This window comes from Streptopelia decaocto, assembly GCF_964273445.1.
Source record: "Streptopelia decaocto genome assembly, chromosome: 1".
In the NCBI taxonomy this organism is placed as follows: Eukaryota; Metazoa; Chordata; class Aves; order Columbiformes; family Columbidae; genus Streptopelia; species Streptopelia decaocto.
Genome location: NC_138663.1, coordinates 66,037,436 through 66,300,904, shown reverse-complemented (window position 1 = coordinate 66,300,904; position 263,469 = coordinate 66,037,436). Strand labels below are relative to the sequence as shown.

General features: G+C 43.1%; 5 protein-coding genes across 23 annotated transcripts in view; 3 read left to right on the top strand and 2 right to left on the bottom strand.

The window, feature by feature from the left end:
* Positions 1-8,903: 8,903 nt before the first annotated feature.
* On the bottom strand, positions 8,904-59,033 carry KDM5A (lysine demethylase 5A). Of its 2 annotated transcripts, none has more exons than XM_082068544.1 (28): positions 58,576-59,033; positions 56,634-56,711; positions 55,487-55,609; positions 53,081-53,251; positions 52,451-52,585; positions 47,311-47,416; positions 46,672-46,760; positions 43,639-43,797; positions 39,845-39,964; positions 38,588-38,746; positions 36,853-37,034; positions 34,924-35,086; positions 33,993-34,112; positions 32,582-32,776; positions 32,292-32,473; positions 31,893-32,017; positions 31,495-31,645; positions 30,195-30,312; positions 26,492-26,847; positions 25,822-25,960; positions 24,636-24,815; positions 22,983-23,144; positions 21,444-21,995; positions 20,527-20,670; positions 17,394-17,553; positions 16,679-16,899; positions 14,149-14,559; positions 8,904-11,997 (listed from the first exon to the last, which is right to left on the bottom strand). In XM_082068544.1, exons 1-28 carry the CDS (start codon positions 58,738-58,740, stop codon positions 11,785-11,787), a joined length of 5,079 nt encoding a protein of 1,692 aa, XP_081924670.1. In that variant the 5' UTR covers positions 58,741-59,033; the 3' UTR covers positions 8,904-11,784. The 2 variants fall into 2 exon arrangements, with proteins under 2 accessions (XP_081924670.1, XP_081924671.1); XM_082068545.1 differs by having other exon boundaries at positions 30,195-30,309.
* A 3,647-nt stretch (positions 59,034-62,680) lies between these two features.
* CCDC77 (coiled-coil domain containing 77) lies at positions 62,681-76,631 on the top strand. Its single transcript, XM_082074576.1, has 11 exons — positions 62,681-63,041; positions 64,455-64,671; positions 65,995-66,137; positions 67,259-67,355; positions 68,035-68,101; positions 68,881-68,975; positions 70,353-70,501; positions 70,844-71,087; positions 71,956-72,081; positions 72,167-72,319; positions 74,272-76,631. Exons 1-11 carry the CDS (start codon positions 62,995-62,997, stop codon positions 74,416-74,418), a joined length of 1,485 nt encoding a protein of 494 aa, XP_081930702.1. The 5' UTR covers positions 62,681-62,994; the 3' UTR covers positions 74,419-76,631.
* Positions 76,632-83,579: 6,948 nt separating this feature from the next.
* B4GALNT3 (beta-1,4-N-acetyl-galactosaminyltransferase 3) lies at positions 83,580-153,746 on the top strand. Of its 9 annotated transcripts, XM_082074370.1 has the most exons (20): positions 83,580-83,790; positions 125,091-125,182; positions 125,845-125,922; positions 134,268-134,363; positions 134,884-134,974; positions 135,855-135,955; positions 136,306-136,373; positions 136,740-136,818; positions 137,246-137,312; positions 139,063-139,206; positions 139,622-139,731; positions 140,637-140,737; positions 142,037-142,113; positions 142,944-143,928; positions 145,494-145,792; positions 146,173-146,326; positions 147,165-147,237; positions 147,672-147,825; positions 148,525-148,651; positions 149,464-153,746. In XM_082074370.1, exons 1-20 carry the CDS (start codon positions 83,646-83,648, stop codon positions 149,570-149,572), a joined length of 3,150 nt encoding a protein of 1,049 aa, XP_081930496.1. In that variant the 5' UTR covers positions 83,580-83,645; the 3' UTR covers positions 149,573-153,746. The 9 variants fall into 9 exon arrangements, 7 of the variants coding, with proteins under 7 accessions (XP_081930496.1, XP_081930497.1, XP_081930498.1 ...); XM_082074371.1 differs by lacking the exon at positions 134,268-134,363; XM_082074372.1 differs by lacking the exon at positions 148,525-148,651.
* Positions 153,747-154,731: 985 nt separating this feature from the next.
* NINJ2 (ninjurin 2) lies at positions 154,732-206,470 on the bottom strand. The gene is made up of 4 exons (XM_082043161.1): positions 205,964-206,470; positions 159,522-159,753; positions 157,300-157,484; positions 154,732-156,407 (listed from the first exon to the last, which is right to left on the bottom strand). The coding sequence occupies exons 1-3, from the start codon at positions 205,994-205,996 to the stop codon at positions 157,321-157,323; spliced, it is 429 nt and encodes a 142-aa protein (XP_081899287.1). The 5' UTR covers positions 205,997-206,470; the 3' UTR covers positions 154,732-156,407; positions 157,300-157,320.
* A 27,002-nt stretch (positions 206,471-233,472) lies between these two features.
* WNK1 (WNK lysine deficient protein kinase 1) overlaps positions 233,473-263,469 on the top strand; it is a 106,827-nt gene continuing 76,830 nt past the window's right edge. For all 10 annotated transcript variants that reach the window (XM_082043152.1, XM_082043159.1, XM_082043160.1 and 7 more), the window contains exon 1: positions 233,473-235,193. In XM_082043152.1, the coding sequence (XP_081899278.1) occupies positions 234,408-235,193 (786 nt within the window). In that variant the 5' untranslated portion in view covers positions 233,473-234,407. The remainder of the gene's footprint in view (positions 235,194-263,469) is intronic.

Here is a 263,469-nt window from a genome sequence, read left to right as displayed (position 1 = left end):
AGTTTTCAAAGTAGGAGATGACAAAGGGAAAAACTTTGGCATTTCAAAAAAAGGTCAACAAGAAATAAAACATGGGTTCAGTTTCTCCAGCCTCCCAAAATCAGAAATAAAGCAGATTTTTAGAAGTCCCTGCATTGTAAGGAGGCGTTACCTCTTCAGAACTTCCCAGGCAACCTTTGTCTTGGCATGACGGGTGCCCCAGTTGAGCTCCTGGGCCAGCACAGTGCACAGGGATGCTGTGTTTGGAGAGGCACCCCCTGTGGGAGTCCACACCCCATCCCCAAAATGCCACTTGGCCCAGGAGACCCTACAAGGCTCTGCAGAGCTTTGCTGTGATCACCATGGAGCACATCCACTCTCAGCTGCTGCTGGTCACAAGTGGCTTGTGTTGTCCCTTGTTTTGCTTTTGTGGTCCCTGCCGGCCTGAGACAGGGCAGGAGGGAGCAGAGGGACATGTGCTGGCCCCATCTTCTCTAACCTTCCCCTTGGCTGCACTGCTGAGGTCCCCATAAGATAGCGCAGGTATTATAGATGCTCAAAGTGCTGAGTTACCCCTGCAGACCAATTAAAAAGGAGCTTATGTACTGGAAACCTGCTCCTGACCAGTCAATTGCTGAACTGGTTCATTGTGTGGTGGGGATTTGAGATGTAACACGAGCAAAACCCAGAGCTTTTAGACATCTTAGCAAATGGATGGGATTCTGCCTGAAGTGAGCTTCACACTGAGACTGATCTGTCTACAAGTCATTCCTGTTCTGGTGGTCAGTTGCAACATATCATGGCACTGAATCTCTTTCAGGCTTAGACATTTTTTTTCTCAAAAATTCAGGCAAAGAGCCATTTGTGAGTTTTGATAATTTAAGGCAATTTTATTTTTCTATGATGAGTGCCAGAGATGAAAAGGCTAAGCCTCATATTAGACCCAGCTGATGTCTGAAGAAAGGTGACCCTTCTGGTAAAGAGAAGGAATGCCAGTGGAGCAGGGGCTTGTGCCCAGGCACTAGGCAAAGAGATATTAGCAAAGCCAAGTGCTACAAGGAATAGGTAGCTTCTTGGCATTGCTTGAGAGCAGCCTTCTCCAGAGGGAACAGAAAAGATGCTGCTGCTCACGTTTTACCCTTTGTCACTTCTGAACACTAAATTCCAAGCCACATTGCCCTCTTGACACCATGAATTCAAATACTGATGCCCACCTAAGATAAAACACAGGGGGGCTGACCTGACCAAGAGGTCAGAGAGAGAAACACACACAAACAAGGTATTTCCATCATGAACATTAATTACTTTCCTTCAGCCAGACAGGCTCAGAGCATCCCTCCTCTTTTTGATAGAAGACACTTGATTCCTGGCCACTGCAAGCTAAGGCAGAGGGTCAGGTGCTGCTTGCCAATCCTCTGACAAGTGCTGGAAATTTAGTTTCACTAAGTCAGTCACAGTCCAGATGTGAAGTTTTCAGAGCAATCAAAGAAACAAATGCAAGAATCCATAGTGATGTGTCCAGATAGGGGAAATAATTAAAAATATGGAGCCAATTAAACCTTCGATCTTGGTATTCACCACAACTGTGATCTAAGGGGAAAATGAGACTGGTCTTCAATACTGGTTACCCTACAATTTTCCTACAGCAATGCTTGAACTGTGTAGCAGTACCAGCATACACACTACTGCTAGAACAGCAGCTGTGGCTTTACACTAGAGCAAACCAGAAAACAGCCCTTTTTTATTGCAATCCAAATCTGGTCCTGACGATGCTAATGGATATGGATGCAGCACTTGGCTCACTAAGGAGGAAAGACAGGGACATCAAGAGGGAGAAACTGGAGACATAACCAAGCTTTGTCGGTACAGCTGCAGTGAGGAACCAAGCGATGCCCCACACAGCCCACTGACTGTGACAGCACAGGTAACAACTCACAGCCACCATCAAAAAGCAGCCTGAAGAAGTACGTGCCCCCGTGCCATTCCCAAGCTCAGCCGGGGGCTGCCTGGAAGGCCGAGCCACAGAACATCTCCAATCTCCACAACCAGCTGGTGGAGAAGCTGGAGGATCAGCCAGGGCTGACGGGACAGCAGCAAAGTGCTCACCTGCATGGAGGATGCTCCGGCTGGGAGGTGGGGAACAGCAGCTCCGCGCTTCCCCGCAGCGGGGTGAGGAAACACTGAGCTGCAAGGTTGGAAAAGCTCCGGAGAGGCAGTTTGCAGTCTCACAGCTTCTCTGAGAGTAGACAGGCAGCCTTAGAAGGGTGGGAGGTGAGATCTCCCCTGCTGGGAAGGGAAAGTAGCTGGGGAGGAGCAAAAAGAGCCTGCAAAGGGAGTTTGTCCTAATTTCCCTTGGCCTCACTTCCCTCGGGGATTTCCCACGGTGAAATGGGAAGAGAAGAAAGCAAAAAAATACATGTAGCAACTGTGTTTCTTTGAGATCATTAGACCTGAGAGAGGGAAAGGGACTCAGAACACTTTCTTAGGACAAAGCAAGGCAAGTTTCTTTGTACAGAAAACTCAAGTGTTGCTTGTGCAGCAGCACTCTCTGCATGCTCTGTAAACAGGAGTTGGAAGAAAAATAAGTGCCTACTTTCTGCTCCATACAGGAATCTGAGCCATCAGCTTCCTAGAGTTGCCTTAGTCAGAAAAAAAAAAAAAAAGGAGAAAGAAAAGGAAAAGGAAGGGAGAAGAAGGGAGAAGAAGGGAGAAGAAGGGAGAAGAAGGGAGAAGAAGGGAGAAGAAGGGAGAAGAAGGGAGAAGAAGGGAGAAGAAGGGAGAAGAAGGGAGAAGAAGGGAGAAGAAGGGAGAAGAAGGGAGAAGAAGGGAGAAGAAGGGAGAAGAAGGGAGAAGAAGGGAGAAGAAGGGAGAAGAAGGGAGAAGAAGGGAGAAGAAGGGAGAAGAAGGGAGAAGAAGGGAGAAGAAGGGAGAATAGCCAACCTTTTAAGCTGTGAACAGCTTTCCTGTTGCTCTGTACTCTCTTCTGTTATTTGTTGAGTGTTGCACATTCTCTAATTTTCTAATATCCCTAAAATCCTGGAGTGTAACCATTCCAAGCATATTCCTATCAGGAGCCAGGGGAATTCAGTATTCCAGCCTTCAACTCCCTGTGCACACACGCATGCTCAGAACAGGGCAGGATCCTTTCAGAGCAGTGTTTTGCTTCTTTACTACCTAATTCGCAACCTGTCATCCATCCCCTCCTAATAAATGCAGCTTGCACAAATACTGGATATATGGGAGGCCACTAAAGCATCACAAACATTGTGGGAAGCACTCTCGTAACCTCAGTTCTTCTGAAAAACACTTAAAAATCCACTTCTTTTGCACCAACATTCCCTGCAGACAGAGTGATAGTCCAGGGATTAGAGCATCGGTGCTGGACTGTGTCAGCTCCAGATACGTGTTGATTACCAGGGAAGTCTGTCCACCCTTCAGGGCAAAGACTGCGGTTTCCGTCTTGGCAAGCTACTCCAGAGTCTCCTTTTGTACAACAGTAATTACGAAAAAGAGCAGAGAGGACTGAAAATATGCCAGTCTTGGTTAAAAACTATAGAAAAAGTCATGGTGTGAGACAACACCCAGAAGACAAGCAACCCAGCTGTCTTTAAACCTTACCAGTATGGGATACAGACCTGGATAATTTGCAGCTGCACCAGCAGATTGTCACCTTCTAGCAACAGGTGAAGAGCAGAAGCCCCACGGTATCACACACACACACTCACCTGGGGGTTCATCAGCAGTACGCACATTATTCCACTGCTTCTTTACCAGGTATTCTCACACACTGGGGTGCAGCAAGTTTATTTCCCAAGAGTTCTTGCAGGCAAAGCTAAGGCATCTATCTCCTGCCTCCCCTCCCAAGAGAGACTATCAGGAAAGCTGGCAAAGAAATAATGGGATGCAATGCTAACAATACACTGATAATGTCTAGATTTTGATCTTTACAGTATTTTGCTCTGATAACGTCATTGCAGGGACACACATAGGCCTGGCTAACTAAAGTTCCAGCTGTATAAAGGGAAAAGTTAAACCCTCAGGCGACAGAAGTAAACAGAATGTGCTACTCATCTCGCATTCCACTAAAACCTGAGCTGCTTCTCAAACCCGTAATTTGGACTAATGTAGGGTCCACTGATATTATAATACAATAGCAAACACCTTATTTTTCAGGAGAGGAAAGCCACTGTGTGCCCAGTGCCCACAAGGGGACTCGGGTCACTCTCAGACTGAGCAAGGACTGCATCAACCTGGAAACAGATGCAGCAGTTCCATCTGGCATGTCACCTGCCCATCAAAAGCAGATGCCAGCTGGCCAGTGCCATCAGCTGTCTGGGGACCCACATCTTCAGAGATGGCTGGTCTCCTTGGATATTAATACCTATAGCAGTTACCTCAGGCATTTGGCTTTGATTTTTTTTTCTATTTTTTTTGGGGGGGAGCGTGGGGTGCAACATACATAGCATTAAAACTCTTCACTGCAGCAGGGCTTTTGTTTCAAAGGCATTCAGAATGTGTCTCCTTACAAATATTTGTTTTTTCAGTAAATCTTTGCTACTTTCACTGTCTTTACCTTGCAACTTAACATGCATTTCTACCAAGACATCTTATTGATCTTAACAGTCTTTGCCAACCAAAACGGTTCTATGACGTGAGGCTCGGTGCTCTCAGTCTCCTGCTGTGCCGTTTCCAGCTGTCCTACGCATTTATCACCCTCCCAAAGCCAGCATGGCTAGAATTCCATTAAGTGCTGGATTTATTGCATCTCCCCGCTGACTCGGTGCTCCATGCAGAGTTCCTGTTTGGTTCAGCCAGGCTGACCTAACACATTCTTAGGGATCACAGCTGGAGAGAATTTGAAGGAGGTCCCTACTTTTCATTTTCATCTAACTCGAGGAAGCCTCAACTTATGCTTTTAGCAAACCACAGCTCTCAACTTCTTACAGGGGCATTAACAGTGATTTGAAAGACAAGGATTTTAAGAAACATTTTCTGCCCTTTTAAAATCTTTCATTTCCAGCACACAAAATGACTGCTAACATACAGCAGTTCTTTCTATCAGTCACTGTTTTTTAAAGGTATGCAACACGTACCTAGAATGAAAGCAAGGCATGTCTGATAAGCAATTGATGAATATTTGAATAGTTTTTGCTTTGCTACAACTCTGTGTTACACTTATTCTAATGACTGTTATTAGAACACCACAAAATAAAGGTGACAGCTGCCCTTGGAGTGCTGCCTAGTAAAGAGCCCACTGGTGAATAAAGAAGGTTGTAGATTGTTTCATTTCTCCTGGATCATCAGATGCCGCAGTTCATGCTCATTTGTATTCTGCCTTTCTTCCAGTGATGATGAAGGGAGTGGAGCATCTCCCGTATGAGGAAAGGCTGAGGGAGCTGGGTCTCATTAGCTTGGAGAAGAGGAGACTGAGGGGTGACCTCATTCATGTTTACAGATATATAAAGGGTGAGTGTCACAAGGATGGAGCCAGGCTCTTGTCGGTGACAACCAATGACAGGGTAAGGGGTAATGGGTTCAAACAGGAACACAAGAGGTTCCACTTAAATATGAGAAGAAACTTCTTCTCAGTTAAGGGTGACAGAACACAGGAACAGGCTGACCAGGAAGGTTGTGGAGTCTCCTACTCTGGAGACATTCAAAACCCACCTGGACACATTCCTGTGTAACCTCATCTAGGTGTTCCTGCTCCAGCAGGTGAATTGGACTAGAAGATCTTTCGAGGTCCCTTCCAATTCCTAACATTCTGTGAAGAACTGTGTACAGAAGGATCATGCATCCACAACATTGACTTCAACCAGAGCAGCTTGGACTTGTATCTAAAAGTACAGGACTGACACAGGTGCTTGTTAGCCCACAAGGACATTAGGTGTAAGCAGCACTCAGAGAACTTTGGTTCTGCTATTCAGTTTTCCATGTATCTTACAAACAGCAATTCAGATAGGTTGTTCTTTTTTGTTGTTGGTTTGATGTTCGTTTGGTTTTGTTTGTTTTATTTGAATCTCGTACACAATGATGAAGACTAGGAAAATACCTGTAGAGAAGATCATGCTCCTGACGGATTGTGACAAACCCTCCTGCACACCAGGCCTATTCAATGAGGAGCAGAAAACAAGGAGGATGCAGGCAAGTACAGGGCAGGTAGCTTCACCCATCGCTGGGAAGATTACAGAACAAATCCTCCTCAAAGCCACATCCAGGCCCATGAGGGATAAGGGGACCGTAACAGTCACCACTACAGCATCAGCCCCATCTGGTCACCTTCCACGATGTGCTCTGTGGATAAGGAGACAGCAGTGGATGTTTACCCTGATCCACAGCAAAAACACACGTGGAGTGGATGGACAACCTACAATGTGGGTGAAAAACAGGGTGGACTGCTGTGCTCAGACTTTAGTAGTCAACAGTTTGAAATCTAGCAGGTAGCCATCTGCAAGTGGAGTACCTCAGGGGCTAGTATTGGAAACTTAGTTTTATGGCTAACCCACCTGGGTGGCAGGACAGAGAGCAGCCAAGTTTGCAGATGACACCAAACTGAATGATGGTGGACAACAGAAGTGGGAAAACCCAAAACAGGGGAGGAGAGAGCTCCCATTCAGTGGAATATTGACTGGCTGGAGTGATGCACTGATGGAAAATTTGTTAAGTTCATCAGTCCCGCACTTGAGAAATAAAAACCAAGGGACCTGGGGCTAATGGAGGACGAACAGAATAGGAGTCAGCACTGTGTTCCCTTGCAGCTAGGAAGCCCAAACCCATATCAGGCTGCATAGCAAGAGCGTGGCCAGCAGATTTAGGGAAGTGATTTTCCTCCTGTATGAAACACTCGTAAGCCACATCTGGAGTAACCCGTCCAGCTTTGGGCTGGACAAAAACACAAGTTCACAAACCTGAAGCAAGTCCAGCAGAGAACCACCAAGATTGTTAGAAGGCTGCAGAATGTGATGTGGCTTCAAGGGAGGCCACGCTGCGTTTCTTCGGCTTGGAAATTAAGGCTGCAGGACCTGCAGTCTTCAACTACCTAATGGATGGTTACAGAAAATATGAAGCCAGATTCTTCAAGTGGCAACAGGTAAACTATAGCAAAGTGAATCTCTGACTGTACATTAGACAAAAGTTCGCATTGAAGATGTTACAAAACTGGAACATGAAGCCAGAGAGGTTGTCAAATGTCCATGCTTGGAAATATTCAAAACTTGATTGGACACAGCCCTAAAAAACTTGACCTGCTTTCAAAGTCAGACCTTCTTTGGTCAGGAGGTTGACTCAGATGACCTCCAGAAGTCCTCCTGACCTAAATTACTCTATGATTCTAAAACTGAAATAAACAATGCAAGCTTCACAGTGTGGCTAACACACAGGCATCTGCGTCACTTTTACCTTCAGCCCTCATTATCAAATAGTCCAGGCTGCACAAGCGTTCAGGTACAGATCATGTCAAAAGCATAAACCAGGGGTGTCAAACTCATTTTCACCGGCGGCCACATCAACCTCACAGTTGCCTTCAAAGGGCTGAATGTAATTTTAAGATTTGGCCGGTGGGCCTTGTGTTTGCCATGTACATTGTACTCCTTTATCATTGACACTGTCTTGTAACACAAAGGACATACTGGTTTTTCTCCTTGAAACGTAAACATGTTTTCGCTTTCCCCTGTATCATTAAATTGCATTCCTTCTGCATCAATCTTTCTCTTACTGGACATTTTGGGATTCAAATTGTTCCATCAAAGATAGTATGGTGTGCCACCTAAGTAAAAGACCAAGATGTCCTTTAGGACCAGGTTAAATGATAGTCAGGCCCTCTCATACGGGCTCCCCTTTCCTTTGAACCCCCTTCCCCATAAACAGTCACTCTTTCTCCTTCAATTCTCCTCCATCTATCCCAGTAACATTCTCCTTATTCCCCCATTGCCAGTTCCTTGTACAGCAACATTTTCCTTAACGCTGTTCCCCGGCATGAACTTTCTCTTAATTCTTCCATGGTGGAATAAGGAGAATGTTCCTTTGGGTGTGGACATGCCTACTGATATTCTCCTTGTATCACCCCCCATGAAGAGTATTCTCCTTATTTCACCATCCCCCCCGGCCCGGGTAATCCTTCTCTGTCTTGTCTTTCAATGCCCAGGGCAGTTACTGGTGTCCCCATCGGTGTCACCTATTACTCTTCTCATACAGGCTCACCGCTCTCCTGTAGCTACAGCTGCAGCTCCAGCCATTTCCTGCTCCTGCAGCACAACACATGTCGCACATGATGCATGTGTGACCAGCTACTTTCACTGTCTTTACCTTGCAACTTAACATGCATTTCTACCAAGACATCTTATTGATCTTAACAGTCTTTACCAAGCAGCAGCTTGGAGACAAGGAGCTCAGCGCTGCCGCCAGGTAGAAACAAGGTGCTGGGCCGTATGTTTGACACTCGTGGCATAAATCCTAAAAATAATGGTACTGGAGTTCAGGAATGACGTTTGTCTCTATGGAAGTAAAACCACCCAAGTCCAGGCCCCGTTTCTGAAGAAAAAGCTTGAAACCACAAGGTTTGGAAAAGATACACAACTCAAGTCCTGGCCATTTTTGGTTCCTCACAACAGCATTTTGTTGACCTTTTGTATCAGACACATGAAGAGAAACATGAGCAGTAGCTAGTATGCTTTGTAGAATATAGCATCAAGACGCACACCTTTCTAGATACATGAGCTAAGATCTTGTCTGTACTGAGATTTTTGTCCCCACAGCACAAGAGATATTTTCATACAGCTGTAGCAGACATGTAAGAAAATTATTTCCTTAGCTTAACTTTGGCTTGCTTCTTCACATATGTTTCCATAAAAATTCAAACCCTCAAGATCTAGAGACAGTATCACAGCTGTTTAGGTTTTTCAACCACTAACTACATTATCTACAGATTTTTCAAAAAGTTAACATTTATTCATAAGTTCATACTATCAGCAATCTTTTGAGAGGAATTATGCTCTTAAAAATAAGCTTAAACAATAAGAGGTGAAGCTAATAATGGTCTTCAGTTTATGAACACCTTACCGAAAGCAGATGAGACATCCGTAACTAGAAAAACTGTGGCAATCTCTTTTCGACAGTGTTAATCAAGAGCCTCTCCATGTGATAACATGAAAAACAGCTACTAGAAGTGTGACCTTTTGCACATAATTCACACATTTCTTTCTGTTCTCTCTCCTGTGCCTGCTACAAGCAGAATGATTGACCACGGCATCATATAGCTGTTTGTTTCCGTCTTGTGGTAACTAGTGCTACAGTGAACAATCTCCACCACACCTTCTACTCAGAGAAACAGGAATATTCAATGCAGCAGATTTACTAAAAGATCTCTTTTCCAGTTGATGGTAATTACATACAACAATGATTTTATCGCAACAGAGAACGTAGGAATGGTTAAGAGGATATGCTCAGTGGCTAACAGGATATGCTAACCATATTTTCCCTCCTTTGTCATGGATTCTAGGAGTCATGAAAATACAGAACACTGGGATTCTTTAAAGAAGTCTTGTACTAGTCTACTTCTGGAACGATTAAACATCTGTGACAGATAAAGTCTATCCACTCCATTTAGGGAAACATTTATGTAGTATCCTCAGTTAAAGCTTGAAGGAAAGTAACATCTGTTTAAACCAGTTTATCAAAACTAAGGGTACAATGACTAGAAAAAAACATAACTGGAGGCAAAAAGAGGGTATGTCTAGCTATAGCATAGACTCCTTCATAAATAAGTAAACAAAAAATACTCTTAAGTTTGCTGGGGTGCCCCATTCAGCCACACGATTAACCACAGCTCGCTTTTGCTTTTAATACCCTATTAGTCTTTAAGGAGTAGAACTAGAAGTCTGTGCCCAATTTGCACTCAAAATCTCCCCAAGACCCTGTATCTTCTGACCTCCATCTTAGTTCTTTTTCTTTCGCACATCTTCCTCTTCCCAGCTAGCGGGCACAAATAAAACAAACTGATAAAGTTCGTTTACCTGAGCTGACTCTTTTTTTGGATGGATAACTCTGCCAGACAAATAAACTTCCAAATATTAGCGAACAAGAGAAGGGACACAGAACAGTCAAGACAGAACACTTTTGTTTTTGTCAATATTTCTTTAAATCCCAATCCAGCTCCTAGTAAGACTGGACACTACTTACAACACTCCTAGAACTGCAGAAGAATGGAAACACAATAGGGAGCGAGTGGAGAGGGGGACAAGACAGCCCAGGGGCTGGCTTCAGACATTCACATACACAAAGCCAGCATCCACTGGAGTCATTAAGGCCCAGATGCCCCACTAATAGGAACAAACCCAAACACAAAGGTAGCACATGAAATGTATTTACCTATTTAAACACAGGCAGCTGGTCAGGCTAGAATGGGGAAGGTAACTGCTAATTCCTTGTACTACAAGGAAGGAATGGAGTAAAAAAACCCAAGCCCACGGGCAGGTTTTTGCTTTGTGAACCTCTGTCTGTGCTGCTGGTTAACAGTGGTAAGTATAAAAAAATCAAAGAAAAATAATCTATTTATAGAACAAGTCAGTAGTCTGAGACATTTAGAAAAAAGTAAAAACAAGTCCTTCTTTAAAAATGGATTTACTAAAACAACTGTCACCCAGGATGACCCCAAGCCCTCTGGTCCTCTGGCAAAGCCAGGGGCAACTTCAGACAAGAACTGTTGCTGATTGTACACTGGTACACATCCAGCAAAGCCAGCAGGGAGGGGGATTTGCGCTGCGAACAGTATCTGCACACTGCTTGCTGGTATCGGTTGAGGCCATGCCCGTAGCCTGGTGATACTGGGAATAGTTGTGAGTGAAACTTTTCACAGAAGCACATGTCAGTGTAACCTCTGAGGTAAGTGGGCTGTCTTCTTTCCTTCCCATCCCTGGGTACAGATCACAGAAGCTGGTGCCCTGGGTGCTGTACCTCCTTTGCCAGCTCCACCCTGCGTGAGACAATTTTAATGTGCAGGAGTGCAGAATCCTACGCAAAGCCTAGAACAGGAGAGGGCACCCCTGTGGAAAGGGAAGCACTCTACTTTTCCCAAGCTCTGGTCTAGCTAGACATCTTCATCAGTTTTCTGGCCCTCCTCAGGACAGGAAGATTAGCTGTTCCCCACTAAGGAAAAAATTTTGCCTAGTGGAGTAGAGTTGGGTTTCCTTTTTGGTGAACAGAACCTTTGCCAATTTCTGAGACTGTGAGCTCCTCTGCCCTTTAGCTACAATAGAGAAATTAAAAGAAATTCAACCACTTGCTCCCATCCTTTTAGTGTAGTGTTAGCTGCCTGGACATGGAGGCAACTGAACTCTCCCAAGACATTGCTCTACTCGCTGGGTTGGCATGGGGAGGCAAAAGACAAACTTCCAAAGTCACCTCCTTAGGGCAACATGGTAGGTCTAAAAGCTCCAGCCTACGCCCACCAATTCCAGGCCAGCTCCACTGCCAACGTGTACTTCTAACACCCTGAAGTGTCTAATCTAACAGCCTCGGGTTTGCTCAGTCTCTTAAGAGCAACAGCCACACTCAAAGATGGAAATACTCAAGTCAAAAAAAACTGGCTGGAGCTCCTAATCAGGCGGCGTCTGCATAGATGAGTCGGTACCACTGTGCCTTGACGTCCCCGTTGTGTGAAGGAAGCCAGCTGTAAGGAAGGGACCAACTCTGCTGCAGGTCTGTACATCCTTGGAAGTGAAGCTCAGCGGCTACATTAGCTCCAAACCCTCTCTTTCTGTAGGGTTTCAGTGGTCCATTTCCCAACAAGTTCCAGGCATCGAGTAGTTGCTAACTCGTCTCCTTGAGATCTTCCATTGGTAGTTTGTAGCTCAATAAGAAAGGTGGTGGTGGTGCATGAGCAGGACTACTTGGTCCCTGCATTGGCTTCTTTGCGCAGTTTATACAGATGTAATCCTCATTCTCAGCCATTTCCGGAGAGACACCAACACAGATTTGATGAAACCACTCATCACAGCCACCATCACACTGCACCCAGTCAACCTGCAAGAGATCAGAGCAGCAACACATCACACATTACCAAGACAGGCATGGCATCTATGAAGAAAATACCTTCTATTAAACCCACTTGATATACCTAGAACACAAAAGTTTTCAGTGTAAATTAGTACCATACAGACTTCGTTTTAAGAAGCTGCTTCAAGTTTATTAAAAAAATAACACTGTTCCAACAAACCTTGACCCTCTTGAATCCAATCATCACAAACACACACTGCTACTACTGAGGAAGGTGACACTCTGCTCTCCTCAAATGAAGGACAAGCATGCTAGAGCACATTTAAAACAGGAGCTTGCTCAGGGTCAGTTACTTCAGCATAGATGAGAGTCTACATATACAATTCTTAATTACATATATCCGCTTAGACTGCTTTATCAAATGGTTGCTTTTGCAACTTACAAATTACAGAAAGCAGGAGGACTTCAGCAGCTTTACTTTTCTGTCAGCTAGATACTGGGTGCAGAGCTGGCCACCAAACGCCAAAAGATTCACACAAACTTTAACTCCAAAGTGCCAGAACATTTAAGCTACAATATTTCAAACTTTGAGCTGAACTCACTATAAGAATAATTTGGAAAAGGCATAAAAAGTAAATTAAAATTTAGGAAGGAAAAAACTAGGAATTATTAGTTTCTGTAATTCCTTGAGTAAATGTACACATTAATTTGAGTCAGTGGGCAGAAACTGAGATCTGCAAGATAAGGAACACATATTCTTAATTTTAATGGCACACACTGGTACAGGTATAAAAATCGTGACTGCTGTAGTTCTGCTTTCACCTTAGAGGTGTATGTGAAGATGAAGATATATCAGAAAAATTACAGTAGTGGCAACCTATCTAAAATGAAGAAACATTATCAGCTCAAGATTTTACTTCAGTTTCTAGGAAAACTCTTCCTGAACAAATTTTTATAAGTGACTAGGAATGGACACCAACAGCTGCAGTCATTACATTCCCATATCTGCTAGTTTTCACTTATATGGTATTTACCTTTTGAATGTACAAAACCATGTCTGACCTTACAGAAAGACAGTCATTACATCAAAAGCTTTGATTATACGACCAGGAATTTTACTCAGTTTAATTTATGGAAGTTTGACAAATTTAGTACAACCTTCTTTATAATACAAACTTTCAGGCATTCTCCTCCCTCTTGCAATCTCAATGCCTGTAAAAATGTACTAATATAAACTAAATATCATCTGGGAAGTAAAGAGAATGGTGGTACAAAGACTGTATCTTCTTTTGAGTGACTGAGTGATTTCTAACCTTGGCATAAGTTTAAGGCTTCAAAAATAGTCTTAACTGGTCTTCTAAAGTGTTCAAATGAACACTTGAATTCCATGTTTCAACTTTGCAAAGTAAGTTCTTGGCATTTGCATTTATTCCTACTCTCTTGTGCAAGCCAGTGCAGTATAGTGTCAATCCCAGTTATTATTGGAGCTTTTTTTTATTTCTTTCTAAAAAGCAGGGAAAAAAAAATCTGAAAAAAACCCCCACACCACCATTTTTTGATCATCAGTCGGTGTTAAAGGCTGATGATCAGGACAGGCAGTAGTACTATAAAGAGAGGCAGATCAAGTTTGTTTTGTAATAATCCAATCAGGTCTAAAATTACTGATTATTCATCTCCAACAAGTGGAACACTGCAGTTTGCAGATTGCTCAGCCTGCAGCGCCACTGTCCACAGACTGTATGCAAGAAATACAGAAAATTCACTTCATTTAGGAACATCACACATCCCACTTTTGCTCAGAAACACGTTGAACTCAGAAATGTTTCTAGCTGAGTCAAAGAATTAATCCTTTGAATCAGACAATGTGTGTTTCACATAGCCAGCAAAAAATTACACAGCTTGAAGAGGTTAAACTTTCCAACCAAGACTGAGTACTTCTCCCTAGATTCTAATCTTCCATCTTCTTCTTCTGTTTTAAAGTATCTAAGAGAATAAGGAAGTTTTACAGTTTTATCTAATACTTCTGCGTACCTACCCAAGTACTCCTCAATCCTCTTTCACTTCCAATCATACCACTTTTGTTGCTCATGCTGTTCAAGCTAATTACCAAACTGCACTGGGGTTTTTTGACTTTGCACGGGATTGCCTATGATGTAATAGAACTAAGCAAAAACTCACTTTGTCCTTGCAGGGCCTCTGGCAGTTTTGTGCAGCACATACAGCGTTCTCATCATCCGACTCCTCCGCTCCTGACCAGTCGTACTTAGAAGGAATATCTAGAACCTTCTTCTCTCTTTTTTTCTCTGCACTCTCCTTTGCTAGTTCCACCTTTGTGACAACTGCTTTCTCTCGCTTCTTCTTCCGCTCTTCTTCCTTAGCCAGTTTCTTTGCCAGCTTGTTTAGCTCCTTTGTTTTATCCATGGTGAGTTTTAGCTTCTTCTTCTTGGGTTTTTCCAGTTTTTTCAGATCTTTAGACTTTTGCTTCATATCTCCGAAGAACTGCTCTGCTCTCTCCAGCTTTCGTTTCCGCTTCCTCTCAGACGAGTCTCTCCCTCTCATTTTCAGTGGTTTCTCATCCATGCTGTCATCCTTCACAGAAACGGGAAAAAGAGATTTTTTCAAATGCGAATCTCCATATAATGCAAAGCTGTGGTATGAGAGATGTACTTACCTCTACCGGTGCCCTGACATGGTATGAAGGAACCCATTCAACAACATAATGTTACAAATTCTAAACAAAAAGGGGCTCAACTTTATTTTCACCATAGTAGAAAAAAAATAATAAGTGGTATCAACTGTGTCAAAGTACAATGAATCAAAACTGTCCAGTGGAAAAAGTAAATCATCAGCAAGGGTAAGGAGGCAGAAGAGCAATAAATACAAATCCCTTCTCACATTGCTTTTTAACAAAAGTTGAGAAGATTAATAATTTTTTAGATGCTCTTGCCTATTTTTCATCCTAGGTCAGTCTTGCCTGTAATTATTTTTGAGAAAAAGCAATTGCTATTCTGGAGATTAAGAAAGAGCAGTTGATGAATTCTTAAAATGTATCAATAACTCAAGCAAGAGAAGTAACGGATCCATTATGTGAATAGCTTCCAAACTGGCACACATTGCAAATATCCTGACATCATTAACAAATCTTAAATAGCAGATTCAGATCAGAAGTGAGGCTTAAAATTGGCAAATTGTCACTGCAGGTAGCATCCACAGAGACAAGTCCTATTTATAGCTGAGACAGTCACATCTGTAGCTCCTTAGTACAAACAAGACTGAATCAGTTTTAGTTAATACAGCTACATGTTTTAACCTTAATAATTATTAATAGATTAAGGAGATACCACAGGCCAAGAAAAGACTGTTTACTGTACATTATTTAATATAGCTACTCCACCCAAAGGCAAATCCTCTGAAGATTATTTTATAAAAGTCTAATTTGCATTATATAGACATAGAAAGGTACTCAATTCAAAATGAGTAGTTCTGGTCAAACAAGTATTCATAAGGGTTAGCCAGAAAGTGTTGCAACACACACGCCCTCTTAACCCCAACATAAAGAAAAAAGCTGTGCTTAACTATAATATAACAGTCTGGCATATGATTTATAAATTACTATTTGCTGGCATTCAAATTGTTCTTCAATCAATTCCATGCCAAAATCATTAGATTAAAAGTACATTAAGTTTATGCAGTGAAGTACTTGGGTCAAAACATGGTAAAGCAGGACTTCTTTGGAGGCAAGGTCTGCTGTGTACTGCTGTCCTAGCTGACAGCAGTTTGGCTGCTCTTTGACTTAGACATTGTATGTGGATGGCACTCAGAAAATGAGACAAGTGATTAATATGCTCATCTAACCTCACTGTTCACAGCATGTAACCTTCCATCTTATATTACTGTATGCTACCAAAAAGTCAAGGAAGAACCATTTTCAAGATATTTCCTGTGCAGTTCAAGAACCCAAAAAGCAATCATAACTACACGTGGTCAAACTGACCCTTAGCTTCAGCTGACAGATGATAAAGGATGGGTTCCAGTACAGCTCTCCAACACAAGAGTTCACCTCCTCTTCCAGCACACGTCCCTAACCCTCTGCATGAATGAGGATAAGTGATTTGGACTAGACCTCAGAATCAGCAGATAAACCTGCCTCATTCATTGCCAGCCAAGCAAAATGATCAGCACACCCTCTTTGAATGTACGAATAAAAAAATTGCTACGTCTGTGTTATTCTGAGGAAGAACAGGAATCTTATTATCTGTATTACCAAACCATGTTTTCTGAAAACAAACAGTTCTTTCCTCAGTAACAACAAAAGTTCACAACATACAAGTTACACAAGTGTAGACTTTCCATCTTCTGAAATGCTTCTTGTAATTCTTTTGCAGATCAGTTCTGATTCCAAGCATAATCAAGAACAGCATTTCCTTCCCTAGCCTTATATTTTCTAAAATAAGCTTTGCATATGGCACTGCCTGAGAAAACTGTTCTAAATACGGTTAATTGTGGAGGACAGTGCTATGGCATGAGTAATCAAGAACTGAATTTTTTGATTTCTTATTCTGTTATTTTCTGGAATCTACTACTCCCTGGTTGAAATCCAAATAAGTAACTAAACACTCAACTACTCCAGATTATATTTTTAAAAACAACACCAAAGTAACATGGTGGGTTTTTTTTCCATACCAGAATACTTCTTCAAGTTCCATACCTCCATGACATGAAGGAACCTGTCCTCAGAGGGTGGATGAGTAGCCTGTAAAATCCGCCAGATGTGCTGGGTCTCATCCAGTGATACCTCTAGTAGATCTCCTATCATCATTAGATCTTCTAACTGAGCTTTCGCTCCAGGTGACAGCTCCAATACAGGCGGCTCCAAACTGCGAGGTACCAGTGGACTCTTCCGAGGCTGTTTCCTTGGAGTGCTAGAACCTTTCAGACAGGAGGTAAGTTGTATAAGGACAAAAGGAAGAGATCAAAACCAAAGGAAATTACATACTTTTTACAAGAGCAATCTAAGGAGGGAGACAATCGCAAGCAAAAAACATGGACACACGTTTATATTTCAGACATTAGGAAACTAAGTGCAATGTAATTCTACTGTAGCAGGGGTGTCAAACTCATTTTCACCAGGGGCCCCATCAGCCTCGCAGTTGCCTGGTAAGGGCCAAATGTAATTTCAGGACCGTATAGATGTAACTACTCCTACAGTTATACAGTCCTAAAATTACATTTGGCCCTTTGAAAGCAACAGCAAGGCTGATGTGGCCCCCAGTGAAAATAAGTTTGACACCCCTGTATTATGCCTTTTTACAGACAACATACGCTCTACAACTAGCACAGGTAACAGAGCACTCGACCTCCTTACTGACTGCTCATCCCAGCTATCTGTTCGACTTTATCTCAATGTATATAAAAGCAAATACCTTGAGAGCAGCTTTTAGAAGCAGAAGAATATGCGTGCTCGGCACAGAATGAGGGAGCAGTCCACATGTGTGTTACCACTTCCTCTGATTTAACAGGGATTTCCTCATCACAGAACAAATTGGGCTCCAAGCTGCTAGAAGATTTTACACTGGCATTGTCCTGAAAAAGACCACAGAAAACATGCAGCACCTGGATCCAGAAAATGCCTTCTTCAAAGTAAATTCTACTAAGACTGACCAGACTGCTGTTCTTAAAAGCCAACTTTGAAGCACCACATCAGAGACACCAAGACCATGTGCAAAAGGTACAAGTTACACCCCTACTTACACAGTAGATTAACACAGCAACAATGGAGATAGGTGAACAGATTTACAGTTAGTGTATGAGAAACACTTGACAAGTTTCTTCACTCAGCAGTCCCTCAAGTACGGTCTTCAGAGGTCAACATAATGAAAAGAGGCTTATTCTTAGCATATATAACTTTTTTTTGCTTGAATAATTTGACCATAAAGACTGGCATCTTCAGTAAAACAGGAGTATGCTGAGTACATAATGGTTACTATAGAAAGAAATTATTAAAGATCTAACAGGTGAGTAAAACCAGGAGGTTTCAGCACAGCAAGAGTTATCAGCAAAACAATCAAATGTTGCCCTAGTATAAGGACTTTTTATGGCCGTCTTGGAATCATTTTAAGATAAGACCAAACACTGAAAGGAAAAGGGCTGCAACATTTGAGACCGTTGTGAATATTTCTACGAACAGAATAATGATGGCGTTGGCTTGCGCTCAGCTCAATGCATTGAATAAAATGCTTAACACATTGTGCTCCTCAGAAAACAATAAAAGCCAAGTAGCTGGCTTAAAAGAAGAAAAAGGCTGTAGAGCAGTTACTGACAATATCTACCTGAAGATTAGCTGTGTGGGTCCCAAAATGGCCAACTCAGGAAATTGTACCACTCAGACACTGTCACTTCATGACATAAAAAGGGAGTTTAAGAATGGTAATCTCTCTCTGGCCTTCAGTTACATGTTTAAAAGGAAGTGAAGTGCACAGTAATGATTCCAGTAGGAACTAGAAGTGTGAAATTCACATTGCCCAAATGAAGAGGTAGAATAAATGTATCCAGAAAGATGAAGATATTTCTCCCTACACAGTAAATATCCTATCTCTTACAGTATCTTGTTCTGAATACACTACATTAAAGAGAGTTCATCACCAATAGGGAAATTAATAAAAAGGTATCATCATTTGGTGGCCACAAGCAACACAGGTACAAAGGAATGAGAAAAAAATACATGAGACAAAAATGAAAACAATTAAAGGGGAAGAAAATTTAGAGTAAATTAGACGAGTGAATCAGTCTGCCTGGAACAACTCTTACAAGTCTAGCTATTGCACTCATAATTAAGCATTTGCTGGCAAGAAACATGTTTTAATTAGATGAAGCACAATATAATCAAGCAGGCCTTTTCACATCTGTTTTTGTAACCACTGTTGTACTTGAGATGTCCAAGACTTTGGTATTCAAAATACAGCCTATGGACCCTTAGGGATCCAAGGGTTACTTCTACAGGGTCCACAAGAAATTATTAAGAACAAATTCATAACTGATGCATCATAAGCTATATACTTTAAAAAAAATCTTCCACTAGAAAAATATTTATAGGTCATAAACTGGAAAAAAAGCCAGCCCTTGAAAGCCAACAGCATAAAAACAAACTCTGAGCAACTTGACTATTTCTTCCTAGTTTAGACCTGAAGAATTTGGTTGGCTGAACATTTGTCTTCTACTCCAACCATGTTAGTTGACCTATCAAAAGACATTTCTGGTCTCTATCAGCTCTGCTTCAACAGATTTTTACTTTTAGGTTTTTACAATTACATATAGTGATGGACACCCAAATAAAAAGGGTTAAGTAACAGATTTTAAAATCCTGTCAGAAGAATCATTAAACAAATGAAATAAAACTCCCACAAAACCCTCAGATCCTACAGGTATATGCCATCTTTCTTGATGTATGCTTTATGACATCCTTAGAAAATGCCACATTTTCCAGAAATGCCACCTTATGACTCCTGATGCAAAGAATAGTTTAGAATTTTCTTTAATATAAAACTAATTTAATCAAAAGCTGTAGCACCCAATTGCAATGAACTCTTGTTGGCATTTCACATGGGACCCTAAGACAAATATGTGTATTTGCATAAAGCTGCTCAGAAACAAATATTAAGAACAGGAGATTGAGGTAACTCATACCTAGACTATTTGCTGTCCCTTTATAAACCACAAAATCTGCCTTAGAAGAATTTACATGACCACACTGGCTTTTAAGTTACCATCTTTTAAGGTAGATATGACACTATTGCTAAAAAAAAACACCACTGCACAGGAAGAAACAGTGTCATTGCTTTTGTCTCTATATATATCAAAAGGACATTTCAGAAGTTCTGAAGTGAAATACATCACATTGAACACACTCAGCTATCTCTACAATTGCCTTTTCTCAGGACGGTTCTTCTTTAGTTAAAATATTTTTAAAACTTAACTGCATTTACAATTTCTGAACTGAATCCAGACACTAGTTTTACAACACGATCCAGATATGTAGCCCTGAATATTTCCACAGATCCAAAATTCTACACATATACAGCCTTTATATGAGGGTTGAATGAAGAGAAAGGTATGAAAACATGAAAGAAGCTCTGTCATCAGGGAACGTCTTATAGGCCATGCAGTTTTCAAAGACTAATTTTTTGCTGTAGCAAAAACTGTTGAAGGGCATAGAGACTTACTCATATTTATGATTCATGATATCTCTGAACGGGGCATAAAGACAATGTTCATCCTCCATGGTATTATAAATGAGAAGTGTATCTTTTTCCTTAGCACTAAAAAGCACCTTTTGAAATGGAGACATTTGGAAAATCTGAATACAAGCATTACAAAACTTCCCAGCAGTCCAGGACTGAGACATTCAGATAAAAATCAAAAAGCATCTCTTCTGCAACAGGAGCCAGGGTAGAATATCCATAGCTTAAGATACAAAAAAGTTTCTGAAATAAATTGCATTAATGAAAAACAGGTGTTCTGGATTAATTTCATGCTGGCAAGCCACAATGAATTACTTACCTTTATGTCATAGCCATATGTCTCCCTAATGTCTTCATCAGAGTCTGTCTCTTCATCATCGTAATCCACAGTCTGCCGTGGCGATGAGGACACGCTCCCTATCACTCTGTTAAAGGCTGATTGCTGGAAACTAGTCAAGTGTCCCTAGAAGAAAAATGGAATACAGGAAGGAAATAATACGATTTCCAGAAAAATCTATTAAAAAAACTAGTTACTGACAAGGACAATGCTGGTTCTTTTGGCCTGGACAGTCACAGAAAAACCTAGCTACATCAAAATGTGAAGAAGGATAGGTAAATATCCAAGGAAAAGTTTGTTACATTTTATTTACATGGTTTTGAATAACAGTGACTAGAAATATTTAAATACTGCTGTTCAGTGCTACCAAATTATAGCCTGTGGTTGTACGAATTTCTGCACCTCAGCCTCATCTGATCTCAATCTCAAGATGAAGAGGTCCGCTGCAGGAGTATCAGAGTTTGCCTATCGTCCTCACCAAAACTTACTAACAAGACACTAAATGCCCAAGAATGATAATTCATGAGAAATTGTAAATATTGAGATCATTGATTCTGTCAAGAGGGAAATGGAATTCGGACACTGAAGTAGTTACTGCTTTACGCATCTTCAGGCCCTCAGCCAGCTGCGAGATCTGAACCAGAGTTTACTTCAAGCACCTTCAGCAGTTGCTACAGGCAATGAGTACAAAGCAACCGAGCTGTTCCTGGAGCAGCATGTAACTGACTGAAGCCAGCCACAGCCTGAGGAGCACTGAACTAAGTCATTTTGATACGACTAATCCTCAGCTTTTAACTGCCCTCCCCTCCACCCTCACAAGCTCCTCCAAGAAAGACAAGGCATTTCGACAGACTGATGAAGGACAAGCACATTAAAAAGCAAGATACTCGCATTCCTACCTGCAGGTCTGGGTTGGCTGCTGCTTTCTGTAGCTCTGCACTGATTATTTTCTCTGTTTTCTCCCGTGCTGCCTGCTCCACCATTCGCTGGCTGAGCACAGAAAGCTTAGCCAAAGCGGAGGACAACTCGTCGGTGGCCAAAGCCTGCCGTGCTCGGTCCTGCCAGCTCATGGCACGTTCTGTCAAGCACTGCAACGCCTCCCCTTCCGGCAGCCGTACAGGCAGCTTCTGCAGGGACACCAGCAGAGACAGTATCGTCTCAAGCCGTGGCCTTCGAGAACGCATGCAAAGCGGACACAGAAACTTCACTTCTTTGGCCTGCCAACTAGAGCCCTTCTTCTGAGAACTTGTTTTGGGAAGAGGCACGCAGCCACTATGAAACCAGTCTTTGCACAGCTCACACTGTAACATGAATCCACTAGCTGTTTTGCGGCAGATACAGAATTTGACTTCTTCAATCCGATCCACCATAGTCATCTTGGCCAAGTTAGCTGCCCTGAGAGCATGCATGGCTTCAATCTCCTTCTGTTCCCGCTCCTTGAATATAGCCACCTACCCAGCAAAGACAAAAAACAGTTCATGACCTTCACAGCTGAGACAGATTGCATTTTATTAGCAACATAGGAAAACAAACAAAAAACCCACAACCAAAACACAAACAGATATCAAGACATCTTCCTAGTTAAACTAGTCAAAAATTTAGGAATCGTGTGATCTAATTAAAACTTTAGCTAGAATATCTCCTCCTTGCTTACTCATTATTCCCCTGAGTCCTCCTGACAGAGAATCTATGTAAACATTAGATAACCTTCTACAAATATATACCAGGACAAAATCAGAATCAGACCACCCATCTGTCTACCAAGACAATGCAGCTGAGCATTGTTTCAATGTTGAATCAGCACCAGAAGCATCCAAGTTTCCACATATCTTCCTGAAGCAACTTCCTCTGTGTCTCCATTCAAGTAACTATAACAAAGCATACTAAAGTAAAACAGACTGTGTATAAGACACATTAATGAGCCTGTATATATTTCCTTTGTTCCTGGAGAAAGCGTGGCCATATTACAGCAAATTCTTCCGATAAGCTGCACCAATATCCTCCCAACAAGGAAGAATCAAATACAACATTCCCCCAGGCCAGTTTCTGTGACCAAGCACTTACAGACTGCCTTTAAAAATCGACCTAACCGAATACGTCTTAGTATTGGTTTAGGTGGAGCTCTACCTCATTCCACATTATTATCATGGGGTTTCAATAAATGTTAATAACATTAGATAAGCAGCCACAGATATTAAGCCAAGAGCATTTAAATCTTACCCGTAACCCAATACATATTAAATACCAGCACTTATACTCTGAACTGTGCTTCCTTCTATTTTCACTGCAATTAAATCTGAACTATATTCTTGCGTCAAACATCATGAGATATTTGTTTTGATGAGATTCCTTTATTAGTTTTTCCATAAGATTTCTACGCAGATTACAGACAAACTAAACCCATGTATCAGTAGGCACTACCTTTCAATGCTCCTTACCGCAGCTGCAGTGTCCCTGGCCTCCTCCAGCCCATCCTCCAGTTCACTCAGGGATTCCAAGTCAAGATCTTTCTCCTTTTCCTTCTCCATCAACTCCTTTGCCCTCTTCCGCCTGTTCTTACTGCTCCCATAAACACCAATATCAGTCCGAGGGCTCAGAACCTGTAACCGCCAAGAAATTTACACAGAGCCAAGGATACCAAGAACATAAAAAAAGTTCTAATCTATAATGTTATGATTTCAGGCACGTATATGGAAACACCTAATAAAGGAATTACAACAGAGTCACCAGAAAACAAACAAAAAAAAAAAATCAGCAATCTAGCAGCTTTGGTATCTCTCAACTAATGCTGGAAATAAGAGAAATAAACAGAAAATGATGTCACCCATAGGGAATGTGCATGTAATCAGCACCACAGTGATATGGGAGGTCAAACTTGAAAGCCACTGTGTTCTCATTATTAAGTTACAAAATCTATTCAGATTAAGGTATTGTACATATAGCTAACAAATACTGTACGCAGTTACATATCAGTAGTTTAACGTTCACTTCGAGCACCTTCACTTCAAGTCTTAAAAACCTGCCATTATTTCACATTTACATCAGCAACTTGGTAGCTGAAACAAAAATATATGCTATCAACCTTTCAGTAACAAACATGAGAGGCTGCAAAGCAGTTTTAAGGACAAGAATTAAGTTTTAAGTCATCTTGTTTAGTTGGAAGGCAAATCTAGCAAATTAAATTCAATATAGGCAAGTTCAGATTGACACATTTAAGAAAACAGTCAAATACAAAACCAGAACATATTAAATCACTAGTCAGGCAGAAGAATACAGAGAAAAAAAAATTTGACCTAGAGTGCATCATAAACTGAACGGAAATCATTGCGATGATGTTGCAACTGGGGTAGATCCCACTGGGAAAAATTAGAAACCAGTATCCCCTTTGAGACACAAGATGTAATTATTGTACTTCATGAGGCACTAGGGAAGTCACAGTGAGAGGATTCTGTCTGCTTTTAGACATCACACTAAAAGCAAAGACAAACCGCAGAGAATAGCAACAAGATAAGATTATGAAAAACACAGCCTACAAGAAAGCATTGAAAGAACTGGAACTGTTTTCCCTAGTAAAGGGAAGCCTGTCAAGTAGATATGATCAATCTTCAAACACATGAATGACTTTTATTAAAACAAAGACAGTGACTACATTCATTGAAGTGAAATAAACAGCAGCTGACTTAATTTTTCTTAAACAGCTTATAAAATATCTGATCTATTTTCTTAGAATTTAAGCAGTGGAACAAGCTGAAACATTCATCGATTAAACACAGCTTCCATGTCCCTTTTAGGCCTACATTTCTACAATTAAACAAAAAGAAAACTCCTTTTCTTTCTCTCTGAAAGAGAGTTTTAATCTGCTTCTCCAAAATAACAGTTGAGGTTTTCTATACATTAAACAAGATTAACCAAACATGGACATTTTGCCTTTTTCATTCTTCTCACCTGAGAACAGCTGAAGTTTTTTTACAATATTCTATTCTCAAAAGGAGCTTTGATCTACTTTAACTGAACCAGCTTTTCCCTCCAGACCACAGAGGGCCATCAAGCCCCGTTTTTTGACGGCTGACGCCCAAGTGTCTGTCACTCACCTGTAACAGACTGTAGCTTGAGTTCTTCTTCAGGAAGGTCCTCCCCGTGCGCTCCCTCCAGGCCCGTGCTGCAGCCACCTGTGATTCCAGCTGTGGCAGAGCATCCAGACGGACTGGTATTGGGCGGCCTTTGGCAGACAAGTTCTCCAGTTGCTCCAGGTAGGCATAGTTGTTCCCATTCTGGGATAAAAGAAACATTTCTAAGCCAACGATCCCACCATTTATTCAATGGCCAGCTTCATTTCAAGCCATACACTGTTTTGCCACTGACTAAAATAGAATTCTATAGGAAAGGAAAGGAAGGCAGGGTTTAAAACTTCCCAATATTTTTAAACCTAATACAGTTTTTATTTTAACAGCCATTCTGACATGGCTAGCTGGCTTATGGAGTAAGACAACATTTGATTTCTAGATGGTTATCTTAAATGCTGTCTGCTTAACAGGAAGCTACAATATCCAAGAGTTGTACAGAGGCTGATGTGAAACCAATTAGGATTCTCACTTCAGTTCCCAAGAAATACCTGATAAAAGAGCAGCATTTGTAGTCCAGAAATCAGCACCTAGAAATATCACAGAAGCCATGCCCCTTTTGGATCAAGTTATGTGGGTAGAATAACAGAAGGAAGGACTACTGAACTGTGATAACTTCATCTACTTCAGACGGAAAATTTCAGCCATCGGTGCCATTAAATCTTACACCATTTGTGAGGAAAACCAAAAACACAAACAAACAAAACACAAAAAAAAGACAACAGAAACAAAACAAACAACCGAACAAAAAAAAACAGACCAAAAATACCACCCACGCATTTCCATAGCCAGCTCCAAATCCAAAGACCTGCAAGCAGAACATTTTCTGCTGCAGCTAAGTATTTCCAGTGACAGTACACAGAGCAGTTTCAATACCAAGTAAGGTCCTTTGAGAGTCACATTTGTATCATAATGAATTTGCAGGCTTTTACATCCCCCATGAAATGCATAAAAGGAAGGGAAACAAACTGGATAGCCAATGGGGAAACAGCAGCACAAAAAGAAATTCAAGCACAGAGCTACAGTAAACACATTTGACAGCTATAGCAAGGTTTCCCTTCAGGTCACCTTTGTGGGTAAAGGGGCTAGGAGTAAAGAACATGCATAAATAGAAGGATGCAAGCAGAAAATTCCAAGTCCCTGCTGTAACGCCTACCTGAATGGCCTCCACTTTGGCTGTCCAGTCTCTAGCCCGCTGCAGAGCTTCTTTCAGTGCCAGCACATTGGGCAGGTAAGCAGGGATGTTCTTTGCTTCATTCACTATACCCTCCAGAGCCATCATACTTTGGCGTGGTCTAGAGTAAGAGAAAACAAATTCCAGCCTCCTCTCAAAATGCCCGTCAACTAAAGACATAAATTTGATAAGCTGGTGATGCAACTTCTTCACTGCACTGCAGTGGAGGATATCATGGCTCTATTCTTGGAGAGCGCTACATGCTACCCAGTAACAGGAGAGGTGAGAAAGCTGATGGACTTGGAACAATCAAGTTCAAAAAGGCAGTGTGTCAGAACTCTAACACTGAGGAAGCTGTCTTGTGTAGCATACTCGGTGTTTTTTGTTGAGGGGGATGAAGAGCAAAGACAGCAACAATCAAAGCCTCCTGTCCCTGTGCAACATGACAGGCAATCAACTCTTCTGCAAGTAATAACCTCAAATCCAACTCATGAGCAATCAAACTGCTGGGAGGTAAAAAAAAAAAAAAAAAAAAAAAAAAAAAAGACTACAGCTTCAAAACCTCTATTTATCATCACACTCCTCAAAACAGACTGAGGATCCCTGACCCTGAACTGTGTGACCTATAAGAACATTGCAAAGGAACACTCACCTGGCCTGCAGGCAGACCTTGGCCTTCTCTTCCCACCTCTCTGAAACTGTAAGCAGCTCCTGCAGCTCAGCCATGGCTTTCTCTACAGCATGGTGTGGTGCCAAGCCCACACCTGAGTCAATCAGCTTCTTCATCACATCCAGGGTGACCCTCTGGGGATCCAAGAGGGTGGACCTCACCTCATCCAGCCATCGCGCCTGCTGCAGTTCTTGCTTCAGCCTTGGCAGTTCAGGAAGTTCTACATAGAGGCCAGAGCCCATGTCTATCAACTCCTGCAGCTTGGAAGAGTCTGGGACCTCATCCATCATAGCTTCTTGAGCACGCTCATGAAATTCTTCCACGTCATCAAGCAGATTCTGAAGTCACATACAGTACAAATCAATTTGGAACAAACACCCACAGAATCAAAAGGGATAGCTGACTGAGGGATCAGTCGGCTGTGAATTTGGATGTGATCACCACATAATCAGTCATAGCTTCTACACACACTGCCAGCTAGTTTGTCACAAGACATCAAGTCTGACACATATTAAGTAACAGACTGTCTAAATTAATTTGGCCTAATGTTTCATACACTGTGCATATTAGATGGATGAAACTCTGCACCTTAAATAGTACAACTGCAACTAACTACAGCTCCCGATGAAACAGAATATTAAGCGCTGCCCAGTCAACATTAATTTTAAAATAGTGGGGGAAGGAGACTTCTGCAAACAGATTGTCTGTTCAATCTAGTGTCAGGGCCATTACAGAAGTGGTGGCAATACACAAGGGAACACAATATGCTGAGGAAAAAGTACAAGCCATAGTTGTAGGAGGACATGAATAGCAAAAGAACATTAAAATAACAATGGCCGGGTTTTAAATTTCTATTTCCTAAACCAGGCCCACTACTTAAACACACCTGGCTTTTATCTCAAAAAGGAAAAAAATTAAAATGCAAAACCCTCTAAAGAAAGAAGACAATTTCACAGAAATCCAACTGCACTGCTGCAGTTGTCCTCATCCCCATGTTTTGGCACTGCAATTAAAAAAAAAAAAAAAATCAAAGAAAGCAAACAGACAGGAAAGAAAGTCTGCAGGAGATACACCCAAGGACATTCAACCACTATACTCGACTCACTCCTGAGCCTCTTACAAAAAGACAAGTATTTCTGATAGCACGTTGATGGCCCAATGAGGAGCAAAACCAGCATTTCCTAACCCTTAGCTTACTGCCCCTCTTGTCTGACGCTGCTTTTCATGACTGTCTGGAAATGAGAAGGCATTCACAAAAAACAAGATCCACATTATAAGGATTTTGATTTAGGGAACGTATGCTGAACGTTTAATAGTGACAACAGCAAATTATTACAGTTTAATAATTATAATGCCTTTTGTGTTAGAAAATACTCATCATCCAACATGACAATTATTTTGCAATTTATTACAATGGATAATTGCATTCAAATGCCATGCTGAAAGTTAGTGATCGCTTAGGCATAAATGATCATTATCTGACTTCATTCAGAAACTAAGAGACTATGGTTCATAACCAGTAAAATGATAATATTTATTTTATTGGTTAGTGATTATGTTGAGGCTTCAAGAACATACACATGCACAGAGTACTTTAACAGAACAAACTTCCTAAGGCTTAGGAAGGGGAACAGAGAGACTAGCTGTGTGAAAATGTTTAGATAAGAATACAAATTAAAACTGTTAAGAGTTTATTGTATGCAATCAGCTCTGTAATCTACAAATTATGTCTTAATTAGAAGTAGGTTTTAAATACACAAGAAACAAAGAAATCCTTTGAGAACAACCTTATAGGTAATCATCTACAGGTGACAATAAAATTTCATTAATAAATAGTAAATATTTCTGGTTTGTATTTCAAAAGAAGTGGCATAGTAAAATGTTCCTATCATATGAGGATAATATATTTTTCCATTCTATTAGCTTCTGAGAAACACATTAAACAACATCTTTGAAGGTTAAAGATTAGAGTCAACAGGCCTGGAAAATCCATATCCTGGAGTTCTATAGTTTTCTAAAGGTACCTGTTTTCAGCAACAATGTGCCAGTTTCAGAGGGAAGTCCAATATAATGATTGTTTACATTATTTCAACAATGAATTACCGTGGAAAAGTTAATACAGACTTCATGAATGGAGGAAGACATAACCAACACTAGGAAACATTAACTGAAAAGAGGCCTTTTCAAACAAGACTAACTATTATATGTTTGGTTATGTAGGGGTAGCTGCATGTTTAGGCAATGTTTAGAATTTTAGGAACTCAATCTAGCACTATAGAACATTCTTCTTAAAACTGCATCAACAGAGAATACATGGGCTAATCAATGGTTAATGTACATCTCAAACCATTCCTCAGGGTGAAAAATGTTTGTTTATTAAAGATCTCTCTTGAAGGAGTTTTCCAGAAGTTGGTTAGTAGGCAAAACACTATTTAATGTTTCATCATCGATGACACAGAAACAGATTACTGCTGAAAACACCTGCTATGATACAGACTGCCAGAGTGATAAACGATAATAGCAGCCAGGGGAATCAGTATGATCTGGATTACTTGTTAGGCTAGGTTCATTCAAAGACGGGTGTAAAGATATACATGAAGGACAAGAAATGTAGGCCTTGCATACAGATCAAGGGGGCTGTAACCTGGAAAAAAAAGGCTGAATATTTAGTGAACAATTGTCCATGTGGTACTGCTTTCCCTCTCCCCTGAAGCAGCACACCAATATAACCCTCAGAAGTTTCTACCAAAACATATAAAGGGTAGGATTTAACTGGAAATCCCACCACAACAGATAGCATTAAAGATGCCATATAAGAGTAACTGGTTCAGAGAGACAAATCTGGGCCATCTGGACAGTGACGGGTGGGGAGGATCTTTTATCCTGATTTAGCTACAGCGAGACCACCACATCTGACCACACCCACTTCAACAGGTACCCTTAAAAAGTGTATGCACAGTCAAGTGAAATGTTCTGTTCAGTGGCCTAAACAGTGACTGTCAGGTGTAACAGCCCACACTGTCTGGCACTGCCGCACAAGAGAGCTACAGTATTCTTCCAGGTGAAATACTCCAGAGCATCTCACAGGTCGCTGGATAGCCATGCTTAGGCTACCAAATTGAGCTGTACATATCCTGCTGCTATGACTACACTAGCGTGAAAGTACAAACACCATCGTTGCCCACTTAGAGACATACTTGCAAATGAGCAGGAAATACATGTTACTATTCCATTACTGACAGCAACATGTCATCAGCACAACTTCAGTGACAAACAGCAAGATTACCCAGTAAAGCGGGAAACACTGAGCTACATATATCAAGAGTATTTTACTGCCTTTCTTGAGGCCACAGATATCACTGCAAAGCAGCTACTTGCTCTATATTAGAAGCTAGAAATGTAACACTCCAATCAATCTCTGCCAGTGCAGGACTGATTCTTAAGAAAAAAAAAAAAAAGCCTTTCATTCTTTACATCAGGCAGTATTATCTGTTGGTTTGTTTGTTTGTTTGTCTTCATTTTGGTTTTTGTTTGTTTGATTTGGTTTGGTTGGTTTGTGGTTTTTGTTTGTTTGGGGTTTTTTTGTTATTGTTTGTTCAGGGTTTCTTTCTTTTTCTTTTTTGGATTTTTTTTTTTGAAAAGGCACAACACTTAAAATATATCCAAAGAACAGATGCAAACTTACCTTTACTTGTCGGGCCTGGCTGATAACACAGGGCAGACTAAACAACTGCTGTACAAATGCCTTCAGCTCCTCCATAGTTAGTTTGGTCCGTGTCCTTCCACTATCTTGGCTTTGTCTACTGTAATCATAGACATAATCAAACAATATTAAGTGAGAGAGAAAGTGATGATCCCTGGATGTACTCCCAGAGACAGAAGGCTATCAATATTACTGAGAATTTACAAAAGAATTTCCATCACTTGAGAGCTCAAAAAACAAACTCCACAAGAATTACAGAATCTTGAAAACTAAATTTAAGGTAATTCCTCTAAGCATCTTCAAAAGAATTTAATCTGCTCTTCACAGGTAGGGAAGTCTAGATGACTTTCAAATTGGGTTTGTTTCAAACAGGTGAAGAACAGAGCCCTCAAAAGTTTGCTTTAGGCAGCTCAACAATTTGATTGCCATGACAGGCACTGACAAGAAGTCTCAGTTATATAACAGCAACAAGCTCTGAATAGAAGTGTTATTTTCTAGTGTGCTTGCTCTCTTGTAGCCACAGAACTATTGAAACTGGCCTTGCAACAGGAAAAGACTGCTGAGTAGAACATGCTCTGCAAACACATTTCCATTAAATGCTACTTGCAGCAAGTATCACAAGCCTGCTGAACGCAGTAAAAGACTTAAAAGTAACACACTGCACAAATTAAAGACTTGGTATACATATAACTGACAGGCACAACAATTTCACAAGCAGAATAAGATTCTAAACACTGAAGAGTTGTTCCCTGCTAATGAATCTACATCTTATCACTACAGAAACATTAAAGAAAACCGAAATTCAATTCTTCAACCTATGGACTTAAATACAATTGTAAATGTAAAATTTAGATGAATGATCACATATAATCACACACTTCTGTAAAACTCACAGGGGGAAAAAAGAGCACTGCAGGCTTTGACTAGCTATAAACACTCAAGTCAAGACTTCCATTACATTTCTTCCTCTAGCTCTCTTTCCGTACAACTCTCCCACCCATTCAGAGAAATACCCAATCAACGATCAAACACACAACTTCTCCAAAGGATTTCACATTTCAGTACACAAGTCAGCTGAGAACAGTATATTTAACCCATTCCAACCAAGTGCACTTTTTTGACCCTTTGTGTCACTGTATTTGTCTCTTGAGTCACAGCACGGAAGGCAGCAAACACCAAAAGACATTAGTAGGCAGTGACATCTCAGGGTTCTTACATCTCCAGGTCCAATCAAGTAATAAAACAGACAGATGGAAACTGCTGAAAAAAATGCCTGTCCTACCTGTGTTTTTGCTTTTTGCTGAGAAGCAGCTGTGCTACTGAAGCACAGGTCTCTGCTTCTTTCACAGCATCTCTGAGCCTGCGGAAAAGATCATTCTCTGGATATTTCCTGTCTTCAGCATCCTCCAACATTACTCTCAGCTCAATCACATCTGTAATAACAGTACATAAATTATTTGTATGCAAAACCAAAAGAGATTTTAGACTGCTTCAAAGGCTTTCAATCAAGGTTCCAACAGTCTAATTCAGTTTCAAATTCACAATGAGTCGCATTATGCTCTCATATTAGCTCATTTCTTTTTTCCACTAAACAATAGACAGTGTTTCTCTCATTAAATGAGAACACAAAACACATGCAGGAGTTTCAGGACATCCCACTATGAATGATAGAAATCTGACCTTTCTTGTGGTTGAGATTGGCAGACAGAGCCTCTGTAACTCTACTGACCCAAGTGTCATAAGACTGTGCTCTGACTTTCACTCCATACAGCAAAGAAGGAAGGTCTTCTAGTGGGTACCGGTACCTGGAAATATGGGAGGAAAATACAGAAAGGGTATTAATGGCCATAGAAAAGCCAGGATATTACTTACATTGAGTTTTTCCAGCTTCAACAAGGCCAGAAAGACAGAACATGGATAATACCTGCTGCTTTAGAACCAAGAAACAAGCAAAGAGGCTAAAAACACTCCTTAAAGAAAGGAAGAGAGAAGCATGGCCAAACATTGTATTTGGTCACTGGCCTACAGCAAACTATTTGATATAGAAGAAAAGTGGTGCAGGGGAGAAATCAAGTGTACCTTAGACACTTCTTCTGCATGGGGCATGGACATAAATCAGACGGATGGTATAAGCATACCAGACGCTCAGGATTACAGGAACATGTAAGAGCTGACAAGAAGCACGTGGTTCTGCAAGCTGTGCACTGACGCTCATCATCTGGAACCAGTTCAAACACCTCTTCTTCAGACATCAACACTCCCTAACAAGAAAAAAATTAAACACTTGCTAAAAACTCTGATCCAGGCAGGGGGAGAGGGAAGCAAAAGTTCTTTTGTAGGCAAAGTAAGAGTGTTGTCTTACTACTCACCATCTGTACAACAGACTCCCTTAATCGTGTCTCTTCCTCTATCATTAGGGTCATCTCCTTGCAGACCATGGCAGCCAGCCCAACATCCAAGCACTCTGGATCTGCAGCCATCTTGAAGAGCAGCTCTTCATGGGAGAAAACACAATGACGTCCCAGTCTTCGGTAATGACTCACACACTGACGCCCAATGGGAAGCTACAAAAGACAACATCTGTCATTCTGGGAAAACATGTTTCAATATCATCTCTTAGGTCCCACTTTCCTTCCTTTGATAAAACCCAGGAAAAGACCGAGACTGAGAGAGCTGTATCTTATGGGACAGAGGCAATTATAAACAAATCAAGTCACAGATGAGGACACAGAGGATATCTATGGGGGGAACACATCTCCCATAACCTTATGTGCCAAACTTTCAGACACAAGTTTAAGAGTTCACCCAAGCTCTTTTTCTTTTCAGTAGAAAGCAACTGGCACCAAAAAGAAGTCATCTAGTCTATGCTACAGTGAATACATTGCCCTCTAGATGTTACTGTGCTTGGACACAGGCATTTAACACAAGATGCCTAGAGTTAACCAAAACTGGTATCACTCATTTTGTGCCTTTTAAAGCAAAAAATATAAAATGCTAGCCGAATTTGCTACACAAATTTCTGGTTACATTTTGTATAAGCAAAGGAAATTTCACATGGCTGGTGTCAATTTAGCAGTTTTTCACAGAGGCTATACAGATTGCATCATGAGCACAGGAAAAAAGAAAACCACTGACACACTGTCAACCCTGCAAACAATTTTTCTGATGAATGAATTAAGAAAATTCTCTGATAAAGGACTAAAATTCCTATTTGAAGGTAACATAAAAGAAGTTAGAGATATATAAGCTACAGATGAGATTGTGACTTTGAACTCTGAACCCTGGATAGTGATAGGACACAGTTTTGACAACTCACTGAAGAATCCACATAAGCTATGCTCTGGCGTGGCATGGCTATTAGAACAAGGACTAACATGATTAAAAGGTGCAATGACTTGGCACAAATGCAGAACAAAAGACTGTTACATGCCTGCCTCCAACATCCAAGTGACAACAGCTGTCCAAGACAGTACATTAATCTGTATCAAATTCAGAAAGTGGAATCACAGAAATACTAATTAAAGGTAGTATGACATGTCACTTTATGGTTAGATCAATACTTTAAAAGGAAGACCACACACCAGAGTTTCAGTTTGAAGCTGCTTAAAATTATGTGTTCATCAAAATTATTTTGTGTAATGGAAACTCATATTAGTCCTTAGCTGTTGTACCAGGGACTATGTAACACAAAAGACTACTCTTCAGATAACAAAGTCACTAACATTCTCTTTGCAAAGGTGACCTAGCAGAGACACAGCAAACATATACAAAAGAACAGACCCAGTCAGCAGTGCAGAAGTTCACAGCTTCAGCAAAGTTATATCCCTGGTTAAATCCAGAGTGATAGGCACGAGGAAAGGTCACGACAAACTCGCCAGCACACTGATTGGTCCTGTATACCTAATACACATTAGGAAAAAGAAAAAAAAAAAGAAAAAAAAAAGGAAAAAAAAATTAAACTTGCAACAAAGTTTAAGACACATAATTACAAGGCATTTGAACACCACCTTCTTTATCTATAGAACACCACAGGCAATGTAGCTACCCCAAAAGTGGTAAGGATTGGTTCTGTCTTCTTAAAGTGAATCCTCAATTCACAGCCTTAGTCAAAAAGCTGAATACGTAAGCCAAGAGTTGAAAATTCTCTTTATGAATCCCAAAAGGAATATTTTTCTATCATCATTTAATCCCTTGCATCACAAAGCACAAAAGCTTGTGGAAGCACTTTATGGTTTGCTTTGTTGGGGTATTTGCCAGGGAAGTAATTTATCCTAAAACAAAAGCAAATTATAGTGACTGCTGCTTAAAGGTCTGCAGTCAATTATGTTTGGTCAAAAACGCATTTTATAATGCTGAGATTTCTACTGAACATAAGACAAGTATTTTACTGTAAAAAGACATTAAAAGCATTTCACAGACAAGCTTGCTGCTATGGCGGGGTGGAGGTTTTTTTAATTGAAAATTAAATGTAAAACACAATGGACACTTGTTCTATAAGATATTTTATGTAAAAAGCCTGGCACATTCACATCTGATAGAAGATAATTTAAATCTCATGGTGAATCTAGAGAACATTCTAGAAAATAGCTTTTAAAAAACACCCCAAAACTAACGAATTGAATATGTAAATATCCACCACATAAATTCTTCAGAGCTATGCTAAACCATATAGGAGTACTTATGTAAAAAAATGCTCATGTGCCATACTCACTGGTACACCATGTTCCATCAGCACATTGGGGTTCATAATAGTCACCAGCTGATGCAGGAGATCAGGCTGGGATTCAAACAGCTCAGGAGCCAATTCCTTCATCACATCCTCCAGCTGCTCTGCGGCATGAGAGGGCACACCATACCACGTCTTGGGCTCCCCCCTAACAAAACACAACCACAGTAATAAACACATTACTTAAAAGTAATGGTGCTGCCCAACTGCAAATTATACCTCAAATCTAGCACTGCTGTCCACACGATACAAATTATTTTACTTATAGACATGAAAATGTCTTTAATCAACAACCACCTTCTTCAGGATATATCGTTCTAATCTGAAAAAATCAATTACACTAAAACACAATTATCAATGTACCTGACAAGAGATTTGCCAGGACAAGCCTAATATGGAAGATAATTGTCATTTATCATGCTCTAAGCATGGGGATAAAACAGGCAATTATTTTCCTTTAGGAGGAAGAAAGTGAGTTGAACAAATAAAACCTTGTCCATCACAGCTAACGTTTAGGAGAGAAGAGATCACAGTACTCCCTATACTCAATTAGGCTTGGAGCAGTCCTATTCCTGAAACCAATTAAATAGTCTACCAGGTAAGCAGAAGTGGAAAGAATAAAACACCAGACAGTGCAATGAAATATAAGCAATCCTCCTAATATACATAACCAATTAGTGAAAAACAGTAGTCCACTGGACTCTTAAGATAAAAACTGACTAATAAGATGAATTACTTAAGTATGAGAGAAGAAAGAGACTAACAAGATCAAAACTAGACAGAAAATTACTTGAGAACATATTATTCCAGTCCTGTCTTAACCAAAACAAACTGTAATGAACCTATAGTGTTGAGGTTTATTCTTTCATTTTACTTTACTAAGTAGTAAAAACAGTAGTCTGCTGAAATATCGGAAACTGCTTACATAGCACTATTTAACTGTATTAATAACCTTGCTGCCAACCATCCCAAAAGTTAGATGAGGCAAAGTGCTGCATTTTCTGTGGTTCGTACAGGCTTCAGTGACACCTGCTGGTAGGACGTATTAGTAAACCGCAGTAAATAACTGCTCTCTCTGCATCAGCTGTGGGAATTCACCAGCCCACACAAACACCTCACATACTGATCTAGTTGATACCATGCTGAGGACAATATCTGAACTGGAAACAACATTAATCTCCCTCCTGAGCCCATGGATCAGATCTTACCAGCAAACATGCTCCTGCAGAAACGTGCAATCCCAGTCAAAAGGCTATCAACCCATCCTTACAAAGGTACAACAAGCTTTCTATTTGGAAGGGGTGATTGCCACAGCTTCCCCCACCGTCCCCCCTGCTCCATCCACTGTGGCTGACCCTGACGAAGTGGCAAGACTGCAATGCAAATAGTTAATCTGCTGTGATGATTCTTCTCAAACACGAAAGTCGAACACCAGAACACTTAGAGGATTGTGCTGAAAGTCAGAATTACTTTCAAATTTCTCTTCGCCTCCTGAACAGTATTTCTGTGTATCCATAGAGCTGCATGCTGAACTGTCAGCTCTGATGCCTGAGGAAGCCACAAGGCAGCAGCCTCCATTTCCAGCATAGGGGGATATCAACTTTAAATCATAAAGCAGTGAACTGTAACTCAGTTCAAAACCAAAAGCTTTCTTAGAAAATGTGAGCCTGTAAAGCATGATTTTACAATTACACTGGATTTTTGGCAAAACAAGAATATTTCATCAGTTAATGAAAAACATTAAAGCGCTTAAAACAGTATCTGTATTTGTTTTTAATCAGTCTCATCTAAGAATACGGAACACTCATCACATTTAGCTTTTTGGGGAAAATGTTATCAGTGTGCATAGGCATTTTCAAGCAGAATTTTGAATTTCCTAATGGCAAACACATCAGCACAAAGGAGAGCCCATACCAATGCAGGTAGTTGATGGAATAGCTCCAGTGATCTTCAATATGCCAGCAAAATGAGGAAAAGCACATCCCTACATACAGCCAAGGTACCTTCATGCCAGAGATATCTGCATTGATGTGAGCAAGGACTGACTGTTCTAGAATTGGCATGTTATTCAAGTTCCAACCAGAAAGCGCATAGTCCTGCCAAAAAAAAAAGGAGAAAATTCTGAACAAGTCAGAAGAACAAAAGGACACCAACTCCAGAAAAGGAAAGCATGAAGGAAAAGATCAGCCTATCCATTTCTGCAGTAGACAGTGGGGTAATATTCTGCAACAATGAAGCATCAAAACTATGAAATAATTCCTGAAATACCTTAGTCAGCAATTAACCAGACTAAGATTTAAAGCCAGTCCTAGTATTTCAACATACACAGCCCACTTTCTTTAGATCAAGGCTTATATACTTAGGCTTTGAATTTTTTCCCCCAGTTCATAGGTTTCATGCTTTTCTAGTGAAACAAAATACCAGCAACACTAGTAAAAGAACAAAAGATAGAAGTCTTCAATAAAATAGGATAACTTAAGATTGTAAACAATTCAATTTAAGATTGTAAATAACTCAGTGAATCTTACCTTATTATTTCAGCTTTTTTAAGACCTGCTTTACTGCATTGCAGTTTCTCTTGATCATCTTCGTATATTACTTTAGAAAATTTTCTCAAGAGAAAAAATTCCTACAGACTCATTTCTAAGATGACAGCATCACCAGTTAAGCAATCCCATCTTTACTTTCAAATACACAAGTTGTACAAAAAATGAAAATCCAAATAGACTGCCTTAAAAGCTCACTGCTGTGCTTCAACATTAGTCTACTTTCCACCTTAAAGAATGCTGTTAGCACAGATTCACTCATTTTAGGCATATCCCACGCCTGCTGAGAGGACTCATCATACCCTCACATCAGCCACATGTTCCACTGTTTCCTTTGCTCTGACACTATAAAGACAATACAGTGAGTCAAATGACTTAAGTGATCTGGCTAGAAAATATTTTTTTTAAATTACTACTTTCATACGAATAAATCAACAAGTAGCTCTGACTCACTATGTAACTACACAATCACTGCATGGCCAACAAAGGCACAGGTAGGAAGGTGCAGGTATGGGTGGAAGACACTAGTGGGCAGGATTACCTCTTCCAGTGAGCAGCATAAATTGATTTTGGGCTGTGTAATCACAAAACCATACCTTTATTCTAATTTCCTCTGAACTTAAACATAAAAGCAGACAAAATCAATATGCCACAGTAAGGTCTTAGGAAAAACAGGTAATATACTTACCAAATGTTCTTTATAAAATTTTCTGTAACAGGATGCTGTATCTAAATCTTTTCATTCTTACAGTATGCACGCTCAGAGAAACAAGCTAAATCCAATTAGTTTGTATTACCTATTATTAACCTCCTAAATCTTATCAGTCTCCTCACACTTGGGCATACTGTAACAATTTGCACATCTTTGCCTGCTAAGATTAAGTGATATAAACCAGGTATGACTTAAATCATAAAAAGCAGCTTAGCTACCATCAACCAGATCTGTAAAAGAACCTAAAATATCAGATTAATGCCCTGCTCAAAAGGAATGTTAAATGCACACAAAACCATTAAGCCATTTCTCCATGAAAAAAATCCACGCTGATTTCTGACCTAAATTCTTAATGTGAAATCTTACACAGTTTGCATATCCTGTTCCTCACCTCCTCCTCTGGCATCAGCTTTCGTCGGCCGTCCTTCACTGGAAAGCCACTTCCAAAGTCCTTGGATGAGATATCAGCCCCATATTCCACAATGACATCTTCTTCTATGCTGCTCACCAATCGCCAGAATTCTTTTTCTACGAGCTCAGTGGGAACCATCTGAAAGTGGAAAAGATGTTAGGGTGTGTGCAGATAAGACTCAACATAAAAGTTATCACTTAAGCAATAAATCGTTACTAATCCCCCATGAATTTTCAAATACTAAGGCCACTACCCTTCTCTTCTCCATCTCTTCAAAGTAATATAATTTGGTCTGTATTCCTTAATAGTGTCTGCAATGTAACAGATATAGGATTCCATGTCATAAGTGAGGGAATGAAGAAAAAATATAGGGTTACCAGAAGTACTGCTAAAAGTAAGTGGGAAAGGAGACAGAAGCCAAGTAGCAAACAGAATGACGTATCATGCAAATGCCAAACTATTTCAGAAGATAACGACCAGAACTTCTGAGTAACAGCAAGGAAATTCAGATAAAGCATTGTATTCAAAAGTGCTGTCTTCATACAGCTCATTAAAACTCCTATTTATATGCATTTATTTATGAAGCTTATTGCAAAATAAGCTTTGCTCCATGTCCTAAAGTTGTATCATAAATCAGAATCCTTAAAAGGCAGAAGCTTTAGCAAGAACACCCACAAGTTACCAAAGAACCCCGAGAGGAAAAGGAGCTTGGTGCTGCATGCACCCTACAGGACAGTGGACTCGTGGAAGCATGCCAAAGCAGAAATGCCAGTTTTAAAAATGTTGCTGAGATGTAAAACAGAAAAACAGCCCAATTATCAGACAGACTCAGCCTATTGATATGTCTACAAGAAAAGATTGTAACAGGCAGGAAGACAATGATTTATCCTCTAAACAAAGTAAACCAAGACAAAAGCCAGAGGAAAGGCAGGAGAAAAAAATCTTTTGCCAAACAAGAACAAGATACTTGGTTCAATTAATCAAAAAGGGCAAGAACTTAACTAGAGTATGGCCAATAATGTATACCCTAACAAGCAATAAAGCCATTTATCCATCACAGGAAAAGGGTGAAATGAAGATGAAATGAGACTGGATGCCAGAAAGCTAAATCATTTCTTCACATGTTTGAACCTTATGGTGTCTCTTTAAACAATGCAAAGGTCTGCAAAAATTCAGGATCAGCTGAAGCCTTCTCTTTTTCCCCTACAAGGAATCACAACAGAAGTTGAAACTCACATGGACTGGCATGTTGAAGTAATCAGACTTGAAGTTATCAGCCATTTCACCAAAGCTCTGGAGAGTATATTCCCTGACAGCTTGTTCAAATCCAAAGGCCTCACGGGGTTTGTTGCATTCCTAGGAGACAGAACATAAAAATATTTCTCCCTGCAGCACATTATGACACAGTTACATTTTTAGTAAAAAAAAAAAAAAACAAACCCTAGTGTCCATCCGAGGCCTTCCCAAAGTCAATAAGCTATCAGTTTTGAGTGCTTTTCTCAGCTGAGGAAGTCTGACCACAACGGAAACACAACAGTATTGTACAGAAGTGAATCTAACACAGTAAACCCCAATACTACACACTTCTGCTTTCCTGTTCAAAACTAACGTTCACCATCCACTGCTGCCAGTCACAGACTAACACAACGCAAATGAAACCGGCTTAGACAGCTGTTAAGACATTTCTTAGACAGGCTGGTTTCGAGCACCTGCAAAACAACTGCACAGGAACAAACTCTGCAAGTACTGCTGTCTTATCAAGTCAGCAACCACCAAATGATTTGGTTCTACAAAAGTATGTAGAAGAGAAAGAAGGAAATCAAAACAATGCCGCATAACTAACAATGGACATGGTCCATCTGACAAAAAAAAATCTACAAGTCTTCTACTGTTCTAGCCCAAATTCATCCCAAGAGTGCAAAAAAATAACAGTTCACTTTTCACCTCTTGTCCCCGCCCTTTTCTACAAGGTCCTTGTCAGACCCTTTGTGTCTGACACAATGTTTATGGATACAAGACATATTTGAATACAAACATGACTGTACTGGGTTTGCAGGTTTTGGTACTGAGGGGGGCTATAGAGGGGGCTTCTGTCAGAAGCTGCTAGAAGCTTCCCCCACATCCAACAGAGCCGATGCCAGCCGGCTCCAAGAGGGACCCGCTGCTGGACAACGCTGAGCCCACCAGTGACAGTGGTAGCGCCCCTGGGATAACAGAGTTAAGAAGGGGAAAAGTTGCTGCACAACAGCAATTGCAGCCAGAGAAAAAAGGGAGAATATGTGAGGGAAGCAACTCTGCAGACACCCAAGGTCAGTGAAGGAGGGGCAGGAGCTGCTCCAGCTGCCGAGCACAGATTTCCCTGCAGCCTGTGGTGTGGACCAGCTGTCCCTCTGCAGCCTGTGGAGGTCCATGGTGGAGCAGATCTCCACCTGCAACCTGAGGAGGACCCCACACTGGAGCAGGTGGATGCCCGAAGGAGGCTGTGACCTCCATCCCATGCTGGAGCAGGCTCCTGACAGAACCTGTGGCCCTGTGGACAGAGGAGCCCAGGCTGGAGCGGGTTTGCTGGCAGGACTTGTGACCCCACAGGGGACCCAGCCCAGAGCAGTGTGTTCCTGAGGGACTGCAGCCCATGGAAGGGACCCACACTGGAGCAGTTCGTGAAGAACTGTAGCCCATGGGAAGAAGTCATGTTCATAAGGAACTGTCTCCAGTGGCAGGGACCCCACGCTGGAGCAGAGGAAGGGTGTAAGGAGTCCTCCCCTTGACAAGGAAGAAGCAGCAAGGACAACGTGTAATGAACTGACCACAACCCCCATTCCCCATCCACCTGAACCACTGGCAGTGAGGAGGTAGAGAAATCGGGAGTGAAGCTGAACTCGGGAAGAAAAAAGAGGTGGGAGGAAAGTGTTTTAAGAATTAGTTTTATCTCATTATCTTACTCTGATTTCACTGGTAATAATAATTTCACTGGAACAGGCTGCCCAGAGGGGTTGTGGAGTCTCCTTCTCTGGAGACATTCAAAACTCACCTGGACACATTCCTGTGTAACCTCATCTAGGTGTTCCTGCCCCAGCAGGGGGATTGGACTAGATGATCTTTTGAGGTCCCTTCCAACCCCTAACATTCTGTGGTTCTGTGATAAATGAAATCAATTCTCCCCAATTCAAGTCTGTTTTGCCCATGATGGCAATTGGTGAGTGATCTCTTCCCCGTCCTTATCTTGACCCACAGGCCTTTTGTTACCTTTTCTCTCCCCTGTCCACCTGAGGAGGGGAGTGATAGAGCAGCTTTGGTGGGCACCTGGAGTCCAGCCAGGGTCAGCCCACCACAGTGATACAGAACTATATGACAGTCAGCTGTTCAGTCATAAACCAACAGGACTGGAAAGGAATTCAGAAGATCAATAGTTTCTTGTTCTTCAAGAGGTAATATCCTTAGCCTATGCCCAGCACTTATCAAAGTAGTTCTTAAATGGAGCCTGCAATGTAGAATCTATAACATCTGTAAACATTGTCGAACAATGTTGACCTGAATACACATAAAGAGCCCCTACCCTGTTCTTCCCAGCTCCTGTTCCAGCACCCCGCTGTTAACACTACATTAAGCATCTGTGCACAATTAACATTTAAAGTAAAAACTGAGGCAAAAAGCACTACTGAGCATTTCAAACTTCTCCTGCTATTTGTTTACTTTCCATTACAAAATATAGCTACATTTTTTCCCTTCTTCCTCTTACTTCCAATGTATTTCCAGAATTTTTCAAGTACTTTCTGTATCATTAGCAACTTACTTGGCACCTTAACTTTCCCGACCGATTTTATCCCTACATGTGTATTTTTTCATTGAGAATAACCTATCACTGCTTTTACTGCTCATAGTAGTACTGAAGTTTCTCGTGAGTTTCCGCATTCTTAAATCACTGCAGTCACTCTGTTTACTACTAGCTGAAGTTTGCTAATACTCCTTGCATTGCTCTAAGGGAACAAGAAACAAGCAGCTTAATCCACTTTGTGAGTGGCAGCCCAAAGGGTTAGTTGCAGCTTTTTCCTTGGCTGTAACTATGAATTTCCACCTCTCTCACAACAGCATGTGCCTGAGTTCATCTGACAACCTAATCTCTCTTGGTGGAGGGTCAGAGAGCAGTGAGCTGATCCACTTCATCATGTGGCTGCACAACTACTCATACATCACCATAAAGGAAAGAGCAGAAGCCCACAGCTGGGAAGGGTGTGGGGAATGTGAGGAGAAATAGACAAATATAAGCATGTGTGCAACTGCCTCTTTTGGAAAAAAAACGGTCTACAATTTAATAGTCGGTCACAAAATTACAGCTTTAAAAGAGTAATGTTTTTTCCTATGAATTCTAGAACTACCAATTTCCTGAGCTTGCAAAACTTGTTTTCTTAAGACAAATACCAAGCTAATCAAGTGATGTTTGCTGCCTTTAGGCTGTTCATCAGTCATCTCTTGGAACTTGGTAGCTCTTCTTTCGTGAACAATGAAATTCCACTAGCTTCCACTTTCAGAGCCCAAATGGTTCTTTTTTTAGACTAAACCAAATCCAAAACAGCTACAGATTTTTAAATTAGTTCTTTCACTTTCTGCTGCCAGCTATTCTGAACAATGCCATAATGACTTCCCAATAACCAAAGCTCCCTGTTACGCTCAAGTCACATACTTTTATTACTTCCTAGTTTACAAAATGTCTCACTGTTATGCTGAAACACCTATCACAACCCTACTTCTCACCCTAATGTACCACTATCAGTTTATCAAATTGAGTTTCAGCTCTTAGCATACAAAGGCCAAAGGTTTAGCTGCCATGTAGCAATATAACAAACAGTAGTTATGCCGAAGCGTAACAACCAAGAATAGCTGGAGTTTCACAGATCATTTTGACAATACTCCAGGCAAAACTACAGCTTCAACCCGGATAGAACGGCATTGAGCCGAATTGCTCTTCCTCTGTCTGATCTTTCCAGGAACACAAGTATACATACAAAGTTTGAGTAGTTCTTGAACTGTACCTCAGCAACGCACTTCGGACACCTCCAGTCACCCTTGGGTACATCAGGTAAAGGAGGAATCAAGCAAAAGGTGTGATAGCTGTCATCACATCCATCACACAGTAGCAGTTTGTCCTCATTATTTCCTCTGCCACAGAATAAGCAAACATACAGATCAACCTGTGGAGAGAAAAAAAGTTCAGAAAAATCTTTTCCCACCTAGAAACTGCCTTCTTTAAACTAAGGAACAAACGATGAAATTGTGAAGTCTGATATATGAACAGAGTCTCCTCTGGTTTTTAAGAAAAGCTGATAATGAAAAACTATGCTTCATTTTTCTAAAGCAGTAATACATGATGGGCAGGGAGACTTCGGGTGCTGCAAAATAACTATTCGGTTCAGTTGGACAATTATTTTCTACATAACTTGAAGCAGCACCTCATTTAGATTATTATAAGGCAGAAGAGTATGTAACATTTTTTCAAATTTCATGCTCTCCCTTCTCTTCGAGTCTCTATAATGGAAAACAAGTCAAACTAAACCCCTACGAAGAGCACACAGCTGAGGAATATCTTCAAAAACTATTTCAGAAACATACATGCCATTACTTAAAACAGTACAGTGATTATCTCTGCAATTGAAAAGAAGAGATAACAAAACCCACAAACCTATAGATTTCAATCTAAAAATCCAAGGGGAAGGGAAGGAAACTGCATGTAAAGGTACCAACTTCTTTCTCATTTACTCCAAAATAAAGGATAAAACTCCAAATGATAAGTGAGAAGTATTAAACTGAATACAATAGCAAACAGTTTTCACAGGTGTCTGTCCAAGATAATCACTCAACAAGAACAACACTGACTGGGAGATATTCTCCGGGACCAAAGATAAAACCATATCAACAGGTTTCAAATTTTCTTTGCTGTTGCTTCCTGTAACATTCAAAGGACCTTTAATTTAATATAAACATTTAATATAGTACTGAAGATCTGTAACATAATCTATATGAAGAAACTTCATTACTTTAGCACAGCTAAAAAATTTATCTTATGCATAAATTTTTAATAACAACATGAAATTCGTGAATAACCCTTGCTCCAAGCCCTGCTACTACTCCTGTCAGTCAGTAGGCAACTCAGGCTATGCGTAGTGCCTTTATGCAGCTCAAAATAACACCACAAGTGGTGTACTTGGTTTTTGGGGGTCTGTTAGTTTCATCAAGATGTCACAAAAATGCATGCTTTTCAGCTGATTAGGCTTACACAGTTGTGTTAAATACTTGATGTCAATCCCATCTTGGTTACACCAACCTAGTTAATTATGCAACTTCCTAGCTATGCAATACTACACTTCTTAAGAAGACTGCTCAGGTTTCGTAAGAAACAATTTTTTTAAATAATGCAGTTCTATTAATACACACGATTTTCACTTTTTAAAAAAAATTCCAGCCTCCTGGAATATCATGTCTGTCTAAAACACTGAACGAGTTGCTTTTGTTTCAAGTATACGAAATGGAGAGGGTACCCTTAGCAGACACTTCCAGATTCTCTTCCTAAAACTAAAAATGCATTAAAATGGCAATCATAAGAGGAGGCTATTCTATGATACTCACTAGTTACCTATCACTGATAATACCTTTTTCTCTCCAAATTCATATTACCATATGCAATCTTTTTTACGTCAGCCCAAGGGATGATTTGTAAATTACAAAGACTGCACTGAAATACATATTCACAACAATCTGTGATTAGACAATAAGCACAAATAAGCCTCCTAACCACCTAACAAAATGCAGTAAGACTATTATGACACATAACTACATCGGGGGGGGGGGGGAGGGAAGAGAGGATAAAAAGGTGTATTTTATTTCATAGTTAGCAAAAAGATGAGAGTATAAACAAAATTGCAGAACAGTATTTTTCAGGTAAAAGTTATATAAGGCTAATGTATGACCTGCACACTTCAAAGACTGCTTTCCTTGAAGATCTCTCATCCAAGTAAAAAAGAAGTGTGGAACCAAATGGTACTAAATTACAGAATTTCACAAGATTATAGTTACAGCAATTCAGTTCCAAAATCGCAGTTCTGTTTCTACAGTATTTTAGTTTTATCTTATAAATAAGAGTAAACGGAACGAGTAAACAAACAGTTTTCCATAAAGAAACAGAGACTAGATAAAAGATTTTTCAATTAAAGCACACCTAAAACAATCACAACACTTACACAGTCTAGGAACACCGTATACTCAGAAATAATAGTACGATTGAAAAAAAATTAAGTCACACAAATTCTAACTTAGCTGCAATGGCACAATGATCTGTTTTTAAATACAGAACTTCTTCCACATTTTTCCCCAGAGGCATTTCTACACATAAAAATATGATTACTAGAGATTTTTGACTGCCTTGGCATTCTATGGTTGAAATTTAAAATGAGCTTTTATAAGTGTTCTCAGGCTAAGGAAAAAAATAACAGCTAAATTATTAGTAAAGGGTCTAAAAAAAAGCATGGATTTTCATTCATGGTTGCATACACATGCTAAATTATGACACTTTAAAAGTAAAATGTGATGTGCTATGAAAGACATTAAGAACAACTATACACTGCTATTCCATGACCAAACATCACAGTGCTAAACAATTCATTTTTCCCCTTATGGGTTCCTCTTGCATGAACTTGCATAATGACTAGTTTCAACTCAGAACAGAAAAGACATGAAAGCTGGAATTGCTAAAAAATAACCTCCTGAAGTAATGGAGCGCTTTAAAATATCTTTTAAGGAAGCTAAGTAGTATTATATTTGTTCTACCAAACCCATGATCAGCAAGTACCTTCACATTGCAATATTCTTCCTGTCTGAAAGATGAAAACAAAAACTTAGAGCATAAATTATTTTTCAAAATACTGTTCATTCTTCCCACAACAGTATCATCTGCTGCAGCGTCCCTCCATTTATCTACTTTGGGGGCACAGGGGGATGTTTTAGAAGCGAAAAATGTTATAAATCAATCAATTTCTTATTATCAGAAATTGCAACAAAGGAATCAAACTTACAAAGTTGACAGAAAGAGTTCCTTTGCGTTGCCTCATCTGCATTCCAAATGCTTCTGATCTGGTTCCCTTGCGTCTTCGTGTCACCTCATCTTGAAATAAAATAAAGTTAAATGTCATGAATATCACAACAAGATAGACTTAACTTGCAAAAACAACACAGATGTCCAACCTGGTACCCTGCCTTTTGTATCAGAAACTACCTGACAGTCCAAAGCAAATAAAAATGCCTTCTTATACCTGGCCAAGTTAAAATAAACAGGGATTAGGAAAATGTATTTTGCTTATCCTCACAGGTGATGCCAATTGCCTCAGGAAATAGAGCGAATTACACCAATAATTTGTGGACTTAGCTGGTAGGATCAGTTCCAGCACTGTCAAACCCTGTTTTCCCTTCCAGCTACTCATTTCATACAACAGCTGCTTAATTGTTATTGTTACTATATAATACATAAAGAGCTGAAACCATGCCAAGTTACATGAAGCACCCTGTAAATCTCTCTCATGAACAAAACCCTAGAATACTTAGCTTTATTTTCCAGTTATAATGATTTGCTCACTTCTTAATGTTGTCTCTACAGACACACAGAAGATTTAACAGCCTTGTTACTTTACACAGCAATAATCCCAAGCTTTAATTACCCTCTTTATCCTTTGCTCCCAAAGCCAGTCCCATCATCTTGGGTCCAGCTCCAAAGATCTGCAGCTTCTTCAGTTCAGTATTTCTACTCATTTCTCCTGCCTCCGACTAAAAATAAAAACAAGACCACATCAGCATAAACCACCAATATTTCCCCTTCAAGTCTCTTCGTAATTTGTTTATATTGCATTCTCCCACAACATCAGATCATCAAAAGAAAGAAAACAGAGGCATGAAAAGGTAGGATTTTCTGTTGCTAAAGCCAATGAACAAACGTATACAAAATAAAAGACAGCATTTTTGTCCCAACTTTCCCAATTATTTCCCATTTAGTTCACAGATACACTCTTTCAACAGGATTTTTTAATCTGCTTCCTTGAGTAGACACATACACATGACACTAATGAGTTCCAACCTACTTCCTTCAGCTTGGCTGCTCCTGGGTTTATTTGTGATGAAATGTTATGAGTACAAATCTTGAAATCACAAAATCAGAGATGAAAAGACCCATTAGGACATAACTCCATGGCCGCTGCCAGTGCCGTTTCTGAAGGTGTCCTGCTCAACTGAACTTATCCTTGTTTCCCATTTCTCACCTACCTCATTTGCCCACATCATTGGCACTAACCTAACCGCAAAAAAGAAGCTCCGTATTCTGTTTTTATCCGCAATGCAATTACCTTAGTATTTTTCTTTCTGTTGCCTCCTTATACTTTGAACGCCCTTTATAAACTGATATAGAAGGCCACTAAATTATAAGCATTTGCAATCTTTCTCCTGAGATTTACTCATCTTTAAGATCTTGGCAAACCCATCTAATTCCAACGAGGGTATCTTCAAGTAACTTGAAGATATGTCACCTGTTATTTTCTACAGAGTTATGGCCTGATGTATCATGCATGAAATAAGCTCCCTTAGGGCGACAAGCATTCAGTTTTTAATCAATAAACAACAACAAAAAAAACCTTCCCCAAAAATATTTAAAATACATTCAAATGCACTCTCAGTAAAACTTAAAGAGAAGATTATTTCAATTTATTCTTGCTTCCGGAACACATTAAAAGAGATATCATTTCCTAGACATTATTACTCTAAGGAATTTTTAGCAATATCTAGAATCCCTGTTCCCACTGAACTGTGTACGTAGTATGCTAACCAGCGTCTTTCCAAACTGATTATTGTTCATATTCTAATTTTGAACATTCATGAATTCTATGTTGTTATTGTATTATTTTCACTTTAGATGTGTGTCGCTAACTTTGTAAGTCCACTCTGAAATTGCACACTACCTGGCAATCTTTTCTCATAAATTCCTCACTTTTTGGCTAACAAGCCTTAAGGAAAGAGAGTTTTTCTCTGTACAGGAAAGCCTGCTACTTGGAGACTTCATAGTCCCTCAGTTCCCATTTGAAATTCATTAACAGCTCATCCATTCTCTCGACTAATTGAAGCTGACAGAATCAACCCACATTACGTTTCTCAGCACAGCACAATTTTCCATAATTTCAGCAAGATTTTTGAATTATCTACACAATTTCTCTCTCCTGCTATTGTGACCCAAGACAATCTTCCCAATACCTGAAAAATAGATTTACTTCTAGTAAATATGATAGTAAAAGATTAATGTGCCGCAACCACTCTACAGTTTTACAGCTTTACCTGAATTCCACTAAATCTAAGTGGATTCAATCCATTCATGCTCAGGTGGAAAAGGCTATACAGTTTTCAAAAAGAACAGGTTGAATATTGAAATTGAAATGTTTGTTTTTTAAATCAGATTCTTACATAACCTTATGAACACTGCCAGGATATTGCTAGTTTAAGTTGTGAATGCCAAAAGCGTTCAGAAGCCTCAATAAGTAGTCTTTCTGTGGTATCCTTTAAGACTGCTTAAAAACATCAAATTCAAAACTGTGAGCACATGGAGGCAGAAATCTTGCATTCCTTGCCATTTTCTCATCGGTAGCAGCACAAACTCCTTTACACTTTCGCATTATATTTTATCCATATAACAAAAAGCAAAATGAACTTGATTAAACTGCAGTTCTATTCTCAGCTCCTCTTCTTCCTGAAGGATGCAGGCTGATATCTTTGTTTCTTTTACCTTCCCAAATGGAAGAACAACCCAAAGGCTTGTATATGGCCAAATTGTAATAGCATGATCCAGTTACACTGGATTTACAAACTATCTTTTTTCTATTGTTCTACTCTCATCAACTTTGCAACATTTGAATCTCCACCCCTTCACCCCAATACAAAAAACAGAGCAGTTACAAACAATAACCAAAAAATATATGTGTTTGGGTCATTTATCGCGATCTCCGAGAGCTCTTTTGTTTCACACAATTGTTCTCATGGAAATAAACCTTTCAAATTAAAAATATGAAGCTCATTTTATAAATTCAGTTATTCTGAAACCACACAAATTTGTAGAAGAAACCTGAAAGAGGATACATTACTTTGAATTCACTTTAGTTTTTCAGAAATTTCTCTGCATGTTGAGTTAATATCATTTAGAAAGGCAGTGCTTCATTATTTTTTGTTTCAGTACTGCATATCTCTACCAGAAATCATCATGATGTAATCCCATTAGACAAATCCCTTGCCAGTTAAAGTACACTCTAACAGATGATCTATGAAGATATAGTACTCTTTCCTAAGAAAAAAAGTATTCTCCTAAATTTAACCTTTCCTTAACGATATTCTCCTTTCCTAATCTGAATTCATTCTACTTTTTGTTGTCCTTTTCTTTACAAGCCTTTAGAAATTCAGTTGCCCTTCTCCAGTTTTCATTTGTGACAGCCTTCTTCAAAGAAAAAGGAAAGAGAATGAAGCATTAACTTTCTTTTTGAGTAGAATCTCTCATCACCAAACTATCTTCTTCCTATTCAGAGCCAATGTATTCAACTGACATTTGATTGTAGCATCCAAAGCCTCCCAACCCATCTTTCACAAAGGAGAATTGTCATTACATATTTTCTTTCATTTTTCACTTTCTCTAAAAATTCAAAAGTTTGCTTTTCGAAAGTCTGTGACCCCCTTCTACTGCTGAGGATCTTAGCTCATTTCTGTAATTTATGACTATTATCTTTATGCTCTTTTATTCATCACCCATTCTTCAGTAAGCTATCTGCAAGAAGAAAACAGAGGATTTTTGGAGAGTACTTTCAGCATTTGGAAGAAATCTACTGAGATGCAGAGGTCAGTGCAGTTACCCATGCTCACTACCGAGGCACTGGACTACTCCGCACACTACACACAAATCATTCAGATGTTTCAGCTGGAGCAGAGTGACATTTATTTAGGTTTTTACATTAGCTGCACATTGCCTGTGCTCTGAAGACTATCTAGACAATCTCTGGTACAATTTCAAGTATGCACTCAAACAATAAACAGAGCCCTGTCTACAATAAGGAGGTGTACTGAAATCTGGAACAATTTCTCAGCATTCCCCAGATATTTACACTTCTACCATTTGGGGCTACTGCAGACAAATCTCCGTTTCTAAATACAGTTCCAAAGTTGACTTAAGAGTTACACATAGCTTTCAACACAGCCAAAAAGTATTTCTCCTGGCTATGCAAGTAGGTTTTTCCTGCCTGAAAGAACTCATTTCAGCCATTTTAATAAATGTAATGCCTAAAAGATAGTGTGGCTACAGGCCTAATAAAAGGCATTTAAATATAAGTATTTATTTTTTGCAGCTGATCCAAGTAAAATCACCTCTCTCCATTTCTGAAATGCAGCCCGTTTAAATGAAACGAAACAGATATACTATGCCAGGATCACCACAGAATTTTTGTTTTTCAATAAGAGGAAATGAGAAGTACCATTATTCTACTGAAATCAGTAGGAGGAAAGAACCTACAGGATCTTAATAACGCAGTGGTGCTTCTATACCATGTATGAGAAAAAGGTCATACTGGCATTATCTCACAAGATTCATTCAAATCCAAAGCAGAATTCCACAGAACAAATAACTGCTGCAGTTCCTGCAGCACTCTGTTTTTCTGGATAGGTCACTAACAATACATGGTTTGAGAGAACTGGTAAGATCACAGGCTGGGATGCATAGTTATAAGGTTATGATAAATAAATATCAAGGCAGCTTCAGTAAATTGAGAAAACAGACTAAAAAGACAATGTAGTCTAAGTCAATCATGACATCAGAGAAAAAGACAGAAGCTTATAAAGGATACTCAAGTATCTCAGTGACAAGAACAAAAGCAGTTTAAAAGCATTTGGAAAAAAAAAAAAACACCACAATTTTGTCGTGGTTAAAACAAATCTAGAATGGCATTAAGCAAGTTTGTTGTGTACAAAACTAGCTTTCACCCATGTTCTGGTGACCGGCCAGCAGGGAGCCACTCAACTTGTTGGGCAGAGTCTTAGGATGACACCTGAAACAGATTTGTCAAAAGCAGCGCAACAGAAGCAATGGAGCCACCAGGACAAGCCTCCAAGATTATTTCTACTGGTATAGCATTTAAAATGGCGGTGATTCGGTTTGAATTGAGACTTCTTGTGAGCTACTCCCAGGATTTTATATCACCTAGTAGAATATCAGATATTTCTAGAACACTGCTAATCCAGAAGAAAATGAACCGCTTTCCAGCAGAAAAACTGTGGAAATCCCATATAGTTCCAGCCATCCCTGAGCACCTGCCCTCAATGTGTTTCATTTCTTCACAAAAACAGTCTTGTCCAGCTTGAGATAATTAGTGCCAAGTGCAACTCCCACAATTAATAAAGACGTACTGAAACATATTTGCATTCATATAATTAAATGGCAAAAATTAAAAACGCTTTCCAAACTTTGCACCATTAGAAGCTTTAACATCATTTCACAAATGGCTTTTTAACCGCTTAGTTTTCAAAGATATGTTCACTGCAGAGGTACCTAGACCACTTGTCAATAAGTAGCTTTTTAAAGATTTGAGATAAACAGAGCATCTACCAGAAGCAAACCAGGCCTCAGAGAGACATCCTTCTCTGGATTTGATTTAAATGAAGACTGCTTCCTGCTGGTGCTTTTCAGCAGGCTCCCACAGCCAGACAAAGGCTGTTGCACTGCCAATGCTGCTGTGCTGGTGGAAGGAATAAGCATTCTCTGCCCTACTTAGGAGACAATTAACAGGGTACCTGGGATTTGATGCGCCTGGTTCTCTTGAGCACGACGTTCATCCTTGAAGCCTGCTTTGGGGAAGCCTGGGCATCTGAGCTGAGATCCTCAGCCTCCACTTTTTCCTTAAGGTCCAAGTTTGGCTTTTGGATGCCCTAGAGGATCAGAGCACAGGACACCAGGTTGAATGATCAAGTGGTACTGATCATTCCACGGTCTGTGAATCATTTTGTTTGCTAAGAAAGAGGATGAGTGAAATCACACAGTATTACACATGCCATTTGGACAAGAGACCAATGAATCCACACACTCTTCAAATAAGGAAACTGAATCTCAACTGCCAGCTTATCAAGAGACAGAGACATCTTTCCAATTAATCTTTTTTTTTTTTTTTTCCCTGTTTTCTTTCCCAGTAGGGTTCGTCTCAGTCCTATAAAGAAATGGCTACCAGAAAATAACTACACGAAGTCACATTACAATTTCTAGCACTATTCTGTCACAGGTAGGCTTGAGGGCAATTCTAGGTTCATTTACATACCTAAAGCTTCTAAAAGCATAGACCCTATGTCCTACTTTCGTACGCAATAACAAGTAGCATGCTACGTGCAGCTCAGATCCCTTCTTCATACACTGAAAGAAAAGCATCTCACCATGAGGCTGACCCCAGACTGGAAGAGCTCATAGGGGTATAAGAGCCGTTCATAATGAGACTTGAGTAATGACCCTGTGCCTTTTCCTGGCAGGTAGCCAAGCCGACTTGCCACTTTAGACCATTTCTTCTCTTTAGTGACTACTTCAAAGCCTCCTTTGCTGGCAACAATCTGAAACACATAAATAAAAAAGTTAGGGGTTTTGAGCTGCTCTCATGACCTTGCATAAACCAAGAATCAATTAAACCAATGAAATGTTAAAAAGTTCTATTGAAAAGTAACAGAATCCCAAATTTAGTTTTTGCTTCCTGAAGGAACTAGTACTTCAATAACTAAGCACTTACTTTGCCTCATTACTTAATAGACTTAACATGACAATTTTCCTAGTGAATGTACATTGCATACTGTTCTAGACAGGAGGAGTCCAACAGTTAAGATTTATGACATGTTGGAAAGAACACAAACCCCACCGTCAGAAGAAGCTGTAAAGTTAACTCTCTCACCAGACTTGTTTTCTGATGCAAAACACAAGTCTGGCCAGGAGTGAAGGCCACTCTAACAGACCCCAGGTAGAAGGGAATGTTGGAGCTCATAACTTCAGACTTACAGAAACTCTCGCAAAACCCCAAATGGAAAAGAGACTACTGTAAAAAGAAGAGAAACTGAATTTACCTTCCAATTAACTCAATCTAGTTTTTACACCTGACTTCAGTTGGTCTGGGTCTAGTAATTACCATACAGAACTATCACTGCTTACATGTAACAAATACATACACAGAATGAAAAACAACACATCGCTTGACTCTAAGCAATGATCGTAACAGCATATGAGTTGCTTCCTCAGAAACACTGGCCACATTTCCACTGCCTCCATTCCCTTTACATTTTCACCGCCAAGAAGCTTAAAACTCAAACAAATTATAATTTTGTTTGTAAGACTAATAGCATTTCTGCAACAGTGTAGTTTTGCATTAGGTTTCTTTACACATGAGGACCAAATTTCATGCTTGATGTTTCACAGACTGTTAGAAACGTCGACACAAAAACATTTTGTTACTGGAGTGAAATTTATGGTTTACTTTTGAGGCTGAAGTAAATTCAAAAATCTAATTGTGACAGCGACAAATAAATTAGTAAATGCTGGTTCCTCTTATAACCAGAAATAGCTAAACTTAGAGAAAACAGATAATATTAATAATCATTATTTTTCCTCATATTTACATGTAAGTACTAGAAAAGCCATTTTAAATGAAACTATTTCTAAACTTCAACTTATCTTCAAAATACCCATGCAAATTTGATTTCTAGAATTACCTATACATGAACAATGACTACAGAAGCCACTAAGTAATTAAATAAGCTTAGACCTAAATATCTGCAATAAACCAAAATGTTCCAGTTCATAACAGCAACCTAGATATTTCCCAGTACCACTATTATATTCCGCATTTCCCAGCAAACCACCATGGACAGGAAAAGAGAAAAAAAAACCTGAAAGGCATTTCATCAATCTTTCTCTGCATTTTATCAGTCATTCTAGACTATTCAAAAGACTGACTTCTTTCCTTAAAAATAAAATATATTCAGATCTTTACACATCTACTTACCTACAAGAAAGAAATCTTGACTCAGAATGGAAACCGATGCTCTAACCTAGAAGCACTAGAACTACCTTACCTTAATTCTTTACCTTGCAAGAAAAAAATCTGCCTATTTATATTAATAATCCATCCTTAACAGGTAAGTTTGTAACAGCACATATATTTTAGCAATGCAAAGGTAAATTCCAACAAGGATTTTAAATATGTGCAAACTTCGGAAAAAAAAAAACAACACACCAAACATAACTATAGTAGTATAAATTTCTAGCCAGCCTTAAGCCTAGCCTGTTTTGGAATTTAATTAAAATAATTATTCCAGAAGTTCACGTTGTAAACCCTCAAGGATGCATGTTTATGTCATGCAGCAAACCTCTATAGGGAAAGAGGAGGGACCAATTACAACAGCAATTCATTACAGAATTGCGATGTCAGGAGCAGAACTGCATGCAAGTATACCACTGCCTGCTCAAAAACCACCTTGAAATCCTGTGGCTCTACCACATGTAAAAAAGGAGAACTAAGAAGTGGTTACCTGGCATCAGGATGTCCAAGCTGTGTACAAGGTAATGAATAAATGCTGTATAGAATCCAATCAAAGTCAACGGATTTAACTGTGCTTGACATGTCTGCCATAACCATTCAGCTTAAAAATTCTCTTTCACTGTATTTTTTTTCTACACTTTCATTTGATCTGTGTGTTAATGAGATTAATGCTGTAAAACAAGCCTTCCCTGTTGTTTGGCTTCTTGAACTTGAATGAAAAACGAGGTCTGAGTCAGACCAAGATCTACTATTGCTTACTCACCTTGCTCAGACCGTAGAGATCCAGTATTTTTCTTTCTACTACAGGGATTTTTAAATTGGATCCTTGGAGTTCCCAAAATTTTGCTAACTGATCCAAGAAGTCCAGCTTCACTCTTGTCATTGCCTGCAATCAACAAAGACAAATGTGTATGTCCCAAAATGAGCATGAAAAAAACATGAAAAGTTTTTATAGTGTTTACATTTTCGAAGTGCAACTCAGCAAGCAAAGTATTTCTTATTCATGTAAAAAAAAAACAAACAAAACAAAACAACAAAAATATAAATATTGATAAAAACAAGTATCTTTTCAAACAGTAATTCATATATGCTTTTCTCACCAAACTCTTACCAAACAATTTCTTGGTTTGAAAACAAAATGCATACTTATGAAAAAAATCAGCATTCCAGGGAGAAACACAAGAGCAATTATTAAAATATATATTGGAGGGGAGAAGGAGAGTTACTAAGAGCTTTTATATATACGTTAACCATGCAGAAGGGCCTCCTCCCTTGCATATTTTTGGAGTACTCAAATCACTTTCCATAAGGAGACCCATTTACAAGCCAAATGATACATGACATTTTGTTGTATGCACAGAGAAAGGCCTTGAGAAATGTTGTATAGAAAAGGAAAAACCAGGACAGAATGGAACTCTTACTGCTTTCAAGAAAGCTCCCATACATTTTTGAATCATAAAATTAAACTAGTATAATAAGCCTATTAAAAAAAATCCGTTCATTTTAAGGCTTAAAAGGCATTACCAAGACAGTATAAGGTAACCAGAAGCTTCAGAACAGCAGTAAATGTTTTAAGAAAAAAAAAATTCATTGCTGTAGAGCTCTGAAGGCTAGACACTGGCAGCTCTTACTTATACAACATGGTATTTGGCATTCATTTTAGGCATTTCCAGTTGAATATGAAAAACTCTTGTGGTTATTTTGGGTAATAAAATAAACCCCAGACTTTTCTCAAAGCCGTGGAGAGTTATTTTATATGAACTCTGCCACTGCCAAGTATAAACACTGATGTGGTCTACGGGTTTCTAAAGTCTACCCCATTCAGAAACCTGCCAAGATACAAATCTCAAGCAAGGAAACCTACTCTTTCAGTGCAAACACAAAATTATATCAACAGTGGAAAAGCTCACCTCCAGTTCATTCAGGCGCTGAATTCGTGGAGTGAAACGAAAACTTTGTACTTCACATGCAAATGGAGGCTGCCAATCCTAAACAGAGACAGAAAGACATTTTATGGATTCAAGAAACTTCTCAAACACTGTGCAAAACAGAAGACCCTAACAACGTCTGAGTAAACAAGCTCCCAATAGTAGAAGAGTTTCTCAGTACAACTGGTTATATAATTTTCCAATTTTAATACTTTCTTCTCCTTTTAAAATAATGTTCTTCCTACTATATTTTAGTTTGATAAAAGAGATCCTCACAGAATTAAAGATATAAAAGAAAATAAGATTCAAAGCATTTCAGTATGCATTATCTTACACTGAGTTTAAATACGAGAGATAGACTGTAGCTTGTTATTTATTTACTTTTTTAAAAGTTCCATATATCCTGCATGTTGCAAAATTCTCACCATCAACAGAGGCAAACACTAAATAAAGCACATTATTATGCATGTAGTTTTTTTCCTGTTTGTCTACAGTCATTTCCATAAAGAGAAGACCACCAGTCAGGAGTCCAACTCTTTAACATAAATATAGCCTTAAATAAGGACTTTCTCAACACAGTCACCACTCAGTTCAACCCAGAGTGCCTCTTAGCCCCATTTCTCAAAACCATGCTACAATGTCAAAACATAATTCAGCTTTTTAATACTTTTTAAGAAAGCTTAAGTTATAGTGGATTGTCTACCTGGCAGTAAATACAAGAGAGTAAGGACACCCCACACTAAGTATTTATTATGTGCACTGCTGCAGCATATAAAGGCCTCAAGCCCGATCGTAAAATATTTACAGCTTCTACTAACAGAAAAGAATAATAAATCAGTAAGGTTGGTATAAGGTCTCCAATTGAGTCCTTATTGCGGGTTGCAAATCAACCTGACGCATGCATCCTGCAAAACCCTGCAATGCAAACAGCTAAGCAATCATGGAGAAATACAAATGCGTTCAACGGCCAGGAAAGTTCTAGTTATTCTCAATGAACAGGATCTGGATCAGTTTCTTGTGGCCTCTCAACCTAAGCCATTCTGCTTATTTTAGAAAGGGCAGCCCCTTGGAGGTCAAGTTTTCAGCATGTCATTAAATCAACTAAACAGATCCCAGCAACCCAGACAAGTCAGGAGAGGAAGGATCATGAAATCTAATCGGCAACCCCCGTATCCAAGTTGTTCTCAGTTACATGCCTTCTTTTCAGGTTTTTTCTTCTATCAATACCTTCTACTCTTTTATTTTACAACTACAGTTAAAGTTTATTTGTACTTTACTTATTAAGTGATCCAACCTCCTTTTGCTAAATTGCCTGATGTTCTCATCTAAATGGCTTACCAGGTCACAGTGCAAGCAATCATAAAATAATGATCAAGCCACTGGAGAGATTACACTTCTGCTTCTAAACTGTTATGCATAAACATAATTCCCCTGCATAAACAGGTTGATTTTGCACTTTTATTAACAGTTTAAATATTCTGTCTATAAACAATAATCCATTAAAAAGAAATACCCTTCCTCCTCTCTCTCGTGGAGCACACGCCTGATTTCATCTACAATGCCTTTGCATTTTTCACAAGTAGACTGTTGGATTGTTTTTTTTTTTTTTAAAGTAAAAAGAGCATGAAGTCCTGGACACCGCCATGCACTGCTGGCTGCTCACCCGCTCCAAAACGACCTTTACAAAACCCAGATTTGAGGTCAAAGCCTATAGAGGTTCTTCGGTGTCCCTGGCAGAGAGACCGAGGCCTATGGAAGGCGACACACGAAACCTCAGGAGTGGGGGAAGGGGCTCCCCGGGTCCCCACGTCCATCGCTCGGCCACCGAGACCCCAGGCCCGCTCAGACCTCCCGACGAACCCCTCCCGGCCACCCTGGGCCCGGCCCGGGCCCACGCCCTGCCCCCACCCCAGGCAGGTGGTACCTTGGGGGGCCGGATCTTGCAGATGCCGGTTTTCTCGGCCAGGCCACGGATGCGGCCGATGAAGCCGAGCGGGTCGCTGAACTCCTCCCAGCTGGGCTCGAACACGGGGCACTCGGGGGGGGGCACGAACTCGGCCGCGTAGCACGACCCACCACCCCCCGACATGGCCACAGCTGGACGGCGCCGCCGACGGGGGGAGAGCACCGAGTGCCGCGGCGGGGCAGGGCGGGGAGGTGCGGCCGGGGGGGACCCTCAGGGGCGGCCGGCAGGGCTGGGCCAGTGGCCGAGGCGCATCCTCCGGCGGCGGCTGCCGGGCTGCACGGCCACCGGGAAGGCGGGGAGGGGGCGCGGGGCGGCCGTGCGGGGCAGCGGGGCGGCTGCTACCGAGTGTTGTTGTCCCGTCCCCCGGGGCTGCCTCCCCCCTCTCGCTCGCCCCTCTCGCTCGCGTTCCAGCTCGCCGGAAGTTACGCGTCTGGATTTGAGCCCTCCCCCGGAAACAGAAACCGCTGTTGCCTTCCGATCCAAAAAATAGTCCCTCCGCTACTCTCCTGGCGAGGAGGCTCCCAGCGCTGAGGAACCGGCCGCCTCCCGGGCCCGCCGCTCCCGGCAGCACTCCTCCGATAGCGACACCGCTCCGCCCACCACACCTCAGCACACCCTACGGCGCGGCCGGGGCAGGACGGGGTCGGAAGGGGGTGGGGGGGGTCGAGGAGGGCGGGGCCGCGGAGGGCGGGGCCGCTGCCGAGGAGGGCGGGGCCTCCTCCACTTCCTCCGCGGAGGAATGTGCGACGAAACTCGGCATATTCACTTCCGGTTCTGAAGGGCCTTTTCGCCCATTGTCTGAGCCGGACGTCAGGAGGAAGACTGGGAGCCCCGCCCCCTCCACCCAGACCCCGCCCACTCTGCGGCCCCTCCCATCCCTCAGACTCCGCCCCCTCCCGCAAGCCCCGCCCCGCGGAGCCCGGGAGGGGCCGCCTGGGCCCTCGGGACTTGTCTCCCGGCGTTTTATGCGGCTTCTTCTCTTTATTGCTTTGAACTTTTGCAGAAAAGGCGCCGCCGGCATTAGCGGCCTTGCCAGGCGGCTGCTCTGGCTGCTCTTTGAGATAAATCTGAATTAACCAGTGCTAACGCCAGTCAACGTGACATTTCTGTTGGCAGTTCCGCAGTCTCCTGCCCAGAGCATCCCTCTCGCTCACTGCTTCTCCCTTGAGGTCTCAGAAGTCGGGTTAGTAATTAACCACGAGGTTGTATTGAAGAGAAGCCGCCAAATTAATGTATACTGTGATTAAGTTACAAAAGACGTACCCATCATTAACCAACTGACATGAGATAAATGCTTTCTGACCACCTGCAAAACAAGTTTTAGATCCTCCTGCATGACAAGAGGGAGACAGAAGATTAAGTAATACATTGTTTAGAAGCAGAGTGCTTAGCTTATAATTAACTAATAATAGATGTAAGTAAGAAATTAAACAATTATAACTAACATCATCAATTATTTCTTAGTATAGATGTATTGTATGCCAAAATTTTCAAAAGCTGTAATGCATATGTAATGATTATGTGAATATAAGCAATGCGAGAGCATCCAGTCTTTGGAGTACTTATGGAGGATGATCCCCAGAGCTCCCCAGCGCCATCAATAAAGAATAACGCTTAACAGTATAATTGTCTCTGCTGTTTATTTCTCCATTTCAGTGTGAAGTACTCCACAAGCAACCCTCAACCTCTGTGTTGCATGTAGATACTCTGCTGATCTCCTCCTCCCCATGTGGAATGTTTTATTTGCAAAGTCAAGTGCTCGGTACCACTTTTACCATTATGACACACTCTTCAAAAGAGAATTGCATGATTTTGAGAGGGGATCTTATCAATGCTTATAAATATCTCAAGGGTGGGTGGGTGTCAAGAGGATGGGACTTGACTCTTTTCAGTGGTGCCCAACAATAGGATGAGGGGCAATGGGCACAGACTGAAGCACAGGAGGTTCCATCTGAATATGAGGAGAAACTTCTTTGAGAGTGTCAGAGCACTGAAAAGGCTGCTCAGAGAGGCTGTGGAGTCTCCTTCTCTGGAGACATTCAAAACCCGCCTGGACACATTCCTGTGCCATCCCCTCTGGGTGAACCTGCTTTAGCAGGTGAGTTGGACTGGATGATCTCCAGAGGTCCCTTCCAACCCCAGCCATTCTGTGATTCTGTGTTTGATTTGGTCTTTTTTTAACCGGATCTCTGCCTTTAGCGTTCACCATACTCCACGTCTCACTTTATTCTTGCTGTTTATTCCAGCTTTGGTCCTGGTGTACTATTTCAGTCTCAGAAAAAGTTAATTTCCTCCTCCTGTTACCATAAGGCTTACAAGATTTGCTTCAGAGAGACTAATACATCGGACTGCACTTCTTCCCTGCCAGATTGAAGAGATGTCACCCACATTTCACAAATGGGAAACAAATGGCTCCAATGCAAACAGTTAATTTTGACAAAAGTTACAGCTAAGAGCAAACTGATCTTATTTTAGTGAAATTACCAATGGTTATTGTGCCATTGCAATGTTTTGTATTTTGCAGGGGGTTCCTGTCATGGGTGCCTGATACTTTTATGACGGTAAAAGCATGTGGAGTGCAGATGTTTCCTTACTAGTATCTAGCAATTTTATTTCTACATACGCCTGCCTTTTATTTTCTTTTATTATTTGGTTGTGTCTCTCTTCTGATGAACTGTACTGCATTCTTTTGAGGAAATATATATCTATATGTATTCTATTCCCAACAGCAGAAACACCAATATAACTCAGTTACCAAGATAAACAGTGATTTAGCCAGGAATACAAGAGGGGGAAAAATCTGTGCTAGAAAGCACCTAATCCATGCAAAAGCATTGTTTTTAGAACCAGTCTTTTTCTGATTTCCTTCCAGACTGTTCAAGGTTGTTTCAGTTTTATGTTGATGTTTGTGCAGTGAAGGGCTCTGGAAGGTGCTGCTGGGAGGGGTGAAGGTTTTCCCAACAAGAGTAAAAAGCTGAAAATCACAAATAACCTGTGAGGGGGCATTTTTTCATTTTATCAGTTCTGCAAGATACCCTTTTTGCAACAGAATTTTATGCTTTTCTCCATTGCCTCCTCTGGTTTGGGGGCTTTTGAGCTCTGGAACACTGGGCCACGCTGCAACTTGTGGACCCTGTCTCAATCCTTATTCTTCTTGGTCATCTGGAAGTGTTTATCGCTTCCCTGAGACTTCAGCCCCTTGTACAATATATTCAACCGCTTTATGAGGAGAGAGCAGCTCGTCTAACCGAGGATAATAGCAGCCTTTGTGCTGGACTTTGCCCAGAAAATGAGATACCCTCCTCTTTTCTCTGTTTATTGAGGAAATTGATGTGAAGAATAACTTCAGAGTTTTGTGGGCAAGCCTAGATTTGGTTTTGTAACACAGAAAGTCTGTTTCTTTAAATAAAAGGTTAGGAAAAATGTTGCCTTATTAGCATGCAAGGGTTTTTTTTTTTTTAATCCCCCGTCGCACTTAGCAACTAAATCAGGAAATACTCTGTTGCATAAATTGTGAGAACACTAAGCACTGCTAGGTTTGGGAAGATATAGGGGGGATGAAGAAGCTAAAAAGGATGTGGATGGTCTGGAACACGCATGTGGATGGATGTTCACCTAGACCGTGACCCTGTGGCTGCTGCACCGCCACCAGGAACCGCTCACTTCATTTTTAAAGGCAAACGCAATGTTGTTGTGGAGGTTTTTTTGCCACTGTTGATGAAATGAGTTCCCACTGTGCACTGCATTTGTCATACCCAGAGCCTTAAGCGCTGCCATCATAAAAACAGGATGACTACGCAAGGCCCCACGTGTCCTCCTCAAAATACCTCCCCCTCCCCCACCGCCATGGCCGGTAGCCCGACGCGCAGCGCCACCACTGGCGCATGCGCCGCCCCGCCCCCCCAGGTGCGCATGCGCGCAACACCCGCCCCCGCCGGCCACCGGAGGACTACAATTCCCAGACGCGCAGGCGCGGAGTCCCTGGCGTCCGTGTCGCGAGCGCTGATTGGTAGAGACAGTGGGCGCCGCGTGGAAGGCCGCTCGTGATTGGCGGAGGCGGCAGGCGGCAGGTTGCCTCGGCGTTCAAGTTGTGGAGGGTCAGTTGCGGCGGTTGTTTTGCCGTTGGGGGCTTCCCCGCGTTAGGGAGTCGTGGGGCGGCGGTGGCTGTGTGCGGGTGGTGCCAGCCTCCTCCCGCGCTATCTTGGGGGCTTGTCCCTGGCTTATTTGGCAGGGGCTGTTCCCGGCCGGGCCTGTAAGGCGCCCTAGCTCGCTTTTCCACCGGGCACCCCCACCGCCGCCCGGGCTGCCCCGGCCCGCAGTGGCCCGGCTGAGCCCCGGCTCGAAGCTTCTGTCCCCGGCCCTTCCGTAGGGGCGGCCATGAGCGTGACGGACTGCGCCGCGGGCTCCTCCCCGCGCTCCAGAAGGTAGTGTGGGGGCTGCTGCCGTGGTCACCCCGGCCGAAACTGCTCCTCGGGCCCTGGCCCCGGCGCTCTTCCCTTTCTGTCCGGTAGCCAGGCTTGACGTGAGGCACCGCTTTGTTCGCACGTGTAGCTGCTCTGCTTCCTTCGCCTTATGCCTTTCCATTTCTACTGTTCTTTAGTCCAGTAATAAAGTATTTACATTGTGCCTGTTACCTGTTTCCTTCTTTTGCTGTTACTCATTTTTTCAAAGTGTGGTATTTAAGGCATTCCTGGGAACTGCTGGTGGGAAAGTTCCTACATAAATCATCATATTATTGTATATTTAATACTTTCCTACAGTGCCGGGGTTGAGAAGCTTGGTATGCTTTCACAGGTGTATCCCGTTGGGTTTCTGATCTAAGCAACTTTGGTGAGCTGGTCCATAAAAGTCTCTGCTCCCTCAGTGTCACCTGTGGAATCACTTAATCATCAAAGTTCTGGCACTGGCTCCAGAATCAGATTCTAGACTGTGCTTCTGTTAAGTTAAGCAGATCTTTAGTGAAGAGGCTTCTTAGCTTTAGTTCTGTATCACTAAAAAAAAAAAAAAAAAAAAAAAGTTCATCAGGTCAACATAAGTAACAAACACTTTCCAAGATAATTTTGAATTCTGTGGCCAGCTCTGTTTGCAAATTTGCTGTTTCCTTGAGCAGACTAATGTTTAAACACAGTAAACATTGCTTAAAAATCAGATACGTGATTACATATACATGTCCTTGGTTTGATTTATGTAATAGTGATATAATTTCCATCTAGTGCTTTAATGTGAAATTCAAGAACTTCGAAGCATCCGTTTCATTATCAAAGGTGGACAAGCTTTGGGGATAAGAACATTAAGTAGATCAGAAGAGAAGGAAGCGTGTCAGTTGCTAGACCTATACTTCAAACTATGGTTGCCGGTGCATCAGCTAACCTGAATTATTGTCTTTATTCAACAGTCTTTTTTTAGATAGTGCTGGTTTTCTGGATATCAGATAGCGATTCTGTTGCAGATGATGTCTTCCTGCAATGGCTGCTGCTTCTAATTGTACAACAATAGACTATTTGTCCTCTTTCTTCTATTCTTCTTTTCTTTCCTCCTCTTCCTTTCACATGCACCCTCCCCAAATAACCTATGAGACTTTCCTTCCACAACATTTTTCTTTATTCCTTTTCTGTTGGTTAGCCCTATCTCCACAGTATACTAAATTTGCAAGCTGTTCTACATCAAAGCTTTTGGTCCTTCTAAATACTGTGATCTATTAACACCCAGAGCACAGACAAGCTAATCCGTGTTTAAAACTGAAGCTGTTAAAATTGAAAATTTATTTTAAAGTATTTTAGAAGTTTTTTCATTTTACTGCCTGAAGCTTACATGTCATTAGAAATGTTTCTGTCCAGGCTGGCAACTCCCCGTGTCTCATCCACATATACTAGTTCTCATTCTCCAAGTCAGGAGGACTTTACTCCTCTCCCTTCAATCAATGAGCGCTTGGCCTTTCTGCGTCCCTCCCGGGAGCTGCTGGAATACTACCGCGAGAAGATTGCTGAGTTTGATGCGGAACATGAGGATTTGATAAAAAGGCTGGAGAGATACAAAGAAACTTATGACGAGCAGGTTAGGAAAAGAGCTTTTGCATTATGACAGACTACATATCCTTACACAAACTTTATTTTAATAATTTTCTTCAGTTCAAAACTGAGCACAGATGGTCTTAGGATTTAATCGTGATTTGGTAGAACTGAGCTAAAAAGAAATAGGTAGATTTCAGGGTTTTATTATAAAATCTAGCTGTCTGTTCTCTGTCAAAGCGAAGGGAAACAGGCCTGTAGGATATTCTTCTCTTCTGAAGTTACTGTAGTTTGGTTATATTTTCACAGTGAGTTGTTCGTGTTGTTTGTTTGTTCTGGCTTGGTTTTATTTGGGAGTTTTTTTAAATGAAAGTGTGAGTTTAGATGTTCAGGTCTCATGTTGTCTAACTTCTTTCCCTTGTTTCTCATAGTGAAGAATGAGCGCTCGTTTGTCCAAGTGTAATGAGCTTTGAGATAGGGGTTTAATTTGTATTAACTGCAGTGGAATTCATAAGCTTAGCCAGAGGCTATTAAGCAATGGTCATACACAACAAATAAACATGCTTTTAAAAGAAACTTCAAAACCCATTTTTGCCTTTTAAGAGAAAAAAAAAATCTTACCAAATATCTGTAACTTCAGTGCTGATATGCATTACAGCATCCACCTGTCTAGCAGTCATCTTTGCAATTGGGAATGACCCTCTGGGAACAGGATGATCACCTCTGAGGTGATTGGGGGGGCCTCTTTAAGTACTGGCTGTGCTTGAAGCAGCCTGAAAGCTCTCAGGAAATTTGTGGCATAAAAGTTACTTTCATTATATGGAGAAGAAGAGGGGGAAGGTTCCAAAATAGTACCTTCTCTCTTACAGGAGTAGTTTTATGCAGGATTTGTTTGCTTTCCACACCAGGCAGAAAGTCATTGATGAAACTTACTAACTAGCCAAATTTCTCACTACTAAACTGTACAAATATTTTAATGTTTATTCTTCAGTAATTTATTTCAAGAGTAAGTGCTATGGCAGAGACTTTGCTAGGTTTTTGTTGATGTCAGTCTCCCCATACCTGTGCCAGTCTGACCGCCAGTGCAGAAGTACAACCACTGGAAACGGGAGACCCCAGCTTAGGCCTTATTTGACTGTTGTGTAGTGACAATGATTCTCAGGGCTCTGAACTCCCTGTTGAAACATTTTTAAATATTTTCTCCGATACTGCCCTCATCTGGTCAAATTTTGTGAGAGACTAAAATATAATGATTTGCTTGAACTGGCAGTTCTATACCAGTTACAGGCTCATGGCACAAGCAGTTTGAAGTTTGTAAGTGTTGCCCAGTGCTCTGTATCATTTCAAGTACCTCATTCTCTCTACCTAGCACAAATTGCAGTGGGAAGTACATCAGCGAGAAGAGGAGATTGCAGAGTTGCAAAAGGCTTTGAGTGATATGCAAGTCTACCTCTTCCAGGAGAGGGAACATGTTCTTCGTCTTTACTCTGAGAATGACCGGCTGAAAATCAGGTGTGCTGTCTAGTTGGTGGGCTGGGTCACTGGCAATAGCGCTTGCATGCATTATCTTCTGATTCTCATCCGGATCTGGTGTCTTCAGAGAAGCAATTATGTCACGCTTCCCAGGGAGGGCTCTTATGAAATCATACCAGTACAATCTGTTGGGCTGCTAAATATATTTCCACTTATTATTCCTCCTATTCTAGTAGTAGAAGAAAGAGCAGAAGTTGAAAATACATTTAGATCTGAATTGTGAATTGCCAGTTTGAATGTGGAGGTTCTTATTTAACCAGACCTTGTACCTACCTAGCAAAACTTCCTCCTACAGCCCTAAAAATACCTAAGCTCAAATATAAAATACAGACCAAAGCAAATTGCAGTGTTTCAAAAAGATGGACCCAATTTCAAAGCAGTTGCAGGGTCGCCATCTTGCAAATGGCTGAGGCTGGGGGCTGTTTGTGTGCTGGGAGAGGCATCTAGTGGTAATCGTTTAAAACTATGCCCCACCCTTTCAAGTGGTTGAGTTTCATTCATAGGTGGTTTGTGGTTGCAGAGATAAAGGATTTCAAATTGGGTCCATCTTTTTGAAACACCCTGTAATTTCCCCTGACTCTATGGGATCATGTTGACAGCAACTCCTTTTTAATGCCATTTGATTGGTGAACTGGTATATAACCTGTTGTACCAGAGCAGCTACCAGGAGCAACGGAGTTCCCAACCTTCTTTGGAACATTTTGTGTGTGATAATTTCAAGATGTCTTTTAAAATTTTAAGAACTTAAGTCAAAACATGTGTTGGTGTGCTTAGGCACTTCTCAGGAGTGTGGTGAAAAGTCTGGTACACCCTCTAATGTAGTTTGCTTTAAAAATACTCAACACTTAGAATCTCTTGAATGAAGCATTGTTGTATTTGAAAAGAGGAATGCTCCCTCATGCCAGTGGAACTGGTGGTCTTATGACTTCGGCAACATGAGTAATGTCTTTGAGACTGTGTTTTTAAAGCAGCATTCTCAATAACTGCAACAGTTTGGAAAACGTGTGAGCATTAGCAAGTAAACTAGAAGGATAATGTATCACAATGTCTTGAGGTACTTAAAAATAGCAATGTGCTGACCACTTTCCTTTGAATTCCAGGGAACTGGAAGATAGAAAAAAAATTCAACACCTCCTGGCTTTAGTGGGAACAGACAAAGGAGAAGTTACGTATTTTCACAAGGAGCCTCCACATAAGGCAAGTTCCATTTTTCTGTAGAACTCTGCTTTTGATTGTAACATGAAGAGCTGTTCCCCAGAGGCTGACCACAGACCAAATCTGTCAAAAGTTGCTAAAAATGAGCCCAAAGAAGGAGGGATCTTTATCTGTGTAGCAATATCAGGCTTTAGTGTAGCTGCTGACAGATAAATAGGAAGAAGCACACTGGAAGTAGGTGCTTTTAGCATCAGTCCCCTTCTACCTTCAAATTGTTTCAATTGTTGTATCAGTTAGCTTTTGTCCCATGCTTGTTCAGTAGCTTGAGTGAATGTGCTGATAAATCAAGCTTCATGCTTGGAAGGAAGGAAATAACATACTCTTCATCTTCACTTTCCCTCTTCTCCTCTCTGTCCCTAAAATGCTCCTTTTTCTGCTGAGAGTGCCGATTTTCATCCTAAAGAAGCCAGCAAAGGCAGGATTACTTTCCAGTTGTTTCAGTGAACAAAATATAGAGGCAGAAGTGGTAAAACTCAGCCATGATAAAGGAAACTTTTCCACGTGGACATTACACTTGTGAATGTCTTCCTTGTCTTGGGGTAGAAGTAAGGTAATGCTGTTCTTCTGGATATCTCATTTCACTCTTTAAAATTTGTTCTTGACTCTTGCACCTTTGGAGAATTCAGATGTTCAGCTGAGCTATCTAATCTTGTTTCTATAGGTTACTGTTCTGCAAAGGCCAACTAAATCTGGAGATCCACATCAACAGAATGATACTGCTATAACAGGTACTACACCAAACTGATTAACAGCAGCTCAGCTCCTGATACTTCCTTCTCTATGTGTTTGTGTCTGGTATACCAAAATAATTCCTTACTGTGAATACTTTGATATACTTCCATTAAAGTACTCTAAATGTATCCATGTGTACATACATATACATGTAGTACTCTTGGCTTAATTAAAAATATTTTAATATAATGTGGGCTGGGTCTCATGTCTGAGATCTGTTCAGCTAAGGAAGAGGCTGGTATGACCGTGGAATGGCTGCTCTGGAACTATGCTGGTACCTGCTGGACAGGCAGCCTGAGACACAGCCAGTCCCAGGTCGGGGATTCTGTCTGCCTTTAGCGCAGAGACTAGTGTGGGTCTGCACTCTTGCTTACTGATCTTCTCTTTTGACAAAGAACTGCCTTTTCCAAATTGACTGAAATTAGCTAACAAGCTCAAAACTCATTCAAGGCTTGATGCTTTTGCAGCTGTGTCATTTGCCTATTCATCATTTATTTAAGAAAATTTGTTAAGTTTGCTTTCTGTACATGCCAAGAAAATAAGTAGGTTGCTTAAATATTGTGGTGTCTTACTGTGGGATAAAGGCCTGTAATCACAATAAGATCTGAAATTCTTTTCTTCTAGCTAGCCCTCCTAGAAGTCCTTGTGACTGTAGCCATGGCAAGCTTTTTCCCATTCTTGTAGGCCTGCCAAAATATAGGATATTTCATGCTTGGAAAGGTACTGCAGGTGGACTGGAAGACCTTTTTCTCTTTCTGTTAAATTTCTGCAATAGGCACCAAGGGGAGAACTTCAAAATCAGCAGCAGAAGGAGAGAAACCAGAATGTCCTGAGAGATATCAGAGAGATAATCAAGCACTTCTACTTCAGGTAAAAACATTTGCTAAGTGATGGACATAACTCCTGGCTGTCCAGGAAATTATGACAGACAAACATGCTGCCTGCTTACATAAGATGTAGTCATATCAATTTTATAAGTTCCCACATCTGACCATGGATTTCCACTTTCTTTCAGCTTACTTAGCTGGTATTTTTGTGTTGAATGTAGGCTTACATTTAAGAATTTTAGTCTAATTCTGGAAGCTTTACATAAGCAGATATTCCAGTAATGTCAACTTCAATGTGTTGTCATTAAATATAGATTGTGTAATGGGTGGTATCAACCATAATTTGATTGTGGCTACCAATTTACATAAAACCTACCGAAGATCTGTGGGACTGGGTATTTTATAGAAGTCTAACAAAGCAATGCATCTGAGACAGAATTAGGCAGCTCCGATAAGATGCACTAGTACAGTAAAATGTTCCTTTTGCTAAACTTCAGTGAAAGATGGGGTGTAGAGAGCGTGACGGAATGAAAGATAATGTGCAGAATCGTGAATTTGGGATGATACAAGAAGCTTTGTTAAAGCATGAGGAAGCATTGAAAGATATTGTGCAGAATCATGAACTGGGGAAGATAGGAGAAGCTGTATGTAAAGCATGAAGAAGCATGAGTCAAGAAAAGCAAATTAAAGAGCGAACTTGTAAAGCAGATGGATTTTTTTATTATTATATTTTATTTCATTTTATTTATTTGTTTAAGTGGTGACTGACATAGTGACCAGTTAGCTGTCTAACAGCGTTTGTTCTGGAGCAAAAATATAGTAAAAAACTGTCATAAAAATAAGTAATCTAAATTCATGCCAAGTTTTTTCAGATAGTTTCTTACACGTAGGCCAGATGCATATTTTTCAATAAACTGTTTCAATTTATATCTCCCTGACTGTGTGCCCTAGATCAAAATTCTTTGCATTCCTCTCTTTCATTCATCATCTTGTTTACATTTAATGATTTATTCTGGTTGAATGATTTCTTTTGTTCAAGGTATGTGAACTTGCTGCCTTCCTTGAATTTGGGTATTTTTGTATCACCATTTTATTGAAAGACGGTAACGTAGATACAGAAATGTCTCTGTATATTCCATAGGATCTGTCAGATCCTTTGTGCAGTTTAAATCTTTCCAATATCTTCTGTCTTTTCTTGCTGCATATAATACGTTGGTCTTGCCTATAGCATGATTTCTTCTTAAAATGTAGTAATTTGAAATACTTACAACAAAAATAAAAATTTAAGAACTTAGAACTCTCAAAGGTATTCTTGAGTAGATTCTTTGATCTGAATCCTGGAGTTTAAAAGAAACTTGCAAGGACAGGAGCAGAGCTGCTCTGAGGTCTTATTCAGTAATGCCTTTGTATGCCTATTCAGGTGGAGGCCCTGCAAGCTCAGCTAGAAGAACAGACACGATTATCCAAAGAACAGGTTGAGGCGCTACTAGAGGACAGACGGATTCACATGGAGGAAGCCCATGTCCAGCATCAGAGGGACCAAGACAAGATCAAAACTATAATGGATAAGTGAGTGCGAGAGAATGGCAATGGTGTAGTCATGAGATGAGAAGAGAGGGGAAAATAGAAATATTTTGGCTTTTAATATGTTGCTTGCTGCGGCAGGCAGAAAAACAAATTATGCAGCCATCTGTTTGGTTGTATGTGGAAGGAAATGAAAGGAGTAATCTACATATAAAACCTGTTTCACATTGGAAGAATATCACCTCATTCATTAGATGGGAAGAGCTAAATTGTTAGGAAAGCACCTTTTTCTTCTATGTTTCTTTCAGCTAGCAGTGATGACTGAGGAAATTAAGTTAGGCACTAGGAAAGAAGTCAGTTAACTCCACTTGGCATTCCTTTTTACAGACTCCATAAGACCCAAAATCTCTTATATGAGAGTACCCGTGACTTTCTCCAGCTGAAGTTTGATGTCCGAGCCAAGGAGAAAGCATGGATGGCAGAAAAGGACAGCCTGCTGAGGAAACTTGACAAAGATCCAGATCAACTTATTATCAGCAGGGAGTCAGGAAGAGAGAAGAAGCAGAGAGATACCAAGAAGATGCTTCGAGCAGATGATGGAGTTTGGAAACCCCACAGCAGAGAAATAAAGGTAATTTTTTTTGTCCTAGGTAGATGCTCTTTAACAGTCTTTGACTAGAAAATTGCAATCTGGATTTTGCCAAGACAGGCAGTAGGTAGCAGCTGTTTCAGAGCTGTACTGGCTTGCCATAAGTTGTATTGTTGTAAGATTTCTTACTGATGTAAGAAAGCTCTCCTGCCTCAAAATCAGCATTGCTTGTAAATTTCAGATGAAAGGTATAGTTAGGATTTATGAGAGCATTTCACTGTCTGTTTCTTTTATACCCATAGCAAATCCTTACTTCTGCAAGCTGTGTGAGGTATGGACCAACAGTTCTTAACCTGCTTGTTGCACATGCCTTTCTTTTAGTGTAACTGCTCGCAACTAATGCACTTAGCAAGCAGTGTCTATACCTGCCTTGCTGCTGACAGGGGAGAACAAAGTCTTTTCAGTTGGTGTCCTGTGCTCTTCTACAGCAGTCAGGATTTTTCTGAAATGGGTTAACAGATAATAAGGAACTGGGAAGTAAGCAGGCAATAGGGAATTGTTTTCATCTACCACTGGATGTAGGTGCTTCTGAAATGCAGTACTGGACAAGCTGCTGTGGATAAGGGAAATTTCAACATTAGTTGAATACTATTTTTAAGGGGAAGATGAGAGAGTTCTTTAAGTGATGATGAGCTGTCATGCAGAGTTTATAACCTAATTAAAAGGTTTTGGTAATGGAAGTGGTGTTAAAATTTTGTCTTTACCTAGTCATTTCATTAGCTGTAGCTCCAGTTGTTAATTTTTATTTGCCTGTCATATTGTCAGTCTATCACACTTGCTTTTCCAGACCAGACCAGGGAGATTTTGTGAGAACTGACTTTTGAGTTGATCTGTTCCTTCTATGTCCTAGTCACTGCAAGAACAGTTAATGCAGGAAAAGCGCCTATCCAACATGTATAGAGAGCAGTGTGTCACCTTGGAATGCGAGTTGGCTAAGGTTCGTGAGGAGGGAGATGTCGGCAAAGAACTCTCTAAGGTAATTAGTCTGTAATCATCTGCTAGCTAGGCAGTGATCTTGCAGCCCTTATTTTGTGTACCCTATTGAGTCTTCATCTCTACAGGAACACGCAGAAAAGATGGGGAAGCGCCTGAAGCTGATGACTCAGCGATATGAGGCCTTGCAAAAACGTCGTAATATGGAAGTAGAAGGATTCAAGAATGATGTTAAAGATCTTCGACAGAAGTTGAAAAATGTAGAGATGCAGCTTTTTAAGGTAATAGCTAAGCATTTCTGAGGCACACTGTTATAGGCTTACCCTATAGAGGTGTATTCTCAGTATTTAAATGCACTATTTCCCTAGAGTTAACGAAATAATTTATTTCTTAAGTGCTCCTTTAGATATTAATATTTAATAAATTTGATCTCTTCTGTATATTATCAAGCAAAAGAGATTTCTCTTAGTTAATCAGTCAGGCATCAAGCTTGCCAGGAACTGTCCCAATTATACATTAACTGTATCTTTTTGTTGCAGCTCTGAAAGTTCTTATATGATACCCGTAGCTCACTTAGCTGTCTCCAAATTGCAAGACAGCAGTATGCTTAAAAGTATATTCCACAAAGAAAATTATGATTGTTTTTCTTTCTGGGGACCATAGTGTTTGGTTTTGTTCTAGTAAGAGGTAGATAGTTGACTTAAGTATTGTGAATGTTATTTATTCCTTTGTTAATTTTTTGTTTGTAACTCTGCAAAAATCACTGTGGAAACAGTGGCTGGAAGCTGAAACTGTGTACTCTGTAGTAAGATGTAGCTTCTAGATATGTAGAGGAACATCAGAACAGCTTAGAATGGAAGCCATAGCCTTGATGTTGCCTGGAGTTTAGGATATTTATCTAAGATATGCTAGAGAGGATCATCTAGGTATAGCTTTTACCCAGCTGATTCTCAGGAGCCACTGATTCACTTGTTTTCTGTACTTTGGGCACACAGTTTGGTTTACTAATGCATTTGTCTTCACTAAAGGCTTTGATGTCTTCTGGGATTTTGTTTGATTGGCTGTGGGTTTTTAAACTTTAAGGATTAAACAGCATATGTGAATTGGGGAAAAAATGCCTATGATACCTTCAGTAGAGACGTGTATGCTTTGTAACTGTGGTTGTCCTCTTAATTGTATTCCTAATTTCTTCATACTTTTAACCACAAGAGGGCAGAGGAACAAAATACTTGCTAGAAGTCTGCAGTGATCTTTAAATGATTCTCATCACTTCAGACCAAAATGACTGCATATGACTAAATTTCCAAATTTGCATATGAAAATATTTGACCAAAAACTGCATGAGGACAATGCAACATCCTAAAGCAGGAGTGTCAAACTCATTTTCACTGGGGACCTCATCAGCCTCACGGTTGCCTTCAAATGGCATTTTAAGACTGTATAAATGCAGGACTAGTTACATCTATACAGTCCTAAATTGGCATTCGGCCCTTTGAAGGCAACTGTGAGGCTGACGTTGCCTCCAAAGAAAATGAGTTTGACACCCCTGCCTTAAAGGGTTGAGAGAAAAGAGGGCTGCCAAGGCTGTGCTGTTCTGCCATTGAAGTGGCTGGGCTGGCATGCTTTCCAGTTCCAGGGTGACAGGAAATGGCAGCCTTGGCTAGCTTGCCATCAGGAGTTCTGATTGTCCAGCAGCCTTTGTTCAGCTCAGCATGGACCACGTGGTGTGGCCTGACACGAGGCGTTGTACTTGAACTGCTCTTCAATCATACACAGTTCAGAAGGCAGCAGGTTGGCCACAGCAGTTAGACCTTCTCTAGTTCCAGTAGCAAAAGATGACAAAATGTCATCATATCAGGAGAAGTACTTAGAACTAGATAAAAGTTAGTTGATTAATATTTTATCTTGCTTCTTTTTGTGCGTTTCAAAATAATACAGGTAGTAGAATGCAGTCAACAGGTTATGTTAGACTTAACTGTATTCTGTCCACATTTCTTCCCCACCAGTAATGTAACACCATAATGTATGGAAGTTTGTTCTTTAATTTTTGGTTCTGGAGCGCCTTTCTACTGGTGATATGCATTAGTCTAGTGACATTAGCTTAAGCATCCTCCTTGCTAGCTACAAAGGGTCTCCTTCAGAGATCTCTCGCTCATATTCTCATCATAATATTCTCTAAATTGTACTTTATATAAATCTGTTTTCCTTGATCTGTTTTTCTCTTTCTTTTTAGGTGATTCTGACTACTGGACCAGACCAGGATCTTGCAATCCTTCATGAGGTCCGCCAAGGAAACAGACTAACCCGTAAAATTCAAGGAGAACTAAAAAACTTAAAAGCAAAAATCTATGGCTTAGAGAATGAACTACGGGTCTGCTGAAGTTGAGGTATTAGCTGGCATTCTAGTTTTAGGAATGGGACATTGCTAGGCTGGAACAGTCATCTGTGAGAGCAGCTCCTGGCTGTTTTCTGGCATCCAGTGACAGAAGGCTTGAGAAAATCAGCAGTTAATGTCATAACATTGTACATGAGCCATTCGTAACATGCCAAATTACATTGCTGTTTCAGTTGAGAGATGGCTCTTGATAAGACTGACATAAAAAGTACATGATGACTTATATATCTGGAATATGCTTATGACTTCATCTTACCTTCACAATCACAGTAGGAGTCAGTGTATACTAGTCTTCAGCTTTCTTTGGAGCATATTATAAACCGCATATGAAATTAATGATTATGGAAGGATCTAGCTCAAGATCTGAATTGCTTGACTGACCTTTTCATATGTGAGAAGCAGCTTTTAAAAATGGTTTAAATTATTACTGTTTTGGTGCTTAGGCATTTCAGGATGTAACTGGAAATTTTCTTTGAAAAAGACCATGTATAGAAAGTATATATTGAAGTGACTGTCTCCTTGACCAAATAACTACTTGAAAAGGGCTTCCCTTTGCTTGATTCTAACCCACTTGGGACGAACCTGCCTGATTTAATACGGTGGAAAAAAGTAACCTGTTAAGAAGTCATCTGCAAGAATCAGCAACATCTACACTTATTTTGAATGTTTGGGCAGGAGGGAAATACTAAACTATCAAGTGTCATCTCATTGTTGCCTTCCTCACAGTTTATATGAACATACAGAGGAAGCCCATAATAAAAGGCATCTACTATCTTCCTTAGTCTCTGCCTCTGCAGCTTTAAACAATATCATGGTTGTGTACCAACAAATCAGTGTCAGCTTTTGCTACAGCAGTTGTTGCTGCTGTACTGTAACTGAAATTGGATTGGAAGAACAGGTGCCTAGTTGCTACATGGTAAATATAACTCTGGCTATATGATGATTATCTTTATACCAGACATGAGGACATTGCAATTCTAGAAAACAGATGAAATCATGAAAAGGATTACGACATGGCTTCAGCCCAGTTTGTAATTGTGGGACATTCATGCTTTTACTGTAGCATCAGCAAATCTTGTCCACCTTGTAGACTGAGAGCAGATTGGTTTTGGAAAAGGGATTTCAGTGCCTCTGTTTCCTACTGTACCTTTCTGACCTTGTTAAATGTGGCAGAAGCAGAATATCTTTCTGAAGTATATGCCTAAAGGCTACCAGCACTTCCTTCCCCATTGAAAATAATTTAGTGCGTGAAAGCAGATAGTTTCTTTTAGATGTGGTAGTGGCCATGGAGATACTTGTTCAGTGTTTGGCAGAGGGAGATACGTAAAAGATGGTTTTGCGCTGTCAAGGTTTGGAGAAAGAACTGGTTTTATAGCACCAACTAAAGCAATGTGGGAGGAGAAATTCCCTTAAGTCAACTGCAGATCCTTTTTGTGACAGTCTTACTGACCCTTATGGTTCTGTAGTGTGGCTTTTTTATATATATGCATTCTTGAGCTCAAATTCATCACAGGCTTTAGTGTGGGTGGCTGACAGTCTGTACCTAGATGCTCAACTACTACTACAACTTAAAAGAGGCTGTTTTAGAGTATGTTGCACTGATTAGTTTAGCTGAAAATGCTGAACTAATTCAGAGACTGATTCATGAACAACTTGAGTGCCAATGCTATTTGGAGGGTTGAGGAAGGTTATTAAATAACGCTATCTATCATTTAGCATCACGCTTTCTTAGTTGACTAGTACTTTTTCGGATAAGCCTAGCTAATTAAAGGGAGTTGGTATGTGAAGTAATATGCTACTGGTTTGAAGATAAGATATCGAAGTTATCACAGGTTCTGTAAGGCTGCTTCTGAAAATTGCTACGTAATGAAGTATTAGCCACTTACTCAGCAGAATCTGCCTACTTAAATTCAGCTATGGGAAGCTAGCTAAAAGGTCTCTTGAACCTATAGAAATAAATGGGTTTCTGTTTATTTTCAACTCTTCCAAGCTGAAGAATTGCCTATGAAATTACATTTTCCTAACTTGAAGGCTGCAAAGTGTGTCTGGATAAAGCCGGTGGGCTTTGACAGTCAGGTTTGTAAGACCGGGAGGAAGTATTGGTGTAAGAAGGATGTAAATGTTTGATTCCTTGTCTTCCTTACCAATATTCCTTACTACTTGAAAGACTGAACAGAATAAAATGGCAACATTCCTGATATACCTGCCAGTGTGTCAATATCAAAGTGCAGCTTGAGCTTTATTCTTAATTTGTCACTAGGCTACAAACCTTCCTATTTATGGGGTGGGGGGCAATTACAGTAGTGCTGATCTGTAGATCCATTGTATTTGGAAGCTTGAATATTTGTCCAAAGACAGGAACTGCAAAGTATTGTACCTGTTTTTTTTCTGTGTGATGTCATCTGATCAGGTGTAATGTTGCTTTATGTTGCCAAAACAAATGTGAACCTTCAAGCTAAGAACTGCTTTAAAAAGCCAAGTGTGTTCTGCCACTAACAACTACCCTTTAAGATGTCGGTAAAGAATTTTCAGCATTTCCAAGAGAGTTTCCTGAAGAAGGTTCTGAGACCCATATTAGTCAATTTTCTTCTACAATTTTTTGAGTACAAACAAAAAATGGCATTTACTCCAAAGACTGATTAGCTTTTTTTGCTATTTTAATTTAGTAATGAGTGATTTGTATAATTTCAATACAACTAAATGCCAGGTTGTGTATGTGGGAGCACAGAACTTGAAAGACCTCTAAAATGGCTAATTCTATGAATATGGAGAGTGCTCTACATAGGATTAAAGGTTAGAACCGGGCGAATGTTCCTCTTGTGAGCCAAGATACTAAAATGTTTCTTGCATAAATAGGAGAAAAGTGAGCAGTAGGGAAAAAATTCATTGTTGTGTAGCCTTATTTAGGTAAGGAGGAGTGCCTGCATTTCAGAAAGGATGTTGAAATATTGGGTAAGGCACAGACCCACAGATGATTCAGCAGAGGAGAAAGAGTTGTGCAAGAGCTCATATTGCATTACATTAACAAGACTGATTAATATACATTTATCTTGAAGATGAAAAACTACCAAAGGCCTCTATCCCAGCAGAGGAAGGCTGAGAAAGAACCAGTAGCCTGAACTGGAATTAAAAAAAAAAAAAAAGCATACATTTTTAACAGGAAAATTGCTCTTTTTCTCTCATTATAACAAACTGTATGTGGACGTAACAAATTCTCCATCTCTATCTTCAAATCAAAACATGGTTGCACCTCTGGAGAAGGTAGCTCAGTTTACTAAGTTACTGGGTTTGACACATTAGAACTTAATGAAATATAATGATGTTAACTAACAGGATATGATTTAATGGTCCATTCTGGCTTTAAAACCATGATTTCTTTATATATAATATTTATAGGAGTTTTCCAGCATCCATGCTGTTGCCTTAATTAAAGGAATATATGCTGTCAGCTCACCCTAGACAGCAAGGTTACACAAGGTTAAAAAAAAAAATCCCTCATTACCTTCCTATATCAGAACTTGCAGTAATTCCCAAATTAATTGATGCTGTGACTGTGCTTAGAAAGGCCGGTTAGCAGTAGCCACTGTTCTGATAGCCATCAGAATAAATCTAAATAACAGTTTAATATGTGCTTGTATGCAATAGCTGTACTTAAATTGCTTATGTAAGTAGTAGCATCAATTCAGAAACACGCACATTTTACCAGTATGGATGGACTCTGGGCAGCCTAATATTCTGGAATTGTAATGCTGGGAAGGAATTCTTCAGTGATCAGATACTTTGTTGAGACCAGCCAGGAGAAACATCTCTGTGTACTTTGTTCTGGTAGATATGTTAATATTTGTGAACAGCTATGTTGTTCGGATTTTTAATTACAGCTCAGTAACACATTTAATTCTGCTACACTTGAGTGTGTTTGTACTTGCTCGGCCAAAATCCAAATAAAGATGTCTCATTTGTCCCCACTCAAAATGACATCATAGCTGACTTGTATATAAGGAACACTTTAAGATTTTTCATTCTAATATTTCTGCACCATTTTGTTTTTATATTCCCAAGTTTCTTTGAATTGTAAAAAATAGTCCTTTTACCTCCTAAACAGTTATTCTTAAATTTGCAAGTCTGTCTACTCTAGGTGAACCTGCTTTAGCACAGGTGGGTTGAACTAGATGATCTCCAGAGGTCTCTTCCAACCCCAACCATTCTGTGATCTATAGAAGTGTACACATTTTTTAACATGTGGACTGGGAGTATGTACCAAAACATACTTGGATGCAGCATAGAAGGTGTGAGAGGTGAAAGCTGTGATGATTCCTTTTGGCTGCTGTATTCATAGGGTTTGGGCACAAAGAACAAAGTTTGTTTCAGTTCTTATGTTGCATCAAGCATTTTAGGACTTTTTCTGAAACAGGCCATCGGAGGTAACTGGGATTTAACCCACTAGCAGGAAACATTTCTGCTATGACTGACGTATTTGAGAAGAGTGGGGTGGACTTTGATATTTCCCATTTAACACCAAATGAGCTGTTTGGAGAAAGGACGTCTTTGATTATGAGTGATAGTGGCTGCTCTTCAAGTAAGCACCAAAACTACAGCTTTATAAACAGCCCTCAATGGGGTTGACGATTCACTTATACTGCCTAAATTGTTTGTTTTAAGAGTTGCGATGATGTTGGGTTGTGGACAGATTACAGATGTGTAAATATGGATTATTTGGTTTTGTTCAGAAAACCCAGAGAGTCTTTCAACTTTGAATGTAAAAGACAATGATTAACTACACAGGCATGAAGGGTTTAATTGTAGAAATGGGTTTGACTTGAATGAAAAGATCTGGGTTTATCCTGAAGAAGCATGTCCAGGATGTGCTGGATTCTCCTGTATTGATTCAGAGATCAAACTGCCTTTCTTTCACTGTAAACATTTATCTCTGTGGTGAGTCATTCCTAAGCATCCAGTAACACAATTTTTCCTCTTCAGTGCTGGCTTGGGTGGGTAGAAGTGTGCTCAGTGACATCACAGGCAGAGCTGCTCAGCTTTGTGTTCTCTGTAGTGTCCCTAATAAAATGACCATAGCACATTTTTGGAACTTATTGAAACATGAGGATGATGAGCACAGTCACTTAAAGCATAAGACTTGTACTTGTAGTTTTAAGACACTGGAAGGAGGAAATTTAGGCAAGACTTTAGTCAGATTTGAAAACATGGGTTTCCAAAATGATCACAGATGTAGATAAAACTTTCATTATGGTAAATGTCTAAACCCTGAAAAGTCTTTTGAAAGTTTTCAGCTTAAAATATGTAAATGCTTTTTTTCTGGAAGTGCAAATGTGCTCTAGGTATTGAGAGACTGTTCTGATGTGCAGAAAGCAATTCAGCCTGATTCATGGGGCAGGACCTACAATAAGGAGGTGCTCCTAGAGGTCCTGTGTGAAGTAAAAATGTGTCCTCTTTAGGCTAAAGATGAAGGGCAGGCCATTTCTGTGCAACTTTCTCTGAACAACTCGGGCTTGAGACCTAAGAAGAGTGATGTGGTAAGGAGAAAGAAGCATGAATGAGGCTTTCTACCCAGACGGGTAAGTTGTAGGAGAGCAGTGGTGTAACTGTGATGCTGCTGTCAGAGCCAGAACTGAGGGAGCACAGCCACGTGAACAGCAAAAGCGGGAGAAGGCTCAAACCCTGGCTCAGGCCAGTCTGTACAAATGTTGACAGCATCACTGGATTGGTAAAAATGACATTGCTGATGAATGTAACTGTGTTAGCAAACCCCACCATATCAGCACAACTTAACTGGGCAAGAAGGTCATGTTTGCCAAGAGTTTAATTGCGGGACCACACTGATTTTCTTGCTGTGATGTTAAACTGCAGCATTGACAGGGATTTTACTGGGATAGCTCCACCCAGTGATGCCTTTTAGAGCCCAGTCCATTCCTGAGGAGCCAAAAAGGGAAATAATGAGGAACTGTATCTTTGGAGGCTGCCTTTTCCTCTTAGAAACATTTCTGCCTTTGAGCCATTCCGGTTATGAATGTTGAGATGAAGTCATTGTTTGTGCTTCAGAGCATGGCTGAGGTCAGGGAGAGGGGTGTGGAGCCACCAGGGTGGTGAAAGCTGGGGACAGTCAAGTATCTTTGATGTAGAGCTGGTAATTAGTGTTAAACTGAAAATTACACAAGAAGAAAGAAGGGAAGGAGTGAGTGGCAGATAATTGAACCTTTGGGGAGCCTACAGAGAAAGATGTTGGCACAGAGCTAGAAGTAATTTACAGAACAGAGAAACAGTTGTTAGACAACTAGAAGCAAAACCATAAAGAGAAGAGGCAGGGATGCACTGAGACAGCTAGAGAGGAGAGCCGCAGGAACAGGAGATGCACGTCGTTAAGTGCTGCGCCCATCTCAAAGGCTGCTTTTATCATGAGGAAACATAGCCAAGATAGAAAACAAACAAAAGCCCAAACAAAGCAGAGAAATACTCCAGTTGGCTCATCCTGGCAAATAGTTTCTTTGAAGTGGGTATTCAGAGTAGGCAAGGAGAGGTGTATCCTGAAGCGAGCAGCGATCTGTCCGGTGCTCAAGGATGGTCTGTCAGGGCAATCAGCAGTGTCAGCTCCTTGTCTGAGTCATCCAAATATGACACAGACGCTACTGCTGCATCACCTGCTGCCAGCTCACTTGCAGTTTCTTTCCCTAACAGGGCTGAGCATGGCGTATGGGATTATTAGAAGCTACAGTATTGCACCCAGTGAAGATGAGAGATGAGGGGGTCTGGGTGTGTACTTGTGTGACTTGGAACGCTTGAGGAATTGGCAATACAGGGTTGGGTAGACAAAGGATAAACACATTTATGTGAGGTGTTTTTAAAACATTCCTGCAAGCATTAATCTTACTCCTGAGTATCAGTACTTTCTGCAATGAATAAGTGGTGCAGAATAAGTTATAATACTTTAAGTACAGTGTAGGGCTATTCAAATACCTCTTTGCTATTTATTACACATCCAGATTAATTTTGTTCCTTAATATAGTTCCGTTGTAACTATATTGCAACAGTATACATCAACGTCCCACAGTTATTTCCTTAAGCCTTTTATATAGAGACAAGAGCTTTTCTGTATCTTCATTATAGCATAGTTCTACCGTGACAAAAGATTTGTTGCTTTGCAAGTCAACAATGTTACTGTTAGCCTATAGTTTCACTTTCCCCTCCCCTCCATTTTAGCACCATGTTCACAAGAGAATGATGTTCTCACTTATTTTAATATTTTAATATGCAACAAAGTACAGTTGATGTTTTTGAAACTTAAGGTTGTTCATCTCCGAAATGCAGACAACTTCCTGCTAAGAATACCTAATTCAATTCTAAATGGTAAATATAGTTTAATTTAGATATACATTTATTACAAATTTTTCCTATTAATAGTATTTTTTTTAACAAATATGAAAAACTTGGTTTATTTCTCTCACACTCGTAAAAGAACAAATCAACACACCACCAAAAAACTTCAATGGTGTCGTACCCTTATACAAGACTTCTGCCTTGCAGTGATTTAACTGGTGTACCTCTTCAAGTTCTTTAGTCATATGGACCCTGGTGGTGGCTGGGTATTGTCAGCCCTTTCTGTTTGCAACAGTGGAAGCATCACCATGGCTCAAGCCTGTACCGGTGCCACATGCATCCACAGCCTCTAGCAAGGTAGGAAGGAGGAACACAAGTTTTGCTTCCTTGAAAGCTGCAGAATGGACTTTGTCCCAGGGGAGCCCAAGGGCAGAGCTGCTCGCCACTGCAGGAGTTGTTTCCATCTTGAGAAGTCTTTCTGCCTTCACAATGAGGTGTAAAACTCTCTGGATGCACTTTCCTAAAACAAGAGAAATGTCTCCAACACAGAGCAGGAGGGAGATGGCTCTGAAACCTTTGTGAGACATTAAAAAAAAGGAAACTTATCATCTCTCTATCCATCCCAGTATGTGACAGGTAATAGCAGGGTCTCTAGGTGCTGCCTGGATATTGAGAATATAGTGTTCAGCACTTGACTGACTACAGATGCTGCTTCTGCTCCCGCTCCCAAGCTGTGCAACACTTGGGGTGTCAGCACCCTGCCAATGTCATCGTGTCCTTGCTGGGACTCACACTGCTCTTCTGTGGCCCTCCATTTAAAAGGCCTTTGGCACATTTTCTAAGGCTAAATAATGACCAGCATCCTTTTGCACAGCCTCCCACTTCAGAAGGCTGCTGTGAAAGGAAGCTGGACCCTCAAAAAAAGGTCCTTGTTGCATGCATTTTAAAAATTAACATCAGCCTGAGGGTTTCTCTTCATGGTTGCATGGATGCATCTGTGCAAGAGCAGGGCTGTGGAGGGAAACGACTGATGCAAATGGCCCAACACCCACACTGTACACTTTTGGAAAGTGTTATTCTGGAGTAGCTCCCCAGCTGGGTACATTACATGCATCCCAGGGCGCATCCGCCAGTTTAGTTTCACCCAGGAGGTATCTGGTTTGCATCCTCCAAGACTGTTTGCCAATGTAAACCAAACCAACAGCATGGGAGGGATGGCTGGGAGAGTAATTCAAAAGTGTGCTCGAGATGTGAAATGAAACATTGAGTCCACCCAAGGAAGGCCCTGGTCTTCATGGGGGTCTCCAACATCCTCCCTCTGTTGGGTCCAAACAGCGTAACATCACATCTAGTCAGCTGCTTCAGAAAGCAGATTTGTACACCTCATGAGTCCTGCTCCCCCTGATTGAACAAAGCACTTTGAGGTAAACACGCTTGTTGCACCATGCAAAAGCCACTTAAAAATGGATTCAGCTGTGTGTAACTGCAGATGCGAATCGCTCCACTCTCGTCCTGCTTCCCCCCGCGCAGTGGAGTCACCATCTCCCGTCGTCTCCCCGGAGGGATTCACGGGCCCGGACCGGGTCGGCTCCGGTCCCCGGTCCCGCTGCCGCCAGCCCCTAGATCGGCCAGGGGGAGGGTGACGGGGGCAGCCCCGCCGCGGAGCCCCCGGCCCGGCCCCCCGCGGGGCGGAGGCAGGTGCGGGGGGCGGTGGCAGAGCCCGCCCGGGAGCTGCCCCCGCGGGGGCGCGGCACCGCCCCGCACCTGGGCCCGCCCCGCAAAGGAGGCGGGGGGCAGAGGCGGCCGTGGTGTGCCGAGCCGTGCCGGTGCGGCGGGAACATGCCCCGGGGTAGCGGCGGTGGCTGGGCGCCCTGAGCGGCGCCATGCGGGGCCGGCTGCTGGCGCGGCTGCGGCGGCGGCGGCTGCTGCGGCGGCTGCTGCTGGCCCTGGGCGCGCTGGCCTTGGGGCTTTGGGCCGCCTACCTGGAGCTGGTGGCGGTGGACGGCGGCGGGGCTCCTCCGGACCGCAGTGAGTTACCCCGCGGGGCGCCAGGGGAGGGGAAAGGGAAGGGGAAGGTGGGGAGGGGGGCGTCCCGTCCCGTCCCGTCCCGTCCCGTCCCTCGCAGCCCAGCGCGGTGCTGGGCTCTCCTAGGCGCTCCGTCCCGCTCGGTAGTCCGGTGCAGCGCTCCGGTTTCCAGGCTGGCCGGGAACAGGGGGCGAGCGCGACCCGCTGCAGCGGCGGAGCGCTGCCGGCGAGCGGGGACCCCCCTCCCTGCGGAGCTCTCGGGGTCGGAGGTGGGCTCTGTTCCGCGGGACGGAGGTATGTGTTGAGGGGTTTTGCTGTTCTGCCTTAGGTTCTCAGCTCTCGCCCTCGTTTCTGTCAGGAGACCAATCAAAACGTGACCTTGCTGGAGTTGCAGAGCTCGGAGTCAGGGCTTTGAGCCGCCTCATATTCTTGGTGCTCTGGTGCTAACCTGGAAGGAAGCAAAGATGCTTTGAATATCACTTTGATGAGAGAAGTGTATGCAAAGGAGGAGGGAATGCATACCCTGGAGATGCGCAACACCCGCCTAGTAACGGGTTCATTTTGTGCAAACTTTTAGGAGTACATCAGGGCATGTACAAAGTGCGGTTAGCTTCTTTTCTTACAAAGTAGAGGAGCATTTATTTCTATCAGTGTCATGTGGGGTTTTATGCTTCTCTTCTTTTTCACAGTTACAAGAAAGTTTTAAACAGCCCAAATCTTTTTTAAGAAAAACCTACAGTGGTGTTGCTGCTGTTTTAAAAATAATATCAGTGCTTGGTGCTGGTCTAATTTGGTAGTGGTTTCTAAAATACATATGAGCATTTAACTATTAATACTTTTCAGCATCTTAGTCCCTTCACTTCACATTATAAATCCTCTGATTCTTGCTCTTGCTTGGTTTCAGCCCTAAAGCTGTGCACAGACTGTGCAAGGAGCTCTATGAATGCCTGCTCCTACAAAGTCCATTACAGGACTTCAGCTTGTCCATTTGTTCTGTTCTATATGGGATGCCAAGGTTAAAAATTCATGTTTATTGTTGCAACAGTGTGAGAGATCTGATTTCTCTGGCTAGGATAAATCCTCTAGTTATAATCTGCTTTTTATGCCTGGTGGAATTAGCTGGGACATGAGAAGATGGGTTGCACTACAGATCTACTTCATGTTACACCTCTCATGCAAACTAGCCAAGCCTCGTACTGTATTGCTGCTCTGCCAATACCCCCCAAAGATCCTTAGAGAAGACTGTAGAGGCATATAGACGACTTGTGCAAGTGCAGCAAGGAAGAAAACAAACCACTCAGAGATATTTAAAATAGTGGTTATAAGGAGAAAGGGCTGAGTCAGGTGTTCAGAGCCATGCAGCTGACAGTCCTTTTGCTGCCAGCAACGCAGAGCGGGAGGATGAGAGAAAGGGGCAGAGAGCATGAGGACAGAAGGGATGTGCTGGAGCAAACAACTTTTCTTATGAATGGGGTTTTTCCTCTTTGCTTTTAGACAGGGTTATTTTTACATCTCTGTCACAGAAGTAATTCTGTTTTAAGACTGAAACTGGAAACAGCGACATGACTACAGCCACTACCAACTAAAAGAGAAGATGAGGAAAATAATTATATTAAAGTTCAGTTGTATAAAAGTCCAGGCTCTCCCAAATCCACCACCAGAGATACTGCTGCTCAGTGCATGTGAAAGGCATTTAAACGCTGCTGGAAAGGGTGGAAGGGTGAAACCCTCTGCCAGGCAGCTCCCCACGGCTCTGCAGCATCTCAGAGGGGGAGTCGCTGTGCCCGGAGAGCCGAGGCGCTGTGGGTGTGCCGAGCACTTGGCGTTGTGTTTTCCTGGTCTTGCAGCCAGGATCCTGGAACCTGCTAACTGGAGGAAGGTTAATCTGTGACCCTCCCCACCCTTCCTCTTGCCCCAGTACCTCTAAAAGCCTGTTTTGTTTTAAGAGAAGTCAGGAGTCGGAATGAAAGATAAGTAGTATTTGTTTTCTTTTGGCTGTTAGAAGTAAGTCATGTTTTCTCCTCTGGGGACTGGGATGCCTGTGTTTGTGACTCCTCATGGTGACTCTTCCCAGAAACTCCAGGGAGCTGGTGTAGGAAGGAGTGACTCTCAGAGCAATTAATACTTTCCCCCTCTCATTTCTGCATTGTTTTCCATCGCATATCCCAAGTGGGAATCCTACGGTATGTAAGTCACACCTGGGACCAACGAAGAGCTACCACCTCAACTTTTCTGATGCAACAGCCTTGCCAGTTATTAATGATAAAATACAAAGGCTGTTTATTGGGTAATTTTTCTGGGCAAAAAGCTAAGAGGCTTCTTCCATTGGAGCCAGAAAGCTGAAGAGCTGCTGGGCTTGGAAGGAAACCTGCAAGAGATTGCTGTTTCCATCTCCTATGTCTGTAATAGAGCTTTCTTCTTACCTCCCTAAAAGGCATTGCAGAACAGGCTGTATGGAAAGCCAAGTATGTTTTCTCCTTCCAGAGAGGTGAGTTCTCCTCCAGCAAGGCTGTAAGGAATCATAGAAAATATTCCCTTTTCTCTCAGCCATGTGTGGGATGGAGCACAAGCCACTGTGATGCGCCTCTTCCACATCTGCTCCTGGGTCAACACCTTAGAGCAAGTCTTCAGGCACAATGGGTTCCTCCCCAGCTTTATGCTCCTCTCCTTCTCTTCCCTCACCAGATCAGTGTGTGGTGGAGAAAGCAAATGTCAGATGGCCTGGGTGTGGGTGTTTGAGTAAGTGATGCTTAAAAATTGAGGCCCTGACTGTCCTCCCTTGCTGTCTGTGCAGCTCTGCTGCGCAACAAACTTAAGCATATAACTGAGTTTAGATGAAAGAGAATAAAGGGCTTAGGAGAATATGCTGGAATCATCGATACCCATTGGCTTCCATGGTGCTGCGTCACAGTATGGCTGGGAGAGTCTCTGGCTATGAGGTTCATTTTGTTGTAACGTTAAAGTCAAAGGTTGAGGGACCAGCCTGAGGTGCAGAATTCATGCTCAGTGTACCCCATGGGTTGGGATTCATGTGTGCGTAAGTTGATCTGGGCCATTTTCTAGCTGTCAGGGACAGACATTTTCAGCTGGACAGGGACAGATGACAGTAAGGGCTCTCATGAGTGATATGAGTGATAGCTTTTCTTTGAAGATGATGCTGAAATGGGCAGTTGGTCATGTCAAAAAAAAAAAAAATTATTGTGATGTGACTACATCAAGATATTCCTGCCTGTTCTTCCCAGGGAGCCTTACTGGCAGACCTGTTGTGTGTTTCTGTGTTGCTGTTCCTGTCGTTATTGTAGGGCTTGCCTTTTTCCTTTTGAGCATATTTTGCTGGTCTGCTGCCCAATAGGTATTTATAGGAATCTTGAACATGTTTACAGCTGAGTGAAGAAAAACAAGCTGATGTGAGTTGAAGATGGGCACAACTCTCCTCACATGAAATGTGGCCTGTTGTCATCCAAAACAAGTAGTAACAGGCAGGACACTGCCATCCTGCCAAGAAACCCGAGGAGTTGGAGACGGTCTGTTCACTCCTGCTGCTGACAGGCACTAACCTCTGTGGAGCGGGCTCTCCAGCAGAAATATTTGTCTCATCTTTGCTAGCTGCTACACAGCACACTTTGCTGCTGGAAGTGAATGCTGGAGATGGGAAATTTTCTTATTTCAAGGGTTAACGGGGTGTTGAGGAGGGAGAAAATACCAGTAAAGCACTGAGTGGCCAGGTCTGGAGAGAGAGTCCTGCACCCCACCTTGGGTGCTGTAATGCTCTTGGCTTGGCAGCGCGGCTGGAAGGGGCAAGGGCAGGGGCAGGTCTTCCTCATGGAAGACCCCCACCCTAAGACGCTGCCTCTTCCCAGAGCTGCTGCGATGCTCTCTTTGGATGGAAAGGCTGCTGGGTCAAGTACCTCCTCCTGCTGCCTCTGTTTTTCTCTTCTGTGCCCAGCAATGCCTCATCTCACCCCACCGTGCAGAAGGGTGTGACTCTGAGGGAGCAAGGCTGGTGTCAGCAAGCTGTGCTTGCAGGCAAGGAACAATGTGCGATGATCCCCCTTTGCTTTAAAACCTTGTGTCAACATAGTAAAAGCGAATCCCGATCCCTGAAGAAACTTGGAGGTGAGGTCATTCCCAGCCATTGCTGTCCACACTCTCTTTTTTTTTTTTTTTTTTCTGCTGCAAATACCATGGTATTTCGGGAGACTATAAATCACTTGCACTAATTTCCTTTATTGCAGGTGTGAGCATCACACTGATCCCAGGCACAAGCAGGGTGTGCTTAGATTAGATTGCTGGGAGGTACAGTTAGCAGGAACAAGGGATTGGGGGCACTCTAATATGCCTGTCCCAGCTGCTTCAACCTGCCCCTGTTCCACCACATTTTATTGTTGCATGTAAATAACACTGGGAGCGTCTTCCTGTCTTGGATTGTGACAAGTGGTTTCTGTCTCACTTCTAGTGTCTCAGACTGCTGCTTTCTTAACTCGATAGCATGCAGTCCCCCTCTCTGAAGTGGGAAATAGGAGAGACTCAGGAGAAACTATGGAGATGTGTGAATAAAAAAAAGTCTTTCTGGCAAGACTTCCACCACCCCAGTATTTACATTGTTAGAGTCCCTTTCCTTCCTCAGAAAATTAGTTTCTTACCCTCCCACCTTAGTGAGCTCTCCGATCTGCAAGAATCCAGGGTACTACAAAGCAGCGTGAGTTGCTTAAAAGCTGGGCCAAGTGTTGGTGTGAATAGGCAGATGCCTGTGTTTGTATGAGAAATGTAGCTGGCAGAAAGCTGAAGTTGCTCATTCAATGTAATGCACCAACTTCCTTCTCCAGGCACCCTTGGAAGTGTCTGTGCATAAGGGTGAGCACACCTACATATGCAGATTCATTTGCACGCACACGGGCTGACTTTTGCAATCGCTCACATGCAAGGTTACTTGCCTGTACATGCACGGTATTGCTCTTCTGCATAGCTAATTGCACTGAAGGTTACTGAGTGCCCATGGGGAGAGATTGGACCCTGTAGCTCTCCAGTGCTGGCTGAAGTATCTATTTCATCCTTGTGGAAACTGTTAAGCCAGTGGAAAAGTTAAATTAGGTATCACTCCCAAAGCCCCTCATCCTGACTTCAAGAAAAGTGTTGACAGCAGGGGAACATCTAGACCATGAAATTTGCATATGATATTTCTCTGCTTTTGAAGACACCAGTGAGACCTTCTTTCACAGGGACCTGTGCCAAGCAACATCGTTCCCTGGAGGACAATTGTGGGCTGCCATAGCTGTGGGAGAAGGATGGGCACTGCAGGTGGGACAGTTTTTTTTCACTTCCATGTGGTCAGCTTAGTCTCCTTAGAGGGTGATCAGAAGTGCTGTCACAACTTGCTCTATGTTGGTGTATGTTAAGTGAGCCGACATCCCCAGGCCCATATTCACAGCACGGGTCGCTATCACAGACTCGGCAGAGAAGCCAGGGCCACTGAGAGCAATTTGCATCATACTCTAGCTTGGTTGTGCGGTTCATTGACATAGCAGCCAGGCGATGTCTGGACCTCATGCTCGCTATGGCATACACGTCCTGGGCCAGCGTATCCTTTCACTGCTGCTGGGGCATGTACTACAGGTAACTTGTGAACCTTGGCTCTCTTCACCTCTTTAAGTCAGGTTTGACTCTTAAATAGCCTTTTTGCAGAGCAACACTGAGAGCCTGGGTACCTGCTCACTGAGAACCGTGTATTCTTGGAACCTGGCCTGCAGCTTGTCTGGCCCCAGAAGATCCACAAACCATTTGCAGAGATTACATATTATCATTATAAATAAACCCTTGCGCCATCCCTTTATGTATACATGTTACCTGTGACAGATTTGTGTAGTGGTGTGCCAACAGAATGTGTATTCCTGCACCACACCCTCCTGTCTTAAATCAGACTGGTTTAGGATGACTCGGATCTCAGGGAGCGGTGCCCTCCTGCACATCTCCTCTGCACCGTGGGGCTGGCAGAGGAATGCTGTTGTCTTCTGGAGAGGCGTTTCTACGTGTGGTATAGTAGCGTGAAGGCTCTGACTTCTCTCGCCTGCAAGTTCAGGCAGATGTGAGGGAAGAGTGGCGCTGGGAGAGGTGATGGACATCATCTTTCATCTGGCAGTTTGGAATTACCAACATCTGCAATATGGTAAAAGGCAGGATGTTTTCCTGAAGACAGAGGTTGCCTTGTCGGTCATGGCAGTGTGGAACAGAGTGATGATGGGGTTCTTGCTCCAGCGCTTACAACAATAGCCTCAACAACTGATGGCATTATATATTTTGTTGTGCTTTGAGTTTCCCCATCCTATCTGTTCTTGCTGTTTATTGATGTTCCCTTTTCCAGTCCCTTCCCAATCCAATTGCTTTTTTCAGGCTTGCGGTAATAGCTGGGAAGGGCTTTCCAGAAAAGGAAATAAGCTGTCTTATTTAGATGTGGTGTGAGATTTAAGAAAGATCCATGTAATGCCTTGGGTGGAAACAGATGTGAACCAGGTCCTTAGGCTTTTTATGATGTTAGAAATTCACAGTCTGTGTGTGTAATCAGCCAAACCAAAATACACTGGGATCTTGACCAGAGCTACTCTGTAATTCTGTTTTCCTGAGAAGAATTTCCCATGCCAAAACGCAAAGGCTTTGATATTCCTGGTCTGGAGAGAGTCCCCTGTGTTTTGAGATGTTAAGATGGTCTGGGGCAACATTGCTGTTAAGTAAATCAACCTTCTCCAGAGACACCTTAGAACAATAATTCAAGCCAGCATAATAAAGATTTTAAATCAACTACACTGAATAATGAGATTCAATTACACTTTGAGATGTTGAATCACTTCAGACAATCTAAAGATGGTTGGATGGAGCTGGGAGTCCCCCTGAAGCATCAGTGCCCCTCTCAAAAGGTCACTAATTCTGATTTTACCATTTCCTAAGGCTCAGTTATTTCAGCATTCTGTGACTATTTCCCATTTGAGATTTTTTTTGAGAGGAAAAGAGGTCAATGTGGCTTTTTATCCCCTTATTCTTAGGAGGTGAAAAAGCTGTCACATATTACTTTACATTATAGGTTTTTCTGATACCTTTACATAGCAAAAGTATTACATCTTGTGCTATTCTCGCTTTTCTGTGTCACTATTTTCCATCAGAGATGCAAACGGTAAGTCCGAGGTCTTTGCATCATTCATGTCCCGGTTTCCATCTCGGTGACCTTAATGTTGATTTCAGACAGTCTAAATAGTCTTGGTTTGTAGTTTTTTGGTTTGTTTGTTTGTGTTTTTTTGTTTTTTGTTTTGCCCAGTTGAGCCAAATATGAGTAACTGACAGCCAGTGCTACTCAGTCATGTAAAAACACTAAATACAGACCAAAGACTTGTCTGTGTGGCCTTCCATAACAGCCATGTTTTATCTTTTTATTTTCCACTAGCCCTCTGGACTGTGAGTATTAGGAACTAGTAGGAAGCCAGTGTTTCACTGAAATTCTGTAAATTCACACACGCTACAGCGTAGTTCATTTTCAGATACTGTTATATCCTATTTACCAGTGAAAATGTTTTATCTGCATCATTGCCTGTTAGGCTGAAGAACTGCCTGGTGGAGCTCTCTTGAAGTGAGGATAATCTACATTAATGATATGTGTATTTTTTCCTGCCATTCTAAAGAAATCTGTTTCTTCCTTCCTTCAAGAGGCCACTTATTTCCATGTCATTAGCGTGGGCTGTTTGACTTGGCCGGTATATTTGGCGTTGGCAACTCTGACAGTTTCCTCAGTGCTGCCGTTCATTTGAGCCTAGTTAAGATATCTCCAACTCTTCTTGTAAATACTTCACTTCCTAAATTAGTTTTATTTATGTTTTGTAATGTTATTTTCTGTAAAATTGCAGTAGTCATGTCTGGGTGCTATTAAGTCCATATAAGGTGCAGAACAAGATTTGTAATGGGCTGAGAATACACTGTCCAGACCACCTTGTATTAATGGCCTCAATTACCTGCTGTGGCAGCTCACTTGGCATTAGCTGCCACAGGTCCATCTTTTGTTGTAAGCAGGCCTGTTGGGAGGGCTTTGTTTTCAATCAAAAAATGTAAAATAAATCAACCATGTACCAAGTTTTCCTATAAACCTGACTAAACTATACTTTCCAGAGGTGTACCTTGAAACTAAATTGTCTGCCTAACATAAGGGGTAAATATAAGAAGTCTTATTTTGCAATTGCTGTGTCTTGAAACACCAATGCATGCCTATTTCAGAGGAAATTTTGTCAACAGCAATTCTAACCCGTAGTCTGTACTCTCATACCCGTAGGAGGGAGTAGTTTCGTCTACTCAGAAATTCAAAATAACACCCGAGCCAAGGTGTTGAGAATGAATGCATTATTAAAGTCTTTCCCAGGTCATATGTTGCCCTTTTCTTATTAGAGGGGGGAAAAAAAGCGTGTATTGAAAAGGTTTGTCCTTAAAACTAGAGAATAGAGCAAAGGTGAACCTTGGTGTGGAAAGAAACCCTGCCACCTCGAGGCCCCATGGACCTCCCTCGGTGGCCTCTAATAGACAACTTGCGTTGTGCCAGCACAGCAGTCTGAGGGGCACCAGGCTCTGTCCTCCCCTTGGGGCTCCATGCCAAGGAGATGGCACCTCTCCGTGTTCCAGGGGCAGGGCCAGGGGGCAGGAATGAAGGACCCACGCTGCACTTGGCCATCAACAACTTCATGGAGTGGTGGGACACTTTGTACAGGCCGGCTGAGCCTCCCTGTCCTGCTGGTGGGATGCCTGGATGCTTCACCCCCTCGCAGCCACTATTGAGCATGGGGGGCTGAGTCACTTGCAGGGAGCCAGGTCAGCAGGTGATCACTGAGGACCCTCTACTCTTCTGGAATGCTGTGGCTACCGTCTCATCCAGGGGACCCTGGGTGTGGGATGAGGAGGAAGCTGTAGTCTCGGGCATGTGAGGAGAAGTGGATGGCAGTCACTGTGCCCAAGGGGCAGCAGAATGGCGCAGGGGACCAATCCCCAGGGAAGGGGCCCTTAGCCCCCCTGACCCTCTTTCTTTTCACACGGTAGGGCATCTTTGAGGCTACACGACCACCAGCTCCCAGAACAGCCATCTTTGGCCACATGCGTTGACAGCACAGTAGCCTCCTGATGTCATGAGCCACCTCACTGCCTTCTATTCTGGGCACTATAAACACAGGCACCCTGGCAGCTGGCCCACAATTCACTGAGCTTAGAGGTCCTCAGGTTCCAAGGATGATAGGAAGAAAGAGATCCCACAGCTGCAAGGCTAGTGGCTGCCTGCATTTGCATGGGAAAGCAGATAGGTGGTTGCAGGAGATGTGGAGGAAGAGGAGGCAACATCAGAGTGGGGACACCATTAGCTGCATTGTGGTGATGGCCATTGCTGATGTGGTTGATGGCGTGGAGCCCATGGAAGTGAATCCACCCAAAGACCAAGAAGAACTGCTGGAAGTGGATTCACCTCCAGCACAGCTCATCTGGTACCACTACATGGTGCCAGGGCTCCCCTCCATTACACCACAGCAGTGGTATCACAGGAAGGCCCAGCCTCCATGCCTGGCCATCCCAACAACCTGGCATCTGTGTGACAGTTATTGTCCTTCAGAGGACCTCCAAGGTCCCTGGGGCCTGGAGGAGGGCTTTCTCCAGTCTGAGGATGAGAAGGCTGCCTGATGGGTGGTTGAGGATGAAGCCAGACCCTCTGTGGCAGTGCCCAAAGAATAGCAACAGATGAAGCAAAGAAGTCAGAGGGACAGCTGTTCCTGTGGAGCAGAAGGAGCCTGCAGTTCTGCCTGGAAGAAGTGCTGATCTTCAGTGTTAAGGTCCCTTCTAGCTGCTTCATTAGGAGTTCTTTTCAATATTGTTTTTTTAATTGTTTTTAATTGCCAACGATAAAACAATAAAAAGAACAGTAAAACTGCTTTCCTCTGTTATTTGGTACTTTGGTGACTGCATCTGGATTCCTGTGTCCCCTCCTGGTCTCCCCAGTTCAGGAAGGACACTGGTGTGTGGGCCCAGCCCAAGGATGTCCAGATGGTGAGGAGCCAGGACACATGAGGGCAGGCTGAGGGAACTGTCTCTGGTCACCTGGGTGGTGAAACACTGGCACAGGTTGTTCAGAGAGGCAGTAGATGCCCCATCCCTGGAGACATTCAAGGCCGGGCTGGATGGGGCTCTGAGCAACCTGATCTAGTGGGGGGTTGGAGTAGGTGGTCTTTAAATGTTCCTTCCCACAAAACCACTCTATGAGTCTGTGAGACAGGTAATGGTGTAATGTGCTGCTGCACTTGGTTCCCCTGCATTTTTGTGGTGGTCTGCGTAATTTCTTTTCCAGTTTCTCAGTTGAAACTCAAGCCCTGTGCCTGTAGGATGCTTTAGCTCTAAATGACATTTTCTCAAGCATTTTTAATTTGCCTGATATAATTCTCTATTCCAAGAATTGTTGTGTCCCTTCCCACTGATTTTGAGATAGGCACCCTCACAGCAGCCTCAGCATTACTGTTGCCAACCATTTAACCTTTCCATTCTTATTTTTCTTTTTGCTATGTAGGTTATATAGATCTTTTTACTTAAACCCAGCAGGTCTAGCTTTTCCCAAGCCTCAGGTGATGATCCTCTAGGGCTGTTCCCCTGCCCCGAGTAAAACATCTGCGTGGATCAAAGTTCATGTGGGTCCTAGAAAGAGCATCAATGCTAACCACGGCCCAAATGGTGGTCTGTGGAAAAAGAGTTTTGCCAAATTGACACTTGGTTTGTCTCCGTGTGTTGGCCAGATCAGCAGCTGTGAGCACTTCAAGCACCAGAAGTGGTTTGGTATTGGCCATCATTCTTCTCTCCCGGCAGAGGCATAACCCTCTTTATAAAGGTGATTAATTCTTCAGGGCCTAAGCAATCGGGTTTTGTGGGAGGAGGAGCATGGTAGCGGCAGCTTCATCCCCTCTTTCTGCCCAGGTGCCTGGACTGCTCCAGCTCTGTCACCAGTTCCCAGGGCCATTCTCAGTGCAGCTCTTATGCAGCCGCTTCCTCAGGGCAGGAAGAGCTTTTTCAGGTGTGTGAGTTGAAGGACAGTTGTAATGCTCCAGCTTGTGCTATCTTGGGAGTTTATTTATCCTTGGATAGTTGCATTCTAATTCTGTCTCTGCTGTTTTGGTCTCCTGCCTCTTCAGGGAATTTGACAGGCTTTGTGAGACCAGGGTTTGACAGACTTTAACCTTGCTAATGGGCGTTTTCCTTCCTCCATAGTTACTGGCTGTAGCCAATCATGTGTATTTTCTTATCCATGTAGTTCACCTGCTCCAGTAGCAGAGCTAAGATCACCAGCATTCAGCCTGAATTTAATTTGATTTTCCTGCCAGTGCCTTTTCAACCATTGGCAGTTTCTCTGTTGCTGGCATGGTGGTCTCACCTGCAGCTAGTCTGCGGCTAATAAATGCCTCCGCCTCGCTGAGCTCTCCTCTGTGCTCCTGCTGTTCTTCTGAAGAACTCCTGGTGATGCTAATGCCACTGCTGCCCTGTGGTCATGCTCTGCACTTCTGATTCCTCTGAACGTGCCACCGTTCCTTGCAGGGTGTTTCCAGGTGCATCCAACTGACTCGCACCGCTTGCTGCAGTGGGGAAGAGGATCTTTTGTGTGTGCTGGTGGGGTAAGGGAGGATTCACTCCCTCTTTGAACTCCCACTGTCCCCCTGCCTCAGTCTGGCCAGTATTATTTCAGTGTGTCTGCACTGTCTGATCGCTGTCTGCATTCCATCAGCTCCAGCCATGCGGCTGACTTCCTTTGCTTCGCAAACTGTAATTGCTTTGCCAGTTAACTCTGGGTCTTCCAGTACTCTCTCTTGAGGGCTTTGTCCAAAAGCCCTGTGTTTCTCAAATGGCATGTTTAGTTGGGTCTTTTCCTAAACTTAGATCCTTTGTAAATTCTGTTTTCACATTTTTCTTGTAACTCTGTGTTTGAATTAGATATTTGACATAGGCACATCAAGGGATAGAAAGAAATATTTCAGCAAGTCTTGCAGCTCATGGAGAAACAGAGAAATAAATAAAAATTAAAGACAAGCAGAAAAGGCAGCATTTGGGCATACAGACCACATGGATTATTTTACAAAAGTAAGAAGCAGCCAAAAATGGGGCATAGAAAGAGGAGTGTTGAAGCAGAGTGATTGGAAAATGCCAATGACCATTAAAAAGTCATAAGGGGGAAGGCACTGAAAGCTAAATTAGAAGCAAATAATTGAAATTTCAATGGAGCAGAGAGACTGGAACCGACAGTCTCAGGTGTAGAGATCAAAAAGAGAGGAGATGTAGAAATGTGTCAGAGCACAGAATAAACCACTCAGACTCCTAAAAGGGGTGAAGGAAAATGCAGGGATAATTATAGAAGCTGGTGGGGACCATAAGCAGCTCTACTGAAATGGTTAAGAACGTATTTGGTGTCATAAGGGTGTTTGTTGCCTTGAAAATTAGTACCACGGTAGCTTTTTACTGTAGTTGGTGTCTGCCAAGACATCTGGTTTGCCTGTGTAGAGCATTGTGCTCAGTCCTGCAGCTGCTCTGCTTGATTTGCAGAGTGTGGTTACCTGTTTTGTCCTGGGTGTCTAGCAAATGCTCAGTACTTTGCCAGTTGTTTCTGTAGGAAAAGGTTTTGCTTATGCAGTCAGGAATTTTTCACGTGTCCCTTTTTATTTACGAAGTGTGTAAAGTCTCTTTAGGTACAGTGAAAATCAAAGAAAAGATGCTTGGTTTGTGCATAGTCCTATGGTCCACGGTTGGGTAGCATTTAATCTGGAAACTCTCTGTATTTGCTGAGGTTCATGCTACCTCTGCTCCTTTCATAACCCCCGGGGCTCCCTTTCTCTCTTCTTTTCCATGTCCTTTTTGGGGTATTTGTCTTGGATGGCAGAACAGGCTTTGCTTGATGGAACCAGGGCAAGTTTGCGTGGAGGTGCAGGGAAAACTCACCCCACTTGACTCCCACTCCTAGCACCAACTGTCACAGCAGAGACTGCGATTTTGCAGCTATCAGCCCAGCAGCGATGGCATCTCATCCCAAGGAACCATTTTGTAGTAGGCAGTATGGTGGAGAAGGGGCCATTATGGGAAGGAGCCAGACCAGGCTCTTGTATGAGTGGTGGTGCTCGCTCGGGATGGCACACTGGTCTCCGAGGTGCACCACGGAATCACAGAATGTTAGGGATTGGAAGGGACCTCAAAAGATCACCTAGTCCAGTCCCCCTGCCGGAGCAGGAACACCTAGATGAGGTTACACAGGAACGTGTCCAGGTGGGTTTTGAACGTCTCCAGAGAAGGAGACTCCACGACCCCCATGGGCATCCTGTTCCAGTGTTCTGTTACCCTCACTGAGAAGTTTCTTCTCGTATTTAACTGGAACCTCCTGTGTTCCAGTTTATACTCATTGCCCCTTGTCCTATCATTGGTTGTCACTGAGAAGAGGCTGGCTCCATCCTCATGACACTCATCCTTTATATATTTATAAACATTAATGAGATCACCCCTCAGTCTCCTCTTCTCCAGGCTAAAGAGCCCCAGCTCCCTCAGCCTTTCCTCATAAGGGAGAAGCTCCACTCCCTTCATCACCTTTGTGGCTCTGCACTGGACTCTCTCCAGCAGTTCCCTGTCCTTCTTGAACTGAGAGGCCCAAAACTGGACACAATATTCCAGGTGTGGTCTCACCAGGCCAGAGTAGAAGGGAAGGAGAACCTCTCTTGACCTAAGCTCTCACCAACTCCAGATCTGTCCAAAAATATGTAAAACAAGTAGGATCCTATTGCGAGTTTGCAGCCTAAATTATCCCTCTGGGCACAAAGTGAGTCTTGCGAGCGCTGCCTGGGTCTTGGAGCAGATCCCCTGGGGACCTGCAATTTCTTTGCTCTGTCTCTGGGCAATGGGGCAAGGATTTGCTTCAGCCCAAGCCAGCACATCTGGCCCCTGCCCGCCACTGGTTTATATTTAGCTGTCAGCACATGGGCCGTTTGAAGGCAGCGTCTCCCAGCCCTCACCTCCCTGCTGCCCAGCTTTCCATAGCGGTTGAGCTGCTGCCACTGCTTGGGTGGAGAGCTGGAGACTAAAATTAGCAGGAAGCTCTTCTCTTGCCAAATGCTGCGTCTGACCCAAGCTGAGCCTGGGGAAGGGGAGAGGAAAACGGTCTTAAATCTCCCTCTGCAGAGCACCCAGTGTGCCTGCTGCCTTCTTGAGGGTCTCATTGCAAGGGGTGGGGATGCCCTGATGGAGGGTGCTTGGGGGATGCTGAAGCAGTGGGGAGAGTAAGGCATTGCCAGGATCATCTTGGGACATGGTAGGAAATCCTGATTCTCCGTGGATGTCTTCAAAGCTGCAGGCGTCTCCCTGCTTAGGGAGAGGTTTTCTGGGCAGATGTGGGGTTTGGCTGCTCTAAGAAAACTCGTGTGTATTCACCACTCCCACCCCGCCAGAACAAGCTGCTGAAGATTTCGCTGCCCCCAGTAGCTCCCCACCCTAAATGAGCACTTGTTCACTCTCTGTTATAGGGCGGGCTCCAGAAGAGGTTGTGGTTACAGCACAAATTTGTACAGATGGGGATGCATGCCATCCCCTTCTCTGCCTTGGAGCAACCGAGGCTTCAGAACAAGCTGCTTCAGCAGCCTGTGCCACAATTAATTAGCCTCTGTAGCAAAGATATTGATGATATAATATTTGTTATTTATCCTTTTGAAATACTTGATGTCTGTGAATGGAAAAGCATTAATTTGGCTCGAAATGACTTCAGTGCAACAGGAAGGCATGTTATTTCATTATTGACTATTCTGATGGACCCAGCCTGCCCTGCTGGTACAGTCCTGCTGGTTTGGCTGCCCCAGGCATGCTGCTACCCTGTCTTCTGAGAAACAACTTTGCTAGTGTGTGTAATGCAGTGGCAGGAACTCATCTGGGCCCCCAGAATGCAAGTCTCACCTCTGACCTTTCCTATTCATTGCACTTGTCTGAATTGCACAGCCCAAGGCAAGAGATGGATGGTAGGATGCAGCTGATGTGGGGACATGGTCCCTAAACCCTTTTCCTTTTATCTATGGCCTTTGGAAAGACCTATCTGCAGTACGTGCAAGAGCAGCACAAGGGCAAACTGCGACCATTGCCGAGAGAACTGCCGGGGGTTTTGCATGCTATTGGTCCTGATAGCTCAGGAGGAGGCAGCTTGAGGGGCACCATGGGGGTGGTGGAGCAAAATGCATACCCCTTGATGGCCTAATAAAGGTCAGAGTAAATGCAAACACGGTTTGCATTGACATTTCTGGGCTTTTTCCAGCAAGAGTTGGTGGGCACTGCTTGTGGGCAAAGCTGGGCCAGCTTCAGGAAGAAGAACAAAAAAGCAGAGAAGGTGTTCCTGATCAGCCTGACAACTGTTCCTGCTGAAAAGGAGGTGGAATTCCCCTTTTCCTACAAACAGCAGAGGAACAAGGGCAGCTAGCATGACTGCATCAGCTGTGTCTTATAGATTCGATCAACTATACTTGGCCAGTGGCCTCTCTGTTTGTGTCTGGAGGTGTGTACAGCAGATGTGTGCTCACCGTCTGCCAGGTCTCCATCACATTAGGCATACAGAAAGGAGAGAGCCCCAGGAACTGGAGCAGGTGAGGTACTGGTAGGGTCTGTCCTGGCTCCCATCCCAGCTCCAGACACGGGTGCCTTCCTCCTGCCAGCACCGCTCGGTGGTTTCATTCCACTGGAATAAAGGAAAAAAAACTTTCAACTTTGTCCCTGGCTTCCATTTCCTTTTCCATGCCAGAGGTAGAATGAAGAGTGTACTTATGTGAAGGACATCAAGGTATTTTTCACATGGGTAAACAAAGGCAAAAATATAAGTTATATGGGGAAATATGCCTTCTGCAGCTGTGACCCATATCCCATGGTGTTAGATCTAGGTGTATTTCTCTGTTGCTGAGTAATATGGTGCAAAGACAGATTAAGGCTTAAGTTACTGGAAAGCTTTTTTCAGGAGGGTGGGACTTCCTACATTGCTTGGCTGAGGGCAGAGGCCCCTGGAGGGAGAACAGCTTTGGCGAATGATACTGGGCTGGTCCTCAAACTGGGCAGGGCATGGGGGGTCTCCCAGAGCAGGCATGTTCAAGTAAAAGAAAAAAGGAAAAAAAAAAAAAAAAAAAGGAAGTGGTGATGGTGATACAAAAGGATTTGAGCCACCTCTTGTGCTGGCAGCAGAGGCTCAGGCCTGGCCTGCTCAGATGTCCAGGCCTGGCCACTTTGGCAGTTCCAGCAGAGCTGCTCTACTCCAAGGATGAGTCATGGCATTGGTGCTTTTTCTTATCATTGTAGTAGGTACATCTGTAGAGTTACAGGCATGTAGGTTAGGGGTTTTCTTCCATGCTTTTGGACTTTACCAGTTATGTCTGTTGAGATTTGTGATCTCACTATATGGCTTAAATGAAACGTACAAATCCCTGTGTGCATATCTTTCCCTTCTTCTCTAAATAATCCCAATTTTAAAAATTATTATTTAAAATATGTGTGATAGTACTATCTGGATCTCTAGCTTTGTAAAGAAATGCTGTAACTTTACTCTCTGCAGGTGTGTGTATCTCAGGTTCTAAAGGCATTTTCATGTGCAGCATTTTCCACAGATAGAGGGTCTGTGTGTGCTCCAAGTACTACCAAATCAACCCAGAGTTCAGAAGCTGACAATTGAATCTCCCAAGAAAACAAAGGTCTAACCTAATTTTGCATCGTATGCTAAGATAGTCTCACGATAGTGCCTTTTAAGTGTCCTGTACTCTGAAGGCACTTTTGCTCTTCATGTTTGTTGAGCACATCTAACCAAACCTGTTTGCTGTGGAGTAAGAACTATTATTTCCCAGCAGAAGAATTGCAGCACCTGCACTTTGTGTTGCTTCAGGTGGCCAAGGAATTTGATGCTGAGTTCCTTTGCATGTCAGACAGCTGGACTAGTGCTGGGGCAATTTTACATGCACTTCATTGACCCAAGGTCACCTTCATGGAGCTGGTCTGTAATGAATACCTGGTTGCAGCTGCTCTTTCCTCCCTCCAGGCTTGAGGGAACTGTGGTGTGAGGTGGAGGTGAGGGTTTCAGCAGCTATGCAGCATGCTGCTGCTCTTAAACAACCTGCTGACAAAGCCCAGTGCAGTGTTTTGTAGACTGGCGGCATGTCTTCATAAAAGCCTTGCAGGCTGCAGTGGTTTCCTTTGTAAAGAACCAAGGTGTGGGACACTTAATTACACTCTACTGTAATGATTTAACATGAGGGTTAATGTTAAGACCCAGGTTGGGATTCTTGAGATCACAGGCTTGGATGCTGTGTTTAAACACTGAGTGACACAGGCTGCGTTCTGCACTTGCTGTCAACCAGAGGAGCAAGTGGTTTCAGGCACTGTTAAATGAGCTCTTGCCAGTGTTGGTCCCTTGTTGACACAGTGTCTCTCTTGTTGTCTTTCCTCATGCCCAGGATCCTCTCTTTGTAGGATACTCTTGCAGTGAAAGTGCCAGAAGCAAGAGACTTCAGTAAATAGTATTTGTCTAATAAAACAGATGCTGCCATCTCCCACGTAAAAGTGCCGTAAGGAATCATTGTCCATATGCAGGCACATCACAGATATGTGCTGCCATTTCTGTACCTGCTCCCTGCCTGGGGAAGCCAGCTGCACCTGCATGACCCCAGTGTGTACATCGATGCCTGCAGCACATACTCCTATATGCTGCGGCACTAGTTTTCCTCACCCCTTGGCTTCCCCACCCACACTGTCATGGAGGCACACCCAGATCCCCGCATCGCTCTGCCGCTCCCGGCAAAACATCTCTCCGCCCGCCAAAAGGCTCCATCTCTGGCTTCATCTCTGAGGCTGTCCACCCACCTCATCTCACAGCTTCACGCTCCTCTCTGGGCATGTAGATGTGCTCCCCATGTATTCACCCGTCTTCCTACATACCTGTCCACCCCAGCATGCGAGTACCTGCATGTTGCTCACCTCGCCTACTTAGTGTTCTTTCATAGTGTTACCCTGCGTGTTTTCAGAAATTTGAAAGCATTGCACTCTCTCCTGCCAAGCTCCTGGGACTCCACAACTTGCTATATATTACCATGTTTTTTCCTTCTGCTGTCCTTTAAGGTGCAGACCAATGTTCACTAATGTGGTAGGTCAGATCCTGGGATAAATAAGACATGAGATGGCCATGGCCCTTGCAAGTTTCCTTTCTAGGGTTGCAACCGTGCATTTCCATTTCAGATTCTGACAGTATCCCACGCTGACTCCTCACCGACTTGGTCCATGTGCTGTTGAGGGGAATCGCAGCCTCCTCCAGCACTGCTCTGCCAGCGCATCTGAACACAGACCAGCGGTCCCCTCTGCTGTCGCACACCTCCTTCTCTTCACAGGTGCCTCTCTCTAGTCACGGAATAATAGAATTGTTTTGGTTGGAAAAGACCTTTAAGATCGACAAGTCCAAGCATTAACCTAGCGCTGCCAAGTCCACCTCTAAACCACGTTCCTGAGAACCTCATCTACAGGTGGCTACCAAGGCATGTGCTTGTTTGCACCATGACGTGTTTCAGCTGCAGTGAACTAACTTGGCTAAAATAGCAGAGCTAGAAGAGGGAGCGAGCTCTGTGCCCCTAGGAGAGCACAGCGCAATGCAAGCAAGGTATTTGCAATATACTGTCATTTGCTTATTGGTTTTTTTTTGTGGCCCCCTCAGCTACTCAGTGCAGCTCACTCATGGCTTTTACTCTCCTTCGCCTGCAGCATTCCTTGATCTTCCCACCTTGGGTCTTTCTGCCCCACATATGTGCCTCTGCAGACCAGAAAAGTACCTGGAGACGTGTATATTTAGAGCTTGTACCCATGGGAGTGTACCCATATTCTTTTTCAGCGTCCTGTTCATTCTTCAGTTGTTTTACAAAGGCTTTCTTAATTTCGTTTTGTTTAATCAGAGCTGCAAGATCTTTCTGTTTCTCTCCCCGGATGTTTCTTCAGCGTTCAAATGCTGGCAGGTATGCAAGTACCTGAAGGTGTTGGGCACCTTCATAAAGAAAACGCAAAGAAACTATTACATCCCATCAGGCAGAGATCCTAGAGCAAAGAGTTGTCACTTGTAACTCACTAAGATGAAAATAATATTTTTTCTGGGGAAAAAAAAAGCTTAAAATTCTGAGAAATCATTCTTAAATTCTGAGAGTCTTGTTTATGCTCCCATTAGCCAAGATAACAGATGTTATTACTAGTTGTCCTATCCCTGCAGGACCTTCTTAGAGGTTAACACAGCAAGCACACAAGCAGCACCAAGGCAGCCTGTACGGATCTTGAAATTTCAACCCTGTAACAAATTTTCCCTGTTCTTCTACATCAAACTTCATAATCAAATTGTGTCCTTCTGCCTCACTGATACACGTGAGAGGGCCAGATCTGCCTTGTCAGCATCTGAAGGCAGCTTGTGCAAGGGATCTCCGTGACAACCCACGTGCTTGGTGGCATTTGCCAGGTTTCCCATCCCAGCACAGCCCATCGGTGCCTGGCTCAGTGGCTCTCCTGCAGGAAGGCTTTGATGAGAAGGTCAGTGTGGGGAATTGGCACCAATTACTGTGTGGTGCCTCTCTGCTTGCCAGGGAAGACTGTGCTGGCTCCCAAGAGCATGGTGTCACAGGGAGCCTTTCTGCCTTCTCCTAGCTCCAGCTCATGGACCTTTTCTGCCTTGCCTCAGAAATTTAGCTTTAGGAATTGAGGATAAAAAGAAACAAGGATGCTTGTGAATCTATCAAAATGCACGATGTCAAAACCCCTCTGCCATTGACCGGAGGTGCTGCTGAGAGGTCATGGCCAAGGGAACTGGATGTGAAAGGGGTGATGCTGGCTGAGGTTGGGTGGATATAGGGAAATAAGGAGGATGAATCCAGACCCCAGACACCCTCCTGGCTCAGAGTGGGTTGCTGCGGGTCTCTGGGGACTTACCTAGGTCTCCTAATGACCCAGAGAGAACTGCAGTGAACAGTAAACTTTGTTTCCACAAGACCACTGTCACCTGCTCTTATCCAGTCCCCAGTTTGGTTTGCCACTGTTCTCACTCAACTCGTCTTGGATGGAGCTGGCTCCCAGGTCAGCTGCACATGGAATTGAGCTGCTCCTGTCACGCATAACAATCACATGGGCAGTGCCACAATTTAGGACATTTAGTCCTGGCCATATGTGTGTGGTTGCTTTTATCCATCTCTTCAGTCGGAGGGCAAGTGCTGGCTCTGTCAGGTCATCTGGGCTTCTTTGTTGTGGGAGCAGCTCCTAGAAACCTCTTTGAGCAGCTATGGGCTGCTGGTGGCAGTAAGCAGCAGGATCTCAGAGGTACATTGCCATATACCTCACCTGAGCAACTCATTATGTGTGCCACAGTGCAACTGGGCAAAGGTCTACAGGGACTCGGTAACAATCCTGAGTGCTTTAATTGGGGATCTGGCAATGGTGGAGGAGGAAACTGGGTAATCAAGAAGGACTGATGTGAGAAAGGGTTACAACCGGACAGGGTGCCAGCATAAACCATCATATTTATGAATTTCCAGGCACCTATGCTTGTTCTTCAGCAAAAAGATGTGAGCCAAATGCTTTTCTCCTGGAGATCAATGGCAAAAATCTATTGACCTCCTGTGGTGCAAGATGCAGCTTACTGCAGCTGATTCTTCAGAGCCTTGTGTGAAGGGAAGGTGGCTGGTAAAGCAGAATGGAGCTCTTTCCTTCCCCTGGGGTACATTTGGCTGCTGCTAGCACAGACCATGAGACCTGCTAAATCATGTCTGTACACTATGCAGGCCTAGTAAGAGTATTTCAGTGCTGGTTAATTTGAATGAGACCTGTATTCAGATGTTTCAGTCTGGCGCTGTTGGAGTTGCATAGAATCATAGAATGTCCTGAGCTGGAAAGGACCCAAAAGGATCATCAAGTGCAACTCCTGTCCCTGCATATGACAACCCCACAGTTCACACCATGTGTCTGAGCCTCTTCTTGAGCAATGTCAGGCTTGGGGCTGTGACACCTCCCTGGGGAGCTGTTCCAGTTCTCCACCGCCCTCTGGGGGAAGAACCTTTTCCTAATGTCCAACCTGAACCTCCCCTGGCACATCTTCCTGACATTCCCTCGGGTTCTGGGTTTCATGGTTTGGGGGAAATAGCTATAGGTGATACAAGTCTTAAGTGAAATTGCTCACAGTGTTGAGAGGGAAGTCACTGAGGAGAAGGCTGCCATGCTGGAACTGTGTCTCCTGGAAGAGCTGCAAAAAGGAGCAAGACACAGGAGGACCAGAGATCTGGAAATAGCTGGAGCATGAGGATTAGGATTACAGATAAACATCCAAGGAAACAACAGCAGAGCAGTCAGGATTAGTGGGTAATGGAAAAGGCTAGGACTGAGGATAGAGGCAGCAGGTCAGCACTGTCCCCGAGGTGGATGAACTAACCCCTGGCACCCCTTTTGGGATGGGGAGCTGGTGAGGAACTGTCTGCAAGCGTGTTTGTACAAGTGTATTTCCTATATGAGCAGCCAAATGCCATCAGTTGCTTCCAAGAATCTAATGTAGTTTCCAGATCTTCAGCAGGCCCAGACCTCAGCCAGGCTATTTGTGGTGCACAAGGATGTTGGTAACAGTCAAGCAGCCCACTCTTTTGGGGTGTCTGTGTGAAGACAGCACTGGAGTGGCAGGAAGATGTCTACATTGCAGCAGCATTTGGCAGTGTCATGAGCTGCAAGGATGAGAAGGTGCAGGGAGCTGTTCATGGGTGCTGTGAGGCACGCACAGCTCTGATTTAAGCAGCTGAACCTCTGCTGAGGTCCTCACATATGTGCTAGCAATGAATTGAACCTATGAGGAGTGACACCCCTTGGCTGCACCTAACTTCAGCTACTCCACAGCAGGACACCCTTTATCCCCCTGTCCTTTGCGCTGTTGTCAAGCCAGACTGAAATGCCTGGATTTCCCCCAAGAGTTCCTATGGGAGGGGAGCGTATGATGCTGTGGCAAGGTCCTGACTGCAAGGAGTGCCCCACTTGACGTGGACAAACTTGCTGGTTTTGGGACACCTGGATTTTTCAAACCTGGGTTTGAAAGCTGGGCTCTGGAAGTCTGGTTTTGCCTGGAGCTGCTCTCATGGCCACTTACTGATCAGCCCTCACAGGAGCATAAAGAAGGTCAGAACTTTACTTAAGGGGCCAAACACTGTTCTCAAAACTCTGCTCCTCAGAGGAGTTACTTCAGATTTACCACAGTGTTTCTGAGATCAAAACCAGGCCATAAGGAGCTAATTAAATTCAGGCTAGTATGAGATCTGATATGGTCAAACCAATACATTCTTCATCTGCATAACTGGATCCCTCTGAGTTACCAGAGTTGTCTGGAAAGGGCACAGTGAAACCAAACACCGTCTACCTGAAACTGAAAAATCCAAGTGAGCTGCTTTCAAAACTTGTCACGCAGAGGGCTACTCAGGAGGGTGAGCAAACCAGGAGTTACTCGCTGGGCTGCATAGTAAAAATTGGCTAAGCAACAAAGCTGTCTGCCTTGCTTGCTGCAGCTAATCAAAACGTGAGTGAGGACCAAGGGCTGGATCTGAGCCCACGGAAGTCAGTGGAAGGGCTCCTGTTGGGTTGAAGCCAACGTGGTCCAGAGCAGCTTTGTTTTAAAAATTGAAGAGAACATAAACAGGCACAACTGAGCTCCGACGTTCCTTTGAACCCAGACACTTTTGTCTGTAGCAGAAGCTCAGTGTACTTCAGTGCTCAGGGATGACATGAGATCTGAGAAGAACCAAGGGAAGGAACGGCAAAGGTGGCTGAGGCAGAGGAGATTTACTTGTGGCAGGATTTACTTGTGTAAGGTATCTATCTATACATATATTTCTGGGGGGGATTTTTGCCATGAAAAGAGAAGGGTTAAAGCTGATCCTAGAGCAGAATTCAAAGTGGCTCTAGAAATGAATTAAGTTTCTTGGTTTCCTTCTGCCCCATAGCATAAGGGAGTTACACCATTAAATTAAAAAGCATTATTTGTAAAATAGGTATCATGTATGTGCAGGGTAATTTCAGCCTAGTTAATTCAGTGCTGCAGGAACCAATGGTGCAAATAGTGTGGCTGGATTTTTTTTTTTTTCAAGGGCTGGATAATTTTATGACTAATAATAACACTTGCAACTATGTGTGGTATGGTAAGAGACGAGTAATCACAATTTGTGCTGCAGGGCATAAGCTGCCTGTTTGCATAGGTCACGAGGACATTTTTTTTTCTCCTTTGTAAAGTGATATGGCTAAAAGTACTTTTGAAGGTTGTTTTCTTCTGCCTTTTAAACATCAGAAGTTGGCCACTGGTCAAAAGTAGACTATCTGATGGGATGAACCAATGGTCTGATCTGCTCATTACTAAATTCCTATGTAAGGCTTTTATTTCCTGCACAGGGAGGTACAGTGCATGTGCTGTACCTTTTTTTGGTTTTTTGTAAGACTGAGTTGAAGCACCAGCTCTGGTCCCTAATTGAAACCAGCAGCATTCAATAAGTTTGGACCATATCTGCGTGCTGAGTAGCCCTAGGCGGGCCTCTGTGGTTTCTGCTCCATGCACAGGAACTGTATTTCTGGCAGAAGCTCTTAGAGTTGAGTGAAGAAATTGCAATAAATAACTTACCATATTAATTTCACTTTATGTGTTTGCTTGTGGAACTTCCAGGAGCAGATCAAAATCTCCTCACATGTATTTGATGTTGTTTAGCAACAGTTAATTACATGAGCATTGCTTTTTTTTTTCCCTCTCCTGATTTGACTAAGGCTTAGCTCTTTGATAATCCAGGCGTGTTGCAAGTGCTTGTAAGAAGTGAATGAAAAATTGGCCCTCTCTGAGTAAACAAAAACATGGGTTTAAAATATGTTGGGGTTGATGCTTCCAGGGTGGTTCAAATGCCCAGAAAAGTGGGAGAAAGCTACCTTAATTACTGGGAAAATGAGTGGTAAAAATAATCTTTTTAATGTTGCTGGTTGTGGCAACTTGTTTTATTTTTTTCTGTTCCTTCCATTCCTATAGCTGTGCAGCTCTGTGCAGATTGTATTCAGCTGTGCACACAAATGAGCAGCTGGGCAGTTTTGACCATTGGGCAAGATCCCTGGTGGGTGGTGGCATTTTTTTTTTAAGAGCAAAAAATAACCTGGTTTGTTTTTTAAGCTTGTGGTTTGCAACACCATCAGTTAGAATACATCCTTTTGATTTAAAAAGTGAGCAAACTGGAGCAAGCTACTAAAAGAGAGAAAATACAGGATACTGTCCTATATTGCTTCTTTGACTGTAATTGCATTTTGATGTCTCATGGGGCCTGATTAAAGCCTGCACATTGAGTTGCTGAGCAAGTGTGTTCCACGGTGGTTCCTGCCTTGCTCATGGTGTTGAAACAGTTGGATTTCGCTAAGGGTTTAGCCCTCCATCCTAGGTTCACAAGTACCTTTGTCTCCCCAAATCCTTCTCCCACCAATCCATATGAGTTCAGTGCTATGTTTTGTCACACCTGGAAGGGGGAAGGACTTCCTTTGCTGTCAGAAGTGTGACCCTATACCATAAGGACGTTACCACTGAGGGCTCACCCGGTCCCTGTAGCAGGTCAGGACTCAATGGAGCCCTTCAGTGTCTGTCACACCCAGCCCTTGCTGGGGCATGAGAAGTCTGCTGGAATGGTTTAATTGGTGCTTTTTTCACGTCAGGGATGGGGAAGTCCTGTGAAGGAAGGATAGATTGCAAATTCTTCTTGTATGACAGCTAATTATTTTTTTCTCTATCTAGTCAGTACCTGTTTTCTTAGCTTTACCATGGGATGAGGGATGAGTCACAAAATCTGATGGATTTTCAGGCAAAGAGCCTTGGGCACCCAGCAGGGAAGGACCAGGGAGTGGTGGCTGATTTCTCTTGGGCTGTCAGGGAGCCATGGGCTGTCCACAGCCTCCAGAGCAAATGTGGTGATGCCTTTAGCTCTGATAGCATGAGAGGCTGCCGGGGAAACCCTCTTGGTGGATGTGTCCTCCCTGGGTGTGCAGGGTGGGGAGGGGGGAGATGTGGGTGCTCCATCGGGTGAAAGCCCTTGTTGTCCCGTAATCCAGGGTCCCATCAGGTCTTCTCCACTGGCGGTGCCAGCAGGAGGCTTGGGCAGCCGGAGAGAGTACATCTTGCTTGCCAACCTGCTCAGGTGGTGACCTGGCCTGGAGTCAGGCTCAGGGCCTGACATAGCAGCCCCACCGCCTGCCCCAGGTGGTTGCCTGCCCATTGCCTCAGCAGCAGGCAGATCACTTACAGCTGGAGAAAAGGAGATGAAAGAGAAAGGAGGAACTAGCTGTCATTTATTAGAGCTATTGGGTTGCATTTCTTTCCAGCACTGTAGGACCGGGGCAGGACTTAGAGGCAGCTCATGAAAGAGAAGGCAGAGTTCACTAGGAAATGCAAGAGGACTTGAAGAAGGGGTCTCGGGAGGGTCACTGGGAGCTGGCAAGATCTGGGTGGTCCCCAAAAACTGTCAGAGGCTGGAAGAGTCTAAGAGCGCAAGGGCATGACAGGGGAAAACAAATTAAATAAAAAGCATGGGGAGACCATCTGAGAAGGGGTGGGAGAAACTGGACAGTCATCTTGTTATTGCAGAGTTGGTAGAAAAATATTTGTTTTGTTTTGTTGTGTGATGTTTCCTGTTTTCTAATAATTTTAAGATAGTGTTATGCCTGTGGTGTCTTTCTCGTCATTTGAGTTTGTCTGTACAGAGACCCTACCACGTTGGTAGCATAAGTGGACTCAGGTTTTATGAAGAAGACTTGCAGGAGTTTCTAGGGGTAGATACGGGACTATAAATTTAGAAACATCCTAAAAAATTCTGTAGAGTTTAATGGAAAATTATATGTTTGGTTTTTTTTTTTGTAATTTTCTTTAACAGTCTGTACCAGGGATAAAGTTGCTAATGAAGCTCTTTTTTCATATGAGATGGCCCAACATATAACAGTTAGAGATGTTCAAAAAGGACAACCCTCTGTAAGGCTCACTTAAAGCAGCTGGATGCTTTAGCAACCAGATTTCACCAAGGGTCTGGGACATGCTGTGTGCCTCATCTGGTTTTGTGACAATCATGCTTTTGATCATATGCAAAGATGCATAAAAAATGTTACTCTGACATTTCCCAATTATGCAAAGTTATATGCATTTGAAGTTAAATCCACTGAGGCTTACTTTGCCAACTTCAGAGCTGGAGAGATGCAGAGATTCCTATATGAGATTTTTTTTTTTATTCACTAGAAAGCATTTTTTCTTATTTCTAATGAGGTTCAGAGTGCCCAGGGGCCTGTTTTTTCCGATAGGACTGGCATCCATTCTGTAACAAGTCTGTGTAAGCCTGAGTGCACAGACCCTGTGAATCAGACTCTCTATCCTTGTCATTTTTGGTGTTTTAGAAAGAGAGATAATCAAGCCCCTCGATACTTCAGGGAAGCAAACAGATTTGTGTTATTCTCACCATCAAATGGTGACTGAAAAACAGTCAAGGAGAGCACAACGGCATCCAGGACGTGCCCGAATGTCACAAGCTGTGTGAACACAGTCACATTCATGTGCTAACTCATCCCCATTGACACTGTTGCCGTAATGGCTTGTACTTATTCCATGTTTACTTTACACGATGTTTATCCTGTCACTTCATGGGTGCTGCCGTTAGGATTACTGAACTCTCAAACATCAACACAGCTGCTTTTCAGGCAGGGTGAAAGCCTCGTCTTCGCAGTGCTGAGATGTCAAAACCAGTGCTGTAAAAACACCTAGTATTTCGGTCAGTATTGGGGAAAAAAAAAAAAAAAGGCATGATAAGATTCAGTCAAGCAGCCCAGATCCTTAAAAGCAGGTAAAAATCAAGTGTGTGTTGTGTTGTGTGAGTGTCATTCTTGGTGTCAGCTAAAATAAAATTATTCTGTCTCCGTTTCGTGCACTGCCCCAAGTCTTCCTCCTGGCTTAACTGTCACTGAGATCCAGGGCAGAACAACAAATAAATGAACCTGGCAGAGGTGAGCAGTTTTGTTTGTTTACCTGTTGACATCTTACATAACAGCAGGACTTTTTGTGATGGATAAGCTCCAAGACAGTGGGCTGCTGAAAATCCCATTGCATCATTTTGGCATCAATTCTTCAAGTAGAAGAGCATGTCAAGCAGTAACAGTTATGTGTATTCCAAAATAGAATAGACAAAGCCTTAACATCCGGTAGCAAACAGGATTTACGTTCTGCTCCAACTTTTCTAAATCCTGTGAAATGCTGATATGGCAGCCTGAATATTATTCTGTGGTTGCTTTATTTGAATGAAAAAAAAAGGTATCTCATTAATATAGTAGGGACACGAATAATAAACTTAGCTTACAAGACTTCTCATTATTCCTTCTAGCATTCAATCCCTTCTCTTTTGTCCCTCCATTCTCATTTTTCAGGATCACCATTTTTGATCACAGTCTTGAAACTCTCTGTGGAGAAGGTGGGTTTCTAATGGGGAGGTGGAGAGCACAGAAAGACGGAGGAAGGCTCACAGCGATTTTGTGAACTCTGAAGTAGTTAACTGTATTGCTATTTTAGGTTGGGCTCTAAAAAGGCACATGTGTGGCTTGGCTCAAATCCCAGCACTTTCCCTTGGGACTTCTGCTTTCAAGGCACTTAGAGGCAGATTTGCAAAAGCAGTGAAGCTGTAAACTTTTGGGGTTCAGAGTTATCAATGTATTTAGATGACTGGCTGGTTTAAAACTGCTTTCAAAAATGATTTTTGCCTCATGTGCTGAACAGACTGGCGTTAACTTGGAACAAGGCAAATAGCAGCCCTGGACTTCAGGAGAGCAGACTTTGCCTTGCTCAGGGGCCCGCTTCAAAAAATCCCATGGGAGACAGTTTTAGGGAGTGGAAGAATAACCCCATGCCCTGGTACAGGCAGCTTTGCAGGAAAAGACTTTGGGATCCTGATGGGCAAGTTGAACATGAGCCAGCAATGTGCCCTTGCAGCAAAGACCTCCTGGGCTGCATTAGGTCACATTGAGGGAGATGGTTCTTCCACTCTGCTCAGCCCATGTGAGACATCTGTAGTGCCCTGTCCAGTTCTGGGCTCCTCAGTGAGAGACACAGATACGCTGGATTGAGTCCTGCCAAAGGCCATGGAGATGATTACAGGACTGGAACATCTGATGTACAAGGAAAGGCTGAGAGAGCTGGGGCTGTGCAGCCTGGAGAGAAGGCTCAGGGAGATCTTATCCATATGTATAAATACCTGAGGGAGGGAGTGAGGCATAAGGAGACAGACTCTTCTCAGTGACATCTAGGGAAAGGACAGGAGGCAATGGGCACAAACCAAACCATAGGAAATTCTGTTTAAAGATAAGAAAAACTTTTTTACTGTTAAAATGGTAAGACATTGGAACAGGTTGCCCAAAGAAGTTATGGAGTCTCTGTCCTTGGAAGTATTCAACACCTGACTGGACGTGGCCCTGTCCAACCTACTCTAGGTGATGGTGACCCTGCTCTGAGCAGGGGTTAGGACTAGGTGATTTCCAGAGTTGCTTTCCAACCTCAGCAGTTCTGTGGCTTTGTATTAGCATGCAGAAACAGTAGCTTAAGAGAGTAACTAAGAATGGACTGCCTTGGGCTATATGTGGAGCCTGGGAAGTCTCAGGCACACATAGTCTTCATCTCCATCCCAGGAGACACCATGTTAGGAACTTTTCCCATAAAACAGTGTGTAGCATATAAACTGTATTGTAGTGTTTCAAGGCACCAGAGCTGAGGTCTGATGTTCTCCTAGCTATGTAAAACCTGGAGCTTTGTGAGGTATTGGGGTCAGAGGCACACAAAGGACAGATGATGAACAACTAATCCTTTGGCAAAATGCAGTAGAGAGGCCAGCTGCTTTCACTCGCCTTCAGTTTTGGCAGAATATGCTAGAAATGGGTATTTTGACATATGTGGTTAAGTTGTAGAAGGCGGTACACTCATGCTGTCATGGAAAGGGAAAGAAATCGAACAGTCAGTGAAGGTCAGTAAGAATCGTACCAGGAACCTGTGGAAAAGGTCAGTAAAACTTAGCAAAGAGGCTGAGAACAGAGTTTGGGTGAAATCTCTAATCAGCATGTAAATAACCAACGTCAGATGGCATTTTTGTTGGATATTTATTCTGGAGCTGGTGAAGGAATTACTTTGTGAGTTTCCTGTACTGAATTACAGAAGAGGCAGATTGGACAGTCGTTAAGGTTTAATTTGTCCCTAGGTTCATTAGGTGCTCTCTGTATGAGTGCCGGGCAGTAGGAATCCCTCTTCTTGACTTACGGAAATTTCCAATGCATTGGAAAGAAAACAATAATTTTGCCATCAGTCCTTGCAAGCCCCAGGGTAAGCAGTTGGCAGGGTGGTTTTAATGCTCTGATGAGAAAGCTGTAGCATGGGTAAATATTCCACTGAAACAAGATAGCCCTGTAAGGCAGGCTGGCCCAGCTCCAAGGCGACTAACCCGTCCGTCTCCCTCTGGGTGAAGGATCACCTCCTGGAAGCCCTCAGGAATGCCTGCGGGTGGCAAGGATTGCTTGCAGAAGACGGGGGCCCCTCAGCAGCATTTGGCTGGCCCCTGCGGTCTGGGCTCTGAAAAGTTCAGCTACCTCTCCGCTTGTGAGCAGCTCCAGGTTTGTTCTGTCGGGGACAAAGAAGGGGTTCTGTGAGCGCCTCCCGGCTCCCACATCCTTAGTGATTTTTGCCAAGTGTATTGCACAGGCAGTTTGGTACCCAAAGCAGGACACTGACATGGGATTTAGTCAAGAAAGAGGAGAAACAATATTTCAGGAGCTGGTGTTCTGGCATTATGTCATTGGGTAAGAGCTCTATAAAGAGAGTTTACACAACCGTGATTCTTCCCCATAGCAACCCGTGTTGTGTAAATAAAGCCGGCCCAGAAGCAAGTGTCTGTGCTTTGCAGCCATTCACATTGCACGGCGTACATTTGCTTGGAGGCAGGATGCCCAAAGGGAGGGCTGGTGGCTTGTTTTGTGCACATTAATTTTGAGCCTGTGTTGTGGAGAAGCTCGAGCATGCCCATGCCCCTTTAGTACTCTGAGTGTTGATACCTATAAACATAGCTACATAGGATTTTCCATAACATATAAAACCACTATGGACTAGCAGTCCATATTTGATGGTGATTTGGGGGAAATCAGTGTTACAAATCACAGATTTGCTAAACAGAGATGGTGGTGTTGGGTTGAAAGGCACATGCACAGTTCTTCCGCAAAGGGAGATGAAGGCTGGCATTTGGGGTCAGAGGCCAAATGAAGCTTTGGGCTTAGATTTGGTGTTGTCAGCATCTGATGAGAAATTTCAAACATTCTTGAAGAATATCCTGAAATTCTGGTTGCTTTTTGCTGCCATTTTAATCAACATTTCATCATGTGTAAATCAGAAGCTGTAGTTTTGAATTTTGAATCAGAATCATGGAAGTAAACTTGTAAGCCGGGATTGCATCCAAGTTCCTGAAATTCTTGGTGTAGTTTTAGAGCCTCATCCAAAACCCATTAATAGAAAGGACTTCATCTGACTCAAAATTCAATCATCAGATTGTTTCTAACATGGCGTACCTAGAAAGCAATACCAAAGCAATGCCTCAACCACTGCACTGTCAGTTCCTCGTTGCTATTTGGAAGACTCGTTTTATTTTCCTGGTTTTGATATTCATCAGTGTGCCTGCTTTTGTTTCCTCCTCAGCATAGCTGTCAGATAACTCTTGTGTTGTCTCACATCTAGGAGTGTCTGTGTCTTCAGGGTTTTACTCAGTGTCAGAGCAGGGCATCCCATGCAGAGCCCTGGGAAGACCAGCTGTTCTGCTACCCTGAAGAACAAGGCAAACGAAAATAATTTAAACAAATCATAAGGTATTTCTGGAATGACCTTCAAGAGTGTCAGTTTAACTTGCTTCCTTGCCTAGAGGTCAGTAGGAACCTGAGGTCAACCCTACCTGCGCTATTTCTGGTGGATGTTTGTCCAGCCTGTTCTTTGTCTTAATTCTTCCTTCAGTCTTGCCTCTAGACTGCCTCCAGTCACCACCAAAACTGATAGCACAGGGCAATAATTTTGTTACAATGCTCACAGAGACCATGGAAACAATACATTTCAGCAGGAGCTTATTAGTGCCTTCAAGGTGAATTCAGGGGAAGAAAATGGCTACAGCAGCTTTGAGCAAAATGACAAATAGAAATACTGAGTCCAAAAATAAATAAGATAAGATTCTATAGCCCAAAGTTCGGCCAAACTTGACTGAAAGTCAGGCTGCAGACAGATATTTTGGGAATGCTGCATCTACATGGAAGTGGCAAGCTGTTGAGTCTTTAGGAAAATGCCTATCCAAGATAAAAGAAATAATGCATTAGCTGTGTTTGGTAAAGCAATAACAAGTGCTGACTCGAAGGTCTAGTGCACAGTTGATGTTCAGCTTCACATCCTAGACAGCTCCTGTTTAAAAACAAAAATCTCTTGGAAAGCTCTCTGAGCAGTCTGTGTGCTGCAGTGTTTGGATCGGTTGAGAAAAATGCACTTACCAAAGCTTTCTGAAAGCTGCATGGATGACCTTGTTGAACTTTCTTGGGTGCAGTCTTGTTACAAAAAGAAAAACAGATGGCAAAGACTGCGGAGTGTGGAATTTCCATTTTCTTTCTTTCTTTGTGCAGGTACCTCCCTGTGCTCAGGGGAAGGAAGCTGTATACATATGTTGCTTTTTGTTCACTGCGTTTATTCAGGTACCTTGGACATCAAAGCAACAATTCATGGTTGAAAGCATTTAGAAACATGCTTCTTTTTGCCAGAAGTCCTTACTGCTGTTAATGACGATGCTGTACATGTGATTAAAAGTGGGGAAGAAGCCTCCCAGGTCTTTCTCCAAGTACAGTGCACCCGATTTGCTGCACTGAGCTGGTGATATACGGAGGCAAACGTTAGCTTTAATTAACTTGTTACCGCAGTAGAACAGGCCTTTGTTGCTTGTCGTGTCCCTAAGGGCACGGCATCACTGGTGCCTCCAGACAAAGGGGAGAGTGCCAGGAATACCACTTTCAGTGATCATAACCAGGTGGAACATCTGCTTTTCATGCTAGTCACCTTGAGGGCCAGAGAGGTATTTTTTAAATTATTATTACTTTTATTTAACAAAAAAAAGGGGGGCAGACTCTATGCAGAGCTGCGGAGTGTGAGTCAGCAGTTGAGGATGTGGTCACTGGGAGTGAGTTGGTGGAAACCCATGTAGATGTTCCAGGATTAATGGTATTTTTGCTAAAAAAATATTAGGATGTTACCATTTACCAAAAAAATAAAAAAAAGGTGGGGGGAAGAAAAGTATGAAACCGGGGTCCACAAAGTAGCTAGTTATTTTGATCTTAAAAGCAGGAATAAAAACTTAGACTTGTATCAAAACATCTGATTCTGTGCTCTTCTGTTAACCTGCCAGTTTTTCCAAGCACTGCAGGTATTGTAGTTCAAGCAAGCCAAACATCTTGATCTCTCATCAGTAAGTGATTTGGGGCAAATTTAAAGACAATGATTGGCAAAAGCCTGTCTCGGGAAATGCAATACTGTGAAGTGAGCTACTCAGATACCCTTAATCTTGGTATGACTGGAAGCAGCTCTTTGTAACACTGGCTGTGGCTGTTTTGAGAAATCTGTTGCTGTGCATGAAGAATGTAAGAAGTGAGAGACTGTTTGCCTTTGATGGCAGTAACTTACAAGGAGGCAGATCGAGTCAGCACAACATCTTGGGGACAAGCACACAGCAATTGCAGGACAACTGCCACGCGTTCTGTAAATTGAAGAGTTGAACTTGCCAGCCGTTAATGATTTTAATGGCACAGCTATTATGGCTGTAATGTTAAAAACATCTTTTATTGTTTAAAAGCTTCTACGTATGTTTTGTGTGGTTAAGATGACCTGTGGATTACTGCGGAAGAATAGCAGAATAGAAAGTATTTCCCCCTGCTTTGCTGTGGAAATTAGTAGTGTCAAAATCATGGTCTTTGTCTTACATTCCTAGAAGCTAGAGTACGTGCTCTTCTTCTCAGGCTTTATTTAAGTCAACTTTTGCCTGGAAAACAAAGCATCCAGCTCTTTCCCCTTCCCCAGTCTAATCCCTCAGGGTTCCTTAGTGCAACTTTGCAGAGGCAGAAGAGATGAAGGTGAGGAGGAGTTAAGTTAAATGGTTGGAGGGGAGAGGACATGTCTCCATTGCTTGGGGCCTGGGGATTAGGCAGCCAAAGTTGGACCTCTGTGGCTGGGCACCTCAGCTGGCTGCAGGTCATAGTTGCCCTTCCACACTCGCATTGGCTCCTGAACCTCCTCTGCCTTCAGCTGGTCAAGTGCAGATAGGCAAGAGTTTGCAATTGTTTTCCTCTAGGTTGAAGCAGAGACATTTCTGGAACTGATTTTATGAGCTCAGCCCCGTAATTTTGGCGGATAGTACAACTGACAGCAACATCATGGGCTTTCTTACTCAAATCCAGCAGCGCATGTCCTCACTGAGCTTTCAGGACACAGGCAGTATTTGCCAGATAATCTTGTGGCATAGATGGATTTCATGATTCAGCTAGGGCAATGGAAAATTTTAGCAGCAGCAGCAAGATTTGAATTTTATCTTCCACAAAACAGGTTAGTGCCACAGCCATTGCTTATCAGTTCCTCCCTTCCTGTATGAAATACATTTCCTATACCTAGATGGCAACAGCAGCAAGTTATTATTTGGTGGCTGACGTCTAGAAGTTGTACTGCATGAGTGCTCAGGGTACTTACTTCTGCTCATTTTTCTCTCGTTCCCAAATGCAGTGCTCTGCCTTTTCCTCTGTCATACTTCATGTAGTTTTAATGTTCTGCAGCTTAACTTTTAATGTTCTGCAGCTTATTGTCAGAGTTTGCAAACTCACAGTCAGCAAAGCCATGCAGTTTTCACAAAGCAGTGAAGCAGAGTTGTAACTGGAGGAAGAATAGAGGAATTTATGTTTGCACACACAGTCTCTAACTTGTGATTTATCCCTGGAGGAGGTCAGAAATCTTATTTGTAGAGTCCTACCCTAACCAGAAATGGAAATGTTTGCAGGCCTCCCTCTAACACCAAGTTTCATAACTTCTTGAATCCTTTTAGCTCTGGAAGTATAGTTCTGATCTTGATCTGAGGGCAGGGCATTCAGTCTTTTCTGCCTATGCCTTTTAATGACTTAAATAAGTAACCAGAGAGATTCTCTTGGCCTGGCTCTACCCTTGAATGATTTTTTTGATAGTTTCTCTGAACCCCTGTCTGTGATTCATGATTTGACCTAACCTTCACTTACCCCTATGGCCAGAAGCCATTGGCTGTTTGTTCCTTTTCACTTTATCCTTCCCTCCCATCTCTGTTTTTAGGAGGTCGGTTTACACCTCATCTTTATGCTTTGTACACTTGGTGTTGTATGGCTGTGCACAGGTGTGCGTGGTGGACCAAGAGGTGGGTGTTGCTTCCCGTGCCGTGGGGCACTATCAGTAGGGGTTTGCCCTGGTCAGGGTGTGCGAAAGGCACGTCAGACTCTCTAAAATACCCTATTCCTCAGAGCATGATGCAGCACTGCCTTGGCCAAGTGACAAGGAGATGGCTGCAGCCACGAAAACAAGCTGCCCAGGGTGCACAGCACAGCATGGCAGCTTGTCCCCATGCTCTCACTGGCCAGAAGTATTTGGTTGCTGGTTCACAAGCTCATTGCCCGTGACACCCAGCATCATAGAATAGTTTGGGTTGGAAGGGATCTTCAAAGGTCATCTAGTCCAACCCCCTGCCAATGGCAGAGACAACTTCAATTAGATCAAGTTGCTCAGAGCCACGTCCAGCCCGGCCTTGAATGTCTCCAGGGATGGGGCGTCTACCACCTCTCTGGGCAACCTGGGCCAATGTTTCACCAACATCATTGTAAAAAATTTCTTCCTCATGTCTAGCCTGAATCTCCCCTCCTTTAGTTTAAAACCATTACCCCTTGTTCTATTGTAACAGGCCCTGCTGAAAAGTCTGTCCCCATCTTTCTCATAGGCCCCTTTTAAGTACTGAAAGGCCACAATAAGGTCTCCCTGGAGCCTTCTCTTCTCCAGGCTGAACAACCCCAACTCTCTCAGCCTGTCCTCACAGCAGAGCTGTTCCAGCTCTCTCATCATCTTGGTGGCCTCCTCTGGCCCCTCTCCAACAGCTCCATGTCTTCCCTGTACTGAGGCCTCCAGAGCTGGATGCAGAACTCCAGGTGGGGTCTCACCAGAGCAGAGGAGCACAATCACCTCCCTCGACCTGCTAGCCATGCTCCTTTAATGCAGCCCAAGATATGATTTGCTTTCTGGGCTGCAAGTGGATGTTGCCAGCTCATGTCCAGTCTTTGATCCACCAGTACCCCTCAGTCCTTCTCTGCAGGACTGCTCTCAATCCCTTCATCCCCCAGCCTGTATCAACACCAGGGGTTGCCCCAACCTAGGTGCAGGACCTTGCACTTGGCCATGTTGGACCTCATGAGATTTGCATGGGCCCACTTCTTGAGTTTGTCCAGCTCATGTGGCAGGGTGAAGGCACTCCCAGTGCACTGCCATGTGAGTGGGGTATAATCTAAATGATAACCGGGGCAGGAGGTAGAGTTGAAGCTCATGCTCAGGACAGGAGGCTTGATGCATGTTTGTGAGAGACTGCAAATAGCTCCCTGAGTTGAGCTCACATGGTCATGTTGAGTTTCAAGCAACCTTCTGCAGCATCTTTTGGACTAGTATGTTTGCAAGGTAGCTGATGGTAATACTGGGGGTATTGCATACCTGTTCAGCCAGGAATTATACTGGGAGAGATTTCAAATCACATTGAAGTCCTGTGGGATAACAGCAAGTTGAAAAAATTCAACCAGGATAAGAGGAAAAATAGAATAATCCAAGAGAGGGTTAAAAAACATCATACCATACTGGGGGTCTGTGGGTAGTGAAGAACAAAACCCTGCTTCATACCTGCCAGTTTTTTCTTGCCCTGTCCCTGCAACAAAAGAGGAGGGGAATGGTCTTGGATCAGAAGGAAAATGCTTTTTATGCAAACCAGCCTGTGGACCTGCTGTTTCCTGAGGCTGCTGAGTGAAATAATTTAGCAGGGTTACAAAAAGGCTGGGCAGCATGTGGGCGTTAATAGCATTTGCAGCTATGTAAGCAGCAGTAACAACAGCAGAGTAATCAAATCTCCTCCTTCAGAGAGGAAGCTGATCACCTGAGTGGGTCTGGGATTTCCCCCTTGCACAATTGCCAGGTACCTTCACAGGCTAATTGAAACATGGAGTGCTGGCTGGGGCCAGGGGCACGACAGTAGCTTGATGGATCTAATCTGCAAACAGAGCAGCTCTGGTCACACTCCTGCCCCAAGGCCTTGATAGCTCCCTGGGTATTGCTGTTATCTCTGCCTGCACCTTTCTGCTTTTTTACATTTTTATTATTATTGGTTTTTTTCTCTTGAGCCAGGCTTCAAGTGCATTGCTCTGGCAGAGTTATGACTGCTGGATGAGATCTCCCCATCTCCACGTGCTGTTCCTGCAGTTCCCTTCCCCGACTTTTAACCTGAGAGCAGTAAAAAGCGTAGCTGAGACAAGGCAGATAGTGCCCTGACTGGACGCAAGGCAAGAAATATCTTCATCTTATTTCCTCTTATTACATCTTTTCTGTCCCTTAACTGTTGGTCCACTGGCTCTGCAGGCAACTGGCTCCAGACCGGCTGCCTCTTGTGCCAGTTTCTACTATAGGATGCAGCATCTGTCTCCGCTTCCTCTTCAGCCTCTTTTCTTTGTGTCCACCTGTCTCTATTTCTAGAAGCAAGCTCAAGTCCCTGAGGGCTTCCCATCCCGAATCCAGAGGGACAGCTGAGGCTCAGCCCCCATTGGCATTTGGGTCACCAACAGGCAGCTGCCAGCCTGTCTGATGGGAACAGGGAGAAAAAGGAACCCTTGTCTCCAGAGAAGAATCACCTTCACATTTCTGAACAGTTGCTGATCCCTGTAAGGCTTGAACCTTGGACCACTGCTGTACAAAAGTAGAAAAAAAGGTGGATCTCTTCTTGTAGAAAGGAGGTCAACCAAGTATCTGCTTACACACATAGGGAAAATGTCCTGGAGGTTGGAGTGAAGATAAAAAATGCAGTTTGGATGCACTCTGGGCAAAACCCCTGTCGTTGCTGTGAATCTGTCTGCCCTTCTGCCCATCCACAGTGCCTTTAAGAACATATCCTTTCTCATCAAGTCCCTCTCGGCACAAAATCATACAAATCTCCCTGTCCACCACCCTCTGGTGCCAGGTGTGCCGTTGTGGGCAGGGATGGTGAAGGGGCAGATCTGATGTGACACTACATGTGGTGTAACTGCAGGCCACTGGAAGTGTGGCTGCTGCTCTGCCCTGGCTACAGCAGCATCCCCCTCCATGGAGTCTGCTGTGGTCCTAGTGTAACCATGAGCCAGCTTGGTCGGGCAAGCTAGCTCAGCAGAAAGCCCTGTGCCTTTCTTTCCTCTGGGCTGGGTTTTGGATGCATCACTGCCCTGAACCATCCCTTGTGGCTGTGGGGACTGATGCCAAGGAGGTGGAGTATGCAGCAGCAAGGCTGGCGGTTGCTTCTGGCAAGCTGCGCCTGCATCAGGGTTGGAGGTGTTTGAGGTGAAAAGGTAGCCTTGGAAAACAACCAGTGTGCTTCAGGAAATGGTGGGAAGTGATGCTCAGAAGAGAGAAAAGCCAGGAGCTGGCTGGTGTGTCCGTCTAACAGGCTAATGGCAACAAAGCCTGGCCCAACATCTTCAGCTATTTACCTGGCTCTGGGACAGGTTCTTCCCAAGCCTTTGATTTCTGCCTTTACAGCTTTTTGCCTTTTCCCATCCTAACCAGAACCGGTTTTGTAGAGGGGCTAGAGCAAAACCATCAAAGCTAACAGTTCTGGCATTCCCTCTTAGTAATACTGAAGTGTTTGCTGAGGTACTTTAGTTCCTGCCCTACTGCTTTTTTCCAGGTGTATTCTTGTTGACTTTAAGTAGCCATCAAGATAGTGCTCCTGCCAGCTGGGCTGCTGAGCAGTGCTCAAGGATGGGCTGAACCTATGGTAGACCCCCTCACTCTGGTGCTCTTGAGACAGAGCAGTGGACCTAGCAATAAGGCTCTGCTCTCCAGCTGTCATCCGGGAGGGGATACGTGCAAGGCAATGTCCTGGGTTCCTGTGGCCTGTGCTGGGGAGAAAACCTTGGTCAACAGTTGGCCTCAACAGGTCTTTGACTGCAGGAAACTGGAGGAACTATGTCTCTTTTCTATAGCTCACTCCCTCCTCCTAGTGAGGAAAGCATGGACAAAGTTGGGTCCTTCTACAAGGATCCCCTTATGGAGATCCTCAGGCGGAAGCCAGTCTTTTGAGAAGGAATTGGAGCACCAAGAACTTTCTCTGAGGGGGGTGTTTTATCCCCTTATTTTCTGAAAATCATTTCCTACCATGCCAGGGAACTAGCCTGCCAAAGTACAAATTACCCAGCAAGGAAATCACTACCTCCAGATGAATTCCTAGATGTTTTGTCTCTTCTATGTTTGGCTGATGTAAGTGTTAGGTAAATATTTGCACAACAATGAAAATTACCTCCCTTTCTTTTTTCCAAGGGTCAAGGAGAATGTCAGCTGTTGCCACCTGTGTGCAGCCGGGCTCCTGTGTTTGCCGTGGGGCAGGTTCCATGCCAGCCATGAGCAGGAGCCAAAGTGCAGATGAGACCAGGAGTCACCGTGGTGGAGCGAATGGCATGGCTGGCTGTGATGGCCAGCATCCTCTTCCCAGGAGAGGAGGGCTCCTGACACTTTGTCCTGAGCTTATTCCAGAGAGCCGTGAAGTCCTCAGTTTAACAATTAAACCAAATAATCTCCTCCCCTCTGCACAGAATTAAAAAAAACGGGCTTCTCTTGATGTCCTCTCTCAGTGAACCTCCAGGACTGAACTGACTTTTGTTGCCATTTTTCTATTTTATTCCTGATTTCCTTGGTTCCTTTCTAATTTAGCCAGTCCCGCTCTTCTGGGTCTCTCCTCTGAAAAAAAAAAAAACAACGTGGTCCTCTCTCCCACTGGTACAATGAGCCCTCGAAGCAGTGAGTGCTGAATTTCATGCAAACTACAAAGTCTGTTTCAGCCCCATTGCAAGTGGGGCCATGTGTCCAGCTGCAGGGCTCTCAGAAACAGTGGTTCCTGTCTTGTTACTCTGAATGAGGTGGAAGCTCACTGGTTATACGTTATTTTATGTGAAGACACGGGAATTTCTCCTTCTTTCCCATTACAGTCGGTCCCTGAAGCACAAGGTGTGCTTTGCTGCATTAATCAGTAATTACTTACCCAGAGTGTCTGAAAAATCTTCTGCAGAAGAAAAATATCGATGCTGATATTTTTAGTCATAGACTTAAACCCGTAGCTTCAGATCAGAATCTGGGGGTGGGAAGACCTAGATCAGAAATTTGTGGCTGTTCAGGATCTCACAGCGCCTGAATGAAGCCCACATGTCTAAGCTAACACTCATGTCAGGGAAGCAGGACACCCTAGTTGCCTCCAAGTCTTGTCTCTCAGTTGCATCTCTGACTACTTACTTTCACATTTTCCACATTTCTTGCACTTTCTTTTCATTAATTGTCTCCTTTTTTCCACCACATCATAGGAGGCAACTTCAACATCTTCACTTTCTGCTCACCTCTGCCAGATCCTACAGCATCCTGGTTCAGGAGCAAGCAGAGACAGAGTTTGCAACTCTGTTTGTAGGTGCAATAACAGGCCGAGAGCTTACAACAGCCAGGGAGAGAGATCTGTCGAAGGGTCATTGGTGAATTCTAGTTCTTGGGGTTGTTTTGGGTTTATCTTGGCTTCTACATAGCTCAGAGATGTTTTGGAGTTGATCTAAGTTGTGTGGCTTGTAAATGCCCCCTCTGAAGCAAACTGATGGAGCATGCTCCTACTTGAGTCACAGTGGGGTTTCCCGTGCTGCTGGGTTGGGTGGGCAGGGCGAAGATGGGTATGGTGGCCCCAAAAGAGTGGTGGTTTCCCCAGCAGTGGGCTGTGCTGCCCCCTCAGAGCAGGTCCACGTCACTTCTGGCTGCAGGAGCAGTGCAGAGGACTCAGACGATTCGTCTCAAGGCTCAGACTTCAGCCAACTTTTCTGGAACTCCTAGAGCTTTGGGAATGACTTCCATTTTTAAAGATAATGGGCAGAGAGCCTGGCTCTTCTCCCTGGTACATGGATATTGAGCTGGTCCGCCACCAGCCTGGGAGAAGCAAGCGCTTATGGAGGTTTTGGCACTTGCGCTCTTCACAATTAAGCTATCGTGCAGGGTGGGCACCGTGCTGAGCTGCTGGCAGGTTGAATAGTTGCTGTCTCTACGCCAAAATGTTTAGCAGATCTGAAAACCACATGGTGTGAGCCGTTGTAACGCTGGTGGGAGGCATGAGCTCTGCTGACCATCGCTTGTCTTATTAGCAATACAGACTGACATTATGGAGAGCTACAGGGTTATGTTGTATCTGCTCATCTTTGTACCTCCTAAACCCAGAAGGCCAACCGAGTTGTAGAAGGAAACCAGAATTGATCCTGGCTCCTGTATCAAGCAGACTGGGAGAAGAGGGGTGTTGAAGTTGCTTTGAACCTAGAAGCTGACTTCACTTAAATAATGACATCCTTAACCACATCACTGCTAATACTTTAAGCATTACAGCTGAATGTTCCATCAGGTGCAATCTTTGCTGGCATTTCCTTCAAGAAAAGAAGATGGAAAGCTTTTGTTATGCAAATAGGTGCATATTCAGAATAACATTCTTTTGATGGTTAAGCTAATTAGTAACCTGGTTATTGTCTCACTTATTTTTCTTTGGGATTGGTAGTTAAAAGAAAGTGATGTTGTTTAGTTTGACCAATGTAGATCTGAGGGATCTACAAAGAGGTTCCCAGTCCTGTGGTGATTAATGAGATCTATGGCATTTTAGAACTATGATGAATCTGTAATATAACAAGTTAGTAAGAAAGAGGGAAGAGCTTTTAAGGAAGACAAAGGCAGTTTCTCTCTCTCTGTCAGTCTGCCAGCTCTGAGTAATGTAAACAATTCCTGGTTTCTGCTGGACCATTCCAGAGCGTTAAAGGTCTTTCAGCCTTGTAAAGTACCAGTTTATTCTGGTAACTGCTGTGGCTTCTTTTTTTAGCCTGTACTCTGACCATCTCTTTCTGTTTCCTCTGCACAGGGTACGAAAGCTGGAGGGAGCTGGCAAAGGCTCTGGCAGACATTAATGTCCCAGGTGGGGACCCAAGCCACCTGCAGAAGGTGGGACACCAGGTGAGGAGGCTTGGATGTCTTCTGAAAGTTGAGAAAGGCAGACCTTCCTTTCTGATGCTATCCCCAAGAGACAGCTCTCTCTTCACACAGGAAAGAGAGCATGCCACAGGGCAACATCCGAGCTGACTCACTGCAATGTGGATGTACAATGACTCCACTGTAGTCAGTTGAGTTATTTTAGATGTACTAAGCCGCAGCGGTGGGCTGGAGCTGGCTGGGTATGTGGCACAGCAAGGTAGCACTAAGCAAGATGAAAGCAGAAATGAAAGGTCAGGAGAGAGTTCATAGCTCCCTAGTGAAGCACATCTTAGTACTCTTGCCAGAAGGAAGTGCTGGAAGAACTGTTACTTGGACCTTTTGTGAAACAAGGATGGGGAAAAAGAAAGAAGGGAAACTACCTAAGTTTTAACTGTGCCAGCAAATAGTTATAAAGTGCTGGTATCCTTACCCTCAGTAGCTCACCATGGAAATTTGCTGTCAAAAGAGCCAGGGAGCATTTTCACCGCACTATGGCCTTGATAACTGACCTGTCCTTTGGAGAGGCAGCTTGGGAACTTGCTTTTTCTCACATATTCTTGTGACCAGGTTTGAGCCCTCTTGTGTAGGTGTCAGTACTGGGTCATTTATCAGGTGGCTTTGACTTTCCTCTACTTGTATTTCAGAACCAAGAGCTGCGAAGAGGTGGGAGGAATAAATTGAATTATGCAGCTGTGGACAATCCTGTTCCATGGAGGCCAGAGGTGGGTGCCCTTCTCCATCATTTTGTGTGAGGGAGCTGTAGCTAGAGATCTGTGCAATAGGAATGAAAGGCATGGACCTCTGCCTCGAAATTCATTTGCTTCACTAGAAGTCCCTTCCCTATCACCCTCTCCTGTCTTAATGGCACTTACAGACCTGAGTAATCACCTGGAAAGACAGGAGTGTCCAGATACCTGATAATTTGGCATCCTCACCAGCCATCAAGGCACCAAGCACCCATCTGCGATTCCCTGAGAGCAGGCAGCCTCCTCCCTTCCTGAAAGGTGAAGTTTATTCAGGGTGGGGAGTGAGTAGGGCCAACCATTCAACAAGTGAATACATGACTGTGGTGCGCAGAAGTGTCACACTCTGCTCTTGCTCTGGCTTTTGCTTGCTATCCAACCCCTGTGTGTTATACATAGAGATTTCTCCACTTCAGTGACACTTCTGATGAACAGATACATTCTCTGGTAACACTTGAAGACTGGGTTAAACATTCCCTTTGTTTCCTTCATGCCTCGTTTATTCTTTCCTCCCCTGTTCCCTTATCTCAGCATTCCTCTTCAAGATAAGGGAGCAGTGCAGCCTGCTGATAATGAGAGGGACACCAGCCAGGGGGCATTTAACTAATGGAATTAGCTCCCTAAATTCCTCGAGGTGATTAGAGACCTGCACAAGTTAGAAGGGCCTCTGGGACTCCCCTGGGGAGGGAGCAGGCTGACATCCCTGTGCTTGGGGCAGGAGATGATCACCAACCTCCCTCCAGCCATTGCACTGAGCAGTTCAGGTCCCTGCAGCATGAACTAACAGCTTTTCTGGAAGCAGCACCAGTCACCCTCCGGTGCCCAGAACCAGACTCAGATCATTGATCTGGTCTGCCGCATGGGCTTTCAAAGTGCTGGTCCCAGCTGGAGCCTGGGGGCTCCTCTGGCCACAGGGCCTTGCAGGCAGCATGCAGGCAGGGCTGCCTCCCAGATGGGCAGCTGCTGGCCAAGACCCAGTGGGATGTCAGGGCCAGGACTGCTGCCGAGCACAGGGATGACACGGAGCATTTACTGCTCCCCTCTCCATGGCACCAGGTGGTACAGGCTCTGTGTGACATCCCCCAGTTTCTCTGAGGCTTTGCCCGATGTCTCTGATCCCCTCCTTGGTGTTTTCTCAAAAGCATGTTGGTCTTGAAACCCCCCTGCTGTAGCATGCAATGAGCCTTTACTGCATCAGAAATGCAGCTCGTGGGGTATGCGCTGTGGCTTGGGTGAAGGTATGTGTCACGGAGGTACCTCAAAAGTCGATTGAGAGAGGCAATAAGCTCCAAGCAGACTTTATTCTAACCAGAACTGTTTAGCAGAAAACTAACTAGAAATGGGGTTTATCCAAAATTATTCAGCACTCTGACAACATTACAAAACACAGGTTCAGATACCGGTTAGGAGTTCAGTTACTACATGGCAAATTCAAACCCAAGGGGATCAGATCCCAAAACTCTAGAGTGATGATTCAAAATGTGCATCTTCCCAGCTCTTACAAAATGAGGACTCTCAAGGGTGCCCAGAAGATTGCTTACCAGATCAGCAAAGTATCTCAATGTTCCTTAGATGGCCAGTCTAAGGAGGAAAGTCTTCAACTGCAGACCCTCTTCTCCAAGGAAGAACAACTCAATGAGGGTCTCCAGCAGGCTCCATTTATACCCTAGTTGAATCTGAGCTGTGGTCATTATAAGCACGGTCCCAGAGCTGCTCAGACTCTCTGGGCCTGATCACCTTCTTGGCTGAGGACCCTGTCTATTGACAGAGGGTCCCTGTCTATTGATGGAGCGGGGGAGTTGAATGTGAGGAGTCACCATTCCTGGGGTGGGGGGATGTGACTTGCTGGAACTTTGGCACGGACCAAGGTGCCACAAAGTTGTGTAAGTGAAGACAGGCACACTGGGGCACAAAAGGTACCAAAGAGCCATCACCTACCCTATTGAAAGCTCCAGACCTCAACTAGGTGAGTGCAACTGCCACACAGTTTGTGTTTAGCACAGGGCTGATCTACAAAGCCCGCTGCTTTGCTGGTGGGTTCATTTCACATCCTTGCATGCCATTGCTTTGGTCAGGGCACCAGCCTGCAAACCTGCTGCCCTTGTGTGATCCTGCCAAGAAGAGAGTGAGGGGAAAGTTGTTCTGGCCAAGGGGAAGGGGTAGAGCTTGAGGTGTCCTATGCAGGATGGCCCCATGCCTGGAAAGGTGCCTTCTGCCTCCTGCTGCTCCCTGTTGGGGAGGAGAGCTCTGCCAGGTAGCAGGGCTGTTGCCTCAGACCTGCTGCTTTTGGGAGTTTGTGGGTGTCTGAGTCCCCAGCCGTGCCCTCTGCCAGGTGGTGTGGAACAGATGAACCACAAGAAGACTGTGACTCCCAGGGCATACAGATACCAGTCTAGGGAGCTGGTTTGGGTGGCCTTGGCCCACTCACGTGCCCTGCTGTTCTCCCCTGCCAGCCCTGCTCTCTAATGCTGCTTCTGCGAAGCACTCGCCTCCTTCACCAGTTTTCTCTTTGTCTCTATAAGGCAAAATTTCCTGCCCCTTGCTGCATCACTGTCTGTACCCAGAGGGTCAGCAGAGCCACCCTGACTGCAGAGGCCAGCAGTTCACCTGTACCAGCTGCAGGAGATGGATAAGGATCCGCAGGCACAGCTCTGTATAGAGCTGCTTGCTATCCTCTTAACCACTGACTGAAATTTCCCCTGGCCTGGGGATTAAGATTTTCTGTAACTTTGCCCAAATTAATTACCCAGGGTCTATGATCCCATTGTTCCCTTCCCACAGCATCTCTAAGAACTTAATTGCAGCCTGATTGCTGGGGCGAGGGGTGGCAGGTTGCCTCTTACAGGTCAGGGAGCTGCACTTTGTTTGAATGGAGAGGTATATTCCTGACAAACATAAATTATTAACAGGGTTGCAGAGTGAGCTGGCAGCCAAGACTGGCCAAAAAAGGAGAGGTTTCAGTTTTCCTCTTTCAGTTTCAGGAGATGAAACCAGCGGCTTAAGTCTTCAGCCTCAGATAATGTGATGGAAAAGTGTGCACGTTGGAAATCCCTAATAAAGTTATTCCCTGCATTTGGGGGAAAGCAGGGGTCAGCCTCACTCTTGAGTTCTTCAGGGTGCCCATGCACATGATCCCTACCTTCACTGTCCTTTCCAGACACTGGAACAAAGTCTTCCAGATCCCAGCATCACCCACTGCCTCCTCAGGCTGGAGAGATGTGAGAGATGTGGGGCGTTTTGTTTCATTAATTCAGAAAGGTGCCTGGCTGTCGTCAGGGCGAACCAGCGCTGTGGGACCATGAGTGTCACCAGTTTAGCACTCCTCTAAGCATAGCGGGAGGATTTTCAGAAATGTGCTTGGTTAGCCTGATCATTCTCATTTACCTCTGCAAAAGCCTCTGTTCAGCTCTGAGAGGAGAGAGGTTAGGGCAGCACTGGAGGGGGGCAGCATTTAAAATGCTCCCCCACACTTCATGTATGTGCAGCCTGAGGACTTCTCCCTGGAAGGAGGTGTGAGGGTCATCCAGGAGTACAGCCCCTTGCAGGCAGCACCTGTATAGGTGCTGCACAAAACCAGAGCATTGTGCTAGGGCATCCTTCTGCTACCAAACCTGCCCTAAGAGGAAGCATCCTTAGAGGACCAAAAGACAAAGCTATTGCTGCTCACTTTGTCCCTGCCCACGTCGCCTCCATGCCTGCTCATGCCGTCATGTCTCAAGGCTCCGTGGGACAGGTGGTCTTTGTTGCTGACTTGTCCTGATGGGATACCAGCAAGTGCATGGCGCAGCAGAGCCTGCAGCGAAGCCCAGCTGCTGACTGCTGAATGTCACCCAGTCAGGGGAGCTGGGCCAGGCAGGAGGAGGGGCTGCGGCCGCTCCGCGGAGACAGAAGCGTCTTATAAACTCAGGAGTTTCCAGTTGGCAGCACAATGTCGCTTTTCTTCCCTGACTCAGGCCCTCTCTGTGCCCTGTTTATCATCCCCGACGCTGTGCGTTCCCTGGGCTGCATGCAGCTGATTTGCCTCCGTGCTGCCAAAACCGCCTGGGATTAAATTAGGAAAGACCTCTTTTCTCCATCCTGCTCCGGTTACGCAGTAGGTCATGTCTCCAGTGCTGCAATCCTCCCAGCTTTCCCGCTTGCCCCAGCCTCTGCTGCTGCTTTGCCTTTCTTCCCTAGGGCTCCTTGCTCATCAGGAGCTGCTGGGTGTGTAGTGCCAGCCCCCTGGGCAATTTTGGCATGATAGAGCTTGGGTTAGGAAGACAGGTCCATGCTCTCTGTGTGCCTGATCCTCCTTTACGGTCTGTTTTCATTGGAGGGGCTGGTAATCTAAAATTCCTCACTAGAATGAAGCGGAAATACCAGAGTCTCTTAATATGCCGCCAGGGCTGCGGGTGGGTGTTAATTCAGCACACTCAGAGGAAAAGGTCGGCGCTGGGGCTCCGAGCCCAGGCGCACTCCCGAAACCATGGAGGCTGCTGTGTCAGCACCGAAGCAGGGGCCTGTCCCAGCCCTGGCCTCCCTGCAGTTAGAATCATAGAATCATTTTGGTTGGAAAAGACGCTCAAGATCATAGAGTCCAACCATTTAGTGACTAACTCTGGCACTAAACCATGTCCCTAGGAACCTCATCTGTACGTCTTCTAAACCCCTCCAGGGATGGTGACTCCACCACTTCCCTGGGCAGCCTATTCCAATGCTTGACAACCCTTTATGTGAAGAATTTTTTCCTAATGTCCAATCTAAGCCTCCCCTGGTGCAGCTTGCGGCCATTTCCTTTTGTCCTATCACTTGCTGCTTGGGTTGTTGAGGTTCAGTTCTCCCTTCCCTTGGGCAGTGACCTTGTGCTCAGGAGGGTATCAGCCTGCCCAGACCAGCTCCTAGTGCTCCTGTGCATACTCGTGCCATGCTGACGGTGCCCTTGGTTCACGACACGTGCCCATTTTGGCTCTGAGCTGGGTTCTTGCAATGCTACTCTTTCAGCAGGATGGAGATAAGCAACTGGGAGGTGAGGCTGGGACACGAGGATGAAGCTGAGGGGCTGGAGGTGCCCTCTAAATGGGAAGGCACAAGACTGCTTAATACCAGCTCCCATTGAAAGCCTAGGCTCTTGGCTTCTATTCCTGGTTCTGGCCAAATCAGTCTATCCAAAATTTTCAAAGCAGATGTTTTTAAGGGGAGAAGAGGAATTTACCTTGTTGCTTACCAACTCTTATGTTTCCAGCCCTTTGACAACTGGGGCCAGATAGTTCCAAGCTGGGAAGTCAAACTCAGTAGCCATGTTTTATAAAGTCTACAGATATTCCTCAGGAGCTGTGTGCGTGAATTGGGAATGATGGTGCTGTTTATCTATTGCTGCAATCTCCAAAAGCCCCAAGGAGGAGATTTTTACTACATTTTCCAGAGGAGACCCAAATAATAAGTGGAGGAATTTCTCAGCTGCCTGCAATGGGCAGCCATGAGTTGAGCTGGAGGGACAGAGGTGATAGGGTTTCAAAACAGCTGCTGTGCTGATGGCTCATGGGGGCCTAAAATTAAAGCCTAGCTCAGTTTTCAGTCCCAGACCAGCACTTTGGGCAGCCAGCACTTATCTGTCAATAATGTTCTTCTTTTCCCTTTCAGAGGAAGCAGAGAGTAAGTTAAGCTGCTGTAGCTGAGGAGAAAGTCTGTTGCTTTAGAAAAGACTCTTGAAGCCACATGCAAGAAATGCTTATTATTTACCAATTAATTATTTCTAATAGCTGTGAGTGTGTGAAAGAGAAGCGATCTCATTAGCTCCTGCCAGAAGCTCCTCTCAGGTGGCTTTGTAAAGACTTTGGAGACAGAGGTGTCAGGCTAGAAATCTCAGGCACCATCTCTTACAGCACTGATGGAACACCTAGTAGGGTGGTGTCTGCCGTATTTTTTTAGCGGGCTGCCTTCTCTCTAATACTGCCAAACTCTGCAGTAAAGTATTTAATTAGAACAGGACAGGTCTGAGTTTCCTCTGCAAACATTTAAGCAAGTCTAGCCACTCTTTTGGGATGTCCCTCCGAAGAGCTGTTTTGGCATTTGGGCTACCCCATGCCAAAGCCCGCCCAGCTCTATTGCAGTCCTGAGTCTCAGGAGCGTCTCCTGGGCCTTTGTCAGGAGGGGACTGCAACACCAGCCTGTCCACAGTGTGGGAGTGTTGTGCTACATTTGACAGAGATCTTAGCCTACTGTCTGCAGTGTGCAAACAATTAGAGAATTAAAGAATTAAAGAATTAAAACCAGCATCACTTCTGGACAGCAGCAAACTGCCCTATGACTCAGTTTCTGGCAGTGACTCGCTGTGAGAGCCCAGCCTGTTCACCTCATTTCATGTTCCACAAGCAACAGCAATTGACATTACTTGATTTGGCTGAGAAAAGTAGTGTAAGACCCTTGGGTGTGAACCTGGATTTGGCCAAGGGGCATGGAATTGCCCAGAAATTAAGTTCCAATGCAGTGTTTGTCATGCTTGCAGTGATTTATTTGTATCATAAATCCTTGCAGAGTCACACGTTTCTCTTTTCTGCATCCATCACCCCAAGCCCTCTGTGTAGCTCCTCTCTGATTTTGTGCAGCATTACTCTGGGAAATTGCATCCACTTTTTCTCACTGATTTTCCTCTTGCCTGATGGGCAGAATCCAGGCTGGGGGGTGTCAGCAGAGGAGGAAAGGAGAGGAGATAGTGGTGGGAGACGATATGGGCTTGCAGACATCAGTCAAGCCCTAGCAGTGCAGAGACCAGTGAGAGCGGGCTGGTAAGAGACCACTCAAGAACAGCAGTTGTGAATGTGTTTTGCCTGGCACACAGAGATGGTTTTCACGTGTATGACTAAAGCCCACAGCTCGCAAGGAGCATTGCTGCATAAGCTGGTGCTAGGCCAAGTCTTTTCCAAGTCTTTCCTTCAAGCCACGGTTTATTACAAAACAAAACCCTTACCCGCTGTCCTGGGAAAAATAACGTGGAGAAGCGGTTTCTCTGCCAGGAGTGCATGGAGGGGTCGGGCACTCGTCCACCGTGCTGCTTCAGCTCTGCTGGAGACTCCCTGGTGAAAACTAGGAATTTGCTGCCATCTGTAGACATGGGGGTGCTGCTCAGGCAATTTCCTCAGTCCTTATATAGGCAGGACAGCTGCAGCAAAGCCTTCCCAGTCCCAAGGCAACCTATTCCTTTGTCCAGCATTTCCCTATCTAAGGTAACTTCTGCAGTCTCCAGCTTATTTATTCTGTGCTGTTGGATGCTGGTCCTGCGAGGAGGGTTTCAGCATCCAGTTCCACCGGTTGCAGGCAGAGAGCTTGGACTTTTGGGGGGACAGCCAGCTCCTCCTTTCTGAATGGCTCTGGTAGAAAGAGTCTGTCCCTCAAGGAACATATCGTTGAAATCCCACAGCACCCAGCAAGCTTTTCCCAGCAAAGCTGTGGTGAAGGTCCCTGTTGGGCACCAACAGCCTGTCCTGGTGGGGCTGGCTGGGTAGCAGGGACAGCCACCCAGACCCACACTGCACACCCGAGAGGAGACCCCGGCTCCCTTCAGTGTGCCCTGGCAGCCAAGAGGGCCACCCGTGTCCTGGATGCATCCAGCACAGCATTGCCAGCCGGGTGAGGAAGGTGATTGTCCCTCTCTGCTCTGCACTGGTGCGGCCTCACCTGGAGCATGGGGTGCAGGTCTGGGTGCCACAGGATAAAAAGGATATTAAGCTACCGGAGAGTGTCCAGAGGAGGGCTGTGAAGCTGGTGAGGGTTTTGGAGAGGAAGCCATATGAGGAGTGGCTAAAATCACTGAGTTTGTTCAGCCTGGAGGAGACTGAGGGGAGACCTCATGGGGCTACAGCTTCCTCACAAGGGGAGGAGGAGGGGCAAGCACTGATCTTCTCTCTCTGGTGACAGAACCTGAGGAAATGGCAGGAAGATGTGCCAGGGGAGGTTTAGGTTGGACATTAGGAAAAGGTTCTTCACCCAGAGGGTGGTGGAGCACTGGAACAGGCTCCCCAGGGAGGGCTCACGGCCCCAAGCCTGACAGTGTTCAAGAAGAGACTGGACAAGCCCTCAGACACATGGTGTGAACTGTCGGGTTGTCCTGTGAAGGGACAGTAGTTGGACTCCATGATCCTTTTGGGTCCCTTCTAGCTCAGGACATTCTATGATTCTATGATTCTGTGTCTCTGGGGTCTGGACCCATATCTCCTGGAAACCAGCCTGTTGCAGCAGCAGCATCTTCCTCTTCTCTCACAAGCACTCCAGTACTGGGGGGGCAGGCTGAGGTTGGGAGAACAGGAGAGGGATGCAACAATTCATTGTGCCCCACTTCTGCCCCCCAGTTCCAGGGCCAGGCCAATCTGCATGTGTTTGAGGACTGGTGCGGCAGCTCCACTGATCAGCTCCGGAAAAACCTCCACTTTCCCCTCTTCCCCCATGTGAGTAAAACTGGGACACCCTCTGTGCCCCACTTCCCAGTTCTGCTTCCCAGCTGGATCACCCCTGCTCCCTTCACCCCTTTTGCTCCCTACCTGCCCTTGTCCCTCTCCATCACCTCCTCTGTCTCCCTGCTGAGGGAGCAGGAAGCTTTCACAAAGGTTCAATGGTGGCAGCTCTTCTGCTGCATGGGGGAGGCTCATTTTACCTGCTCTGCCCTGTGAGGCCTCAGACACAGGCTGAAGGAACCCTGTATTTGGTGCTCTCCATCCAAGTGGCTGGTGAATGTCACATTCTGTTCCCACCATCTCACCCATGTGGTTCTCCTCCCCACAGCAGCACTTGCCCCATTTCATCTCTCATCTGGACTGCTCTTTCCTGTTGCCTCCATCACACGCTGTGCTCCATCCTCCTTCCAGAACAAGCCTAATGTTTCCCTCTGCCCACCTGTCCCAGGATTTCTGCATCCTTCCTGCATCCTGTCACATCTAACTTTTTTATTATTTTCTTCTTCCACTTCAGACGCGAACTACACTGAAGAAGCTGGCTGTGTCCCCAAAGTGGACCAACTATGGTCTCCGGATATTTGGCTACCTCCATCCCTTCACTGATGGTGAGGGCTCTGATGCTGCTGTGCTGCTGCTCCTGTCGCTTCTCACCTGCCCCTCCCTCACCCCTTCTGTTGAACCACTGGTGCCCTCACCCCATGAAGCCCAGCACCAGGTCCCTCACATGGGCAGCCCAGCTATCTGTGTGTGACTGGCCATGGCCTTGGCATGGATGAAACACATCTGCTTCCCCTGTAGGGTGGAAAGGAAAAGCACAGAAGAAGACAGATGCTAGATTAAAAACAATGCTGTCATGAATGCACAGCTTCGTAGCATGTACGTGGGCACGAACAATCCCTGAGCTTTTCCTCCCTCCCTGGCATACACAAGACTGTACGTGACATCATTTGTGTTCCTGCTCTCCCCGGGTGCATGAGTACCATCTGACAGCAGCTGACATCTGTATCACCCAGCTGCATGCTTCTGCCCAGAGCAGCCTGCTGGCACTCACCCATGTCTCCTGGTCCCCTGGCCCTCAGCCACCATCCCTGTAACCCCAGATAGAACAGTGAGACTCAAACACCTCTGTCTCCCTTTGTGGCTCCATGTGCACGTTCCTCCATCCAAATGCAGTTTCTCACACAAAAGTTTGCTCTGGAAACAAAATGGGAGGCAGGGAGGCTTTGCATGGACTTCTTAGCTTTCCAGGTTAGGTGTCAGGTGAAGCCAGTGCAGGATGGATAGTGAACCAGTTGCATCTGTAAAATTTTGTTTTAAATTACAGCAGAGTTAGAATTCACAGAGGTTCAAAGGGATGGGGGTGGTAATATCGAAAAGAAAGGTCACCAGGAGAAAGCATAAAGACAGCATTTTAGAGTAGCAGAATCCATTCTGTGCACAAGCCCTTACCCCAGAGCCCTACTTACTCCCTCCATCTCTCGACAGGGGAGTTTCAGTTTGCCATTTCTGCGGATGACAATGCTGAGTTCTGGCTGAGTCCAGATGAAAAGACCTTTGGTCTCCAGCTGCTGGCCAGTGTAGGCAAGGTACAGTGCTTGCTGCATGGCTTCTTCCATCAAGGCTTTGAGGTTTCTGTGGGGATGGAGACCTTCCTGTCTTACACACTTCCTTGGACTCCCAAGTCTCTTTTCCTGCCCAGCTACAGACACCACTAACAGAGACGGGTATGACATGACATACCTTAAGCCAGTCACATATTTGCAGTGCTGTTGGGAGCCCCATGTTCACGACTGAGGGACTTAAATCTGTCCACAGGTTGTGGATCTCACAAACAACTTACCAGGAGGAGTAGCTCAATTTTCCCTCTTTATCACTTCAAGTGCAGTAACCAGGGAAGAAACTCATATTAACTAGAGTGTTTTCTTTCTCTTCACAGACAGGGAAGGAGTGGACCGCGCCAGGGGAGTTTGGGAAATTTTACAGCCAGCAGTCAAAGATGGTGAGGTGAGTGAGCGGAGCCCCTTGCTCCCAGTCACCTCTGCACATGGCCAGGAAATTACAAGGACAAGGAACTACTCCTCCCTACCTTACTGCCCTGGAACTGGCCAGGTTTCCCAGATGCCAAAACCCAGCAGGCAAGACAGAAAGGGATTTATTCAAAATTCACTGAGAAGGGTATGGTGTGCTCCAGGTGCACAAGTGAAGCTACCTATCTCACTGTCAGCATCTGGATTTTCTTGGCAGTCCTAACCCTGCTTACCCTGAGAATCAGGTTGTTTCATGGGTGTGGTTGCCTTCCACTCATCGTCTGCTGACAAACTGAGACATATTCCTTAATGCTCTTGGTGACAGGTACATTTTTCTTCACAGGCTGTCAGCTGCAGGCAGGTACTATTTTGAGGTGCTGCACAAGCAGGATGACAGAGGAACAGACCATGTGGAAGTAGCGGTGAGTCCGTGCAAATGGCTATGCTGTGTATGTGTCCCCACATTGCTCAGGAATGACATTTGTAATAATTGACCTCCTTTCCCAGGCTCCAGCTCCTCTTTGCATGAGAAATATCTAATCCCTCCCAGAGCCCTTACCTGCTTCTATGTGGGATAGTCCTGGCTACATGTCAGGAGTCTTTGCTTGCTTGGGATGGTTCTGCCCTCTCTGATCTCTGTTGCAGCTCTTTGTCTTTTCCTGCTTTGGATGTGTTCCGCAGGATCTCAGCTTATTCCCAGTCTTCTGCTGCTAGGTAAACTCCATCGTAGCAAGGAGAAAGAGGAAGCTGTGAGCCCATCTGGTGAAAAAAACATCTTGTGCCTGTTCCTTTTGTTCAGGCTTGGTTAACTCCGTAAGCACTTCATTTTCATGTGTTTCTCTGTTCCAGTGGAGACTGAATGACCCAGAAGCGAAGTTCAAAGTCATTGACTCCCAATACCTCTCCCTTTTTGCTAGTAAGTATCTTTACCACAGGTTTCCCCGAGCACCTCCTCATTCTTCCAAAATGTATCAGGGGTGTTTCATCATGAATCATAGTCTAGGCAAATTCCATGCATACAGATTATTACACGAAAGAAGTGGAGGCAGGGCAGGAGAGGGACCTCAGGACAAGAGGTCCATTGTTAAATAACAGGTCATTATTAAATATAGGTGAATTGGAAGTAGGACTGGAACATTATTTCAGGGAAATCTAGAGACAGTGAGGAAAGGCAGAAAGGAGAGTCTACAAGGTTGAGAACTATTCCAGAGGTGAGAGTAACACAGGACTGAGGTTGCCTGCAGAGAGCTAGGGGGAACATGAGGGTTCACTGGCAGCTGGACATGACCAGGGAGAAGGGGCCACTGCAGCACTTTCAGGGGATTTCACTCTGGGTGCTGGGCACAATGGGAAACACCAATGACATTGGAGGATGCTGCTTCCTTCTATATCAGCCTCAAGTCTCTTCAAGTTGCTGCTGGGTTGCAGCAAGCTCATCAGCCCAGTCCCTCCTGTTTTGTAAACCCTTCTTAGCCCATTGAGTGATACCTTTATCAATTAAGGAGCTCCTTAGTCCTGTTTACCCTTACCTGGCTTTGTCAGCATCACTTTCCTCTGCCAGCGTTCTCCCTTTCCGTATCTTCCACTGTTACCTTCCAACATCTCTGGGCTTTTTTCCGTGTAAAGACTTTTGCCCGTGGAGGACTCCCTGGTATAACTGAGTTATCTGTTGGCTGTGTCTTGGATCGCAACCTGCTGCTGTATTTTCTGGAACCTGCCATTTGTCCAGGACTAGGCTTTCCATTAAGTCTTCTATCCCCATCTTTTTTTCCTTCTGCTTTCTTTGTATTAATTCCCCGTAGAAGGGAAGACTCACATCCCAGAAGATCCCTTCATGGCTGCGCACAGTTCTGCAGTCTCATATTTACCTGGCACCCTCTGCCCATACAGTGTTTCCTTATTCCATATCAGCCTTTGGCTGTATCACGTAATCCCATTCCTTCAGGTTTCTCATGTTCAGGACCCAAAAGTTGCTAACAGCAACCCCAGTGCCCTTGTCAGCATGTTGCCTTTCCCTCCTGGGTATTTATTCAATTCCCCTCATCTCAGAGTAAGATATATAGGGACATTCAGCACCCAAGGCAAAACACAACCAATATCCAGTCTTAAATTTAAGCTTCCCTTTGCTCCTGGCTTACTGTGGGTCTCCATTCCCTTGCTGGAGCATCATCCTCCTCAGCCACTGAAGGCCTGACCCCAGGGTCCTGCTCCTTTTCCAGCATAGGAGAAAGTTCTGCTCCTCAAGTTTCTCCTCCCTTTCATCTTTTTTATCTCCTTTTAAAATAATTTAACGCTAATAATTCAGATCTGTCCAGTAATTCCTGCCAGCATGGGGCTTCTTCAGCATACCACTGCTAGTGTGTGCAAGGCAGGAGGTCATTTTTATCCATTACTCATCACTGTGTTTGTTTGCTTTCACCGATAGCCACGTTCCTACCCCACAGTGTCTCTATTTCCAGCTTTCTGAGTCAAAGCCTTTCCTTCCCACGGTGTCTTTGCAGTGAAGCTCCTGATCAGCACCATTTAGGCATTGCTACGACAGAGACAGCATAGCTGTCATGGATTCAATGCCATTTAGAAACGGCTGACACTGAGAAAGGGCATTTTTTTGGGACAAGGAATGAACTAGCCCTTCCTCCCGCTTCCGTTCTCTCTCTGGTTTCTAGATGAGACGCTGTTAAAGATGGATGAGGTTGGGCACATCCCACAGACGTTGGCCAGCCACCCGAGCCGGCCTGCTGACAATGCAGGCAGCAGGGCACACCCCGCTGACATGCTCAAGCCTGATCCCCGGGACACTCTTTACAAAGGTAAGACTTGCAAAGCCATTGAAGGAGGTTGCTGCAGCCTGTCACAGCACGTGTGATAGCACAGCTGAGAAAGATTGTCCTCCTATGCCACTGTTAGAAAGAGCCATGCTTTTTTGTCCTCAGTGCAGAGGAGAAGGGCGGCAAACAATATCGGTCACTGCAGGACACAAAGCACGGACTAAACCCAGCTCATCTTTCTTGTCATCCAACTCAGATGACATCCACGGGCATAATATTTTAGTGTAAGTTCTGTAGAGCAATGTGAAGAGATGAGCTGCACAAGGTAGTTTGCTTTGTGTGTCTGTTAGTATTTTACATGGATAAATAGAAACCAGGCACAGAAGTAGGTAAGCTGGTGCATGGATTACAGCAGAGCTTCTCCAGCAACACTTTCCTATGTGTTTCTTCTTCTCAGTGCCTCTGCTCAGCAAGTCTCGTGTGCGCCGAGCCTTACCAGATTGCCAGTACAAGCCCAGCTACCTGGTGAATGGATTCCCTCTGCAGCGCTACCAGGGACTCCAGTTTGTAAGTTTTACTCCTTGAGCAAATACTTGCCCAGGGGAATGCAAGGAGGAATGAGGGAGACCCCATTAACAGTGGGGCCTCTTCATTGATATATGAAGCTCCTTGGCAGATTTGACCATCTGCTGATCAGATCTGTGCATCCTAATACATACGAAAGGGCTACAACAAGAAAAGGGAGATGGGCACTACGCACCGCTCACAGGTCTCACTGTGGCACAAGTGTGTGTGTCTTACAGAGCCCCTCGGACCTCAAACCAAAGAGCTGAGCTTGCCTTCACACAGACCCTCACAATGGCTGAAGATTTTTTTCTCCCTGGGGTGAACTGTATTCCGTGTGGACTACTAAATCCCCTGACAAGTTTAAAACTGGTCTTCAAGGGGATCTCACGTTTGTGGGGCATGCAGTATAGCAGGGATTAATCCCTGCATAGCAGAGCAGACTCTGAGATCTGCTGGGGACAGGTCACCAGCACAGTTTGCCCTCCCTGGATGCCAGGGCAAGCCTACACTCCCTGGGGCACTTGAATCCTGGGCAGTCCCAGCTCCTTCAGCCTTGCCTGGAGGTCTCCCCAGACAATTTCTGATCCCCTGCATCTCTTCAGGAGGACTTGCCCACCTCTCTCACAGCTAGTTCCCACTCTGTTATAGGACTGAAATGCACTGAGATGGAGGGACAGATGCTAAGAGAGAGAAAAAAGCATACCCCTACACACATCCCAGCACGCTTCCTTCTGTTTTCCGTGCACACAACCTGCTACTGGGTGCCTTGGAGATGCAAATAGTTAGTGAGCAACCCCTGCTCCCTCTCAAAAGGGCTGGTCACCCTTCATCCGTGTCTGGGTCACCTGGTGACTGATATCTGGCATTTATGAGGGTTTTACTTTATTTTCCTCCTTTTTTTCCAGGTTCATTTATCCTTTGTTTACCCAAATGATTACAGCCGCCTGAGCCACATGGAGAAAGACAACAAATGTTTCTATCAGGAGAACCCTCATTACTTGGAAAGGTAGGATGCTGCAGATGCAGATTTACTAGCAGGGAGGAAGGAGATGGTTTGAAGGTTGGAATTGGGGTGGAATTTCATATTCATTTCTGTAGGACTCTCTTAATTCTTAAAGATCCCCTAAGTCTTATAAAACATGAAAGCATTTGTAGTTCCTTTCAATAACCTATGCTCCCTTTAAGTGAAAATACGTTTAGGTCTCAAGGGAAAACTGCTGCTACTTTTCTTGCTCTATTAACCCAGAAGCTGGGTCAGAGCATGTTTGTTCCACTACATCAGGGAATGCATTTCCAGCAAACTTAGCCTGCCAGCAGCTGGAGCCTCCTGATGGCTGTCGCTGTGAAAGCCAAACCATGCTCACCACCAGGCATCTCTCCAGGGGAATAAATGCATGTCATTTGTCTTCACCGGGGTCTGGCTCCCAGCCGTGGCCCTGTGAGGGAGCCGCCACTTCCAGGGTTCCCCCTGTCACAGGCAGACACCTTGTGTGAGGACCTTCCTCCATTCGGGAGGACTTTTTTTGCAGGATAAGGAGAGTCAGTTTTCTGGTGAGATAACTGGTGGTGGCCTCCCTGTGCTCAAGATCTTCTTCCTCCCTACAAGACTGTTGTGAGGGCTGGAACAACAGATCGTACTGTAGGTTTGGGAGAGGACTCCTGGGACTGGGGTTCATAGTAAAGGGTGGAGAAGGTGGCTGCCATGGGCTGGAAGGTGCCAGCCAGATTTATTGCTTTGACAATTCATTTGTATTGTGACAGCATTTGGGAACTGGGAGCCCATTTTTGCTTGGCATCAAGCATACATGAAGGGAAACAGTCCTGGAAATCCCTTCCAAAAGCTTGAAGCACAGACATATGAGGACAGCACACAGCACATAGCGTGGTGTGAGAGAGGAAGATCATTGCAATTACCTGCCTGAGCTGCTTTTGCAGCATGATGACTTGTGTTTGTGAGCACTACATCATAAGTGAGCTTTTAGGGGCAGTTTAAGTGAGGCTAAAGGAGTGTTTCAGGGTATTTATATTGGGATTTCCTCATGTGCTTATGAGAAAATGTCTGAGAGACTAGGATGATAAGCAAGGAAAGGTGATGTCTTTGACAGTGCAGAGTAAGATTTGATTGCCCAAAGATTTGAAAGATAGGGATGATGGTAGTCTATGACTTGCTGAGAAAGGAGGATCTAGAGATACTGGGCAGATGTAATCAGAGTAATGGACTGTCACTTCTATGGCAGTGGCCATAATTAATTTGAGAGGGTAAAGTGACTTTCATCAAACTTGAGTTTTGCCCTTCCCTCTGCAGATTTGGATTCTACAAGTACATGAAAATGGATCGGCCAGAGAAGAGCTTGGACTCTGGAGAAAAGACAGAGCAACCAGGTAGGGTCCCTAATGTCAGAGCTCAGAGGATCCTTTTATCTATCACTTTTGTGTGTGATCTTCCAGGATCAGCTGAAAGAAGCTGTTGACTTTCTGAACCAAGCAAGTCACAGCCCTTCCCTACCATATTGCTGTGGCTGGGAGGAGATTTTTGCTGCCACTTTCCCTTCTCTTAAGGGCAGGTTGAGAGGTCACCAAACAATGGGCTGTAGTGGACAACATGTCAACCACCTCTCAGGCCCACAGCTTAGCTGAGGTGCAATTCCAGCAAAAATGTGGGCAGAAGTGACAGAGCCAAAGGTGTACAGTGTGGCACCCTATGCTCATACCTGCCCTGCAAAGCTATGGCCAGACCGACAGCCAAAGGCAACCCTGCAACAGCCTTTGGCAAAGCTGGCTAAGAGGTACTGAGGAGGTTGGTACCAACAAGAGCACAGCTCCTGTATGTGAGAGCATCCCTGTCCGTCTGAGCAGGAGGCACAACACTGAGATGAATTACAGAATAATAAAATCATTTTGGTTGGAAGAGACCCTTAAGATCATTGAGTCCAACCATAACCTAAATCTGGCACTAAACAATATGCCTAAGAACCTCATCTAAACATATTTTATATATCTCCAGGGATGGTGACTGAACCACTTCCCTGGGCAGCCTGTTCCAATGCCTGACAATCCTTTATGTGAAGAATTTTTTCTCAATGTCCAATCTAAACCTCCCCCTGGTACAACCTGAGGTGAGAAATAGCTGCCCCTGGCAAGGCGGGCGCCTGGGATAGGACAGGGAAGGCAGCAGGAGGGTGCCAGAGGTGTAATTGTGATTATTCCTGCAGGCTCCCAGGAGGGGAATCTGGATGACCTGCAGTACGTGGAGCAGGATCTGGAGAGTACTAGCCCCCCTGAGCACCCCAGCATGGGGAGGGCAGAGCTGGCAGGCAACACTCCCAGCAGCATGGTCGGCAGCGATAATGTCCCTGAGGACTATTCCCTCCGGGAGCATCGTCGGCTCCTCTCGGTGATGGGTGATGACATAGGAATGGGGCCACAGAGGAGGAGGACCAAGAGGTCTGGTGTTAAATCAGCCACAGTGGCCCCTGCCAACCAAAGCCAGGCTGGCCTAGAGGGGAACCCAATAATGAAGAGACCCCGTTTAAAAGCTGGTGTCAAAGACAACTCCAGGAGTCCTCCGCAGCACACCAGGGCTGTCCAAGGAAGAGCACCAGTCAAAACGGCAAACCCTCCTTTTAGGACCATGTCTCAAAAGCAGCAGCAGCCTCTTGGTCACCTCAGGGACTCAGGGGTGACAATTCCCAAAGGGGTGAGACCTCGAGGAGACCTCAGCACTGCTAAGGATGGGCTGAAGCCAGCAGTCACTGTGCCAGCCAGGAGAGGAGGCCCAGTCTCTGGCAGAGCTGGCAGACATGCTGTGAGTGCTGGGCTGCCTCAGTGGTTGAACCAAGTGGAGTCCAACATTGCTGAGCAAAAGGTGGCCAATGATGGGGTCATGGGCGAGGAAGAGGCACAGGTGGCATCTCCTGTGAAGGGCAAGTCTGCACCTATGGCAGCAGAAGAGGAAGAGGAAGAGGTAGATGGGGAGCCAGAGGAGGAAGATGAGGAAGATTTTGATTACGTACCAGTGTTTGACCAGGCAGTGAACTGGGAGCAGACCTTCAGCATGAGCAACCTGGACTTCCATATGCTGCGCACAGACTGGATTGACCTGAAATGCAACACATCAGGGAACTTGCTGCTAAGAGAAAGTGAGGCCCTGGAAGTCACACGGGTCTTCCTGAAGAAACTCAACCAGAGAAGTAAAGGGTAAGACACGGTGTAAAAATGAAGGGACAGTGTCCTGGAGGTGGTGTACCGTGCTGCACAGGGAATACCTGTCATGTTAGGAGCTAGTGGGAATCAGAGGCTAAACTGGGTGTAGGAAATAAGACTTCAGGTAAGGAATCTGTGTAAAAACCCAGGTTTAAATACCTCTTTTTGGTTGAGGAATGGGAATTGTTGGACACCAAAGCATGTCTGGGGGCTGAATATTGCCCTCAAATAGCTAGTGGCAGTAAACATGAAAGACTGGAGGTTTCCATCCAGCTGGCTTCACTGGCCTTTTGCTGGCTTCCTCCTTGCGCAGTGTAGGTATTGAGAGCACAAAGGAGCATTTTACCAGCTGAAGGCTAAGAAACCCTGCTGATATGAAGTAGGACTGGAGCTCCTTGTGCTTGCAGTTTGATAGCTGCCACATCTCAACTTGAGAATCATTTAGGACAGAGGACCAGAAGGGACCTATCAGATAATGTGGATCGGTACACCGATCTCAGAGACAACCAAGTACCCTACACTGTTACCTGAATGTGTGCACCTCTGTCTTAAAACTAGCTGGATTTCTAGATCCTAGTACTGATTTGGGAAGATGTCTGAGCTCCTCATTTCTCTGGTGACCTACTGGAGATCTGGTACTCTGTTTTTGTATGGTCTTGATATGATTCTTTTTCTTCTTAAGACTTACCATCTTGATTGCCTTTCTGGCAAACAGACATACCTTCTCTGAGCCTCTATAAGCCAAACAATCCAACTCCTGACCCTTCTGTTGAGTGGGCCTCTATTTCCATGATTTTATCTGTCCTTCTCTGTGCAGGTTTCAGTTTGGGTTAATTTCCTGTACATAAGTGACCGGTATCCTGGATATCTGGCGGAATGGGTGTTAGTAGTTCCCAGTCCCTACTGGAAGTAGCTCTAAAGCCACATCTTAAGATTGCATTTTTTTTTTCAGGGTCAAATCCATCACAGTCATGGGGTAACTGATCAGTGCACACAACCTTTTCTCTGCATTTTTAACTGATGAGCATCCATTTTATAGCAGAAACTCTTGTTATGATCCAGAAGGGCATGACCTGGGATTTCATCCTGTTTTGGCCATTCTGAACCTACAGCTCACTCCAGTTTTTACAGTATGATTGCTCAGTCCTACTCCATAGTATTGGCTGGTGAGCTGTCATCAACCAACTTCACTAGCCCAAACATGCTCCTTGTGCCAAGATTGTTGTAGGAGGTGTTGAATACACTCGCTATTACCAGCTCTACAATCATTCAGACACATTTGTTATTTTCTGTGTCACCTTTATTTCATTTCCTTTGCCAACTATTTTCTCTTGGCTGGAATCCCAGATCTAATCCCACATGCTTGTGGATTTAGGAAACAGGTGCTAAACCTTCCCAGGGGATTTTGGAAGTGGTGCAGCAAAGCAAGGGGGAAGCTGGAGACAAAAAGGTTTGTGTTAGCCAGGAGGAAAGAGCCTGGCAGAACTGAACAGGCTGGAGGTGGGAGAGATATGGCTGGTGTATGGGGGACGTGCCCACCCCAGCTGTATCTCTTGCAGGCGGTTCCAGCTGCAGCGTATCGTGAATGTGGAGAAACGCCAGGACCGCATGCGAGGCAGCCGCTACCTGCTGGAACTGGAGCTGCTGGAGCAGGGAGAGCGTCTCGTCCGCTTCTCCGAGTACATCTTTGCACAGGGCTGGCAGGGCGTTGGCAGGGATGAGGAGGAGGAGAGGAAGATGAGGAACCTGGCATGGGGTCGCCAGCGGCACCTGATGTCTGTGGTGAATGAGCCAGAGCTGTGCTGGCCCCAGGGCTTTTCCTGGAACCACCGTGCTGTGGTTCACTTTGTGGTGCCAGGTAAGGGGGACCTGCCTTCCCGGGACATCCAGGGCTGGCACGATGGGCACTTCCCATGGGGGTGGTCCTGAACAGTGGGTCTGGGCCAGCCTCAACTGTCTTGTTTGGGTCACTTCCCATTTCTGTTCTCTCCAAGTTAAATCCCCTCAGAAATATGACTCTTATAGAATGTAAGTTCAAAGAAAACTCCCGTCACACTCTGGGAAAGAACTCATGCTGATTCCTGGGCTCTTTGGTCCAGGTTTTCAGACTGAGCCAATTTCAGCATCCCTGCAAGGTTAGCGGGGCTTAGGGGAGGCAAGGAGCCTTGCCTGTTGAGAAGCCATGCTATCTTTGAAATCAGTTTTGCTTTGGTTCTCTCCCTCTTGCAATACAACCAGTGAAAAACCAGGCACGCTGGGTGCTGCAGTTCATCTCTGACATGGAAGAGCTGTTCCGAGTCACTAAGGATCCGTACTTCAACATCATCATCACGGACTACAGCAGCGACGACATGGATGTAGAGAAGGCTCTGAAAAGGTCTACCTTGCACAGGTGAGAGGACTGCCTGGTCACACAAAACCACTCACAGGCATATGCCTGCACACACAGCACATCTGCCAGCCTCTGTGTACTGACCAGCCACAGCCTCCTGCAGCTGGAAACCACACCTTGCACTTATATGTGCATATCATAGAATCATAGATAATCATGGAATGTCCTGAGTTGGAAGACACCCACAAGAATCACCAAGTCCTATTCCTGTCCCTGCACAGGACAACCCCACAGTTCACACCATGTGTCTGAGAGTGTTATCTAGTCGGTGTTCTAATGTACATACATGTATACCGCATATAATAGTGTTATAAAAATGCAAGGCAATACCTATTGCAGTCATCCATCCAGATGCATCTCTTTTCTCTTGGCTTTGGTTCAAGTTTGCAAGAGAGGACAGGAAGCAAGTCTTCAGTGGTGGGGCAGAGGGAGGACAGAAAAGACAGGAAAGCTGTGAGAAATGGGACAGAGAGCAGAGAGACCTCTGGGGACTCCACTTGCTGGAATAGCTGTCTGTCTCACTCTACTCTGACCTGAAACAGCCTTGTCTGGTCCTTCCCTTTATGTGCCAAGGGTTCCCCGTAACAGATCTAGGATAGAGTCGGACTAGAGCTGAAAAGACTAGGGACTAACCATGTCCTTAATGCAAGAGTGGGAAGACCCTCGGAATACACTGGGAAGTTCAGCAGCCCTGACCTTGCATACTTGCACAGCAAAGGCTTTTCTTCCTCCTTGTGAGGGCGCGTGGTGGTGAGGGGCAGCTCTGCAGTGTGATGCCTGCCCTGTACCACTTGCCAGCCTGCATGCACTGAACTTTTCTTTCCTGTCTGACCCACAGCTATCAGTACTTGAAGCTGACGGGAAATTTTGAGCGTTCTGCTGGGCTACAGGCAGGGATAGACCTTGTGACGGTAAGCCTGGGGGACTTGAGGTGGACAGGAGGGTTTCTAGTATGTCTCAGGCGCTACCTCTTGCCTTTCTTACTGAACACACATTTTAGGGAAGGGAATAGCCTGTCAGATCAGTAGATGTGTTTCCTGTCCCTCTAGAGTAAGAGCCTCACCCCTTACTCCAAGAAACTTGTGGTCCGTGCAGTTCTTGGCCCACCTGCTGGGACTATCAGCAATAGCAGTTTTGTGATACTGCCTCTGCCAGATGATGGTCATAATATTCCATACCTGTCATTGAATATCCACTCCATGGCCATTTCGCCAGCCCCTAGGATCTCAATTTCTGATCAAGAAACAAATGGCTATTTAATTCACTCCTATATCTCTGTCTTCCCACCCTTCAAGAAAAATTTACTCAACCTATTTTTTTTCCCAACCGGTGTGGTTGGTTCTAGGACCCACATAGCATCATTTTCCTTTGCGACCTCCACATCCACTTCCCAGCTGGAGTCATTGATTCGATACGGAAGCACTGTGTGGAAGGCAAGATGGCCTTCGCACCCATGGTCATGAGGCTGCACTGCGGCATGTCCCCACAGTGGCCTGACGGTAAGAGGGAGTCGAGCCTCTTCGGCTCAAACCTTGGGGAATGGCGGGAGAAGGACGGTGCATGTAACCTCTGGGTTTGTTCCTCTGGTGCTGTCGTGGTCTGGAGCTTAAGGTACTTCCAGGGCCACTAGATGAGAGTGTATTAGACAAAGGGGTTTAACAGTGTCAAGTACCTGGAATTTGAGGTTGAAGAGCCAGTAGAGCCCTTCATATGATGTTCCTCCTGGTCACCTCCTAGGGCTTTCTGTGGATTTGAGGACCTTGGAAAACCCCTCTTCCATTTCTCTCTTTTCTTAGTGGGCTCAGCCTGTCCTGAGGAGAACTGGTAGCCTGGGAGTAGGGGAAACCAACCCAAGTCAGGGGGAAGAAAGTAGCATACATCATCTGAGTGTAGGATTTCCTTTAGATAGTAGTGACCATCTTGAGCCATCCCAGCATAAGGACAACCCTTTGAAGCTGGGACAGTCTGGGTATATTAGGAACTATGCTGCCAGACAGGAGATGTGAGAGGCTCTGCTATCAAGTCCATAGGACAGCCCTTGCTGTCTGTCTGCAAGCCTTTCTCACTTGCCAAAGCTTTCATACAGTTGGCTCTACATTGGGGCTAAAAGAAGCTTGAGTCTCACTCCAGTAGCCATGCTGGAGTCATCAGTGGTTCGAAGCACCAACATACCTATGCCTCTTTTGTGTTGTCTTCAGGCTACTGGGAGGTGAATGGGTTTGGTCTCCTGGGCATATACAAGTCTGACCTGGACAAGATTGGAGGCATGAACACAAAAGAGTTTCGGGACCGCTGGGGAGGAGAGGACTGGGAACTCCTGGACAGGTAGGCATCCATTGTCAACATTCATGCGTTTGCGGGGGGAGACGCATTAGATCCTGGAGGACCAAGGACCAGGGGAGGGGTGATCTGAGGAGACTGAGGTGACTAATGCCACCATAAGCTTAGTCAGTGAAGGAGTGTCTTTGAGCATGTCCTGACCTCAAATCTAGTAGGCAAGTGGACCCAAAATACACTACTACAGCCACTGAGAGGAGTTTCCTGGTGCCTTCCAGCTACATTGCTGGTTGGCTATGGGCAGATCAGGCACTGGTGATCTTGAAGATTTTGTCTTCTTCAAGCAGTGTGGCACACAATGGGGTCCAGTTTGGCTCCCTCAGGCTTCCCATACTACATATAGCAATTGCCCAGAAGAGAGTCTGTCAGAGAGACATTTAAAGATCATGAGGTACAGTTACAACTTCTGAGAAGTTTATGATGAGGGATATCTGCTGGATGAATCCTAGGCCTCTTGGTTTGTAGTTGTAGGTTTTGGGACCTGCCCTGTCTTTTCTGTCAGATATCTGCAGAAAAGACTAACATCAGCAGCAATCCCATGTTGCCAGCTGTCTTTCCTCCTAGCCTGGCTTGTGCAGCCTGCTCCTGACCAGTCCTGCTCTCAAGGGTCTATGAACACTCAGCAAGTGTCATTAGATGTCTGCTTATGGATATGAGATGCCTCTGAGCTGTTCTGGGCTCTTCAATCTGATTGCAGTCTCTTGACAACAGAACAACTGAAAAGAGATTTCCTGGGGCTGGGCCCGTCGGTATCTTTGTGATCAAGTTTTACCTAAACCTGCCCTTCTCCTTTGTGCCAGGATCTTGCAGGCCGGGCTGGAAGTGGAGCGTCTCTCTCTGAGAAACTTTTTCCACTGGTTTCACTCAAAGCGAGGTATGTGGAACCGGCGCCAGCTGAAGACACTGTAGCCTTCAACCCCAAAGCTGCCCGGAAGCACCGTCCACCATCTCGTCTCGACATGCACTTCATCGAGGCAACACAGCCGAGCGCACAAACTCTTCCTCTGCCTCCAGAGCCCTCTGATGGGACGGCACAGCTGAGGAAGGGATGGTCAGGCTTGGGAAGCGGGAGCTTCTCCTGTGAGCCATTGCATCCAAGATGTGGGATCTGTGTCTTAAGAAGGCGTGCGGGGGAGATGTCACTGAGGGAAAGACTTGTATGTCCTGCTGTGCAGTCTGGCGGATGGTGCAGTGGGAGAGGTGCCATATTTCCTGTTGAGTCTTGGCGTGATGCAAAACAAACACCAATCCCAGCTAAGCCTATAATGGTTTATTTATAGTGACACGGCTTCTCTTTCAATACTTGAAGGAAAAAAAAAGAGGAAAAAAACCAACCACCCTCCTCATTTCTCCTCCTTCCCCATGTCTTCAGCATCCATGCCTTTGAACAGAGAACCAAAGTAAGTTCTCTGAACTGTTTTGTGTCCACATGCCCACGTGCTGACCCAAGGCAATCTGGAGGTGGAGGAGCTGATAAGCACTTTAGGCTGCTGGTGCTTAGACGTTTCTCTGTGCTTTTCACTTTAGTCATTATGAAAACTTGTGCTCATATTCAGCAAATTATGGACCATGGATGGAGATGCAAGTACACCTCCCATATGAAAGCCACGTTTGCCTGCAGCTGGGCAAGGTGGCAGGGGTTGATGTTCAAACTCCACCTAAATTATTGATCCACTGCCTGAGGGTAGTGGAGGGGTTACACAGAGAAACTAGCAGGGCATCTCAGGAGGAACTTTGCAGCCTTATCTGACAGACGTGTGTTTGTCCTAACAATATCAGGGAAACCCTAGCAGGGAAGAAGTGGCAATATTTTATTAGTCAAAATATTGTGATTTTGTCTGAAAAAGAGGAGACAGAGTATTCTGCTCTCTAAATCCTGTACAGTTATGCAGCATCGTTTAATAAGTTATGGCCTCATGGTTATGTCTTGTCATAGTTTGACTTTTATGTAGAGACCACGTTTCTTGGCTGAAGAACCAGCACAGCTGTTGGTACTTCATCTCTGAAACATCCCTGGCAGCTCTGGCACGGTACAGAGGAGGTGGCCTCTGGTCATGGCACTTGCACTGGGTGCAAAGAACAGTGAGGACAGAAGAGGGTTAAATGAATAAAAGGATGGGCAGACCCATGCTGGTGTTGATGGAGGAACTGTGGAAAAGAGTCCCTGTCCACAGCCGGCCTGACACTACAGGGAATTCTCAGCCCTTAAAACTCCCATTAATGCAAGGCAAGATATTTTTACCCCTGTAACCATTTTACAAGACTATAGAAACCCAGAAATCCCAGCACACTTGGTGCTCTGCGCTGGAGATTTGTTGTCCCCATACCCTGCTGAAAGGGCTGCTACTGCTCTCAAGCTTCAGAGGAGAGCTTGATGTAGGATGCTACTCACAGCACCCAGCTCTGTGCGGAGCTATTGAGAAGTGAGTAATGCAGGTATGCAGGAGACAAGCAATGCTGACATGGTACTAGAGTTGTTTGCTTTTTATGCTGGTGGAGTGGATGCCAATTCAGAATAGGCATTCATTTATTATTAATTCCCTGGTGCTTGACAAGTCCATCAAGTTCCACTGTTGCAGTAGAAAACAGAACATGCAAGTTCCGGCACGTGAGATAGAAATCTTGTCAAATCATCTGCTTGCCTCCATCCGTGTCTTGCGGGTGATGGAGTCAGAAAAAGTCAACCAGATTTGAGAAAGTTTTGCTGTGCAGTGTGCAGTTCTGGTGAGAAGCAGATGAGAAAGGGCTCTGTCTCTGAGTTCACAGAACCTTTGCCAGAACAGATACACTGAATATCTCAGAAGATATTCAGATAGCCTTCTGCTCAAGCCAGAGTAGTCTTTTTATTGAGGGAAAGTATTTTCCCCATGTAGAGACTTAAGAAATGAAACACTGTAATTGGAACAAGAGGGAAGAGGCTGACAACAGTCAACACTTATTATTATTATGTTTTTAAATGTTTTATGGGAGTTTAGGAGGCCAGAGCCATGTGATGCAATCTTGCAATAAGCTCTGTTTCTGCCTGGAATGTGCAGTGTCAGTCACGCTCTCGGTGCATGTCGCAGCCTGTGCTTCACTCAAACGCAGGCATAGCCCCACGAGTGTGCAGGTGAGCTGCTCCCGAGGCTCCAGGACTGTGCCTCTGCAGCCTGTCCAGGCTGGCTCTGTCACGCAATCCCTGTGGAATGGGGAGAGGCTGGCGGGGAGGGTGAGCGCTGGGACGCGACGAGGCATTAGGAGGACCCAGCCGTTTGGCCCCATTGAGCGGAGAATGACACAATGCCCATTTTGTAGATGGAAAGCTGGTGGATTTGGTGGCAACCCTTATACCATGCACAGGGAGGAAAGGTTATTTGTACTGTGTGCTTTCATGTCTGACTTACATGTGGTCTGCAGCACCTGAAGTTAGCAGTGAACATTCATCTGCAAACACTGTTAAGAATTAGGGGCATCCAGAAGATAACTCACTTGGCTTAAATGATTCTAAATAATCCAGCAAAGAGTGGCCTGGGAAGTACAGTGCAGCCCTCTCTCCAGCACTGCCAGCAGAATTTTAGGATTTTGCCCCTGTACGTTAGCTATGACTGTGCTCCTTCCTTCACACCTCGTAACCCAAGCCAATGGCAAGCAGAACTGTTTACCTCGTGAGGACTCCTTGGTTGAGATGTAAGGAGTTAGTGGGTATCAGTCCAGTTTACTGATGGCCAGTATCCCCACTGTCAAAGTTACCATCACAAATGTTCTCCGCTTTCTAGCACAGTGTGTATTTTTAGTTGGTATTTAAGCGTTGTGTTAGTAAACATGATTAGTACTAATTGGCACTAGTTGGCAGCCTCTGTGGAGGAGCTTGAAGAGAGTCCATGGGGACGTGCAGTTTTTCTCCCCAGAGTCATGACATCCAGTGACAGAACCCAAAGGAATGGCAGGAAGATGTGCCAGGGAGGTTTAAGTTGGATATCGGGAAAAGGTTCTTCCCCCAGAGGGTGGTGGAGCACTGAACAGGCTCCCCAGGGAGGTGTCACGGCCCCAAGCCTGAGTGTTCAAGAAGAGACTGGACAAGCCCTCAGACAACCCTGTCGGGTTGTCCTGTGAAGGGACAGGAGTTGGACTCAATGATCCTTGTGGGTCCCTTCCAACTCAGGACATTCTATGATTCTGTGATGACTCTATGAAGAGGGGAGAGCAGGCAGCACATCAGGATTAGGTAGTACGACAGCCATGCAGTGAAAGGACGTGGCCATCCAGGGTAGTCACCATGGTCCCTGATCAGCATAGCGTTACACAATGTGCACTACAGCTGTAAGGATGGTTCATCTCTGGATCTGGCACAGCTGCTGGAGACCAACAGAGAACCTGGCTTCACCACAGCTTGGAATCTGACACCCCTGACAGTCAATCTCATTTCTATCACAGGAAATTTTTTAGGAAGCCGTGTCTGGGTTTGCGGTGAAGTTCACCCTACGTTTCTGGCCTTCACTTGCATCCTGGCTGTGTCCTGCCTCGACAGCAGAAGGAAATTGGTTGCACCGGATTTCCTGTGCATCAGGCAGGTGGGCAGGAGGGAACTGCTCTGGCAGCTCTCTGGCTGGGGACAGCTGAGGAGATGATGGGCCATGCTGCAGAAGAGACCTTCTCTGGGGCAGGATGTGGCCAGGCTGGGGAACCTGGGCCTCCAAGCATGGGGTGCATGGCAAGGGGGTTCTGCCCACAAATGCCAGCTCCATCTTGAGGACTGTGAATTGTAGGGCTGAGGCGTGTTTTGCCAGCCAGTGAAGGGAACAAAGAAGGGCTGGCTTTTATTCTGAGAGAAATGTATTGTGTGAAAGTTAAAATGTGACTTGTTTTATCATTGTCTTTAATGTTCGCCCGGTATGAACATCTCACCTCTTTTCGTTGCCTACGAATGTCTAAAGTTGATTGTTTTTTAGATATTGATGCCTTGTGTTAAAAATCTGACTTGTACCTTTGAATTATCTGCCTTAATGTGGCTCTGTGCCTTCAAGACGACTCCTGGGCCACCTCTCTGTTAGAGCTGGGGGATATACTGATTCTCCCCCACGTTTTATAAATACATCATCTTCCTACAAGAGCTCAGTTCTGTCCTTGTGTTACTTATACCTGCATCGCCACACAGCAGGGATTAGAAACCATATGTTGCCCCTATGGCCTCATATAATGAAGAGCTTAGACAATACCAGAGAGACAGGTCACTCTCTGCCCAGGCCCATGAGAGGTGGGTGGGAGATGCAACGAGCAGGGTTAACCAGGAGTGAGATCTGTTTCGGTCCCCTCTAGGGCTGGAGTAAGGGTGATGGCAACAAAACAGTTTTTCTCCTGTCTTCCTGGGTTTATCATGTGAAACAAGATAGAGCCATTGGATAAATATATGTCTCAGCAAAGCAGAAGTGCTATGTGGTCATGGAGAGAGAATGTGGAGAATGAAGTGGTCCCTCTCACAAGCATGGAACAATTTCTGGAGAAGACTGCAGGTGAGAGCCTAGACCTGAACTCAGTGCTTGGTACAGCCTACACAAATGGGAGGTCAGCTCTTTCACAGCAACTGCTTAATTAAATTCAAACTTGGCCCTTTTTCTCTTCAACTCTGCCTCCTCTGAGTATAAAAAGCTTGGCTGGAACGGGAGTCAGACATGGAGAGGGAAAAAGGCAGCCAAGGTTGCTAATGAGTCTGGTTCCATTATAATGAGAAATGATTATTAAAGGTGACAGGGGAAAAGCATTCCAGTGCACTGCTGGTCTTCTGCTTGCCTGGGCTGGGTGACGGGAAGCCCTCTCTGCTCGGGCAGGCCTCATGCACCACCATACCCGACCTGGCAGGTCTCTGAGGTGATGATGCTGAAGTTAAGATCTGGTAATGAAATTCCTCTCGCTGCTTCTCTCTCAGCTGAACCTTTTTTTTTTTCCCCTCTCTTCACATTCAGTCATCAATGTTAATTGCTTTGCCTCCTGCTCTGTGAAGTGGTGAGTCACAGGATTTGGGATCTGCACAGGGTACGCATAATTTTTTACTTTTTCATGAACACAGCCAGATGAAAACCCTTTGCTGGTGGTTTTGCATTGACTAGAACTAGTTATGCTGCCTCTACAGTGAAGCCTTTTCCCGAGGAGAGCAGGATAACAGAGGCTTCACCCCCATTTGCCATCAGTCTCAGCAGAGATGGAGGAGCAGGATAAGCAGCAAATTCAGTGTCGCCCCAGATCTGCCATCCCCCAGAGAAAGTGGAGGACAAGTCTTTACCTGTTTCAGCAAACAGATCCCAGACTCTGCTCAGCTCTGATAATTTAAATTCTGGTAAATATGTAGTTGGTGTTTTCCACCCTACTCTTTATACGCAACTTGCCTTCAGCTGCAAAAAAGCCACTGTCCTTTTGCAGGTGTGAGCTGGTGCTGGCCCATAGCCTTACCTAGCTTTCCTAGGCAAGATCTTTCACATCCTCTGCAGAAAAAAAGCACCACCTGTGACTTAAGCAAAAATTTAGTTCTGTAAAGTCAGATGTAGAGCCAAATGAAATTTACCCGTATCAGTTATTTTTAGCGTCAGACATTCCCAATGACTCCTGAAGACCAATATGTGGACATTTTCATGAGATTTCTTTCTCAGTGATGGCAAGAGTACGCAAAATGAAAAATCCATACTGAACTCTGATTCTGCCGTACAATGAAAAAATCATTTAATAATCAGAAAAGCATGTCATTATTTAAATAGCCTTATACCAGGCCATTAAAATACCATTTTTTAGCATGACTACAGAGCTACAAAATTTAAGATCAAATATTTTTACTCTTTCAAATAAAACCTGAAAAATCATTAATTCGAAGACCTCTTTTAAGGAAACAAATTGTTCTAATACAAGAGAATTCCCGGCATTGTCAATATAACAGTGATATGTTTTAAAATATTTATGTTAGTGATAAGACCTTAAATTATAATGGTAATTTTTTAATAAAGTAATACACTATGCATCTTTCATTTCTCATTGTGGCAATAAGCCTAGAGTATCTCCTTATGTATAATGTTTCTTCATTTTCTACTAAATATTGTCAGGTTCTTCTGACATAATTCCTGATAGGTCCCTGGCAAAGACGTTGGGCTATAATATCTATTTTCTGTCATGGTTAATTTTCCAATGCTGGAAACATCTGATTGTTTTCCTAACTGTGTCATGTTTAATTTTATTTTTAAATAACTAGGAAAACATTTTAACTGGTTTTAGCTACGCTGATATACACACACTTTATCCTCCCATGAGAACTTATTTTTTTTTCTTTTTTTTTAATTTGAGAAAACTAGTCCAACATTTGGGAAGTAAACTATTAGATACAATTGCTTTAAGTATAGCAAATTATGCTTGAGACAAAAAAAGCTGGACTTTTATCATTTATTTAGCCTACAAAGTAAACCGTTCAGTCTTCTCTACAAAATGAGCCAATATTGATTATGTGAAGCAGGCAACTAAAAGAAGAGATGAGATTTACAGAACTCTGCTTTGAAATTGTGTACCTGCTGCTGTTCCTGTAGGTTTATCTAGCAAAGTTTGCTCTAGCTTTGAAAGGCAATGCTTTGACCCCTTCAGAACTACAAAAGCATTACAGTAAGGGGCCGGTATACCATGACATGTACACAGTTTTGAAAGTTTAACCCAGTTCTCTGGATTCGTCGATGGGCTCCTGCTGAGGTCAGTGAAAACAGAGGAGAGCTTTCCCACCAGCCACACTGCCCAGCTCCTGCAGGGAAGACAAGAAACACCAGTAAGGTCTCAGCAGGCTCCTTGGCACTGCATGGGCAGAGAGGAGCAGTCACAACACATCGGCTTGCTCGGCACCAGAGCCACCCCTACGGGTGTGGGCTGCTGCTCTTCAGTGCTCCCACCCTTCTGGATCCCATGGCAGCAGTGTTTTTGTAGAGGCTTTTGGCCTTTGCATCCTCCATCATCGTTATCATGCGACTGTAGAGTTTTCTTGCTGGCTGGTGCCTCAGTATATTGCGTTTAAACTATGTTTACATAGAGATGTGTTTACATAGAAACAAGAGATGTGAACTTTGCTTCTTGACCTAAAGCACTTTTGACCTAAGAACATGTCACTTCCTCATTGACCTGACATGGGAACTCAAGCATTTGGTTGGACTCTTATTCTCAAGTCTCTTGAAAATGAGAGGTAGATTCTTAAAACAGCCCCTGCCAAACCACACTGACTCTTGTGAAGAGCTCTTTCACCCCTGCCTTGCCAGCACCTTCTTTTTCTTCTTCTCACATAACACTGCCATCTTGGGATACCTCCCAGAAGGCACCTAGTTTTCTTTCCCAAATTTAGCTCACATCCCCACCTGGTATCCATATCTAGTCTGAGGTCTACAGCCTTCTGAAAACCACTTGCTGCTGATAAATCCCAGCAGTTGGGATGTTTGGTGTTCTTGCTTTAAGGACCAAGCAATGAGAAATCCTCATCTTCTGAGGGGATTTGTTCAATGGCCCCAGATGCTTGTGGGATAACCACATGCCTCTGGAAAGGCTTTGTTAACTTGTGCAGCTTTGCCTTCTCCACCTTGCAATGATGTTTTCTGAGACTGAGAGCCCTTCCAGGGGCTGGCAGCAATGGGAACTCACCCCTTTCTTACCTGACTCCATTGCCCCATGACTTAATAAGGTCGAAAATTCCTGGTAGGGTAGAGGCCAGTCTTCTGCACCCCAAAGGCTGTGATGAAGATGTTGAGGATGACTGTGATGAAGATGAGAGCTGTGGCAGTGTTGTTGAGTATATTCAGACGGGGTTGCTTTGCAACATCATTCAGGTTCAATCGAGCTGTGTGATACAAAGCAAAAAGAAAGGGAGATTTGTAGCTTGACTCCAAGTCCTCCAGTCCTTGCAAGCCTTCCCTGCCTGGCAAATGTCCATGGTGCCCCTGGCTACTGTGACCACAGAGATAAGGGAATAGTCCCAGGAACTTTACAGAAGACACAGCTTACTCTAGGACGACATAAGAGGATAGAGCAGAGGAAAAACATCCTTTTTTTTGGTCATATCTTTGTTTTGCCGCAGAGATGCCATTGCCCTCCAATGGGCCAACCCTAAATAGCCAAATTACTGCTGCATGCCAGCCAGGCATGTGCTATGCGCCCCCCCCCCCCCTGCCACTGCATAGCTATGGGACATGGCAAGGGAGGGCTGGGTGACTTGGGGGACAAGGTCAGCGACATTGTACTTGGGTTGGGAGACCAGTTCTTCCTTGACACCATGATCTCACGTATGTGCTGACACTGCTGTCAACCCCCTCCTCACCCTCAAACCAAGAGACACCTGGGTACATGAAGGAGATCAGCCCTAGTTGATGGGCATTGATCAGTTCAGCCACGGGAATGCCCTGGTCACCGGGGCTGTCTGGCTGACAAGCCATGTGAACATCAGCCTTGTGGCTCCCTGCCTTCAGCTGTGGTCCCCTGTGCCCCTTCTCTTCACAGCTGGCTCCAGCCACCATGGCTGCCACCAAAATAGGCTGTGCCATGTGGGGCAGGGGAAGGAACAGGTCACAGGATTTCCTGTAGCCTCCGATCCTGTGTCCCACACACAAAAAAAACCCAAAACAAAACCCAAAAACGTACAGAGGATATACAGGAAAAGGCAGAGTTCTGCAGACTTTTAATACCAAACATGTGTTAGAGACTGAAACATAGCAACTCTTGTATCAGATGGAGCACAGGGCAATCCTGTCTGAAATGCTGCTGTTAACATATTGTCTGTATGGCACAAGAACAACTGTGGGATTGGTTAAATGTGAGGGTAATATAGGGAATCACAGAGTCACAGAATGTCAGGAATTGGAAGGGACCTCAAAAGATAATCAAGTCCAATCCGCCTGCCGGAGCAGGAACACCTAGATGAGGTTACACAGGAAGGTGTCCAGGCGGGTTTTGAATGTCTCCAGAGAAGGAGACTCCACAACCCCCCTGGGCAGCCTGTTCCAGTGCTCTGTCACCCTCACTGTGAAGTTTCTTCTCATATTTAAGGGGAACCTCTTGTGTTCCAGTTTGAACCCCTTGCTCCTTGTCCTATCATTGGTCGTCACCAAGAAGAGCCTGGCTCCATCTTCATGACACTCACCCTTTATATATTTGTAAACGTTAATGAGGTCACCCCTCAGTCTCCTCTTCTCCAAACTAAAGAGACCCAGCTCCCTCAGCCTTTCCTCTTAAGCGAGATGCTCCACTCCATCATCTTTGTTGCCCTGTGCTGGACTCTCTCCAGCAGTTCCCTGTCCTTCTGGAACTGAGGGGCCCAGAACTGGACACAATATTCCAGGTGCGGTCTCACCAGGGCAGAGTAGAGGGGGAGGAGAACCTCTCTGGACCTACTGACCACTCCCCTTCTAATACACCCCAGGATGCCATTGGCCTTCCTGGCCACAAGGGCACAGTGCTGGCTCAAATACCTCTGTCTAAGTTGTTCTGTTAGACCCTGGCTTGAGTGAGGCAAAAGATGCAGCTAAAATGTGTCTGCAGGAGCTGCATGATGGGGCAGACTACAGGATGGGCAGCAAAAGGCCCAAAACCCATCTCTCCCTGCAACAGGGATTCAGCAGTGGGGAAGTGAACGTAGAGTAGTGCTCAGAGCTGCTGTGCAGGAGAAAATACCAACCCACTCCCCGCTTTAAAAAGCAGTTACACAGACCTCCCCACCAGCCGCGTCAAGCTGTCTTCAACCATCCTCCAGCCCTCGTTGCAGCCAAAGGGAACAGTTTTGGGGAAGAGGCTTCTCCCTCCCATCCCCGTGCTGTCCAAGCCATGGGGCTCCCCACCATAGCAGCACCCTACAAGGGTGCACATGCCTCGGCAGCTGCCTTACCAGTGATGATGAGGAGAATCCCAATCACCACCTGGAAGAAGAGGGAGATGCTGATGAGCACGATGAGGGTGACGTAGTACTGGAAGGAAGACCCCTGCTCCAGCACCGCCTTGAGCTGCGTGACATTGGCCATGAAGAGCGCCACGTCCAGCATGCTCTCTGCCACGCTCTTCTTCGTCGCGTAGTGGTTGATGTTCATCGGCCCGTTAAGCCGGAGCCGAGGATTCAGACCCTGGGCAGATGGGAGAAACCGCATGAACCAGTGCAATTGCTAAGCTAACAGGCCTGCCATCTTGGACAGGCTGCTGCCTCCTCCCAGGGTTTGTCTGGAAAGCCTGGGAAAGAGTCAAATTGTGTGTTTTAAACATGTTGAGAGCACTCGGTTGCCCCTCACAGTCACCTCATGATGTTAATAGCCACAAGATACTTGTGGTGATCAAGAGCTCTGTAAGGTTAGAAAAATACTGGGTATTTTTGTGGAAAACAAGATTGTCTAGGGTTACAATAATGTAGATTACCCAGAGCCAGGGATTTTGCAAGGAATATTAAATTCTCTTCCTTCAGGGCACAGACAAGCCTTAAACTTGCAGGGGATTAGAGAGAGATCTTCTCTTTGGGTCAAGTGTTCAAGGAACCATCAGTGGCTGAGCTGTGTGTCTCCTCTGAGCACTTTTTGCTGGTTACTGTCTTAAACAAGATACTAGAGCAGATGGGACAATCCACATTTTTGTTTCTGAAACCAGGGACACAATTTTATCGAAACATCAAGCACTGAAATGCACTGAGACAAGGGGTGGGATCCATCACACCTAACTTTAATCACTCAGGCACATTTTTTTGTCAGTGGAAAGAAACAAGGGGTAAATCACCTGGTTGCCCTTAACCCAATTACAAGCTGTGGGTCATTTGGCTGCTTTTAGCCATCCCCTTTTTCTCTATTTTTCTTGCTGAGTTTCTCAGTTCCTCTGTTGCCTGTCTTGACTCGTATGCTCAAAACAAACAAACAAACAAAAGATGGGAAAGGGGATTATAGTTTTCGATTCACCCAGAGTGCCATTAGCTGCTAATAAACCACCCGCAAAGGCAACAATTACAAAAGATTTGAAGATATCTGCAGCAAGCTACGAACTTCTTTCTTAAAAAACCAAAATAACATTTCCATGTAGCAGACAGGCTTCAGCTCTGGGTAATCAGCCTCCTGACAGCTGTAGTAAAGACCAGCAGGCTTGCTCTTAGTGCTGTCTGATAGATGACCCTTTAAATCTGGAGATAAGGGCCAGGTATGGGCCTAAGGTGACCTCTTTTGTTGAGAGTGGTAGGAGAGTTCTCCAGTACACACTGGAAGTAGAACTATGCCTACATCAAATGGTAAGTCCTATTTTAGTCCTTTTGTACCAGGTGCAGTAGAAAATGTAATCTTTCTTCTATATTCTGGGCATGACACTTGGAAAGGGTTATGGCTTGTGCTTCATGCTGCTGTCTCTGGCTTCCTTGTGCATCCTGGGGCAAGGGTGGGAGTGTGAGCAAAGCCAGTGACCCTGGGAGGCAGCTGTGTGTGGTTCTGTGCCTGATCCTGAAACTGGGGGTGGATTTCAGGAGCGGGTTGTGGCCTGTGCTGGCGATCACCCTCACGTGGGAAAGGTGTGGAGTAAAAAGCAGGTGGGAAGGACTGTGTCCAGTTTGAACTACTGGTGACTTGTGATTCCCTAAGAAGGGGCTGGATTGGGCTAGGAAAGTGCTTTTGGGGAATTTTTTTGGGGGGGATGAGGAGGATAGCTTAAAGCATTACTCCTACATTTATACAGTCGTAAAATTACATTTGGCCCTTTGAAGGCAACCGTGAGGCTGATGTGGCCCCCAGTGAAAATGAGTTTGACACCCCTGGCTTAAAGCGTGCAATTCTTGTGGTTTCTAACAGTGAAGTTACTGTGGTTAAGAGGCTCCTCTGCAAAGCTTGTGTTTCTTGCTGTCAAAGGTAGAAGTTTAAAGATACTGGAAGGAGTTAAAAGTAGAAGTCTAGAGAGCTGGTAAGGACTCTAAGGTGGTGCATAGGTGTTCCAGACTTCTTAAACATTGCTGTCTGGTGTCTGGGCTGGAAGAGAGGTATCTCTCATCTCAGAGAAAGGAGGCCAGTGAAAGCTCCAATCCTTGGAACATGTCTTAAAAACCTGAATTTAGTTACTGCCCCCTCTTAGCTGACTTAAAAGCATGTGATCCTGTCACAGCAGAGTGGTGCCTGTACCAAATGGTGCAAGGTTTGAGATTTGGCCCCTTTCGTGTGTTTTCTTCCTTCTTTCTGCAGAGTCAGCCCTCCTCCCTGCAGCGTCATAAGGCTGGGCATTGATAGTTTATCTCTGCGTAATGATGAGTTAAGGGTGCGAGAACAAGAGCACTGTACAAAAAAGACAGCGCTTTTGTTAGCTGAGTGACTGGTACAAGGAGGCTGAGACATCTGTTCCCACTTGCTTATGTGGAGATAAATAAAGCAAGTCAGGAGCCCTTGTTGGATGAAAACACATCCTCCTTTTCAGCTGCCCCCACGCTCCTATACCTGGGTTGTGAAAGGGGGCAGAGTTGCAATGCACTGAGCTCTGTGTCTCAGAAGATAAGGCAATAAAAATGGACAGCTTTCACAAGGGCTTTTCTCATGTGAATGAGCACAATGGCATGCTCCCCTGTTTGGACATGATACCACAGGCAGGGATGGGCACCACTCTCTGATGTGGAGTCACTGGATCTGGGAAACCCTTGCACTGAACAGTGCAGAACCGTGATTCATGTTTCAAAGTTCTGTCAGCCCAGGCTTAGTAGATCCAGAAAGGTGGCCAAAAGGTTACTGGGTGATGAAAGCTGGACACAAAGCTTTCATTTAGGCGACTAACCAATCAACCAGTTTCATGTAGGCATCCTTACAATGCAGGAGTCCTTACGATGCAGGCGAAAGTTAAAGAAATCTGTCTCCTCTATGGATTTGCCTTTACAGGGTATTTATTCACTTTCAGTCCAGCAGCTGTGAATGCAAGTCTTGGGCCTCAAAGAACAAGACACTTAAAGAAACCAGAAGTCTTCAGAGACCTGGCATTTTGATTAATGCAGGAGGTTGGCTTCGCTTTGGATGGCCGGTGCCACAGCTGTCACTCGCTACCCCCTTCCTCTGTGGGTGTGCACACGTGGCTGTGACTCTTTGAGCTGCCACAATGCATGTACAGGTCTTCAAAGTTGGGACCATTGCTGCTTTTGCTTTGTCTTAAAGTTCAGTCCTGTAAACTGCTGCCGCTCAGGAGCTGAGTCACAAGCAACTCGGGTTTCTCTGCAGCAGGGTTGCCCAGACAGCTGTGGGGGGTTACGTGGGATCACTGGGAAGATTAAATGATTCTCTTTTGGCAAACGGATTCCTAAGTCAAGTCACAGGACATAGCTTAAGGCTCATCAAAGTGATTTATGTCATTAGACTAGAGCTGGTGTCTTTCTAGTAACTTTGAAAGTGTTCCCCTTCTGAAAGTGGGGACCAGTGCCTGTTCTTCTCTGTATTGTGTCAAAGAGAGGAGACTTGCATCTGGCCATCAGACACCAAGTTCATCTCACAAGCGTTGTTGCAGAGCCAGCGTGTCTGCTGGAAAAGAGCACCTAATGGTATGCAGCAGTTTCTTAGGGGGCATGTATCACTATTTCTCACTTTTTAAGGGCAGGGAAGTTCGGATTTGGAGAACTCCAGCCCAGTCACACAATAGTGCTGGCTGAACTGGTGCTGGAGCTTGGCTGCCAGGTCCGATTTCTGGATGTTTTGGCTTTCCATGCGAGGCAGCCTCTTTCCCTGCAAAGAGTCTGCTGGCTTCAGTCTGACCTCAGGCAAATCCCCTTTCTGCTTCCTTTTGCATAAATGTGGTGCAGCAATACAGATCACTACAGGGGCTGAGTGAGGCACCCATCAATGTTTTATAACTCAGAGGCTTTATTCTTACTCAAAGCACACACAAAAAATATGTAACTTCCACATCTATAATGAGGGTTTTTTTTTTGTGGTTTTGTTTGTTTGATTGGGTCTTTCTGGGTGTGTTGGGGTTTGTTTTTTGTTGGGTTTTTGTGTGTGTGTGTGTGTGTGTGCATTTTGTTTGTTTGTTTGTTTTTAGGAATTCTTACAGATAAAAGGATTAATATCACCACAAGCATGGGATTTATCTTTTTTTAAACTCTCTCTCTGGTTTTGCTGTAGGGACCTGGCAGGTCCCAAGGCCTGTGAAACTTGACTCTGGCACCAGAGGGCATGCTGAGATCCAAAGCTCACTGAAGCTACCTGAAAAATTTCCACTGAAGTTAGATTTCAAGGGAAATTCTTTGCTTTTTATTATGCACTTATTTTTACAAGAAATAGCTACTTTCTTCTGAAAACTTTTGGAGGAGGTTCATCTAAGTATTTCTTTCCAAAGCTCGTAGATTTTGGGCTGAGGAGAGCACAGAGCTTTCTTAAAGCTACTTGGACAATTTCTACAAAAACTGCAATTTATCTTGCTGTATTTTCAGGGCAGGGAAAAAGAAAAAAAAAAAAGGAGCAGATCTAATTGCAAATCTGTGTGCTCTGTGGGTTTTGTGACCCTATCCCCAGGGGAGAACAGCCTGAAAGAGACAGAGGGACGGCATGAGGCTCACAACTATGAGAATGGTAATCCTCTTCATGGGAGCACTCTGGAAGAGGGGGATGTCTGAGGAGAAACTATGTTATTGGCCGTTAGTTCCAAGGAAAATGCTGGAGGATGCCAAAGAAAACAGAGACATGAATGCAGGCCGTGCACTTGGAGGGGTAGGTGCAGAGACGCCTGCCACGGGGATCCCGGCTGATAAACAGCCAGCTGCACACAGGCACACACACACACACACACAGCATCAGGGAAAATCTGAGGTGTTTTTCCACAGTATTTGCCAGTTGGCAGCTATAGAAGTACTTTGTAAACATTAGTTGATGAAGGTTAAAGCACACACAGAGTCACCATGTTGTAAGGTAAGAGAGGAGCATGGTTCCCTTTGGGCAGGAGGCCTTGCTCTCAATCAATAGTTCTACTTTTAAGTGCACAGTTATTAGCTACTGTGCTTTTCCACAGAAACTCACTCCCTGCACCTCCTGACTGCGTAGCTTGGGATGAAGGGAGCTAGTTTTAATAGTTTTGATCTATATGGCATGCTTATGCGCAGACAGGGCTGGTGGCAGCAGCAATTAGAAGCAGGTTAGACTTCCCTGCCAGAGCTGTGTGTGTCAACGCATGGGTGAGGACACAGGTTTGTGCACAGCCACATGTGTGCAAGGGAAGGGACACGCAGGGAACACTCTGGGCAATACCAGCTATATTGTGGACTCTGGAAGGCAAAGGCTGTTTTTCTCCAGTTTGGCACAACAGCGAGCATCTTGGCTGCATTCCACGAACAAAAGCAATAGTAAACCTTGTCATGGATGCTGTAGGAAAAAGGAAAACAGAGTGTTCAGGGCCAGTCCCCTTCTTTGGCCTCTGGAGGCTGTCAGCTAGTCCGGTTGTGCTTAGGGTATTTCCCTTTTAATATAGCCATCTGTTCTGCTCACTAGGGGTCCTGCTCAGAGCCAAATGGTTGTGTTGCATTCAATTCATATTGGATAATTCCCAGAAAATAAATCAAGGATGCTTTCCTGGTTATCCCAGGCTCTTCCCATGTATGGGCCTAGCCCTGATGGAGATCTTTCTCTGAGGTGTTCCTCCGCTTCTGTGACAGGTCACTGCTCAGTGTAACAGAGGGCTCACTGATGCCAACTGTTTGAATGAGAACTCTCCAACCAAAAAGTAACTTTTTTGAGCTGAGGGCCAGCACCTATTCAGAACTGGAAGCCTAGGCAAATGGCAGGCATGGATCCCATGTGCTTGCTAAGCACTGCTCGCGTTCCCCAGTGTCACCAAACTCCCACTCTCCATTTGCTTTATCTGCCTCCTGTGTCTCATCTCACACCCACAGGCAAACTTGGTGAGCTCTCTCGGGTAGAGATGTTACTGTGGTGCAGCACTCAGGACTCTCATCCTTCAGCTGAGGGGTGCCTAAGTAGGACACCCCTATTGACAAAGGGATGAAAGTGTAGTTGGGTGAGACTGCCAGCACCGCCTCCCTGATTTACCCAGCTGGAAGGCCAGCCTCGTATTCTCACTGCAGCTCCTTGAAATGAGGCCATGCAGGAGCGAGAGGCAAACAGCAAAACTGAACGCTATGTGCAGTTGAGGGGTGGAAGTGGGTAGGGAGGCCAAGCAGTGCTCTCGCTGTGTTTGATGGGGGGAGCACAAGAGAGGAGCGGGGCGAGTCAGGAGATGGCAGAGCCCCAGGGGAGCCGGGGTGCTTCTCCTTGCCCTCCAGCTGACACGGCCGTCGGCTTCTCCTTTCCGGCTGGCTGCAGCACTTGCAGCCTGCAGAGACCTGCTTGTCGCATTGAGTGTGCATGCTCGGCTCTCCATTTCTCCCTTTCCACACTGCTACTGGTCTCTCATTCATTCTGCAGGCCCTATCTGTTCAGCTCCTTCTCTCTCCTTTCATCCTCTTATTCTGTTCTCTCCTCCATTCTTACCCTGTGCCTTTTACCTTGTCTTTATTTCACACTTTTTCCTGCTATTGAGATCTTCTCTTCCTCCATGCACCCCATTCCTTGGGTTACTGTCTCCCCAACTCTTTTCTCCCTTTGTCATTCTGCTGTATGGTGAATTTCTTGTATCCGTTCACTCTCAGACACCACTCACGGCTTCCTATGCTACAGAGCAACATAAATTATTTATCGCTCAAATAACTGTTTTGCCAAATCTATATTAAACTCCATCGTTAAGTTTATTTATGATACTGAATTGAAGGGATCCAGGAATCGACTGGCAGGCTGCAGGGCTGAGCTGGAATAGAAGATATTTTTTCTTTTCCAGGTAGCTGGCATGAGGACAAGGTGGGAAGGGCAGTGATATTGGCAGAGGAGCCTCTATCCATAGGTCAGAAGCCGCTAGTGGGTTTGGGGGCTTAAGAACTGCTTGGCACCAGCAGTTACAATGTGCTGATGCATGATCTCTGATTGTTGAACAGAAGCAATTTGGTGTGTATGTGTGGTGGGGGGACAGCTCTTTGAATGTATGGAATTGGGAATGCACTCAAAAGGATTAGTGGGAACAATTATTTCCAAAGCCAGGATATAGAAGCCGGAGCCTATTCAAGTCACTAGTGTTTAGTACCCAGAGTAGTTTTAACCCGGTGGTGGTTGGGTTTTGTGTTTTGGTTTGTTGGGTTGTTTGTTTGTTTTTTTGTGGTCATTGTTGTTGGTTGGTTGGGTTTTTTTGTTTGCTTTGTTTTGGGGGCAGGGGGGGAGGGAAGTAAGGGAAGAATAAAAACAGCTTTATATGAAAAAATTAAAAGTAGGTTAGCAGAGAAAAAATGAGTTTATAAAAAATAGAAGAGCAGCCGGGAGGCACAACAGTGACTACTGCATTGTGCTTACAAAGCTAAACACGTTAAGATGAATAAATCCCCAAGCTGGATGGCTTGTGGCCCAAAATATTAAGAAAAGCTGGGCCTGATCGCAGGCTGCTGCCAGATCCAAAGAGCAAATGTGTCCATATAAATCATTTTAATACAAAACATTCATAAACCAAGGTCCTAAATTTGAACTTCTTCCAGTCTAAGGGTGTTTGCATCCAATGCTGAGGTGTCAGGTTGATTTCTAAAACTGAGGGAACATAGTAACAGCTGTACTGGATCAAACCAAAGATCCACTCGCCCCTGACTGTAGTTTGTAGCAGATGTTTAAGGTTAAAAAAAAATAAAATAGTATGGGACAAGTACCTAGCAATGGTCCCTTGTGCTCTCTTCACTCAGTGACCTGTAACCCTGTATACAGAACCATCCCAGCCCTCATCTGCTGATATTAATGGGAGGAATTCCAAGGTTAATTTGTCATTTGCTGGGTGGCTTGGAGGATCCTACTTGCTCTTCTTCTTAGTTTCTGCTTCTGTAAAATAATGAGAATGCTCATGTAGGTGATATCTAGGGAGAGAGATGGCTAAGATCTACTGCAGAGCTGCGATATGTGCCTGTGTTGTGTACAGAATAAACATGGACTGAATTCATCATGCAGGTAAGCCTCTGAAAATGATGAAATTAGGTAGGTGATTTTTCCTATTCCCTGTGGGCCCTACATCTTGCAGTGTTTCCCAGGTAAACCACACTCAAAAGCACTGGAGTTCAGGTTCATTTGCAGATTTTGACATGTGTCTGCCCCTGGTCACCCTCTGAGTGCTCAGGGCTCCCCAGAGAAAAGAAGCTGTGAGAATTTGGGTGGAAAGAGGGGACAACATGACCGAGGGTTTCAACAGAAGCAGAGCTGAATGAAATCACATCCATAAACACTGAAACTCAGGGGTTTTGGTCCCTCTATTATTTATAAGGTCTTTCATCCACAAAGCATTTTTTCTAGTTATGTGTGTGCTAACACAACATCTTTGTCCTGTGGGTCAGTGTCTGTCTCCTATTGCAGTGCTCACCAGCATCTTCAAACAGACCCTGCTGATTTAGTCTCACCTGAGTGCAAGGTATTCTCTTTCTTCAAAAACTGCCAGGTTTAGCTTCCTTCTGTGCCAGGAAATTGAGACAATCTCTGGATCTAAAAAGGCTGAATCTGCTGATTTTTGTTGAGAACTGGCACACTCTGAGTTCTGTCAGTTTGCAGCTGAGCATCTGGCCAGATGCCATCAGGAGAGGTAAAAGGAAAAAAAGGTGCTGTTAAGGACTTTCGTAAGTCCTTAATTCCAATTGTTTGTATATTTTTTCTTTTTCCCAAGGCTAGCCAAACTAGGTATTAAATACAGAATCAAGCCACGTAGTAACTGGAGTTACAGGGGCAGATATTTGCACTTAGCAAGGGACTTCAGGGTTGGGAAGTCTGTGGGGCAGCATCTCAGGTCTGTACTAGGCTGCTTGGGAATGTCACGCTCAGGAACAACATCAGCTGTTTCTGGAAAGATTTTAAACACATTAGGAGTGCTCTAACAAATGGCTGTTGCATTTTAACATGAGAAAATGCAAAGTGATGCATGGCCATGGCTGTTCAGATTCAATTAGTGTTAACGCCCTTCCATTAAGCTCTGGCTTGCAGGGCCGCCTCTTGCTTGGGTGCCTGCTGTGCCAAGGAAGGTGGCTACTGCCTCACCAGGGCTGGGGAAATGGGTAGCCTGGAGAGGACACGAGTTGCCATGCTTGAAAGTAGCATGGCTGTGTTCTCAGCAGCATGCGTGGAAGCACCTCTGAGTACTACTGAGCACATCCTTGGCATATTTCCAAGCCTGGCTAAAGAGCTGTCTCGTTTGTTTGCTGTAGGTTTAGCACTGCTTTATGTGGGGTGAATGCATTAGCATTTCTGCTTGTGGTTTGGTTATTGTTTGACTAAGGCTTTTGCTCCCGTTATTGGATTGATTTTTTTTAATTATTTTTTACTTTTTTGGCAAGTTATTTAGCTACACTTTAGAGGGTTTCACTACTGCTGTGGCTAAAATGGACAAGAATGGAACTGTGTGAGTAAAGGCAGTTCTAGGAGTTGGAGAGATCTGAACTTGGCTCTGAGTTGTTATGTAATTTCTGTCTCGGATTCTTGGTAAAAATAGGGATAAAACTGTTTGAATTCTCATATGTTAAAAGCTTTCCAGCACAAGAAAATGCCTCACTCTTTTTTGTGTGTACAGTAACTGGCACAATGGAGTTTGGGATTCAGTCAGGGCCTCTTCTCTGAACTCTGTTAGAGAAAGAAGAGCGGAAGTGCCTCAAAGTTTAACTGAATTTTGATATGATTGATTGTTAGCTTGTGCAGAGCATTTACACGTGTAACTATTACCCATGTTTTGACAAAAGTGAACCAGCTGAGGAGCCTAGAGGCATGATCACAAATCAGTGAAGGATGGCAGAGTGCAGAACAAGACCAGTGTCCTGCCTTTGAGTCTCTTGTGTTCACTACAAAACTTCACCTACCTGACAGCAGTTATGCCTGGCTGCCAGCAACTAGCAGCACTATTTTTTCGTGACAAGATATGAACATAGCTGATTTCTGAAGTACCCAATATGGGGCATTTCTTTCTCCTACCCTTGCTACATTAGCCCGTCAAGGTGTATGTTCAAGCTTCTTAATTGAGTATGGATTCAATGGATCAAATTTCATTTCTCCTTTGAAAGGCAAAACATTAAGCAATTTATTAGGCAAGCGTTGCATCAAAAAGGATCCGTATGCAACAAGACTGACTCAAGAAAGTACTTGGAAAAAATTCCCACTATGGAAGGCAGCTTTTTTTTCACCTGTATCCTATGGACCATTAGAGATGTCTACTTCTTAGGCATCCTCAAAAGGCAGCTGAGAAAAGTGAGCTCGTATGTTCAAGAGATGTCTTACATATATAAGCAATATCTCTGAAACAGTCTGCCATTCTGCTGGGAAACATTTACAAGTTCAGAGTTTTAAAGCAGTGGAAAACACTCAATGAAATGCTTTAGAGAGTCTTAGAGGTGTCTCCTTCTGAGGAGTTAAGGTTAGTCTTTTGCTGCTCTAAAGCCTGTGAGCAGGTAAGATGTTGAATACAATAGCTCTTTGCTCTGCTCATCTTCTGGAAAAAATTGTCACTGTAGTTCAAATCAGGAAGGAGATACCTCGACTGCAGAAGCTGTGTCCCACAAGGAGGAGATGCTATTATTTTCTGAATCAAGTGGCACAGAGACACCACATCGTATGTGGGTGTCCTGATATGACAGGCACAAATAAACTTTCTTAGGAGCGCACAAGCAGCCTGTGACAGAAGTAACCCAGAATTTGATCTAGTTTTCTGACAGAAGCAGCGTTACCTCCCTTCAGATTGCAGTTTGCTGAGTCCTTGCCCACTGTTGGAACGAAACAATCCAACTCTTTCATTGGCACATATAGTGTCTTTGTTTGGAGATGTAAATGTTGTTTTGAGGACGATATTGCAAAGGAAATGCTCAGGCTTCTTTGCAGTCTTGCTGCTGTTAGCTGGAGTTACATGAACCTGAACTAAAAGGAAAACCCAGATGGGGCCAGGGTAATTTTTTTAAAAATTATCATTTATTTTTGTGTGTGCATGTGCAAGAACCCTTTTTTTTTTTTCTGGCCATAAGTGACAAAAACCTGAAGCTGCCAGAATCTTGAGGTGGAATCACCTCACATCAAAAGGCAAAAAAAAAAACAAAAAAACAAAAAAACAAAACACACCTCTAGTCTGTAAAACTGGAGTTAGGAGAACATTCTATTAAGCTAAAAAAAGGCTCATTCTAAAGAATCAGAGAAATTGTTGGGAGAGACGTTAACTTTTCAAACAAAGTATCCTTGCATGGTGATTGTGTTTCTTCAGTCTCATTTTCCCTCCCAGCAGCTTCCACGAACTACCCAGTGTGCAGAAACCTGCTTGTCTCTTTAAAGACCCTGGGAGAGCTTTCTCCCTGCTGCTTGACAAGTTACTTGCCCTCTTTCCCATGCACAGCCCTATGGCATGTGCTCTGGGTGCTTTTCCTCAGCTTCTAGAACCTTCTGACAGCCAAGGGAACAACAGCTGGTACAGGGAAAGTGGGACAGCCATCCTCCCACACCATCCCCAAGTGGGGAAGTGTGTTCCAGCCACAGCCTTTTCACTGGAGTCTGCAACTTACACTCCCTATACAGTAAATTGGAAGCCACCAAGATAAGCTTTTGTGCCCTCTGCTGCAATTAGTGTTTGTGGAAGTGTATTCTGGAAGAATGATGAAGGGATTGAGACCATCATCAGCAAATTTGCTGATGACACCAAGTTGGGAGGGAGTGTCGACCTGCTGGAAGGCAGGAGGGCTCTGCAGAGGGATCTGGACAGACTGGAAAAATGGGCTGATTCCAATGGGATGAAGCTCAATAAGGCCAAGTGTCAGGTGCTGCACTTTGGTCACAACAACCCCCTGCAGCGCTACAGGCTGGGCACAGAGTGGCTGGAGAGCAGTCAGACAGAAAGGGACCTGGGGGTACTAATTGACAGGAAGCTCAACATGAGCCATCAGTGTGCCCAAGTGGCCAAGAAGGCCAATGGTATCCTGTCCTGTATCAAAAATAGCGTGGTCAGCAGGACAAGGGAAGTGATCCTTCCCCTGTACTCTGCATTGGTGAGGCCACACCTGGAGTATTGTGTTCAGTTCTGGGCCCCTCAGCTCAGGAAAGACATTGACGTGCTGGAGCGAGTCCAGAGAAGAGCAACAAGACTGGTGAAGGGACTTGAGCATAAGACCTATGGGGAGAGGCTGAGGGAGCTGGGGTTGTTTAGTCTAAAGAAGAGGAGGCTTAGAGGTGACCTCATCACTCTCTATAACTACCTGAAGGGAAGTTATAGCCAGGTGGGGATTGGTCTCTTCTCCCAGGCAGTTAGCAATAGGACAAGGGGGCATGGGCTTAAACTCTGCCAGGGGAAATTTAGGCTGGATATTAGAAAGAAATTCTTTACAGAGAGAGTGGTCAGGCATTGGAATGGCCTGCCCAGGGAGGTGGTGGACTCGCCGTCCCTGGAGGTTTTTAAACTGAGATTGGACATGGCACTTAGTGCCATGATCTAATAAACGGACTAGAGTTGGACCAAGGGTTGGACTCGATGATCTCTGAGGTCTTTTCCAACCCAGTCGATTCTGTGATTCTGTGATTCTGTGAAACTAGCCCTGTGCAAGACCCAGCTTCCCCACCCAAGCTCGTGTACCAGGCCAGATGCCGAGTCTGCTTGCAGAAAGGCAGCAGCACTGGCTCTGTGGGATATTCTCACATCCCACGCAAGTCCCTGGAGAGAGTGAAGAAGTTTAGGACAGGAAAAAGATTGCAAGAGAGCAATTCTTCAGGGTTTTTCCTTCCTTTTTTTTTTTTTTCTTTCCCTGGTGCAGATTTTTCCAAACGACACAGACCCAATGAGAGCTCAAACAATGTCACTCAGAGTCCAAGCTCTGTAATTAAGCCCCTGCAGAGGCTCAGGTCTTGTAGGGGACCCAGCATTCCCAGGCAAGGTGTTTTCACTAGGGAGCACTGTGGCCAAGGGACACAGCTAACTGGGTCACCAAGGGAGCTCTTCATACATTAGGAACAAAGGGAAGATCCAGCACAACATCTTTACGAAACCCTGGGTAGAGGAGGAAAATCTGAAATCAGCATATCTGGTGTCGTGTTGCTTTATGTGGGTTTTAACAACCTGAAGTATCTGAGTTGGGAAACTTTGACTCTATTGTTCCTATTAATAATTCAGTTGAAAGCTGGGCCAAAGCCCTGCCTTAGGATGTACTGTAAAGCTCAGGGAGGAGGTTTAAGGTGCTTATAGAGTGGAAGGTTTTCCTTGATAATTAGAAATATTAAGTTTGGCTTTCTCTTGTCTTCCTGGAGGAATTTCAAGGGTGGGGTCATCCTGTTGTTTGAGTTTATAGCTTGCTGTGTTGACACAGGATTCATAGGATGATGTTGTTTTTCCTTTTTCTTTTCATTTTTTCAGTGCAGCATGATGGTGCTGCAACAGCAAGCTATACCAAATTGAGGGCAGTGATTATAGTGTGCTATAAAAATGGCCATTGGTATATCAGTAATATTACACATAAATTGTGAATTACCATTGGGCAGAGATCAGAAATGAAGCAGTAAGCTCTCCCATTTCTGAAAAATGGTACCTGGGCTTCAGTGTCCAAGTTCCACTGAGTTCAATGGAAGTTAAACAATTAAAACACTTATCTTTGGCCTTCTCAGCTTAAGTTAACAATGTTAAATTAGATTATTCTCCAACAGTGTGGCTCTTAAAGCATCTCCATTAAGATACTTTATAAGATCGAAGTGGCAGAACTGAAGTGCCAGGATCAAAATTTGTTCGTGTTAGTATGTAACACGCCTGTTCCTCTTGGCAAACTCGCTTAAGCACTTAATATTAACTGAGATCTGACACAACAGCAGAACCATGTGAGAAAATCAGCAACCTGCATTTCAACTAAGGGATACTGGAAAGACTAAAGGAAAATCCTGTGTTTCAGGAAAAGGGAATTAAAATGAGGAGAATGAGGCACACAGGAATTCAGCAGAAAACTAAGGGACGTCTGTTGCTTTTAATTTGTGAGTTGCTGGCTTTTTGGTGGCCTCTGAGACCAAATAGGGAGTGGATGCAGTGGGGAGGACTTCTGCCCCACTGCTTTCCGTGTTTGGGGGCTGCAAAGTTTTGTTTCCCTCTGGTGGACACTCAAGCTGTGGCGTCACAGCTGCACCCATCTTTGTTTCTTGGGGAGTTCAGAAGTTCAGCTTTGAAATCTCAGGTCCTATGTTACAGCACCCCGCTGTAACATTTACATCGCTATGTCTTCCTAAAATCTAGGATCTGCTCTCAGGATTTACTGGGAGGAGGGTGGCAGGAGAAATAGCCAAATTAGATGAGGTAACCAGCAGGTGGTGCTCAGTCGTAAATGCAAAAAGTTGCTCCATCGTTAAGATGGTAGCAAGAATTTTTGCCTCTGGTATTATGCTAGCATTTTTTTCCGGTGGATCGTTAATTTAGATTTAATGATGACTAAAAGGAGTTATATGCTACCTAGATAGAGACCTATGGTATGAAGTGTTGCAAAAGTGTGTTGTATAATTTGGAAACTTCTCTGACCAGCTGCAAATAGAGATTGAAGTCTAAGGGCAGAGTTCAGAAAGCATAATTGTTTGGGCTTTAAAGATGTCTGATATAACTTATTTAAGACACAGTGTTGTAGGAATCCACACGATAAAAGAAATGTGCATCAACTAGAGAGCACTCTCTCTCTCTCCTCTTCCCTCTATTAATCATCTATTATAGAGTTAATTTTGTGCTTTTATGTTGTGTTAAAATAATACAAGACTCTGGACTAAGTTGTGACTGGAAGACTGTAGTGAGTAATGTTTACAACAAAGCTCAGGAGGGGACCTCTGTAAAAAGAGCTACTTAAAGAGTTGGTCATGCATATAAAACTGGATCTTATTACATTTAATATATATATATTTTTAAATGGTTGCTATAGCCCAAGCTTGTATTATTTTGAACGGTAAATACCAACCACCTGACACACATTCTTCCAATAAAATTTATCTTCAGTTAAAACTGTCTCTCATGCTTTAACACTACCTACCCTGAATGTCAACTGTAGCCTCCTGAAGTCTTAAATTTCTATTCTTTGCACTGTAGGAAGGACCCTGCAGTAAGGCTTGGAGAAGTACTATGTTTTGGGCTCAATTCCTCATACAGCTGTTGCTGCGGCTCTTCAGTTTTATGTAAAAGCAATACTAAAGGTCTGATAAGATAGTGGTTTTAGAAATAAAACTGGCCTCGACCTCAATCCCATGTAACCCTGCTTACTGATAGTGCACAGAATGCAAACAAGCATAGAGTTCATTCTCCTGTTTCAGTTTTTAAAACAATGATGTAGAGCAACCATGCTTGGAATGGAGTATTCCTGTAGATCCTTAAATGGTGAAGGTCTACCTGTCTCAAATCTGGCAGCAGAAGTAACATACACCATTACTTTCTACCCCAAGGTACAGACAACAAAGTTTAGGGAACAGTATTGTGGATGTCAAAAGAATGGGACTTGACTCTTTTCAGTGGTCCCCAATGACAGGCTGAGGGGCAACAGGCACAGACTGAAGCACAGGAGGTTCTATCTGAATATGAGAAGAAACTTCTTTATTTTGAGGGTGCCAGAGCACTGAACAGGCTGCCCAGAGAGGCTGTGGAGTCTCCTCTGGAGACATTCAAAACCTGCCTGGACACATTCCTGTGTAATCTACTCTAGGTGAACCTGCTTTAGCAGGTGGGTTGGACTAGATGATCTCCAGAGGTCCCTTCCAACCCCAATCATTCTGTGATTCTCTATCTCAAAAACAGACTATTTAGGCATCCTGGAGAATCTGATTTCATCTTCTGAAAGCATTGAAGGCTTTCTAGATGATAGAGTGGAGTCAGTAAGCATTCATGAGCTACCAAGAAAGTTCATGTGGCTGAAGTTGTGCTTGTGAGAGGGCTCTGCAAACAGCAGGCGTGTGTGGGGAGAAAGATCAGATTGGTGATTCCTGCTTGGCTGGTGGAGATAAGGTGTCCTGTATGGGTTTGTCACTGATCACACAGCAATAGAGCACACTGGACCTTGTTGTTCTTACCGATCGAGCTCAGCATTCTGTCTCAGCCTCTTGGAAGCAATAACTGATTTATAAATCCTTCACTTCAAAGTTAACAGTGGTCCCTCCTAACCATTCAACCATTGGTGGACTTTGCTGGCTCTTAGCATTTCTGCAAGTCAGATTGGGTTTATGTGCATTGGAGGCAATAATCTCTAGTGTAATTAATTAATTAAGATGTATTTAATTCTGCTGCAGAAGTAAATAAAGAAAATCGGAGCCCAATTCAATGGATGCTGTGCTTGCTTTGACAACCAAAACACTGCCTTTGAAACAGTTTCCTCCGAATTAATCTCACCAAGGAGTTTCTCTGTTAAGTATCCTTGCGGATGGCAAAACTGTCATCTGGGGGAAGACTGTTACATCAGTACATGAGGGGAGGAAGACAGAGGGGAAAAAAAAATTAGATTAGACAAACCTAGAACTGTAGCTTGATCACTAGACACACCTGGTGGTTACAGGAAGTTTAGTTAGTGATGTCTAAGATTACAGCAGCAACTATGGATGCTCAAACTGAATGAAATTAGCATTGCTGACAAGCCAAGAGAACTCAGATGGACATCCAGATCTGTCATAGAGGTTGCATTGCTCAGATGCGCTGTATCTTCTTTGTGGAAAGTGAGATGAAAAATGCAAACCATGGCCAGGAAGAAATTCAGGAATGGTCATTGTCTCTAGCTGTACTGTCAGCTCCACTCCAGCTGCTGATACGGCGCCTGCACTTTTGGATTTGTTTTCTCTTATCACTGACGCACTTAAGGGTTTGGCAGGTGATTCATGTACACTGATTCACAATTCATCCTGGGTGAAGTTTACAGCTAAAGGTATTATCTTTGGTGTCACAGATATGGGGAAAAAATACAACCCATGATCATATTCTTCCCTAGCATAAATTTTCTTCACTGTGACCTAGAGACTTCTGCCTATGAAGTTGGAATCAAGATTTTGTTCTGGTGATTTACACACTATCATCTCCCACTTATCTCTGGGTGGTTTATTCAGGTTATGGATTAACTGAGCAATCATTTAGCAACACCCCGCTCTCTGCTGCTTCCAGTCCAACTCGGTATGGCTGCACGATGCTATGTGGGGCTGCACAGATTTACTGACTTAGCTCAATGCTAATTTAGGGATCTCCACAGCCTGCTGTCTGTCGTATTGCTGAGCTTTCTTTTCTCCTTTATACTTTTGGTGCTTGCTTTTGCAGCCTGGACACAGTAATATCCTACTACAGCAAAACATCAGTTATAATAGTTACCTAGAAAATCATGAACTGAACACATCAGCAAACAGATTTTTATATATATATATATATAAAAATATATATATATTTATATATGTAAATATATAAGAAATATATATATATCTCATTTTTCTTTTTTTCCCCTTTCCTGTGGTAATCCTGTCCAGGTCAGAAAATCCCAGCAGCTCCTCCCTTTTCAAACAGTTACTTTTGGTGGCCAGAACAGTGGAGTGATTCTACAGGAGGAGGAACTGGCCTGTCAATGCAAGGACTGCCAAGACCAAATCTAACAAATCCTCTCAGCAGTTCTCTCAGTGCCACCACAGTTGGTGGATTTGAAATGCCAGCAAGAGCTATGCTGGGGCATCCTCTGTATTTTCTGATAGATGCCAGAATGAGAGCCACAGACGTCTCTGAAGGGGATGGGAAGGTCCAAGTATGAAAGCACTGGTTCTGAAGCTTGTGTTCTTTTTGCAAGGAGATTGTCATGGAGGTGGCATTACTGTCCTGTTCCAAGACTTGAGCTGCTGTGGGACTTGTACATGAAGGCTCAGGGCCACAGCCAGGCTCCCCCAGCATTAATGGAACATATAATTGATTTTGTGGTGAAGTAAAAAAGATGCATCCTGCAACCTTGTGCATAAAGAAAGGTCTTTTCAGTTGCACGCAGTCCAGTTTATGCTATCATTCTGAATGTTTACCTTCACAGTACAAACAAAAAAGAGGTGTATTTATTGACGGGGTAAACAGGTACACTTCTCTCCAAAGAAACCAGTTTGGTTAGTCAGCCTGGGTGTTGACAAGAGATGGAAGGAAATCATTAAAAGAGACTGCATGGCAGGTATGATAATTAGCCATGTGGTTGGTACCAAACAATAGAGGTTTATGTGGAGCCGAGGGAATGTGGAGAGATAATTTTACCTTTCCAAACAGGAGGGCATCAAGCTGTGCTTCCCTGCCTGGGAAGTAGGTCAAGAGGAAGTGCACTTTCAATTCATATTCATCTCATAATTATTTCACGTACTGAAGAACAGCATTTCTGTCAAGGGGAAGACGCCTCTGTGGCCAGTCTTATGGAAGAACAATCCTCCACTCAAAGCAGCAGCATGCATATTTGACACTTTCAGCATCAGCGCCCAACAGCATTGCCTTCCACATGAGCTCTCATTGCACTTCTGCTCTGAGTCCTGGCCTTGCCAAGCTTCACAGACACTCCAGATGTCACCACCAGTGGATCCGGGGGGCTGGATATTGGCATGAGAGAGTGCTGCTTCACATTTGCCTCTGGGACTCAAATCAAGATGTGATCTGCTGTTGCTCCTGGTGGTAAAGCCAGTTGTCTTTCACTGGCACTATTGGAGAAGCAAATACAATGGTCCAGTTATACTGGACACTACTATTAGTTTTCATAATGGTTTTTCTTTCTATTGGATCCTGGATACCCAAAGGAAAAGAATTGCCAGGAAATTCCTTTCTGTGCATTTTCCAGGTAGTTGCAATAAATTCTTTCATATGTAGATGCCATTTTCACAATGCAGTGATTTCTCAGTCTGTTCAAGGATGTATTCCAGAGAGTACAGACTTGAAAGCTGTCCAGATATGTATGTTAAACAGGAGACTGTAAACATCATTTTTTTTTTTTTTTCCTAATTAAGAGGGATGAAGATAATACTTTAACATGTATTTTCTTATTTTTGTGTGTAAGAGATAGTAACTTAAGTTGGAAAGAACCTTTGGAGGTGACCTGGTCCAACCTCTTCCCTAAGCCGGGCCAATTGTGAAGATACCTGAGGTTGCTCAGACAGGGTCATATCACTAAAGTGTTAAATGGATGGAGTGTCCAAAACTGCTCTGAGCAGCCTGTTGCCATGTTTGACCATCATTACAGAGATTTTTTTTTTTTAATTGGACGTCTCAACGGTGTGTTTTAAAGATGGATATCAAAGGTTAAGCAAATCTATATTAGTCTAGGTAGAGAACACAAGTGTTGTGTAGTCATCTACAGTACCTGTTTTGGGTTTTTTGGCGTGTAAGACCTGTTTCTGAAGTAGAAAAGAGACTTTCTCAGTAAAAGGAATAAATAAAATTATTATGTTCAGTGTAAATTTCCCCATGATGTGAAGGAGTGTGTAAAGCAACAATGGAGGAAAAGAAAGCCAAGCAACAGTGTCTTAGAGAATGATGACAATTTGATGGGTCTAATTTAGCATGCAACTATGGAGAAATGTAAACCGAAGACTAAATATGGCCACTCCAATTTGACAAATCTTCTGTTGTATGTTGAAAAACAATGTATGTAGGATGTGAAAAGCACCCTTAGAAAGCACATTGCTTTCAAGCTGCAGTGTGTAATTTCCACATATGCTTACTAATGTTTCTTAAAAAAAAAAAAAAAAGAAAAAGGAAAATAAATGACCTCATTTTTAAAAACTGCCAATAGCACAGAAAAGCAAACCTGCTGCACCAAATTGTTCATGTTCCAGATCTTTTTCTGTAGTAAAATATTTAATAACTAGTCCTCTGCCCCAGTTAAACCATTTTTTTAAAAAAAATACAACTTTCTTGGTCTCAGCATAACTGAGAAATAGTTGCAGTATCATTTCATCATCATGTTTTCAAGATAACTAAACTGAACTCCAGTGGAGATAGGACACTGTGGGTTCCATTTTAATCTGTTAATTTTTGCCAGCTAAGGAAGCCACTAAAGGCAGAAATTTCTGAACCTCTTCTTATGCAAGATTTTAAACTTAAAAAGGAGCTAATATGAGGAGGCTGATTAAGTGGGGGGAAAAAAAAATCCACTTTTTAAATTCCTTTACTGGAATTACTTGCCCTGTAATACTATACATAAAACTTAAAACTCAGCCCTTGCGTTAGTTATTGCCTGAAGTAACAGTATAACTGCAGACATGCCTCAGATCAATCAGTCTTTTCTTAAGGTTAACAATACTCATTTACTTTCTGACAGACCCCTGACTTCTGCACACCCCAAAGCCCTGATTTCCCCCTGCTATTTTTTATTTTTCCCTGCTACCAATCATTTTCACCTGTTGTCTGCTATAACTATTTTATTTACCTCACAAATAAAAGTACTAAAATCAAGTAAGTAGCCATAATGTTGTAGCAAAGGTTGCATAATGCTTATTAGGAACACTGTTTCTCCTTCCCTCTAGCTATTGCACTAGATCTGATTGAAGAAGAAGTGGAGGGGGGGAGGCAACAAAGTAAAAACACAAACAAAAGCAGAAATGCTATTTAGCAGTTGTGTTTATTCATAGTTAGATGCTCCTCTTGTTGTGTTTTATCCCACCCTCAAACAAAAAAATGTCTACCAAGAAATAGCTTTATATTCATGCCACATCTTGTAATCAAAACTCTAATAATAATTAGCCCTTTCAGTTCTGGTAAACTGTATCATCAAGAATTTTTGCTTCCCCATAATTCTCAAACATCAGCATTTAACAGGAAGGAAAAGCATCGTCTAGACAACTTCATTCATCTATTCTTAGTTTTTTGGCTATACCTCACACATTTTGCATCCTTCACCCAAGTATACTAAAAACTCTGACAAGTTGATGCTATGGCTTGCTGTTTTCTCCCAGGACTCGCCAGTCCAACACAACTCACCAACACCACATCTAATCACCATTTCTGTTAATAAAGCACAAGCTTCTGAAAGGTTTAATAGGAGTAAAGTAAATACTGAGTATTTTAATGCTTCTTTGAACATTTAGTCTTTTTCATTTAATTTTCCCAATAGCATCTCATTTCTTTGGTAATAGTGCCTAACAGATTTCCAATAATTTTCAAGCTGAGTAGAGCTGGTTAATTCCTAGAAAAGAGACTGCTAGGGCGAGCCCAGTAACTCCCACTAATGACTAAGTAATTTGACTAAATGAGAGTAGGACCTGAACTGTAATCCCAGCATATTCTGAAGTGACACTGAAAATAATCTCCTTTTTTCCTGCTAGGATGTTAAACCAAGAGTTTTCAGTCATGCTTCTAACCTGTCCAAACAAAGATGCAAGATTGACTTTCTATTCTGTTTACTATATATCTGTTTTGTCATGTATTTGCTGCTCTCAAATGGCTTGTTTATCAAAGCAACCAGGAAAACGATGAATGAAAGTGGTTGGGAAGAGAAACCTGGACAGAAGTAGTAAGATTTGGACAGGAAAATGTGAATGAAAACTGGAAATTATTCTAGGAAAGTTTACTAGATGACTAAAAACCACTATTTCATAATTGTGAATAGGGACATCTTTGGTTAGTGGCACCTCCTTGATAAGTGAGGAAGTGAAGGTAGCTATTAAAAATATATCAGATAAACAGGGAAGATGAGAAGAGAGGAAGCAGGCAGCAGTTATGTAGAGACTGTGGAAATATAAAGAGGGGAAAGACTTGATAGGGAGCAAAAGAAACCTCTGCCTCGTGGCCCTAAGTACAGTAAGGCATTTTAAATGATAACAGCGATAAAATAGTTCCTAAAACAGTAGTATAGCTTGCTTGCTACCAGAAGATGGTGAAAGTCTTAATGATTCAGGAAAGGCAAAACCACGCAATAGTTCTCTTTTGTGTTTAGAAAGAAACAGGATGATGTAACCATGCATCATGGGAATGCAGCATTACCTTCCAACCCTCCAAAGTAACTAAGATGATAAACAGCAACCATAAAAAATTAAAAAATAAACCCCAGCATGCCTAGGTAGCACCAGATAAGCAAAAGACTTGTGTGAAATGCATAGGCTTCTCTTGCTAACTTGTAATACATCTTTGAGCAATAAGGAAACTTTGGAGTCTAGAGAAGAATTAACTCAAAAAGTAAATCAAGACGTGGATAATCCTGGCCCAGCTTGTTTGATATTAGAGGGCAAATAATGAGAAAGCTTGATATGGAATTCAGCTAGTTGAGGAGAAAAGGGAATATACCATATTATGCCCAGTATCAAGTGAGGTTTGGAATTTTTGGCACTATTTTTTATTTCAGAAAATATTATTTGAAAATATCCATTGTGTTATATGATACCCTGCCAGATATATTGTCCCTTTACAGCCCTTTATCAGCCCCAGTGACATGCTCTGGTGGCCAGAATTAGTTGGTGCTATAGCTGGATTTGGCACAGATGTCGAGTGCTAGAGCTGGAACCATCCAAACTAGGATCAACGTGTTGACTTGCTGAAGACAGTTCAGTGTTTTTATCTGTGTAATTTCTTGAGCTCGAAGCTGGCTTAAAATAAATGTTATAAAAGATCGTTGCAAGCCTGTAGAATAGGACTTGTGAGAGATAGCCTGTGATGGAAGGCATGTGGGCAATGAGGCTACAAATATGGCTAAGGGAGCATGTAAGATGAATATTTTTTAAGAAAAATACATTCATTTTTATTTTTTGAGAGAGGGAAGGCAAGAGGAGATCATTTAACTTCATGTGTCACAAAGTGAAACTTGTCTTGGTTGAACCAATATGGGTAACTTGATTCTAATCAACATGGTCATATGCCACATAGTTTTGTCAGACCAGTTTGCATTGATTTGGCATGAAATAACAGATAAAGGTAACTGTAATCAGCTTCATATCTATTTTTTTTTATTGGCTAGGTACAATAGAAGTGAAGTACAGCTTATGAGCATTAAGAACCATACAACTCAAAGGCAGTGGTTTGGAAATTAATTTAAGGGTCCCAGTGGAAATAGAGTTGAACATGAGCTTGCTGTGGGACATGGCAGTTCTGCAGTGATGACAGGAGCAGGGCTGTGTTCACAAGATTCATTAGTTTAATATCAGAATAACATGAGAAACTCTCTCGCAGATGAGAGCCCATGAAATCTGAAGAGTGCATAGGAAAAGAGCTGTACAAACTATGAAAGTACTAAAAAATGCCTTCCAATGGGAAACTGGAAGAGATCCAGCTGTCCTACTTAAAAGAAGACTTGATCCAGACTTAATAAGGAGCACAGAGTCCAGCTGGTACTAAACTAACTTTGTTTTACTGCTGAAGAAAGCATATGAAAAACCCTATGACGGGAAGCTGAATCTGAGGTAAGTTTAAATTAGAAATGAAGACAGCAAGATCTCTTGCCAAAAAGAGGGGGGAAATTCTCCAGCTCTCCAACCCTTCAAATCAAGATGTGACACCTTATATGCTCTTGTCAAATACCACTTACTGGACTCGGTACAGAAAAAGCAAAGTGATACAGCATCAGCATTACACAGAAGGTGACTCTGAATAATTCAGTGATCCCTAAGGGCTCTGAGTATCTGTTACTTTTCCGAAACTTTTGAAATGTATTGCTGTACACTGGTGAGCTTGCGTCAGCTTTGGTGCTGATATAGAGTTTTTCTGTCAATCTATTAACATTGGGGGTAAAGTTAGACTAGTTAATTCTTTAGTTTAATCTAGTAATCTCTGTAACGCCTTTGTTCAAACAGCTCTGTGGGATCTGGATGTTGATGCAAGAAAGTGTGAGTTTAAGAGACGGTAAAGTTTGGTGTGGTGGGGTTTTTTGTTTGTGGTTTGGTGTTGGTTTGTTTGTTTGCTTGCTTGTTTGTTTGTTTTTGGTTAATATGACTTATCCTCTGGTTTTGCCTGGCTTCCTGCTGGAGAGTGGCACGCACCTTCTGAAATCTCTCTCATCTATCTGTATCTCTTATTATTTTTGTCTCTATAAATAATCTAGCATGACTTAAATAGACAATATTGCCAAGTTAAATAGACAGTGAAGGCAGTGTATCATGCAATTCTGGTCCTGTCCTGACATCAAAGGTTTATTTTATTGAATTGATTCACCTAGCTTTAATGAAATCCAAAAGATGTACATGGCTTGTCAGTCGGATTAGGCAAGGCTTAAATAGATTTATGTCCCTTGAAAAGGCTGTGGAGCTGTACTAACACTATTGCAGTTGCATGACAAGCTGGCTGGGATCCAACCACCTGAAGGATCTTCCTGTTTTGTCTTTCCCTGTGATGGTTACTTGGACAGAACGCAACTATGGAACAGCACCTAAAGTTGTTGCGTCCAGCTCTTGGCCTCAGTATTGCCTGACCTTCTGCAGGATCTTTCAAGTACACAAATAACCAAGAGGACTAGAAAGATGTTGTATGTGTGGCTCCACAGGAGCAACAATTTATTCATAAATTGAAGATAGTGATGAATTTTTAAGATCTCTGTAACTACTGAAGGGCCCATGGCGTACCAATGCACGTGACATCTTCCTTTGGAGGGCAGGCTTTAGCATACAAAACCATCTGGCTGCTGTTCTGCAGCTAAGCCTGCTCTGACAAACTGTAGATGACAAACATCTCCAGAGATATCTGCGTATCTGGAAGTAATGTGAAAAGACAGAAGCTGGAGACAAGGCCACCATCTGAGTCAAATCCTGAACCAAAACAATATTCTGCTTCACTCTTCTACACTAAAGTCATCTGAAGCAATGCATGACAAGGTTAACCTTTTGAGAACAGATTAGGAAGGGGTTGATTCTTGGTGTGTGCTGGAACAACGTGAGCAGTGGCTGGTTTTGGCTGGTAAATTTGAAACTATTGCCAAGTAACAACCTCAGTAACATGGACTAGCAACCATCACTGAATTTCTCGCAGTGTAGCAAAGATTGTTGTATTCAGCTGCAGAAAACTTGCATGTCAACCAATAGTTATCTATCATCAATAAATACATAGCAGATAACTGACTGCTTTCTGCTCTTCCTGTTTCCAAGATCAAGAAAGGGAAAAATTTTATGCAGAACATCTCAGTTCTCCACACAACAATCTCATAAATTATTAAGGGAGAGGAGCATCTCCCTTATGAGGAAAGGCTGAGGGAGCTGGGTCTCTTAAGTGTGGAGAAGAGGAGACTGAGGGATGACCTCGGTAATGTTTACAAATATATAAAGGGTGAGTGTCATGAGGATGGAGCCAGGCTCTTCTCAGTGACAACCAATGGTAAGACAAGGGGTACTGGGTTCAAACTGGAACACACTTAAATATGAGAGGAAACTTCTTCACAGTGAGGGTGACAGAGCACTGGAACAGGCTGCCCAGGGGGGTTGTGGAGTCTCCTTCTCTGGAGACATTCAAAACCTGCCTGGACACATTCCTGTGTAACCTCATCTAGGTGTTCCTGCTCCGGTGAGGGGATTGGACTAGATGATCTTTCGAGGTCCCTTCCAATCCCTAACATTCTGTGATTCTGTGATAAACCCTGAACTCTGCCATTTTATTAATTGGTGTATTATAAGTGCAAAGTGTTCCTTCCGGATAGAGTTGGGAATTTGCTCTGTGTTTACTAAGACCACCCATTCAGTGGGTTTCACGGCACTGGGATTACAGAACCCAGTGAGTACAGATACTGCTGTGATAGCCAGTGCTTTGACACTGAGGTCTTAAGCAGAGAATGTCCGAGGCTGAGCAGGCGAGTCCCTGCAGCCTGAGGTGAGGAGCCAAGCTTTTCAGCAGAAAGCTGTAGCTGATCCAGATCTTGCGTGGCTCGGATCCAGAGGAGAGTGCGTAATATGCACTGATTACTTGGTTACATTCAGTTTATTTTGTTCTGATCTGGAAGGATGGTGCTAAGTGTTTCAAAATTGTCTGGGAAAGAAAAGTTAAAGGGAAAAAAAAAACCAAAACAAACATATATATATATATATAATATTGAGATAAAATATTTTAACTAAGCCAATGATATTTTAAATGTTTTGTAACAAAAAATATCAGGACAATCAAATCCAAAATAAAGAGCACTTTCAAAGTGAGAAGATAAAATGTTTCATTCTGAAACATTCAGGTAGAAGACTTTCACAAATTTTAATTCAATCAGCACAGTTTTGAAAAGATTTATTAGGACTGCCTTTTTTCCAATGAAAAATAATTCCATATCAAGATTTTTTTTTCAGACTAAAACTTATGGCTAAGCTCTTATATTGCTCCAAGTAAATGTTATCAATGCTTGTTCAGTATTTCATCATCAGCTCTTTCAGAACACTGAGCTGCCTGGATGGGGGGCAGGGAGAAGAACCAAACAAAAAAAAACCCATGATAACAAAACCAAAACTTCCCTGTGAAATATGCATATGTCACAGTTGTCAAACTGGCAATAGCAACACCAGCATATATTTGGAAAGATGGACATTTTTTTGTTCAGAGAGTATTCTTCATTCCAAAGAAGATTATAAAATCATTCCGGACTAGATTTTTAAACCTGGAGAGAGGAAGATATAACTGCCCATTATGACTTGCTTTGTAATGAACCCAGATTGTGCATATGTGTAGCCCCACTTGATAATGTTCAGTGATTTATAGATCATAATTGAAAAAGAAAATGGAGAATCGCTGTTTGAATAGCAGCTGCCTGGGAGAATATTCAGTAAGTTTAGATCATGACTCACAATGTGGTTCAGAAAAAAATAGTTCAGCATTTGGAAACGCATTGCAAATGGTTTAAATTTTTTCTGGTTTTTCATCTTGGCAAATATATCCATAGAAAAAAAAATACTGGCCAGTTGCATAGAGACATTGAATGTGTGTCACTGGTGAATAACAGCATATATAGTGGACACTGATTCCAAAAGACGTTTTAATCTGTGCTCAGCTATCAGATTCTACTCTGGCAAAAGCTCAAGTGGTTAGTATCTTATATTTTGTGGTCAAATGATGTCAGCCTCTGTGGACCAGCTGGGTCTACAGGATGAAGAATTAAGGGCTTGCTATCAAAAATACCCTGTCCCTGTGAATAGTCAGATCACTGGAATGTTAGCAAAATCACTGCAGTGGGTCTGAGCTTTTCCAGTTACAGCAAGGGTAAGCGATGGCTACTGCTGCAAGCAGATCATAAGTGCTTTTAAAACAGCATTTAATCCCTTGGAGAACATCTAGAAATGGAGAGGAAAACAGAGAAAGCACTTCTTATATCAGCTATATATTTGACAGTTAAATGAACAAGCAACCCCATTTGGACTACCTGGTGTTTCTGGACAGCTTGCAAGTCTGTACTCTCTGGAATACATCCTTGAATAGACTGAGAAATCACTGCATTGTGGAAATGGCATCTACATATGAAAGAATTTATTGCAACTACCTGGAAAATGCACAGAAAGGACCTTCCCGGCAATTCTTTTCCTTTGGGAACCCAGGATTCCATAGAAAGAAAGACTATTATGAAAAGTAATAGTAGTGTCCAGTACAAATGGTTTTCGTTGTATTAACTTCTCTCCATCTCAGAGACCCCCCCAAAACTGTTCCTGCTGCCCCGTCTGCAGCATGGGGCTATGCAATGTGCACGTCTTGTGTTTGAAAGTCCCTGAGTAATAAAGTAGATGCTGCCTCACCACCATTTTCCCCTCATTGTCCCTACATATCACAGTCATCTTTAGAATGAGTTTTCAGTCAACATGCTATTGCATTTGCTACAGCACGTGAGCTTGTGTGCTTTTAAGCTCCCCCCCGCCCCTTTTTTTAGAAAGAAATTCTGCAACTATAAAGGGATTGCCAAGTCTTGGTACCATAAAGGAGTAAACAAAGCGGAAGTTTTTTGGGAAAAAAAAAAAAAAAGTGAAGGCTATTGATGCAACCAAATCAAAGCTGGCATCAAGTTTCATAATTCAGAACTGCTATCAAACTCAGTTTAGGCTCAAAGGAATCGGGAAAATAAAAAAATTCTACAGAGTATTGAAGTCAAGGTTAATCACATCTTTCTTAATAATGTGTGATCAGAAGAAATGTTGTCTTAATCAAGCTGAGCTATCATCCCATGACCCCAGCTATTCAGAAGCACTATTAAAATCCATCAAACTCTACTTGTAAGGGACTAGACTAACATCCAGCAGATATGTTGGACTGAACCTTGTAAATAATCTTTCTACTATAAGAGTAGCTTCATTAAGACTGATGAAGAAGTAGGACTCAGCAAAATCTACTTTAGAATTAAAAAGTGAAGTCATTTTTTTTTTCTTAAGTAAGATGGGGAAACTTTTTTTTTTTTCATCTCAGTTTGCAATAAATAAAGAGTATATCAGGATCTTTGGAAAAACCTGCATGAGCTGCAAAGCAGAGTACCTGTTGGATACTCCAGTGAAAGACCGAGACAAGATTTCAAATTAGTTCAGAAAACTTTTATAAGTGTCAGTGCCATGTGTCTCTGGAGTACTTCTGGCTTTGTCTCATATACAAGTCATAGGAGGGAATGGATAATTTCAAGCTAAAGCCCCCTCAGTGACAACAAATCGAGTCGAAAGGTGAATCTGCTTTGTAGCCACGGGAGAGGAGTCCCCCTTTCATAGAGCAGAGGCTGGTGTTGAAGAGTTCCAGATGTCCTGTGTGTTATGGGTTGAGGTATTGAACATAAATCACACCTTTCTTTCCAACCTATGTGGGTTTGGCTGGAGATGCAAATGCCCTTGCTATTTCACCCTTCAGATATTTAGAAATGCTTCTCACACTGAGAGAAGTTTTAAATCAACAGTTTAAGAAACTAAAAGAAAGAAAGAAAGGCTAATGCCCATGCTGTTCTTAAGTAGCAAGTCACAGTTATTGTTCATAGCTAAATCACAGCCTGGAGTGTGAATTCTACAGTTGTAAAGTGATGATTAATCCCTAAATGAGGATTCCTCTGCTCTCCTTTAAACTGAGAGATTGTTCTCCCTCTTAGCAGAGGAAAGGACTTTGCTAAATTACGTTTGCCAATTCTTATTGGCAAATATGCTGGCTGGTAAAGACAAAAAACTGTTGTGTTATTAATCAAAATTAATTATGCCAGTATAACTCTTTATCTTTGGCACAAGTACAGAGCTTGAGGGACCAGACATGGTGCTGCTCTATCTGTTACCAGTTACGAAAGAAGTACAGATCTGGACTTGCATAACTCGAAAGCAGTTCAGAGCAGACTGTAAATTTCCAGGTTAAGAATAAAAGAAATATTCCTTTCTCAAAAGCTATAATTTCGGACCCAGAAGAAATCTGACCCAGTTGCAGGGGAAAACAAGCACAGTTTAAAGTGCTGTGATCAATGCTGTACTGATTAATGGGTTTCCATAAACCACTCTAGAAAATGCACTTGATGTGCACTTAATCAGGTACAAGGTGGTAAGAGCAATCTAGGTGTGGCACCAGTTTGATATTTTTTCAGCTTGGACTTCTCTGGCCTTACCGTCTATATTTGGGGCTGAATATGCAAGCAAATGGTGAGCAGTGTCTGGGAGACTGCAACAATCCATTCAGTTTGGGTAAGTGTAACTACTTACTGCTTTAGATAGCTGCTTTACTTGAAATTGAGGCTTGGTCAAGCTATGTAGCTAGCTTAGAAACTGTGATTGCTTATTAGTACTTCTTTGAACTTGTGCAAGGTAAACAAATAACATCTGGGACATGGAGATAACTTTTTGTACTTCCCAAGAATGAAAAGCACCTATCTGGATAATCCCGCAGATGCAGGGCTGCAGAAACTTCATTAGGAAACGGCAGGCAACAGTGAGTGCCTTTGATACATAAGAATATCTGCAAAATACTCAGTAAGGTTTTGCATCTCCTGACTACAAAGAACATTTTTCAAAATTGTCTGCAGACCTGAATGCAGTCCAGTAATTGAAGCACATTTAAACAGTGTGCCAAGCAGTGTGCTCTTTGCGGGTGCCAGATGTAAGCAAGCCGTGATTTATGCGTGCAAATGCCTCTGTGCATATGTGCATATTAGCTCAGCCGGAATTTAACATGAGCACTTTTGAAAACTGAATTGCACTTCCCATGTTTGTTCTTTTGTATTAGAACAGGCTCTGCTTCTGAAAAGATACAGAGTGAAACTTCTCAAGAAACTGAGGAGAGAAAAGCTTCAGCTCAGTAACAAACGGAGGTGAGCGTTAGTGAGTCATCTGCTAAGTTTTGAGGGCAGATGACTGGACGAGAAATTCCAAACCATTCTTTTAACACCACAAAAATCTCTCTAATCTCTGACCATAACTATGGGGTTGTTCAAAACCAAGATCTGGAAAGATGAGAATGATTCTGCTTCTCAGAACTTAGCTTCCAAATACAGCTGCGAAGACCAACTTGTAAACTTTTAACCTATGTCCCATCATAGCAGCTACACATATACATCTGCCATCTCTGTGCAGAAACTGAGTGCTGAAAGGAACAAATGTGCATGCACAAAAACACTTAAGTGGGGGTGACATTGAAGCTTCTTTAAGGATTCTGGCAAGGGACCCTTTCGGTCCAGGGCAAGCAAAACTGGACAGAGAAAAATGGACTTGAATTCTGCAGTGACTTGTGACACTTTTTGTGCTTCTGTATGTTTTATCCTAGTGACAGATGCTGTTTCAAGCCACAGGGAAGACATGCAAGTATATTTGATAGTGAGTAAAGAGTTACACAGCTCTTAGAGGCTGTGATGCCTTGCCATCACAGTACATTCAACCCAGAAAAGCTATTCCAGTTGTGTGTCATCAGTTCCAATTGCCCCTCTTCTTTCTTTGTGGTATTGTATGGTACAGCTTTAAGAGGCCAGAATTATTCTCTCTTTTGCATTTGCAGTGAATACAACTTCTGAATTGCACCAGTTATTCTGCTAATCTCCTTCCTGTCTTGATCAAATGATCTCAGAAGTAGCTATGGTCATCTATATAAAAAAAGTTAAGCTACCAGTAAGAGAGTACCTTCTGCATAACTCTAAGGGTTACACCTTATAGCTATTGTGATCTAAGAGTCCAGAGCAAATGCTCCTGCTATGAGATTTGTGCTCTCTTGCACTCTCACTTTCGTAAGACCCTGTTCTGAGCCAATTCAGCTCATTAAGCCAGGCTAAATTAAAAAAAAAAATGTACTATTTTCTTCAGCTTTAATGAGCTGAATTGTTTGTGAGAAGGGTTTGGCAAATGCCAGCACAAGGGCAAGGTGGGATGTGTCTCTGGGAGCAGGAGATAAGGAAAGGAGCAAAGGGTCATTGGCTGAAGAGGAGCAGGGCCTCCCGTTTTTGGGAGCAGAAGGCTATTAGATCATCCTGATATCTAATCTTTCTGGTTGTTAGTCATTGCCTTAGACTGGAGGTGCCATGACAAAACCTCCGTTGCTATTGTTTTTACCCTTATGACACAGAGGAAACATGACTTGTTTTCCATAATTTCTTTCATGTAAACAGTGAGTAGTCATGTCGTGTGTCTGTGTGTTCAGGCACAGACAATGACTTCTCAACAGCTTCTGCTGTCTGATGAGAGTGCTGGGCTGGAAAATAAGGGTGATGTTGACTCTGGAAATGGCTACAAAGAGCAAGATGTAATCCCCATTTGAGACATACACTGAGAGACCCCAAGGAAAGGAACCAATTAGCTCAATATGTGTTGTCTTCTTAAGGTCACTTAGGTGAGGTCAGTGCAGCAACATCTGATGATATACTTGTACCAAAAAGTTGTAAGCAATCCAATTAAGCTTTAAAAACTGTTAATGATGCAGTATAAGCTGTATTTCCACTGGCAGTTTTGCCACTATAACACTGCCAGCAACATCTTCACAGTATGTTATATGAAGTATAGTATATGGCCCAGAGTGATGCAGCATCTTGGGTTTTGTGAAAGACAACCATGCTGTGGAATGGTTGCCCTGCAGAGGTGAGCCAGCAGTGCAAAGTGTGGGTCTGGATCCAAAACTTTTAGCAGTTCACAGGTGGCATACAACAGTCTCTTATTTCTAGTCCCTAGCTTTTCACATACTTATGTATGGTTATATATATTTTTAAAGTCCCAGACTGGTCTCAGAAAATACACAAAAGCGTGCCAAGCAGGAATCGCAAGCATAGCATACAGAACTTCACACCAGAGTCCAGTAGCTGCGCATGAACTCACCTAGTACTTTTTATATTTGCACAATGTAATCTTTGGTTACCTGATTTGTGTACAGGTGCTCAAATTGTGTATGTGGAATGTCAGCAGTTGATTTATGGAAAACATTAAAAAATAGGTTACTGTGTTTATGCAAGTTCACTACAAAGAATGCTCCCAAGCTTGCCTATACATGTTAACTCTTTTCTTTCTGTACCCTCTAATACTATGCACACAATAACCTATCTTCCAAATCAGTGAATCAGTGGTAACATCTACGGAGCATCAATTTCATTTACCCCTCCTCAAGAAGCTCATTCATCATTTGCAGAAGCCTTTTGTGACCCTTAGATGAAAGACACTTCATCTGTGTAAAATATTATTTTTATTGTTAGGCTAGTGTTTTCAGTGGGTTTTATTGGAACCTGATGTCCTGCCAAAAGTAACACCCTGGGAATCTTTCAACAACTGTTCCTGGGTGTTCTGTAGATCACTGCTGTTTTCTCATACACTGTCCCTGGGAATTACATTCTCTGATTAGAAAAAATGTCAGTCCTCTTCCCTCGGTGAAAAGAACTGCCGTTCAGGCTCTGTTTTAAAAGATTAGGCTGGTACTTTTTTTCTGGTGACTTATATTCAGGCTGTGTTTTGTTTTCTCATTAAGCCCTTTGCAAAACAGGTTCAAAATGTTAAATAAGATTGATGCGAATGATCTTGTAGCATTATGCAAACACTTTGCATAGCTGAGAATGGCCAGTTGAAGGAAGACTGGTGGAAAATTGGACCCAGACATTCAGTCAGCAACTTTCAACTCTGCAGAGACAAAGAACCTTTAAGAGCTAGCTTTATAATGAGGAGCTATAGTGCAGCATGGCAGAAATTAAAGGGAGGCCCAAATCCCTTTAGTGGCAATTGTGTTTTTCAGAGATCTCCTGGGTAGATGTTGCTTTGAGAGACCTTTGGGAAGGGCTGTGGCAAATGAGGCCTTGCTAGGAGACTGTATTGGGGAAGCAAATGCCTCTGGGTCAGAATAGGAATGGGAGGAGATTAAAGCAGAAAACCAATTCTCTGACAACTGAATGCCCAAATTCTGCAAATACAGTCTTCTGAAATGCATTCACATTCAGCCACCAAACATGTAAGTTCTGGAGTGGGAAACAAAATTTTGCAGGAACTGACGTTTCTTATGATTCCTTTGTCACTGTACCTGGTGTTTGTCCTGTAGCTTCTCACTTCAAGATGGCCGAGAGGCAAAAGAAACGGGAACCACTGATGCAGAACAAACGCCCTGGATTTCAAGTGGGGTTTGCTCAGTGAGCACTTTGTACCAGAGCTGGATTCTTATAAGGGCGTAGGCAACAAGCTGTGTCCAAATGAGTTCCAGAATGTTTGAGGAGGGTTGGAAGAGTTAGGGAGAAGGAAAAACAAACAAACAAACAAAAACCTGGACCATGTGGGGCAGACTAGGCACTGCATGTCTGTGTTTGGAGCACCATGGTGGTTTTGATGGTCATTAATTGGCATGGGCTCAGAGAAGTAGCTCATATTAGCTCCCAGTTTTAGTTGTGCATTGAAACATTTACACATACCTAGCACAGAGTGATGGAGGAGTTTATCCCTATACTTTATTCACTTTTGATCACGCTCTCCCTTTTCTGGTTTCTGCCTCCTCCAACAGAACTCACTGTTGTTGGGGCAGCTCAGATTTGTTGTCATTATGTTGTGCAGCAGCCTTGTGAAGGGGTTTTGTGGTGCCTTTCTGTGCACTCACTACAATCTTTTTTTTCTGGAAAAACAAAACAAAAAGCCATTCTGCCCCTTTTTTTCTTATTCACATTTTCTTATATCCTGTTTGGGTGCCCAGATACTCTTGTTGCTGCTGCTGACATGACCAGAGAAGGTGGTCAAAAGAAACTTCTTTCCACCTATTAATGTGATTATCATGACCGGTGACTCTTAATCTATATTTACCCCTACATGACAGGAACTTAAATATGTAGTGAAATCCTCAAAATTGTTCTCCTCAGTTCTTGACCCTGGCACCAAGTTGTGTTGGGTTTGTTGGGCCTTTTGATGATGTTTTACCTTGTAATCCACCTTCTGAAGAAATACTGCCTCAAAGGATACCTCTTCGATCTTTCACCTGGAAAGCTTTTGCTTAGCTACACCTATTACATTTGAATGTAGCTGCGAAGACTTTCCTCTGCTTCCCTGCCCTCTCTACCTTAGTTTCATACATCCTCCTAACACCTCAGCTCCTGCAGCATTTCAGTACAGAACATGAATTTCCCTCTGCTCACAGGTATCAACATGTTGGCCTTGATCGTGTACGTAATAAAGGTGCCTTGGGCGAAAGGCAGACTGAACGCTGCGTGGTAAGAGACACAATATTCCCACAGTTTTAGGCCCACAGAGTATTATCTAAAGCACAACCACGAGGAGTCACAGAGTCCTACCTGCCCTTCACAATGGACCAGGAGGAGAAGAGGGCCTGCAAAGGACATAGATCTTTCCATGCAAAGATTGTGATCAGTAAATCGCAGCCTTCGCTTAGCCTGTGTAGTTTGCATGGTCCTAAGACAAATTTCCCACAAGTGTTGCTCTCATTTCTGCCAAATCAGCCTTGCAATTACACCCACTGAGCCGATGATAAGAAATGAAGAAGTACTTCATGGTGTGCAGGGTACAAATAAATCATGTATATGGAAATGGCTGATATAGCTAGAGGAGATACTCAGCTAGATACCATCCCTTATTTCTCAGGGAGGTCAAGGATAGTGTAGAGACAGTGCCTTCCGATTAAAGGATCACCAGTGGGAACGGTATCCTTTCAGATTGCTCCAGCCAGATCTGCAACAGTATATACCCACAATGTACTCCATCAACAGATTTATCAAGTCCTTGGACATACATGGTTAATTGTACAGGGCTCATGGTAAAGCTCAGTGCAACTTGCTCTTGCGTAACTCTTTTGAGGTTTAGTTGGCTGAACTTTACTTTTCATAAGTCATTTGATAATATGTAAAATATATCTTTTTTTAAAAAAGGAGGAATTTTGAAAGTTATGTTAGGCACATCAATAACAGACAGATCAGGCTCCTAGCTGAGAAACAAGTTCACATCAGATAGGAAAAAACAGGGAGGGGAACAAAGGAAGAAAAAAATTGCTTTTGGATCAGAACAAAGAGGAATGTATTGTTATCATTTTCAGCCACAGAGCAATGCATCTTTTTATCTCTTAGCTGTTTTTTTTTGCTGCTGGCAGCTATGGGGACACCTTTCCCTGCAGCTGGCCAAGCATCTGAGTCAGTTGCTCCCACCGGAGAGATAATGTCCCTGTTTGTATGTCGTGTGAGTGAGGCAAGAGGAAGCGCTTTAAAACAACCCTGCCCCACCCTGGATGTAAACACCTGAGTTCACCACACGGCCCCCATCCGAACCCTGAGCCTGTGCCCCCACCTGGGGATCCCTAAGAGAACTGCCATTTTGCTATAGCTGGGAAAAGTGAACATTGTAAAACTGACCTAGTTGAGTAATCCAAGGTGATGCCTGGAGGTTTGTGGCTAAAGGTAGCACAGAGAGGGGGTTGGAGATAAATCAGAGGGCTACTCAGCTCCACATCACTAACCAAAAGCTAATCTAATTAGTAGCCACCAAGACCTGTTGCCATCTGCACTTGAGTTGCCTGTCTGAGCCTGGTCCTGAGTTCAAATCTCTGCACAAAGATACAGATCTACAGCATGCCTGCAACTCTGTCCACATCAGAGATGCCTTTAGTTATCTCTTTTTTTTCATGGTCTCAGCAGAATAATTGAGCATTAGATCAGCTCAGAGATGAAACACACCTCTTGCTATACTTAGTAGCTCAGGCTAGGACGAAGTGGGGAGCTCCATCTTCTCTAGTTTCTGGGGACAGAGACCTCCAGGACTCTCAGTTCTCTGTATCCGTTCCCCTCATCTGACTTACTAGCAGTCATAATCTGTCATTTTGTGGACTCCACCCCGCTGGAGCTCTCTTCTGGGGCTGCACTCCTTCTTTCTTTTCCCCACCTTCACAATTTGCTTCCTGTACTTAAGTAGCTGGGTTTTGGTGTGTTTGTTTCAGGGTGGTTTGGTTTTGTTTTTCTGGGATGCTGAAGTTTGTGCCCCCTCTGACCATGTGTTAGCTTCTTTATTTTGGTAGGCCTGTATCTCTTTCCCCCAATATTTGTGTAGCTGCACCTGGAAAAGAGTAGTTTTCTCCCTCAAACTCGATTGCACAGTGGCTCCTCATCTGAGAAGGAGGGGAGATGGGGCTCTTATTGTGCTGGTGGACTTTGTCCATCCCTCTACGGATCTGAATAGGCCAGCATTATTTCACAAGTGCTAAATCCCCTCACAATGGTTTTAAATGGTTGAGCAGCTGAGCCAGCTGAACAGCAAACACCAGAGGCGAAACCACATTTTGTGAGCACTTCAGATTCCTTCAGACTGTACGTGGAGCCATTAAGAGCAAAGTAAAAGCCCTTTGACCCAGCTCCTTTCGGCAACTTTTTAACAGCCACATGCCAAAAATGGGGCCTGGCTAAGGAGTTGGTCCAGAATCAGCTCCCAAAAATCTAGCACATGAAGATGAAGATGGAGTTCAAATCTATTTATTTTAAAAGAAAACAGTAGCATATTATATTTTCTTGTAGCATATTAATCCTTTGCTGGATGTCTCTCTGATCAGTGTGGATTGCCTGTCAAGGTATCACCAATTGCAAAAGACAAAAAAACCTCCAGGTGCTTATGTTATGCAGGAATATTTTGATTGTATTTGTGTTTGTATCTGTTTTCCTTATTCTCTAAGTTAAGAAGAACCCAGATTGGATTGTACATCTCATGATCATCCCAGAAGAACTAGATCTTCAGCCAAGAAATATCCAAGAATGCAAACAATAATCTTATTTCAATAACATGAATGAAACCTATCTAAAGGACCTGCTATTTCTATCTCTGTCCAGACTTGTGAAAACAGGGGACTTATTTCTTCCTTAGAAGCCATAATTGCATATTCCCTAAACAAGTTATTTCACAATGATCTGGGTTAGCTTGAACACTCAGTATTGGATGTTTCCTAGCCCAGACAGTCTTAATACAGTGATTACTTTGAGCAGTTGCATTGAGGCAGCAAGGATAATTGATGGTGGTGATGAGGATGAACCTCCCTCTTTCAGTGCTTCAGCTTCAGTCAGCAAAAAATGTGTGGCCACAGCCTGAAATCACACAGGGACATGCAGGAACATTTCTTCCTCAATCAGCTAAAAAAAAGGTGCAAATTTGAAGTAGAATAGTTGCATCAAGAACCTGTATGGTCATTCTGAGACAGCATTTATGTTTAATATCATTTAGCTTGTTTCACTTTGGCTTTGGGGTTTGCTTCCTACACCAACATGGTTCAGCATGACTGTAGCTCCACTAAGAAAGAGGTGCAAACACAGCTGTGTGCCTGAACTTTTGAAAGTATCTTGAAATTTGTTTCCATTTGATGTTGAAGTTCCATTCAGCAAGGAAGGAATTGTGTTTGTTCTCTTATTGACAGCTTCAGTTAATGTTCTTCTTTACATTGTGTGAAGTAACTGAGTGGTCTCTGATGACTAAATAAAACAATCTTGAACAATTTCTTTTTAAAAAATTGAGGTTAAGAACTTAGTCAGCTAGAAGTAGAGGTGAAACCACAGAACACACTACTTCTGCATGGCCATCCACTCACCCAGAGATGCTCAGTCTTGCCTTCCCACTTCTGTCACTTTCTACCTATGGGTCCTTGGGTACAGTAGCAGTCATTTAACCCTCTCTGCCTTGACCTAATGTCTGTAAAACCGGCAGGAAAACCTCTTACTCCATGTGGGGGTTGTGAAATGGAATTCATTTCTATTTACAAAACGCTTGGAGGACTAGGGACAGCAGAACTAGTTCTCACACAAGTCCTGTGAGGGTACAAACTATTGCTGTGTTGTTATTTTCTGCAGAAATGTTGCTTCAGTAAAACATAGGCTACAGAAGAATGGTTTGTTGCCCTTTGGCTCTTGTTAGATTGGTAGGAGCAGCTATTTTTCTCACATGACTAAGGTCTGTGGTGGATTTGGGGCTTTTTTTTTAAATTCCCCAAAATATCATTTGGAGTTGTGTGAGTGCAGAGAGAAAACTCCTGCAAATTTGCATAAATATTTGCAAAATTTAAAAATGTAGAGAAAAGAAAATAGCCCAAACAATCCACAAACCAGTGCATCATCTCATTTTCTTGTTCTCATTTCTGTAAACCTGCTGACAGGATTCCCCCAGAATTACCAGCACTCACTGAACCTTGACCTAAGCAGCTTCATGTGAAATTTCTTCCCCAAGGGTTATTTTGGATAGAAAGTTCTAAGATCCTGAGTATAATGGTTTTCACAGCTGTAATTATAGAGTCACACGTCTGATTCATGTAATTTGACAAGGAATTATAACTTGCCAGGTTCAAAGAAGTGTGCCAAGGTGTATGGTAACCGGTGATGTGAATCTTGCAGCATCTGCACATGGGCTTTTCCATCATTCTGGTGTCCAATTCAAATATTTCTGTTACATGTTTACATATCTGGGGCAGTCTGGGTTACAATATTCTTGTATTGCCATTTCTCAGAGAGAATTTTATAAACATTAGACTCACAAGCCAGGCATGGGGCAACAGCAGTGAAAATGCCTGTGAGCCCTGTTGTATTTGGAGCTCACATTTCTCTGTGTGGTTATTGTACACAGGCAGCATTGCTCGTTCTTGGTTCTCAGAAGAGAAACATAAAAAATGAATACATATTTTTCAGGAAAGGCTGAGAAATGATAACTTGGGCTGAAGGTTTCCATTTTTAGTGGCTAAGTGAGCGGAGGTGCTGTACCTGTTTGTCAGCTGAGGGCAAACAGAGAATCAAGCACATATTTCAGCTCTCAGACATGGGCTAGAATGAAGCTGAGGGAGGCAACTTTTTGACAAAAGACATAAAAATGGATTGAGCCATGGTTTAGCAGGTACTTCACATTGCAGAGGACTCCTACTCGCAAAGATGTCTCAGTGGGAGGTTTTGCCATTGGGCAGACAGGAGAACTGTGTTTTACCACCACCATAACCATGTTTATGACTATTCACTAAATGAAGCCCACTCCTTGTGTGCTCAAATCTGCAAGGTGCAAGTGTGGGTGAAATGTATCTGTGTCTCAACCTGTGAACAGGTACATGGCAAGAGATAGATCCCCTAAAGGTTGTGGCTGAAGAGGAGATAGTGGAAAAAGGGCAAAGGGATCCTGTTGGCAGCTGTTGCATGGATGCTGCGAGCAGGCCCAGCTGGGGTGGTGATGTGGCACAGGGGCAGTAGGAGGGTTCTCCTTGGCTGTTTTGGTGTAGCTGCTGGCTGACCTTGTCCTCTGGACAGGGTGCAGTCATGCTGACACACTCTCGATTAGGTGTGGGGCCCCCAGAACGCAAAGTCCTGAGTGTCCCCTCAGACCCTGGTGCTGTGCAGGCACCACCTTGTCACCCCAAGTCCTGTGCCACTTCATCCCCTTCCCATTCCTGCAGGGAGAGCCCATGCTTCCTGAGTTTTGTTCCCTTTCTGCTGCCCCCGCTGCAGTTTTAGGAACTTTATGAAGTAGGCACAGAAATCTGTCATTATGAAGAAGCTTTTGTAGCTACCAGCATCTGTGGTCCTTTGCCCTTACCTCAGGGAAGGTGGCAGCACCCCTTGACCCAAGTCACTCCTCCCTCCTTCCCTCTCAGCCTCCTCCTAAGAAATGTCTGGGCTTCCTCAGGTTACTTTTATAGAGACCATTTCCACTCCCTCACAACTTTGACCATTTCTAGCTGTGACCTCTGCTGTGGTTATCAGACGTGTAGGTGAGGTGTGATGTGCTTCAGTCTGCCATGAACCAGCCCTACAAGTCAATGGGGGAAACTGTCCCATAGTTTACTGTTACGGCAGCCCTAGCTCTGAGTGAAACTTGTATGCCTAGGGCCACATGTTGTACAACAGCATGCCTTGTTGCTGTGGACCTGTGTGCAACTGCAGGCAGAGCCTCTGATGGAGCCTGGGGAGGTCTGGGTGTCCCTCATCCCTGCGAGGATAAGGAGGCAGCACCACTCATACAGTGTCTTTGCCCTCTGCCACAACAAGCCCAGGGACTGAGCGCTCTGCTGTCAGTGTCCTCTGGCAGCACAGACTCCTTTCTATAGTTTACAGCACTAGCAGGCAGCTTTTTAGATACATCACAGAAAATGACTGTTCTAATGGCATGTCATTGCCTTTTTATTTCTGTAGCAGGGTTATCTTAATCCTACCCTAACCCTAATCGCAGTGGAAGAATCCTATTTAACAACAGTCCCTTGTACTCTTCTGTGCATGGCCTCTGCATGCCTATTGTTTCAGTGAGAGAAGATTTACTGGCCAGTGGGTCAGTCAGGCTAATTCACTGTTTGATATGCTCTCTGTCTACAGCCCTTCTGCCCCCTGTCCCTTCTCTGGCTTCACGTGCAGGGCTTCACGATGGATACAGTCTACCCAGTGTGCAGCATGGGACCAGGCTCCCTATTTCAGGAGGAAGTTGATACTTTTCTTTCACCACCTCTCAACAAGGTGGAGTGCGAGGGACTAGATCAGCCCCTGGTGTAAGACCACTGATTCCCATGGGATAACTCCAAAGGGTATATTTGACCCCATATGTGCCTCATTTACCCAGATACCCTAAAACCTAGAGTCCAGTTTCCCAAGATGACAAAATACCATCCCCATGTGTCGGAAGGGCATAGGTGAACCTTTACCCTAAGTGCAAAGGCTGGCCGTATAGAGATAGAGGAGGCAGGAGGAATGTATAGAGGAGAGGAGAAATGCCACATCTGGCTGTAGAACAAATGACCAATTAGTACTGGCTGTAAGAAAAATTCTCCTGATTCTCAGTGTGTTGTGATGGCGCCGTCTTCTAGTGTTACCGGTTTCTGGAACCAGCATGGGTAATTCTACAGAGACTTGCAGGTCCCTGCAGCTGGGGGAGAAAAGCATAGGATCATTCTTGGTCCTAAGTTTGATATGCTACATCACACCTGCCTTTTGACCAACTAGGGCAAAGCCTCTAGCTTTGCCTCTAGCTAGAGGCTGTCTAAGCCTCTAGCTAGTGCTGTAAAGGCTTTACTCTCATTAGTGGTCTGAAGTCTTGCAGTCTGAGTGACATCCACTAGTGAGAGCAATCATTGCTACTGTTTGGGCCTTCCCTGCTTCTTCCACTGACTACACCCAGACTCAGACCTTCAGCTAACTGATCTGACGTGAGGGGTCGCTGCCACTGAAAGGAGAGAACCTGCTGCCTCTACATGGTCCCATGGCCATGCAGTCCTAGTCATTGGTGGTTGTCTGATCCTCCTGGGAACCACTGCAGGACAACAAACTAGAACACTACCCTGCCAGAAAGCAGTTGTTTTTCTGCAAGTTTAGGTTTCTGAACCAGCTTTACCAGGGTCAAATTAATAGCACAGGCAGTGAAGTGAACCGCCAGGAGTGGGATCCTGTTTGAAGGGCTGTAGTAATTGGGTTGGTTTAGTTAAAAACACACTGAGATAAGTTCCTTGAACTGTTGATGGCTGATCCCTGACCATACAGGGATGTCACAGGAATGGCTCTGAAGCACTTGAGATGTTCTTTCTGAAAGGCTCTTTCACTCTCTTAATGCAGACTGTCATTATCCAGGCCCAAATAACAGAACCCAAATAATTTTCTGAAGCCCACGGGGGCAGGGACACTGCTCAGTTGGCAATATTAGACTGCCACTGTTCTAGGAACTCACAGAGGGAGAGTAAAGGTCCTATAGCACCAGAAAGCACAAGCTGGCTGTTGCTGCAGAAGCGGGAAACTACGTGTCCAAGCCAAGAACTTGTAAGCACATCACAGCCTTGAGGCACATGTTAAAGCCACAAAAACCCCCACAAAACCAACAATCTAACCCAGTTACAAACACACTGCCTGCATCCCCTCATCAGGCCTAGACTGAAAGTGGAATGTGGGAGATGGGATTTACAGCAGTAAGTGGGACTTTCCACTTGTTTCATGGGCATTTTGGAAAAGTTCGCTCTGTGATGTCTCTAGCTAACTATTTATTTGCCTGTATAAAATCTTCCTGCTGTAGGTCTGGTCAAAAAAATGAGCAGTGGAAGTAAATTATCCAATTATTTAAAATATTTTTTCCTTACAAGTTGCTTGTAAACCTGTCTTTATTTCCACAGATGTATTTTGCATTCAAAGTACTTGCCAAGCAGCTTCTGCCAAAAAATTTCAGTGTAGGGTCTGTTTTCCAGAGTGATTATTTTATCTGTTTACTTTTTTTTTACTTTGATGTATGAATGATTCCCTAAATGGTGAGGTATTATTTCTGCTTCTCATCCCAGAGGACTGTAAATTTTTTTTATCCAAAGAGTAAGAAACTATAAAAAGAAAGATGCAACACAATATATAGCCTCTTTAGCAATACAAATATGGATAACACTCATCTGGCACACATACCTTAAACACCCATTTATACAGAACACAACACCCGTTCATGAATAAGAAAATATAAAAATACAAACCTAATAGAACTCCGGAGCCATTTAGTATCAGCCCCATTCTTTGCTCTGTTCTGCAATATTCATCTGTGGCTCTGACAGACTGAGCCATGGCGATAACGTATGAGTGTTACTGATCTCAGCTGTCCACAGACTTTCCCTTGGTTACTGCTGCTGTGGTGGGAGTGGTGGAACGGATGTTGTCTCAGTCGCTCCCATTCAAAGTCTGGTACATTAGCTTAAATCACCGATGAAACAGGGTTGTGTTAAGATGCCAGATCGTGAACTGCAGCAGCTGAGGCACACAGCTAAACAGATTTAATGGGTCTTTTGCTGCTGAAAAGAACGGTCCTGTATGGCTCCCTCCTTCTCTCTCCCCCCGAAAATCTCTATGGGAGGGTTGGAGGTGAGAGTCAGGGGGAATAATAGCATAAAGAAGTGCAGATAAATCAGCCAGAGTGTGACTATCAAAGCTATACTTCTAATTTATAAACCTTTGTTTCCTGAAGTAAAAATAAATTGGTAATGGGATCTCCTTGGGTTGTTTTATTTGTTTCTATCCCAAATGTGTTTTTCGGATCCCGGCTATCTCAGGATGTACTACTCTGTTCTGTCTCATCAGGTTACTGTTCTGCCTGCCTGATAGATACTTAATAGGGAAAAGTGAAAGTTTCACTTGGAAGCCACAAGCAGTGATGTCTGGGAAGAAAAGTGCATCACTCAAATTAATTCATGTTAAAGTTTTATCTTTTAACAAGTAAATTAATATTTTTAATTAAAATATTTTAATTCAAGTTTTATCCTATGTCTTAGCACTTGGCTGGCTGGCACAGATCTGGTGAGGCTGTTCTACAGCCTTGTGGCTTTTTTTTTCCACTTTAGCACCATTTCCTTTTAGCATCTCTCTGTGCACAGTTTGAGGTTTTGTTGGTCTTCCTAGAAATCTGAACTGGAAAAGAGACTCCTTTGAAACACACAACATGGGAATTTTTGTAAGGGAGAAAGTGGATTAATGGGAGATACTTCTTGCTGTTAAAAAGCAGTCTGAGGTCTCATTTATGGACAGTTGAGGTAACTTCTCTAATGCAAGATACAACTTGCAGTCTGGTCAGCAGTTGTGCCATTGCCTGTAGGGAACTGAAACGGGTATTTATTTTTATCCTGCTATTGGCTTATGGGATTTGAAAGTACCTTTTTTAGCTTGCATAACTGTAAATATTGTTATTGGACCTCTCGACCTCATCTCAATGCTTGCTCCAATATTTGACCTCCTGACTTGCTCCAGGAGATGGCAAATTCCACAGGCTGATGACATGCTGGGTGAAGGAGTGTCTCCTGTTATGGAGACTTTTAATTTTGCTGAGTGAGCTCCTTTTCTCATGCTTCGGGATGAGCAAAAAGGTTGGGGACCAATCAGTTCTCCTTAGAGCCTTCTTAAATCTTAATGGCTTCTTCTAGCTCCCTCCTATGCTAGGCCAGAGGCTCATATTGTTTTCAATCTCTTGTTCCCTGTCTAGGCTGGCCATGCAAATGTTGTATAAGAAATGCTAGTAGGTACTGTGCAACGGCTTTGTGCACAGGACCCTCTCCCTACAAATAATAATAAAAAAATCCTGTTTCTCTGTTGTATCACAGTTAACTTTAATGACTGTTCCTTCTACTCGGTCCAGGAGCTCTTTGAGGAGGAGTGAGTCATGCCTCGCCACCCCAGAGCGGGCAGCGCGCATTCCCACAAGCTCTTTGGAAACCCACAGCTGGAAACTTCCAAGAAGACACCTGCTCTGCGTTCAGTGCTCACAGCAGGGACTCAAAAGAGGCTTTAAAACGCACTTTCAACTGAAAGACTATACTCCTTCTCTCACCTCACACTTGTCAAGTCATGTCATTGCCAGGACCTACTGCCTGTCTCAGCTATGTGGACGTATGTAACGCTCTTTCCCTCCCCTCCTTGCACTGTATATCGCCTGGTCATAAGCATGCAGGAACCTGTTTGCATTCACCTATATTTTGTACCATCTGGTGGCTTCATGAAAGGCCTGTAAGGTGTTGCAAAGTAAATCTCAGTAGCATGATTCTTCTTGTGGCAACCTGTGTGGAGGTGGATAGAAACGCTCCACACCTTCCTGCTCTAGAACAGATAGGTGTGCTCTTTTCAGTTTTGTAACTCAATGAACCTTTGACCTTCTGGGCTTATTTATTTAACTATTGTGAAGGCTGAAGACGCTGAGGATCCTTTTTGGCTCTTTGCTTAACCTCAAGATGGGTTGAGAGAGAAAAATCTAAACCTCAGATTTTTCAGAGGTTTATAAGCATTTTAATTGGTGAAGCTGATTTTTTCATCTATGAAACTTGGGCTTCAAATCCATGATAGACCTGAAACTTTCTATTGGGTGGAATGATTTAACATACAGAGAGTTAATTTAAATTTTTATTTAGCATAATTTCCTTCTCCTCTCTGCCCTTTGCCCCCAGTTCCTGGCTTACTGATTTCTGCGTTTTCCCCCTTATTATCTAGTTCTAGGAAAGCATAACCTCTCTCTTCCTCAATCCTAAACAAAGTATATTTTCACACACTTTCACAGCTACGTGTGTATCTTCCTCAGTTATTGTGTCTCTTATCTGAGCATAACTGTTTCCAGATCTTAAAAAACTGTTCTGCACCTTGTATCTCAGTGGAGATACGTTCTGCAGGATCAGGGAGTCTCGGTCTTTCTAGTTAAGAGTAATTGTTCTGGTTATTTCCAAGAGCACAGATCTTGCCTTTGTAGTTTCTTTGATTTGGGCCAAAGAAATAAAAATCGAGACTACAGATAGACTTCCCCACTTTCAGGTCTCAGGATGGTTAAGACCATTACAGACAGAAAAAACAGCTGCGAAATTTGGACCCTGCTGCCAGCCTACCCGGGGCTGGAAGCTGCACCCTGGGACAATGCTTCATATTCTCTCCTTCTCCAGAGTTGTCTGAAGTGTGGATCTGGACTTGAACTTCTGACATTTGACGGGTGTTTAATCTCTTATAGTTCATTTTTCCAAACCCTTGAGTAGTTGCCCTTTCCTAGAACACACGCTGAGCACAAGAAACACCCTTCTTAAAAAACACAAACACTCAGAAGAGGAACACAGAGAACTGAAAGAGCTTCACCAAGAGGTTTTGTTTCTCTATAAACTCCACATAGGAAACCCTGGCCTCTGCACTGCCTCAGCATTTGCTGTATTTATTTCTTTTCCTCCTCTGCAGATTGGGAGCATTTTCTGCCAAACAGAGAAAGGCTTTGTGAGATGAGGAACAGCTCAGGTTTTTGCAGCTTATATAGTATGCGTTGCCTCCTTCTGAGAGCTGAAGGTTAACTTCTGTCCCTGCTGTTTCCCTTTCCCCCAAAAAACAGCTCCATTCAGTAATACCCCTCTTCTTACCCTCACTCTTTTGGAAAAAGGCTCATAGCAGCTCCTGGCAGAACAGGGCAGAGATCCTGCCGCTAGCTTTTCTTGAAAGGAGGACAGAGGAAAAAAGCAGCGCTGAGTTTTCAAGAGAAATTGGCTGCCAAAGCTGAGGAGCAAACAGATATTTCCCCCCTAAACCGGTGATCTTCCCTCCCACTTCTCCCTCCCACGGGTATTCCCCCATGATGAACTCACTTGGAGATTGATGTTCTCCCCTTCTGAGGCCATCCTTTCACCCCCAAGGCTCTTTCCTTTGCAGACAGCGCACGGAGCGGGGCACTCCACGCTGCTGGAGACTCTCTCTTCTCTGGCCCAGGACACGCAGCTGCTGGAACAGACCTGCTATTCATGTGCCGGCGGCCGGCCGCCCGCCTTGGCATCAGCTTGGGGGGGCGAGGGAGGGGGCGGCACGCCAATTCTTCATTGTCCGGGCAGTCCGTGGAACAAGCGTCCCTCTCACAGACTTTCCGTGACAGTCGCGTTCATGACGTGCCTGTGCTACCTCTCCGAGTCCAGCTGAGCCCCATGAGCTCACTGGGGCTGGGATGCGGTGATGCAGCCAGTGTACCAAGAGGTTCCTGGCATGGGCTGTGCAGCCGCAGCAGTGATCTCCATCACTCCCTCTCTTGCCAGCGCACAGCAGAGCCTATGGGTGAAGAACCAACAGTTGGAGAGATTCGGTCCCGAAAGTTGCGCCTGCTGTGCTGCTGCTGCGAAGATATTGTTACGGCTCAAACAAAATTTCCACTTTACTCTGTTTATAGTCACTTCTTCTTGTTTTTCTCCCCAGCCAGAACATCCTTCCCTTCCCCTCCCCAACACTTTTTTTTTCATTGAATTTGATATGTCTGGTCTCAGCTGAAATAAAATCTTGCTTTTTGCTTAAGTTAAAAGCAACTACGAATAACACTGGAATGGAAACATATGCAGCCAGAATCAAGTCACAGTGTAGAAAAATATGTTGTTATTATTAGATGGAATCCTCAGGCAGAAAAATGAGTGTACTTCTCTAGATTTTAGAGAAACAGAGAGCAGAGCTGTTCTGTAGTACCTGCAGATCAAGTAAGTGTGTTTGGCTTTTGAAGGATAATTTCTATATTTATAGCAGCATAGAAAATTTATGGTAAGTAATATATTCTAGTCAAACAGTTTAGCCAAATGTGTGTTCTAGTGCTCCAGCCTGACTAAAAGTGCTGACAAGTCTGTCAGTAGACCCTGTTGCATTGATGCTCCCCAGCAAAAGGCCTTGTTTTGCAATGAAAATACCAGTGCTTAGTTCTGCAAGATCATTTCAAAGTGCTGATGAGCTTAGCCTCCCTGCATTCCTCTCAAACAGCTTTTTTGTTTGTTTGCTTTTGTTGCTTTTTCTTTTAGCTTACAGACATGTGTGATAAAGCAGTGAGATATGTTTAGGCACCAGGCTAACATGTCACAGGAAAGCAGGGCTAGGATACAGCTCATTTCATTCGTAAGGGCTGGCCTAAGGCTAAAAGCCCATCATGAACCATGAGGCTGATTCTATAATCAAAATCCACCCTCATGGCTCCTACTTTTGAATGAAAACTAAGATCCCTGTATCTTGTTACCACTGAAGTGATTGAATCCTGCAGGGAAATGGAGGTGAGGGAAAAGAGGCCACCCATTGCTACTCTTCAGCACCTGTTGGCCTCTTTTTAACCCCAAATGCAGCCATCTGCTGCTGACTTGCTCTCCTGATGGGAATCTGTAAATTAACTAAAAACTCTCTGTAAGTATACTATTGCATAGATGTTAATATAGGTAACTACCTCTCTTAATTTACTCTTTTTAGTGTAGGCTAGAAAAAGATGCTATGGTGGATCAGTTTATAAATAAATATTCTTTATTAATGGATAATTCATGCTGGGTGGGTGTCTGCTGTGTCTATTGAGGAGTTAAAACGACTTCGTGTTGTGCAGGTCCTTTGTGGACAGGCTTCCAGCAAACAACCCATGAAGCCTGGCTGAAGTTTTTTGAGTACCTATATGTGCCATAAGCATAAAAACAAGTCTAAAATATCTTCTAGTGGTCAGACAGGAATGAACTATCTGTAATTTTATTTCATAGATAAATATCACCAGTGTACAAATTTCAGACAAGACTGCATCATATATAACAGTGTGCCTTTTTAAAACTACTTTTTTTCTTAGTAATCTATCTAAATGCTATGCTAAGGGCTTTTTGGTGGTGTTGTGTGGGTTTTTTTTAATTTTTCCACTCTCCAGAGAGTAATAATCTTGCGCTATGTCCTCAGAATACCTACAGAAATCAGTCAGAAAGTACAGTAAGCCTTGTGTCCTTGTGGATACTTCAGTCAAACCAGGTTCCCAATCCCCTCTCCCAAGATAATGTGAAAGAGTCTTCCCGCAGAGCCTATTGGTAATAATGGTTGTATCAGCCTCCCTTGAAGTGTCTCGAGCAAAACACATTACAGTGAGAAAACTTGAAACAGTAAAATTTCTCTTGGAAATTATTTGTCTATATCCTTAATAGCAACGCTCAGAGCCAAAAAACATGAGAAGATAGAGCAGTGGGTTTATTCTAACTTGAATGTAAAAAGCTGCCTGAGAAAAAACAAATGCCCCCATGAACACAGTTATAACTAAGATTTAGTTGTTACTGAATGCAATTAGGAAGAACTACATTTTTCAAACAATCTTTCTAGTAGCTCTTTTATTATGATATAAGAATGCACCACTGTAACGGTCCAAAGATTAAGGCATAGAAAATGTAGCCCAACTTCTAAAAGGGATTGTGTGGCAGGAGTGGCAGCACTCAGCAGCCCCCAAACTCTCTTCCAGTCTATTTTGATAAAGACAAATGGGAGACGTCCAAGACTTGGCTGTTCCAATGGATGTTGATTGATTAGAGAGTCCTTCTGGTATATGCATACAAGAGACGGATGGGGCAAGAGCAACATTCCTTGAAAGGAGGGTGGGGAGCATCTGGGGCATGACGAAGAACAAGTATGTGATTGCCATTGTGAGATCAACCCACGCTAGCTGAGAGTGGAGGCTCTGTGGATCGGCCACATTCACCTGGGAGGAGCACGCATGGCAAAGTTGCTTATTTCCACCCCCATCCACTTGTGCCAGCCAAAGTGCTTGTGCAGCCACCCAATAAACCAGACAGAAGAGCTTCTTCCAGCTGGAAAATAAAAAATAAATTCCCAGGCTATTTTTTTGGCTGGGATGAGATCCCTGACCTGGTTCTGCACATATCTGCACAAACACTCATGCTGGCAACAGGGAGGGCGCCTGGCGGGAAATGGAAAAAGCAGCTGGGAGTGGAGAAGGGTGGGGACAAGCCAGTTCAAGCAGCATTGCTGCTGAATGTGTAACCACAACCTTGCAGTGCTGGTGCCACCACCGGGGCTGGCCTCTGCAAAAGTGACATGAGAAGAAGAGCTGCAGTTCTTGGGCTTCAGAACTAGCCAGTAGGGACCACTGGCAGCACAAAGGAGGCCATGCTGTGTGAAGACTGATGCAAGAACTGCTTTTCCTCACCACTCTCAGGTTACTTGTGATACCCGAAAGAACCATAACCAAGACTGCAAGAGTTTCTGTAGGACAACTACACTTCTAACAGAGCAAATAACAGGGCAACTTCACTTCTTAACCCTTCCCAGGCCTCCATTTTGTGTTACAGAAGTGGTTTGGTTTGGGTTTTGAGACACACTTTCTCCATTCTGTAATTTTGGGTCACCTCTTCATTAGATCAGGAAAGAAGTGTGCTGTTGATCTATTATGGGTGCATTCACCTGATTGCCTGAGAGGATATGAAAAGAGTTTGACTTGTCTAGCTTTACACAATGAAAACCAAGAGGGGTACTCATGCCAACAACAAATCCACTAAACTGGAAAACTCTAGGGAGATGGAAATGCAGCATTAGCATAGGAACTAGTTAATAAACTGGCCAAGAAAAAAATGCCAGGTTAGACATTAGAGGAAGGTTCTTGGCTGCCTAAGTGCTGATGTTCTGGAGAAGCCAGCCAGTGAGAGTAGCAAGGACAAGAAACCAAACCGGACTGGAGATGCAGTTTGCTGAGTTTACCAAAAGGATTACCTGATACAGCTGCCTGGGACAGCCAAGGACTGACCCTGCTAATCATTCTTGTCCTGGGTCCTCTTTTCTCTGTTTCACTGGTGGTTGTCTTTGAAGAGCAAAACTCAGCAATACCGTAGTGCATGCTGCTGCAAAAGTGAAGGCAAGTGACTAGGTAGCCAAGGGCTCATTTTTAAAACTTCCTTTAGGAGCTTTAATCCCACCGTATTTCAATTAATGGTAGGGTTATAGCTCCTGGTTGGTAGGACTAGCTTCATCTTTCATAGCAGAGAACCACTGAGCATAGCCTAGTGTTTGGAAGGGCAATAATCTTAAGAAAGCCCTGGAGACAAAGAACACAAAAATGCAAGTAATACTTCTAAAATTCTCCGAGATGGTGATAAATGAACATGTACTTATCCAATGCATCATTAAATTATACAAAATCAGGCCAGAAGGGCTTTTTAAGGAGTCACCAACTCTTTCTCCAGCTCCAGTGGGTCATTGGTATCTGTCCGGTCAGCACAGACATTGCTCCAACCTGCTTGAAAAGGGTTCCAAATGCAGAGATTTAAACGGCAGCCTATTCCAGTGCTTCAGTAACACTATCCTAACAGCGAGAAATGGGTTTTTTTGCTAATATCTAATAAAGAAACATGCCTGCTGTGATTTTAGCCTGTTATTCTTATCCTTTCCACGTGGGAGAGAAGAGATTATTTCCTTCCTTTTTGTTGCAGTCGTTTACATTTTTGAGGACTGTTATCATGTCTCTGTTCAGTCTTCTCCATATTTAAGAAAACAAAAATTCCTTTGCAGTTTCCTCATAGGTTATATTTCATAGATCTCTGAGTGCTCTTGTTGCTCTCTGAACTCTTTCCTGTCGAATTGTTGGAGAGTTTTGAACTGTTGGCAGTCTGCATTAGCACAGGTGAAAAATGGACATGGGGGTGTAAGTGAAAGAAATAAGAGAGAAATAATCTTCGGTGTATTTGGACTGATAATGGGAGTCTGAAGCATAGACTGTAATTTTTTTTGAGTCTGACTAAGTGTGAGCTCTCTGTCTGTCCTTGAGAGAAAATAACTGCTTCCCACTGGAAGGCCAGGACAGATGCTAGACAAGAAAGATTCTTTTATCATTCTTCAACTTTTAAAAATGTTGTGGGAAGCCACAGTCAGAGTGAGACAAAGGTGGATCAGGCTGTAGGGGGTTCTGGGTCAGCTCCTCAGCAACAGCTGAAGCTCATGTAACCAGCTACCAATAACTCCCAGAAATCCTAGCAGCCCCCGTTTGTTTTGGTTCTCGAAGGAAAGATTTGGAGTGATGAAACCATGTCCCATTTGGAGAATGGTCTCTGAAGCCTGAATGCTCTTTTCTGGGTGCTAGACTGTTGGATTTTTTTTTTCTTTCTTTCTTAGTCAAACATCTGCACTGGAAAGGTAGATTAAGAACATTAATTAGCCACAGGCCTGGCAGGAGAAGCTATGGCTCAACAAACAGGGAGCTCAGCTGGACTACAGCCTGACTGTCACTTCCTTGAGCTCTCTGAGAGCTCAAGTGGACAAATAACTCCGATGTCAATCCTTATCTTCCACAGGGCAAGGCGTGAGAGGTTAGAAAAGAGTTATGTGCATTCCAGTATACACCCCCTCTCTTTAACACCTCAGCCACAGCCTACGGAAATTACAGGTTGCTTCATGCTCTCTTTTCATCTATTACTTCAAGACAGATGGATACTTGAAGCTTTTTCAACACCAGTGGGTCAGGAGGCACGCACGTGTGCACACACACATGCACACACGCACAGGCACACCCCCATTACATGCTTGTTAACACTGCACGGTCTTTTAGAGAATCATAATACATTCTTTTATTCTGAGTCCTCCAGTGATTACCGAAACATCTTGCATGATACTTCTGAAAATAAAATTTGCTGCTATCTGAATTTCCTTGTGGATATTTCTACTGACTTTGGTGCTTATGGCCTTGGTCCATATCTGACTTTGGCCCCAGCACTGTTTCCCAGTCTTGCTGTGCCTGGAAGCTCTGAAAGCCATTTTCCAGGGTAAAGCTTGGAAAGCTCATCTAATTAAGACTCCTTTGAGTTTCTTCTGGAAGTCTCCTCTCAATCTGGCCCTTGGGAACTGGGCGAAATTAGGATCTCCCCTTCTCGCCACTTTCTGCATTGGCACTTTTCCTGGTGTTCCTCCCCACTTGGACTGAGTCTTTCCCGAATCTGATCCTGGTGTCAGATTTTGCCATGAGCACATTTTGCATACTGTGAGCAAATGCTGCAAAGCTCCCTATGTGGCATTTCACCTGTATGACATTTTTGCAAGGACCTAGAACTTGAAGCTCAAACACTGTCTGGGATTATTCACACCATCTAATTCAGAATATTTGGATCACCCCCATTTGCTTCAGCTGGAGCTGAATACATTTTGCAGAAAACAAACAAATCATCTGAAATGAACACCTCCCAGATTCCCTCTCTTGTACCCTCCCTCCTTCCAGTGTGCATCCCCATCTCCCCACCTACTGCTGCAGAGAACTGACCCAACGATAAGCCGAGGAATGGATCTGGAAATGGTATGTTAATGGCATTCCCTTCTGCCACCTTTGTTTATTCCCATCTTAATGCCACACACTAAATAGAAAAGAAACCCTCAGCTTTGCTTACTCTCTCCCTTCCCCCACCTCTGCCCTCCTGACAAAGTTTCCAAATAAACCTTGAAACCCACTATCAGTTGTAAAACCTCTAATCAATGAAAGACACAGGAGCCAGTAATATGAAACCCTTCACCTCAAGATCTTAGTGTTTCTTACTGAACTTCAGCCTTTAAGGTCAGGCATTCTAGCCGCTGTTTGACTTGATGCTCATTGAATACAAAGTCAAACAAGGGGCAAGTCTGAGTAGGTTATTCTTCTGTTTACAAAGCAAGCAGCATATTGACTTCTGGCAAAGTGGACATTAAAGGGCATCCTCACCTGGAGGACAGTGGGGAAAAACAGGGAGAAATTTGGTATGGCAGGACCTGGAGTATCATTCTCAGTGGGCTACTTTGCCCCCAAGTATTGATGAACTGCAAACAACTCAAGAAGCAAAGACTGCAGGACAGTAAAAGATATAATTTGTAAGGAACTGTTTTAAAAGCAAAGCAAGTGGAGGATAGCTGAAGTCTGTACATCCTAAAAAGCCCCTTTAAATCCACAGAAAGTCCTCTTGTCTACAGTTAGCTTTACAGCAGCCCTGAAGGGAGACAGCAGGGGAGGGGGAGATTCCACCAGTATTTGAAACAAAAGGGAGGAGGGAAGTTATTTAAGGAGGTAAAAATACAAGTACAATGGAATGAAATTAAAACAGCAGCAACTGACAATTATACAAGATTTTGGCACCATGTCTTCAAGGAGAGTAAACCCCATGTTTTTATGGTGGTTCTAATTTGATGTGATTTATCCCTGAGAAGTGTACAAGACAAAATAATTGATTTTTATGATGGAAGGTGGGATTAGGAAACATAATGCAGTTATTGGATCTGTGTCTTGAATGTACTTTTGCTTTCTTGCTGCAGGGTTACAGGAGAAAACAGAATTATCAGGCTCAAACATGGTTTCTGTACAGACGTTTATGGATACATTGTTCCTCCCTGCTAGGATCTCCCTACAACAAATGGGGACTAAGAGGTTTTAGTGTCTGGTGTCTTGAAACAATTTTGTCAACAAGCAGCTGCTTTCTGTTTATGTTTTAAAGACAGTCTATTTAGTTAAATTGCCAAGCATTACAAGTGCTGTGGCTACAGCGGTGCCTCAGGTCAAGACCAGAAATACAAAGTGCAATAATGTATATTATTCAGAAGGTCATGCTACTGAGGACAACCCACCCTGTAGTCACTGGAAAGATTTTCTCTGTCTTTAAAGGGCTTAAGAGCGACCATGTACTAATCCAGTAACTACGTGCAATATATATATTTATTTGCTGTCAAACTCTCTTTTTGTACTGAAAATTGCAAATCAAAAACTTGCCCTCAATCTGTTTTGATTTGTATTTAACATTGTCTGGTGCAGACACAAGAGGTACTAAAGCGTTTTTACTTTAACTCTGTCACTTCTTCAGCATTTGCGATATTTGTGAGAAGCACTTTTAGAGAACTTTTGTAGTAAAATTTCCCAGTGGAATGGGAGAATTTCAGGCCTGACAGTTGATGAAAATCACTGGTCTCTACAGTTTTGATTCTGAATCAGACACAAGGATTTCACTGGTGTGGTTCCAAAGGCTTTGCTGGAATCCCTCTGATTTACACCCATATGAGATCAGCATTAGGCCCCAGTGTTTTCTTTTTTCATTTGTTATTCTTGGCCTTAGTGTCCTTTTACCACTGTTGAATACAATGTTCCTAAAACACCAGATGTGCTTGGGAGATGAGGGAATATGGCGAAAAAAAAAAATAGATTGCAGGGATTCACTGAGCAACACATGATCTTCTTTTGCCCTGTAGTCTAAATTCCGGGCTTTTACACCAGTATAACTGCATTTATTTCTACAGGTCTGTTTCTGATTACCGTTGGGAAATGAAGTTATAAATCCTTCCTAGTAGAAGTACTTTTGTTACAGTAGCTCCTTAACAGGATCATTGTGCTATGCACAATATTAGCTTGTATAATGACTGATGTTTAATATACAACATTAGCCACAAATTCTGTACAAATGCTGGGTTTCCAATCACTTTTATAATGTTTTATAATATGTCGCTTACTGCTTTCAAAGTATTACGGGTTTTGTTGCTCTTTCACTACAGGGATCTCACTCAGTGCTCACATTGGGTGCTTGGAGATCTTATGTAACACAGTTATTACACACAGTTCATACCAGTTATCACATAGTTTATACCAGTTAAAACTGACGGGAGATCCAAATCTGCCCCAGTATCCAGAGTCCTTTGATGTGGTAAGAAGAACAGGTTCAAATCTGCAGGGTGCTGGCCACTCCAATCTTAAAAAGCAAAGCACTAAGCTATAATAAGTGCTGAGCTTTAGTTCAATGAGTAATGCGACCAAATGACCTGTCTGCTCTTCAACCTGCCCAGCCCAGCCCTGTGCCAACAGGGAAGCCAAGGCTGCATGTGATCACCTACATTATTTTGTGCTTGAACCTGAGACCTGGCTACTATAGCCAAGCTATAGTGAGATACTCACAAAGGCATCTGTTTAAATGTCTGAGGCACCTTCACTGATTATGGAAGTTACAGGGAATTGTCTTCTCCCATCTTGTAGTTGTTTGTTCACTATTGCCAGTGAAGACCAGGCTGCAGGTAAGGGAAACGAATGAAGGGGGGAAAACAAACAAACAAACAAACAAACAAACAAACAAAAGCCAAACAGAGAGCATCAACAGCATTTTACTGTGAATCCCATCAGAAAGTAGCTTTTAGTTTGCTAGGGTGAGCTGTTGCTGAAGTATTGTGTATCTTTAATTAGTCTTTTGGGATGATAAATGTTTTGAAACATTTCTTAAAGCATTGACACTCATGCAGGCAGTAACAGTAAATTTAGTACTTTAGAGTCATGTTTTGCTCTCATTTATACCACAGTATATTTGGAGTCAATCACTTGATGTCAGAAATTTAACCCAAAATAACACCAGTACAGATGATGTGAGAATCTAGTCCAGTGACTATCCACTTTCTACTGCACCCACTAAACTGCATTCAAATGATGCAATGGGAGTGAGATTCAACCCTCCCTTGCATGTGCATGAATAAAAGTTTTGGTCGTTCCAAGTGACACTGTCCATCCTGGTTTAGCCATGAAGCAAAGATAGAAGAGAGGATAAAAAAGTGCTACCCTTGATACCAACTTTGCTTCCCCAGGATTTGTAACTGACTCAGATTCTCTGGCAGAAAGCAGAGACCTTGTGGCAGACACCTACCAGAGGGATTACATCAATATGGTCATTTATTATGTCTGGTTCTCCAGGCACAAATTATTCTTATAAGGTACTCAAAACACAGACAGGGTTAGTCCCTCTTCTCCTAAAAAATATTAGAAAATGATATTGCTATACTTTCCTCTGAGCCAATCTCCAGCATGTTATTTAGCAGGCAGGGTGTTTTATATGGTGGTGGCTTTCAGCTCAGAAGTAAAATCAGGGACTTAACTAATTTTGCCAATTAAAATCCTGTATCACTTTCTTTGTAAATGTCTCTTATGCAGATAACGTCCTCGATTGGTAATTAATTGATTTCTGTCTAAAATTCCCTCTTAGTTTTATTAAGAACATGATATTCAGTAGTTTATGCTTAGATCTCTCAAGTAATACATGCTCTCTGCCTAAAACACTGTCTTTCATCCCAGAGGTGGCTGAATTGCAATGGTGAGCAAGATGCTCTTTCTGTATACAGTAAATAATCAAGTGGTGAATTAAATTAGATGCTTGGAGCTCCTTGGACAGAAGATACAGCATAAATGTCAGTCACTCCTTGGAAGGAGTATATGTGGGCTCTGGATGATGGGTAAAGTCAAAATGCCCAGGAGTGTTGAGACTCTAACAATGTAAGCTGAAGGCTTACATTGAGCCATCCATTTTCCTCTTTTTGTAGCCTTTTTATTTTTCACTGTTACAAAAAGTACATTTGAAAAGGACTTACTATTGTATAAGTAAAGGGTGTCAAAGACATTGAAAAAATAAATCTCTGTAGCTTTAAAAAACCTTCCCCCTTCTGCTGTCTTATCCAGTGTATTTCATCTGGGATCTGAAGGGGTTGCTCAAGGAATAAGAGACAACATCATACCTTTATTCATGTTTAAAAGTGCCTACTAGGGTGATGATTCTGTGACATGGATCTTAGTGACAGGTGATCAAATACCTGTGCCCCGGAAGTTTTAAGGACTTGATCAAAATGCACTGAAGGTAATGGAAACATCCCAAGTGACTACAATGTAGCTCCAGAACTTTAAATTCTGCTACCATGCTTGAGCAATTTCAAATGTTTGCTCTTTGTGCTGTAAATCTATTCCAGCAGGATAATTACGTATCAATATTCCTTTACAAAGTGATTGTGGTGCTCATCAAGGTAGTAAGCAAAGGGAAAACAAATATATGTTATTTTTCAGTCCACCATACCATACTTAGTTCAAAGTGAATTTCATGTCTCGAAAAGTGTCAGGGTGCAGGCGTTCTCCTTTCATCTACAAACACTTACTCCAGCAGCAGAACAAAAGCCCTCTCCAGACTGATCCCTGACAGTACATCTTCATACTGAAGAGACTTCAAATGGCAGGCCCTCTAGGTCCTTGATCTGTCTGGCAGCCTCTGCAACAAAGGGGCAAATTTGTGATGGTGCTTTTTATGATACGCTTCTCTAGCAGAAACTCAACTGGGAGTTTCAAATTGTCTCGGAGATCAGTGCTGTCTAATATTACTATTCACTGGTGTTCTAAAAATAGTTATGATTAGATTATAATAGATAGAAACCCACAGAAATGGCTTAGAATGCTAAAAGTCTGTTTGGAATAGACAGAATTATTCCTAGTGAAATGTATCATTATGCCAGAAAAGAAAAATAAAATAAATAGCTCCCAAAGGAAAATAGTGTTGTTTTTGGTTTTGTTTTTGTTTTTAACATATGCCCATTAAGTAATATGAAGGGTAGTTTGTTTTGTGCAAGAAAAAAAAAGTCTGGACTGTAGACGCCAAGAAATATGATAACAAAAGCATTTCTCACAAACATCACCAGTCTCGTGGAAACACTGACCATGATACCTGATTATATCAGGCATCTGTGACTGCCCATTGTGTAGGAGTTACAAGGTCATGGTGACTTAAACAGGCAAAGGAGAATCATAGTCCTTCCATGGGCAATTATGAGTTAGCATGATAAGGTAACCCTCTTGCTTATAGATGCCTGAAACAGGACTTCCAGTATCCACTATTTGCAACTACCAAACTTAATCCTGATTTTTTTTTTTTTCTTTATAGTAGAATTACTGTTTCAGGAACAATTCTCCTTCCTTGAAAACTAGTTTAGAAATTTGCCCTGTCAGGCAACATCAGCCAGCTGAATGTAAACATCATCCTTGGAACTGTTCTTTTATCCTGGGCACGTCCAGACAGAGGCTCCAGGCCTTCACTACCTGTTCCCTGATTTGAAGCATCACAAACAGATGTTTGCCCTCATCGCTGAGGGCTGCTCGCAATGTGCATCCCTCAGTCATGAAGGAGAAAAGAGAGCAAAGAAAGAAGAACAGCTTTACAAGGAGCTTGGATGAAGTGATACTGATAGAGGAAATTTCCTTCTCTTAACCATCACAGGACAGTCTTGCCTCCTGCCAGCTTATGATAATGAACACCACTGGCACTTGCCTGAAAGCATCTCGGTTTAAGCTTTTTTCCCCATAATGAATCAGAGGAAAGGAACAATTGAACCCATCAAATAGGAAAAATCCCTGTGTGCTTCTGCCCAGGCAGAAGTGCCTGATGGATACCCTAGGGGAAGGGCTGCCTTTGTGTTGGACTGTTGGACGGGTCTGTCTGTCCATCCCCTACGGAAGCATTGCGTCTGCTCCTCCCTATTTGCATCGGTCATCTGGGACCCATGCCCTCGGGCAAATTCCCAGCACCTCTGCATTTTTTATGACAGAGCTGGACCAGCTGCTTCTGCCAGCTTCTTAGAGGGGCCAGCATGCCCTGCTATGAGCAGTAGCAGGAAGAGAAGGACACTGTGCCCTTCTGCCAGCCCCTACCTAAAAAATAAACTTCCAATTTACTTTTCGATAGCCCTAAAGTAGACACAAAGGGACACTTTGTACCCAGAGAGGCATCATGCTACCAGCAGCACTGGGAGACAGAGGAACATCTTCATTGGTACCGGCAGCCTGCTGTGTGCTGTCGTCTCACGTGTGGAGCAGGGTGTGACAGCAATTAGCTTTTCTTTGAAAGAGATGGGGAGAAAAAGAGGAATTCCATTCACACCATAAGATTTTATTCTCAGGTTTTTTTTGTCCCCGCCTGTGTCTGTCTATCTGAGGTGCTCCTGTATTCTAGCATCACAGAGATCCAATGGATAATACAATAAAAACAATTAGAAAACTGGACCACAGAAAAGGAATGGAAGGAAACAAAATAGAGGACAACTGAAAAAATAAACAAACAACCCTCATACTTTACACTTACAAATTCCCTCTCAGACTAAAGGCTAACAAGAAGTACTTTCAAGGAATGGGCAAAACAAAAAGACATTAATTGCTATGACCCACAAGTACACATATTATGTTTTAAAAGCAAATAAAGACTGGCCAACAGCACAGGGACAACCTAATTTTCTAGGTAAATTGTAGAGCAGTCAGATTTTTTGTTTTGAAAATGCCTTTTGAGAGCTCTCTGCCCAGTGAGCTCTGTGGGTTTACTCCAGAGGATGACACGAGCCTGAAAGCTTCTTCAGCTTTAGACTGTCTGTACCAGAGTCCTGAAAACTTCCCCTGATTGTTTCAAAGATCCATTTTGTTTGATTTTTTAAATATCTTTTAACTGTTTTCTACCTCTATAAAATTTCTACTCTCTCCTCAGTTCTTTTAGTACAATTTAGGACCAACTCCACAGAAGTCGGTGGTGCTTGATATAAAACCTGCCTCTCTGAAATACTGTTCGGGTTTTTTTTCCAATTGTTTTTCCAGCAGCATCGGCATTTCCTCCTCCTCCCCAAACCACTTCACCTTTTTCCAGTCTTCTATTCTTTTGACTATTATTTTCAGTACACCAATAACAATATTGATGTAAGTCCAGTCCAGAGTGCTTAAAATAATAGAAAACCGCAGGCAAACCCTTTGGCTTCTTTTTTTGTGCTCAGTGTGGAACTGTTAGCACAAAAGCTTAGAGCTGATAATGAGCAACGCTCTTGCAAAGGATGCTGGGACACTAAGCTAGTTTTGTGGGCTGATCCTAAGTATAAGGAAGTTAATGCATGGCTTTATACTTCAGGTTCCAAGATGATGGGCTGGTATCAGGTTTAAAGAGGATGTATAATAGGCTGACCAGATAACAGCCATTTGCAGCTGGATGGGTATCATGGGGTATTCATTCTAGAATGTTTCTACATGCTGTAAAGCAATTCTTTTTACTGTTTGTAAATCTGTTTACCAAGGAATTTAATACAAGAGAAAATGTATAATTTTGGAAAGGCTGGATTCCTTAACTGGGATATCCTATCTGCACACCTGACAGCAAATTCGTCTGCTGATTGGAAGAGCAGTTATACGTAAAACTGTTGCAGGATGTACTGTAGAGTTTTGTACGCTGCCTATGTTACCGCCAAAATTGCCAGAAAAGACAAATACAATCCCTGGTGAAGGGACTTGAGCATAAGACCTATGGGGAGAGGCTGAGGGAGCTGGTGTTGTTTAGTCTAGAGAAGAGGAGGCTTAGAGGTGACCTCATCACTCTCTATAACTACCTGAAGGGAAGTTATAGCCAGGTGGGGATTGGTCTCTTCTCCCAGGCAGTTAGCAATAGGACAAGGGGGCATGGGCTTAAACTCTGCCAGGGGAAAATTAGGCTGGATATTAGAAAGAAATTCTTTACAGAGAGAGTGGTCAGGCATTGGAATGGCCTGCCCAGGGAGGTGGTGGACTCGCCGTCCCTGGAGGTTTTTAAACTGAGATTGGACATGGCACTTAGTGCCATGATCTAATAAACGGACTAGAGTTGGACCAAGGGTTGGACTCGATGATCTCTGAGGTCTTTTCCAACCCAGTCGATTCTGTGATTCTGTGATTCTGTGATAATCAGAATGGCATGACAATGAGAAAAACAAACAAAAAACCACACAACACAACAAAAAGAAACTGTTATCAACTAAACATCTGCAGTCCAATTGATCTCTGTGGGGGCTGCACAGTTTTAGTGCACACGAGTGATGTTTGCCTCAAAAGATCTAAAATAAAAGTGGGAGGGAATAGCTGATGACTAACAGAGAAGTGCAAGGCAAAGACCCCTATTATAATAAGAAGTATCTAAGGTTGTTGTACTTGGAAAACATAGAATGACTAAAAACAAAAGTAATTTGATAAGTTTATGGAGAGAAGAAGCTGAGATGTTTAAGTCACCACTGAAGCTGAAATGGCAAGGCCGAGCCCTCCACCAGCTGCAGCCTGTGCTACCCTGCAGACAGCCAAAAGGGGAGCTCCAGCTGTAAGCCCAAAAGTCCAAGATAACAATCGCTTGGAAACATTTGTGCCAAGAAGTGTGGCTCCATTACTGCTCTCCCACTAATGCAAAGGATAATAGAATCAGAAAGATGCTGGTCTGGAAGGGGACTCAGTAAATCCTTTAATTGGTTTCCTGCCCGAAGGCAGAATGAACTGTACTTATGCTATTTCTGGTGTGTGTGTCTAACCTATTCTTAAAGGTCTCCACTGATGAAGGCTTTGCAGGCTCAGAGGAGAGGGCAGGTGGTGATGACACCCAAGGTGGGATGGCAGGTTGGAAAGGCAAACCGAGGTGGAGAACCAGTTAACCTCAAGGAGCTGGGTGCAAGAGCAAGGGAATGTGATAAAAAGAACAAAAAAAGTGAAAAATCTCAGCTGTAACATCTACAGGAAAAATCCAAAGAATGTGGGGCATAGGATACAAAAGCCAGAACAAGCCTCTTTGTCAGAAGCTAGCTGAGGAAACCTGGAGGTCACACAGAAGAAAGTTAGTTAAGAGAAGGAGGGCTTGTGTAGAAGGAAAGGTAGACTAGCGCTTGTTTAGATACCGATCACCTCTACAATTCTAATATGGTTCAATCAGCTAGGTTTATCATATGGGAGTGAAAGAAGAGGTGTCATTCTACAACTCAGGTTAAATAGAGCGTCCAGTCAGACTGTGGTGATGATCTGTTTTGGCCTTTAAGCTCATGTATCCTAGAAGTGCCCACAACCAGCCAGTAACCCCATTCTCACCCTGTACTTGAAATGGAAATTTCCTCAGAAGAACAGCACTGCTTCAAACACTCACATCCCAACTAAGCAGTGCATGGGTGGCTCTGAAGAGCCGTATGGCCTTTTTTAGAACAGGGGGCAGGTGGAAATCAGGAAGAGATTAAAAATAAAAAAAAAAAACCCTGAAGTTACAGCACACAACACGTGGCTACTCATTATCACTAGACATATAAGATAGGGTAAATTAAATGGAGTTTTACTTAGTAATATGCTTTTCAAAAACACATCTTAGCAGAAACAGAGAAGCTGCATTTCAGAGACATTTCCTCTGTCTGTCTTAAAGGGACTGTACCACTAACTGTGCAGGAGTATGAGGCACTAAAGGTGCCCCAGGTGAGACAATGATGACAGAATCTTGATAATAACACTTGTCTTACTTCTAAGAACAGTACCATACTACATCATCAGCTCTGGGTCAAATCCCAGTTTCTTTGATGATGAGAAGATGCAATGGCTCAATTCTGGAATGGCACTAAGGAACCAGAAGTAAGAAAGGATGCTCTGTGCAGGTTCTTGCTGCCCCACATGCAAGAGTCTTCCTATAAAAGAGCTGTGATCTGCATATATGGGATAATAATGGTTGCTTTACAGGAGGTGGGTTATACTGTAGAAAACCACCCTCTGGCTCACACGTTAGGTGTTGAATACATAATACGAGCGCAGCAGAATGATGCGATTACGCAGGAGAACACCTCTGAAGTAATAAAAAGCTTTAAGAGTGAGGCAGGATGTCTAACAACTATGATAACAAAGTATTGCTTTCCTGCCTCTTCTCCATGCAATGGTGAAATGTCACAGCACGTTGGCCAGCAGGCAGCTACACCAACACGCTTCAAGACTTTTGGTTTCCTGGAAAGTTTTAAGTTAGCCAGCTGAAGAGTATAATGCCTGGACTCTTGTGAACTCAACCTAGCATGAAAACAGATAAAAGTGGTCATTCTGGCCACCACAAGCAGGGGGGATATCTGTTTGCATAGCAGCCACAGTGAACCTGCAGTCCCTGCTGATGAAACCCTGCCTAGAGTCCACCCACTTGACTTCACTTGTGAGAAGAGTAATGGTTGCATGTATTGCTCTGAGGCCAAGTTTGAGGCAAGAGATTCCTTCTCTGTCTCCAGTGTTATTTTGGTATATTTTATTTGGCCCAGAATTTGGGAAAACAAGAGGGAGGTTTTCCGTAGGGAGTGGAACGAGGAGGCAGGAAGGGCTACCATATTTCTCCAGATGGAAACTCCTACGGTGTCAGAGTCCAGCACTGCTGCAAGTGTCAACATATCAAATATGATACAGAAGGCCCTCTGCCAACTCTTTGCTACTGCAGCAGTGAGCTGGGAGGAAAGCTGAAACTAATATCCAGTACCACTGAGCTAGCTTCAGTCTGCTGCAGAGGCATGGGGCAGGAAGGAATTAGGAGCTGCCTTCTCCTTACCATGCAGTATGACATGGGCTGGTCCAGGGCCCTCAGTAGGACAGGGCTGACCCAAAGAGGCTCAGAGCCAGCGTGTTCTGGCCATCTGCTGAGCCAGATATGGTGACAGCAGCTTCTGTGATAGGACCTTAATATATGGAGTCCTTGTCCCAGTTGCTGCCTCCCAAGAAAGACTCTGAAAATTAAGTTGCCTCCAGAGTACCGCCCTGCAAACTTGTGACCCTCCATGCCAGCAGGTGTGATTCAGGCCAATAGCTGCTGAGGGCAACAGATTGAGCAGTAATTAGCTGCTGTTAGTCACCCTCTTGCCAAGCGCCAGTGGTATAGCACTTGATTATTTCAACACAGTTGGATATGGGAGGGAAGGTAGGCCTGGAAACATTTTCCTGACAGCACACTTCTCAGCTCTTTTAAAACACCTCTCATGTTGACACTCGGCACAGCATTTCAAATAAAATGTTATTTCCTCTTGTAGAGCAGCTGAGGAAAAATGCTGTCACAGGTTTTATAATAAACATTAGGTAAGGGAAATCATACCCATTGTATAATCTGGGATTCAAGCAGGAAAACAATCCATAGATGGCTAAGAGAGAGGTAGCGGGTGTGAACTGCTTGAGGACCACAGAGAAGGGACAGGGCTGATTGGGTTAGGTGGACAAGTTTGCAATGGTAAGTGTGAAGAACAACAAGACACAGTTTTTTAGCCTGGAAGATAAAAACTGACATCACTGAAGGAAATGTGGGTTACTTGAACTCAGTTAAACTCTTCTCATGATATCATGAAAACGTGCAGTGGTCTGCCTTCAGCAATCTTCTGTCCTTCTGACAGAGATCTCATCCACCATGTAGTGTTAGTGGTGATGTTTATCCATACTATGAAAACCACATTCTCTAAATAGAAAAAATACAAAACCTTTTGTAAGGGTTTCAATAAGTTGTTGGGTTTTTGTTTGTTTGTTTGTTTGTTTGTTTGTTTGTTTTGGGGGGGTGTTTGTTTGGTTTTGTTTTTGTTTGTTTGTTTGTTTGTTTTCACCTGCTGCCTCATTGTTTCATCCTCCTTCTGAATTCTCAATGCCCCAGAAATTTGAGGGCTGCCTTTCTCCTACTTTTCTCCTGGGCAGACACATTTGAACTTCCTACTCACCTCTTGCTATAGCAGCTGGAACACCATACCTCTCTCTGAAGGGCTTTTTGTTGGTCCTCTCAAAATCCCAACTGTACAGAAGTCCCTTTGGAGGGAAGCAAGTGGGGAGATGGGATATCTACGGATCTTAAGTATAATGTTCTCAAAATCCATAGAGTAAATTTCTGAGTGGTAACAGAAGATGTAACATGGAAAGTTCCCATATATATGTTTGGACTTACTTTGGGAGGGCTTAATGAGACTCAAACAAAAAGTAGTTAAGATTATTTTCAGATTCTAGCATTCCAATACCATGCGTCCAGACTAAAAGTGTCCCCTGCACAAGTAGAGACTGCATTGCATACTACAGATTTTGATAGATATTGTCTATGATCAGCTTTTTTAAAGCAAAATGATTCATTCTGACCAAGCAAACTTAAAAGGGAATCAAGACAGTAAGCTAAATATGCACTCTACAATTGCTTAGTCCAACATTTAGAGCATGTTGTTGTCAGCTTGCATTTTTAAAAACTCTGAACCAGCCAGCTGAGTTAGCTGAGTTGCTAACAAGCAGGTCAGAAACCACACCACAGTGGTGGCTACTTCTCTCTCCTGTAAAAAGATCTCAACAGCATTGATAAAATGATACGAACAGCTTAATATGCTGGCATGGTGTACAGGCATTACCAGTTTAACAAGCACTAAACAGGGTGTATGTCTTCGTTTTGAAACAGGAGGAGTGGATGACCAAGAAAGTGTCCATAGTCAGAGTGTGAAAATTAAGAGATGTAAACCAATGTGTTTTGTTTGGTTTGTTTTTTCTTTCCTCAACAAAATATTTCCAACTATACGATTTATTGGCAACGACTAACTCATTACTCTTAGTATCAGGTTGATGGACTCTCTTTATAGCAGTTTGCGCTAGGAATCAGTTTCATGTTCTAATTTGGCTCTCATCTTACATGTTTTAACTCTGCTTTTTGAATGTTGTTTTCGGATCATCAATGAAACAATGTCAAGTAATGCAGTATCAGCTGTGTCTTACTGAGAGATTGTTCCACATTCAAGCGTATTAAAACTTGTCCATTTTTCCATTCTACAAGTCAACCTAGTAGTTCTAATTTTACTTTCCTGTATTACATTAACCATCTCTGGGCTTTAATGCTTTAAATATTCATAGACTGTTGTAATGACCAAATAATCACATTACTAGTCCTTGATAACGGCATGGTAATAACAGCTACATTTCAACAGAACTTCAGGCCCTTTAAGGAGGTAAATAATGGCTTCATAAAGAAGAAATCATCACAGCATTTTAATTGTCCTCCTTTTTGTTGGTTTTACGTTGCAATTGGCTGTCAATACAGCATCTAACGTGTGATGTTACATATCTGGTAGAACGAGGGGACATGAAAGACTCAGATTCAAGGAATAACCACACTTTGTCTGATAACATATATGATGTTTGAATTTTGGTAAAGAAACAAAGAATCAGCTAGGATTTTTTTTACAGTTAGGAAGAAAGCTCATGCAGATGTTGAGCACAGAATTTACACAAACTCAGACATTTGCGTGATTTGTGCCTCATGGTATCTTGGGCTGCTGCCAAATGTGTAAGCTGCTCAGAGACTGCCTGGTTCCCCTGAGATTATATATTCCCTGTAATGCAAGATGTTTTTAAAAAGTAATTTACTCACTGTGATATTAGAAGTCCTAATGATTGGATCTATATTTCCTTCTGGGTCTTTTCTGCTTGAAAATCCTGGCAAACACTGTAATGAATGTTGTGTAATCTCTGTCACTTGACTGTGGATCTAATTTTAGGTACTGATGTTTGATTTGGAGATTTTTAGTGCTTTAGGAGAGACCAGAATGATTTGCATTTCCAGGGTCTGCATTGTTTTGAATCTTAACTGCTGTACCTGTAATCACACAATCACTAAGAACCTGATCTTTCACACACTTACTGCTGTGTGCAATGCAAAATGTCAATGGGACTGTTCATAGGACTAAGTACTGTTTCCTGGCTGAAGTGCTGGCAGATTTGGGTGCCGACAATGCACATTTGTGTGCCCATCTCCAGCCACAGTAGAGAGGCTACTGATGAGGATACAGGGTGCTGCCAGCAAAGAGCTGATGGCTTGGGTTGCAGGCACCAGGAGAAGTTCAGCACTGCATCCCAAAGAGGGTGGAGCGAACTACAGGAAATGAGTGACTCATCAGAAAGTTTTAATAATTTGCCCTTTATACTGGTGTTGCTGTAGAGAGTCTCTCTAGTTCATCTGTGCGTAGCTGAAAGTTTTGAAACCATGGCTGTATTAAACACATCTGTTTTCTGAGGCTTTGTACTATCTACCTAAGGCAGCTGAGCAGTTGTCTCAGCAGAAAGACATCACTTCATAGTCTGGACTTTTACGTGATGTTTGTGTTCCCACCAGGCAACATCTTTGCTTTCTAGCTATTGGTGGCAGATAATAGTTTGTGAAGGGATATGTAATAAGTGGAAGTTGTTTTCAGAGAACAAGAATATGAAACAGAAATATTTTAAAATACTGATGTTTCGGGACTGAAACTGCAGAACCACTGGGTTGGTATCAAAGGTGGATGAACTGGACAAGCTGTTTCTCACAGAAAGATATTAAAATCGAAGTGTCATATATATACATGAGATGCTTCTAAATCCATTTGTGTCACATCTCAAAGACAGTTGAGCTATGAACTTCCATTCTGCTTTATTTGAGGCTACTCAATGAGTTCTTGCATACCTCATTAGTTTGGAGAGGCTGATGTTTTGTGATGGACTTAGTCATCAACAATTTATGACAGTCCTATCACTGTTGTGTCTGCATTTAGGCAGTATCACATGGATGAAAAGGAAACGGAAACCTTTTCTAGTTTTTCTTAGTTTTTAAATCCACCCAGATCTTCTCTCCCTTCTCACCTGGAGCTTTAAGACACTCAACAGCCTCATGAGATCTCTGATAAACATGAAGTAGATTCCCTGGAGTGCTTCACTTTAGATCATGTGCAGCACAAGAACTAGTGCTGTCTTTGAGGCAGCCACAGCTCCCTGATTCTCTGCCCAGCCTTGGACACTGATTTGAGCAACATGAGAGCTTCTCTGACCTGTGTCATCTGGCAGTGGTCCCCAAGAGCTTGTTTACACTGGATATTTTTTCATTAGACTGTAATTACACCACTGAAACTACATGAGTGTGAAAATTTTGCACATGTGCAGCAGAGGTCATTCAGGTAACAAGCGTTGATGTAAGTTACTTTTAATACCAGCGTGCTTATATCATCAATAAACACTTTTGCTACTGACAAACCACTAAGGTAGCCATGCACGAGCCACGGTTGCCAGATTATGTTACGTTTCAACTTTGTGCTTTTGCTCCTGATCCCCACAGACTGCAAGAGGGGCCAGCTGACTGAGTCCACAAGCATACAGCTCTGTAACATGCACAACATGCCGATCACCCCTTGCCCGAAGTATTTTGCAAGGAGAGAAGTGATCTGAGGAAGTTACTTGAGATTTATACTGCTCCTTTCAGCCCAATGATCACATGTTCCCTTTTTCTTTAGGGCTCCTGCCTTATCAAGGGCTTGGTTCTGCAAGGTGTTGAGCCCTGCCATGAGAGGCTGAGTGCTCTTGCCTTCCTGGATGTCAGTGGCTGTGAAGAGCACCCATTACCCTTCTGTAATGCTCAACACATTTCAGAAATGATGAGCACCTTCCAGTACCACAGCTGGGAGAAACGACATAGGAACAGACTAATGCTTTGCATTTGGACCAGACTGTGCTTTTGAAGGACATGAGGAAGTTCTTTATGCTGGGCTATAAGCCTGCTTCTGGTTTGACTAAAGTGAGTAGTATTTTATTTTTGTACTTTGATGTAGAGTGGAGCAGGACTAGACCTGCTGTGAGAGCGATTGATTTTCATCAGCTTGTGAGCAGTGAACAGCAAGCAGGGCAGGCTGACTGCTGCACAGCATCGCTAACAGATTCAGTTGCAAACACAGCATCCCCACCTTTTTCACACTTCCCTCCACCCACCTTCATCAAACAGCTCCTCTTTATTAAAGCAGTGCCCCTGCTTCTGTGCCTGCTTTAGAAGTGTTATGACACTGCTGTGAAGTGTAGAATTCCCTAAAGCCTTAGAGAGAAAAAAGATAAATGAGGCATCCTGAGCAATGAATAAAGACACAGAAAGAGGAAGAACGCAATGCTGATTTCAGCAAATAACTGTGCTCCCACAACACTTACTCACTGTTAGAATACTTCAAAAACTTGTTGTGTAAAGAAACGTTGCAAGAACAGCCACGAAGATAACATAAAGAATGAAGTAAGCAATTATTTTCCTCTGCCCATAATAGGTATGACATTAAATTTGGCCACAGCACCTGTCATTATGGCTTGCTACAGTTTGAAATAGTGCATGAACAATAACTGAGTCTCATCTCTGATAAAATTCAGTGTTTTTTGAGTCATTTTAAATGTCCTTTCATGATGTTCCTGTTGTTTGACTTTATTTGAATGGATTATGTTTGGAGAATATGTATGTAGGTAAATAGATAGGCTACTAATAAATACAACAGTTGATTAGAAACAAAAAACAGGGAGCCAGCGGTGCAGCCTACACTGAGCTCTAGACTAAAGATCATTATTAATATAACTGAAAATTGTACTTTGGTCACAAAAAAACCCACAAGTAACAAACCAGCAATATATCCTTTTCCTGATTCTCTCACCGCTTTTCTTTGCCATGGCTAGAATATATTTGTTAATGTAGCTCAAGAGAATGGTGAAAGAAGGGGAAGAAAAAGAGTTATGCTTTCTATTCTAGTAGCTAGGATGGGGGTGGACGGGTTGGTGAAAGGGAAATGTAGGTTCCAATCTGATGAAGAAGCACATGCTACATTCTGGTTTTATGGTGCAGGGTTGTTGACATTTTCTCAAGCAATAAATTAAAAATGTCACATAAATTAATCATCTCTGGGATTTAGTCTTTATTGTACAATCTGGCTGCCTCTTTCACTTGTCCCTTAGTTAGAGCTCATACTTTGCTCAGGTGTCTTGGCCACAGTGTGGACCTGTCTTCCTGCAGAACTAGCAGACTCTCTAAGCCCAGAGAGCACAAAGAGGGATGTTTAGTTTTGAGCCCTGTAAGACCTGTAGTTCTTGCTCTTTCTCAATGCCCATGGTCCCTGCTTGTGGAGAGACTACTCATGTTCAGGGGTTTTGGCAGGACTCACCACCCAACACCATGTGATGGATCACCTACTACAGAGTCAGAAGATTTAACCTGCCCATAGATCCTAGAGACGGCTACAATGCTTTCATAAATGATGGGTCTTCCAGAGCTACTTGCAAGTACAAAGCCTCACTAAAGAGAAAAGAATAAAATAAATGTAAGACTTTAAGAACAAGTTTCCAATTAAATTTTATTTTCTGGGTGGAAAAACAAAGCAAAACAGGATATCTGGAAAGTTGAATACTCTCATTTCTCGAGCATGTGGTCTTGAAACAATTTGTTTCACTAACTTACAATGTTAAGAAACAAAAATGAAGACTGTGGCAGAAGCCTAGATTCGAGAAATGTCACGGAAAAATAATTTGTTGTAAAAAAATGTGGATTGTTGCTGTTGTTACATGGCACTGTAGCTGCAACCTGGTGATGTGCAATAAAACTGAGATGAACAGTTTGCTTTGAAAAGCACTTAGGTTATGGAATAAAATCACATGCATCAAAATTATGGCATAGCCTTCTGTATTGCATAAGGTATTGCATAAGAGAAAATAGAGGATAGCTGTTTCGCATTAATACTTTGTCACATGGGCAGGTCATGAATGCCAACAGTGAATGAAATTTCACTGGAGAAAGCAAAACAGGAAAAAAGTTTCTGATTCAGTCAACTTCAAAATCACACTTCATTCAGTGTAATTCTTTAAAAACTATTATTGTTCCAAACAAGATGACTGCAACTAAAAGAGGCTTGAGAGAAGGAGGATATTTTTAGTATGTTAAGTGTCAGCCCTTTGGATCTAATCAAAAGATCGTTTAAGTCTCTTTGCCTGTAATTTCTCAAGTACAGTCAGGCTCCTTATTTCTGTTTCTTACAGCAATGGGCAAAAGAAAATGGGCTGAGGAACTCTGGCACCAAAACTATTTTGATTACTTGTTTCTAAACACAGAATACACATACTTTAATGCTTTATTAAATCTTGCTGCAATACTGAAATTTTCCATTTAGCCTAAACACAGTTTTACAGATTAAAAGAAATAAAATTGAAGGGAAAGCAAGCCCACAGCCTTTATTACACTTGTCTTTTTTTAGAATGACAAAATTAAAACAACACCCACATGAAATATAATTGCCAATATAATTCCACCTCATTTTTCAGAGCCAAAGAAGACAAAATCCATCATTCCCACCTCCAGGTCAGCTGCTCAGATTTTATATATATATATATATATTTTTTTTTTTTAATTATTTTTTTATTATTATTTTTTTTTTCCGCCGAGATGACTGCTATACCTGTCTCTGCCCAGAAGAGGAGCCAGCGAGAAAAGCTTGATGTTAAGGACCTTGCACTGAACACCCTGGGCTCAGAGGTATAACCTTCTTGAATTTCAGGAGTATTATACTAAGGAATGTGCTGGATCAGATACCGGGGAGGTGCCTTTTTACATAATTACCACAATTTTTTAGTAGAAGACTGCCTCAGGCCCCCTGTGGCTATGCACCACCAGGCTGCAAGTCTCTTTTGCAAAGCTTTTCCTTAATTAAGGGAAAATATATTTAAGAACAATGGGTGAAAGGCACTTGAGTAAGAGAAGGGCTACACGCAAGGTCTCATTTAAACCACATGTGTAGACCACAGGGTGGTGGTTTCCCAGCTGCAGCCCATCTACCTTTTGTAGTAGATCATATGGTACGTGGCTAAGCACAGACCTGGGAGCTGCTTGCCAAAAACTCCTGATGATGCAAGTGGAATTCACCTAATAGCTCTGTAGGCTTACACTGCAGGGAATGATTTATCACCGTATTATTTCAGGTATAGGCTCATGGAGCTACATCAGGCACCAAGCTGGTGAAAGGTTTGCTATCTACTACTACTTATCCCATCGAAAGGGTTACTAAAAATGCAGCTGGCAGTGGAGGAAAGCAAACTTCTGCTTTAAGGTAGCTCCAGAAGGCAACAACAGTGGTGAAGATGGAGTGGCACAGACCAGGGTAGGTAATGGGGCCTTGGTTGCCAGCCCTTGCTGGAGCTCTGCTACAGTGTCCTACTAACAGTATAAAGTATGGATGCACCTAGTATGGATATACCTGCTGATACTACAAATGGATTTTCATTCTGGCGTCTAGAGATGCACGAATACCTGTAGCCAAGTGTTGAGTGAAGCTGAACCCTGCTTGGGAGACAAGGATCTTGAGGAGATGTTGGTGGTCAATTGCTGGTGCCATTGGTCCTGGAAGTGCAGCAGGGACATGGCAGATTGAATTATGAATTAATTGATTTTGACTTGGTTGCTCTTTGCTGCTGATGAAATCCCTCTGTTTAGCTCAGCATTGTTTTGGAGAGTGTCTACTCTTGTGCCAATGCAGTTTGAGTGGCACACTAATGAATATACTAACTAAATTCTTGCAGTGAAGGCAATCTCTAGAAGGCTTAAGCCATGCAGAAGACTTTATTGATGAGTTGTACAACAAAGCATCATCATTTTGTGAAGATGTATCGTGATTTTCTTTGTTGTTATGAAGGTAAGTAGTACAGAAAGGTGTACAGAAAACAGTGGTGTTCCGACTACTGTGCGGTATTAAATTTTATATGTGAGGAATACAAGTATGTGAGAATTGCTTGCATTGGTATTTTGTGACTGGGAGCTGTGGGGCTCTGAAAGGCCATTTGCGTTACATTGCGCAGAAGGAGTTGAGGCCTTACATCAGCAACACACAACTTCCTCTGATTTACTGGTTTAAAAGTATGTTTTTAAAAAGTATTTGAAATGCCAGTGTGTTTGCTGAAAACATATTATTTACATAACGAAATAGCCTAATTTTTTTTCTTTAACATATTTTTTGATTTGTAGTTGCCTGAAAGACTTGGTACCAAATCATTTGCTCCACCTTCAGTACATTCGTGTTGACTTCTAAAGACTGCTCGTGTAAGAAGGAAAGTGCTTGGTTTAGGTTTATTAATACAAAAGAGGAACATGGTATAAATAAAGTAGATGACTTGTGTGTGCCAGCGCCTTGTTAACCTGAAAGTTCCCGATTTGTGTCAGCATCCGTGTGGGTTCTTGCTGAACAGTCTTGGCTCAGGGGCAGCAGCCATGACTGAAATTGCTGGAGAACAACGATCGTTTTCAGGGCAAAGGTTGCAAATTCAGTTTATTTTAAACGAAGGAGATTCCGCATTTACATGGCAGTTATTTGCATTTTTTGGGTTGCCTGACCAATTAGTGCCTCTTCGGATGACCTAAATCAAGGAAAAACCCAAACCCTCATTTGTTCATATGCTTCTCATGTTCATGGAGTTATCGTTGCCCACAATGGTAAAGAATTTTAACGGCTGTTTGAAAAAACAAAGCTAAACATTTAATATATTAAGTAGGTGTAACACAGGACTTGAAGAAACAAGCAAGGGGAGCAGCCCCAGCGCCTTTGCAACCTCCTGAGGGCCGGGCGGGGGCAGAAGGGGGCGGCTGCGCTCCCCGCCGCCGCCCTGCTTTGGGAAAAGCAGGAGTTGTGGGGCAGCCGCGCTCCCTGGCCCCACATTGATCCCCTAGCCCCGGAGGGCGAGGCGCATCTTCCTTCCCTTCCCCGAGGGGAAACCGGGGGGACTCCCCCAGCCCGTCCCAGCGAGGCGCCCGGCCGCCATCGGAAACTACAACTCCCGTGAGCCTGCGCGCGCAGCGCGGCGCACGACGGGAGCCACCGCCTCCCCGCGGCTTCGGGGTGGAGGGGGCGAGCCGCTCGCCCAGCGCTGGCGGGCGCGCGTGCGCAGGGCGGGCGCGGAAGGGGGCGTGGCCGGCGGCGCTGGCCCATCCCCCCCTCTCCTGTGTGTCGGTTTCGGGCTCTCGTCGCCATTTAGCGCCGAGACGTCCCTGGGGCGGCCGCGCCGGCTCCGGCTCCCTCCTCCCCGCCGCGGCGCTGGGGCGCCACCCGGACTTGGCTTACCTGTGGCAGCGGTGGCGGTGGCGGTGGCGGCGGCGGGCGGCCCCCGGTGAGGCGAGGCTGCGAGCCGCGGGCGGGGGGCAGGAGGAGGGTTTCCGGCTCCGTGCGAGGCGGCGGCAGCGGCGTCCGCTGCTGTTGGAGGGAGCGCGGCCCGGTCGCGCGCGGGCGGTGGCTGCCTGCCGGGAGGTGAAGGCCGCGGCCGCCATGGGCGCCCCCGTGAGGCGGGGCTGAGCCCCGGGGTCCCCTTTCCCTGCCCCCTCGCCGGGGTGAGGGCGCTGGGCCTGCCCAGGCCTCCCCCCGCCCGGTGCGAGTGACTGAGCGCGGCAGCTTCCTTCGCGGCCGGCGTGCGGGGCCTGCCCCCCTTTCCCTGCCTCGCCTCCCGGCACCTTCCCCTCCTCTCCTCACAGGGCTCCGGGGGCGCCTGGACCCACTCCGCTTTCTCCCCATCGCCCGGGAATAATTGTAGCGCTCTCCCCTCGCCTTCAAGCAGCCGGGTGAGGCACCGGCTTCTTGCCGGTCGAGGGCCCGCCTCAGGGCGCCTCCCGCCCCACCCGGGCCCGGCGCTCGGGCTTTTTCTCCCCTCGCTGCTCACATCCCCTCGCCCCGTCTCCGCTCCCGGTGCTCCATGTCGGCCCCGCTGCCCGGCTCCCCGCTGCAGGATGGATGCAGACACTGACCGGGGACCCACCCCGCCGGCCCAGCCTCCCCAGCAGCCGCCTCCCAGCTCCGCCGTAAGGAGCCCTTGGGACCCTCCTCTGTTGCAGCTGCAACGGCAGCCGCGGACAGGCGCGCTCCTCGCTCAGTGACCGGCCCCTTCCCTCGCCTCCCTCCCGCCGCCGCCTCGCCCTAGCAGCGCTCCCCCGGGGCATGATGTCGGGGGGCGCCGCAGACAGCGGCACCCCGGCCCCTCGCTTCTTGGCTCCACCGCCGCCGCCGCCTAAGAACGGTTCCAGTTCGGACAGCTCCATCGGGGAAAAGCTGGGAACCGCCGCTTCCGACCACGGAGCCTCCGGGGCCGGTGGAGCAGGCGGCGGAGTAGGGAACGGGGGCCGTAGTGAGGAGTACCGGCGCCGCCGCCACACCATGGACAAGGACAGCCGAGGGGCGGCAGCCACCGAGCACCGCTTCTTCCGCCGTAGCGTGATCTGCGACTCCAACGCTACGGCCTTGGAGCTACCCAGCTTGCAGCCCGCAGCGCCCTCGGCACCTGTCTCGGGAGGCAGTGCCGCTCCGTTGGTCTCTCCTCCCGAGTGTGCCAGCCGGATCTCTTGCATCGCTGTCAGTGCCGCCCAGGCCCCCTCGCTGCTGCAGCAGCCGCCGCCACCTGCCTCGCTTCCCCTCCAAGGACAGTCTGCTCAGGAGCCTGCTGCCGCGAAGGATGCTGCCCCACTGCTACCCAAGGAGGAGGAGGATGAGACAACCGCGCTACCTCCCACCAGTGCCGCTGGAAGCGCATCAGCTGCCAGCCGGGAATTTGAGGAGCGGAGAACACAGCAGGAAGACATCGAAGAGCTTGAGACCAAGGCAGTGGGCTTCTCCCCAGATGGCCGCTTCCTGAAGTTTGACATCGAGATTGGAAGAGGCTCTTTCAAAACTGTGTATAAAGGACTGGATACGGAAACCACTGTGGAAGTTGCCTGGTGCGAGCTGCAGGTAAAATAAATGAAAATTTGAATTACCAAAGCACAGTCACTCTCCCAGGTGCTAGGCTATGTGCTCCATCAACTGGAGGCCTGCTTTATTCAGACAGGGAACTGCAGACCTTACCTGAGGCACTCCTTTGGAAGAAAAGTGCAGCCTTTCCTTGGAGTCAGTTTGCCTTTTAATTTTTTTGAATATACTGTGCTCTGAAGAGTTTTTTAGTTTTATAATCAGAAAACGTAATAAAGTTCTGTTTCTTACAATGTCTTGCATTTTATGCCTCCAAAAGGTTGCTTGGAGGATTGTTAAAACCCTTGTACACAGCTTCAGGGATGCTGAGGGAAAATGTGTGATTGTCAGCTTGAGCTAGCCTTAATTTTTCCAAAGTTTGCTTAGATGTTTTTCTTAAAAAAAAACTACTAAAGTGTTAATTTCGTAGACATTTCATGTGTTTGTAGCAGTGGATTCTTGTAGGAGGTAACCCTAGAATATAGCCAGAGTCATGTAGCTCATAACATCGTTTAGTTTTGCAAAGCTGTTTTTTCATTTTAAGTTCTAGAGATTTACATTAGATACAGGCACAAGGAAAGGAAGAAAGTAATTGTTTCCTTTTTCAAGCTTTAAAAAAAAAAATTAAAGTAGAAACAAGCCCTGAAATTTAATCTTTCCAAACGACAGGTGGATTAAACTGGCATAAGACACTACTCTTCTATGAAGTTCCTAGCCTGAGCAAAGCCAGAGTTCTGTAGAAGCCCTGTCTAACAATGACAGGAACACCCTCTGTACCATAGAGTCGGAGCTTGTATAACCGGGATGCAGGTTGCTGTGCAACAACCTTAAAAGAAGTGGGAAGAGCCTGGAGTACCAGGAACCTGGTGTACTCGTTTGTTTTCAAAGCTTCAGCATTAAATTAAAAGGATAGTGCTTGTTTTACAGTGTTGTGTTTCAGTGCAATCCATAGAGGGGTTTATGTAGGATAGCTTTATCATTGTGTGTGTTCCCATCCAATTTAGGGCAGACAAAAGAACATGGGGTCAAAATCCCAGAAGTCTATGTGGGGTTTTTAAGCAGTTAGGTAGTCACAGGTGACTGATGGTGGTAACTACACCAAAACTTTTTTCTTCTCAAAAGCAATTTTGTATCTATTCCAGTCAAACTGAGATAATTTATTTAGGAATTTCTAGATTTGTATTCATATTTGCTTTTGAGTCATTGCTCAAACATTCTACCAGTGTCTTGGTTCGTTATGTTATTGCCATTATTCTGTGCTTACTGACTGTGGAATTAAGCTTCCAATTTTCTTTGTGACCCTTAAGCATTCTCTGCTCTTTTGTGCTACCTATGTACTTGCTGTTGTGGTCTTTTGAGCATTGATTTTAAAATCAAAGTGAAATGGTCCAGTGTTGGGCTCCACTTAAGCTTTTTATGTGCAGTTTGAACTGAGAGATTAGTAATCCACCAAAATGATATGACTTCTATTTGAAACTTTTATGTTTACAATTTTGGAGTTCCTTGACTTTAACCCCTGAGATCCATTTTAATCTGCACACTTTACTTACTGATCAGAAGCTAGTGTCAGTTTGGTATCTGTCATTTTCTGCTAACATTTACTCCGTTGAAGTGTCTTAAACATCATCAGTACCATGTGGACAAACTGGTTAAAAGGGCATCTTCTTTTAAGTAATTTAATAAAGAAGCTTATTTATAAAGGACATGTTGCTAAGCTTTCAGTTGATTGAAGAATTTACTGAGTAGTATTTAAAATGACATTATAAAAAGCATGAATGAAAATATTTTTAAGAGGGAAATATTTGATGTTTTGCTTGGAGTTTAACTACACTACAGGAGTGCCTTGTGGGTTAAATTATTTTGAAGGCTGTAGTTTTCCTCTCCTAAGGAGACTGCATACAAAATGACAAGTTTGAAATGACAATAGAAATTGTATAGCTGTTAAAAGTATTTGCTAAGGGAGCTAGACTCTACAGCTAGTACAATATTGTAAGATTAAGTCCTGTTTGTGTCTAGAAATACAAGGAGAAACTTGCTATTTATTGGCATGATGGGTACTTCCTCTTCTTTATCTAGGAAAATATAGTTGTTGTCAGGCTAGTGATATTTGTTATGTGTGATTTGTATCACAATACAATCTGGATTCCCGAAGATGGACTGAAACAGAGTTGTTGTTGATTTTCCGGAATGCCATGGTTTGAGGATTGGTGAACCTTCAAAGCATAATTATTTTATCACGGAAATATGAATTATTTTCTGCATGCTCTATTGCGCTAACCGTAACTAACTGATGGTTACTTTTATTTGTCTTGAAATAGTGTTCTTTAGCAATAGCAGAGCTTTTCTTCTCTGTATTCATGATAGCAAGCATAGGCGTCCTGGGGTGTCCCACTTCTCTAGAGTCTCCTAAACAGTGCTACTGTAATGCTGCTGGAATGAGGCTGCTTAGCATGATTATGCAGAGTAACTTGTTCCTCTCATGGCTTGTCCAAAGTTGATAAAGGTGTATCACAGTTCTTGATTGCAAGATATATAGCAGAATGGGGTGAGAACAGTTCATACTTTTGCAGAGGCTTTGGGCGTATGTTCTTTTAAGCCTTTTCTAGCATACTTCAAATGCTTTGGTTTCTTTAAAATCTCTCCTGTTTGGAAGGAAGCAAGGTGCCAGCTGCTTTCAGCTCAGTAAAACTGCACTGTTGGAGCAAGTTCTGTAGTAGAAATCTTGTGGGTTGAGGACAGCACAGAAGGCTTTGTGATAGTCCCTGGCAGAATGACTTTTTAATGCTGAATAATGCAACTATACCTAATTTTTATGTATGTGCTCTGTAGTGATAAAGTGTAGAATCTGAGAAGATCAATATGCTTTCTTTCAAAGGGAGTCTGGTTGCTGTTTACCAAATGCAGCTTGAGTTTCCAAGGTGCTGCTGATACTCTGGAGAATATTGTGATGCCCCTTACACTTATGTACTGAACTGTGGAGGAAATAGAAGGAGAAAGATCTGAAGTTCTGTAGGTGACCTGATGATGTTCTTAGTATCTTCTGCAAGGGAGGTCCTGGCCAAGACTAGTTTTTCTTGATTTGTGGAAGCTGGGGAGATTTGAAGGAATTGAGTGTTTCAAGGTTACTTATAGATGTGTAACAGAATCCTAACAAAGATGAGACGGATGGACTATCCTAGTTTACTTTGTGGCCTGTCCGTATGAAGCAAATTGTAACTGAAGCTAGCTTGAATATTGGGTGCAGGTATTTAAATGTGAAATACCTGCCATGCTGTGAGCTTAGTAGAGCTGTGAGCTCAACAGCAACTGCATAGGGCCAGTACTCAGCTTCAGTTACTGCAAGGAAATTGTTAGTGTAGTGTTAGCTTTCAAACACTTTTGTTCCCATTGTATATATTCATCTCAACTCTGGTTCTTCTGAGTCAAGTGTGCCTCCTACTGTTGTCATTAGCACATCTCCTAAATTGTGTGAAGCAGTAGTTAAGGTTGCTGCTTTAATGGTCTTTAAGTAGGTAGAAGTCGACAAAAGTGGTTATTACCACTGTTTTCTACTGTAATTTAAAATAACTCTTCCTGTACAGTTGTTACTGGTTAGTCTTTTAAATTAGATTTCTGAGCAGTGAGTCTCTTGTCACCTCTGTACAGTTTAGGTAAGACTGTGGCTAAAATATGATGCCTTTTCCTGTTGCATAAAGTTTGTCTATGCAAAATAATACTCCTGTGTCAAAGGTAGCAAGAGTCACATAGCTGACCATAAAAGCCAAATCTTAGGGGTAATGTGTCATCCTCTGAGGCCCTGTTTGAGTTGGTTTTAATGCAAGGCAGTCATTTAATTTTTGGTTTACATAACAATGCAGGGTGGTGCAGTCACTTGCTGGACTGCAGAATCTTACATCTACAATTGTTGCTCTGGATTCTGTTACGCAAATCAGTAACTTTTCAAATATTCAAGTGTGCTTGATGATATGGAAGGTAAATTGGATTATCTTTTGAACTGCGTATTTGTCAGGCATTTGAAGATGTATCTTCTTTCATTTGGACATTGTCTTCTTTTAGAGGAGGCATGATTTAGAAACTTATTAGAAGATATTTACATTAGTTGAAAATGCATTCCAGTGTGCACTGGAGAACAGCACTGTTTGTCTGGGATGTGCTATGTCACTCCTGTCCTTTGCATTTCTTTGACAGAAAGGGTAGGTTGATCAGTCAGCAGTTACAGTTCACAAATGCATCTTCTTCCTGGTATGTCACTCTGACTCTGGCTTCATGTGAGCTGCTGAAGGGTAGAAGGAGGTTGAGGGCTGTCCCTAAGTGAGATAGAGCTTCTGGGGGTAAGAAATGAGTTTGAGAGCTGGAAGTGGTGCAAGAAGAGTATGTTGTACTCGTTACTACTTTGAGGGGAAGCTGAATGTGAGTTTGGTTACCTTTAGTTATAAATCTTCCGAGTAATAAACTTGTGTAGGTTACACATATGCAATTCTTTTGCAGACTGTTATCTATGGACAAAGTGTAGTGTACGGGTACTGCAACTTACAAATGGATTTTTCTTTACATAGGCAGTAGAAATGAAAAAACAGTTGAGAACAAACATAATGCCATAACCAAATGTGAATCATGAGATTCTGTATTGCGCTCTGGTAAAAATGCAGCTGTGGTCATCACTTTATTACAGGAAGTAGTGAGGTGCTAAATCATATTTCCATATGTCAGAATTTTTCTGTACTGTAACAATGTGTAGAAGTTAGCTTGAAACTGACAGTACAGGAAGTTGCTTGGATATTATGTGTATCTTCACTTTTAGTGACATTTCAGGTTTGACTATACCAATCTTTATCTCTTAGACTTAAAGCTATATTCAATACTGATTTTTTTTTAGGTCAGCAGACAACAGTGGAATGTAGTTTATCTACTCTGGAGTATAGACTCTGCTGCAGGCTCACCATGATAAATATCAACTTACTGAAGTCAAAGTATAATTCTTAAAAACTTCTTTGCTTTTTAGACTGAGCTAGGAATGTTAGAGAAGTTGCACATTCAAGTCTGACAACCAAAAAAGGTCTTGTATCACATAACTGTGGCATCCTGTAGTGTTTTTTTTTTTTTTTTTTAAAGCTGGTTGCATATTGCTCACTAGGAGGCCGGACTGCAAAGATGCTAGCTCTGATGCATGATCGTATGGCTGCATTAAAGCAAAATGGAAAAGCAGATCAAAACATTTGTGCAGTGAGGGAAAGCTGGAGAGTGTGTATCTGGAACTGTATCTCTGTTAAGTGCTACTGGAAAATTATTACATTCTGATAGTTTTGGAAGAATAGTGAGCATGCTGAAACAAATATATGTTCTTTGAAAGCTCTAACTGTGGTTTTATTCTGAATATTTAAAAATATATTTTATAAAACTTTTACTGAAAGGGGTCAAGCTCAAGTCTAATCCAGTATGGTGACTCCCTTGCCTACCTTGTACTTCACATCAGTGTTTAAGATATCCCGCTAGTCTGAGAATAACTGTATGTGGCTACAACTACTGTCACAGTAGCAATGTTCATCTGCTCGATGACTGCATCTGGGTCAGATGCATAATTGTCACAAATATAGGTTAATACAGGTATGTGACAATCTCTATGAACATCATTCCTTATTAGCTCTACAAATTCCAAAGTATTGAAAACAAAAATGTGTAAAACTGTAAGTGTGTAATCTTTTTATAACCCTTTCAGGTTATGCTGTATTTCCAAGTGTCTTCAAGTGTGGATGCATAGGGAGCTTGAAATTTTGTACAGTAAAGTCTAAATTTTTTGTGTTTTTTTTCATGTCATAGGGCAGAACAAGTTACTGGTAGTTACTGGCTTCAGATATCTGATGAGATAACTTCTCCTTTGGCTAAAGAACAAAAACCAGCCGTATTCTTGAGTGTTTCTGCTGTAATTGATACAATTGACAGCTTGATAAATGACATGGGAAAGGAGCCAGACTAATTACCTGCAGAAGTTTAAACAGTGGTAGGGCTCCCTCAGACTTTACAAAGGTGACCCTGAAAGAGAGAAGGGAGCTTTAAAGTACGTTCTGGAGTTGCAGCTGTTAGGAGACCTCTACTTAGGAAAATAATCTTACCTCAAAGGGATATCAGTTTTGGAGGTGGCTGTCGTTCAATTTGTAACTGGCTGGTTGTGAGGCAAAAAAAAAAAATCATCGGATGAGTACATTCAGAAAATGCAGCATTTCTTATGGAAATAAACAGGTTCTTATTTGCCGGTTCAGGTAGGTTTGAGAGCTGCTGACTTAAATCTTTTAAATAAGATTTGTTTTGAGCTGTTGTAGTTTAAAGTAAAAACGCTTAACTTCATAAGTAAACTTTTGAGGTCTAAGAAATAGTATTAGGACTATAATCTTTCTTTGAAATGGGAGGGAAAAAAACCCCACCTGATAAAACTCCCTGGAGATATCCTGAATAGAGTCCTTTGAGAACTGTTGAGCAGAGTGATAAATAAAACAAGCAGTAATAGATCTGTGGTAGTCTCCATGGATGCAGTGCACAGTGCAGTGTAGATTCAGTAGCAACATCCCTCTGGGCCTTATTGTCATTGTTTTTCTTTCTCTCTCTCTTTTTTTTTTTTTTTTTTTTTTTTTTTTTGTTTCATACCAGCAGCTCAGCACAGCTCTGTCACTCACATTCTCCATACTGCATGTGGCAAAGTTTGTGCTAAGCAGTGGCAGCCTTGATGCTTCCTGTCATGCATCTCTTCAGAAACTCTCGTTTCCTGTAAAGATTAGCAGCCTTTTTTTTTTTTTTTTGAGGTCACTAATTGGTTTTTCCAAATCATGGTTGAGTTGAAATAAAAGTTGAGTATTTTTCTGTTTCAATCTTTAAGTTCACATCTGCAAGCTTGTCTTAGTCTTGAGAGTTATTACTTATGAAAAATGGCATAGTGGCTGTAACATATGAGCTATAAGGAAAAGAACAAATGTCATGGAAGTTTGCAGTGCTTCTGCAGCTAGGCATAACACTTTCTCTTGGCAGAGCATGTGTGTTTATTTTAATAGCAAATGGTAGAAAGTTACTGTTTTCAACTCTTAAAACTTGAGATAATGATTCCATGGTTTTAACTTGATCATAATGTGTTCCCTCTATGTCTGGAAAAATGCTTTTCTAGTATACTTGCAATGTTGCCTATTCTAAATAGCTGCATTTGTAGTGCTGCTTGAAAATTGGTTTCTCAGAGTAGCTGAGGCTTTTGTCAAACATGAGGCATCTGAGAATTTTTTGAAATATGATGTTAAAATTCTTGTCCTAACAAATGAGACTCAACTTTTTATACTGACTTAATAAGTATTTTTGTGGAAGCTGCTTATGGTCCCCAGGACTTTCTTTTAGCTGACTCTGAGAATGATTCAGGCTATGTACTGAAAGTCAAACAGTGTTTGAGTGTCTCTGGTCAAGATACTACAGATATCCTTCTTTCTGCCTTACTTCCAACTTCCTTGACAGATTTAGAAATTGTCATACCAGCACTTCTCAATGTGTGGTTTTTGTTGCCCTCATTATTCCCCTTGGAAGAGCCAGAGGAAGTGAAAAGGTGACTAGGATTTTGAGTCTGTGGCTCACTTGAGGTAATCCTTCAGAAAGGAAGCTTTCTCCTTGTTTAATGGCCACAACCTGCAGAATATTCCTTAACTCCATGCAGCAAAGGATAAACTTTGTGTTAATGATCTGTGCCATGTGATGCTATCCTCTTAACCCAAGAGGAGATATTTGGAACAAGATCGTCACAGGTGTTGCCAAGTCATCTTTTTTTCTAGTAAGCCAGAGTGAAAAAAAAACAACCACCAAAAAAAACAACCAACCAAAACCAAGGAGAAGAACAACAGCAAACCCCTGGGATGCAATACAGTGACCAGAAGAATTAGGATTTGGTTCTCAAACATATTCTGAACTTTTCACCAGGTGATGACAGGTGCATTACACATACCCAGATTATTCTGAAGCACTTTGGATTTGCCTGGGTAATTCCTAGCAGTATGTTACTTTGTGTGGCTCACAAGCAAATTGGCATGCTCTTAGTTTATTTTTCAGCAAAGGAAACTGCAATGTGCTAGAAAATAGACTTGTGTTGGTGGTTTTTTTTGTCTTCCAGAAGTTGTTCTAAATAGTAATAACTACATAAAGCAGTAAGCAGTTTTTACAAGGATAACACATTCTAAATCACTTGAGGGGGCAAACTTTCCAAGCTTGGATTTATCATTTTAGGTATAAACAGATTTTTTGGAGACTGCTACCTGCATTCTTAGTTTAGAAATCCTGCAGGAAGTATGTTTATGATGACCATCTGTCTCGTAACTGAAATATATATGAGCTTTTAAATGATCTGTCAATGACACTGGAACTAATGCTTTAGCCAGGGCTGTGTGTTTTAAAGTAGGGGATACCATTTGTTTTTGTACTCAGTATGCCCAAGAATTTGATTCTGCAATCATCTGGTTCATCTATTGGCGCTAGTCTGGGCAGCAGTTCTCTGGAATACGTGTTCTCAGGACAAGATCACTATGGTGGTTTTAAAGTATTTTAATTTCATGAGGACTGCTTTTAGCATGTTACCAGTGAGATTAAATCAAAGAGGGAGATTTTGCAAATTTGAGAAGTGCTAATAAGCAGTTATTGATAGAAACTATAACTATACAGTGAACATTTTTATGCTTTAGGACAGCAGGTGGTGTGTAAAATAAGCTTTATTAGACCCTTTATATGAGGGAGAAGCTTTGTTCCTGTTTAGCTATTTTGGATCATCTTTCAGACATTCCTAATTTCATTATATCAGTAGCTGAAGATAGTGGGTTCTGTTAATGGATTTGGGGCTGGCAACAAAGCAAAAAGCTACAAGTGGAAAAAAAAATCATTAACTGATTAAGAGTTTATTACCACCTCGTAGAGGAATTTGGGAAGAATAAGAACACTGATCTCTTTGTAATTGGAGTAACTCTGAGTCAGCTATATAGGAATGATGAGCTAAACACAAGATAGTACTAAGTTGATACCAGCAATAAAGTGCATTTTATCTTGTTTTGGCTAGTTAATACAGTCTCATCATGGTTTAAGAGTATCCAAGTGATGGTGTTACCCAGTTTTCTTTGGACATTTTCTTCTTTTAGAATAACTTTGTGACTTGTTTCTGCTTGGCTGACTTGCTGGCAAGTTTATGACCCCAATCTGAATGTATTTTGACTGCTTCTATCCTGGCAAAGACTAATGACATACAAACAATAACCCACAAGTATTGCTATTAAAAGCTTCAGCAATCCAGGCTTATTATCTTAAGGATCTGCAAATCTGTCTATGCTTATGTAATATACATCTGTTAATGGCAATTTCTGAACCATTAGCAGGTTTTGCTGAAGTGTCACAAAATGTTGCCATGCCTGTTTTCAAATCTGCTGCTTTTTAGTGAGGCTTTTATTCCTACTGATATTTTCCAACATAAAACTGTTTTGGGTTTGTCTCTTTCTTCAGCTGCTTACAGTATACTTTTCATTTAGGAAATGTAAGTTGTGTATCTATATAAAAGTGGAAGATGCTAACTTAATATGCACTGTTTTGCTATAGCTGGCTTGGACTCAGTCTTTCAGTCTTCCCTAAAGAAAAAATACAGTAAGTGAGACTATGCTTGGAGAGTTGTTGAGAAGCAGTCCATTCAGACAAGTATCATACAGTTAGAAATACTGTCTGAAAAGTGATTGTTTTTTTTTCTTCTTTTCTTTTTTTTTTTTTTTTTTTTTAATGTTGCCCTTTCTGAATGTAGACAAGTAGATATTATCAGTATGTAGACTGGCATTTGGGGGCATGTTTTTTATTTGCATTTATCATGATTTGGGACTTAGTGAGTTGTTAGGTTTTCCAGGAACAGCGTACTAAAAATGGTGAAACTGCAGAAATGTCTGATACAAAAATAAGATTTTAAGTTTAGTTTTAGGATGCTTTTTCTGTGGTTTTTCTCTGCTTCCTTTGTATGCAGCTTGAGCTTTTTTCTGCAGGCAACTGCTCAAAAGCTAAATGCATTTCAGGTTGTCTGTACCTGGGTGGGGGAGGGTGGCGGAAATTACACACTTAAATTTGAATTTTTTTGCCTCTTGATGGCAACTGTGAGCTAGTTCAGGTGATGGTATGATACCTTTTGCTGATCTTGTTACACAAGCCTGAACATATTTGAGACATTCAGTATTTACCCTCAGGAACAGAAAAAAAACAACAAAACCCAGAACAACTCAAAAAACCCAAACAAACAAAAAAGCCCACAAAAATCAGACACAAAAACCCCCAAATAAACAAAAAAAAACCAAACCCAAACCAAAACACAAACCCAAACAACAACCCAATAGTGAAGAGACTCTGGGTTGCTGCTGAAGACTTAAATGCTGTAGTACATTACTAGATTGTGTATGGTCTATACCTGAAGATCTGCCATTTAAAAACTCTTTTTTAAAATACTCAGATTTCCTCTAGGAAAACATGCATGTGTTTCCTATGAGTTCCCTTTGACTTTGTAGACTACCTGCTTGAATGTTCAGAGCTTATTGGTGGTTGCAGCAAAAAACAAAAACAGCAACAACAACAACAAAAAAAAAAACACAAAAGAGAATTCTGAGGAGTAAAATGAGGAATTTTGGCTTCTCAAGTTGTAGTCATCTTGCATTTGCAGAACTTGACAAGATCCCAGGGAATTCTGGTTTGAGTTCCATTTTTGCTTGAAGTAAGTTTTATATACAGAACAAGTAAGTAGTTAACATCCTGTTGTTTAGGGACTGCATTTTTTTTTTCTGTCTGTGTAGGAGAACAAATATTTCCAGTTGCTTTAGATTGTAATGCAACCATTTGAGAATGGTCCTATAGTCTGTAACTTGTCCCTTCTATCTGGGTGTTAGTGATGGAAACAATTTTGTCCAAGTAAGTTTCTTGATTTATTCAGGTAGCATGCATATAAAGCAAAACTTGGAACAGTCAGGTTAGACTAATATAGCTTAATATATTGTTCACTTTTTTTTTTTCTTTTTTGACAGACTGGTCATTTTTCTTATAGTTGGTGTCCCTAGACTTTCCAAGGAGTTTGCATAGGTGCGTCAAGTGGGCTTGTTGTGGAACTGTGTGTATGGAGAGGGTAGTAATACAGCACAAATTATGGCACATCAATCCAACTGAACATGACATGTATATAAGAGCACTTAACTGGCTGTTTTTCCTATTTGAATTATGTTGTCTGTATCTTGGAACTAGGGTTGAAAAGTCATTTTCTTCCTCACATCCAGTATGAAATCTTGCATCTCAAATTGGGTGAATCCCAGGAAACTAAGCAGAATTGAAGTTCGATTTGGTGGTGGTGGAGACTCTCAAATCTGTTGCTAATCTGTGGAATTAAGTGGTTTATTCTAAGGAACCTTAAAAGTTGAAAAGGCATTTACAAGATAAAGGTGAGGAATAGCAAAAAAAGACTTGTTTCTTAGGATGTACATGACATGAATTTTAAGGTTTTGGGACAAGGCAAATTTAAACAATTAATTGATTCTGAAAATTTCCATTACTATGAGTGGCTAGTTCATTAAGTATCATTAGTATTTGTATTATATTGTTTTTGCCAAATACCTCTCTGTATTCTTAGTTTAGTAATATCTTATTCAATAACTTACCTCCTGTTGGCATACTTCAGTTTCTCAGTTTTTTACAGACACAGATTAAATGTATATGTAATTTACATGAACATGAAAAAGTCATTTTATGCATGTATTCAGACTTTGAGATTTGTAAGGGCAGCAGCCAGTCATGATGAGCATTTTGTTGCTACTTGTTGTGGGGTTTTTAGTATTTTGTGATAGATGATAAACCTACACATTTAGCCTCAAAGGTAAAACATTTGACCATAATTTAGGTGTTTGAGGTTTTTTTTGGAACTGGAGAGACAATGTTTGGTTTACAGATTGGACTCAATGATTTTAAAGATCTCTTCCAGCCTAGATGTCTGTGATTCTATGTTCTATCCCAAAACAGCATCTGTGGCCTAGTTAGTGGGACATGATTACCTATTCTAGAAAGCTTTCTGAATCTGTTTTCTAAGATATACTTTAAAATCTGAATATTCTTTGGCATCTGGGAGAAAGCATCCTTAGATTTTAAACCATCCAAGTGATGGGGTTTGAATTTGAGCTTGCTGATAAACTGATTCAGAACAATCTGCAGGAATGCAGGTAGTCCTTTTTCACATAAGAAAACACTAGTGCAAACAGTAATTTTCTCAAATGGTGAAGCAAAGAAATGGTTCAGTTTTGTGAAGAAAGCTTAAGTAGCTTTACATTAGGTCATGCTAACCAAAGGAAGTATGCCAGGATCAGCTGTGCTAAAGCAGCTAGCTGTACTTTCAACATCAGTAAAATAATTCCCAAAATTCTTTTTGTGGTAGCCTCTGTTACTTACTATTACTGCAAATTACTGGTTGGTGTTCCAAATTGCTTAACTGAGGGTTTGCTTCACTACAGTTCTTTAGTGGTTTGACCTCTATCAGAAAACAGTTGTGGCTTCTAATGCAGCAGCTTATAAGATAATACTGAATTTCTAAAGCATGCTGCTTGTGTGATTTTTTTTTTCTTTTTTTTTTACTGTTGTATCACATACAAGAGTATATGTTTCTCAACTTCTGATCTTGATAACTTTTTGCGACAAACCACATGGTTTGGGTAGACTTGTAAAATTTGATGGAATGCACCTACTCTATCTAAAATCACTGATAAATACCAGATAATGACTCAACTGATATGCATGTTAACTGGGTTGGTGTGGATGAGTGCAGATAAAAGGCAGCAGGCTGGAAGCATGATGATGTTTTAAGAGGAGTATGAAATCTGAGGAAGTTGGCATTGGAATTAGAATGGAAAGAATGACTTGGTTGATGATGTAGAAAAATATTTTCCACTTTCCCTTTGACTTCTGTCCTTATCTTCTCTGGCAATAATATTCAGGGAAATGGTATCTTTTGTTTCTCTTGTTCCTGTGTGGGAATGGTAATTGTTCTTGCTTCTTACCTGTTCAGGAAGTATTCTCATTCCTCCCTCGCCAACAAAACGCTGTATCAGTCATTGCCAATGTTGTTTTTTTGCTTTATATTTTAACTTTGGCCTTCCTCAATCCTCCTGTGTTCCCTGCATAAGCCATCAGGCAAAATGAGGAAATTTTTTTTCTCACCCCCTGCCCTCTGGAATAAAGCAGATTTTGTACCTCTGTCTGTCTTTGGCTACTCTATGTAAAATAATAAAGACTATGGTTAAAACCTGAATCTAAATTTTGACTCCTGGAGCTGCCTTCTTCCAAACTTAGATTTTCCAGCTGGTAAATCAATCTTATCCGTGGAAATGTGCTTACAGTTCTCTTGGGAATTTGCCTTCCCCCTCCTCCCTTCTCAAGCCAAATCTCTTTCCAGGAAGTGGAAAAAAAAAATCCATGGACTAGATGGAGCTTCAGCTGAATAGAGTGTCTCACTTCAGATATACCTTCTGCTGCTTCTCAAATGACCAAAACATAAGTGACAGCTGAGTTGTCTGTTTGTGTCATGGGTCAAGGGCAGTCCAACTCAGCAGTTTCCCTTTCCTCTTCCCTGAGTTTTGTTTGGAAGGAGTAGTGACTTGCCGTTATATGCAGTCACCCTCGTCATGAAGACCAGATGGAAATACGTCAATTGTTTCATATATAAATACTCAGTCCAACAGCTGTGAGTTTTATCAGGAGTCACTGGGATCACAAGTTGGTGACCATATTGTTAGTTTAGAGGGCTGTAAGCATTACTCTGACTTGAAATATAGCTGTAATGTGAGACCATTAGAAGCAGTTTTAGACTGAATGAAAGAAGAAGAAAAAATGAAGTTGAACCACTTAAATGCAAATTCCTTTTTAAGCTGGAGTTATAATTCTTCTTCTGGAGCATTACAGAAGTCCTCTTAATATAATGTTTCAGCCACTGATGCTGTCCTAAAGTAACTAAAAGCATTGCTCTGAAATCTTCTCATTACATCCTTTCCTTTTGTAGTTTTATTAAGTAAGAACATTTCTCCAGACTATTACTCAGTGGTCTTTTGGCCATTTGATAATCCTCAGTCTGTGTTTGCATATGGATTTCTAGCAAAAAGGCTGAGATACCTGATGTGATCCTAGCTAACAATGAATCAAGTGTAATAAGATCCATAATAAATCTACTTGACACTGATAATTAAGGGAGTTAACTTGACTTTGCAGGTTGCAGAGGGTTTTTGCTGCCATCTATGTGCAAATGAGCCTTGATTTATTCCAATAATATTGAGAAAGGGGGAGTGGAAGTCTGCTGGTGACTGTTGGCTATATGGTTGCAAAAGGCAATGTGTTGCATGGGCTGCTGAGCATAATGTGAAACAAAGTGCCATAAAAATCCTGAGTGCTAAGTACGTGACTGAGGAAGAAAAACCAACCCAAAACAAACAACCCACTTTAATGGGAGAATTGGTATGGTCATTAACTTAAAATAGCTGCTCTGCAGAAAACTAATGTAAAGCAAGGTTGTAGTTCTTTAGTAGTGAACACTGCAGTGTATAGGCCTGAAACTGAATTACAGATAAAACAGAAAGTTTCAATAACTACAGACTTGTGCTAACAAAAAAACCCAATCGATCAAAAAAAAAAAAGAGTAAAAATTAAAAGACCCAAACAAAAAAAACCCCAGGGAAATGGGCCATGTTTTAGTTGAACTGCCTGTTTCTTGAACCTTGAGAGGAGTTGTTCTTACTGCTTTAAAAAGCTTTCTATTTCAAAGGGGTACTTGAAGATATGTTTCATGTCTATAGTTAACACTTTTATACAATGGAACAATAAATACAATTGATCACACTGTTAGGTCCTAGTCTCTTTGGGCCTCAGCAAACTCAAAAAAGCCAAAACAAAAGTACCCTCCAAAACCCTAAACCATTGTCTGGTCGAGTTGCTTTGTCTGAATAGATCTCACTTTTGCTTCCAGGTATATTGTGTTTCAGAAATGGTTTTCTTCGGATTGTAGAGCTCACTAACGCAGTATATGTGCAATAGAAGCCCTTGTAGCTGGTATGAAAGAGGTGATTCGCAGCTTCAGAGGTCTGGAGTTTGTGGGAGTTAGGGAGGCTGAAGCTGTTGTGGAGTCCTTTAATATGGATTTTGTGTCCTTTGAATCACACGTGTCCTTCAGTGAAAACTACTGTGTTTGAATCCATGTGGTTGGTCTAGATTATGAGAACTGAGAGTGTGCTTTTTCTTGACGTATTAGTAGTGCTTATGAATAGATATGTTAATGTTAAAAAGTCTGCATCTTCCTTGATTCAGAATCATGGTGGACTTCAATTCTTCCTGTTTTGACTTTCTATAAAATAGGTTGTCTGGAATAGGTCATTCTGAAAAATGTTCCTTTTTTTTTTTTTTTTTTTTTTTTTGAGCCATATATTGGCATGTGATCTTGTTTTGGTGTCAAAGCACTAGGAAATCTTCCATCCGGAACCTCATCTGAATGGCCTCTTTATAGTTTAGTGTCAGGTTTACAGTTTGAGAGTCTGGGAGTCATCAATGTGTGCCCTTGGAAACAGCAAGTATAGCTGTTTGCCTGACTGTCTTTTTTGGGTTTTTAACAGTCTTCGACGTGGGGGGGTGACAAAATATCTTGAGCCTTGAATGACGACTTCTGTCAAGTAGAGATCAAGGGTTGCGGTGCTATGCACTTTATCACATCTTGGGACACGTTCATCAAAGATAAGAGGGGTCAACTGTCTTATTCGGGAAACTGAGCTGAATTAATTTACATTTTTATCAGTTTAGTTTCACTTTTTTGTGTCAGTATTTGTGGCTATTGCATTGTTTGGTTTTTAGTTCTTCCTAAGTGGTGGAAGTGCAGAGGGTATTTGCATCTAGCCACGTGCCCACATAATCCCAGAGTATCTAATAGGACTAGTGACTGGTGATGGTACAACTTGGAGACTGCAAATAATATAATATGGTTTTGTGTGTGTGGTGGTTTTATTATTATTGTTTTGTTTTGTTTTTTTTCCTCCCTCCCCCTTGTTCCTGTTGAAGTACTTGCTGTGATTTTTGTTTTCTCTGGTGTTCCTACATGATTCCTGCTGTAGCATCTATGGACAAAAAATTTGATTTGGTGAGGATTCTTGGTTTCATCTGTCTTGTTATCCTGGCTTCTAACTCAGTGTCTGACTAGCACATCATTATGATATTGTGTAAGCTCACTGTGGGGACCCAACTGGTTATTCCATGACGAGTATGCCACTTTCCCTGAAAGAAGTGGTGCAGAGGAAGCTTGGGAGATGACTTACCGGTAGATTTGAGTGGCACTGCAGTTACTTTCCATCCTTGTTACTGATGTGGAGCAATATTAGTTTATTGTGCCTTACAGGTTGTGGATTTCAAGTGCAGTTGGGCTATCTTGCTGTTTCCTGTTCTCCTAAGAAGTGAATTTACCCACTGGATTTCTTGCAGCTCTAAACTGGATATTGCAGCTGTGGACCTTTGGATAGAAAACATATTCTGCAGTTAGTAAACAGTAGTTCAAATTATGAGCTTCATGTCTTATGTTTGGAGTTTTGTGCTTTAGAAAATACAACCTATAGAGCATTGTTTTCTGATTTTATTCAGAAAAGGATCTGCAAATGGAGCAATAGCTGCTGTTAGCTCTTTTCAGTATGCTCTTGTACTGACTAACTAAATCCAAGTATAGTAGCAGTGAGATGAAGTTGCCAAAGAGCACTAATTTTGGGGTGTTCTTTGAGTGAAGTGGCATGAAGAGTCATCTTACTTGCTTTTGCAGCCCCTTGGGGCATTGCTGGCAAAAATCCTACCACAACAATTTAGTATTTGAATATTCAGTGCAAGACTTGGTGAAAATGCCTAAAACGATGGTTAAAGGGATTATTAACCTGTATATGCCTGAATTTCTTTGTGTTACCACCAATCAGTTGCTATAATATGCAAGTTGATTCCTATTTTGCTGCTTCTGAAAACATGAAAATTCACATACTTGTCTTTCATGTTCATGATGGGCTGAATTCCTTCAGTAGAACTGCTGACCTTAATCTAAGGGACAACATGTATCTCTTTCTAGATGAGCTCTAGCCTTGTCAGTCACAGGAAGTACTCTTGCAATAAACTTTGTCTAACGTGGACTGTAGTGAAATGAAAAGAGTCTGTCTGAGAGCCCAGAACTGAGAAATCAGTTGTGTATATTGTTGTAGTACTCTGAATTAGTGCATTGCAGATGATGCATGTGTTTAATATGAATGTCAATCAGGTGTTTTTTTCGTCTTCACAGTGTGAATGTGGTTCACTCAGTCAGTATTAGGAAGCTGCCTACTGAACACAGTTACTGCAGTTTTTGGACTGCACAGTCAATCAAGCAGATTGAGAAGTCAGCTCTATAGCATAAGTATATAACTTTGCTGGAGTCTGGGTTTGCAATGGTCTGTAATTTTGCAAGCTCTCTTTGGAAGATGTGTTGGTAATGCTCTATATTTACATAATGGTCATCTGCTTCTAAATTCTTCAGCAGGACACATGGAACTAATAAATTAGGTAACACCACTTAAATTTCATTCCTGTCTTAAGATCCTGCTTTCAATTGCCTGACTGGTGTGCACCTTAATCACCTGGGCTGCAAGCTGTCAAGTCAGGTATCTGTCTTGTGCTTGATTGTTTAAGAAACTTCAGCAAAGGTGGTAGAGGTGCCTCAGAAAAGAATTTGCTTTGTTGCATCCATTGGTGCCTTAAGCTTTTGTACCTTGGAGCTGTGAAGCAAAGACCTAAAAGCAGTGTTGAGACAGGGGGTTTGTCAAGTAAATAGTGTTCAGATAATAAAGCTTTTAAATAAGTGACATTTTTTACTTGGAAACTGTATATTTTTTAAACTCTAAAGACTTGATCAGTTCTGCCCTGCCAGTAGCCTGTGTTAGCATTCATATGATGCCATAGGAGGCAATTTGTTGGACTTGCAATGCATGTTGGCTTTATGTTTTACAAATGTATAATTACTTTTTGTATAGCATGTGCAAGTCAAACTCTCAGGATGGGAAGTGCAAGATAGAAAGCTGTACAATGCAATTCTGTTCCCTTGTTTGTGTTGCAACTATTTAAGCTAGTCAAGTTTAATATCCTCGGAAATGGCTTGCTTGATCAGAACATAAGGTACTCTGGAGGACTAGGAATTGAAGCTTTTAAGTAGAAAATCTTTTGTGGAACAACAGCCTCTATTTTTGCAGAAGCAGCAAACTGCAGCTATTAACCTCAGTGTTCAAATGATGGAGAATTAGTTTTGGTACTGGTATGTTGTAGTTAGTCTGATGCAAACTTCTGTAAAAATATACTGTTTAAGTGACTTTAGTTATAGTAAATTTGGATCTTGTAAAGAGAATTTTAAAAGCAAATGCCTTTGTCAAAAACCTGTCACCTTTCCCACAAGCCTTGAAGGAAAAATGATATGGATAGAATGGAATATACTGGATTTGGCAATTATCTTTATTTTCTGCCTAATGTATTTTAAAATACAGAAGTTTACAATTTGGCCTCTTAAATACCTTTTGGATTTTTCACATAAAGCTGAACTCTTGATGTTCAGGGTTTAAGTGACACAGAGCTGCCAGCAAACACTGTTGTTATACAGACTGCAAAGTTAGAGAAATGTCTGTGGTGGTGGGGTGTGTGGTGTTTGTTGCTGTTTTTAGGATAGTAGTCATGATTGTGCAGGGGGAGGGGAAAAATAAAAGTCCAAAGAAATGTATGTAAAAGAAACAAGTGCAAAAATCTAAACAGTGTAAACATAGCTGTGATCAGAGTAGTACTTGAGTGCTTTTAGTTCTAGTGGTTAGTATCTAGTATATTGTATGGGAATTCCTTTTTAATTAGCTCAGAGCCAGGTCTGTGCTATGTCTAATGTTGTTTGCCCCTCCTGGAAAGTGGAAACTTGAAAGTACTTTGGAAGGAAGGGCTGACAGGAGTTTCTAATAGGAAAAGGCAGTTGTCCCTTGGATTACCTAGAAATTGTTCTCTCCATTTTTTTAAAAAGAAACTATGGGTACTAGTAGATGTAGTTTCTTCTGTGGTCCTAAGATTTTACCATGTTCTTATGATATCATCCCATTCCACTGTCTGTCTTTGGAGAGCATGAATTTTGGAGAAAAGCATCCCATTTCTACAAAGCTGATCACTGCCAATAGATCTCTTGTGAAGTCCTTATTTAGATGCAAGCATACTGAAGTCAGTTGAGATAAGAAGAGTTCATAGTGGCACAGATTTCAGTTTCCACCCTTAAAACCTTATATGTGTGACTAATTCTGAAATGGAGCCATTTGAACTGAGTCAGCAGTTCAGTATGTTGAAAGTGCTCATGCTATCTTGGTTTGGGTTGTATTGAGCATTAATTTGCTTTGCAGGTGGAAAGTCAAACCGATTGGTTATGTGAACCTTCAACAGAAGGTGGCCAAGTATGGATCAGGTTTATCTGAGAAAGCAGACTTTGAAATAGCAAATGACAAAGTTTCTGTAAGATTCAACATGTGTTGGAAGCACAGGAAAGATTAAAATAGCATCAAAAAACTAGCAGCCTCTGTAGCCAAAGCGCTCAGGGCAAGAGCAAGCTGGTGGCGGTGGGGGAACTGCAGTTCTTTGTTTTCAGTGCAGTCTGGATTTTATTACTTGCAAAGTGAAATCACAAGGGGGAATGTCTGTTTTTGATGGGCAGATATGTTGCAACTCATTTTGAAGAAGCCTGTGTGTAAATTTTTCAGCCTGCTAACAGCTTTGAAGATAGGACTGTAACTCTGAGCCTGTGATTCATCTGTCCAGATCCTTCTTATTGGACAGCCTGTTAGTCTTGTTCCTCTTTCACAATTCCAGGCTGTTAAGTATTGATACTGGTGCAGTTGATAGTAAATTTTGAGTTTTAAAGCTTGTTACTCTGTACTCTTAATATTATTGCTGGCTACTGAAGCTTATTTCCAATATTCTCCAGGTGCTGTAGCAGCAGGTTATAACACTTGGCTGTCATTTTTGGTAAACAAATAGAAAACTAGGAATAGATAAAGTACTTATCTTCCCTCTCTGCCTCCTTTATAAAAAAATAATTTTGTGGCCCAAAATAAGAAACTTGAAGCTGTAAACACAAACACATGTGGTGGTAACAAGAAAACAGTCTTAAGAGTTTTCTTGTCTTAATGACACTTCCACATTTTGATGCCCTAGCAAAAGCTCCCAAGAGACTGTTTCACACAGCTGTCCATTGAAGGTAGTGAAGTCTCTATTTGGACTGTAGCCATCCTGTGGAAAAATTATGTTGTAGTGGTAGGATTTTAAAGAGAAAAAAATGCAAAGCTACCTGAAATTATTCAGAATGAATTGGTGAGGTTCTCATCAATATCTCTAGATACTAAGCACTCAAACATTAGAATTTTAATTGGAAAGTTTGTCTTGGCACTTGGGTTATTTCTGAGTCAATTGAAGAAAGTGTGGGAGTGGCAACAGAGGATGGGGAAAGGAACTGATTCCCACGTGCTTCCAGACTGCCGCTTATGTAAACTTCATCCTGCTTCCACTCACATCTTGTTGCCTGGTAGCTGGACAGAAGGCTCTTATTTTCAAAATGAACGTGTCTTCTCCATTAGGTATCTGTCCAGAGATCTGTCTGGATCCTGTCTCTGCCTGTGAAAAAAAGGGTCTTTTGTAGTCTTGGTTGTCTCAAGAGTGGGGAAAGATAATTTCTTGACTGACCTTTCTAGCAAGAGTAAGTCTGTGTTCTTGTTAAAGTAGTAACTAGTGGATTTGAAACTAAAACTGGATCTGAGTGTCTGTTATCTTTATGGTACTGTCTTTAGCTTAATATGCAATGTCTCAAATCAACCCACCCACTCTTATTCTCACAGAAATGTAGTTATTGCTGCTGAAGCAAGGGACGCAGTAGCAGGACACTTGTGTGGCTTTCTGACAAGCCGCTTTTAATTCCAGCTTCTGTGGCTTCTTGTGTTTGCAGACTTGCTGAACACATAAGAGCATCTTTTAGATGGAGCAATAGTGGATGACTTTTTGGCTAAGGAAGCTTTTTCAGTGTTAAACGTGATTAATCATTAATAGTTTTGGTATATGATGCACAGAGCATCAGATATTTCACTGTAGGGAGAAAGTATTTGATTTTTTTTAAACTTTATTTTTGTATGTTACTCTTCACAACTAAAATTAAATTTGAACTGCAGGTAGAGTTCTTCAGTGTGACAAAGCAGGAGGTAAACTGAAAACAGGGAAGTGTGTTATAGGTTGTGATGACCCATTTAAGGTAGGTTTGTTGGACCATTGACATCCTCAGACATTGTGTCTTCAAGAAATTCCTTCAGTGTTCCTGTTCAAAGAATTGAAATAAAGTGGCACCAGACCAAGGACAGACAGTATGTGACTAAAGCACAATGTAATGAGAAACACACTTTTTGGATAAGCTGTAAGAGTTTGAATAGCTGATTCATAGATAGGTTGTGGTGAGTATCCAAGGTCTTCTAGGTCATGTTTGGTCTTCTGGCAGTGCGGGATATTCCCAGTAGTATTATTCAGAAAAAAAACCTTAGTATAATACCAAATAGCCTTGCCAATGGCAGTATTAATATATGTAGCCCCCAAATTCCAAAGAAAAAATCCTGAATATTCATCAAAAAGTTCCTCTAGTACTTTTCCTTAGCTCTCTGCTTTGGATCACCTTGGAGTTTACTCTGTTGATGTTCTTTCATCTCAGCTGTTTTACAACACTAAATTTTAGTTGTCAAAACCCTTTCTTGCAGGTCAATCCAACACTTAAATTTTGTTGCTCAACTTTTGTAACGATAGTTGTTTTATATCCAAGGTGTGCATATTATTACCTTGATTTACTGTATGGCAAAACACTCTCTGTTTTTATGTATTGTATCTTGTGTTGCTTTATATAATAGGACCTGATTGGTCCCTCCATCTGCATTTTAATTGCACTGTTTTCTCTAATATTTTAACTATTTTTAAAATTATTCAGTGTTAAACTGTAAAACCAGTTATGCCTCTGGATATAGAGTATGCTTCATCATGCCAGTATTCATAGTTGTTCATCCTACCACTTGCCTACTGTTAAATGTTTGAGTGTTTTCTGGCTTCTGACTCAACTATGCTCAGTTTCCTTGCTCTGTGCATATTTTTAAGTTTGCATATTAGAGGTAGATTTGATATTGTCTGAAATATTTCTGACTATGTGAGTAACTTTTTAGTTCTACATCTTTTAGGATGTTTGCTAAGGAAGACATACACAGTGCATTGCAAACGTAGATGTCTCTAATATATATGGTATCATCGTGAAGGACTACAGTAAGCATGCAGGTGATGGAAGAACCTGATTTCATAAGTCAACCTGTCAGGTAATACTGCTTCCTTTTACGAGAAGCCTGAGCTGAAGATGAGCATACTGGTAGATCACAGGAAGACTGCATCATGCATGTAGTGAGGCTTAAAAAAAAATAAAAAAAGTGCTCCTCCAACATGTTTTAGGACTTTAACGTTTGTGAAATGCTAATACCAATACCAGTATTTATGCACAGTATTCCTGAGACCTCATCTAGAATGCAAGTTTTGGTCACCCCATAAAACTCACTGTTTCTGGAACCCTTTAGTCTTTCCCTACATGAGATCGCTTTTTTATTTTGTCTATCTTGCAAGAACATGCAGAACACCTGGCAATTATTTGAGACTTTAAGACGAATCCCTGAAGGATCACTGAATGAGAGATCTGTCTCTGAACGAGAGATGTCTGGTGTGAAGTTCTCTAGTGATTATTGTAAGGATTTTCTGTTGGCTGCCAGCACTTGGCCTACACTTCTTAAGTCGTCCTGTCGTAACTGGTAGTAATCCACTTTTGTACATTAAATGAAGTACTTTTTTTGGATGTGTTTGCAGAAGCAGTGTCAAAGCTGAGAAGAATAACAACTCAGGCTGCATATGTGATATACATACAGATGTTCCATGTAAACTTGAAGCTAATGTGTGCTGTAGGCTGTGGAGGAGTGCAGGGGCAGCCTTGCAGGGGCTGCTTAAATACTTGTGTAGGTAACTGAAGTTTATTGCCTCTAGGCTTTTTGGTGGAATTTTTGCAAGGGAACAAGTCGGAGGTGCAGGAACTTGTTCTTGTGTACCTCCTACTTTGATTTGTTATTAGTAAATCTTTGGAGTCATCTTGACACTTCTGTGTGGTTTTCAACCAGCATATTGATGCAACTTTTCAGTGTCCTGAAAAGTGGATATTGCTAACTCTTCCCCTTCACCAGTAGCTTTGTGAAGTATGGAGGATGAAGAATTGTAGTATGTTTTTGGTACTCTAAATTGATTTGCCTTTATCAGAATTGGTTAAGGGTTCACCCTAATGTTCTAGATGTGTATCTACTCATAAAAGGACTCATAGGGTCATACAGAAATACGTGAAACAAGAAAAGATGCAGTTGCTCTTTAGATACAATAAATTAATAAATCTGTAAGGTAACCAGAATGGATTGTGGAGGGTTTTTTTCCTGCGCTGTCATCACCTCTGAATGGAAAATTGGATTTTAATAGTAAAATTTAACTGAGATGATAGGATGTACCTTCCCCTTCACTGACAAAGCAATCAATTCAGTGCAAAATGATAATTGATGTGAGCTTCAAAACTTTTAATGAGGCATCTGAGCCAAGTGACAAGATGGTCCAGCTGGTTAATAGCTATCAAGAATTCAGTTCAGCTAACACTTCAATTCTCTAATAAGCCATATGAAATAAACATAAGCCTTATTGTGAACTGGTATCAGATAGCAAATGTATCTATTTATCATCCATGGATCAAATAACAATTTTAAAGTGAAAATAAATAGATAAGCTCTCTGTTCTAATACTGGTTATTTTTGTATAGCCCAGCGTTTTGATTACTGTCTCTTATGTTCAGCCTCTCAGGATGAATAAATTGAATAAAACATTTAGCCATCTTTTTTTTTTTCCAGACTTCTGTGTAAAGAAACACAAATGTTGCCTAGAGCAACCCTAGAATAGAAATGACTGAAGCCTAAACAGTTGCCTGCCATTCTTAGACCAGATTCCTGAGGACCTGAGAGATTCCAGAAGAGGTCATGCCTGAGCCACAGGTTTAATATCTGCCGTTTAAAATTTTTCTCTTCCTGGTTGTGTGGAAAGCAAAAGAAAATATATAATTGATTTGATAAAATATTAGTGTAGTTTTTAATATACTCTTGAAGCTGCTATGTAGTTTTCATGGCTGTATTCTGAGAGTGCAAGTTTCCAAAAGGAAATTATGGGATTAGGTAATGTACTGATTAGTCTTAGTCACTGTTTCCCGTGGAAGTAGAATTTGGTTCAGTTCTTCAGTTTGACCTTCCTTGCTTTGCCTTTGTTGGTGTTGATGTGAGAGAGTAGGGAGAGGAGTAGTATAGACTTCTATTCATGCATATATTCACATTCAACACAGCTCTGGAAAACAAGCTAGTAATCCAGTAGAGATTCACACATGGTACTGTTTTGCTGATGTTTGATTTTCCTGGGAAAAGTGAGGTGCTTTATTGCCAGGTGTGTCATATGCTTCTTAAAATTTAAGTTAAAACTGAAAAAACTTCGCTGTCCGAATTCTGGCCTGTGAGCCAGCCAGACTATTCTAGCCCTTTTGGGGTTGTACAGGTTCTCTATTATCTTTTCAAGAGGGACTTGAGGTATAGCTGGCTGCCCCGGGCTCTAGGCAGCATACTGGTGTCTGTCTGTGGTCAGCGTTAGGCATGAACCTTCCATTTAGTATTGTGCGTGGTATTGAAGTGCGCAAGTGTAGTTCTCTTGGCATTTCTGAAAACAAAAATTCCCGCAATGCTACTGTAACAAAAGATAAACTTTGTTATTGGGAGTCATACTTTAAGATTTCTTGTGACCTTACATAAAGAAGAAACATTGTAATCCACTGTTGTGCTGCAGAGAAACAGTGTTTTTCTGCTGCTGTGTTCCTGATGCACATTTTATTTGCATACTCCTTACACTTCCAATCCCACTTCTGCCCTTTATTTGATGTGAGGAAGGTGGAATGGCTTTGTGTCTGACCAAGTTAGTGGGCCCATATCTGCAGTGTTCCTAGCTTTTTTTTGAAAGTATCTTTGTTTTCACATGGTCTAGTTACTCCTTGCTGCCTGCTTCCTGTAGAGCAGTCACAATGCCAGCAGTAGACTTGTTCTGAATGTTCTAATGAATTATGGGATCCTTGAGACTTGAGGATGTAGCCAACATCTTTTTTTCTAGCTTAAGACCTGGAATTACTGTATAATTGTGACTAGTTACCAGTCAGTTGTGTTTAGTGATACTAGAGCTTGGTGCCAGAAAGCACAAACTTCAGTTGTGATGCTTTCTTTTTCTGTTATCAGGAGACTCTCACTGCATATGTTAAGCCTATGTCATTGCTGCCACCAGGTGTCTTAGATGCTGCTACTACTGCTGCTGGCACAGGTACTACTGCACATGTAAAAGTGGGAAGTGACCATGTCAGAGGAATATAAATTATTGCTGGTATTCTCTGCACTTCCCCTGTGGTGATGAATCATAGAATCATGAAAACTGACAGACAATCACAGGATAAAATCAGGAGCAGTGCCGGTATCTTTCAGTCATGTATGTAGGCTCTAGTTGCAGATGCTCTTTCTTCAACCTTAAGACAAAGTTCTGTTTATTTTTTCCTGCAGTTTATTCAAGTATTATTATTTCAAGATATGTATAATTGACTTCTTAAGACTAAGTCCTAACTGATGAAGGTTTCTGTCTGTTCCCCTTCTGTTTGATCACGGACAGTTTCATTTCCCTCCTCTTCTTCCTCCCTGCCATTAGTTTACCCAAGTAACATCTCCGTCAAGATATGTGTAATTTGTTTCTTTAATTCTAACCTTCCAGCAGCAGCAATAAACTTGCATATGTTTGCTGTATCACTGAAAATGGTAAGAGAAAGGACAAGAAGCAATTTTATTCTTTGTGTTTCTAACAAACGAACTGCATCTTCTAATTAATTTTCTGCTGTGGTACTGCTGTTGTGCATTGAAATGCTAGAAATGAAAATACAGAAGAGCACGTACAGGTAGATGCTTTTTACCAGGAAACTGTACAACTAATGTGAATAATCCCTCAACCTTTCACTTAGGTTGACTACTTGTGTACTTTACTGAAACTTAAAGCATTTTAAATACCTTGTGTAAGAGGAAACCTACAAAAAATATTTATCCTTAATCAGGAACTTTAAAAGGTATAATAGTGTTTTAAGCCTATTCTTTTCCATTGTGTTAGATATATCTATTATATTTCAGTGTTATCTTTCTCAAGGTTATTTGCTGACTTCATGAAGGCTGTCTGTAGCTTATATAAAACTGATTCTTCTTGTGGAGACTTGCCAAGGAGCAATGTGAAATTGCACTTTCAGTAAGTGTTAACTTAGCATTGCATTTCGTTCCACTACCCATCCTCAGGAACTTTGTCTTCCCTCTTCTATCTAAGATGAGGAGGAAAGGGACTGAAAGGTTTTGGGCCCCTCAGTACAAGAAAGACTTTGAGGTGCTGGAGAGAGTTCAGAGGAGGGTGATGAGGCTGAAGGGTCTGATGAGGGGCAGCTGAGGGGACTGGGGCTGTTAAACCTGGAGAAAAGGAGGCTGAGGGGAGACCCTATTGCTCTCTACAGCTACCTGAAAGGAGGTTGTAGCATGGAGGGTGTTGGTCTCTCCTCCCAAGCAGCAAGTGATAGGACAAGAGGAAATGGCCTCAAGTTGCGCTGGGAGTCGGGGGTTAGGTTGGATGTTAGGAAAAATGTCTTCACCAAAAGGATTGTCAGGCATTGGAACAGACTGCTCAGGGAAGTGGTGGAGTCACCATCCCTGGAGGTGTTTAAAAGGTGTTTAGACAAGGTTCTTAGGGGAATGGTTTAGAGGTGGACTTGTCAGTGTTATGCTAATGGTTGGACTTGATGGTCTTAAAAGTTTGTTTCCAGCCTAATCACTTCTGTGATTGGAAGTACCAGTTATCAGCATCTGGAATGCAGGAATACTGAGATCCTCAGATCCATGTACGATTTCTTTGATATCGATATGATTACTTGCTTTTCTTCCATTGCAAGTCATTATTTTGGGAGTTTGCAGTCTAATGCATAGAAGAGAGTGTGTGTTGTATTCTTCTCCCAAGCTGTGTGATTTTGGGCACTGCAGCTTTATTGAAAGAAAGCTTTGGAAAAACAGCTGTTCAGCTCCATTTAATCAGTTTCTTGTGTTCAGTGGTTTGTAGAAAGGTATACTGGTAGAAGGATCAGTGCAGATCCTTGATCAGTTTTCAAGTTTGTTGCTCTACAGGGATGCATTTTGGACAGTCTCTTCCCCTACCTTCATTTTTTCACTCTACCTAGTCTTTAATGCTGGTAAGTCTGAAGTAGTATGTGTTGACACAGAAAAGTAGATGCAGTTCTTATGTCCTGAGACTTCAGTTTTTAGGTACTAATTGTGCAATGCTGGATGATTTTTAAGCTCAGTGGATTCTTTGTTGATATTTTGTTAATCTAGCTCAATGGTCACTGTGCTCATTTCTCCTCTTAACTGCTAGATGTTTTCAGGATGAGAACACTGCAGCCCACAAAGCCCTCATTCCATTAACAGTGCTGAATATCAGAGCACAGTCTTGCTAGCTTCTCCTCTGGTGACCCCTCATTAACCTTGCCTAAAAGGCTTGCAAAGCCTTTCTCATATGCTGCAGAAATGCACACAGAAGAACATTTGTCTCTTCTGTATGCTACTTCTTCCTCTGAATAATAGGCTGCGAACAGCAGTATCTTCCCCTCAAATTTTCAGAGATTTGGAAAGCCTGATAAAATGCTGCTTGGTGTAACCTCAGCACAGATAGATAATTTACCTATAGACAATGTATAATTTAACAGCGCTTTGAAGTCTCTTATGGCTGTACGATGTCAGATCACACCACTTGAAGACAGTTCATTACTACTAATTTTTTCTACTGTGCTTTCTAGCACATCTCTTTGGATAAAAGTTACACATTGTTGTTCTAGTGTAGTTTAATTAAAAAAACAAACAAACAACCCACTAACTATCCCTGCACTACAGCTGTGTAGCATTTCTGGATCTAGCAGTGGGATATGCAGAAACCTAGTAAAACATGTCCATAATATGTAAAATGTACAGTCTTTCTGTTTCCTCTTTATTATCTTGCTAAT

What these genes read in the sequence shown, in the direction of transcription:
- B4GALNT3 (XM_082074370.1), top strand. Translation starts at nt 83,646, where the DNA reads ATGCGGGGCCGGCTGCTGGCGCGGCTGCGGCGGCGGCGGCTGCTGCGG. An exon ending in CAGGGATAGACCTTGTGACG is followed by an intron (nt 147,238 to 147,671) that starts GTAAGCCTGGGG and finishes GGTTGGTTCTAG; the next exon opens with GACCCACATAGCATCATTTT. An exon ending in GACTGGGAACTCCTGGACAG is followed by an intron (nt 148,652 to 149,463) that starts GTAGGCATCCAT and finishes CCTTTGTGCCAG; the next exon opens with GATCTTGCAGGCCGGGCTGG.
- KDM5A (XM_082068544.1), bottom strand. Translation starts at nt 58,740, where the DNA reads ATGTCGGGGGGTGGTGGGTCGTGCTACGCGGCCGAGTTCGTGCCCCCC. An exon ending in CCAGGCGCATCAAATCCCAG is followed by an intron (nt 47,417 to 52,450) that starts GTACCCTGTTAA and finishes TTTTATTTTTAG; the next exon opens with TCGGAGGCAGGAGAAATGAG. An exon ending in CAAGCTACAGTCTGTTACAG is followed by an intron (nt 23,145 to 24,635) that starts GTGAGTGACAGA and finishes TGGCGGTTACAG; the next exon opens with GTTCTGAGCCCTCGGACTGA.
- NINJ2 (XM_082043161.1), bottom strand. Translation starts at nt 205,996, where the DNA reads ATGGCCTCAGAAGGGGAGAACATCAATCTCCAA. An exon ending in GGGAGAACATCAATCTCCAA is followed by an intron (nt 159,754 to 205,963) that starts GTGAGTTCATCA and finishes CCATCTGCCCAG; the next exon opens with GGTCTGAATCCTCGGCTCCG. An exon ending in GATTCTCCTCATCATCACTG is followed by an intron (nt 157,485 to 159,521) that starts GTAAGGCAGCTG and finishes TGTATCACACAG; the next exon opens with CTCGATTGAACCTGAATGAT.
- CCDC77 (XM_082074576.1), top strand. Translation starts at nt 62,995, where the DNA reads ATGAGCGTGACGGACTGCGCCGCGGGCTCCTCCCCGCGCTCCAGAAG. An exon ending in ATCAAGCACTTCTACTTCAG is followed by an intron (nt 68,976 to 70,352) that starts GTAAAAACATTT and finishes ATGCCTATTCAG; the next exon opens with GTGGAGGCCCTGCAAGCTCA. An exon ending in CCCACAGCAGAGAAATAAAG is followed by an intron (nt 71,088 to 71,955) that starts GTAATTTTTTTT and finishes TCTATGTCCTAG; the next exon opens with TCACTGCAAGAACAGTTAAT.